We start from the raw sequence: 288,358 nt of genomic DNA, 5'->3' as shown, positions 1-288,358 counted from the left end.
TTGTTTTAACAGGGATCAATTTTCAGTTGGATTTAATTATCTAAGAATAATTCTGTGTTAACTAAAGAGTTCAACCAATGGTATTAAGAAGAAAAAGAAAATACTAAAAAGAATAAAATAGTAAGCCTGTGGAGGCAGAAGGGTGTGATTCAGAGCTGCAATATCAATGTTGGGAAAGACCTGACATGTCAAATACCCTGTAGATATAAGGACCATGAACATATTGGTTGAAGAGTAAGGAGGCTGGGGTATTCTGTGGAATAGTAATCAGGTAAATCTGGGGATTAGATGAAGCCGAAAATTAAGAAAGACGCAGATGAGGTGGAGGACATTAAATGGGTCAAACAGTTTGCATTTATCTTGGGTTTAAGGGAAAATCATTCAAGGATTTTTAATTGAGAACTTCTATGGTGTAATCTGTGTTTTACTAGTATTATATGGCACAAGTGTATATAGTGAATTATAGAACCTTAAGACCATTTGTTGACAGCCCAGTTAGGAGGCTCAAACAACACAAAAATTGATAGAAGCTTGCATTAGAATGTTAGTAATAAATATAGGGAGAAATGAGTGGATTAAATAGCAATGTAGGAGTAAACCGATTGGAAATAGGATTAAGGGAGGGTTATCAAGAATCATCTTGATTTCTGATTTATAATTAAAGGGTTTTGATACATCTCAGTTACACTAAAATCGGAAGATATTGAAAATTATAAAAAAATTAACCTAGATTCCACTAGATTGCCAATGTAAACATTTTCTATTCATAAATTGGGGTCCTATTATAAATCTAATTTTATAACCTCATTTTTAAATTACATTGCAAGGATTTTCAAATATCATAAAATACCACAAATTCATTAACTTAGTTCATTTTTTTATTTTCTCTTACTAACCATAATTCATAAAATAATAACTTTTTATGGGTCTTTTGCTGTTTCAAAATTTATTTATATATGTATATATATATATTTTTTTTTTTTGACAGGCAGAGTGGACAGTGAGAGAGAGAGACAGAGAGAAAGGTCTTCCTTTGCCATTGGTTCACCCTCCAATGGCCGCCAAGGCCGGTGCACTGCAGCTGGCGCACCACGCTGCTCCAAAAGCAGGAGCCAGGTGCTTCTCCTGGTCTCCCATGAGGTACAGGGCCCAAGCACTTAGGCCATCCTCCACTGCACTCCCGGGCCATACAAAGAGCTGGCCTGGAAGAGGGGCAACTGGGACAGAATCCGGTGCCCCGACTGGGACTAGAACCCGGTGTGCTGGCGCCGCTAGGTGGAAGATTAGCCTGTTGAGCCGCGGCGCTGGCCATCAAAATTTATATTTATGAATAATTCTACCATGGACATTCATGTGCACAAACTTTGCAAAAATCTGTGAATGTTTCTTTTGTATTGAATCACAAAAATTATTGGAGTAAATGCATTTATTTTTCTTAAAGCTTTTGCCATCCTGTAAGGTTGCCCTTACACTTAGATTAGCAACACATGAGAATATGCATTATAGTTTGGGCTCCAACACAGGCTTTCTTGGTCTTAAAATTGTCATTTCATGAGAGAGAAGTACATCATAAATTCGGGAATCCATGGGTTGGTTTGGGATGCAGTAGTTTAAAATGCTACTTTCTATTCTGGCATCCCATATCAGAGTGCCAGTTCAAGTCCTGTTTGTCCTATTTGGTCTGTTTCTGTTCCAGCTTCCTGTTCAGCACCTGGGAAAACAATGATTGATGGACCAATTTTGGGGCCCTGGCACCTGTGTGGGAAACCTGGGTAGAGTTTCTGGCACCTGGCTTCAGCATAAACGAGTCCTGGTTGTTGTGCTTCCCTGGAGGACCAGATAGAGCTCAGAATACTGAATGCACCTGGTGTACTCCTATGCCCAGGGACATTGATTTTGCCTGAGATTTCACCACTGGGTTTCTTTTGTCTTCCCTCCATAATGTTTAATCTGCTTTTTCGCTTTTAGGCTTCATTTTCTTGTTTTTAAAAAAAAAAAATTTTTTTGAAAGGCAGAGTGACAGAGATAGAAGGAGAGACAGAGAAAGAAAGATTTTCTTCCATCCACTAGTTGACTCCCCAAGTGACCACAAAGACCAGGTTGAGCCAAGCTGAATCCAGGAGCCATGAACTCTATCCAAGCCTCCCCTGTGGGTGGCAGGAATGTGATCTGTCATCCACTGCATTCCTAGGCACATTAGCAGAAACAAATTCACAGTAAGAGAAGCGAGGAATTTAACTGGGAGGCTGGCGTCACAAGTGGTGACTTAACACCTGTGCCTAATACACCACCCTGGAATTTTGAAACCACATGTCTTTATCAATCCTCTTGCAACAGGATTATATCATGATGACCCTCCTCACTTCTAGGCTTGAAACCTATTTGAACAGGAAACAACATAACTTTGCCAAAAATTTCGTAGTATAAACACTTCCAGGAAATTTCTATTCATGTTTCCCAAAATAGATACCTGAGATAGTAACTTTCACTTTAACTTCATTAAATCTTAGTATACCCCTGACTTTTGATGTTCTATTTTCTTCTCATACTTCAAAATCTACATATATATTCTTATACTACACTGATGTTTACAAGAGTTATTTGCGGATGATTAAGGAAAATATTATTTCCATTCTTTAAATTTGAAAATGTGGATTCAGAATGATTAAGTAACCAAATCAAAGTAACACTGCTAATAAGTAAATCATAAATTGGTCAAGAAATTAAATTTACACATGTAACATAAGTAAGATGCTCATTTAAAAATGTATGCCTAAATTCTTGTGTAAATATAAGAATAATTAACAATGTGAGTATGTGTGTGATTGGGTTTAAGTCAGAGCTTACTGACTTAAAATATGGATCCTTAATATAAAAACATAGGCTTTGTGCTTTGTTTGCTATCAAATCTCTAAAAATAGCATTTTTTTTCTAGACATGAGTACTGCTGAGTTTGCATTGAATGCACATTTTTATAAAGGGCCTTAAAAATCAAATAATGCTGACATCCAACCTAAAGTGAACAATATTTCAAAATAATGCCTACTTCTGATCAATGTTGACATGCCCCATCTTATTTTTTTCTCTATCTAAATTTGGGGATCCTCTCTTTTTTCAGTGTTTCTGCAGCTAGTCTGGAAATTCAGATCTATCTGCTAGTGAAATTGACTTAATGTTCTGGTTCCCAGAATCTGATGCTCACTTGGAAACATGAGAAGTTAGGCTCTAGAAATCAAGATATTGATTCCCAGTACCCATTGTGTCTTGTAGATGAATATCAGGAAATGGCTACATCATGTTGTATGGCCTTAGTCAATGGCATTCATCACTTGTAACCCTGTCCAGTGACAGATCACTGTTAAAATGACTGGCATTGATTTGATGCCCTTGATAACATGGTCAATATGGGCCCAAAACATCAGAGCTGTATTATAATTCTGAGTTACGTGAGTATGGTATTAATCTCTGTTCATTCCCTAGATTGTGGCAATTTAAATTTCTAGAATGTATTTTATTGTCATCTCAGCAGTTGTCATGTCTCTTCAGCTTTTGGATTGAAGATGGACAAGCTAATTGGCATCTTTCTTTCAAATGTAAATTGATAATGTGCTAGTGTCTACATGCTGGTTCTGGGAATATATATCCTGAAATGAGAAAAAACAGAATGAAGCTTCAGGTCTGACCTGGCTACTAACTTGTCATTGGGCACCCCTTGCCTATGCCTCAGATTTTTTTAATAAATCAGATTAGGAAAGTGATAACTACACTACCTGTTTTTTTTAACTTTTATTTAATAAATATAAATTTCCAAAGTACAACTTTTGGATTATAGCAGCTTTTCCTCCCCATAACCTCCCTCCCACCTGCAACCATCCCATCTCCTGCTCCCTCTCCCATTCCATTCACATCTAGATTCATTTTCAATTATCTTTATATGCAGAAGATCAATTTAGTATATACTAAGTAAATATTTTAACAGTTTGCACCCACACAGAAACACAAAGTGTAAAGTACTGTTTGAGTACTAGTTATACCGTTAATTCACATAGTACAACACATTAAGGACAGAGATCCTACATAAGGAGTAAGTGCAGAGTGACTCCTGTTGTTTATTTGACACTCTTGTTTATGGCATCAGTGATAACCCAAGGCTCTTGTCATGAGTTGCTAAGGCTATGGAAGCCTTTTGAGTTCACAAACATCGATCTTATTTCGACAAGGCCATAGTCAAAGTGGAAGTTCTCTCCTCCCTTCAGAGAAAGGTACCTCCTTCTTTAATGGCCTGTTCTTTCCACTGGGATCTCACTCACAGAGATCTTTCATCTAGGTGTTTTTTGTTTTTTTTGTTTTTTTTTTTTTTTTTGCTACAATGTCTTGGCTTTCCATGCCTAAAATACTCTCATGGGCTCTTCAGCCAGATTCGAAAGCCTAAAGGGCTGATTCTGAGGCCAGAGTGCTATTTAGGACATCTGCCATTCTATGAGTCTGCTGTGTACCCCACTTCCCATGTTGGATCATTCTCTTCCTTTTTTGTATCAGTTAGTATTCGCAGACACTAGTCTTGTTTATGTGATCCCTTTGACTTTTAGACCTATCATTATGATCAATTGTGAACAGAAATTGTTCACTTTGATTAGTGAGATGGCATTGGTATATGCCACCTTGATGGAATTGAATTGGAATGCCCTGGCATGTTTCTAACTCTACCATTAGGGGCAAGTCAGATTGAGCATGTCTCAAATTGTACATCTTCTATTTAACAGGGATCACTTTTCAGTTAAATTTGAACACCTAAGAATAATTGTGTGTTAATTAAAGAGTTCAACCATAGTATTAAGTAGAACAAAAAAAAAAAATACTAAAAGGAACATAATAGTAAGTTGTTCCTTGACAGTCAGAACAAGGGCTGATCAAGTCATTGTTTCTCATAGTGTCCATTTCACTTCAACAGGTTTCCTTTCAGGTGCTCGGTTAGTTGTCACTGATCAGGGAGAACATATGAATTAAGCAAGTTCCAAAGTGATAAATACACTCCCTGTTTTAACAAGTATATTGTACAAAAGTTATGAACTAATCATTTATAATCCACAAAATGTTTTATATATGCAACATATATGCTTTAGAAAGAAGAACAACTAGCTAGAAAAAAACAGAAATCTAGCTTCTAGACTTTACTCTGTAATCGTTTAAGGCATACCCATGGCCAAGTCCCTTCAAATTTTCCATTTCTTTATAAAAAGATAAAGATGGAATTAATAAACTCCAGAGTGGCTTTCAGCTCCAATATACTAAAACACAGTTACGCTAATATATATAGTTTTATTTTTGTTAATGTGAGTTTCAACATTTCTAATATTTGCCTCAAAATGAATATTTTCTAATTATTTCAGACTTTCAATATACATGTTTATCTCTCTTGAGCATTTTTCCATGAAGAATCATACTTTTACATCCATATGTAGGTTTTTGTGTTGTTTTGTCTCAAAATCCATTCAACCTCTATTATTTTCATCCCTTTTATATTCATGACTCTTCCAAATTAAGTAACATTGGCACTCTTAATATAGTAGCTATCTACTTGGTGATAAGCTCCATGAAGGAAGTTAGAGCACATGAGATTTTGAAGTGAGAATGAATGACGTTAATGCAATTTACACATTATAATAAATAGCAAGATTTAGCAAACAATAGAATGAATAGAGACATGGTACAAATGGACTTTGAGAGATTACAAATTTGTCAGTTAATAGCAAAATTGCATTTGGTTAAAAACAAATCCACTAAAGAAAAAATGTTCTATGAATACTTACTAATGGTGGAAGATAAAGTAAAAGGCTAAGAGAAAGACTAAAATTTTAGTCTCTAAATATCTTAAAAAATAATAAAGATTGAAGCAAAATTTTGAATACATCTCTATCATTTATCATTGTATGCAGAAAATGCAATTACTAGTGCATTGAGCAAATAATCACTCAATGTCCATCCTATGGCTAGCATTATGAATACTCTTTTTTTTTTTTTTTTTTTTTGACAGGTGGAGTGGATAGTGAGAGAGAGAGAGAGAGAGAGAAAGGTCTTCCTTTTTGCCGTTGGTTCACCCTCCAATGGCCACTGCGGCCGGCGCATCTCGCTGATCCGAAGCCAGGAGCCAGGTACTTCTCCTGGTCTCCCATGCGGGTGCAGGGCCCAAGCACTTGGGCCATCCTCCACTGCCTTCCCCGGGCCATAGCAGAGAGCTGGCCTGGAAGAGGGGCAACCGGGATAGAATCCGGCGCCCCAACCAGGACTAGAAGCCGGTGTGCCGGCACCGCAAGGTGGAGGATTAGCCTGTTAAGCCATGGCGCCGGCCATGAATACTCTTGGATATGGAAATGAGAGTTAACACATTGCATCCTCTCACTCTACCACCCAAAAAAATGGCCAAAAACAAAAACAATCATAAAGCTTAACAGTCTGTAGGGGCTTGTGGCTAGATGCATATGAACTGATATACTGTGCAATAAGAGCAATAACAGAGGCACCTATAACCATACATTAAAATCAAGGGCAAATGAGTATTCAGACATAGAGACTCCATGGACCAGCCCAATCCTCTCTCATTTTTAGCCCCCATCCACTATTCTTCCCAGTCTTTTTAACTATGATCCAAGTAACCTCTGCTAAAATATGCTGTAGTTTCTGACTTAGAAGTATTTATCTCACCTCCAAGATGCCCCAAGCTTGTTTTGAAAATCTCTGCTTCCACTAGTATGGAAAGGTTTGCTTTCTATTGAAGGTGTGACCCTAGCATGAGAAGATATATCTTTATCAACCATTGATTCCAGAGACAGGCTAGGTTAGGTTTCTCTCCTTTCTTCTCTTATAATATCCACACCTGTTAAATATCATGGTAAAAATTATCTCTATTTATGAGATTCTGACTAGCTTGTGAGATTTCGAAGTGCAGCTCCAGGAAATTATTTACAATGGACTTCAAGATCTGTCACCTCATGTGTAACCCCTGGTAGAATCTCAATTAATGTTTGTTGAACAAGTGAAGGAATAACAGGCATTCCATTTAGAATAAACAGGACATTGAGAATGAAACATAGTTTAATGCTTGTACCTTGGGCAGTACATATGTACATGATGCTATGTATAAATCAGGTAAAATGGAAACCCAGTTCTGCCAAAGCTAATTGTATGGCTTGAAGTAATTCACTTTATCTCAGTTCAACAATAAAATGGGAATATTCTTCATGAATTTAGTTAAAGATGAATTGGAACACTGTTGAAAATGTCTAGCACAATACCTCATATGCTACAGATGGACTATCAATTAATTTTTCCTCCTTCTTTCAGTTTTGACTTTAAAAAGTCCAGGCTTCTGAGGTACCAATTTCATGTTACTGAGCACATGTTTATTTAGAACAACCATGTGCAAGCTGTCTCAAAGTTGGTGAGAAAATAAGCCAGGATAGTGAAGTAGGATGCTGTACACAGCATATAAATTCCAATAACTACCAGTCAGCAATGGAAGGAAGTAAAAGCTACTTTTTGGGAAATGAATTAGTTTGTGTTATTAGTATTTTATGTAATAATATCATGCTTTATTCTCTCAGCATTTCTTTTTGAAAATGTCAGTATGCCTTAACTATAGGGAGATCTGGGAGAAAGGTCATTCTTACCCATTTTGAGGTGAGATTATCCAGTTTCTGTTCTGCTAGACTCATGCAGGAAGGAGATGAGTCTCATAGCTCCCAAGAGAAAGGAATATTCTGGGTGAAATAAAAATCCAGGTTAGTTAGTTGGTCATTTTTCTCCAAATATAAGAAAAGTCATGTTCTAGAACAAAATGTATGAAGTTGGCATTGGAATCTGTTTTCATTTAATTGCCAATAGTATTAGAAAACAGGACCTAACTGTTCTTGTTCTATCATCAAGTAAATTCAATTAAGTAATAAAAACAATATATTTTGTTGAGTTATTTGAATGGATTCAGTATGCCCACTTAGGAAGTATGTGATTAAAAGAATAAAAATAATATATGTTATGGCTTCTTTTATTGTATAATGAATGTTTTATTAGAAAAGGCATTAACTGTTCATCTATGAGTGATATATGACAAATAAACTGAATTAGGGTTATTATTAAAGCTTCATTAAGTCATGCAATTTCAATCACTCATTTCTGCTCTCTTTAAAAAGTTGGCATGCTAATTAAATGAAAGGGTGTTAATATTTGAAAATTCATCTGGCTTCTGAAACCTGGCTCGAGTCTTCTCTCATTCAAGAAGTCTTGTCAGCTTCAACCTTCCAGATTGTATTAGTACCTCTACCTTTGCCTCCTTGCCCCAACTCAAGCTGTTAGCACCCTCTGGAAAGATATTTGAAGCACTACCTCATGAGAAATTAACGAATGGATTTCTGTTAATATTCACGAAAAAATAAGGTGGTATGGATTTACAATCCTGTGAAATACAGCCAGAAAATAGGACAAACATGGGAAACAAACACTTTTTTTTTTAATGTTTAGCAACAGATGGTACAGGAATTTGATGTGTGAGAAAGGAAATCAAGAATGCAGAATCTTGGAGCTGCGCTGTGACAAAGTAGGTTAATCCTCTGCCTGTGGTGCCAGCATCCCATATGGGTGCTGGTTCTAATTCTGACTACTTTTTTTCCTATCCAGCTCTCAGTTATGGCCTGGGAAATCAGTAGAAGATGGCCCTAGTGCTTGGACCCCTGCACCCATGTGGGAGACCCAGAAGAACCTCCAGGCTCCTGGCTTCAGATTAGCACAGCTCTGGCTGTTACGGCCATTTGGGTAGTGAACCAGTGGATGGAAGACCTTTCTGTCTGTCTCTCCCTGTCTGTAAATTTTGTATCTCTGTTTTCAAATTGTTCATATGTAAACTAGGTTTTTTGTAAAGTTTAAATAAGAAAATACTTGTAAAATGCTATAAAGAGTGATCATATAGTTAAATGAATTCCTTCTGCATGGGGTGGAAGTCAGGATTGGAGTACAGCATTGTACAGTATTGAGAGCACAATCAAGAGTGGAAAGCATAGGGACACAAACAGTAACAGGCAGAAGCAGATTTGCACAGAGCATACCTTTCCTCCATTCTTTTTCTTTTGACAGGCAGAGTGGACAGTGAGAGAGAGAGACAGAGAGAAAGGTCTTCCTTTGCCATTGGTTCACCCTCCAATGGCCACCGAGGCCGGCGCGCTGCGGCACTGCGCTGATCCGAAGGCAGGAGCCAGGTGCTTATTCTGGTCTCCCATGGGGTGCAGGGCCCAAGCATTTGGGCCATCCTCCACTGCACTCCCTGGCCACAGCAGAGAGCTGGCCTCAACCAGGACAGAATCCGGTGCCCCGACCGGGACTAGAACCCAGTGTGCCAGCGCCGCAAGGTGGAGGATTAGCCTATTGGGCCATGGCGCTGGCTTACCTTTCCTCCATTCTAACACCCCTATAAGAAAAGGCTTCATCGATTCTTGTGTTCTCTATGGCCTTGGGTTCTTGAACTGGGTGTTGATCTTCGTCTTGTCAGATGTCTCAAAGATTTACTCAGTCCAGCCTCTTCCCTTTGACAATTGTGTTTGTCTACTACACTTCATGTGTATAAGAAAAACACTGGAGAGAAAGGCACTTATGAAAGAAGTAGATTTATTTTGGCTCACAGTTTTGGAGTTTCACAATCCAAAGATGGGAAACTCCGTTAGTCTGGCAACTGATGAGGGTGGTGACTGGCAATTTTAGAGTCTATATGGAGGAATAAATTCACAATAAAGGAAAAAGGAGGCCAAACTTGTCTTATAAAACCAACCCCATGCTGGGAACTACCTTTGAAGTGCATGCTTCCAATTATGTAAGGATCCTCCATTTCCTAAACACACAATTGGATTGTCTTTCCACACTTAATCCATTGTCTATTAACACCGATTCATGAGTCTTTAACATAAGACTTTAGAAATCCAGCACCTAACACTTGAGCCTTTGCAGGGCACCCAAAATATTGTTCAAAACATGACATTCTGTCCATGCCTCCCCACAAACTTTCAAAGCCATCTCAAGATGCAAAATGCATTACTTGCATCTCCAAAAGTTCCAAAGGCTTAACTCAGCCCAAACTAAATTCAAAGTCTGAACTGAGACCCAAGGCATACTCCCTTAGCTATGAACCCCTGTAAAATTGAAAATGAGTTACATACTTCCAAGATACAAGGACACGACATACAAGGTATGTATTTCCTTTCTGAAAGAGGGAGACAGGGAGTTAGCAAGTATTAATTAGATTAAATCAATTGAAAACTAGGAGTGGCAAATATTAAACACTAATGTTTGATAATGTGTAGGGTAATGAACTCTCAAGGTCTTGATCAGCAGTGCTCCTATGGCTTTGCTTGTCACAGCCCATGGTTCAATTCTCACAGGTTGTAGTCCCATTTCTACAGCTCCACTAAGTTCTCTGTGCTAGTTTTTCACCTGTTTCAGGTCTATGTCTGAACTACCATATTTTCTAGGAAATTATTTCAAATATAAGTAAGGGGCACCACACCTGCACAGATTTGTTGGTCTCTGCCCACAAGGTTGCCCTCTGAAGCCAACCTCAGATATATGCAGCTTTCTACAACTTGCCTGGCCCACTGCTTGACACTTTCCCTAGCAAACATTGAATGTAGCTGGCATCTGTACCTTCTTGATATCTTCACTGTGTCTTCACTTTTGTAATTTCACTAGCACTGCCGAGCCTCTAACTGCGCCACAACTCTGCCTGCCTTCCTAGGCTTTCGTTTGAAAGCTCAATGGAAGCCACCAAAATGTCATAACACTTGCCTTCTGCATGCCTGCAAAACGCTTATTCAAACAGCAATATTTTAATTTCAAACAGTTGATGAATAAGTTTATCTAATGTAACTCCAAAATCTGCTTTCTTTGAGTATATGGTTTTAATATTATAGGATATTTGGGAATAGTAACCTGCCCTACCTCAGACCTTTGCACATATCAGCTCAGAACTCCATAACTCAGAAGCAGCTGTTACGGGGGAAAAGTATGGATCATCACATCTGGGCCTGTGTAGAATAACACAGCGGGACTCACAAGCTTGGACTTTATTATAGAATTTAAACGGAACAAGGAGACTACCAGGACCCTTCAGAGGTGCTTTCTTGGTAGCTATCACTGCAAAGATGGTAAGAACAGGTTGACACATGGTTGCTTGGTACTGTGGCAAGGGTGACAACTGACCAGAGTCCACAAGCCAAATCCATGCCTGATAGAGCACACACTGAATGAACTCTTCCTGCTTCCCTGAAAACAGAAGAACCGCCCTAGCCATGGCACAGAGTGGTCTGAGACAGTGCCAGGGTGAATGTCATGACACGGCCTCTGAACATTTTCCGGGTCACTCATTTTATACTCTATCTGGACACATCACCCTCTCACTGTTTCTAGAAACTAAAAAGTTAAATGAACTGTGTTAGGCACCAGGAATTACATTTTGGAAAGCTAATCACTTTACCTGTAAATTGTACTACTATATTATCTGTCTTCCCCACTCTGGTGTTATCACTTTATGTGTAAGATAAATAACTGTATATACCTTTTTTTAATTATATGAAGATATAGAAGGCATTAAGAAAAATCTTCCTTTTGCCAACTTCTCATCTCATAAGCATCATCTATTCAAAGTGGACAAGAGTGTTCCACTCACAGAACATACTAAGTGTAGTAAATCTGGGAAATTTCACAGCATCTCTCCTATGTCACTCCTCTGTCACAAAGCCTCCACTGAGCTCACGTTATGAGAGAATGCACTTCACACATCCTTTTGCTGTGACCTCTGAGCTCCACCTGATGAGCCTTCTGCTGTCTTCTAACCACCACTTCTTCCTGTTCATCTAAAGTATAGCTTTGCTGTACTCTTTGTCAGCTCTTTAAAATGCTGTTTCCTTTCATGCTTCAAAGTACAGTATTTGCATTTCTGCCAGAAACCCTCACCTTATACAGACTCTGTCTTTCAAGTATCAGGCTCAACTTCGGAAGGGCATCCCTTAACAAACTTGTGTAGAGGGCAATCCTGCACCCCACCCACCCACCCCCTCTACTTCAATCACTCATACTTCATAGCATGTATTATAATTCATACTTTTATGTGTTTGTCATTTCTTGTTCATTTCCTGTTTTTCAGAGGCAATGAGGGCATTGTGATGTGAGGGAACATGACAAATACTTAACAATTTTGACACTTCAGTGATAACTATTGCACAGAGTCCTGTAAAAGAAGCCATGAAAGAAGGTCAGCCAGAGGAATGTTTTTCTTTCACCACAGTGACTACTTCCTGCATCAGTGAAATGGGGATACTTTGCAGCTTGCAGGGTAATAGTAGACTTCCAATGATTACTGGTTGCTGTTAATTTTGTTTCCCCAAGTTTTTGTAGAGATGGAATTAGTTAAAATATGAAATATTATGTGTAATGAACTTGGATAAAAATTATAAAACATGAGAAATTAAAATGATCGACTTTTATAGAGAATACATGATTTGTGTGGCTTCACAACAACAGAAATACTAGGCAATATGTATCAATATGTTCTAAGTCCAAATAAATTGTTACCCTATTTTAGTGCACACAGGGCAATTAAGAATAGTATTGATCAGTATATTTTTTTAGATTTATTTATTTATTTGAAAGTATTACACAGAGAGAGAAGGAGAAGCAGAGAGAGATCTTCCATCCGCTGTTTCACTCTCCAATTATCCGCAACAGCTGGAATTGCACCAATCCAAAGCCAGTAGCCAGGAACTTCTTCTAGGTCTCCCACGTTGGTGCAGGGGCCAAAGGACTTGGGCCAATTTCTATTGCTTTCCCAGGCCATAGCTAAGAGCGGGATCGGAAGTGGAGCAGCCGAGACTCGAACCAGTGCCTATATGGGATGCCGGCACTACAGGCGGCAGCCTTACCACAGCACTGGCCTCAAATATACTGTTTTGATACTCATGAAATAGTGGTCATGGAATTGTTATCCAAATTGAAAGGCATTGACCAAAAGCACTATGCCATTAATAAAAGTGTCATGAACTATATGTTTATGTCCCTCTCAAATTCATCTGTTGAAATCCTTACCCTAAAGGTGGTGGTATTACAAAATGGGACTCTCGGGAATTTATTAACTTATAACAGGGCTTCCCTCTCCCCATTGCCTACCCCCACCTCTGATTCTCCCACCCTGAGAGGTTATACTGAGAAGACAGACATCAACCTGGAAGAAGATCTTCAACAGACGTGGAATCTCTAGGCTCCATGAGCTTGGAAATTCCCCAGACTACTAAACAGTGACAAAGAAGTTTATTGTTTATAAGTCACCTTAGAACAGCCCAAATGGGCTACGACAAAGGGAAAAGAAATGAGTATGATTACCCAAAACCCATACCACTCAGAGAAACAAGGCACTTCAAATAAACCTTTCTTCGCCACGTTCAAATATTTGTAGGCAAAGTTAAAATAAGATCTATGTTTCTCTCAATCTCTAACACCAACAGCATTAGGGACATCGTGGCTGCATGATCGTGTGCTCTGTGGGAGAACTTTCTACACTTTGGAAAACGACTTTATTGGATTTATTGGCTGAATAGCTCATCTAGACAGTGCATGGTAAAAGCTCAGTGCTGGAATGGAGATGATTATGGTTCAAATTAATGAACCGAGAAGGAAATAGGAAGGTTGCATATTTTAACTGCTTTCCCATGAAAGATCTGGAGATTGAGATGGAATGCAGCGAAACTAATGAGCAACTAATGCCAGCCTACAGTGCTTCAGCTTTGATAATGATTTTCCTCTTAGACCCATGACCCAATCAAACCTTAGACCCCAAAAATCAAAAAAAAAAATTCCCTTTTAATATGCAAATTTCATAACAGAGTTAGATTTAAGATACAGCAAGAGAATGGAGAAACAGAAATCGTAAGTTCCTAAATAAATCTTTATGAGCTTCGTAGAAAAAAGATTATCATTCCAATAAATTCATCAAGGAATAAAAAAGGACATACTGCTATTTGCAAAGATCTGGATGAAACTTTTGGGCATTATGATAAGTAAAATAAATCAGGCACAAGAAAATAAATATTGCATGCTCTTACCTGTATAGAGAATCTAAAGAGTCAAACTCTGAGAAGCAGAGAGTAGAATAAAGTTTGCCAGGGACTGGGGTTAGGGGTAACAGGAGCATGGTGGCCATAAGGTACACCCTTTTAGTTTTAAGAAAGTTTGGGGAGCTACCCCAGAGGACGATGACAATAACTAATAACACACTGTTTACTTGAAATTTGTTAAGTGGAGCCGGTGTCATGGCTCAATAGGCTAATCCTCCGCCTTGCGGCACCGGCACCCCGGGTTCTAGTCCCGGCCAGGGCACCAGATTCTGTCCCGGTTGCTCCTCTTCCAGGCCAGCTCTCTGATATGGCCAGGGAGTGCAGTGGAGGATGGCCCAAGTGCTTGGGCCCTCACCCCATGGGAGACCAGGAGAAGCACCTGGCTCCTGGCTTCAGATCAGCACGGTGTGCCAGCCGCAGTGCGCCGGCCGCGGCAGCCATTGGAGGGTGAACCAACGGCAAAGGAAGACCTTTCTCTCTGTCTCTCTCTCTCACTATCCACTCTGCCTGTCAAAAAAAAAAAAAAAAATTGTTAAGTGGGCAGATTTCAAGTAAGCTCAGCCACCTTTCCCTCAACATACATTGTAGTAACAATGATGGATATGTCAATTTGATTGTGGTAATCATTTCCCAATATATACAATATATCACACACTCACACTGTGTATGTTCTATATACATAATTTCCATTAGTTGATTATACCTCGTTAAAGCTGGAAAATTTTAAAACTTAGGAAGAACCCCAGCTCTCAACAACACTTGATACTGCAGGAGTATTTTCTCTGTTGCAATCAATATTGAAATGTTCTTAATTTTCAAAGTTACCTTCAAATTCAAGATTGCTTCTGTGGTACGATTGTCAAGTAAAATACAAATATCCAAGTAAATTTTACCTTGAGGTAAACAATAAACCTTTTTTAAAGTATAAATATGGTTCAAATATTATATATCCTGTATTTATGGTAAAATACTACTATTTATCTGAAGTTACAACTGTACTTTATATGCTAAATGTGGTTTTCCCTAAGAATGGATAATCCAGTGGAAATGGACCACTATTTCCCATTAATGGTTTTCAAATTAGAAGTGTTGTTCAAGGTTGAAAAATAATGTGTGACTTTTAGAGTTAGAAGATTTCTCAAATTGAGGTTTTCTAGCTAAACTGTCTCAGATACATCAGCAATTCTCTCACATAACATAATTTAGAAACAAATTAAAATGTCATGTAAGATTGTTTAATTGTTTGATATTGCATCATTCAGGATACTAGAGAGAGAATCAGTAAATATGCTATATGCATATATACATAAATACAAAAAAGGGTATTTATTAGGGCTATTAGGGTTAGTCCCTCAACAAATCTTTGGAAGGCTGGAGCCCTTGGAGCCCATAGTCTAGCTCAGTTCAACATGGTGATCTTAAAGTCAGGGACACTGAGGCCGGCACTATGGCATGGTAGGTTAAGCTGTGGCTCTGGCATCCCATATAGGTACAATTTGAGTTCTGGCTGCTCCACTTCTGATTCAGCTTCCTGCCAAAGGCTTGGGAGGGCAGCACAGGATGGCCCAAGTGTTTGGACCCCGGCACCCACATAGGAGATGCAGAAGAAGCTCCTGGATCCTGGCTTCAGATCAGCCCAGCTCTGGTCATTGCAGCCATTTGGGGAGAGAACCCGCCGATGGGAGAACTTTCTGTTTTCCCTCTTTCTCTCTCTGCAACTCTGCCTTTCTAATACGGAAAAAAAAAATCTTTTAAAAAGATTAGGGGCACTGAGGTTGGAACTCTTAGTTCAAGGCTGAAGCCTGAGTGCCTGGAAGATGCCACTGGCCTAAGTCTTACGTACCACAAAGCAGAGGTCCGGTATGTCCCACTTTCCTTAGCAAGAGACAATTTTCCTTCTGTGTTTAATCTTTCCAGACCCACCAGCCAGTTAATGGTGCCTGCCACAATGGAGGCAGCATCTTCCCACTTAATCCGCTCAGAATCACCTGCTGACTTGATCTGGAAATACTCTCAAATAACACGTGAAGTCATGATTTTTATCTATTTCCAAGATTTCTCAAACCAGTCAAACTGACACCACAAAATTAGCCATCACATGTATTAACATATTTGACAAGTACTTTCTGTACCCTTCTTTAAAGTAAACTAATCACAAGTAAGCAAGTATTTGAAACATATAATATGAACAGCATTGCTACAAAAATAGCATTGGCGATTAGTGACTCTGTGTTTTGTGTGTGTCAGTGTGACAGGGAGAGTGAGTGAATTATGGAATATACACAATGTCTGACCATAGAAGTTAAAAGTAGCTACATAACTATGATTGTAATTTACATGTTGTTGTAATTATATATGTGTACTTATTTTTAATTTGTATATATGTACATACATATAAATTCATTGATATGTATATACAGCAAGCATCAATACATATATATAGATATTGATATGTCTAATAGTGTGAAGATAGAGAAAGAAATGGGGTGTGGCACCATGGTGTGGCAGGGTAAGCCACTTCCTGCAGTGCTGGCATCCCATATGGCTGCTCCACTTCTTTAGGGCTGGCACTGTGGCATAGCATTTAGAGTCATCATTTGCAGTACTGGAAGCCCATATGGGCACTTGTTCAAGTCCCGGATGCTCCACTACCGATCCAGCTCCCTGCTAGTGCACCTGGGAAAGGGGCAGAGGATGAACTGACTGCTTGGGCCCTTGTACCCACACGAGAGGCCCAGAGGAAGCTCCTGGTTCCTGACTTTGTATTGGTCCAATTCAGCCATTGCAACCATTTGGGAAGTGAACCAGTGGATGAAAGAGCAATCTCTCTTTCTCTCTCTCTCTCTCTCTCTCTCTTTCTGCCTTTCAAATAAATAAATAAATAAATATATTTAAAAAAGAAAGCAGATGTCCAGGAAATATAAAACTTGTTAATTGGAATATTACATTTAGCTCTGGGTTTCAAGCCTCTAGCTAATGAGATGAGAACGGTGTGCTATTTGTTCTATTGGTTTTTGCTTAAAAGACTCCAGCAAGTCAGCCTAAAGTGAAAATCTTCTTCTCTATTCTTCTGATCTCCCAAGTTTAGAAAAATCCCGTTGGACAACATATGCCTCTGTATACAGAAATTCTGTCTGAGTTAGAAGTTGCCTCTGCCTTGGTGAAACATCCTGCTTCCCAGAACACAGCACACCCTGGACCTTCAGCTCACTCCTGCCTCCTTCACTCATGGTGGCTTCTGGGGGCTCAGCCCCCTCACTGCCCAGCATTGCTCCTGAAACTCAGAGGAAAACACATGAGTGTTTGAAACAACCCGAATCTGGACAGCTTCTTAGTCAACGCCGTCCACATAACTGTATTGAAACCTAGAATCTCACCGTAGGAGGTGAATTTCTTTGATCCATGTATTGTAATATCTCCCTTCTCAAAAAAGGGATTTCTTTTATTTATTCAATCCAGTATTCATTAAATGAGCAATTTTGTTGGGGTATCTAAGGACAAATCAAGATCCAAGATTCTGTCTTTTCTTATGTATTGTTCCTTCACGTAATCTAGAATCTTCCACAAGAATTTTCCATGATCTAGTCTTTTTGCACATACTTTTGTGTTTTTGAACTGTGACTCGTGACCGATTAGCAGGTTGTGTAATCAATGTCATGGCTCAGAATGAGCACTTTCTTCTTTAATAAATGAAGTACCAGATGTATAAGGACTGAAGCATATTCTGAGACCCTCTTTTTTTTAATCACGCATAATAGAGACACGTGTAGGTAACATTCTCCAGCAGCTCCAGGGGTGGCCGAAGCAGTTTGGAAAGCACTACTCTGAAAGGAATAGAGTAGGGTTGTCACACTTCACTGCGCCGTCCAGACCCTGCCTGCTGAGCTCTTGTGTGTTATGTCTTAATGGAACACGCATCCCCCGCCGCTGTTTACATATTATCCGAGGCAGTTTAATGAGGAGTAGAGTAGTTCAAAGCCCAGATTATGCAGCCTCATCAGCCTAAAAAATGTTTGCTCCTTGCAAAACTGTTTACTGATCTCCGGTCCAGGGTATAGGGTTATCGTGAGAGGCAGCTTTGAGTAGACTGGGTGGAAGCAGAGGCACTGATTACCTGGCCAGTGCTAAGGCGAAGGGTGAGACACAAAATATAGATTTGACACTCACCTTACATGCTGGGGCTTTTGTGTCATGATTTAGAAATAAATAAATAAGGGTGGATGTTTGGTGCAGTGGTTAAGATGACCTGAAGCCTATATCAGAATGCCCTGGTTCCAGTACCAATGCATCTCCTGATTCCAGCTTCTCGTTAACGTACACCCTAGGAGGCAGTTAGCCCCTGCCATCTTCTTGGGAAACTCTGATTGCATTTCTGAATTCAGGCTTCCAACTGGCCCAACCCCAGTTGTATGCACATTTGGAGAATAAACCAGTGGATGAGATATCTCTCTCTCGGCCTCTGTCTCTCTCTTTTTGTTTCTCTGCCTTTCAAACAAATTTAAAAAATTAAAAAGAAATAATGCATGTAATAGCTTAGCTTACTGATGTACCAAAGGAAGTATTGAACACATAATGAACCTTAAATATAGCAGCTTACTTCTTTGTTTTATTCATTACGGATAATCATATGTCAGATGCCACCTTAAGAAAATGATTTTTTATTTCTATAACTCGTGTCTTCTTCATTTTTGCTGCTTACTAGCATCTCCATTCCCTCCTCTGTCCATGTCTTTTCCATTCTGCCCCAGCTGGATTTATATATAGCTTTTTCTTATCAGCTCAATCTTGTGGTTATTTAACTTTTAACTCCTCTATCTTTATGTTCAAACTCTAGGTCTTTATTTGTAAATAAAAGTTAAAAAAAATTAAAAAATCATTTCAAAAATTAAAAAAGATGCAATAGTTAATAAAATTTAGGGAAAAGGCAGCACAGTCCTGGAAGACAAATTAATATTTAGAAGGCTGATGTTCTTCCTTCAATACTAATTAATTTTTAGACAAAAGCATTTCACACCTCAAGAGTATGTTTAATCATTAAAAGGAACTTTTAATTTTATTCCCTCAGATCTCACTGAAAATGACAAAAGATGTAAACCATGATTTAAAATCTCAAGAGGAGAGAAGTGATCAGCCTGTTGCACCATTTCCTGCTAAGCCATGGCTCATACAGCGGTCAAAGTTACAGTGGGGAGGATGCCTGCAAACCTCTTTGTCTTCTGCTTCCTCCAAAGGAGGGGAGGAAAGGAAGACGTGAGCCATTTCTGTGGAGCCACTTGCTCAGTGATCCTACAGCACACTCCATCTTTGAACACATCATGCCTTTGATGCTCAATTCAACAACAATCCATTAGGCAAAGAAAAATATTGTTCTCCTTTTTACAGGAGAAGAGAGATCAAAAAAGACATGAATCGTTCAGCTTGATACAGGTTGTTAGTGACCCCGGTGCCAGGTGTGGTTGATATCAGGCCGACAACTTTGACCAGAGTTGTAGTAGACAGAGGAGAAATGATCTTGCCCCTTGAAGGCTGTGGATCTCTCTCTCTCTCTCTCACCTCTTCTCCATTCCCCTACACCTTGGCAGTTGTTAGCATGAACTCATGTCTTAAGTGATTCCTCCAGAATGTTCATATTTCAAAATCACAAAGGACTGGCCTCTTCCTCTTTTGTTTCATAGCAGAAAAGGCCCTGGGCACATTTGAAGAGGCTTGCAAAGTTTGTAGAGAAGTGGAATTAAAGCAAACGCATATTTTTCATGAAAGTTTTAAAGTTTAAGTGGGTCGCACCTTTGAAGTGTTTTTCATGCACTCAACAGATATGTTCCCATGCCCTAAACCATTGATGCCAAGATACATACCATGTACTCTTCACTTAGACATTTTCCATATGGTGAATGTACAGACACGTAGCGAATTAACTGTGCCCCTTAATAGGGAAGTGGACCAAGTAGAAATCTGGGGGACTTCACGTTTTCTTGCTAACAAAAGAATTTATATGGAGATGGCACTTGACCCCAATATTAATGGATAAATTGGGAGCCTTTAGTTTAGTTTAGTTTTGTTTTTTTGACAGGCAGAGTTAGACAGTGAGAGAGACACAGAGAGAAACTCTTCCTTCCGTTGGTTCACCCCCTAAATGACCGCTACAGCCAGCACGCTGCATGGATCGGAAGCCAGGGGCCAGGTGCTTCCTCCTGGTCTCCCAAGCACTTGGGACATCCTCCACTGCCTTCCATTAATTGCAATCAGAAGACAAAAAAGTACAAACCAGCTGCCTGGAGAAATCACCTTTGCCAGATTTCGTCCCAAGAGGAGAGCTGAAGAGGAGCAGAGAGCTGAAGAGGAACAACTGGGACAGAATCCGGCACCCCAACCGGGACTAGAACCCGGGGTACCAGCGCCGCAGGTGGAGGATTAGTCTAGTGAGCCACGGCGCCGGTCAAATTGGGAGCTTTTAAGGCGAGAAAAGGACGTTGGAGGCAGAAAACAAGCTCTGGATGTAGACTCCCATGCAGTAGCAGAGTGGGCCTGGCTGTTGAAGTTTAAGGATCAGTAAGTCCGAATCTCTGTGGATCTTAAATGAGGTATGCCACATGCTGGTTTCTGGGTCATGGAAACATTGCTAAGTGAAAGGACACTGGGTAGACCGGGAGGATTGCAAGGAAAGTGGCAATGAGAATGAGGAAGATAACAGCTGTCTAGGGCTGCAAAGATGACAGAGAAACTGGAAACAGGTATGTTTGCAGGGTCCCTAACACTGGAACATGTGTCCAGAGAGAAAAGTTAGTCAAGACGCAAAGGTGTTTGAGTACAGAAAAGAGAGAAGTCCAGTATCTGCTCAGAAATCCGCCGGTTCTGCTGGTCTGTGAGACTATTTTATAATAGGCATGGCTTTGGGAGTCAGAAGCCTTCATTTGCCCAGTTGCCTATCAATTGAGATTGCATTTATGAATCTCAAAAATATTTTCCTCCACACATTTTTAACACCTGAGTTTAAAGTTACGTTTTTTTAAGACATGAATGAGAAATCTTATGAAAGCACCCGGGCCAAAATAGTTCCACCTTTCTGCGGAGAAGCATTTTCCTACCTGTTAGATCTCCACGTTCGAGACCAGTGCCCAGCTCACATGTTCATCTGTTGAGTGAATGAATGAAACTGATAGTAATCCTGAAGGAACTGACTTTCACACAGCGTGCCTGGTTTTCCCCGGTCTGTGCCGGCCTCTCGACATCCACTGAGCTCCCGAGGTCTTCAGATGTTCACTTACTCCGTGCAGTCACTTCATTAGCACCCTGTCTGCTTGGGAGGAAATCTGGCAAAGCTGATTTCTCCAGGCAGCCGGTTTGTACTTTTTTGTCTTCTGATTGCAATTAATGAGATTAATTGTTTATCTACTTCCCTATTACACATTCACAAGGCCCACATGAGTACATTTTCCAGGAATATAAGTATTTAGTATTAGTGTGTTGTCTTATTGGAAGAGCGATGCTATTATACTGATTCATTAATGCCTTTACATGTGGTTCAATTAAGATTTACAAATGAGGTTTAATTAAGGTTTATAAGCAGCAAGGTGAATTCCTGGCTGCGTTCACACTGCTGATTCCTCTTTCTTTTTTTCTTATGTTGTCCTAATTGTGATTTGAAAAATCAAGTAGGTACTGGAGCTAGAAAATTGTCTTTTCTGGGCATCCTATTCTATCTGCTACTCAGTGTTCTCTCTGTGAATGAGATCAAGTACATGAGCACCACAAAATTCATTGCATTTGGAAAATAGTAAGTAAACCCCTCATGTTGCCCACAGACACTGGAGTCACATGGACTGTGAGCTAATTATTTACCCTCTTGGATGCTCTATTGCTTCATCTGAGAAAGAGAGAAAGGAAGAGGAAGAGAGAGAATGAGAAAGAAAAGTAGGGCATCTTTTTGAATGTATTACACAAAAGTATTAGGTCAGATAACTTTTGTAAAATATCTGGCATTTCAATTGAAGAAATAACAGCTATATTAATAAGCCATATATAATTCGCTGTGTGAATAAAATATAATAAGGCAGATAGAAGTTTTGTCAATATATGGCCACCTATGTTATACAATTACAATGCTTCATGGTGGCATTGCTCCTGCTCCTGGTTCTCTTCAAACTCAATTAATGCATCTTAAATAACTACAAGGTGTCAGACCCTGAGAAGAGTTTAAATCAAAATAAACAAGACCAAAAAAAATCACAATTTTCTGCCCAGAGGAAAATGAGGCCAGGCATAGGAAACACAAGTAGGTGCAGTCCGTGGTAGGACCAGGCCAATTTCAATGAAGGCAGAACTGTGTGTGGGGCTGAGGGGCGGGGTGATTCTTCTGCCTGTGCCCATCAGGTCCATGCCCTTGCTAGCTCTCTCCACCCTTGTTCTTGCTGCATAGCTCTGGCTTCAAGACGCATCTCTTCACTCAGTGCACATTTTTTTTAATCCATCATGGCTATTTCTGGAACTATGCTAACCTGCCTGGCTCATTTATTAACCTGAGAGTAACTATCTGGTGTGGGATAAATATTGTCTTCTTCCCTGAGTTGTGAAATATTATGTGGAGACAGATAATGGTGAAAGATTACCTGTGTGAGAGAGAAAGTCATTTGATTATTGTTGACTGGCTAATTCCCAAGTGAAAAAACCACTCTCAGTATTTCTAAACCTATACAGAGACACAGAGTATGAGAACAACTCAGGGTTCAGAACCAAGAGACCACTGGTATTTACACACTCAGCCATATCATGTTATTTGAAACAACTGAATTATTCTATAAGAGTTATATTTAGTTAAGCTTCTAGGGCTTAAATTGTTAATTTTAATTCTTCACAATCAGAAAATAAATAGTACCATAATTTTTTTGTATCAGTACTTTTCAGGTAAGTCTTGTGTTCAATTTCATAGTAAAAAGCCAAACCCTCTGGTTAAGTGTGTCTTTTTACTAATGGTGCTTACAAAAGATTCTATATAATAGTCTATGATATAGAGACTACAAAGACCTGCCAGGGATCCTGGAGCTCCACTATGTACATTTGGCTGTAATATTAATTAAACAAACCTCCAGAGAACCTCCTTTGCTGTGCATGTAACTTACCTGAGAGGGAGTTATGTAATAGAATTATACCACTTGCGGTTAAGTAAATGAGAAGAGGAAGTGTGTTGTTTGATATATGGACTGTCTTTCATGTCACACCACAGATGTACCTGTGACAAAGAGGGATGCGTTGCACTAAAGGATAAGTAGAGCAACATGGAGAAAGCACATTTTTTGAAAGTCATCACTTGGGCATACATTTCCCTAACTTGGAAACTTCTGTCTGAGAAACTAGATCTGATCCCAGACTGAGCTAGGATCATCTCTGGATCTCTATTACCCTATCTTAACAAAATGTGAGGACCTCCTTCCCCATTCTGCTGTCCCCTAAGAACCGTTAACAACATCCAGGGACATGGTCAATATAACACTATAAAGGATGAGAAAAGACAGTAAATTGTATGTGGCTGCATAAACATAAGGAGTTATTATTATGTTGATTATCATCAATGACAGCATGGACAAATGTGCTAATTATACTCATAAAGTGAAGATGCAAATGCTTTCCTCTGGACTTCCAAGAGAGGCTTATTTTTCCCCTAAAAAGAGCGATTATAAGCACAAAATATCCCTGTTTATTACTACTGCAATAACTGTTCCATGTAATATTAATAACAATAATAAAATGTAAGCCACTTCTACATTATTTTCAGGGAGAAAAGAACACAAGAGCCAAAAAGTTGAGTGAGTAGGAACTTGTCGCTTTTAATAGTATCTAAAAAAAAAATGATGAGTATTCTAAACATCTGTGTCTTATTCCAACACTATCTTGTTCCCAAGTGCCCTAATAAATATTCTGCCTCCTTTTGTTATTGGGCACCACTTATGACCTCAGTGGATGTATTAATAAGAGTGGCCATGATGAACCTAGTAGCAAATTTACTCTATTGTCCAACTGACACGTCTTACTCAATTTGTCCTATACCTGTCCATTAGAATATATCAATATATTTGACTAGAATCCTTGGGTAAGTTTTGATTGCATATGACAAGATTCATTTTAAAGGCCCTGCTTAATTTGGGTTGGACATTTGTATGCCAAAGATAGTATTCTGGAAAACTATGGAAATTCAGTTTTTCTACCACATTTGAAAAAAAAAAAGACAAAAAAAAAAAACACTCTTGTACCATTGCATGTAATTCAATGAATCTGACCTGTCAATGGCCGCTTCTGAAGGCCCTGGGTATTGTAGCTTTCTGCCACAATGTGAGGGTCTGGCATGGCTCTTGCAAAACTCTAGGTGCCAAGAAGCATGTGGAGGTGATATCTTTGATTTTGTCCACATAACTTCTAATGCAGCTGAGTGAGTATATAGTTCCATATTGTTGTCACAATAAATCACTATAAAATACAGTGCCTAGAAGCATGAGTTTGTTGTGTTTCAGTTCTACCAATCAGAAACTGGAACTAGGTGCATGTGCTGTGGCGTAGCTGGTGAAGCCACTGCCTCTGACAGCAGCATCCCATATGGGCAGCTGTTAGTGTCCCAGCTGCTTCACTTCCAATCCAGCTCCCTGCTAATGTGCCCAGGGAAGCCGTGGAAGATAACCAAAGTGATTGGGCCCCTACACCCATGTGGAGACCTAGATAAAGCTCCTGGCTTCTTGCTTCAGCCTAGCCCAGCCCCAGCTATTGTGGTCATTTGGGGAGTGAACCAGTGGATGGAAGACCTTTCTGTCTCTCCCCCTCACTGTCTGTAACTCTACCTCTCAAATAAATAAATAAAATCTTTAAAATAAAACTTAAATTATAAAACAACTAGCATATCTTACAAGAAATCGTATATTGCTGTCCAATATTTTATGACTACAACATTGATGCAATAGGAAAATCTCAATAACAAGATACAACACAGAAGTGAAAAAGAAATCATGATAGTCACAAAAGGATTGGAGCAAAAAAAGTAGCGGAAGAAAAGGAGAGATTGATTATCTTTCCTAGGGACTCAGGTTTGGATCAGCATTTGTTAGTGTAGTCCAAGAATTAGTAATATCAATTATCAAAATAAATTAAAAGCAAAATAAAACTTTACTTTCCTCTATTACACTGCCCAGATCAAGTGTTTACATTTCAATGACTTTCTGGAATTTATTCCTTCCCTCCCCTAAAGCCTTGTTCACTGGACCCAGCTTGAGGGAGGCACCATATTCCCTTAAAAGCCTTAGCACCAAAAATAGCACCTGTCATTTCAGGTCACTCCCCATTAGGCAGATCTGTGGCATGCAGCTACACAAAGCTGCAAAGACATCATGTGGAATCAAGTCCATAAGGCCTCACCATTACCCTGCAGAGAAGAAAGAATGGAATCTGTTAGACTGTTAGCAGTCTCCACCATAGGTTGGCAAACTTGAACAGCATAACCCAGTTTTCAGCGCATGGAAGCTCTCCTTGACTTCTCAGATGGTTCTCACCCAGATCAATGACTGTATCCCTGCCACCTCTGTACTGGTGAAGCCTATTTATATCATACAGTGTGTGGGACCTTAGTCTTTGCACTGACCTTATCTCCACAGGTATTTAAGAGACACAGGGGGAGTGTTTGGGGGAAATCATATATGCAAAGGACCATCATTGAAACTTTAGGCAGTGGAAGCAAGAAAAAGACATTGGCTTCAGGAAACATTTATTGTGTTATTTTTTAAGAAAAAAAAAGGAATAAAGTAAATGCATGTTCATTAAGTGCCATTGTTCCCACCTATAAAACAAGTAACCAAATCTGCTTTGGGAGGGATATTGGATGGATTGCAATGGGATATATGAATATATGTTGTCCTTTGTATAATGAACTGTAAGTCCTAGATAAAAGGTGCTATTAACACCATCACTATTTGTATTGTTTTAATAAAATGGTAGTCCATTCTTTAGAGACTTTCTTAAAGTAAAGGAAATTAAATCTTAAAGACAAACGAGATCTAGCAAAATGTTTTTTTCTCTAGTTAAACTTTAAGTTTTATATGTGATTTTACTGCTTGTATTTAATAGATTTTTTGTCACTTGGACTATGAGAAAACAAATCAATGCAGTATTAATAATTAAAGAGAGAATATTACTTTCACAAATATCTTAGCAATGTGAGAAATTGAGGAATAGCTCTTAATATGATCCTTTAAGCAGTGGACATGAAAACATAAATTTCTACATCTATATGCCATAGTTTATAAATATACTTCTTGCTAATATGATTCCAATGTGCAAGTTATACCAATATTATATCGTTTCATTATTTCAAAGACAAATGAGATCACATCTCTGAAAGAATCTCTAATGTTGTTAAGTTTAATTTTTATCTCAGAATCGCAGACACTGAAATTTAGGCAGGATTGAATCTGCTTTTACAACCTGTCACTGGCCTTAGAATATTTTGTCTCATGTTTGCCAACTGGGTTTCTGGTGTCTTCTTTACTAATGATGGGAGGAACTGCTCTTGTCCCTGGACATTTCTGAATATCACCAGCCTATCAATTAACTAATTTTCCAATTAATAAATTAATTAAAATGAATATTTTTATCTATTCTCCTTGGTGTTGGTTATAAACATGCGCAAAATAGTAGACTCTGCTTTCCAGGTACATTCTACAAACCAGGCCCTATAAGTCATCTCATTTAATCTTGCCAAGAAACTCTCAGGTACATTTTATCATTAGCCTCATTTTAACATGAGAAAACTGATGTTTATGAAGGTAAAGTAATTTGCTTCTTTTTAAACATCTCCCTGGGTGCTTGATTGTGGGGCACAGTCTTAGTCACTTCTAAAATGAATGCTGACCAAGATTCTTAAGAACTACAGAACCAAGCATAATCCATTACAATGAATGAATTAACTATTAACTTGTTCTCTAACTGGCACAGGAAGAGAGTTGGGGGGGAGCACAGGAGCATGCTCTACTAAAATTTTTTTTTATTTGCCTTTTTCAAATCTGCCTCCCTTAAGCACAATAAGGATTAAAGTTTGTTATGTGGGTCCACAAGTAACACTATCCAACCTGTAGGCAGAAGCCTACATGGACTTGGAATTACAGACACAAGCATAATGATAATTCCAAAATTGATATATAATCAGTTGGAGACTACACAATTACAGTCTTCTCACCAACTCTCATTTAAAATTTTCAGGAAAGATTCAATCTTCCCCTTTTTAAATTTCACATTTTAGTCTTAGTTGCTTCCTAACTCCTTTCTCAGATGCTGATCTAAATGAGATAATTCCAGAATATCAACTGGCCAACCAGAGGCCATGATGATGCAAATTCTCTAGGGAAAGGTACCTGTTACTCTCAGAGACAACATCTCCTCCTGTCTAAGGGCATGGACTTTGGAGTTAAACCAAAGTTTATGAATAAGGAACTTGGCTTTATTAGTTCGCATTTGTTATCACATTGGTGAGTAAGCTTTACAATATTTCCCGCAAGTGATTTTATAGGGAGTGCAAGAATCAGTCTGAAGTTTTAAATACAGTGCCTGGCATACAGAGTTATACAATGAATGCTGACCACTTGTGATTTTTTTGTATTATTTTGGGTTACAGAATGAAGGGCCAAACCTCTTTTCTATCTGAGTAGTAGGAAATTATTCTCAGATGTGAAGTATTTTACTGCTTATAGATACTTTCTCATTAATGATCTAATCTCATCCACATGCTAACATAGGGTATAGGCCCCAACATTATCATTTTTAGAATAAAAATTTATATTGAGTAAATCAGAAAAGCGGCCGGCGCCGCGGCTCACTAGGCTAATCCTCCGCCTGCGGCGCTGGTACTTTGTGATCTAGTCCTGGTTGGGGCGCCAGTTCTATCCTGGTTGCTGCTCTTCCAGTCCAGCTCTCTGCTGTGGCCCGGGAGGGCAGTGGAGGATGGCCCAAGTGCTTGGGCCCTGAACCCACATGGGAGACCAGGAGGAAGCACCTGGCTCCTGGCATCGGATCAGTGTAGTTCTGGCTGTAGTGGCCATTTCGGGGGTGAACCAACGGAAGGAAGACCTTTCTCTCTGTCTCTCTCTCTCACTGTCTAACTCCGCCTGTCAAAAAGAAAAAAAAAGAAGAAAAGCTTTCTTGTGTTTTTTTTTTTTTCTATTGATTTTCCAAGGTCTGGTATCATATAAAATGGAAGTATTAAATTACATTAATGATATCTTCTTGAACACAAAAGTTACTTTATTTTGTATGATTAAATTTTTAAACAAGATATTTTACAGTCACCAGCATATTGAGATTGATTTTGTTAATTAATATTTCAAAGCATTTGCTTCATGAAATATGACAAAGTCAGCCCCACTGTATTTCAATGCTGGCTATAATTAATGATGATATTATGAAAATTAATGCTTTTCCATTATCCATTATGACATCATCAGTGGTAAGGATCTGTTTATTGCTTCTCTGCTAATGGTAGTTAAAAAAAGTTGATTTTGAAGAGTAAAGAAAAAAACCTACATTATTTGAAAACTAGTAAAACCCTTTGCATTTAAAGAATATTTGACTCTCTTATCATTTAACATGAATGCTAAAAAATAGTATTCAAAAGCCTAAGGCAGTCAACTAGCCTGAAACAATTGATTGATAAATTTAGTCATTTATCTTTCTGAACTGTTTTTCCATAGCCATATCATTTCAAACATTTAAGGTTTTCTTTTAAGTAAACTGAAATGGGAAATTATGGAAGAATGAGGAATTATGGGTAATAAAGTGGAGAGGCACAATTTGATTAGTATATATTATTTAATACTCACTAAATGCAACAATACAATTAATATGTCTGGAATCCAGGATTCTAGCATCAGATTCCTGCAGGTGGCCAGAGGAGGAGCCTGAGCTCTGAAATGGAAGCATAGCAAGGATATCTGGCCTCACAGCCAAGATCCAATAGGGACTTTCTGGGAGTAAGGGATAGGAAATACCACCCAGCTTTTCCTGTGGCTTAGACCAGAGAATTGGATGATTTTTATTTACATAAGTTTTGGTTTGAAGGTATGCATGTAAATAACTGATGGATAAGACTGTGACCCAGTTGCCCACAAAGTGGATGGAAGCAGAAGGTTCAATCCGGAGATTTTCGCAAAAACTCTTTCTCTAGGGATTGAAAATTGAAGGCATTAGACAAGGTCATAAAAGACAGAGTAAATATGATCAGAGTCGGCAAACTTGGAAGGCTTCCATAGCCTTGGCAACTCATGACGACAGCCTAGGATGGTTACTGGCGCCAAAAACTAGAGTGTCAATTTGTTGGGTCAACAACAGGAGCCACTGTGCACTTGCTCCTCATGTGGGATCTCTGTCCTTAATGTGCTGTACATTGTGATTTAATGCTATAACTAGTACTCAAACAGTATGTTTCACTTTGTGTTTCTATGTGGGTGCAAACTGTTGAAATCTTTATACTAAATTGATCTTCTGTATATAAAGAGAATTGAAAATGAATCTTGATGCAAATGGAAGGGGAGAGGGAGCGGGAGAGGGGAGGGTTGTGGGTGGGAGGGAAGTTATGGGAGGGGGAAGCCATTGTAATCCATAAGCTGTACACTGGAAATTTATATTCATTAAATAAAAGTTAAAAAAATAAAAAAGAAAATTGAAGGTATTGGCCGGCGCCGCTGCTCACTAGGCTAATCCTCGGCCTTGTGGCGCCGGCACCCCGGGTTACAGCCCCTGTTGGGGCTCCGGATCCTGTCCCAGTTGCCCCTCTTCCAGTCCAGCTCTCTGCTGTGGCCCGGGAATGCAGTGGAGGATGGGCCAAGTGCTTGGGCCCTGCAGCCCATGGGAGACCAGGAGAAGCACCTGGCTCCTGGCTTCAGATTAGCTCGGTGCGCCGGCTGCAGCACACCAGCCGCGGCAGCCATTGGAGAACCAACGGCACAAGGAAGACCTTTCTCTCTGTCTCTCTCTCTCACTATCCACTCTGCCTGTAAAAAAAAAAAAAAGAAAAGAAAAGAAAAGAAAAGAAAAAGAAAGAAAATTAGGGAGTCAGGACTGACACCCAGACCTCCTGGATCTTTAGGCCGTGCCTCTACCTTTCCATCGCCCTGACATAAACCAAGGGCTCACTAAGAGTTAGTGAAACCGCAACAGAGGAAAAGGCAAGGGTTTTGTCTCCTTCACAGAAAGAAAAAAAGTACAAGATAACGCTGTTGGGTGTTTAAATTTTGTTGTTTTGAGTTTTTTAATTTTATTTTGTTTCTTTAAGTTCGGAGACTGTAGCACTTGTCTTTCACTGCTTGGAGCCCAGGCTGATTTGTCTCCTGAAGAGGACTAAGCATGAGCGTCCCCCTCCCCACACCTATACCTAACTCTATTGTATTGAGCTACCACCAAGGGTGGAGTCTTAATCCAACAAGGCACTTGTCAGAGGCAGGGTATCTGTTGTCTGTTCCTCTTCAGACACTGTCCCTTGGGCTTTTCCATTCTAAAGTGCAGACACTATCAAGACCTCAATGTTGGAAAACAAATACTATTAAAACCTCCACTTTGACTATGACCTTGTCGAAATAAGATCGAAGTTTGCGAACTCAAAAGGCTTCCATAGCCTTGGCAACTCATGACAAGAGCCTCGGGAGATTACTGACACCATAAATAAGAGTGTCAATTTGTTAAGTCAACAACAGGAGTCACTGCACTTACTCCTCATGTAGGATCTCTGTCTTTAATGTGTGGTTCAATGTGAATAAATGCTATAACTAGTACTCAAACAGTATTTTACACTTTATGTTTCTGTGTGGGTGCAAACTGTTAAAATCTTTACTTAATATATACTAAATTGATCTTCTGTATATAAAGAGAATTGAAAATGAATCTTGATGTGAATGTAAGGGGAGAGGGAGCGGGAGTTGGGAGGGTTGCAGGTGGAAGGGAAGTTATGGGGGGGGGAAGCCATTGTAATCCATAAGCTGTATTTTGGAAATTTATATTTTCTAAATAAAAGTTAAAAAAGAAACATCCAAGTCATCACTCTCACAGTAAATAGTATGTGCAAGGATATAAAGACCTTTCTTTTTTTTTTTTTCCCAACTGTATCTTACAATGATCACTAGTTCAGTAATCTGAAAGGTCTACCTCTTCAAATTTTTCAGGATGAAAATTGGAATTTCCCAAAAAACCCAATGTGGAATGTTAGTAAAATGGTGCAGTCTTATCTGTGGCATGGTCTTACGTGGCATAGTCTTATCTATGCCTCGGACACCACTTAGGCCCTGGTCCCCATCGCCACTCTGAACAGCAGGCTTCAGTCCCAAGCCCCATGGCTCAACCACCAGTGTCAGCTCCACCCCCACCCTAAAGGGATTCACTACTCCTACTTCCCTGCCGTCCCCTGGCAAAGGTTTCCAGGACTTGTTCCTCAACACCTGCTCTCTCTCTCTCTCTCTCTCTCTCTCTCTCTCTGACTCTCTCTTTCTCTCTCTCTCTTACTCTCTTACCCTCTCCCCACCTGGACCTTCGGGCTTCCCCCACCCGACAATAAACCTTTCTTTTAACTCTGGTGTTTGGTGATGGCCTTACACATAACAAATACAATAAGACTAAATAAATATGTCGCGTTATCTGGATTAGCTAAATATAACCTGGGAGCCTGAGCTATAGATGGGATTTAAAATGATACCCTTTAAAATGACACTAATTAAATAGCAAGTCATGGAAGGGGGCTTGGGAATGGAAATGCTTTGAGCAACTCTGCTGTGCTCTGCTGTCAACCCAGGGCATGCTGTCTTCTCTGGGGCAGAACTTAGTATTGGCTGTTACTGCCCTCATCACCTGGCAGTGTCAGGCACATTGTAAACAGCTCGTAAATCCCCACTGAATACATCTGAATCTTGTATACAGAGCATTATAAATACAAATGATGAGCATCCACAACAGACATACTAAAATATCGTTTTTTATTATTGGTTCTATAGGTGACATGATGTTCAACCAGTGTTGAGAACCATAATTTTAGGATCAGGCAACCCTGAACAGACCAATTTCTTTCAATTTCAGAAGCCATACAGCACATAACCTATTTATAAGCATATTGATTCCTGGAAAAGGAAACGATGATAATTGGCCAGGTTTTATCAATTTTCACCAATCATTTCTTTGGGGGGGAGGGTATTAAATGGTACAGAAAAATTAACCATGTGTCCTGTCTATTTAAATCAGCATGTGCCTTAGCCATCTAGTGCTGCTGCAGTAGGATACCACAAGCTGGATAATTCATAAAGAATTTCGGCCGGCGCCGCGGCTCACTAGGCTAATCCTCCGCCTTGCAGCGCCGGCACACCGGGTTCTAGTCCCGGCCGGGGCACCGATCCTGTCCCGGTTGCCCCTCTTCCAGGCCAGCTCTCTGCTGTGGCCAGGGAGTGCAGTGGAGGATGGCCCAAGTCTTTGGGCCCTGCACCCCATGGGAGACCAGGAGAAGCACCTGGCTCCTGCCATCGGAACAGCGCGGTGCACTGGCCGCAGCGCGCCTACCGTGGTGGCCATTGGAGGGTGAACCAACGGCAAAAAGGAAGACCTTTCTCTCTGTCTTTCTCTCACTGTCCACTCTGACTGTCAAAAAAAAAAAAAGAATTTCACATATTTCACACAGCCATGGAAACGGGCAAGTCCAGCATTCAGTAGGGGCATTTGGTGAGGGCCTTTTTGCTACATCATAAAACAGCACCGTAAAGCATGAGGAGAGAGCTTGTGCATGACAGAAATTTGGGGAGTGAACAAGCAGAGAGGTCTGTCTCCCTCTGTTTCTCCCTTTCTCTTTCTCTTTAACTTTGCCTTCCAAATAAATAAAGAAATCTGAAAAAAAAAAGAAGACAACTTTTTAAAATCATTTTTTATTCAGACAGGAAGAACACATTTCATGTATTTCATATAACCAGTTTCAGGAGTAAGCTCATTCTCACTTTGATTCAGAGAGCTCACATGATCTAATCACTTATTATTATTTCCCTTCCTGATTACTGCTACAATGAGTATGAAGTTTACAACACAGGAATTTTGGGGGACACATTCAAACCACAGAAAAAGAGAATCTACATAGGCCAGTCCCAAAGCATAATCATCAACGCCAGTAGTATGTGATGGCTATGTAGAATGTTACTTTCACACTCATTTTCAAATGCTTTTAAATTTCTGCTCCAAAAACAACTCTGTAGGTAGGTAAGTATTATTATCCTTCATATGTGAAAAATATCTCACAACGTTGCACTATTCAGACTTATTTGGCAACAAGGAATACCTTTCCAACTGAAACTCATGAAGGAAAAGAGCAAATTATTGGTTGCAAGACTCCATGCTTTGGATATGAAAGTGTAGAATAATAATATATCTCCTATTTCCAAGAAGAGAGGATTATTTTATCACCTGCCTCTACCTCGCCCTCCTCTTCTCCCTCCCCCCTTTCTTCTCCTCTTTCCTTTCTTCCTCTTCCTTTGTCTCTTCCCCTCTCTCTCTCTGGCCATGCTGGGTCAATGATAGAATTGATATGTTCTCAGAGACCAAATTCCTGGAATCCAATTGAGTGATAATATAATACAACCGCTCTCCAGCAGACGGAATTAATACACAGATTATTGGAGGTGTAAAGAAGAAAAACATTCAGAAAGTAATGAATATGCCAGATACATTTTAATGCACTTCCAATGCCAGCAATATTAATGAGTTTAGATTTAAGAAAGAAAATAAAATCCCAAACCGAATTTGCTTTTGAACATCCCCTGGGATCCCAAATATATATTCCCATTAGTTATCTCGGGAAATAAGTGGTATGCATCAACATGTCTCACGGTGGGTAGCAAATTTGAGTTGAATCTACATAAAATTGAGGTTAAAATAAACTGAGATTATGTAAGAAATGAATTAAAATGTCATAACGAAGCTGAAGCAACAAAGGACACTGGGTATGGTGGCAAAAAGCAACAAAGAGAAAAGCCTACATGAAGGAAAGAAGGCCAGACCTACAATGCCAAAATCTTGGTGGTAACTTCTTATCCTATCTATGGACAGAGATGAAGGTGCCCTCTCAGAGTTCCTTTTAATGTTGACCCTAAAACATTAGAAATTCTGTGCATGTATTATGTTTAAGCAAGCACATCTATACAATCCCTTGTTTTATGAAAATTCTTAAAGATAACAAAATGTAAGTATTAATAACTGTTATCAAATTCATGCATATTGGTGAATTTTGTAGAAAGAATCAGAGAATTGAAACAGATGCCTCCATGTTGATTTCCCACAGTTGGGAAAAATAAGACCAGAAATTGTTGTTTTCCTTTTCTTGGATAATGGGAAATTTGAACTTCATTCTTGTCACTCCTAAGGAAATATGCAAGCCTTTCCTTTCTTTAATGTTTCTCAAAACAGCGTTGGAGCTGGCTATGGTATTATTAGGGCATGGACTTTTCTGTATGATTCCAAGTTGAAGGGTTTCTTCTGGGTAGGTATGTGTGGTGGACTTCATATAATGCTTTAATGTACTTTGAACATTACTTGGTCGCATCACTGCACAATATTAATGAGGTTTCATTTCCATGCTGAACAATATCTACAAGTTGTTTCTGTCCATGGTAGAAATTAAGCTGTTAGTATCAAGGAATTCACTTTATAGGTTTTATGTGCAGCAGTACTCAAGGTATGTTTTGCTTAAGTAAATAAATATTTTCACTGTGGGGAAAGAAAAATGATGCTTGTGTGGAATGATGTTCCTTGGCAGAATTCACCTTGAGTTTGACTTTGCGTCCATGAGAAAGTATTGGCTCAAGTAGGAGATAAGAAGAAAAATAGAGGGACAGACAAGGTAGGAAATGAAGCTGGAGGCACATTCAGCTTGTCTTTCAGAAGAGACACCTGAATGAAGGCGTTCTAGAAGTGTGGGCAGGGTGGAGGGCACGAGACACCATCATCTTTAGTGCTAAAAGGCCAATGGGGGCCGGCGCCGTGGCTTAACAGGCTAATCCTCCACCTTGCGGCGCCGGCACACCGGGTTCTAGTCCCGGTTGGGGCTCCGGATTCTATCCCGGTTGCCCCTCTTCCAGGCCAGCTCTCTGATATGGCCCGGGAAGGCAGTGGAGGATGGCCCAAGTGCTTGGGCCCTGCACCCACATGGGAGACCAGGAGAAGCACCTGGCTCCTGGCTTCGGGTCAGCGAGATGCGCTGGCCGCAGCGGCCATTGGAGGGTGAACCAACGGCAAAAAGGAAGACCTTTCTCTCTGTCTCTCTCTCTCTCACTATCCACTCTGCCTGTCCAAAAAAAAAAAAAAAAAAAAAGGCCAATGGGGAGGAAGCATGGAGGCAGGGTGGGGGCTGGGACTCTAAATAGGATTTTCTGAACAGATTTAATAGACATTAGGATCAGCACAGACAGAAATGCTGCAAAGCAGGGAAGCGTCAGGAAGAACGATGTCGAGTTCTCTTTTTGATCCCCAATTACAACTCGGTTACAACACAGTTAGATCCTCAGTCAGACCCACAGTTGGCTCATTTCAAGAACCATTCTAGATACCAACTGGAGAGGAGAATCATGTGATAATTCTCACTGGGTCAGCAGGCAAGAAACAAAAACAAAACCAAAAAACAGAGGGTAGGTTGGGGGAAGGGATGCTTGGGGACTGGCCAGCACACAAATACCCTTTCAGGACAAGGGAGTGGATGAATACTGGAAATTTACCTCGGAGTTGTAAGGTAGGTCACACTGGCCCTCCAAATCTGTATAGATGGCCTGTGCTTTGCTATAGTGAAGTATTAAGGCTAAAATCACTTGAATTTTAAAGATCATTTTACACATGTTAGAGTTCATATCGAATAACCCAATCATCCTAGTTACCTGATGTATCTCTTTTTTAAAAGTTTCTTTTTTTAACCATTGAGAAGTTACATGCATGGATTTTTAAAACCATTTCAAATCCGTTTTTGACTGAAAATACATGATCACTCAATAGCCAATCTTTAACCAGTGTCAACTGAGTACTTACTAAATGAAAGTCACTATTCTCATTTTTCTGTGAAACATCATTACATAAATAGGAAAAAAATTACCTGCTGTCACAGGTGTATATGTCAATGCGTGAAGACGGATAGTAGACAAAGTCAGATCTCAATACCTGTGGATTTACTACATGAATAAAATTATTTTACAAAATTAAATATGTCTGAAACTTTATAGTTTTTGTCATTCCCTAAACAATACAGCATAACAAGTATTCACGTAGCATGTGCATTGCATTAGATACTGTAATGTTTTATTCTGTAAGTAATGCAGAGATGATTTAAAATATATAGAGGGTGTGTAGGTGCTGTGCAAGTACCTTGTGACTTTGTGTAAGGGACTTGAGCATTGCAGATTTTGGTATTGAGGGGAATCCTGGAACCAAACCCCCTGGGATCCCAAAGGATGCCTATAGCAGGTGTTTTATGCTGCCCAGATAATCAACTAATGGTATTTGCTGCAGAGAAAACTAGAACAGAGATAGAAGTGAAACAATTGCAAGAAGGATCCCAATCACCTTAGAGTGGGCTGGGAAAGTGTCTTTTGAGCTCAGAAGTGATGCAGGGGAGGAAGCAGCTGTGCCTGTGTATCTGGAGAAGAGTATAAGGCAAAGGGATTGGAGAGTAAGAAAACCCTGCAGTGAAACACACCTGAAGGTGTCAAGAAAGAGTAAAATGTGACAGGTGCTTAGGAGATGAGGCAGGGATCCTAACAGAATTTGGGAGGATCATGCAGGGTTTGGGATTTTGCTGCCCTGTTGGGAAGGATTGCTAATCTTGATCTGTAGAGAGACACGATATGGCTCAGCCTTTTCTTTTGTATCACTCTAATCCTGTTCCTGAGAATAGATTTTGTGTCCTATTGTCAGTGTTTGGGTGCAGAAATGATATTGTTTGATGGAGGAGGAGAGAAAGCAAAGTCAAGTGGGAAGCACATTGACATGAAGTGAGCAGAGACAGTAGGGGCATAAACCACTGCGCTTCAGACAACAGCTTGCAGGGGTCTTCCTAAGCCAAGCCCGAGAGTGCCAGAAGATAGCAAGTGCAGAAAAACGTGATAGGACAAGGTGGAAATATCTTCTGGTTGAATATAATTTTTCAGCAGAAAAGGTTAAAGAGAGTGAGATGGTAGAGGAGTGCTTCAGGTCAAGGGGAGGTCAGCGTAATCACTCAGCTCACTAGGAGACAAATCGAGAGAGAAGTGAATTTGACTTTCTTTGGCCAGTCTTTTTTGGATATCAGATTCAAATTCCCAAGGTTGTGGGTGTCAAAGTTGAATTTCATGAATAGGAAATTAAGGAGGTTGGAGTTTTTTGTTTTTGTTTTTTTGTTTTGTTTTGTTTTGTTTTTTGTTTTGTTTTATTGACAGGCAGAGTTAGACAGTGATAGAGAGAGAGACAGAGAGAAAGGTCTTCCTTTTTCCATTGGTTCACCCCCTAAGTGGCCGCTACTGCTGATCCAAAGCAGGAGCCAGGTGCTTCCTCCTGGTCTCCCATGCGGTGGCAGGGCCCAAGCACTTGGGCCATCCTCTACTGCACTCCCAGGCCACAGCAGAGAGCTGGACTGGAAGAGGAGCAACCAGGACAGAATCCAGCGCCCCAACCAGGACGAGAACCCGGGGTGCAAGCGCCGCAGGCGGAGGATTAGCCAAGTGAGCTGCGACACCGGCCAGGAGCTTGGAGTTTTAAGAGGACTCTGAAATGCCCACAAATCATCATGTCACAAACCAAATTCTCTTCATTAGACTTTAACCACAGTGGGAATTGTACATAACTTCCTTAATTTCTTATTGGATTCATGAAAAACATCCCAATGATTTTTCTTAGCCTTGAACATGTCCAGCTTCCTAACTGGGTGAGCTTGCATTTTCATTGAAGCCACATCCATCTCTAATTTTGTTATATGGTGATTACATGGGCTTTGTAAGGAAAATGGAGCATAGAATTTGTGTCATGTAATTATATTTTAAAAGCCAAGTAAAAGCAGCTACTTTTATTAGCATTAACAATTAGCGGACCTCTTAACTTCAGCTGTGATAAAGAAATCCCTCGTAACGATTTTGCTGCAGCAGTTTTACACACCTGTCACATTAACATGAATAATAGAATTAATGTCAAGGAGAGTTGAGGAAGGCATTTTTTCATTTAAAACACACAGAAAAGGAACAAAATCATTTTTCAGATAATCACAAATGTATCACCCAAGTTTCTTACTGTAGTTCAGTACTCTAAGCTTTTGTATATCTAAAAAATGCCTTCATTAAAAATATATATTGTTTCTTATGCTTAGAATCACAAAATTTTAAAGTTGAAAAAGATCCTAGGAATTATGTCAGTACCCACAAATTCAGAAACACAAACAGACTCTGTGTATGAGTGAAAACCCTGAACAGGATATGTGATGGGCTAGAAAACACAAACCTAATGATAATTTTTTTTTAATTTTTTTTTTGACAGGCAGAGTGGACAATGAGAGAGAGAGACAGAGAGAAAGGTCTTCCTTTTTGCCGTTGGTTCACCCTCCAATGGCCGCCTCGGCTGGCTCGCTGCGGCCGGCGCACCGCGCTGATCCGATGGCAGGAGCCAGGTGCTTCTCCTGGTCTCCCATGGGGTGCAGGGCCCAAGGACTTGGGCCATCCTCCACTGCACTCCCTGGCCACAGCAGAGAGCTGGCCTGGAAGAGGCGCAACCGGGACAGGATCGGTGCCCCGACTGGGACTAGAACCCGGTGTGCTGGCGCCGCAAGGCGGAGGATTAGCCTATTGAGCCACGGTGCCGGCCCAAACCTAATGATAATTTAAAAAGCAGGAACTGACATCCATGCTAATATTTTCCATGAAGAAAGTCAGCATACTGTTGGGAACTTCTCTCGCTTGTCATGGCAGTGTTTTAAAATAACTGTTATAACTGTTTCATAAACAGTTTCTGTGGACACTCTGATATTTGAATGCTCTCTCTCTCACACTTACACATTTTACAATATTTAATGGAACACAGATGTATTCAGGGTCCTGGACTTCCAGTCTGCAACTGATTTAATACAATTGTGGACAAGTGACTCCTAAGAAATGGGAACAACTGTGACTTATGTAATGGAACTCTAACAAATTAGACACAACGTTAAATAGATTTAGGGTTCTGTTGGCTCTTAACCAGAGCTATGTTCTCTGCCAGAAAAATTATTCCAACAATGCTCTTAGTTCTTAAAGTACTCTAGTTCAGCTTTGTTACTAGAGTACATCAGAGAATTTCTAAAGATGAGAAATGGTAATGGAAACCCTAGGTAAGTCTAGAAGATGTCCTGGCATTCCAATCTAACCATGTGTGTCATACAGGCAGATGATGAAACCTGACTATCAATAATTAGGGCCTTGGCACACATTTGAAGTTCTTCTCACACTGTAGCTCAGGCCATGAGACCAGGAGCCACAGGATATGCATGCAAGCAGGTGAAGCTTTTGCTCAGTTGTTCCTGTGTACACAGAGAAGAGGCTCAGGCTCTTCTTGGACTATCTTGCTCCTAGACAGTGACTTCAGATTAGGAAGACAACACTCCCCTTGTCGTGGGCTTCCACCTGTGTCCAACTTAAAATAATGCCAGGTCTAATTTAAATTTATTGTTAAAGCCCAATTTCAGAAAACAGGACACTGGAACAAATACATCTCATCTTTGAAGTTAGCTGCCACAAGACATGTTCATGGTATGGTGAAAATTAAAACATATTTAGAAATTTAAATATATGAAAGGAAGATATATGAGACACAAATAGGTCTGTTTTGTTTTTCTTAAAGGCATACTTTGAAACAACTTCATAGTCAGACTATCAACCAAAAATCAAATTTTTCATAAGACATGGAATGGGATGTCCTTGTCACCCACAAGAAGGTGAATCCCAGAGAGGAGTGATAAAGCAGAGGGAGATTGTACTGCAAACAGAAGCCATCACCAAGTGATAATTGTAAAATAACATGGGTGACTAGAATTAGGATAACAACAACGGGTCCTAGAAAGATGGAATTTGTTCCAGCTCTTCACTTATTTCCACCCCTTTTCCTTCACTGGGATCCCTTGCCAGGACTACGAGTCTGCTTGTGACACTTCTTCCGAATCATTTGAATTGCTTATTGGCTCTGGTTTCCCCCGTATATGTTTTTGACATATGCTTAACCTGTACTCTGTCCCATGTCACCTTGTAATTTGTTCCTTGATTTTTTTTTCCTGATTAATGTTTGTCCCTGGGTGAATAGTTTAACCATCTCTGCTAGGCAGCTCAGGAACCCAGGCAGCTTGCTGAACCTCCTGATTCAATGTGACATTGACCTACTGCTGGCAAGCATAGACTGTATCTCAGACTTGCTTGGGTGTGTTAGGTGACCATATCTCTAAATCACGACATAGTACAAAGGAAAATGTTTAACTTTTGAGACTTTCCCACAATGGGTAAATCAACTTGGAAATTCTTATTTTTTTTTTTTTTATTTTAGAAGAAGACAACTTACAGTCTTATCAGAGTGAAACTTGGGTGTAGAATACTCTATTGGGGTTCTCTCTGTCCCCATTTCTAATCCCTTCTAACAGCATCCACTTTTTCACTCACTTATCTCTGTGCTTGGCAGAGTAGAAAGAGCGTGGTCTTTAGACATACAGATTTGGAAGAGATTTCCAGATTAACTACCAGCTGTGTGACCTTGGACAATTTCAACCTTTATACAGCATAGAACATAGTAGATGCATTGCTGTATTAGCTCATGATTGTGAATTATGTGAGACCACGTTTACAGGATACTAGCACAGCATACTCATTTAACTGAATTAAATAGTATGTATGATTATAACCTCCTGTTGTTCCTATTCTCATTCCTCTTCCCACGATGCCTGGGATGCTTGTGACGCCTGCACTATTGTGGGATTTACACTCCCTCCATTCGTGTGCGCTTTTGCTCAACAAGCACCCTTTTCTCTCTCTCTGTTTATCCTCCTTCTCCTGCTATGGCTCATTGTACTGGTTATGCCTGGCTTTCTCCCTATCACTCTTTATCTTTCAGTTTTTCCATTGTTCCTCCCTTTATTCTTTGATTGTTGTTGTGTGTGTCCTTTGCTCACCAAGGGTCTTTCTTTCTCTCTCCTTCTTGTTTTAAAATCCTCTTTCTCTGGCCGGTGCCGTGGCTCAATAGGCTAATCCTCCGCCTTGTGATGCCAGCACACCAGGTTCTAGTCCCAGTCGGGGCACCGGATTCTGTCCCGGTTTCCCCTCTTCCAGGCCAGCTCTCTGCTGTGGCCAGGGAGTGCAGTGGAGGATGGCCCAAGTACTTGGGCCCTGCACCCCATGGGAGACCAGGAGAAGCACCTGGCTCCTGCCATCGGATCAGCACGGTGCGCCGGCTGCAGTGCGCCAGCCGCGGCAGCCATTGGAGGGTGAACCAACGGCAAAAAGGAAGACCTTTCTCTCTGTCCTCTCTCTCACTGTCCACTCTGCCTGTCAAAAAAAAAAAAAAAAAAAAGAAAACTAAAAAAAAAAAAAAATCCTCTTTCTCACTGTTAGTCTGACACAGTAATATCCTCTCTGCCACGACTGTCAAAGCCTTTTTTCTCGGATATGTTTTGTCCTCTCATCTCAACTTTCTATAGTCCCCATTCTGGTCTGTTTGTTCATACGGTGGTTACGATCTTTCAGTGTTTTCCTCTCACACTCTGTGTTGTGCACCCTTCCTCATTTTCTTTCCCTTCAAACTTAGCACCTTCTCCTCCAGAATGCCCTCACACACTCAATTTACACAATGACATTGTGCCTGTGTTGTTTGGGGAATTACACACAATGTATTCCTTTGGTTTGTTTTCACCATGACTTCCCCTTGGCTGATCTACACAACGCTGTTCCACTTCAATGAGTCTGGTCCCTGCAGCCTGATGCTTGTGCTCCACAACATTGCTTCTCAGTCACCGTGGCTCCATATTTCATGCACTGTGAATATCATGCCCAGAAGCTCACAATCTTTCATTGCCACATAGCAGGTGACACAAACAGCATTTGTTACAAAGGAAAACAAACCTAAAAACAGGTCACTGCTGAATTAATAATTAAAGGTCAAAAATCTTGTGGAAGAAAGATGAAAACTTGTAGTTTTGGAAATAACAAAATATGACTGTGTACCTTTCCGATGGAGGTCATGTGTCTAATGAAATACCAACCTCATTCAGAATATGGGAAGGTTGATATGCAGAAAGAAATGCTTTGTCCAGCATCTCACTCAGTACTTATAAAAACATGAATTGAAATTCAAATTTATATATTCAGTGCTCCACTTTTGAGTAAGATAGAATAGTTGTGGTGGGCCATCACTCATGCTGTGTGTGTGTGTACATATGCACATATTCATTACATTTATATATGCAAACTCTGAAATTCTTAATTTATAATTATTTACAGATTTATTTATTTATTTGTTTGGAAGTGTGTGTGTGTGTGTGTGAGAGAGAGAGAGAGAGAGAGAGAGAGAAATATCTTCCATCCACTGGTTTACTCCCTAGGTGGCTGCAACACTCAGGTCTGGGTCATGTCAAAGCCAGGTCTCCCTCGTGCATAGCAGGGGTCCAAGCATTTTAGTCTTTTTCTGATTTTCCTATTCCATTAGCAGAGACCTGGAACAGAAGTAGAATAGCCAGCACATGATAACTGCCACCCAAATGGGATGCCAGCACTGAAGGTGACAGCTTTACCCACTGCGCCGCAATAAATAAATAAATCTTAAAAAAAGCTCTACTGAAAAAGCAAGTTGAGTATGTGTTTTACAATGTGTAACTCCACCAAACAGGTGCATTCTAGACCAAAAATTCACAAATATTTGGAACCCCTCTGCAGACAGTGATTGAGCAAATACTACTCAAAAAATTGGGATTTATTTGTATAGTAAATGGGATAGATTCCTAAGATCAAAATGAAAACTAATGTCATTTATCTATTGCCCTTCTCCAGGCTAAGTAAAGCAACAACTCTAAGCCTTTTATTCTAATTCTAATAATTCTTTTATTTCTGAATGTTTTGTTTCGTTGCTTATTCACTTGTTTATTTTGAAAAGAGATAGCAGGTAGAATCTATGGATAGAAAATCACATGCCTTTGCTATCTAAACCTCTTTCTACAGTTTCATGCTAAATATTTTAAAGGAGGGAACCCGGAAGTGTTGTTAGCCCAAAATATTGCATCCCTTCTCAAATAAGCTCACAAGTGTCTGTGTGAAATGCTGTTGTTACATTAGCGATGTGGATCCTTGACAGCCTTTAACACTAAAGTGCTTCCTCCATATGACAAGCTAGGATGAGAAGATGCTAATATTCACTGGGAGATAGGACACATCTAGAATTTCAAAGATGATGAGATTGTAGTTACCTCTGAATGTATGAAGAGGTCACAAAGGTCAGGGAGACTCTTTGGAGGGAGGTATTTATTGGTGACAACCTCTTATCCACTTACCAGCCTGGTTTACAGAGTTAGATGAACTCTTAAGAAGGTGAGACCAAGGAAAATTACATTAAAAGTATTCTTTTTATAATCAAATAGGATTATATGAACTTTGTGGGGACTACAAGGATTTGTGTTTGTGTGTGTGTGTGTGTGTACAATAGAGAAAAGACCACAGACTTCACTCCTTCTCCCTTTTCTCTAAGGCCATTGACCCCTACACTGACTCATGGTGGTGATAATTCAGCCTCCAAACTGAAAAAGGCTTCAGCCCTCTTACAACACTGGTCCTTTGGAAGAGATTAGTCAATAGCAGGCTTCAGTATATTATGGCATTCAGATGCAAAAACAATTAAAACTCTTTCTACACCAGAAGTCCAATTGTCCACAATACCTAACTGTGCTTCTCTCTCTCCTTTGTAGAGGAAAAGGAACATGAGTTCTGAGATTAATCAGAGATTGGTACGTGTCATTATTCTAGGGTGTACTTCTCTCTCTTTCCTTGTACTCTAGTGCAGAGAACTTCGAGATTCACATCTGATGGACATATATCTTCTCCCTTAGCATTCCTTGGTTTTCCACATTTTCAAAACAAGATATCTTAAACATAGTTAAATATAAAGTTACCTCCCAGGTCTGTGATTCTATAGATGCAAAATGATTTAGTTTGGAACAATTCTTAGTCTCACCAGAAGAAGTAGGCGACATGGATGGTAAGAAATGTCTGCAAATTAGGATTTGATAAATCACTGAACCAAAGAAAGAAAATGACAGTCACAGACAAATAACATCGGGCCAACAGAATTTGAATCTTATGTTTCTTCTTCAATTTCTCATCTCCAAAAGATTGATTTGCTACTGCACTCGTGTTGATTGTGAAGATAGCCAGGATTCCAATCCTCTAGACAATGTTCTTGTTTCCTATCTCGAAGAGTCACAATATCCATCTCAGTGAGTGATATCAGTTGATACTGGTAAAATATGAGAAATGTTGTCTCTTTATCTATATTCCATATGTGAATGATCTCAAATCTGTGTTAATTTCCAGAGAGAGGAGCATTGGTGTGACTGTGTACGTTGCATGTGTATGTTCTCTACGTAATTTGGTTTTCACTTCCGCAACTGGTCTCAGCTGAAGTCCCATAAAGCTACCAGAAGCAAAGGTCTTCGTCCATTAGGACTCACACTTTTCTGGTCTGTGAGCCTTTCAAAATGATGCATGTAATGTATTACTGTGAGATCTGCCATTAATTTACCTATCTCAGACCATGTTTACTATGGTAAAATATAGTATGTGCAAACGCAATACTCTTCCCATATAAACACTAGATTCATCTTTGTCCTTGATTACAGGGTCTGGTCTCTCTTTTGAATCCTAAATTGAATTACAGTTTCCCACTGGGGCACAGGTTATGCCCTGAATATCCATGTACATAGTAGGAACTTTAATATTCTATGGGAACTCCTATGACCCTTGCCTAAGGAAGCAGTTCTCCCAAGACTGTCTGTTCTAGTGAACTGGATGAGTTCTGTGTTAACTTCAACTGAACTCCCTATGTAGAATCTAGGGGGTATGTCTATATATCTATAATAAATCAAAGAAACACAGTCAGTAGGGTGTGAGTGTATATAAAGAGGTTTATTTTAAGGAATTGACTAACATGATTATGGAAGCTGACAAATCTGAAATCTGCAGGGTGGGCTGGCAGGATGAATGATGCAATTCAAGACAGAAGACTGTCCAGTGACCAAAGTCCTTCTGGGGATGGACAGCCTTTTGTTCAATTCAGGCCTTGAGTTAACTTGGTGAGGCCCACCAAGACTATGGAAGACAATTTGCTTCACTTAAATCCTTCCATATAAATGTCGATCTAATCTAAAATGCTGTCAGAAACATCCGTTATAATGTTTGATAAAGAATATAGACATCATTGTCCAGGAAAGATTATACACAAAACTAAGCATCGCATAATCTAAAATCCCAGGACCCAATTTCTTTCTTTCTTTCTTTTTTTTTTTGACAGGCAGAGTGGACAGTGAGAGACAGAGAGACAGGTGTTCCTTTTGCCGTTGGTTCACCCTCCAATGGCTGCTGCGGCCGGCGCACTGCGCTGAGCCAATGGCAGGAGCCAGGTGCTTCTCCTGGTCTCCCATGGGGTGCAGGGCCCAAGCACTTAGGCCATCCTCCACTGCCTTCCCGGGCCACAGCAGAGAGCTGGACTGGAAGAGGGGCAACCGGGACAGAATCCGGCACCCCGACCGGGACTAGAACCCGGGGTGCTGGCGCTGCAAGGCGGAGGATTAGCCTGTTGAGCCACGGCGCCAGCCCAGGACCCAATTTCTTACAATCTCAAAGACCATCTTAATATGACTCCATTCAGGATATGAGTGTCTCCTACGCCTTTCCTGTTGAACGTACAGAGTGCGCTCATAATGCATGAAGAATGGCCAAAACCAGGCTCTGTGCAATTGAGGGCCAATGGCTCTTATCTAATCCATGTCTTTCTTATTAAATCCCCCTGCAGCCAGCAAAGAATCAACCTTTGAGCTTGGAAAGTCTTGTTGATGCTGTGGATGCCTTTGAGACATGGAGACGCTAGTTTGATGTACTTCCTGAGTAATAGGATTGGAAATGGGAACGATGGTTCTTTTTGGCCCCACTTCTTATAACCTTTAGCAGCAAGACCTTAGGTCAGTGGTGTCACTTCATTGGATTTTATCAGTTGAAACAGAAATAAAATACCTTTGTTTTTATATAAGTGTTTTGAAGATCAAACTAGGGGATATGTCTGAAGACATTAAAAAATTATACAATGCCGTTCATAAATTAACTACTTGTCTCATTAAATTTCAGTAAAATGTCTGTTTAACCTACTATCCTGACCATCTTAAGTAGAAAGATAATGTCTTATTCAACAACAACTCTCCTACACTTAAATAATACCATGCCATAAATATTATTCTTCTATTTATTTACTTATCCCCAAAGTACTCATTATGTATCTTCTATGTTCATGTCACTTTGGACAGCCAATACATATTAATGAATAAATGATAACACTTTTGAAGGCAATAGGAGAGAAGTTTCGGCTGTGTGACCCTTGCCTATTGGTTTTATACTTCTATTTTGTTTGATCCACTCTATTTTCTCTCACTAGAATTTATTCTCTTATTTTACCCATATTGGGGACACTTGGTAAATAAGTAAATCTAAGAGCATGAATTTAGTGTCAGCATAGTGACTGACACTTCTCTGTAGTTCAGCTGGCTGAAACTGGGTTTCCTAGTTCTGACAACCATGTCTCTTCCTTGCTTTATCCCAAATACCCACCTATATCTTTGACATCTTACTGCTTTGTAGCCTTGGGATATAGCTTGCCATTAAACCTAGCGATGAATGGAGTTAGTTATGCTATTTCTCATAAAAGTTGACATGCCAACACCCTACAGGTATGGTGAGAATGCGCTTCACAGTGATAATGATGAAGTACAAAAGCAAATTATAGTAATCTGGTGTTTTTATTTCAGTTTTTTATTATTCTAACTGGTTTGTATTATGTAAATCAGCTATTATACTAAAGGCTTTGTGTACAATGTTTTATTTATTTTCCTAATAACTCTAAGGAGGAGACAACTGGAGACACTACCACCATCATCATCGTTTCTAAGTGAGAAATTTGCAAACTAAATTTTCTTAGGTTTATAAGGCATCTGACTGATAAAGCCAGACTTGAAGGCAAACCTGTCTGAATCTAAAACTCATGCCTTCAGTCATTACATGGTTTATGAGTACTTGCTCATAATCTCTGCCTCTGAAGTTCTATCATCCTGTTGCTCAGAGGAGACACCACTTTTCTAAATCAGATTGTGTATCAGTGGCAGAGTCAAGAAAGAAAGGTGTTTACATGTGTCAGGTAGTCATTGTCACTTTGCCCATAATTTCTCCCTATCAATATTCACAGCTGCTCTTGTCTTAGCCCACTGTGAAGAGAAGGGAACAACCAATGGATTTTTAGCCATACATTTTGGTAAGCCATTATGTCAGAAAGAGAAGGAACAGAACACTACAAAAATAACTCATTCCAAACTTCAGTCTCAGGGACTTGCATCGTGATGCAATTGATTTTGCTACTATTTGGAATGCTTGTATTGCGTATCAGATTTCTGGTTCATGAACAATTCAAGTACCAGCTCCACCACTTTCAATCCAGTTTCTGGAAAGGACACCTGGTAAGGCAACTGAGCATGGCCCAACTATCTGGGCCTCTGCCTACAACTTGGGAGGCCCAGATGGAATGCTGGGTTTCTGGCTTTGGCTTGGCACTGCCCTGGCAGTTCGTGATCAGTTTTGCAGAGTGAACTAGTGGTTGGGAGATTCTGTCTCTCTCTCCCCCTTTCTCTCTCTCTCTCTCTCTCTCTCCCCCTTTCTCTCTCTCTCTCTCTCTCTCTCTCTCTCTCTCTCTCTCCCTTCCTTTCTGTATGTGCTTCTGTCTCTGGCTCTCCCTCCCTCTGTCTCTCTGCCTTTTAAATAATTGAATAAATAAATCTTAAAAAAAGAAAATTCACCTTCAGAGTTGATTTACACAACAAAAAAATACTTTAATGAAAACATCATAAGCTTAGTAAATCGGAAACTGTTCCTGTGCTAAGTGTTTCAATTTTGGGGAGACCCAAGCTTCCTGGATGCCAACAAGGAAGGGGATTAAAATAATAATGAGTACAGAGAGTTGGATGGGGAGGAAAGAGGAAAACACATCAATCAGTTAAAGCATTGGCCAGCAAAGTATTTTTATCAGCAAATGGAAATCTTATTCAGGATCCAATAAATGTGATGCATAAATGTTTAATTCACAAAGAATAAAAAATGATTTAAATTGGGAAAGAAATTCTTTTGCCAAGAACATCAGTCTCTAGACATTCACAGATACATTCATAGTTAGCAAGTTTGAATTTTCATAAGTTCCCCATGAGATTTATAAATCATTTTAATATAATGATATCATGATTTCTTCATCTTTATTCACCAAACTCATCAAGCTATCTACTTTCCAAAGCAAGCTACATATCTAATTAGTGATGTGCCTTCAGACAAAGCACAATTTTCTAGGACCTTAACTGTAAAACTTTCATAATTTATGGATGAATATATGGAAACCTTTTAAGCTACTGCAAAGGGAGGATTGACAATTCTTTTCTATAGAGGGGCATACGCATTCTTTATCATGGCTAATTGATTCTGCCATTGTGGTATGAAAATGGCCATAACTAATTTGTAAATGGATAATCCTGGCTATGTAACAATAAAGTTTACTTAGGGAAACTTAAATATGAGTTTTGTACAATTTTCACCTGCTGAAAATACTTCTTTTTCAATTTCTTTAACCATTTGGAAATATAGGGGCCAGATGCTTGGCATAACAGTTAAGACTCACTTGGAATGCTGCATTCTATATACAGATGCCGGCATCAAGTCCTGGCCCTGCTTCCAATTTCTGCCTCAAGCTGATGTGTGTGCTGGGAGGTAGCAGATGATTACCCAAGTATCTGAGTCCTTGCCACCCAGGTGGGAAACAGGAATTGAGTCCCAGGCCCTGGCCTTTGGCCTCACCCAGCCTCAGCTTCTACAGAAAACTGGGGAGTGAACCACTCTATGGAATCTACCTTCTTCACTATCTACTTTTCAAATAAATAGAAGGAAATAAATAAAATTTAAAAATTTAATGTTCATTCCTAAATTCTAAGGACTATGAAAATGGGAGTGGGAAGGCAAATATGAGAGGAAGAACCACTATATTCCTAAAGCTGTACCTATTCAATTTGCATTCATTAAATAAAAGCTTAAAAAATGTAAAAAAAATTAAGAAGTGGCAGGCCATATTTAACTAGTGAGCCATAATTTTTCTGATCTCTGCTGTAGAAATGTACATATAAACTTATTTATTAAACTTAGAGTATGTATAAAAGAAAATATTACAAATAAAAAATAATTTAAAATGCTCTAACATGATATTTTCCTGATAACAAATAAAATGTTTTTCTGATTTATTTATAGCTGAACCAATTTTTAAAAAAACAATAGACAAATTGTCTTACAAGTGTGTACTAAAATATGTAATACTTCATCTAACTGCAGAAATATTCTATTTTCATCCAGAAAGAAGCTGAAGAAACTTTAAATAATATTTTAATTAAAAACCTGACTATTAATCTTACAAGACAATGAATAGACATAGGTCATTAGAGAGTAGAATGTGTTCATTTCTATCTTAACTGCTAAATCTCTGATATGAAATTTGTGTGAAATATGCAATTTAAGAATAACTGCACAATTAATTAAGGATTTATATCAAGGTAAAAATATATTTTTATTATTACTTTACTATGAAAGGTACTCAAATGAACTCGGAGAAGAACTTTCTTTAAACTGTTGGGAAAAATAAACACTAAATTTGGTGATTAAGTACCACATAGAGCATAGCAACACAGAGATGCTCTCCAGAAGATGTGTCCAAAGGAAGAGGAAGAAAACACAGCTCTGGGGATCTATGGAAGAGGACGTAAAGAAAACACAGCTCTGGGGGTCTATGGAAGAGGACGTAAAGAAAACACAGCTCTGGGGGTCTATGGAAGAGGACGTAAAGAAAACACAGCTCTGGGGATCTATGGAAGAGGACGTAAAGAAAACACAGCTCTGGGGATCTATGGTTAAAAAGTTGTCATGGGAGGTACTGAGCATATGCATTCCTCAGTCTACTCTTTCACTCCTGGAGGCTCTCCCCCCGTGAGTGATATCAAAGTTGGCTTGACCCTCACAAGTTAAGTATGTGTTAAAAATCTTCAGGAAGCTATGTTATTATCTTTTTTTTTCTATTAACATTATTTTAATTGACTTGTAGTGTTTCTAGTTATTTATGGGCTATAATATTGGGTCCAATACATATATTTGAGGAGTAACAACCTATTAGCATTTCTGTTTCCTCAAATACTATCATTTCTAAGTGTTGGGAATTGTCAAACTCTGCTTGCAATTATTTAGAAATGTATATTAGTTAGTAATTTATAATTAATCATATATACTGTATAATTAATTATTTTATACAATAGTTATCCCAACTTTGTTTTAGTAACTATTATCCACTCTCTTTCTATTACTCCTTCCCAGCTTCTGTTAAATTCTTGTCTACTCTATTTGTTTTCTTTTTCATTTTCTATATTTGAAAGGTGGAAACAGACAGAAAGGTAGAAACAGAGAGAGAGAGAGAGAGAGAGAGAGAGAGAGAGAGAGAGACAGACAGAGACATATCTTCTAACTATTGATTCACTCCCCAAATATCCACAAGAGTCAGGGATGAGCCAGGACAAAGCCAGGCATCGATAACTCAATCTGGGTCTCCAGCTGAATGGAAGAGACCCAAACAACCTGAGTCGTATTCTTTTGCTTCCCAGTTTGCACATTAGAAGGACAGTGGATCAGAAGCAGAGGGGCTAGGACTCAAATCAGGCACTGAGATAAAGCATACAGGCACCCCAAGTGCGATATAAACAGCCATGCCAAACACTATCCCCCTTAGTGATCAACATTTTTATTTCACAAGTGAGTGAGAACATACATTCTTAATGTGCCTGTCTTAGGCATTTACCATAATGGTCTCCAATTCCATCCAGGTTGCCACAAATGATTACACTTCATCATTTTCTATGGTTGAGAACTATTCCATTATATGTGTGTGTATGTGTGTGTGTGTATATATATATATATATATATATGTATGTGTGTATGTATATATATATATATACACATACACCTTTTTTAACCGTTCATCCCTGGTAGTGCTGGAATAAGCATGGGCAAGAAAATATACAAATAGGCAATAAATATATAGAAAATGCTCATATCACTAATAATCAGGGAAATGCAAATAAAAACTTCAATGTGATACCATCTCACCCATATTAAAAAATTTAAAAAAAATACTGGCTGGAAAGAATGTAGAGAAAGGTGAATTTTTATATGCTGTTTATGGGTAAATAAATTAGTATAATCATCATGGGAAATAGTATGGAGTTTTTGGCATATAAAACTGAAAATAGAACTCCAATATGATTCTGTAGTCCTACTACTTGTATATATCCAAATGAAATGAAATAATTTTATCAAATAGATACTTGCACTCCCCTGTTAAATAAATAAGAAAAATAAGACTGATTTCAGTAGTCCAGGGTTACAGGGAGAGTGACTGTTGGTGTCCAGATCTGAATCATTGTTTATTTGACTTAGAAGGCTATTCAACTCATGAGACTAGTGACTAGTTTCATCAAATGTCTTCAGCCTTCTCTGCGCATTGCTGGCTCTTTTTATTTTCACCCTGACAATGATAAGAAGGGAGGAAAATTCTAGCATGCTGCCTGCCCAGTTTTTGACAATTTTGCAAATAGTTTTCTTTTTTTCAGAAGTATATCTATAGTGAAGAGGCTATGGATGCTTGAAATGAGTTGGAAATGGGTTTTTATTTGTTTGAAATTATTACACCATCCCTGCCTGACATTTGTTGTTAATTATTCACTGGGAAAGAGAGAAATATGTCAACACAACATTTTTCACTAGTTATTTAGAGGCTCAAGTTGACAGATGTTGGCAGAATCTTTGAAAGATGTATCTGACGTGGTTGCTTTTAGCCTCCTTATTTATTTTGAATTTTCAAGAGTGTAAAATAAAATAAAATCTTCAACTCGTAAGATTGCTACTCACAACAAAGACAAATAGCAATCCTGAATTTCCAAAGGGTAAAGTAGGAGGTCCTGATTCATCCTCTTGTGTGCAGCCAATGAGAGAAGACATCTGAAGAGAATGAAATTGGAGCATTTCAAGACATATACAGATATAATAAAAAGCAAATTAGATAGTAAATGTGATTATCAAGTATAGTTCCCTATAATCCCCACCGTCTTCCACAAACAGAATCATACAAACGTATCATATTGATCTTTGCTCCACCACAACAATCCTGTCTTGACAGACTTGACCTCGTACTCTCTCATTGCATAGCCCATGTTCTGCTTCTTTCCAGGCTCTGGGCTTCAGGGGTAGATAGTGAGATAATACTATCTGCAGATTCAGAGACCAAATGCAAGGGCTGTACTTACCCTGTCTGACAGTGAACCTGTCGGATTCTCTGCCTCACAGACTCAGCAGCTTTCTTCTGTTTTGAACTCAATTTTCTTCTTGTTTATTTATTTTTAAGCGACATAAAATTGTATAGCCTTACGGGGTGCTACATGAAGTTTTGATATACATATACATTCTGTAATGTTTGATCAGGGTAAATATATATCTGTCTCCTTTAACATTTAACATTTCTTTATGGTGAAAACTTCCAAAAATATATAATTTAGTGCTCCTTTATAAGAAATATACATTATATTAACATTAACTACAATCACACTACTGCACAAGGGAGCACCATATACATTAAACATATAGTCTTAAAGATTTGTGTATACACATTTGTGTATACATATGTTTGACCTATCCTATAACCTTGTTTATTACTCTACCGACACTGACCTCTATGGTGTTCTTAGGAAGCATCAGGTGCATTCCACCTCAGAGTTTTTGATCTTGCTTTTTCTGCCCAGAGCTCCTGTCTTCTGTGATCTACTGACAATATATAAGCCCATGATTTCTGGGCCATTTAGAAAGCAGGTTCATAGGGATGAGAAATTCTTTGTGGGAACAGTCTGACAGGACATGCAAGGTGCAGCAAAAGAAGACCGCTATATTTTTATTCATTTTATTTGAAAAGCAAAGTGAGAGAGAGAGAGAGAGAGGAGAGAGAGAATTTTCTGTCCACTGGTTCACTCTTCAAATGGCTGCAATTGCTGGACCTAGGCCAGGTAGAAACCATAGGCCAGGAGCAGGAGCTTCCTCTGGGTCTCCCACATGGGTGCAGGGGCCCAAGGACTTGGAGCATCCTCCACTGCTTTCCTAGGCTCATTAACAGGGAGCTGGATCAGAAGTGGAGCAGTGGAGACTTGAACCAGCACCTATATGGTATACCAGTGCTGCAGGCAATGACAATCTACTCCACAGCTCCGGCCCTGAGAGTTTCCATTTCTAAGACAATGTGCTGAATACCATCAAGGACAAGACTTCTTCCTAAGAATGTCATGTTCATGAGTCCTAGAATGAGAAACAGAGTAAAAGTGTAGCAGGAGTTTCACTGCAAGGCTAGCCTAGAAGCCAATAGTAAAGTCAGATTCAACCAGTGCGGTCAATATTTTTGCTTCTATGCATTAGCTTAAGATGCAGGACATTTGTTGTGAGAGAGTGAATCAGTATTTTAAGTGCCTTGTATTTTTAACACTGTGTGTCTCTATGTCTCAGGGCTGAGAAGGAATGCATTCTGATGAACTATGCTTTTCTTCTGGAATGGCAAAAGTTGAAAGAGGAACACAATGCCACATGAGGTTTGTAGAGTTGCATTGAGCAACTGGCTTTTCTTTATAGGAAAAACTGCAAGTAACCCAGAACCTGCTGTCTATGGCCCCAGGTCTGTTTTGGTTTGCTTTCTTAAGAGCTTTTTATGATTCCATACATCTGAAAATTTGCCATGTGGAACACAATAGGTTCATTCAGTAGGACCCTCAGGACAGGGATGAGTAGAATGGGTGAGCTTTTTGGGAAACAAAAGAAATCCTTCCAAACAAAAGCTATTTGTGAAAATATTACCTTTCCCCTGCCACTGGAAGTTGCAAACATCTGGGTGACTGTTGTGGAGTACAGGTCACATTCAAACAGCATATCAAAAAGTCAGAACATTGCTTTTAGGAAAATCCTCAGGCTTTGGATTTGTATATTTTATACGTTATTTCATTCACTTATTTTCATTTCAATGAATATATACTAAGAACTATATCTTAATCTGTTCAAACTACTGGAATAAACTACTGTGTGGTTTAACAGAAATGCATTTCTTTCAGTTCTGGAAGGTGGAAGTCTAAATTCAAGGTGCTGGCACATTCCATATCTGCTGAGCTTCCACTCCCTGGTTTCTAGGAAGCAGCTTTCTTTCCGTGTACACTTTTGCCTTTTATCTGGTCCATGCTTGTGGAGTAGAAGAGGACGAAGAGAAGAAGGATGGTGAAAAGGAATAGGAAAGTGGAGGGAAGTAGAGGGGAGAGATAGAGGTCAGTATCTGGTGTCCCTCCCTCTTTTTATAAGAGTTTTAATCTCATCATTGGATCCCTATCCTCATGACCTAATCTAACTAATCACCTGCCAAAAGCCCCAACTCCAAGCACCACTATATTGGAGATAAAGGCTGAAACATGAATTCTGGGGAGACAAAAATATTCAGTTCTTAGTAAGCCCCATTTATGCTTTAATTCTTTGCAAAATTCCAAGAATACGAGAATGATTCTTCACTCCATTTTAGTGTCCAACATCCCTGGGCTTCTTAAGTTTGAGATATCTGTTAGATATACAAATATCATGTAGTCGTTCAGATACATGATCCTAAGATTTGGAGGGGTAGAAGAGAAAGAGCTGGGAGCTATTACTAACTAGGTGCTAAATATGCAAGGCATGAGAGACAGAAAGTGAACAGGTGCAGAAACTGAACCTCTGAAAGCACATGGATTAGGATAGTGAGATGATGAAGGTATCACTACTGAGAAGAACCTGTACACAGAAAGGAAAAAGAGAGGGTAGTAAAGGATAACGGGACAAGGGAGAAAGGGAGAGATGAAAGGAAATAGAAACTAAGTGAAGGAAGCGTTCAACAAGAAGAGAGCAAGGGATTGAAGGGCTTCTTTGCCAGGACCTCCAAAAGATGGAGAACTGAAAATCTGCAATTGAATTTGGAAACATTTAGGTTAAATACAACCTAGACCTGAATGACTTCTATGAGTTGGTGAGAATAAAAGCCGGGGCTTCAAGCAAAGAAAGATGATGGAGAGAATGAATGAAAATTGTTAATTCAGTCTTGTCGCAAAAAATAAGTAGTGAGAGGAGGCACCAGTTGGAGGGATGTAGGGAAATAGGAATGGAATTGTGAGATGGTAAACAATTTTGGATGTTTATGTGAATACAGAAAATTCTTGTCATGAAAAAGTATAAAGCATGAAAAAGATAAAAAAAATTGACAAATAACATCCTTAAGTGTGTAACATGCAACAGGATCCATGAAACAGCATCACAGGCATTCCGTCCATTAAATAAAAATTAAAGCAGCATTTTTAGATTCCTAGGCACAAAGTTGAGAATGCAAAGAATTCCTCTTTTTTCTATCTTCTAAGGGAAGAAGGACCTGATCTAAAGCAATAGAAGAGCTGTTAGCATTTGAGGAAAGAGAAATTAATAAAAGTCTTTCAAGTTACTAAGTTCCAAATAAACTCTGCTAAAGGCTTAAGGGTGTGATCTTGATCCCATCAGCATTTGGAGAATTTGGGTGACCCTCAAGTTGTTATCAGTGCCCTCATTCCCTTCCTCCCCTTTTATTAGTTTTGTCATAAACATTTCACTGATACTCTAAAAACAAAAGTTTGGAAACATTGAGCTATAAGATGGATATAAGATCGAACCTAAGGATGACGTGGAATTTTAAAATTAGAGGTGAACTTAACTCTCAGAAATGGAAACAGTATGTATATGTCAAAAACTGGAAATAAATCATACAATTCTACGTAAATGTTTACTATATTATTATTCCTCCCTTCTGAAGGTTCTACTGTTCTACACAAGACTATGGTGCTAACGATAATTAGTTTTCCTTTTAAGATTTGAGAGTAAATCTTGGTACCATCATTTACTAGCTATTTCATAGCAAGTAACTTAGTACATAATATTTCTTGCAATATAGTTATTGTAGGAAATTAGATAATAACTATGTGAACCTAATGCGTAGTTAAGCATTGGATATCTAGAACTCTGCGATTCCTTTACTTAACAGTTGAATGTGTTTCCTTGTAAATGAATAAAACTGGTTCGAGAAAAATTATGATTATTGCTAAAAGGAAAACAAATAAAATCATACATTTGTTAATTCTTTCAGCAAGCTGTATGGGATAACACCAGATATCATGCCTAGACTGTGCTCTGGGGATAAAAATACAAATACACTGAGGTTTATAAGTCCAGAATCATTAAATCTACTGGGGATTCTTTTACCTACATATTCATTTTCTAATAAGGAAAATATTTTTCATATTTGAAATTTAATTCTTGGTGTGTACCTTGTCTGGGATTCTGCAAAAAGTAAATAATGGTTTTGTTTAAAAACAACATTTTCCAGTAAAGCTTTCTGTGATGATGGAAATGTTCACGTAAAACACTTTGCTACTGAGCTTCAAACGCATGGCTGGTGCAGCTGAGCAGCAGAATTTTTATATGTAATTTTAATAAATCAATGTTTTATTGTCAATAATCACATATGAATCATGCCATATTGGACAGAACAGATGGAAAATTTGATTATTTCACATCCTGATGCACTAAGTTTTCCTCCTTTATCTGATGGGAGAAAGAGGTTAAAAGACACATCAAAGGAAGAAAACTTATCTTTTAGCCAAATAAACTTCTCTCTGAGAATCACCAACCTCATACTTGTCACTGGTTTTTTGAATGATATCTTAAATGAAGTGTGAAACTGCATGAGCCTTGAGTATTCCAGAGGTTTTGCTTGGCAAGCAACATCTATCAGAAATTAATCTAGGAGGGGCCATGCTTGAATGTCATTGCCTTTTATGTCCTCCTTTGTCCTTCACCCAGAGATAGCCTGAAATGCTGGGATATTTCTCCATTTACTTGATTTTACAAATTTGAGAAGAGTCTTTGGATAGATAGGGTGTCAAAACATAAATCCATTATTTGCCATCTGAAATAATCAAAAATCCTCAGTAATTCTATCTGGAAAATAGGGACAATCACTCCCACATAAGTCAAAGTTGTTTTGGGATAGTGCATGTGTAACCACTTATGAAAGCAAAAGTTAATGTATTTTCTAATGCAGTAATGAAATATGTAAAACAGTTTCTGAATAAGTAGTCAATTTCTAGAAATTGAAGCTTGCATCAAAATGAACAATTAAACTGTAAAATTTAATTAATTCAATTTTTAAGTGTAAATGATGATCTTCACATAAATAATCTCTCTTTCAGTCAATATCCTGATATACGGTGTTTTTTTTTTTTAACTTTTTTTTTGACAGGCAGAGTTAGACAGTGAGAGAGAGAGAGAGAGAAATGTCTTCCTTTTCCGTTGGTTCACCCCCACAAATGACTGCTATGGCAGGTGCACTGCGCCAATTCGAAGCCAGGAGCCAAGTGCTTCCTCCTGGTCTCCCACACAGGTGCAGGGCCCAAGCACCTGGGCCATCCTCCACTGCCTTCCAGGGCCACGGCAGAGAGCTGGACTGGAAGAGCAGCAATCAGACAGAGTCCGGAGCCCCAGTTGGGACTAGAATCCTGGGGTGCCGGCACCGCAGGCAGAGGATTGGCCAAGTGAGCTGTGGCACCAGCCTGATATATGGTGTTAATCTCACCTGGCAGCAGTTTGCAGGTGCAGAAAGTCTATGTGCAGTCAACCAAGCCAGAGTGGGTACACCAGCCTTGTTGCAAATTGAAGTTGTTCTCATCAAATAAGCCATTCAGGGCAAAATTGCTAATTTTAGTAGATGTCGCTTGTAATTTTGATAAGGAAGAGGCATGATTTTAATAAAGTATAAATTTCAATGCATTCATATAAATAGTTTATTAGAAATTCATCACATATTCCATTGCAAAAACAGACAACACTACCTAGTTTAAAAAGAAATGTGGAAAATAAGGATTTTATATTTTGTTTCATTTTATCAACAAATATTTATTGATTAATTACTGAGTGATGCATATTGATAACTTCTGCAGATAAAAATTTATACAATACAGAGATCATGTCATTGAAGTGCTTCCAGTGCAATAGATGAAATCAGATTTATAGATGGATTCAGGAGATGTAGCACTCAGAGAGTGGAGTCCATGGCAGGAAAGATATTCCAAGAACTGTAGTCCCTCAGAGCACTTTAAAAAATATTTATTTATTTGAAAGAGTTATACACACACAGAGAGAGAGAGAGAGAGAGAGAGAGCGCAGAGAGATCTTCCATCAGTTGGTTCACTCTCTTGATGGCCACAACTGGCCAAAGCCAGGAGCCAGTAGCTTCATCCAACTCTCCCATGTGGGTAATGGTATCCAAACACTTGGAACATCTTCATCTGCTTTCCCAGGACATTTGTAGGAAGCTGGATCAGAAGTGGAGCAGCGGGACTCAAACTGGCACTCATTTGGAATTCAAATGGCAGCATTTTTAAAAGTATAATAGATCCTTTCCAACTGCATGAGATGTTGGGGAGGGGATTCAGCAAATGCACAATGACATGGGGACCAGCACCTGTCTCTCATAAGCAAATATCTTAGAGCACGAAACAGCAGAAACTCTGGATCTGTAGAAAATATAACTACCATGGTGAGAAGTGGGATGCTGAGGAGTACAGGGCATGCTGGGAAGTCTTTTATTTGTCTCACAGGAAAGGAAATAGCATGGGCATTGATAGGCTTACACTGGAGTTTCAGAATAGATTCTTTGGCAGAGCATACAGGGAACTGATAAAGGACAACAAATGCTAACCAAGAATGAAATATTTTTGAATTAAGAAAATAGCAGTTGAGGCCGGCGCCGCAGCTCACTAGGCTAATCCTCCGCCTACAGCGCCGGCACCCCAGGTTCTTGTCCTGCTTGGGGAGCTGGATTCTGTCCCAGTTGCTCCTCTGCCAGGCCAGCTCTCTGCTGTGGCCCTGGAAGGCAGTGGAGGATGGCCCAGGTGCTTGGGCCTTGCACCTGCATGGGAGACCAGGAGGAAGCACCTGACTCCTGGCATAGGATTGGTGCAGCGTGCCAGCTGCAGCGTGCCTGCCGTAGCAGGCATTGGGGGGTGAACCAATGGAAAAGGAAGACCTTTCTCTCTGTCTCTCTCTCTCTCACTGTCTAACTCTGCCTGTCAAAATAAAAGAAAGAAAGAAAGAAAGAAAGAAAGAAAGAAAGAAAGAAAGAAAGAAAGAAAGAAAGAAAGAAAGGAAGAAAGAAAGGAAGGGAGAAAGATAGCAGTGGAGATGTGGAATGGAAAGGGCGTCGTCTTCAGAAGAGTGAAGGTAGTAATTAAAAGACTTGGTGATTAAATTTTCAGATTTTATGAGGGAGAAATCAGGAAAGAGATCCGTGTTCTCAGTTTTATCAGTTGGATTAAACATGAAGTATACAGGAAAGGAAATTATGTTTCCCTTGACTTTTTCTTTTCCTCCTTCTCTCTTCTTCTACTTGTGAAATCAGGATTTAGAGTGTGATTATTCAAATTTTGTATATTCTGCATTTGAGGTATCTAGATAGTTCCTTAGTGATATATCTGTCTAGAAGGTCTCTAAAAACTTGAGCTTGCACTAGGAAAGGATATCCTGACTAGAGGCATCTTTGAGAAAATTTAAAGACTACTGAAGTTACAGGTATTTTTGCATTTACCCAGGGGGGATATTGAGTGAGAAGAAAGATGATTAGAAGATGGGAAAACACCTGTGTTTCCAGGGCTGTAGGTGTAGGGACAAGGAGCAATAAGTGAAGACTAAGCAGTCAAAGGCCCAACGGAAATAACTGAATGGACCAATGAAAAGACAGGTTAATCTGCAGGTTGTGTTAGACATTGTATACATGTACACATGAGGATGTGCAAGTCAATGACGTATGGACTGGTGCCCTGCAGAGTGTGCCCATATGGATGAGTTATTCAAAACAATGACGACAGGCAGATATTTGCATCTACAGGATTCAGTGAATATGTGCAACCCTGACACAAAATCAATACCAAATAACATTTTCACATGCCTGGCAAATGAATTGAGAATTGCTTAAAATGTGAGTTGTGGGTGAAAAGAATTGGTTAGTTGTGGTATTATTCACAGAGATTGTGTGAAACATTATAAATCAGACATCTGCACATGAACTGGTGAGGGTTATACCAATATTAATTTGGCAGGACAATTCTGAGTGCAGACATCAGAAACCAGACAAGATGACAGTGCAAGTGAAGCAGCTGTATGTCGTACTTGGAGATGGAAGGTCAAAGTTTGATGGTCCAGTAGTTAGGAGAATCATAATGTCAAAAAAAGAGAGCTTGTCTTTGGTTTCCTTTGTGTGTTTTTTTCTAACTGGAAAGGCTTTATATACTATACAAAGAGGGGCAGTGGATATAAGATGCATGCAGGAAAAACAGCAAATAGTAAATATTTTATTGAGCAAGAAGTTTGAGAAGGTGAGAGAAGAAAGGTTATGCAAGAGAGCCATAACTATGAAGGACGCCACTTGAAAATACTGAATAAAGGCGAGGAATCCTGCTACACATCCCACTGGACACAGGCCAGCTCCTCACCATGAAGAATAATCTGATGGTAAATGACCGTAGTGCTGAAGTTCACAAACCCTGTGCTGTTAGGTACGATGAATAGACACTCATATGGAACAGCAAGTGGTAGAGACCTTTTTCCCCTGTGAACAGTTGAGGTCATCTGAGAAAGATGAAGGCAAACAGGGAAGGAGCACAGGAGTGGAGAGCAGGGTGAAGACTGAAACATGCCACGGGGAGGGGAAAGGGGTTTCCATGGGAGAATCAAAAGACGGCAGGTGTTTTCCTGAGTTGAGACAGTGCTGGCCACTCAGTCTGCTGGAACTGGCATTTCTCTTGAAACAACCAAGCCTAAACCAGGGCCATATTCCCATCTTGCTTATCAATGCAACATTCAGCATGAGTGCGCCTCCCCCCAGACATACACTTCTGGATTTTACTTGGATGCAGGCTGCCTCATCTCTACCAGGCAAGGCTGTGGGCTAGAGGGAAAAGGCTTCCACACTGCACCCTGCCAGCAGTGCAGTGCCCTTCTGACCCAGCTTTCCAGCTGTGGTTGTGGAACCAAATGTTCCTTTTCCACTGCTGAGTGAGCATTCCTCATCAATTCTTTACAGTGGTACACCACGCACACACACACACACACGCAACTTAGAAAACGAGATCATCTTAGAGCATGCTTCTATCCACCCTCTCTCCTAAGTTGCGTTACTCCCGTGGAGAGGGACAATCCTAGAGATGTCAACGCCAAGATCTTCACTCTGACTCCTAACACATGCATTTTGTATCCGATTTCTAGAACCTTCGTGCCCACTATATTTAGCATATTGTGGAACACAGAGTAGACGGTACATAGATTCTTTAACTTCAGACACTGCTTAGGATTCTTGCATTCTGTATCTGCGTGCTTGGGTTTCAGTCACAGCTCTGCTTGCTCTTCATACTTCCTATCACTATCTACACTGGGAGGCAGAAAATAATGGATCAATGGCTCTACTGGTCTGAGAGACCCAGCTAGAGTTCCAGGCTCCCAGCTTTAGTCTGGCCCAGTTCTGAAAGCTGCAGGTATTTGTGGAGTGAACCTGCAGATGAGAGTTCTCTCTGTCTGTCTCCCTCTCTCTCTTTGTCCTTCTGCCTTTCAAATAAATAAATACATAAATTAAAATACATTAAATCATGATGCAGATGCTATTATAGGGTGACTGAGTGAAATACGGACAGAATTTCTCTGGATTATTTGTTACAAATATACATAATCTATAATTATATCAAAATTTTTAAAAATGCACATACTTGCATTAGGTTAATAGTTTTAAACATTCATATGGATTTTTTTTATTCTTTCAGTAGTTCATCCAATTAAAATGATAGAAAAAGGAGACAGCTAACAAGTAACCTGGGGCAGATAGGGACACAAAGGACCCAAGAGACTCAAACCTAATGTGCAGAAAGATACATACAGAACAAACACCTCCACTACTCAGAAACTCGACAAAGAAACAGAAAACAAAGTAGGATGTGGTTAGAGCTTGGAACTGTCCAATCCCATATTCTGACTCCTCAGAAGCTAGAAGGTCATCCATAACTAACTGACATACTTGCAAAACCCTTTATAAACTTCATCACAGCCCAGAGGTATACACCCCTAGAAATTTTCGCCTCAATGGCCACGTGTTCTGGGACCCCTCCCAGTGCTGCCAGGGGTTTTGCTTTCTCTTTTTGCTTAATACACTTTCTTTCCTGCTCACCCTCCATTGTCCAGAGGCCTCATTCTTCATGTCCAGGAGACAAGGAACCCAGCAGGAGAAAAGGATTTGCAATAAAAAAATACGTGAGTTAATGACTGCAGGATCTGGAAAAGAGATTCATTCAGTCCTAAGAACCAGGAAGTTGACATTCTGGTTATCTCTCTTACAAGTATGAATAAAATGTATTTTGTGCAACCAAAGGCCATGTGTCTAAGACATTGTAGACTTTGATTTGAAGTATAATTAATGTTGTGGTTTTCTTTTTCATACCTTCTATGTGTCTGTTTTCTGCATGACAAGACCCAGCCCAGGGCCAAAGAGCTCAAATTCAGGTGGAGAATTGAGTGAGCCAAGTGAAGATTCCTGAGTAGGCATGGATAAAACATGGTTTGGAACTGAGATAAATCCAGTTTTCTAAGCAAGACATTAAATATGAAAGGGAATCCTGAACACTTTACAAACAAAGTAGCAAAGGATTTCTGGGTTGTGGACAACAAGTGCATAGCTGAGGTGAGTAGTAAGGTTTATCTCAGCTGTCATTTGTCTGCAAAGCTTGGTAAAATAAATTGTTCTTGCATGCACTGGTCATTCTGCTTTATGTACAACCTTTAAGGAACTTATAGATACAATTGTCGATTTCAGCAAGATCACAGTTATTTATCAATCTATTCCTTTTTTAATTTTTTTGTTTGAAAGAGTTATAGAGAGAGGAAGAGACGAGAGACTCCTATTTGCTGGTTCATTCCCCAAATGGCTGTAACAACCAGGGCTAAGCAAAGCCAAAACTAGATTTATCTGGATCTCCCTCATGGGTGGCATGGATCCAAACATGGGCCAACTTCTGCTGCTTTTGCCAGGCCATTAGCTAGCTGGGAGCTGGATTGGAAGTGGAGCAGCTGGGACTTGAACTGTCACCCAGATGGGATGCTGGCATCACAGGCAGCATGTACCAAACTGATATCCTAACCCCACTTTAATTCTAATAATCATGTGGTCCACACAAACTTCTTCTTGAGTTTGGTTAAATTAATTTAAATCCTGTGAATGGTTAAGGGGTCCTGAGAGAGTCATTCTGTTAAAGTTGATAGAAACTTCAAGATGGACAGAGCAGAGTGAGTGTGGGCTTTTTGTAACTTTGTAATGTTTGTGCTGAACTCTGACTCTACCATCTGCCCACAAAATGAATCCAAAGTCCACATGCCAGGAAACAAAGCATCAGGAGACAGCTGAGAGGGCATCTCTTTGACAAAAACTGAGATGTACACTACTTTTAAGTTTGAAATCCCATTGTTTTCTGACCACCGCTTGAGCTATTTCATTGTTCTTGGTGAGGAATTTGATATGCAGCCATCTGAGCATCCGGTGATGGTGAGCTGGATTGATGATGTTCAAATGTTCCATATGCTTCTGCTAAACTCAGACATGGCTAGAACCAATGGGAGGGAAATAAAGATGCCTCTCCCTGCAGTTCTCTCTGTTTATGATGGAGCTGCATTATGTACCAAACCTCAGCAACCAGGGAGTAATGTCACATATCAAAAAATGGCATTGGAAAAAGAGCAGGTTCATAAGGCAGTTTGGGGGGAATTGCATGCTCCCCATATCAAAGCTGACCATGGAGGGAGAGCAGGCTCACAAAGCAACTCGGAGAGCCTGCGTGCTCCCCAGCATTGCCCTCTTGAGTTGACAGCATCCCTGGACCAATTCCTGTCCCCAGAATGTGTGCAAGCTATTGCATTCTTCTGCAATAATATGTCATCATTAACCATATGTCTTCTTTCCATCCCTTTCTTTCCCAGCAATTCACCATCATTAATTTTTAGTGCTGTTTCCTGAAGACAGTTGGCTCCTATCCAAATGTAATGAGGTTGAGATTCGTGAAGTTCGATAATTGCCAGGGGAGCAATATGCATGTAATAAGAAGCAAGTCTCTTCTACTTCTCTCAGCGATAGTGGATGGACTGACTGCGGCCACCACTGGGCATCTCATGTCATGTGGAGATATCCAGGTCATAAAGAGATCAAAGATCAAAACAACCTTCTAGCAACCATGTGATAAGTGGCAGAAACATATTTATAATAATTCGTTAATTTCATTCATTTTTATAGGATATGCTACATCTCCAAATTTCATTATTATTGTCAAATTCTTGATTGTGGTAAAGATCTGCCCTTCAGGATGGGGTGAATGGTAGAATACTCAGCTCAGGATTCTCCAGGGCATTAAGGAAAGCAAGATTCACTAGGATTATTTACAAAAAAAAAAAAAAAAAACTGATGACTTAAATCTGAAATATAGCAGCAGAGAGCCCCTCCTGGTAGCTGAGTATTTGGTATGCAGAAAGTGCATCTGAAGAACTGAAACATTAGGTTATATATTTCAATTATTTTTAATTTAAATTTAACAACATGATAGTCCATCATTGGAAAGCATTCATGAAATTTATGACTGCTTGGTTACGTGGTTCTACTGATGAAACTCTGATTTGTATGAAATCTAAAAAAAAGTTCACAAATTTCCTGTGACAATACAGTGTTCAGTTTAATATGTGCTAGAAGTGTAAAATACTTATGGATTTCTAGACTTATATAAATATAAGTTCTTGCCTTACTAATGTTTATGTTGATTACATGTTGAAATCCTTGTTTTTAAAATATACTGCATCATATGCTTTATTAAAATGAAACTACTGTTTCCTTCACTTTTTAAAAATACTAGAAAATTCTAAATTGCAGGTGTGATTCATGTGATGCTGGCATTGTAAATGCTGCTAGGAATGAAGACCAGGCACCTCCCTCCTGGCTAACTGCACCTGATAAAACTATTGGCCATTGGCTTCCTTACTCCTCCTACCACACAGTCCCTTTGGAAGGGGTCAGAGGCAAGGGGGCATACAGGATGAGCAACGTCTAAAACCTGCCTTCGGCTCCTGTAGGTTACACAAAAGAGGCGAGTCATTTTCAATTAGAAGTTTATCATAGCAAATTTACACCCTATATCCCTCAACTCTACTTATTAGGAGACTGAAACAGAGACATATCTACAGTAAAATCGGTACCAAATGCCACATTTCACATAATAGATTAAGATTTCTGTGTCAAAAGAAATTACTGACTCCTTGGTGAGGAAAAAAAGATTCCCCTAAGGCAAATCCTTGTTTCATTTGCCAGACAGACAGGTAGTTCCGTGTCTAGTATCTGTATTAGAGCGGAAACTACTAATCAACTCACCTGCTTAGACCGCAACTCATGTATCCGGAAAGATTTGATATCAACTTGCACTAACAATGCAGCAAGGTAGGCAAGGAAACTGCCCTTTCCCAAGAATACTAGGCAACATCGCCACCTAGTGCTCATTCTTCCAAGATGTGCACAATCTGTTGGCTGAGCACAGTAAAAACGTGCACATTTATCCTAGCTCATCTTTTATACAGCAAATATAATCTTGCCATCTTGGAGAGATGGTATAAAGGAAATTATTAAAAAGTAAAAAATACCGAGTATGTTTGTAATAGTCACATTACCATTAGAAATTATTTTAAATTCAGATTTCCCATGTCTGGAAAATGCCTGTGATCATAGACAAGCTTCTAGGAGGAAGGCATCATTTGTCTAATGATTTATATTAAAGATTATTTGTATTTATTACAAAGGCAGAGTTACAGAGAGGGACTCTCTCTCTCTCTCTCACACACACACACAGACAGGGAGAGAGAGAGAGAGAGAGAGAGAGAGAGAATCTACTATTTGCTAGTTCATTTCCCAAATGGCCGCAATGACAGGGCTGGGCCAGGCTGAAGCCAAGAGCCAGGAGCTTCTTCAGGGCCTCTCATGTGGGTGCAGAGGCCTAGGCACTTGGGCCATCTTCCACTGCTTTCCCTGGCCATTAGCAGGGAGCTGGATCAGAAGTGGAGCAGAAGGATCTCGAACTGGAGCCCAAATGGAGTTTGGTATCGCAGGCAGCTCAGCCTGCTACACCACAATGCCAGTGCCAGCTCTCATCTCATGAGTTGTAAAATGAGAAGCCTGCCACCAATGTACTCTAGGCCTCTCTCTCTTTCTCTCTCTCTTCCTTATTTCAAATAAATTACTGTAAAAAAAAAAGTTTAAATAACTGAAATGAGTGTTTGGAAAGAGAGGATCCTGATACTATTATAGTAAATTAGAGTGGCAAATAGGCCTGACAAATCCCTGGTAAGATGAGCAGTTAAACCTTATAAGTGACACATACACTTTGCTCCATTTGCAAATACAAGGAACATTAAAGGGGTTACTTCTAGGAAATACCTGTATTACAGAATTGCAGAGTTTAGGTTCAAGCAGAATTAGTTATAAAACTTATGTAACAAGGGACTTACACTGTGATCAACCAAATGAGGCAACTATTTAATTACAGCCAATCAAAAGTTTTCTTTGCTTTACGTTTTGTCACTTCTGTGGAAGCTTCTCCATTGTGATCTCTCCATGGAGTTTTTGAATCACTTCTAGTTCACAGCTGCTGATTACTGGATTGTTCTTTCACAAATAAATTCTTTTTTTTTTTTTTTTTGACAGACAGAGTTAGACAGTGAAGAGAGAGAGAAACAGAGAGAAAGGTCTTCCTTTTTGCCGTTGGTTCACCCCCCGCAATGGCCGCTGATGCAGACGCACCACGCTGATCCGAAGCCAGCAGCCAGGTGCTTCTCCAGGTCTCCCATGCGGGTGCAGGGCCCAAGCACTTGGGCCATCCTCCACTGCACTCCTGGGCCATAGCAGAGAGCTGGACTGGAAGAGGGGCAACTGGGACAGAATCCAGTGCCCTGACCAGGACTAGAACCTGGGGTGCCAGCGCTGCAGGCGGAGGATTAGCCTATTGAGCCGCAGCACCAACCTCAAATAAATTTCAAAACATCCTTTTATGCTTCCCTTACCTTTTTTAACATTATAGTGGGTTTTATTTTATTTAAAGTACAAACCCCAGTTGTTTTTGGTTAAGGCAGCCACCCACTATTCTATATTAAAGTTGGTTTTGGTGAAGGGAGAATAACATGCAGCAATCTAAAATAGGTGTAGGTGCTTAAATCATTCAGCATGAATGTTAGCTGGAAGGAGAAAGCATTTTTTTTTTTTGGATTCTTGGATGGAAGATGAAGAAATCTGTTAGGAAACCAAGTGGAGCCTCAGGCAGTCAGGTGCGAACAGCAGAATGTAGATATCTGAAGGGAATAGTCAATACTTCGCCAGATATTGAAATAAGGGCTTATGGACCTTCAGAAAGTTGGAACGCCAAGCGACTATATTAATAGACTGATTTTTTTAATCTTTATTCTTATACAATTAGAATCTCCCAGCCATAAAAATTTTGGATGCCAGAATCTAAAATTCATACATATGTAAAACTAGAATTGAAAGGCTATGGGAAAGAAAGTCTTTTGCTACCAGAGTAAAGTTGAGGGACTTCTGTTTTCTGCAGATTTTTGCACACTCACACACACACACCAAAAAACAAACAACAACAACAACAACAAACCTCTCATTCATTTTCTTGGGAACAGGTCCCTAGAATGTACACTATGAGATAAAAAAAAATCACTATTGGGAGTTCTATATTGATAAACTCCATAAGAGAAAAACAAACTATGCAGTCATTGGCTCACTGAGTTTGGAGAATGGAGAAAAGTCAACTTAGTACCCAGGGTGCTATTTTGTGTAAGCTGGGAAGAGGGGGATATTTGGGTAAGTGGTGGTCTCAGAAAGAAATGGGTTGTTCCAGTAATAATGTCTACTTTTAAAGAAATGCTTTCTGAGTGTTTTTCTCTGCGGGAAACCACTGATTGTGGTGATTAAGTACAACTTATTACCTGCCTATGGTAAAAAAATGCAGAGTGACAATCCAGGAAAGAGAGAGTAAGTTCAAGTCAAGGTGGTGAGGGGACTTCAGACTCATTTCATTTGTGACAATCTTTAAGCTGAGACTATTTGTATTTTACAGATGGAAATTGAGGCATAGAAACAATTAAATTAGCTGTCCAAGATCAAATAGCTGGTGAATGTAGGTGGTACTCTTAACATAGATCTGCCTTACTTTAAAGCACTGTCTATTTCCAAAGTATTAGGTAGTTTTTAATGACAGACATGACCCATTGCACCTCTACAATGTGTATCTACTTCTGACAACTGCGCATACAATATTTAGCTGCAAGTCCCTAACAGGGCCACCTTGCAGGGGCTGTTATGCTGCTCATTTCACCCTTGAAAGATCAAAGGGTTGAAGCTCAAAATGACTCATGGAGCAGTCAGACCACTATTCAGTAGCTGTCTTTCCTATTTCCAAACCCTGTGGTCTGATTGCTAAACACTTCAATTAAATAAATACTCTTTCAAAATGCTGTTCTCTTCAATTGCTAAACTCATCTTAGCCCTTATTCACTACCGTCAAATCTGACAAATTAATACTAAAGAAAATACAATTAGGAATAATCTCCCTCTGATGCTTTTCTTGTAAGCCAAAAAATTGAATTACAAAAAGGCTTGAATTTGGTCAAAGCATTGCAAAGCCTTCTCTTTACTTTCCTTTCTCCATATTCATAAAGCCCTGTAAGAACCCCTGAGATTAAAAAAAAAATCGCTGGCCATATTTCCTCTAACAGTTGTCGGTTTTGTCATTTCATCCAAACACCTTAGTCATAAGTAATTGGATTTCCTCACTACATAAGAACTGGCATTTTTATGATAATGAAGTTGAGTACAGGAGCTCATTTGACATTAAAGGTGCTTTGCAAATACATTATGAAAACTTGGTTCAGAAGAGTCCATTAAGGACTAGAGTGAGGGTTTAATTTTCAGGAAATATTCTTAAATGTCTAGAGAATGAACACCAGGCATTGGCAGGTTTGAATAAGCTCTTAAAACATCCCTAAATTTTCTGACATTCAGATATGTATTAATGGTGGTCCTTGTTATGAATTTCAGATTCAGTTTATATCTTTACATCTGCCATGTACCAGGAATTCAGCAGTCTATTTTCCAAAATATCAACAGACAAGAAACAAAAAGCAAAGCTGAAATACGAGTTTTTCCTTTTTCTTTTAAGGAAAGAAAAGAGCTCATCAACTAGAGGCAAGAACATCGATGTGCACACAAAGGTGGAAGAGTGTGTAACCAAATGTCTGGTTTTACTTAAATTATTTGCAGATATCTTATATTTTCAAGAGATTCAAAGCCAGATGGTCTGGATTGAATATGGTTTAAGGTCACTGTTTGATTCATATGCTCATCTACAAGTTGGATCCTCAACTGAATTGGTTCACGCAGAATAGGCATAATTTGAGTAGCAATAATCAACTTGTTACAGTGGGCCATATCAGTCCATTAATCAATATTAGAAACTAATAAGCAAGTTTAGGTTCTCACTGAGAAATACTGTTTAACATTTTGAAAGACTTTAAAATGACTTCACTTCTAAACTGCATGTGTATATGTATGTAATAATTATTGGATAAAATATGGTGAAAGGTCTTAATAACAGAAATGTTGAAGAAGAAGTTAAATATTGGAAGTCAAGAAATGAAAGGTATATCTTTACATTTTACAACTAGAAATCTTGTAATATGCTAGTTTAAAAGTAATAATTATAATATTAAAATGTTTTATAATATTAAAGATCGTTGTATTTTCTTGAAGCTTTTTTTTTCTTTTACTTTTTTTTATTTATATAAAGGAAACATTCCCCAAGTATACACAATATCAGATGAGGGAATTTCAGCAGGAACAATGAAATTCCATCATACCAGCACACAACACGCTCATTTCAGGAACAGACCCATAGCTCATTTCCTGGGACTTACTCCAATGAGCTTAATAGTCCATCATCTAAAGAATGAGAGGCCTCGAACATGCGTTAATGTACCAAAAAGTTCATGGCACTTATTCACACGGGGATTTTTTTTAACAACCAAATTATAAAATGGACTCACATGTATGGGCTTTCTGATACTGTGATTCAGCCTCCCTTTATGGACATGTTGTCCTTAAAGAAAAGGAAATTGATTTTTAAAGTATGTTAGTAAACAATTCTTTGGGGAAAAAAATCAAATCAATCTTCCTTTACCCACTCCGGTTTTCATCATGACTTGAACAGTTTAATTGCGAGTATTTTATTTTTTAATTACTTCCTGTTGGAATACAAGAATGAAGTTAATTTTGAAATGTTAGCTTTATGTATGTAAGTTACACTTATGTATGTAAGTACACTTTTATTTCATTTTTAGATTTGCTAAAACTGTATGTGTGAATGATCATGTCATCTGCAGGTCAGGACTGTTTTGTTTATTCCTTTAGATTCTGTATTTTCTTTATCTTATTGTATGTCAGGGACCTCCCAAGCTAAGCTGAGTAAAAAGGAATTGTTTCTCAAGACAGGGAACAACTATACAGTCCCCTGATTTCTGAAATTAGAAGAAAATAGTTGCCTACCACTGCAGATATTTTTTTCATGAAAGTTGGAGATTCCCTACCTTTCTTACCACGAGGGAATGTTGAATTATGTTAACTGGTCATTACGTACCTATTTAACTTATTTCCCTTTATTCTGTTAACATCATAAATTATTATATCTGATTATTGTTTTCTATGTTAAGCCAATTATGCATTTCTGGGTTATGATGTATTTTATAAATGGTCATGATATATCTTTTTTGCTTATTTGAGAAGCAGAGAGAAATGGAGAAACAGGGAGACAAAGAAAGTTCAAATCTGCTTGCTCACTCCTCAAATGCCTACCGTCTCTGGAGCCAGGCCAGGCTGAAGCAAAGAGCTAGTCACTCAATGCAATTACTTGAGCCAATTACTTACCGATTATTTGATGCAGCCCCTCTGCCTCTTAGGGCCTTCATTACCAGTACACCGCCTGGAATCAGGAACCAGAAGTGATCTCCAAGCCCAAGTTCTGTGAAGGACATCCTAACCAACTTAGTAATGCCCAAACACTGCTCCCAATATCCTTTTCATATATTATTATGTGCTATTAGTCAATATTTTGCTTTGTGTATAATTATGAAGGCTGTAATTGGTTTTTCTTTTGTTTTTCTAAAATTTCTGTATGAAAGTATTATGAGCAGACATTACTCTTCCTCTATTTTCTAAAAAGATTCCTATATATGGTGTAGATCATTCACAGATGTACTCCATTCTGTTTCTATATGACCTCTCTATTTGCTAATGTCTCACAGTATTTACCAAAGAAAGCATCTTCATCTTAGAGTCATATCTTGGGGAAAGTTTTGATAACAACTTTGAGTTCTTCCATAAGCACAAGTCTTCACATTTTTTTAATCTCTTGTCACTTTTTGTATGTAATATTTTTTCAGAAAATGCTACTTGACCATATGATATAAATTGTCATATGTGTTGATATAAAATTATCTATTATACCTATTGTTTACATGATTTATAGTAATATTTTGCATTCCTCACTTTGATGATTATGTTCATTTTTCTGTGGTGATCAGTTGATTTAAAATTTTTCTTTTTTTCTTTTTTTTTTTTTTTTTTTGACAGGCAGAGTGGACAGTGAGAGAGAGACAGCGAGAAAGGTCTTCCTTTGCCATTGGTTCACTCTCCAATGGCCGCCGAGGCTGGCGCACGGCGCTGATCCAAAGGCAGGAGTCAGGTGCTTCCTCCTTGTCTCCCATGGGGTGCAGGGCCCAAGCACTTGGGTCATTCTCCACTGCACTCCCAGGCCACAGCAGAGAGCTGGACTGGAAGAGAGGCAACCAGGACAGAATCCGGCTCCCCGACCGGGACTAGAACCCGGGGTGCTGGTGCCGCAAGGCGGAGGATTAGCCTGTTGAGCTACGCTGCCTGCCATTTTCTTTTATTTTTCAAAAATTGACTTATTTCTGTTTGCCAATTTTCTATGGAATAATTTCCTTACTTTAATTATTGACTATCTTCTCTTTTGTTTGAGATTTATATTTTAGTTTCACTTTTCTAGAGCAGATTCCTAGATCATTGATTTTAAATCATTTCTAACATAAACATTTTAAATTGTCCTCAATTTAACTACATTGTCCTTGAGTTTAAAATATTTTCTACTTTCTCTTTTAGCTTTATCTTAAACCAGTGCATAATTTACCACTGTGCTATTTAATTCCAGATATTTGGGGATTTTCTAGAGACCTTGTGTTTGTGGAAATATAAATTAATTCTACTGTGACTGGGGAATGAGTTTGCATGATTCTGATTTTTCTTCCCTTAGTCCTGTTTTGTAGTCCATCATGGCAACCATCTTGGCATATGTACCAGGTGGACATTATAAGGCTGTGTGAGCCACATCAGTTGGATGAAGTGATCCACATGTATAAGTTAAGTAAGACCAATTCGCAGTGTTTCTATATTTTAAATGTCACTACTGATTTTATTATTGGTCTATTAATTGCTGACAGGGGGTATTATTAACAACTATAGTAATTGCAGAATCCTCTACATCTCCCTTTATCTCCATTTTGCTTTATTTAACTTGATTTTTTCTTTTTATATTTCTGACTTTTACAATAATTATGTATTCCTGATTAAACGTTAATTTTATCATTATAAAGTTTGCCTCCTTATCCTTATCCTTAAAACACTCTTCTCAACGTCAGTATCATCTGGCATTAAAATAGCCAATCCAAAAATTTTTATGTTTGCTTTGCACAGAGTATCTATTCCCATGCATTTCTATCAAAATGTCTGTCTTTGTAATGAAAGTACCTCTTTTAGACAGGTTGTAGTATTTTTCTGTTTTCCAGCTTGCTAATATTTCCATTTTATTTGGACTATTTAGGTAAATAAAAATTAATGTATGATATGATAAATTATTGACATGGCTGAATTTTTGTCTATCACCTTATAATTTCCTTTCACTTTGTCTCTGTTTCTTGATTCTTTGTTTACCAGGTCTTCCTTGTCTTGGATTACTTGAATAACTTTAGTGTTGTATTTTAATTTTTCTGTTGGCATTATGTCTAGTTTTCATTAGTTGCTCTGGGTATTACAATATGCATATTTAACCTTTCACAGTCTACTAAGAGATAATATTGTGGAACTTCACATAAAATGTTAAAAACGTCACATGATATTGGTCTTTATGATCCTTGTCATACATATTGATATTTGCATTATTTTTGTCATATATGTTACATCTGTATAGAAAATGTTATAATGTTTGCTTTAAGGCTCATACTTTATGAGTCTTATGAGTACTTTATGAGTCTTTATGAGTCTTTACTTTCATGCTTTAAGACTTGGAAGAAGTAGATGGTTTTTCATATTTACCCAGTTGTCTGTCATTTTACCTGCTATTCCTTCATTTTTTAAAATCTATGGTACACTGTTGTATATTCGCTTTAGCTTAAACAATTTCTCTTAGAATTTTATTTCTTTTTCTTGTAAAGATTTTATTTTATTTATTTGAGAGGTAAATTTATAGACAACAAGAGGGTGAAACAGAAAAAGGTCTTCCATAGGCAGGTTCACTCCCCAAATGGCCCCAACGGCTGGAGCTGAGCTAATCTGAAGCCAGGAGACAGGAGTTTCCACTGGGTCTCCTGTGCAGGTTTAGGGGCCAAGTGCTTGGGCCATCTTCCTCTGCTTTCCCAGGCCATAGCAGAGAGCTGGGTTGGAAGAGGAGCAGCCGGGACTGGAAATGGCACCGATATGAATTGCCAGCCTGCCACAGGTGGAGGATTAACATACTGCACCACAGCGCTGGCCTATCTTCTTAAAGAGACATAGAGGTGATACATTCTTTGGTTTTCCTCCATCTGAGAATATCTCTTGTTTCACTTTCTTTCTGGAAAAATGTTGTCATTAGGGATAGCATCCTAGAGTGACATGACTTCTCAGGACCTGAAAGCTGTTTGTCACTTCGTTCTGGCCTCCATGTTCCAATGTATTCGATTCATGTCTTCAGAAATGTGGCATTTGATTTTTATTTTAACATTTATTTTTATCACTTTAATATGATGTGTCTAACACTTTAACTTTCGATTTTATTGTGTTTGAGATTTACTAAAATCTTAAACTAGTAAATATAAATCTTTTGGAGAATTTGGAAATTTTTCACTTTTTTCCCAGAGAGTTTCTTATTACCAGTACATATTTCCTCTATTTTTCTTATCACCATCCTATGTTTTGCGAATTTTGAAAACTTCCTAGAGGCCCTCAAACCTGTTTATTTTTTAGTATTTTCTCTTTGCATCAGAAAAGATAATGTCAATTGATTCAGCTTCAAACGACTGATTTTCCCCAGGGTATATTTTCCACTGCTGAGCCTCCTATTAATTTTTATTTCAGATTATACATTTCCCTGTTTATAGATCTTTCCTTAAGAGCTTTGTTTTCTGACCTAAAATCTTCTCTTTGCATTAATCTAATGTGTTTAACTTTATCACATGGAGCATGATTATAATAGATTTTTTTAACTTTTATTTAATGAATATAAATTTCCAATGTACAGCTTATGGATTACAATGGCTTCCCCCTCCCATAACTTCCCTCCCACCCGCAACCCTCCCCTCTCCCGCTCCCTCTCCCCTTCCATTCACATCAATATTCACTCTCAATTCTCCCCATATACAGAAGATCAATTCAGTACACACCAAGCAAAGATTTCAACAGTCTGCACCCACAAAGAAACACAAAGTGAAACATACTGTTTGAGTACTAGTTATAGCATCAAATCAAAATGTACAGCACACTAGGACAGAGATCCCACATGAGGAGCAAGTGCACAGTGACTCCTACCGTTGACCCAACAAATTGACACTCTAGTTTATGGCACCAGCAACCAACCTAGGCTGTCATCATGAGTTGCCAAGGCTATGGAAGCCTTCCAAGTTCGCTGACTCTGATCACATTCAGACAAGGTCATAAAAGACAGGGTGAGGATAGTAACCAATGATCCTAAGAGTGGCATTAACCAGGTCTGAACAATTATACAGCATTAAGTGGAGAAGAGGACCATCAGTACACACAGGTTGGGAGTAGAGCCATTGGAGGCAGAGTAGAGGTTATGATTACGAAGGAATGAGGCCCAAGTGTGCTAGACAGGGTCTAGAACAAAGGACAGAGTCATTATTAGAGGAGCTAAGAAAGGTACTAAGCTACAATTAAGTTTTCTGATTGAGAGGCAAATAGAACCTGACAGAAGGGGCTTGATAATAATCTGTTGGGCTTTAGGCCTTGTAAGTTAAGAGGCCCAGACCTATCTATCTCTTTACATGGGATACATCCTAAGGGAGGTATGGACCTCTTAGGGGAAGGCACTCTGTTGACTTTCATTACTTAGCTGGCCTGGGAGGAGAGCTGGCCAGGTAAAGGCAGGTAGCATCTCTAACAAGCAATTTACAGTTCTGCCTGCAATGTTGCTGACCCTACTTGGCTGTCCCCTCAACTGCAGTGGTCACTTTGGAAGCTGGGCTGAGTGAAGGGCTTTTCAGCTTAGAGCTAATAAGATCTGTGGCTCTGACCTGGGCATCCTTCGACTCCAGGGCAGGTCCATTTCCAGTGATCCAACTCTCGGCAGAGCTGCCAGGGCTCTTCACAAGTTGACGTCTGCTGAAGCCCAAGCTTACCACATTGAAAGCCACTGCAGTAGAATGGCCTGTTGGGTCTCCTTGAGGGCAGATCACTGTACAGATCAGCCATTAATAGGCCTGCCACCCATTGCTCCTGATGCCTAGTTTCTTTTCCTCCTGGTTTGTGTTAAAGCAGACCAGAGGATGCAAGTCAAGGGAGTGCCCAAGTCCCATCTCTAATCTTCAGTGGCCTGAACTACAAGTCTATATTCACAGGCATGTTCTGTAGTAGTTTTTCTAAAGTAGACAATGCCCATGAGGAAAATCATATTCTCACTTAAAAACTTTCTTTCCCTTTGGTCTGAAAGTGAGGTTTTTTCTACTTACTGTTTACTTCACTGATGGCGAATTAAATCTAGCTATGAGATTATTATTTCAGCTCTTATTTTGGCTATGCTATTACAGAAAATGTTAGCCATCTCTTTTATAAGGTCTAAAGATTAAATTGTGCATCCTACAGATTCCTTCATAATAGAATTAGTTTCCTACCTTGAGGAGAATAGAGAAATGAAAGAATAAGTTGGGCTTAGAATAGAGAAATGAGGGAGCAAGTCCTAGATCGCTTGCTGACAATAGCAATGTTGCATGAATAATTAAGCACAACCATATAAAATGTTTTTAGTTTCTTTCTACCAACAAGTTAAAACATATGATGTAAAGATTCAGGTTACACGAATTAAAATGTATCTTTGATTAATTTTAGCAGCTTAAATTTATGGACAATCATCTATAAGCCAATTAAAATAAAATTCTTAATAAAATTTTCCCATGTGGACATACAATATGTACACACATATAACATAACATAATAGACCAATATAGCAATTTTAATAATAGCTTTTAAAATCTTTAACTTTTTGTAGATTGCCAATTGATTTGAATTGCTTTTTGTTTTTAGTAACCTCAGTTAACCATACTTTCTCTCAGTTGGTACTGTTAGTACATTATTGGCTTCATCTGTTTACAGAGCCATCCCAAAGTACTTAGTATAATACAAGTGGCTGGAAAAAGTCCATAGGAAACTATAGGAGGACAGCTAAACACAGAACCTCCTTAAAATCATGACATAACATAGACCAAATTTGATCATTGTTACAAGGTGATTATTCAAATCTTTGAAAATAAGAACATATTTAAATAACCCATAGCTCTTAATAAAAATTCAGCTGTTTTGAACAATTAGAATTTAACAGACATCAAGAGAACATAGTAGATTACTTTAACACATTGCTTTAACAGAGAATCAGAGTTTATTTCTATGTCAAAGAGAAATTGAGCTTCCTGTGATCTTTTGCTGTGAGGTTTCCTTCCTTTACCTTCTTTCATATTGATGACCATTGGTTTGCAATTTCACTGTTTAACCACGTCCTTGTACTGCTTCTAATGTTTCAACATTAGTTTAGCCGGATTCAAGGAAGTCACTTCAGTTTTTCCAAGTAGGATGCATTTCAGGGAGACATTGCAATCTCTACCAGCGATCCTGGATTCAGGCGTGGATAGAGGCCCTGACCCCATCACACAGGTGCACTGCAGCACTCTGGGGTGGGCATTTGGCCCATATTTCAGATGCTCCCAGGAGAACAAAGGAATGGGGAATCCAACAGCTCCCTGGCAATGCTCCATGAAACCACTCACTGTGGTGGGTTTGATTACAACATGTCGTGGTGAGGATCTCTTTTGGTCATGTTTATTAGAGGTTCTATAAGCTTCCTGTACTAAGATGTCTCTGTCCCTCTCCAAACCTGGGAAATTTTCTGCTAGTATCTCACTAAAAAGGCCTTCTAATCCTTTCTCCCTTTCCATGCCTTCAGGAACTCCTAGAACCCGAATGTTGGGTTTTTTAATAGTATCCTGTAGATTCCCGACAATATTTTTTAGATTTCTAATTTCTTCTTCTTTTCTTTGGTTTGCCTGTTTCCTTTCCTGTTCTCTGTCTTCCAAGTCTGATATTCTCTCTTCTGCTTCGCTCATTCTGTTTTTAAGGCTCTCTAATGTGTTTGTCATTTGATCTATTGAATTCTTCATTTCATTATGATTTCTCATCACTATCACAGTTTCTTGTTCTATTAGTTGTTTCATTTCATTTTGATTCCTCCTTAATATTTCATTTTCACAAGAGAGATTTTCTATCTTGTCCATTAAGGATTTCTGTAGTTCAAGAATTTGTTTTTGAGAACTTGTTAATGTTCTTATCAATTTTTTGAGATCCGCTTCTTGCATTTCTTCGATCTCATTATCTTCATAATCTTCAATTGGGGTGTCTTTTTCATTGGGGGGCGTCATAGTGTCTTCCTTGTTCTTGTTACCTTGGTTTTTGCGTTTGTTGTTTGGCATGTTGGAGATATTTGGTTTCTTCACTGTGGCGTTTTTTTCTTGATATATTATGGCTCTATATTAAGTGGACTGTCTGCTTTCGGTGGAGCCTTAGAGGCTTGAGATGAGTGTGGCCTGAGAGCTCTGTTTGGTTCCTCAGGGTTGAGGGTGTGCCAAAGGTGACACTCCCAGGTTAGGCATGGTAAATCTCTCTTTCTTTCATTCTTTTCTTTTTGATTCAAAAGGGAAGTAATTCCGCATAGCTGAATGGAATTGGAGGTAGTTAGCAGGCGAATGATATACCCACAGGAGCTCTTTCCCAAGGACCACACAGGGAAAATCTGTGCTGCCCTCAGTGTGGGCTCCAATTCTCCTGCAGTCTCCCACTGGGTTGCCAAGTTAGATCCTAATCTCTATAATAGCCTTTAAAAGTCTTGATTTTTGGTAGTTCTGATCTATAAATCATACTGGTAGTAAGCATCTGATGATGTTGTTTCACTTGAAAATTACAATCATTTTTGCTTGTTACTTGTTTGCACTTTAACATGGATACTGGGGGTATTATTCCTTGCAGACTCTGTGTTCTGCTGAAATCCTGAGAGAATTTCTTGTTAGCAGGAAATCAACCTGCAAAGATGCAAATCACAGATTCCTTCCATCTTTCATCTGTGGTGGCTCAAATCATGGAAGATTTCTGAAGTTTTGTTGTGCTGATGTGTTCTGATCCATGCATGCATAACGGAGAGGATGGCCCCAGACACTGACGTTTAGTTTGCCCATCCGTGGTCTGTCCTAAGCCATTGACTCATGGGTTTAGGTGTCTTCCACGCGTGTGTAAACCTGGGGTTAATTTGAGATTGAGCAGTGGCCATAATCTCGGTTCAGTTCTTCAAATGAGTTCTGTACTGGCACAGCGTGGGTGTCTCTCACATATGCGCAGCTCAGGGATGAACCTTCAGTGTCTGTAAATTCATCTGTGGATTTAGCTGACCCTTTTCCCCAGATATCAACAACCTCAACTCTCCCCACATGCTCCAGTCTTTAGGCTCCTCTCTTTGTGTTTCCTCTGGCCAGAGGTAAGTGATTTATTTCGCAGTGTTAGCATGATTGTGGTCCTTCTCCCCAACAGGGGCTGATCCTTGGCACAAAGCTGAGAGAACTACCAGTAACAACAAAAGGGCAAACAGACAAAAAAGGTGAAGAACTTCACTTCTGGAAGTGCACTCCTCAGAACATTGCCTCTTTTCCAAAATGCACCTGTCTGCTGACTCTTGATTCCACGGGTTTGTTTCTACGTTTGTTTGTTTGTTTGTTTGTTTTCTGTTGTTTGATTTGTAGTCTGGAGATACATTTCTAATCGTTATACTGCAATTCTGCACTTATCAAATTAATACCTTTGTTTACAATACCCAGTATGAACAACTATTTATCAAGTAAGTACCATGCACAAGTGCTCCATCAAGTGTGACCAATACAGATGGGGATGTCTTTAATCCTCAACAGGGTCAGAGTTTTATTTATGCTTCGATATGAATGACCAGGAACCCATACTAGAGCTGCTATGTACAGTGTCACGGTCACAGTAAGGGGCACAGCAAGGGCTCTAGACCCTGGATTGGCTTTTCTTTTATTCTAGCAACAATGGGATAGCTGTTTTGTAGGCAGAAAATCCTCAGACAAGGCAGATGGGCAAAACAATAGACCATTCAAAATGAAATACACAAACAAACTTTATTTTATTTCCCAAACATTTGGAAAGTGTTTCATAGGGTCATCCAGTAATCCTGCCCCAAATCCCTGCTCTGCGCCAAGTATTAAGATGACTTAAAAAGCATGTTTTGATTTATAAACCGATATGGCTGATATCTAAAAGGAGAAAAGGAATCAGTGAATTCATTAGCCAGGGGTTCTACTGGCAATTATGATAATACGGTTTTGAATGATCTTATTTGTTGACATTATGTTTGTCAAAGCAAAGCTACAGCTTCCTGTTGCCTCCTGCTGTGAAATTCAAACTTATTTGTAGAGAAAATATAAATAAAGAAAAAAAAATCAATGTATTCAGCTAAAGTCCAGGCATTTCCTATGATGTGTACAATTACTCCTGGCACGGAATTTTAACAAGGAAGCTTCTAGAAATTTCACAGCAGCCTACGTGTCCTCTGAATGGCAGCTCCCACACAATCTTGGGCTGCAGCACACATGGGGAGTGTGTACGTATAGACAAACTGTGTACTTCAGTACAGTTTCCAAAGATCTTTTCAAAAAGACACAGAGACTTAAAATAGTTTATCTCGTCTTGTCCAGTTCTCTTATTAAAATGAATATTTGAGTCTGCTAAAAGCAATTTGAGACTAATTAAAAATTCAAAAAATAACCTTAATATATTAAAAGTCAAATTATAGTAGCATGATGTAATTAAATGTTATTAAATTAAATAACCTACACAGAATACTATCTAATAAATTATACATGAACCTCTCTGAATTGCGTACCTCAGTTTGGACAATGCCAGTATTGTGATTTAGTTTGTAGTTTGCAGGAATAATGGGGAAAAGAGAAATATCACTTATATTAATTCTAGTTTATTTTGGTATTATTCTTATTTTTAAACTGTAACCTATTTATTTTCTATTAGTTATACTCATCATGTAATTTAATTAAAAAATAAATCGATCTTCTGTATATAAAGATAATTGGAAATGAAAAAAAAACCTGGTGTTAAATTGGAAATGGCATAGAAAATTAATTAATTTTTTAAAAATATCATGTAGGATCTCTGTCTTTAATGTGCTGTACACTGTTATTTAATGCTATAACTAGTACTCCAACAGTATTTTTTTCACTTTGTGTTGCTATGTGGGGGCAAACTGTTGCAATCTTTACTTAATATATACTGAACTGATCCTCTGTATTTAAAGAGAATTGAAAATGAATCTTGATGTGAATGGAAGGGGAGAGGGAACGGGAAAAGGGAGGGTTGTGGGTGGGAGGGAAGTTATGGGAGGGGGGAAGACATTGTAATCCATAAGCTGTACTTTGGAAATTTATATTCATTAAATAAAAAAAATAAATAAATCAACTTCAACACAAGTAAAAATAAAAGCTTTTTCTGGAACTCAATGTATTCCTTACAAATTGTATGCATCCCTCTAGACTATAGGATATGTTTTCACTCATATGTTTATTTTTTACCATTTATTTCAAGTTTGACATGGGAGGCACAATGTCAGTGACTGGTGAAATAAACAGACATTTGGTGTTATGATGGTGCATGTACTTCCCACAGGGGAAGAGATGAATATCTAACAGAGACAAAATAAGACACACTAAGGTACGTGTTTGAGCAGGGGTGTGCAATGGTTTGGCAGTTCTTTTCCAAGCATAGGGCACAGCAACAAGGGTGTGGAAAATAAACTCCCTTTGCTAAAGAAGAACAGAGCTGGTGGTGAGAACCAAATTGCAGCTTAAACGTATTAACTGCAAAGTGGAAGCACAGAGATGCTGATTAAACAGTTCCCCTAGAAAATCTCTGTTGTTTCTTCAACTCGACGTGGTGGTAAGTTGAGATGTCAGCATCAGTCCGATTTCTCAGTCCATCTGCATTCCAGTATGTTTTCATGCACCACTGAATTGCAACGGCTCTCACTCACACTTACAATGTTAGCTCTGTGTTCTAATTTACCAGGCACTGGCGTTGCTGTGTCAGCAGCAGCAGTGTGCTCCTAGGAGGGGATACCCGCACTTCACCATGAGCTTTCCTTCCTCCTCTCCTAAGTTACTATAAAGTCCTTCTGAAGCTCCACACCTCAAAAAGTGGGTTTCTCAAGGCTATTTTTAAAATACCATGGCTATTTTTCATGGTGAGTAGAATTGCTTTTGAAAGCAGAGAATGGGAAGACCTGGTTAAATATCCCCCATGATGTAACATCCTCGCCCTTTGATGAGATTCTAGGAAACCAACAGCAACAAGAATTCATCCTGCAGGCTCACCACCCTGCATCCACGGCGCCTCATACAATCCTCCACACCATTGAAGCACTGTATGGTAAATGTTTGTTAAAGACGGAACTAGGACAGCGTATGCTTTTTCGGATGTGCACCAGTTAACAAAAATACCAAAAGAAGAATGAGGTTGACATCTTATATATATTTTTTTTTTGATAGGCAGAGTGGACAGTGAGAGAGAGAGAGAGACAGAGAGAAAGGTCTTCCTTTGCCGTTGGTTCACCCTCCAATGGCCGCTGCGGACGGCGCACCACGCTGATCCGATGGCAGGAGCCAGGTGCTTCTCCTGGTCTCCCATGGGGTGCAGGGCCCAAGCACTTGGGCCATCCTCCACTGCACTCCCTGGCCACAGCAGAGAGCTGGCCTGGAAGAGGGGCAACCAGGACAGAATCCGGCACCCCGACCGGGACTAGAACCCGGTGTGCCGGCGCTGCAAGGCGGAGGATTAGCCTAGTGAGCCGCAGCACCAGCCGACATCTTTTATTTTGATTGTTGCTTTCAGCTCTGTCTATACTCCTGTGGAATAGTGGTCTTTCTACTTTTTACTCATTGAACATTACAGTTAGTGGGGCATTATGCCTGTGATTGTAAAGTAAGTTGAAATTATGTTATTGCAAAATTAAAGGAAAACAAAAAGAAAGGAAGGTTGGAGAGGGGGTTGAGAGAGAGAGTGAGAGACACAAAGAGGGAAGCATGATTTTGTCCTTGGAATTGTACCTATGAATTACAGGAAATCTGTTCTCTTCATATTAACACTTTTTTTTTTTTTCAAAAAGAAATAGCACAGACAGGGAAGGATGAAAGGCCCCCTTCTAGACTCTATGGTATTCTGAAGGAAGAACAACTAAAGAGCCAACATATCTGCAGGGGGAAAGACCAATTACCACAACTAGTAATTTGTAAAGGTATGGAAAATGATCATTTCTCTCTTTTTTTACAGTGAATTGACAGGAGTTTGATTGTTCTATGTTCAACATGGTTCCAAGTTATGAACGGTGTACAGATATTCATTCTTCTGGGGTGAAATGTGAAGTGCTGCATGGCCTTTTAAAGATATTTGTATTTATTGGAGCTGATATGTGGTATAAGAACCCCATTATCATAGAGCTGATTTCACTTATGACTAACCCAAAATGTTTATGCCCTGCCACTTATGTGAAAGACCAGGATGGAGTTTCAGGATACTGGTTTTGGCCTGGTCTGGTCATGACTGAGGTGGACATTTGTCACTCTGCCTTTAAAATACATACATACCTACCTACGTACATACATAAAATTTTTTTGACTTTTATTTAATGAATATAAATTTCCAAAGTATAGCTTATGGATTACAATGGCTTTCCCACCCCATAACTTCCCTCCCACCCGCAACCCTCCCCTTTCTTGTTCCCTGTCCCCTTCCATTCACATCAAGATTAATTTTCAATTCTCTTTATATACAGAAGATCAGTTTAGCATATATTATATTAAGTGAAGATTTCAACATGCATAAAAATTTAAAAAGATAGCGAGGGACAAATGGCCATAACAGACAGGGCTAGGCAAGGCAAAATTAGGAAACAGGGGCTCCATCCATATGTCCCATGTAGATTACAGAGGCCCAAGTACTTGCCATCTTCCATTGCTTTCCCAGGCAAATTAGCAGGAAGCTGGATCAGAAGTGCTACAGTCATGTAGCAAGTAACAGCTTAACACTCTGGACCACAAAGCTGGCCTTAGGGCAACATGCTCAATTGGTGTCAATAACAGAAGTACAAAGAGCAAGGCTACACATCCAAATACACTTTAAGTTCCAGCTTCCAATGTGCCTGCAACAGCTTATTGGCCAAATGAGTCAGAATCCAAGTCCAAACCCTAGGGACTAGAAGAGTGTTCTCTTATTATCATCAGGCTACAGCAAGAGTGTGGTGCCCTGGTGCCCAATACTTGCATGTTATGGAAAAATAAAGAAGGATGCCCCAAAACTCAACTCATTAAGAACTTAACTTCTAAAACAAAATGCCTGCAAGTGGAAGTTATCTGGAAATAAGACAAGGTAGAGAAAAGCAAAATACAAAAGAATCAAAAGGAGAAATGTAGCTTCCCCTTTTATCATCATTGTTTTCTAATGAAATTCATTTAACTCTCTTTCCTCATTCAAACAAAACAGGATTAATAATCTATGCTTAAAGGGATTATTTTTAGTGTTAACAGCACCTGACACATAATAATGTCTCAAAAGTTGTGTGCTGTTCTCAGATCTAAAAAAAATGATGCTAAAATTCACATGGAAACACAAGAAGCCCTGAATAGCTGAAGCAGTTTTAAACAATGGAAACGAAGACTGAGACATCACAATACCACATTTTAAGACAGATTACACTGCAGATATAATAAAAAGCCTGGTATTGGCAGAAAAATTGACAGGTAGACCAGTGCAACAGAATAGGAACTCCAGAAATTAATCTATAGAGCTATAACCAGCTAATCTTTGACAAATTAGCTAAAATGAATCTCTTCAGCAATTGGTGCTGGGAAAATTGTATCTACATGTGCAGAAGTATGGACTAAGACCCCTAATTTACACCTCATACAAAAAAAAAACAACTAAAAATCCATCAAGGATCAAAATCTAGGAGCTGATATCATCATATTACTAGAAGAAAACATTGGGGAAACTCTGTAAGACATTGGCATAGGCAAAGACTTTTTTGAAAAGATCCTAGAAGCATAGTCAGTAAAGGCAAAAATAGACAAATGGGATTAAGTCAAGCTAGGAAGCTTATGCTCTGCAAATGAAACTCTCAACAAAGTGAAAAGAAAACTGACATAATAGGAGAAAATATTTTCAAACTATGCAACTGACAAAGAATTAATATCCAGGATCTATGAATAGCTCAAGAAACTCAACAACAACAAAGCAAACAATCCAGTTAAGAAATGGGCAAAAGACCTGAACAGGCATTGTTTGAAGGCTGAAATTCAAGTGGCCAACACACACATGAAAACATCTGCAGGATCACTAGCCATCAGAGAAATGAACATAAAAATCAAAATGATGTTTTACCACACTCTAATTAGAATGACCATCATTTGAAGATCAAAAAATAATAAATGCTGATCAAGATGTTTGGTAAAAGTTACCCTGATCCACTGTTGGTGGGAATGTAAACTGTTAATGGGAATGTACAACCGTTATGGAAGACAGAATGGAGATTCCTCAGAAATCTGAAAATAGATCTACCATATGACCCAGCCTTTCCGCTATTGGTAATTTACTTAAACAAAATGAAATAAGCATATGAAAAAGTTATCTGTACCCCCCATGTTTATAGCAACTCAATTCATGATAGCTAAGATGTGGAGTCAATTCAGATGTCCCTCAACTGAAGTCTAGGTAAAGAAAATGTGGTATCTATACACTATGGAATACTACTCAGCTATAAAAAAGAACGAGGTCCTGTCAACAAAATAGATGCAACTGGAAACCATTATGCTTAGTGAAATAAGCCAGTGTCAAAAACACAAATATCATATGTTTTTTCTGATATGTGGCAGTTAATACAGAGTACAAAAACTGCATTGTTTTTTGGCCTTAGTAACTCATGACGACAGCCTAGGGTGGTTACTGGCGCCATAAACTAGAGTGTCAATTTGTTGGGTCAACAACAGGAGCCACTGTGCACTTGCTCCTCATGTGGGATCTCTGTCCTTAATGTGCTGTACATTTTGATTTAATGCTATAACTAGTACTCAAACAGTATGTTTCACTTTGTGTTTCTATGTGGGTGCAAACTGTTGAAATCTTTATACTAAATTGATCTTCTGTATATAAAGAGAATTGAAAATGAATCTTGATGTGAATGGAAAGGGAGAGGGAGCGGGAGAGGGGAGGGTTGCGGGTGGGAGGGAAGTTATGGGAGGGGGAAGCCATTGTAATCCATAAGCTGTACACTGGAAATTTATATTCATTAAATAAAAGTTAAAAAAAAGGAAAAAAAACTGCATTGGAGAAAAACAGACATCTTGTGATATGATTGTTGTTTATATCTGTTGTTTATACTGTAGTCTTCCTACTTTTTATTTGTTGAATATTATGATTAGTGTTGAATTAAGCTTGTGACAGTAGAGTGGATTAAAATTATGTCTTCAAATTTAATTAAAAGAAAAGAAGAGAGGGACTGTTGGGGTTGGGGTTGGGGTTGGAAGAGGCAAAGGAAAGGAAATATTGCTATGTTCTGAGAGCTGTACCTATGAAATACATGGAATCTGTTCTCTTTATATTAATAATAATTTTATAAAAGGAAGTTGTGAATTCTCCAAACCTAGGCCTAAAATGCAAAAATGACTTTGACCTAAGAATTCAAGATATAAAACTCTTTCATGCATTTGATGCACTGAATTGTCAATTGGGCCAGGCTAATTCCTGCTATGGAAATATTTACCTGTGTATTATATTGTCAGCAGTTTAATACACAGAACTGTTTGCTTTGTTTTGTTTTGCTCTTAACACCTGTTCAGGTCACAAGTTCATTCTGCTCCACACACTCATTTATTTTCAGCAAAAACTCCATCTCAGTAATATAGTCCAAGTCTGTCTCCAGAGAGCTGGTAAATACAGTTTGTACATGACCTCATGAAGAAGGAAAGAAACAGATATTGATGAGTGATGGCAGTCACACCCAATTCTTCTGCGTTGAGATGTTGATGTTGCACTTGGAAATACCACTGTTGTGTGCTCACAATTTTTTTTTTTTTTTTGTCATCAGGAATCAGAAAGCTTACAGTTCCTTGAATTCCTACATTTTCATGGTATTATGAGGGTCATTCTGGACAATGGACATGGATAGACACAGAATTCACCAAGGAAATCTGAAAATCTCTCTTGGTGCACTCTGTGGCTGACAGGACGCAGGAGATTCATGGAGGATTTTCATAAGGTCTCATTGAAGTTAGGAGACAAAAGGGCCAGAATCCCTCCCTTAATAACTATGTAGTAGACCACTCACCATATGCCCGATCAGAAAAACTGCATAAGCAATCAAAACGCATTTAATTTTATTAAATCATTTATTTATATGTGTTTGATACAGCAGTTGGTAAAGTGTGATAGAGCATGTTACCTTGAAATGCAATCCTGTCTTTTGCAACAAAATAGAAACAACTGGAAGCCATTATACTTAGGAAATAACCAGTCCCAAAAAGGCAAATACCATATGTTTTCCCTGATCTAGGGGAGCTAATAGAGTATCTAAAATGCAATATATAGTAGTGAAATGGAGATTTTGAGAGTCTATGGTTGTTTATAACCCCTGTCTCTACTGTTGTGAAGCAGTGTATTTCACCCTCATACTACTTGTTAAAACAGTGTTTTTTTACCTTTATACTATTTGTTGAGCTCTTTACTTACCATAAGGTTAATCTTATGAGTATAAAGTAAACTTAAAATAGATCTTTGTAAAAATTAAGAGTGCAAATAGGAAAGAGGAGAAGGGTGGGAGCATGGGAGGGAGGGTAGGGTAGAAAGAATCACTATTTTCCTAAATCTGTATATGTGAAATGTATGAAATCTGTATACCTTAAATAAAATTTAAAGTTTCAGTTCACACACACACACACACACACACAAGGAAATAGAGTGTTACTAAAACATAACTGACTAGAAATATTATTGACATTTCTAGTGTCTGCAGTCAGGGAGTAGATAGCAAGAACATGAGACTAGGAAGCTTTCACACGTATTAAATAGCAAAATGTTTGGGAAAAACACAAGCCTTAGTTACTTGAGTTGTGCATATAACTACCATGCTTACAGTAGGAAAATAACATTTGTAGTTAATGTTGGTTGAAGCTAATTACCTAGTTTGTAAGCAGATAGAACAAATTAGTACAGAAAATCTAAAAATGTGGGGTTTTCATGGATGGGAAGATATGACAGCCTCTAGAATTCCAACATCAGGAGATGGAATCTAAAATGAATGGTATTCAAAAATAACTAAAGTTCATTGGACTTCTGGGCTGTACAATGTAATTCGGGGCCTGCATGTGATAAAATTGTGAATTCCGCACATATTACTCAAAGTGGGTTCAAGATCACTTCCTTAATTTTAGAAAGTCGACAGGATGTGAAAAATACAAAACAAACAAGATCAGGAAACACATTCAGGAATTTGCATGGGTGTGGCTGACTATGTCGTAGGCAGAGTCAGCAAGTCTTTTCTAAGATTGGAGGATTTGTACTCCCAAAAATACCACAGACAGAAATATAAAATGCTTCTGATTTTTCAAAGCTGCAAAACAATCTTCAGGTTCTGAGGTTTTCAGAAACATGAAACAGAGTCTGTGAACAATCAATTTACCATGGAGTGAATATTCCCCCAAAGTGGTTTCAGATGTCCCTATAAAAGAAATTCTTTGTCTCAGAGCTAGTGGCCAAATCAAAGGATGCACAGACCAGTTCCTCTCAGAGACCAGCCAGAGCCCACTGCATGTACCTCCCCTGGTGCTCAGGGAGCCTGGCGACTGCATCTGCCTCTCTCAGATGTGGACATGGAGGCAGAGAGTTCTTTCTGTATGTTTGCAGGTTGAGGGCTAGCAGAGCAACATCCAGATCTGAAGGTGGGCATTGACTCACCTGCAGACTTCTGGATAGTCACCAATGTATTTGGGGTTGTCACTCCTGAGAGCCTGGGGTGGGTGCCACAAGAGGGAGAAAGGCAGATGGCACCATGTTCCCTTCCTTCATGTCTACCTCTTGCTGCTTCTTCACTACCAAGTCCTCTTCCCCAGGTTCCCGATCTAAGCCATGTGTCGTGTTTGAGTTTGGACTGCCTGATATCCATTTCCACAACAGAAAACCGTTATCTGTCCTTCCTCCGAGAATTCACCACGATCTATTTGTGTCTTCACAAAGGACAAAAACCTAAGCTTATCCAATCAAGAAGTTGTGTGGTGTAGGCTCAATTCTCTCACATTTATAAATCCCAATCACCTCAAGACATGGATATAGTCATCAACATCACACAAACGGAGTGAGAGTTAAATGAAATGATTCTCTGAATTACTCCGAGGATGACACCCAGTTCTCCCCCATCTACTACTGTACAATATAGAGAGATCTCAAAGTATAAGAGATATGAATTTTTGTTTTTAAGCAGGCACAGCACATATTAGTTCCCCGTAAAGTTGTACTAAGGAATTTAATTAAAATGTCTTTACTAAAATATATGTTGAACCATGGTTCAAGCCATTACTCTTTTTAAAGCGTGTCTCAAGTAGACAGCACTATGGATTCATGAGGACCTCTGAGACTTTGTCCCAGCAGCATCAGGTTTAATAAAAGACTCCAGTCCCTTTGCACATTTGTGGTTCACTGTCATCTCATGGCACTCAGGAAGACAAAGGAAGTCAGAAAGAATGTTAACATCACAGGGACATAGTTAAAAAGGGGGAAATAACTAATTCATTTCTCTTGTTTCTAGCAGTTCCATTTACTTGTTTTTAAAGGTTATCACCTGTTTCTCTCTGGCTAAAAATAAAGTAATGAAAAATTTTGTCCAGAAGGCTTTTCTTTGAAAACTCGACTGCAGTCAATTATGCCTGGGATGTGAAAATTTGGAAGCTGAATAATACCAGAAAGAGGCAGACATGGGGTGACAAATGAGGAGGGAAAAGACATCACTTCTAGCTTGGAAGCAAAGTCACATTTTTAAAAATGATTTATTTATTTTGAAAAGCAGAATGACAGATGTAGAGTGAGAGATACAGTGAGAAAGATATCTTTCATTTTATGGTTCACTCTCCAAATGGCCTCAACAGCCAGGGCTGGGCCAAGATGAAGTCAGGAGCCAGAAACTCCATGCAGAACACCCATATATACGGCCAGGGCCCAAGCTCTTGAACCATCTTCTTCTGCTTTCCATTACCAGGGAATTGGATCATAAGTTGAGTAGCCAGACTCCAGCTGTTTCTATGATATGGGAGTCCATTGTTGCAGCTGGATAAACATGTTGCACTACATTGCTAGTCCCCAGAAACACTCTTACCATAGTCTGACAGTCTGACAGCTGCGCGGATTCACACCTTCATGTCAATAAGTCCGTGATTAAACTCATGGACTTTTGCATTGCTTTTATTTTTTTATTTGACTGGCAGAGAGAAAGAGAGAGAGAACACATCTATCTGCTGGCTCATTCCCTATATGACCTCAGAAGCTGGGTATGGGTCAGGACCAAAGCCAGGAGCTGGGAAGTCAATCCACATCTCCCGTTGGGAGGCAGGGGCAGGAACCCAACAACTTTAGCCATCACCACTGAAATCATGAAGCCAGAGTCACCATCGAGCTCAAACCCTTCAATGGGATGTTGCAGGCTTCTTAGCTGCAAGGCTAAATGCCTGCTACTGTTAGATAAAATCCTCTTTTCTTTCATATACCCAGTTATTTGGCATCTTGGAGATAAACCAAATGACTGTGTCTTTATGTATGCATATTGGGATTGAATAGTAATGGTCATGTGATAGGGACCACTCTGGTCTATTGTAATCCCTTGTGTACCTCTCACTCACCACCTACTCAGTACAATTGATCAACCCACCCTAACACACACACACATACACACACACACACCTATACATGTCTCAACTATGTGTAAAATCTTGTGTCTGCAACTGTTGGACTGGAGAGACTTTAAAGTGATGAAGACCTGAAAGTATAAGGCAGGGAGGGTAGAGCAGTGTGACCTCTATTTTCCACCACTCCCTAGTGACCTGGATGGTGTATTCCATAGAGTTGAAATTAGAAGCTACTATAAATATCCAAGAGACTCGTCAAATCTCTAGCCACTTGTAAATGTCAGGACCCAGGGGGACAAATGAAGCATTGAGTAGGGGAGACAGTTGTTTTCATGCCATCAGGGAAGAATTGAAACAGAGGTCAAAGCCTTCATAAAAAATGTGTGGAGAGCTGGCACTGTGGTATAGTACACTAAGCCTCAGCATGAAGTGCCAGCATCCCATATGGGCACCGGTACATGTCCCAGCTGCTCCTCTTCTGATCCAGCTCTCTGCTGCGGCCTGGGAAAGCAGTGGAAGATGGCCCAAGTGCTTGGACCCCTGCACTTTCATGGGAGACCTGAAGAGAGCTCCTGACTCTTGGCTTTGAATCGGCTCAGCTCCGGCCATTGCAGCCATTTGGGGAGTGGACCAACAGAAGGAAGACTTTTCTCTTTGTCTCTCTCTCTCTTTATCTATAACTCTACCTCTCAAATAAATAAGTACAATCTTAAATAAAAAGGGGTGTGGGAGCATACCTATACAGCTCAGTTCATGGGAGTGGTCTATCCTGAGGCTGGCCTGTACAGAGGTCCATTATGGGAACATGGAAACATCAGTGGAACTGACCAAATGCCCATTGACTGTTGCGATCACAATGTACCAGAAATCCTGAACAATTTCACTGCTTCCTCAAATAGCACAGGAAATAAGAACAAAACTTTTGGTTGAAATTTTAAACAACTTCTGCGGTCACCAGAGTTCCAGTTATTCACGCACATGTGGCACACATACATACATATTTGTTTCCAAATTAATGTATGTTTATTACTTTTCCATGAGTAAACCTGGTCTTGCACCCTGAGGTCAATTCTTAGAATTTTCAGGTACAGAGATAGATGATGAATGACAGGGATTCAGCTACACATGACTGCTTCAAGAACAAGTTTGTGAAACTTTTAAATCCTCTTTGCTTGCTCTGCAGAATGTTCCCATCACTTATGGAACAACAGTGTATTCAAGGTGAACATCGATAGCACAGAAATTACAAAGACAAATAAGAAGAATGAGCTAATGAACAAATTTGACATTCCTAGTGACCACTTACCATTTTTACTTCATATTCAAAACAGTGATGTAGTGTGTGAATGGTGAGTTGTTAGAACTCTGTTGGGGAGGACAGGTGCAACTTCATGCATGAAATATTTTATTGACCACAATAACATTTTAAACTTGAATTTTGGTTTTAATTTTTAATCAAATGTTTTATAACTAATGAAGTAAAAATTACATAGTGATCATTACCAAAAATAAAATGCTAGAAATAACAGGGAAGGGCAAATGCAATCCAGACACCAGAGCTTATCTGAGACAATAGAACTGTCAGGACGAGCCAGACTCAAGGGAGCTTGTCCTATCACATTTTAACAACTGGAAAATAAGGAGAAGCAGAAGTCAGGGCAGGGTGGGAGATGTAGGGTTATGGATCAATGGTGAGGCCTGTTTGGTGGAACACCTGACACTTTTGAATATTTCTCAAGACAACCAGAGAGCTTGGTAAGAGGAGTTTAAGTCTTTGTCTTCTGTTGATTTGTTGCCAGACAATGGGGTTAGAAACGTAAACCTCCTCCTCCATAGCAGAGTACCAAAAAAGTGTCTGGATTTTCCCCCTCCCTGGTATTCACACAGCCACTATACTGCAGGTATCTTGTAAATTGGCCAGGCTCCCAGGATTTTTCTAGAATTTAATGTAATCACACATGGCTTCCAAAATGGTTATTGCAATAAACAGCTAACATTCCTTAAGAAATACTACATTCCAGCTGAATATTCTTCTAATTTTATAATTGAGGAGAATGAAATACAGAGAATGCAAGTGACCTGTCCAAGGTCATTTATTGATGTAGAAAGTGCTGGTCATAGGATATTACTTCAGTTAACCCCATTTGAAAACTTGTTCTCTTAAATAAGCCATCATCTTGACCACCAGAAGAGTGTAACTTTTTTTTAAAGATTTATTTATTTACTTGAAAGTCAGAGTTACACAGAGAGAGAAGGAGAGGCAGAGAGAGAGAGAGAGAAAGAGAGAGAGAGAGGTCTTCCATCCGTTAGTTCACTCCCCAGTTGGCACAATGGCTGGAGCTGTGCCGATCTGAAGCCAAGAGCCAGGAGTTTCTTCCAGGTTTCCCACGCAGCTGCAAGGGTCCACAAATTTGAGCCTACTTCCACTGTTTTCCAAGGCCACAGCAGAGAGCTGGATCAGAAGTGGAGCAGCCTGGACTCTAACCGGCATCCACATGGGATGTCGGCACCACAGGTGGTGGCTTTACCCCCTATGCCACAATGCTGCCCCCAAGAGTGCTACTTTTAAAAATATTCTTCCAGGTCTTTCTCTTTCAAAATTTATACTTTATTACCTTTCCACTCACTATCCCAGCTTCCTCCTAATGTCATTGCATGTTCTATTTTAACAGAGACTAGAAGGAGGATGAGAAAGCTAAGCAGAAAGAGCAACATAAGGAGGATAGGTAGCAGACCCAGATGATACTGTTTTATACAGTTACCTTTTATCAAAAGGAATCAGAAAAATGAGTCCACCCTCAAATATCACCTATTATTGATGTGAATACCAGGGCACTGGGCAAGCAACTGTTGCAACAAACATCAGTATAAACAGAAACATTGCCTACTCTTCCAAAAACCAGGCCACTGGAAATGTAGTCACCCTGGAGGTAGAAGGTCTCCCATACCCAGAACCACAGAGGCTGTTGATGCAAATCTGAGGCAGCCCTCACTGTTCCATTGACATTTATTGCTATTGAGGTGATGGAGCCTAATGCCATTCGATGTAGCAGATAGCGCCGTGACTTTCTATTAAATACTGGGACCATTTAATCTGTGATAATTTATTCAGGCAACCTTCCCACAGTCCAGTGACTAAGGATGTGCATGCCTTGTAAAAGTTTCTTCCAGAACCCCATGTGAAGAAACAGATCAACAGTTCTGGCTCTCACACCTATCTGGCTGGGCCTTAAAAGTCTGCCCAATTGTTATTCAGCCTAAAAACTCTTCCTGTCCGTTTCTTTTTGTCTTTGAATGGGTTGACAAACAGAGCATAAAGTAACAGCTAACTCGGACAGTACTTCCACAGGGATTTAGAAGCATCCCTCATCCATTTGACAAGTCCTTACAGAGGACTTAAATGACCCATATCTCGAGGAGCAGAGATATGATCTGCAATGTAGATCATTTGTTAGTTGGTTCCCCTATCTGAGATTCCAGTTTTGGACACTTGACCAGCACTCTGAACTTCTGAATATAATGTGGCTACAGGTGTCCAAGGAAAAACACAGTGGTCTGTCTGAAAGTAAACTATTTACTGTTCATCCTTATCTTGGGAATAGAGACTGGCCCCAAAAAGCACACAGGTCATGCAAAAAATTCCTACTCATACAACATCAAGACAGCCTCAAAATTTCTCTAACATGTTATGAACCACTAGTTACAAGGAAATAGTGAAACTCCAGGATGGGGCCTTGTCCTTTGAGAAAACACAAAACACAGCCTTCACCCAGTGAAAGTCTGCCATGACTAGGGCCCCATATTAGGATTGCCAAGGTCAATCCTTCAGAATAGGTGATGCTGAGACATGCTAACTGCTGCGTAGAGAGTCTGTAATAGTCAAATAACCTTTTCGTGGGCAACAAAACTGTGCAGGTGACAAAACCATGCTCATCACTTCATGGGTAAGGCCAAACATTTCCAGGACAAGGTCAAATACAGCTGGAAGTTCTGCCCCAACATTGAGTCTTACAAATCCTGACTCTTGCCTCTCCTTAGTCTTATAGCTCCAAATCTATTACTGCTTCTGTTTGCACCATGTGTTGTTAACGCTTTTGTTTGTTTTGTTTCTAACAGATAACAGGCTGTTCAGCTCCAGATGGTCATATGAGGCAGAGTTTCCAGGATATCCCATTAGACGACATCACAAGTCCTCTGGACCTAGGACAATCATTTTACAGGAAATCTCCGAACACAGTAGGACATCCGGTGAGAGAAAAATACCTATTACCAGCTCAATAGCCATATGCCAGCCTGAAGAAAATACAGAAGATGGACCTTCACCCATTCTACCCCTATAAAATTATCAATAACATCTCTTGGTGGTGGGGATGTTAGGTAGCAGGGTATACATTAACCTATGTGTATAAGAGGGCCCAAAGGAAATGATATTTTTTGAGGAAAATTAGAATTTTTGTGTGATTGAGCAAGGAAAAAATGTAGAAGCAAGCCTTAGAAGCAGAAAAGCATTTACACATCAAAAGTCACATCGTTATTCAATAACCTTGTTAGCTGGTTCCTAGCCCTCTCCTAGGGTCACTTTAGGGGAACATTCCCTACCCTGTACCAAGAAGGCTATTAACTGTACTGATAAAATCCTGGGAAGAATTCCATGAATTCCACACCGAGAACATTCCCTACCCAGGAATGTTACAGAAAGGGAGCAGAGGACAGTGGACCCAAATCCATATCTATATATATTCCTATCTGAATGTAGATTTTGCTCTCGTTTTTTTTTTCCATAAATGCCACCTGATCTGCTAGTTGTATTCTCTTCATTAAACTTTTTTACCTAGTTTATCACTACAAAAAAATTAAAAATAAAAAAGTTTATTCATTTCTAATTGCATAAATCAAGACAAATTTGGTAGAGGTACGAACAGTCCTACTATGTGCCATTGTGCAAAAACCCTAATGATTTGCTATGATAGCCACTTTGCATGAGCACCATTCACTGTTGTAAACCAGTAGTTTGAAGGGGAAAGTGATGCATCACTAAATCTTTAATTACTTTAGTTAAAATCTTTCAGTAAAATAAATTCACAGAACAATAGCTAGAGAAACAAATTTCATCGTGTAAAATACACACAAACAATGTAGTTCAGTCTTTAAGATTGTATTCCAATGTAACAAACATCTCCTAAATTATGATTTTCATAGTCGATTTAATATTCTAGAAATTATAATAATATTTTAAAAGTATATAATGCTTTACTTACTCCCCGAATTTTCACTTTTCTGCTCTTTGATACTAATATTATATGGCTCATAACACACCTTATTGGGAGTCAAGATTGCACATACAAGAGGCCAGGCTGCTTAGTAAATCAGATGTGATATCTGCACTCTCCTTAATTAAGTTTTCTATTTCTTACTCTATTAAAGCATCATCAGACCATGGCTTCTTAAGTTTAAGAATCTGCTGACAGTGTGCTACTGAGAGAAGCAAATTATACTGATGGAATAAAGATGGGACTAGTGAGGAGGGGAGGACTATGTGGCAGAATAGAAGTTTCAGTGAGCAAACTCGCTTCGTCACAAGGGGAAAATGGAGGGCATTGTTGGAATGGGGGATGACGCCCCCCAAAAATATGGAGCAGGTGGTTCTGGGGAGTAAAATTAATAAGTTTCATGTGGGTCTCCACACCAAAGTATAAGGTCAAAAGACACTTTTTTTTTTTTTCCCTTTGGCAGGCAGAGTTAGACAGTGAGAGAGAGAGAGAGAGAGAGAGAGAAAGGTCTTCCTTTTTTTCCGTTGGTTCACCCCCCAAATGGCCACTATGGCCAGTGTGCTGCGGCTGGCATGCTGTGCGAATCCAAAGCCAGGAGCCAGGTGTTTCCTCCTGGTCTCCCATGCAGGTGCAGGACCCAAGCATTTGGGCCATCCTCCACTGCCTTCCCGGGCCACAGCAGAGAGCTGGCCTGGAAGAGGGGCAACCGGGACAGGATCGGTGCCCCGACCGGGACTAGAACCTGGGGTGCCAGCGCCACAGGTGGAGGATTAGCCAAGTGAGCACCAGCCAAGATGCACTTCTACTCTGAGGGTTGCAGCATCCTCTGGATGCAGCCAGGTTTTCATTTAAGTAACGAAGTGAGAGACTCATTTGAAAAGGAGCAGAGGAATGTAGCAGGATACTTGAATTCTCACCTTCAGTTTTACTCCTGCTAAACTCATCCTAGAGAGAATTTCTCCTTCCCTCCCTTTCTCTTTCCTTCCTTCCTTCCTTCCATTTTTCTTTTCTTCTTTATATTAACTAATATTTTCAATATCGCTAATGTGCCATCTTTTCTTTGGGAACTGAGATCCATCAGTGGATCCAATAGATTTTGTGTTGCACTCTTAGGAATCACACCCATACAAACTCACAAACATAAGCACAAACATGAAGGAACTTCAAAAGTGTTTTGGAAAATAGAAGATAGAATTAACAGATGAATCTTATTTTAATGCAAAAAATTTACAAATCCTTGAAAATTATTTCCATAATATGAATTTTTCATTGACCTTTAAAAAATGATATATTTTATTTTTATTTGAAAGGCAGAGCTACAGAGAGAGAGAGAGGGAGGGAGAGAGAGAAAGAGGGAGAGGGAGATGGAGAGACAGAGAGAAAAATCTTCCGTCCACTGGTTCACTCCCCAAACTGAAGCCAGAAGTCAGGAGTTTCTTCTGGAGCTCCCAAGTGGGAGCAAGGGCCCAAGGATTTGAGTTATCTTCTACTGCTTTCCCAGGAGCATTAGCAGGGAGCTGGATCAGAAACAGAGCAGCCAGGGCTCGAACCAGTGCCCATATGGGATGCTGGCATTTCTGGTGGCAGCTTAATTCACTATGTCACAATGCTGGCACAATCCACGAACTTTCTAAAGACCTCTCGTGTGCATTTCCTCGTGTGTGTGTATGTGTGTGTGTGGTCTTACATGTATTTATATCAATTGTGAGACAGGCTGGATAAGAGGACAGAGATGCAGAGTCTGGAGTGCTCTTTTGCAATGTGTTCTATGAGGCTCTGAGGAAAGGAAGCAGATTCCTAGATGAAGGGATAATAAAGGAATAAGATGTAAATTCTGGGAAGTTTCAGACAGAGCAAGCATCACTGGGTAAGATGGAGATGTGTATCAAGTGTCCAGAGAAGAGTACCAAGTCAAAGATAAACGGAGCAAAGGAAACAAGGACATTGTAAGAATAAACACAGTAGAGATGACATGATGCTCTAAGCTCTACAGAGCACAGCAGGAATTTGGGAGTTTGTTCCAAATGTGAAGGGGACTTTGGAGAGCTCTGAACAGAAGAGTGACATGATCTTTGTCTAGATTTTTTTTATTTATCTATTTATTTATTTATATGACAGGCAGAGAGACAGAGAGAGTGCCCCTCAACTGATTAACTCTCCAAATGACTGCACCTGCCTGGAGCCAGGAACTCCATCCAGATCCCCCACATGGATATTAAGGATACAACTACTTGAATTATCACCACTGCCTTCCAAGGACTCCAGTTGAAAGAAGCTGGAATCAGGAACACTGAACCTAGGAACTCTGATATATGTAGACATACATTATCTGTAAACATATAATTAATGTGCATATCTATGTGTATATATGTACATATACTTTTGTCCTTTTATATACATGTTGTGTATATATTGTGTTTCTATAGGTTTTTTTTTTTTTTGCCTAATTTTCTTCTACAGTGAGAATAGGCAGGGCCCCAATGTATATCTCTTGCATTCTCATAGATGAATAGTCAATGTCTGCCATCATGTGGTTCCCAACATCTGCCCATCAATTTGCATTAGCACCAGAGTCCTTGCTCAGAAATAGGCATGGGGGAAGTTGCAGACATCTATCCTGGTGGCCTATCAGCAGCACTTTGCTGGCTCATGAGTCATTATCCACAGTGCCTTCCGCTGGCACCCCAAGAGCCTCTCTCCCAAGATGCCTGGGCTTCTGGTTTTAAGATCATGCTGTGATCTCTACAGAGAATTTTAATAAATATTCATTTTGCTTATGATGTTGTCATGAATGCTTTTATTGCCACAGTCATCCCACTTCTCCAATTCTTTTACACAGCTGTGTGCTCATCCATAATTTGATATCAATCGCACCTGTGATCCTTGAAGGACTCCCTAGGACACTGGAGCTACCTGGCTAGCTGGCAGGAAAATTCTGAATCCACTGAGAGCTGACATCTCTCCCCATCACCTGTGCAAACACACACACACAGGGGAGAGAAAGAGAGAGAGAGAAGGCCACTGCCAATGACAGACTCTTACGAAGTGAAAATACAAAAGTAAAAATCTTTGCCTTGAGGTAGAACTAACTCTTGAGTGCTAGGCACACCCAAAGTGCCCTAAAGAATCAGGTTGGTTCTGCAGTTTCTCTTTGAGTCACAACTGTGTTACTCCTCTGCTCATTCTCTTTAGCTTTTCATCCATCCCCTTGGTGTTTTCTTTAGGTCAGAATTAGAAAAACAAAACTTTAAGAGACTCAGCTCAATTTGAATTTCAATCAGTTAACAGTTTTTGTTGTTGCTTTTTGTGTGTGTGTTTATCTTCAATATAAATACATCTGTTGCAGTATTTGACACATAGTAATACTTAAAGATTATGTATAGCTTATGTTATTTCAAACTTAAGTGGCTGTCCTGTATTTTATCTGTCAGTACTAGCTATGAAGCTTTCCTCTAAATATCACTGGCACTCACATTTTTTTTGTTGTTGTTGTTTCTAGGAAAATATCTTCCAAACCAGACAGGTGAAGTCAGTTTCTCTTGTCTACAACCAGTACACTGTAGTGAGAAAAATATATTCTGTTCCCCGTGTCATGCAGTAAGAATAGTGTATACCTTCGATAGTCCTGTGACAGTCAACTGTAAGACTTGATACTGTCCCTGATAATAATTATGAGCTCCTCCAGATTCATTTTCTAATCTTTGTCGTCCTGTCCTATGCCCTGATTTTGTAGTAAGCATAACTTAGCCTGCCTTGCCCTGTGACTGCTGTGTGACCTCCCCATCATGATGGGGAGCTTGCACAGGAATCTACTTCCAGAGAAAGTAGAGGGTTCTGTGGTCATGTGCTCGAATCTTTCTCTGCCAGGCCAAGGGGTGTATGTGGATACACTTCCCTTCTTATGGCCCTAGCTTCTGTCAAGGGTAGTTGTCCTGTAGTCATTGTTCTCCTCGGGTTTGATAACCACTCAACTCCTCTTGAGCCTTCAAGTCTATGGATAATAGCACTCCTTGTTTTACCTAAGGGTGCTTCGTCATCCTTGAACTGTCTCCTTGAAGCTGTCCCACAAATTTATCAATATTCCCTCACTAATCACACTTCACTCAAGATATTTCTATGTGCTCTGCTGATGTCCTAAGTCACATAAATAAAAATGCAATAAAATTAAAAACTTATGGCGTCAGTAATCTCCCTAGGCTCTAGTCATGAGTTGCCAAGGCTATGGAAGCCTTTAGGGTTCGCCGACTTCGATCTTATTCCAACAGGGTCAGGCCAAGGTCAGCAGTTAAGAACTCAGTTTGCATCTTCCACATGAGTGGCAGGTAAGTAAGTACTTGAACCATCACAGGATGTACATTAGCAGGAATATGGATTGTAAGATGAGGCAGGACTTAAATTCAGACTCTCTTATATGGGATGCAGGCATCCCAAGTGGAGAATTAACCTGCCATGCCATAACCATATCTTTTCTAGATTTTAAAGAAAAACATTTTTTTTTCCTGAAACTAATGTGTAGTCTTGCTTAGTTCATCAGGGTACATATCTCAGCAATATTTGACTGTCAAAAGATTCAACCAGAGGGAACAAAAAAGTTGATGTTTCCTTTGAATGTTTGCCTTTGCCATAGTGTTAGAAACTTATGATAGCAGCTCAAAATCAGCCAAGGATTCAGAGGTGATGCTTGCCTATCATCTGTTTTTCTCAAACCAAAGAACTGGCATAAATCTGTGGATTAAAGGTACAATGGTGTTGGAAGAAAAGATCACTAGGAAAAAATAAATGACAGCATAGCTGGTTTTCATATAGATGAAATATTTCATTAGAAGTAGGAGGGCACTATTATTGACTGAGAAAGATCTGAAGTTGATGGGTAATCGTTTCTAGAACCAGGGAACCAATGGAGAAATCTCTGACATTCAGGTGTCAGGGGAGACATGGCATTTGCTGCTCCAGATGGTTGTCTGTCTTTCTTTGTTTCAGACAGAACTGAAGGATGGTCTTAGGATTCCTGAGGAAATTATGACCAGTGAGAAACTGATAGAAATCATGATCCATGATGCTTTTAGAGTAGCAAAGATTAGCCAAATATTGAAGAATTCAAAAACTGATGAAAAAGAGGATTTGGAGTGAGAACAGATACCTCTGTCACTCTCTTGAACCCATCACACTGGAAGCTGATATCAGGTGTACTCGACTCCATACATTCCAGTGGGAAGAAGCAGAAAGCACTGAACATCTGACAGAGCATGGGTGAGTTGAAGACCCAAGCCACCTCTGTTGCTTTCCAACAGAAAGCTGACTGACCAAGGATAGGACTTCTGACTGACTGCGACCCTCCTATCCTTACCCTAAGCCTCCTGCAGTAGTGTTTTTCCACTTCCTTCTGCATCTGACAAACTTTGTTCACAACTTTTGGACTTAAATCTGGCCTGTAGATTTTTGCTTATTTGTTGATGTTTTGAGTAGTCAGTACAGCAGACATTAGTTCTGTTTCACACATTTTTCAGCTTCTTGGTGACTTTTGTTAATGAGTTTTTGTGTCTAACATCAAGTCATCCCTACTCCAGGAAAACTTTTCTGCCACCCTTTATATGAACCGGACACTCTTGTTATGGGGTTCCCCCAAAAAGTATCCCTATATCCATCGTGGCTGTTATAATTCTGCGCCTTCTGTAAAATGAGATTGATATTTTATTTATGTCTCTAATACATATTGTGATGCTTAGAAAATGTAAGTGCTTATGGCTTACCTAGCTTTTTATATACCATAGATCTCTCTATCGCCTATCACTACCTATATATCTATCAATTTGAAATATTCAAAAACAGAATATTCAGATAATGCTGAGAAACTGTGCTACACAATTGTTAATTAAGGTTAGCTGAAGGTCGTTAATGTACAAAAGTATAAGCCTTTGATATCATTATTTTATAATCCATCATTTCTTAGCACAATATCCCATGTTATTTTTCTAATTACATGACCTCTTTTTTTGACTGGGCTATGAGCTCCTTGGTGTCAGGGAGTTGTTCCTCTCTTTAAAATTATTTGAATTCCCCATAGACCTGATATTGGTAGATGTGATATAAATCAATTGAATGAGTGGGAAAATCCAGAGCTAGCTCTCATGAGTGGCACTTAAAATAAAGAGGACTTAGGTTCTCTGAGAAGGAAATGGAATGATTGGAGTGGTAGAGATATCTAAAGGACTGTTTAGTGAGAGTCATGAGTGTCAGGGATCATGGCCTTTTGAGATGATTCTTCAAAGAGAAACACTTTTCTTTGCGGCCATGTGGATTGGTGCTCTCATAACTTCAAGTGTCTGGCAGTATATCAAGAAGAGCTTTATTAAATTTAACATACCAGAATATTATTACATAAAGAATACTGCCCCTTAGCTATGATCAAGTTATCATCGTTTCTTGAGCATGCCATATTTTCTATCACAGCTCCTGTCAGAATCAGATGTGACACTCAGTGGGGAGCTCAGATACAACAGAACCACCATGATATTTATTTTCTGGGTGTTTGGTGATTGTTTACTGCATAGTTTTAGTTCACATTTCTTGTTTACCAAAGTCAAGGTTGCCACTAAGTTAGTCCTCTCTTTGATCCTCCCTTCTTACCACCAGTTTTGGATGTGAGCACCATGCGTATGTTATTTTATTTTTTTAAAGATTTTTATTTATTTATTTATTTATTTATTTATTTGAAAGTCAGACTTACACAGAGACAGAAGGAGAGGCAGGCAGAGAAAGAGAGAGAGAGAGAAGGAGAGAGAGAGAGATCTTCCATCTGCTGGTTCACTCCCCAGTTGGCCACAACAGTCGGACCTGCGCTGATATGAAACCAAGAGCCAGAAGCTTCTTCCACGTCCCCCGTGTGGGTGCAGGTGCCCAAGGACTAGGACCATCTTCTACTGCTTTCCCAAGCCATAACAGAGAGCTGGATCGGAAATGGAGTACACAGGACTTGAAATGGCTCCCATATGGGATGCGGGCACTGCAGGCAGCGGCTAAGCCACAACGCCGGCCCCCAAGTGTTTTTATGTCCAGTGATCTCCACACAAAAAGAGGATGCTGAAATTGATGGTTGCTTATTAGGATGATGATGTGGTGCTTTTGTTTCTTATGTGGCCAAGGACCCCGTGATACCTAATTTGACTCTTCAGCCCAAGACTGATCCATGAGTGAATTAAACATGAGACATTGAGATATCTATAAATGGAAGACCACGTGACCATTTAGTGGTCGTTAGGGCTTTGACAAAGTCCCAGTCAGAACTGTAGTATTCTGCCTTTGGTACCAAGGAGGTGCAGGTTTTTGATGAATTTGATTCTATTTAGTTTTGTCGTGAAAAGTTACCCCCCACACAGTTTTCAAGACATATCTCATTTCTGTATCTAGACTAAAGCTGCTTTGTGTGTGACAGACTAGTATGCTGTAAAACCTGTATATTCTAGTAGGATCTTCATCTAGCTGAGAGAGAGAACACCAGATTTCACCTTAATTCCTCATGAGACTGTTAAGATTTAAGGTTAGACTTCAGGTTTGATTTTGATTTTCAAGACACATAGAGACAGAGATAATAGAGAGAAAGGCAGCTACAGAGAGAGAGACACAGAGAAAGAGGGAGAATTCACATTCATGGTATCATTACCCAAATGACATCAACAGTTGAGGGTGGACCACACAAAAGCCAGGAGCTGAGAATTCAATGCAGATCTCACATGGATGTCAGGGACCCATTTATTGGATCCATTGCCTGATCATTTAAAGAGTGCATGTTAGCCCACAGTCAGAATAGGAAGAAGAGCCAGGACTTCAGATAAGTTACCCTGTTTGAGATGCAGGTGTCTCAGTGGGCAGAATCTTAACCACAAGGCCAGATGCCTGCTTTCTCAGGTCTTTTATTTGGCTTCTTATTACCTAGAGAGTGTCACTCAGAAACAGCTTTGATTTTCCCAGCTACTTGGATATACTCCCAAAGTAGCCTTGTTTTAGACTAGAATACATACTTAGGGCCAACCATTTGATATCCATCACATTCCGCCCAGAGCTTTCTTTAGCTAAGCCAGAACTTCACTAGGACATTTTTCTAACTTCCAAGTCATTGTACGCAGTGTGTGTACCCACACAGCAGGAACTTCCATCTTCCCAGCCTGCTTGAAAAGCTACTTCAATGTTTTCATAGCTCTTTTTGTTCCTGGACTTTCTACCTCTTAATTTTTAATTTTTGTTAATGAAAAGAGGACAAATTTCATGTATTTCATAGGTAAGTTCTAAGAACATAACCATATACCCTTCCCTCTCTCCTCCATAAGTCCCTCTCTTTCTTTCCTTTATTTTTTTCTTTAATTTTTGCAAATACACAATTTTAATCCATTCTATAATCATAGGATGCATGCACCACCAACCATAATATTCAACAAGTAGAAAGCAGAAAGACCACAGTTCCACAGTAATATAAACAAGAGCTAAAACAAATAAGTCAGTCTCAAGTAGACAAATATCAAATATTTTCCAGATTTGTGATAATTAATATAGAATACAAAAAATTTAGGAATGAAATAGACTTCTTGCAATTTCTGCTACTATCGACAAAAGCCAATACCACATTGTATGTTAGTTTCTGAATTCTGGGTTCCAATTTCTGTTATCAGTTAGCTAACACTATTTCTAAAAGATCACCTCAAATCCTAGTACTCTTTATCCTGAGATTCTTTATTTTGGCAAATAGCTGGGTTCAATTTTTCCTACTTTTGGTTGCACTCTTTTATGTCTGTGGCTGGATGAGCAATTATTCAACCTTGTCCTGTGTGTGTGTTTTTTTTTTTTTTTGTTTTTTTTTTTTTTTTTTTACTTTGCCATCAGGTAGAAATAGAGAACTTTAATTTCCTTCTCTTATAATCAGCATTGATTTTGGTTCACTTCAAAAAGTATGTGTGTGTTTGGATTTGAATCGGTCACAAAAATTTGGTGCACATAACAGAGGTCTTGGGGATACTGAGCTATTAGGAAAAGTGTTCAGAAAGAAAATTGCATCTAGTTTTTCTTAACTGTGGCTTTCACTTGCACAACAGCTTTCTTTTGGTTTTGCAAACTGGACTCTTCCTGTTATAAGAGCAACAAATACCCCCCTTACTGTGCCAAAGAGCATCTCCATACAGTGATGGCATGGCCTAGGCAGAGAAGCTGTCTTGTGAGTGTGGGAAAGGGAAGTGCAGGGTGTGTGTGTGTGGTTTGGGTTTTGGTTTCTTACTACGACAGATAATTTTCTGTCCTTGGAAGAAAACATCCAGAGTTTAGGTCAGAGGCCCATCATTCAAGAGAATTAATGAGCTGGATGAGGAGTTGAACTTTTAACATTATTATAATTCTCTTTTACTTTTCTCTGTGTGCCTCTTGTTCTCTCTTTTAAACTTGCACATAATGCACTAATTAGATTTATTCATAGGAAATTAAATTTTACTAAAGTTGTTGTTAATGTCACCTTCTTTGCTTCACTAAGATAATACTAAATGCAAATACAAATGAAATATATATGCATATAAGAATATATAAATACTAGGAAATATAAATGTAAATACAAGATAAAATTACTATTTTTCTTTTAAGATTTATTTATTGGAAAGGAAGAGTAACAGAGACAGGGGAAGAGACAAGGAGAAAGAGATCTTACATCCTCTAGTTCACTCCCCAAACAGCCATAACAGCTAGAGCTGGTTGAAGACAGGAGCCCAGAACTCCATGTGGGTCTCCTATGTGGGTGGCAGGGTACCAGATATTTAGATCATCATCCACTGCTTTACCAGGTGCACTAGCAAGGCTGGGTGGGGAACAAAGCAGCCAGGATTCCTGATATGAGAGCCAAGATTCCAATATCAGAGCGAGGTGCTCTGATGTGAGATGACAGCATTGCAGGCAATGACTTAACCCAATACACCAGCAATGTGGGCACCACTCTTTTTTCTCAATGCAACATCTCACAATAAACTCTTAAAATCATCCAGTTCCCACACCGTAATAATCCAAGGCCCCATGAAGGAGCATGATGAAGGACTTTATCATGAAAAATGCAGGCATGCTTTTATTTAGACTCTTTATTAGCCTATAGCATTGCCTAACATAAAACATTTACCCATAAGCCTTAAAAAAAAGGCTTAATGGACCTAGGCATTTGTATTGTTTGGTATTTATCACCAAGCCTATCACATATGCTTTCCCAGACATTCAGCGTTTGGAAGTCAGAGGAGATGCCACATTTGAAAATCTCTACACTCCAATTTGGAGAATAATAAACAAAATGAAATTAAGGTTTCCAGATGACAGGTTAATAGATTCTGAGCAGCAGAAATAATATTAGCCACTCTAATTAACATCCATTCACTCCGAATTGCCATATCTGTTAAACTGTGGGGTAACTAAAACTGTCTTCTAGCCTCCTCATCTCCAGTTGGAGCCAGAGCCTCTGGGGCTCACACTCAAGCACTGGAGTAGGCAGAGCTGGCCCCAGCCGTGGGTACAGTGGAGTCCTGCTACAGTTTGGCCCACACCAGGAGGGATATTGTGAAACACAGTGGCTTTGAAGATGGGCAGACAGACCAGCTAGCATTGTCTGTTCAGAAGTGGCCCAGCAGGGCTGGTGCTGTGGCTTAGCAGGTAAAGCCGCCACCTGCAGTGCCGACATCCCTTATTGGTGCTGGCTCAAGTCCCGGTGCTCCACTTATGATCCAGCTCTCTGCAATGGACTGGGAAAGCAGTAGAAGATGCCTTGGGTCCCTGAATCCATGTGGGAGACCTAGAAGGAACTTTTGGCTCCTGGCTTCACATCGGTGCATTGTGGCCATCTGGGAAGTGAACCAGCGGATGGAAGACCTCTCTCTCTCCCTCTCTCTCTCTCTCTCTCTCTGCTTCTGCCTCTCTGTAACTCTGCCTTTCAAATAATAAATAAATAAATCTCTAAAAAAAAAGAAGTGGCCCAGGAGGCAGGTTGATCAAATGAATCGTGTAAGTGATATAAACTGGGTTGACGCTTCTGTGGACATGATTTGAATTAATTCCAGAACTATAATATTTTAAAGTTCTTTCCACTTTTCATCATATACAGGGTTTGTAAAATATCCAAGGAATGTATATTATGAAAAAATGCATGGATTTAAAAAAAATTGCCAAGGCAAAATTTTTAAATTCCATTTTCCATGAACTTTTTAAAGTGCCCGTGTATTTCTCCATTCCCTAAAAAATTTATTGCAGTGTCTATATTGACATAATGACCCCCTACTCCACTAATTTTCTCTCACATAAAGATTTAATAAAGTTTATTTGGATTGTGCAGGTATAATGTCACAAGAATTGGCTGAGTAGGTCATCACTCTTCCACTTAGCTTCACCTGGAGCTAGGGACACAGGAGCTGGACTTTCTCCCCCAATCTTACCTGCTCTGTGCTCTTTCAAGCATGGTGGCTCCACGATAGTTGGACATCTATTGTGGCAACTCAGGGGTCCAATGACACATTCTAGCTACAGTGAAAGAGAATGGGAGAGGAGGAAGACTTGCTTCCTTTTATAAGCTAGTCTTTAGAGACACACTGCATGGCTTCCGTGTCATTCCGTTCACTCAATGAAGCGCCCTGGCCAGCCCATCTTCTAGGAAAAAGGAATTTATTTTCAACTTTTTGTGTGAGGATTGTTGAAGAATTTGGAGGTAAGTTTTCAAGTCTCCACTCCGTGAATATTACCATGTTGAGATTCTGTGATTCATAATAACTTCTGTATTTTTTTACATGTTTGAATTGATCCTCAGAAATTATTTTTGAATAGCGCAATTTTAATTGGTGTAAATGCTGGTAATTATTTGCGTGGTTTCATTTTTTTTTCTGAAGTGACAATTCACATCTCTCTAACAATTGTCTCCCACTCGGAGGACAATGTAAAAAAGGAACAAGGAGAATACCAACATCCTATATCAGGCTGCAATTCAGGATACTTTCTGTTTGAAATTTGTAATCTAGTGCAGGCACATGTATACTATACCTAGATCCTCTCAAAGTGAATATTTTGCTAAACAAAACTGGGTCTATTTTAGGGCACTTGCAGGAAAGAATCCTCAGACAATAATTGAATGCCAAGCCCACTGGGGCACACATAGGCCACATGCAAGACTGCTGTTAGTAGAATGCTACATTCCTCTCCAGATACCATTATAAATAACTTCACTGATAATACATATTGAGCACATCCCATCAACGAGTCACTGGTATCTAATGAGAACATAATAAATATTTTTCAATGAAAAGAAACATCAGACAAAGGAAACAACATAAATGAACCGTTTTTGCCATCCTTTGAACTTCCCAGAGCACTTTTAGACTGGGTTGAAGGTGAAGTGCTTATCTCTAGGAGTGATTTTCTGTGGCTGACATAGTTGCTGTTTCTACAAGGAAATGCAGATGGCCCAGAAGAGTCAGTGCAGGGAGAGGTTGCAGTTGCTAGGCAAGAGACCATTAGCTGATGGAACAATGAAGCCCAGAGAGAATAAAACTGATGGAGGAGGAGCAAAGATGTGACCCCTACTCTCTTTCAAGCTTTTCTTTATTGAGTGGTCCCCAAAGTGAAACTGCCCATAGCCACATCTGTTACCATTGTGTACCCCACTAGCTCTGGTCAGCCACTCCAATGGCCCACAGCCTGTGTGCAGTCATGCCATTCCTGATAACCATTATTCCTCATTCCTACCCCTATCTGAGCAAGCAATCCTGTGGTCTCTCGATTTGAGCGCTGGTTAGTCAATGACGGGTAAGATCCCCTGGAGGACAACCTAAGACAGGCACAGCTGCGTACGGAGACCACATGGAAACGGGGTCAACAATGGTATGGCCAAGAATCATGCCTCCCGTTGCTCAAAAATAAACGAAAAGGGGGAAATGTAGTGGAATGAGAAGGCCATGCCAAGGTGGCCACTGGCAAGCGAGCGTCAGTTAGTCAGGAATGGCTTTGAAACCCACCTGGCTCTGGAAACTGCCTGGCGACAGGCTGTGATTGGATGGCTCTGGAAACTGCCTGGCAACAGGCTGTGATTGGTTGGGGCATAGACCGCCCCTTGACCAGATTGGCTGGTCTTGGCTATATAAGCTGTTGTACCAACTGTAATAAACGAGTCTGCGGGCTGCTCGCCTCAAGCCTGCTTTCACCCGACTCCCGGGGTCTGTGTGTTGACTCCGCGCCTCTTGCCCCCACCACGCTGCTCTTCTCAGAAACGAACCCACTGCAACATTGTGGAGAACTCAACGGCAACAGGCGTCTTCCTCTATGAATCTGCGAATTAGTCTGTTTTGATGTCAGAAGAAAATTTTACAGCTGCCATTAATATTTTCTCACATATTAGTAGTACTATGCTTAATATTTACACATGTAAAGACATTAGCTATATGCAATTTAAAATATACATACAAATACTTACTGTAGGAATTCTGTTCTTTTTAACAAAATTTACATGTATTTAGAATTTCCAAAAAGTGACCATGTAATTAAGTCATAATCATGTGCCACCCACTGGTGTTCTCAAATTGTGGATGAATCACACAAGTCTTCAAATCAAGAACACAAAATTAACATTTTTGTGGGCTAGAATGTGTGCTCAGTTTCTCTGGGTAGATTTCTAGCTGATAGTCAAGAGGAGGTATTGTTTTAAAAGCTATTAGTTCCTATAGATTAAATCATACCTAACACTCACCATCCGCAACTCCATTAAAATTCCAGGACTTTCTGTGCTACTTCCTCAGCTTTCTCGAGAATTCCATTAGCACCATCAGAAACTCAACAGTGTGAATTGGCAAGAAATTAAATGTGGCATAGGATGGGATTCTGAGGCATCTGCCATCTGAAAACATGGTTTACAGAGCAGGACAGAGCCTGTGATACTGCTGATGGTGAGAATAATAGAAAATGCTCTTAGCAGGAAGGCCAAAGCAATGCTACATGGTATAGCTGAAACTTCACAGCTAGTTAGTGGCAGAACTAAGACAATTCACATCCCTTCAAGAAACCGTTAAAGACTTACAATGTGTCAGGTGCTACAGAAACCAAAGAAATGAGTCAAACTCTGTCCTGGTGTACTCATGCTTTCGAGATCCCAGCAGAAAGAACGGGCCATCAAAGAAGGAGGTACCTTTCACTGAAGGGAAGAGAGAACTTCCACTTTGACTATGGCCTTGTCCAAATAAGATCAGAGTTGGTGAACTCAAGAAGCTTCCAAAGCCTTGGCAGCTCATGACAAGAGCCTCGGGTGATTACTGACATCATAAATAAGAGTGTCAATTGTTAAATCAACAACAGGAGTCAGTGTGCACCTACTCCCCATGTAGGATCTCTGTCCTTAATGTGTTGTACTATGCGAATTAATGGTAAAACTACTACTCAAACAGTACTTTATACTTTGTGTATCTGTGTGGGTACAAACTGTTGAAATCTTTACTTAGTATACTAAGTTGATCTTCTGTATATAAGGATAATTGTAAATGAATCTTGATGAAGAATGGGATGGGAGAGGAAGTGGGATAGGGATGGTTGTGGGTGGGAGGTTATGGGGGGAAAAACCGCTGTAATCCAAAACTTGTACTTTGGAAATTTATGCTTATTAAATAAAAGTTGAAAAAAATAAATGAAATGGAAAAAAAGAGAATACAAGCAAATAAATTTATGTCATGGCATAAATTTAAGAGGTAATTGCTATACAAGGTGTATAGTTTTCTCTGATCCTTCAGACTTGTTCCACATATTCCTATAATATGCTCACACTCCCAGCATAGAAATTACATATTACTTCAGTAATTTGCTTTATCGTTTTCTTCAATTTATTTCCTTTATGATTTATCAGTTTAAAAAAAATACAGAAAATTAACAGGACACATGGTAATAATCCCTCTGTCCATCCCCAGAATTAATTGCTGGCATTGACTCCCAGAACTAATGTAGGCATGATTTGTTTGCATTTTAAGGCAAAAAAGGGGGGCTTGTGGCATAGCGGGTAAAGCTGCCATCTTTGATGTTGGTATCCCATATTAGGGATGATTCATGTCCACTTCCAATCCAACTTGCTGCTAATGGCCTAGGAAAGTAGTAGAAGATGACCCCTGCTGGCCATGAGAGAGTTCCAGAAGAAACTCCTAGCTCCTGGCTTCAGACCAGCCCAGCTTTCGTCCTTGCGGCCATTTGGGAAATGAACCAGCAGTTGGAAGATTCTCTCTCTTTCTGTCTTCCCTCTCTCTGTGAACTCTACTTTTCAAATAAATAATCGTAAAAGATAAAAGTATCATTGTATAACACTGATAAATATTTATTAAAACATTAAGCAGTAATATGAAGACCAAATAAAAATATCTCTGAAAAGCTCATTACTGAAAAGCAGCCGCAGTCACATCTGGTATCATCAGGGAACAGGAGAAAGAATGCAGGCCAGTAGAGCTTCTTCTTTTGTGTTGCTGCATAAATACATAGGCTCCTCCTCCTCCTTCTTCTTCTCCTTCTCCTCCTCCTCCTTCTTCTTTTTTACTGCATTTGGCATATATTCTTATACACTGACCGAAGGGTTGAATTTTGAGATATATTTTCAGCTTTCTGTTTGTACCTGCTTTCCCTTGCTTTTCCCTAGGTAATACTTTTATCCTTATATACATCTTCTGATTTGGGTTAATTTTTTTTTTGCTTCCCTATGTTTGACAATTTTAAAACTCTCTTTTTTCTGCCTGTCTACTCACCTGCATCATTTCTCCTGTTTCCTGAAGGTACCAGATTTGACTGATGGCCACTATTAAGTGATGAGTTTTGCAGAGATATTTTTATTTGATCTTTTTTATTACTGCTCAACATTTTACTAAACATGTATCATTGCTATGAAATGATTTTTTATTTTAAGATTTATTTATTTATTTGAGAAGAGAGAGTGAGGGACAGAAAAAGAGAGAATCTTCCAACTGCTGGTTCATTCCCCTAACGGCCTCAAGGGCTGAAGTCGGGCTGGTCTTTTTTAGTTTAAACCATTATTTTTCATATGCATTGGTTGGACAACCCTAACATGCTGAACACCTAAGCAACACCTGATTTCTGTCCTCCATGGGGGAGAAAGACATAAAGCAAATATATATACAATATTGTTACAAAAGTAGAAAGAAATAGGCATGGTGCTAAGGAGAATATGTAGTACCTAATTATCTTTATTTATTTGCTTTTATTTTGTGGATGGAAAAATGCTTTCCAGAAAGAAGAATGCTGAACCAACATCTAAAGAATGGCCACCTCAGTTCTAGAACAATGCCTTGTATATGATATTTGCTTGATAAATGTTTGGTAAATGGATAAATGAGTAAATACATTAATACAATATTTGGGAGAAGAACATTTAAGGAGTGGGATCTACAAGTGTCCAGGTCATTTTATTAAACTCAGCTGTCCTCATTAATTCATCATTTAGCTTTGACATGTCTTACACCAGTGATAGCAACTGTGACTATCTATGGATAACATGTATTGAGACTATAGAGCAGACACTCTATAAATCTCTTAATTCATAGCTCAATAACCCCTACAAAGTTATAAGATGACAATGTGTAGATGTGAGGTGTTGTTTGATTTGCTTTGATTTTTCAGATAAAAAAATAAGAGATGAAAGAACACTAACCAAATTACCCAAAATGACAAAGCTATGAGCAGAGCTTAACTGATGGCAGGCCTACTTTCTGCAAAATCAATGACCTACAAGGCGGATACATGAGCTGATGTGAGCCACTGCCAGGTCTATGTCCTTTATTTCCACCCTACCATTGGTGGGAGTAGGAATTCTGAGAAGCAGTAATGAGGTTTGATAGAAGCTCAGTTCTGGGACCAGGCCCATCTGAATTCAAGTTCATTTCCAGAAATCTGCGAGGTGAACTTGGGCAAATCATTACGCCAATCTTCTTTTGTTTCCATACCTGTACCACGGAGATGCTAACCCTCTAATTCTTACCAATGTTACATTATACAATATATGTAAATGCCGAACTCTTGGGCTGACAGTTGTCGGTTATAATGTAGCTGTAAATATAACAGAGGGCAAAATTATTGGCATCTATGTACACAAAGGATCTGGATGAGGTGCAATTTCAAAACCAATGGGAGTCTGCAGGTCACTGAACAGAGAAAATGTGGCAGATATGGTGAATAATGTGCAGGAAGGAGACAAGCTCTTTGTCCTCAAACCACAGATCAGTAATCATTTTTTCCACAAATTATTATAGCAGGTTGGAGCACTGAAATGCAGTGTTTATGCTTAACAGAAATCCTGATGCCATTTTAAAAATAGTATTCACGATGATAAGAATTATAATGAAAGTTTGTCCAAAAAAGAAAAAGAAAAGCCTTGAATCACTACTAGTTTCATTTTCTACACCAACTGGGACTAGAAGGATTTATTTTTGGCAATTTTTAAAAATGCCACAGTGCCTTCCCGCATTTATTGTCCAGAGTATAACTTCTCCTTTGACAGGAAGTTCTCAGAATTTTGATGTTTGCAGAATGTTAAATGCTGATAATTTCATCCATTCTTTCCTAACACTTTGGAGTTCCAGCTGGGCCCAGAACTCTTAGCATGAAGCTGAAGCGCAGAGCTGGAATGGGAGGTATTTCAGGAAAGGAGGGCAGCCTGAAGCATTGCAAACGCTGAACAATGCCAGTACTTTACTGTTCCTAGTTTAATTTCACAGCCTTGAGAAATTCAGAGAGATTTCCATTAGCATCTTATCTCTCTATGTTCACCAGCACCATTTGGAGGAATAAAATTTAAATCTTGCCAGCTATTATCTTTGTTAGGATCATTAAATACTTTAGCTTCGGAGGAATTATTAAAGAGGAAAAGGAGTATCTCTTGCCGACAGCCTATTTAGTGTCAGCACATAGCTTAATTCTCAGAATATTATAATTGCGACCATTGTCCCCATTTGCAAAGAGAAATTGAATGCACAAGGAGGTGGAGTAGCTTTGCTGAGTTCTCATAGCTAATAAGTTCCAGTCCCAGGAGACTAGACCTCCTCACACATCAGCGCTTGTGTTTGAAACAAACCACCGTGATTTGCTGTAGGCTAGGTCATTGAATGCATGTCCTTTACTTCTAACAAATGCTGTCTATGTTCTTATGGACAAGTGCACAGATAGAAAATATGCAATAAAAGCTTATGTGTTGATTTTCTTTGTTATGCATTATATCACCCTGCATGACAGGATTTGTAATAACATATATTAAAAGTCATTCTATCTATCTCTGTCTCTCCCTGTCACTATGCTCTTCAAATAAATAAGCAAAAGTATTTAAAATGTAGTAGGCCTTTGCATAGCAGTTAAAAGGCTGCTTGGGACAACTGCATCCCATTTAGTAGTCCCCGAATCTGGCTGTGCGCCTGCTAATGTACACTCTGGGAGGAAGCAGGTGACAGGCCAAGTACTTGAGTCCCTGTCACCCATGAGACACCCGGGTTGAGTTCTTGGTTCCTGGCTTCAGCCTGACTCAGCCTCAGCTATAGTGAGTATTTGAAAAGTAAACTAGCAGATGGAAGCTCTCTCTCACTCTCTCTGTGTGTCTGTTTCTCTCTCTCTCTCTCTCTCTCTCTCTATCCAAATTAAAAAAAAATTAAAAACCTCACAGTTTTGATAAATAAAGGATACAAAAATTGTAAGCCATCGCTTAAATTTTAAAAAATGGTAACAGGGAGAAGAAATTAGTTATTATTGCATGAAAAGCAATGAAAGTGCATAAACTTTCAGAAAGCCTTAGTATTCAAAGTAAATAGAGAACAAAATACATTATCCCACTCATTATTTAATAAAAAATTGGGCATCACTTTGCCACAAAGTGTTTGGAGCTGGTATTTTATAATAGCTGATGTTGATGTTGATACATACAACATTATCACACAGTCCATCAATGGGTTGTGGGACAGGAGGGAAGAAGGATCCCAAATATGAACAAATCCCATGTATTACCTTGAATTCTGTTACAATGAGATCCCCAACCATTGTCCCATATGATTAGAAGAACTGTTTTCAAAGTCAAGTCTATCACCCCACCTTTGTTCTGTCACTCTAATTCATTTCCTCTTCATCTGAGACATATGTCTTGAATGCAGCCTGTTTCACACCTCCAGGTCCTCTGACACATGCCATGCTGCCTCTGCCATCACTCTGCACACATCCGTCACAGTGCTCTGACTCCTATTTTCACCTGCTTCTCTAATTGATCTTCTGTCTCTTCCCACAAGTCCTAGAGTCTTCTTATTCATCATGTTTGGCTTATCTGAACGATGACCAGAAGAAGGAAGATTGTTCTTGAAGCCCAAGCTTCTGATAATCATGAAGTTGACCGTCACGTGCTTCCATCCCTGCTGCTCCCACTAGACTGTGGATAGCCTACACAGGGAAGTGCGTGGAGCATCTGTTTTCTTTGAAACTTTACCAGGAATCCCAGGGTGATTAGGAAAGAGGTGAGCAGCTGGTATATGGATGTGGGTGTGAAGGCAAACGTCATCAGAAGTCACGTTCTATCCTGACACAGGAGGTGGCATGGGGTAGAGAGTCTTCTGCTTGTACCATTCTCCTGCTCAATATTCCATGTCTTTCTCTCCAAGATCTAAATCCTCCCATCACCTGGAAAACATATCATAGTTTCATAATTTCCAGTTCTGCAACCCTGTATTTAACTACTACCCACTTTCTTTCTGCTCAACCTCTCTGGCTGGCTGTCATTTCCTTCATGGTGTCATATTTTCTGCTGCCCTATGCCTCTGCTCACACTGTTGCTGCTGTGAATGCAAACTAATGTGCCCTGTTCTTTTAGTTCATGCTTTCAGGGTCCAACAACTGCTTCAATAATCAGTCCCTCATGGGAACTGTGCTGAACATATTGTACTAAACCATGTGTTTTCTATTAGCAATCTATAATTTTACTTATAACATTTACCATAAATTAAAATCATATTTTATTTGGGTGCCTAGTTCTTTTTATTTATTTATTTATTTTTGACAGGCAGAGTGGACAGTGAGAGAGAGACAGAGAAATGTCTTCCTTTACCATTGGTTCATCCTCCAATGGCCGCTGCGGCTGGCGCACTGCACTGATCCGAAGCCAGGAGCCAAGTGCTTCTCCTGGTCTCCCATGGGGTGCAGGGCCCAAGAACTTGGGCCATCCTCCACTGCACTCCCTGGCCACAGCAGAGAGCTGGCCTGGAAGAGGGGCAACCGGGACAGAATCTGGTGTCCCGACTGGGACTAGAACCCGGTGTGCCGGCACGGCAAGGCAGAGGATTAGCCTATTGAGCCACGGCACTGGCCGGGTGCCTAGTTCTTGATATCTGTCCTCTCCAAAGTACTCCAGGCTTTAGAAAAACAAAGTTGATGTTTTTTTTTTTTTCTTTTAAACTCATAGTTATACGCCTAGCACCTAAAATTTTAAAAAATGAAGTAATAAGTGAACTCATTCCTAGGAGGGGTATATTAAGCATTGTTAAGGGTCTCACTGAGCTTGAGAAGATTCAAACGTTCAATACTAAGTACTTAAATCACATTGTGGATCTTCCACTTAATTTAAATCAAGGAGAAATCCCATTTCATTCTCTGTAACAAGAGGTGTTGATAATGAAATACAATTTTGCCATGATGGTTAAATTGGCCAAACCTGTCCCATAATAGGCACTCAATAAATACAAGTGGAATGAATGCATAAGCAAATTAATACATGAAAAGCATATTAAAACATAACTGGAATGGTGAGGGAAGGGATATACTGATGCCAATACTGCAAAGTCATACAAGAAGCATGCAAAGAGACAGAATGCAATGGAAAGTAAATCCACTTTCACAAAGACAAGAAAATGAAACTCCAGTCTCATTCCTCATCTGAATGCCTGGGTCCCAGGAGGGTGTTTAAAGTATATGTTATCTGAATGTTTCATTTAAATGCTCCATGGGAACTAAAAGGAAAGCAAAAAGACCCGGCTTAAATCCCCACCTCCTTGTAATTTCAGGATGGACTGGAGAGTATGTTTTATTGACTCGGATCCCTGGTCATTTTGATGACAGGCCAAACTAGGAAATGCCTGTTTTCCCCAGGCAAGGACATAAAATAAAAAGTAAGCATACCTACAAATGAACTCGGACAGCATGAGGCAATTTGCTTTCTGTGTGAAGATGGTGATTTTTTTTTTTTTTTTTTTTTTTGGACAGGCAGATTGGACAGTGAGAGAGAGAGAGACAGAAAGAAAGGTCTTCCTTTTTGCCGTTGGTTCACCCTCCAATGGCCGCCGTGGCCGGTGCACCGTGCTGATCTGATGGCAGGAGCTAGGTACTTCTCCTGGTCTCCCATGCGGGTGCAGGGCCCAAGCACTTGGGCCATCCTCCACTGCCTTCCCAGGCCACAGCAGAGAGCTGGCCTGGAAGAGGGGCAACAGGGACAGAATCTGGCACCCCGACCGGGACTAGAACCCGGTGTGCCGGCGCTGCAAGGCAGAGGATTAGCCTATTGAGCCGCGGTGCTGGCCCAAAGATGGTGATTTAACATTCACTGGATCCCAAAATTTAAAACAAGCCCATTCAAATACCTGGATTCCATGCTTAACTCTACACTTACTAAATGTTTCACATAAACAGATAACCTAGTTATTTGTAATTCTGTTGTAGTATTAGTCCCCAAAGAAATAGAACTAATAAGATGATGGATGGATAGATAGTTGATAGATAATAAATAGATGATAGATGATAAAATGGTAGTTGATTGATAGATGAGAGAGAGAGAGAAAGAGAATCAATTTACCATATTAAAGACTGAGAACTACCATGATGTATGATCAGTCTGCAAACCGGGGACCTAGGAATCATTGACCTAAACACCTTTGTCCTAGGTAGTATAGAGAACAAAAACGCCTATTTCAAATGTTAATAAACATAATCTGCACAAATAACAAGAAGTTATACATTGTCTTTTATCATGCACAAATATTCCATGAATTGTAGCACAGAGCAAGAGGGGAAAGAATGGAGGGAAGGAGAATATTGACTTCTTTTCTTCAAAAAACTCCATTAAAAAATCAGGTTACAATGAAGAAAGTATACATAGCCATATGTCAATGAGCAATTTTAACCATAGATTTATTTATATATTCAAGTTACATGACAGGCTACGGATGCCCCATTGATTTCTCTCTTCTGAAATAGATGGTTTTGTTTAGCTATGAGAAAGTGAACAATTTTCCTGACACCAACTGCTTGTTTAATAGTTTTGGAATAATCTATATTTCATTAAGATGATGACTTATTACGCCCAACCTTCTGCTATCTCACAAACTATTGATTTAAGGCAGTTTAGCACTGGTATAGCATCTAATAAATTGGGCCCAATTGTCAGTGCTGTGTTATATACTCATCCCTCACTGTGTAAACACTGGCCTCGCATATTTTAGAGCAGGTTCATAGATTTGTTTTCTTGACAAGATCCTTCCCTTCCAAACCTTTCCACCGAAACAGTCACTGCTTTATTTTTATAATCCACATAAAACTTTTGGATAAGAGGAGGGCACCACAATCAATATTCATAGTGTGATTTATTGGAAGTGGGAGTATTTCACTAAATCCTCCCTGTAAATCCAGTGTGCAAAGTAGTTAGTACGGTAATCCATCTCCTGGATATTTTAAATAGGGCATTAATGGGCCTGAAAGGTAGAGTGCCTGTGAATCCCCTGCCTGTGGCGTAGGTAGTTAGAGGCTTTATTGGCTGAACTTCTTCAAACCCAGCTCTGCCTCGGCCACCTTTCTCCAACCCCCCTAGCCCTCCAGCCCATTTATCTGAGCGCAGCTGTTCCCTTTGTGGGAAGGTTGCCTGCACTTTGCTGTGCCTTCCAGTCTTTTTTTTTGATGGAAGCATTATCCTCCTGAAAGCCTGTGAGAATGCCCCTTTACATTTTTAAGTTACTTTTCATTTGTAAATTCCTTTTTCCTCCAGGGTCAGCTTCTCACCACAGTTTTTTTCTCCCTTGTTCTCTATACATGTCCATTGAGAGTTCGGTTGGCACATAGGTAGTTGCCATGATTTGCCTGTTACGTTCTCCAGAATCATTGGACTTGCAAAGTTTAAGATGGTAGGAACATAGCAAAAGGCATATTAACTGCCTTAAGGAGTCTTGGGTGATACCACAGATGTAGAATTTAAGCAAAGTCTCAAAACGTAATTAGGAAAATCATAGATAGGTAAGTGAATGTTCTAAACTAGGATACATTTATTAGAAATAGAAAAGGGCATAGCTTTTTCCAAGAACTTTGCATCTGTGAAATGAATTGAGTATAGGGAGTTTGAGGGGGCCACCACTGTGGCGTAGAATGTTAAACCTGCAGTGCTGGCATCCAATATGGACACCAGTTAAGTCCTGGCTGCTCCATTTCTGATCCAACTTCCTGCTAATATGCTTAGGAAGGAGGCAGAAAATGGTACATTTCCTTGGATCCCTGAACCCATATGGGAAACATGGATGAAGCTCCTGACTCCTGGCTTTGGCCTGGCCTAGCCTCAGTCATTGCAGCCATTTTTCAAGTGAACCAGAGGATGGAAGTTCTCTCTCGCTCGCTCGCTCACTTTCTCTCTTCTCTCCTCTTTCTCTCCCTCTCTCCTTCTCTCTGTCTCTGCCTTTAAAATAAATAAATCTTTTTATAAAAGAGAGTTTGAGGCACATTTGTATGCTGACAATTTTAATAATTTGTTGAGTGAGTGAGTGTATGAATAAATCACACAACCAAGCAGTAAAGTGACATGTAGATACTTTCCTCTCTTTTATCCTCATGGCCACATTCTTCTTCATAGACACCACCATTTTTTGTCATAATAAACATCCTGTTTGTATTATTGCCATAACATCTTAAAAAGAAGTCAAAAGAAGTATATCACCCAATTACTGACCTTCAGTGTAGCATCAGAATCCATCACTACTTCCTTTAAACTATCTCAGAGGTTTATGTCCTTGAAGGTGACAATATTTAGTTCAGAAATATTTCCGCATTTCCAACTCTCTTTACACCTTATAGTCAATAAGATATGCTGAGCCAACACATCAGCTGGTCCTTTCAAGTTTAGCAATCCAAGGATCCATCTGTTCACACTGAAGCTCTGACAACACCACTGTTAAAGCCAGATGGGTGAGAACGCCTTGCATGACAAAAGAGCAGCGTCTTAGAAGTCCATCACAAGGTCTTTCCTGTGTACTCATTCACAGAATGAGGAGAGGCAGTACCCATGTGGGAGCTCTGCACTGCGTAATTCTTACTCTACAGTCACTGAGCAGGAAAATACTATTAGAAAGATAAATATTTTACATTTTCACTTTCTTCAATATCAGTGCTTCATGTGAAGAGAAAGCTATAGGCAAAGAAGTCCCATGACTGAGAAAAGTTGATAGAAACTTTTCAGAATGGCATGCCATGTAGAACACCCTGGGGACACTAGGGTCTGGACTCTGGTTTGTCATTCCCTAGTCTCAAGGCAGAAGGGGAATTGTTGGAAGAAGATCAAATCATGTCAACTCCAATGCAAAACCCTCATGTTAGTGTGAAACACAATGTGATGAGGCTGTCAGGAAAACGCCTGCTTGAATCGTCGGTGACTGTGGGGTCAGGAGAATGCTGAGTTGGTTCCTATCTGGATGGGGAGGAGAGAGAATGAGCAGGAAGTGAATCTGAGGTGCCAGCTCTCTCAACATTAAGCTCAGTTTCTATTTCACTAATATCCCAAGATTCTTGTTCATAAGTGATTTATCTGATCACTTATATGGAGTTAGAAACACTTGATGGCTCATATTTGCATCTTCATACTTTTGATATTTTACTTGGAATCTCGCTCTTCTTTATTCAGACCATTGCATATTGTGTTGCCACACAATCTAGGATCAAGTCTACTGTAAGCATGCAACAACAGTTCTTCTCTTTTCAAATCTTTTATAGACAACATTTAATTGTGTCATGCCTTTTGAAACCTCTATTCTAAGTCAGGCATTTGGCACAGGGACTTGATTGTAACTTGGAATGCCTGCCAATTCGGTTTCTTGCTGATGTGGACTCTGGGAAGAAGCAGATGATGGATGATTGAAGCACTGGAGAGTCTTCCACCCATGTAGGAGAAACAAATGAAATTTTGAATTCCTCCTAGCTTCTGCCTAGATCAGCGCTGGCTGTAGTGGGTATTTGCTGAATGACACAGCAGGTGGGAGACCTGCCTATTTCTTCTATCTGTCTATCTGTCTATCTATCTATCTATCCATCCTACCTATTATGCATCTTTCATCTGTATCTATTTTTTTATTCCTTTTAAATAAAATAAAAACAAACAAATAAATATTTTTTTAAAAAAATTGAATACCATTCTGCTAATCACTTACATTTTAATTAAGGAGTTTACCCCATTTACAATTAGCACAATTACTAATAAGTCTTATTTTAACAATATTGATATTTCTTATCTATAGTCCTAAATGTTTTGGTATCCAATTCCTCTATTACTGTCCTTTTTCATGTTAAAGGAATATTTTCTTATGGATCACTTAAATTTTCATATGTTTTAAACAGTAAATTCTGAACAATTTTCTTAATGATTATCCAGAATTTTATAAACCTTAATTTATAATAATATAGCTTTGATTAATAAAAACAGGTTCAATAGTACATAAGATTATCATTTCCATATATCTCTCGCCCCCAAACATTACGTTGTTGTCATAAAGTTACTGTCATAGGTTTGATTTTTATATATACTTTCCCCATCAGCTAAGATTAATAACTATTGCTTTATGCAATTATCTTCTTTTTAAAGACTTATTTTATTTATTTGAAAGATAGAGTTACAAGGAAGTAGAGACAGAGAGAGAGGTCTTCCATCCGCTGGTTCACTCCCCAGATGGCTGCAATGGCCAGAGCTGCGCCGATCTAAAGCCAGGAACCAGGAGCTTCTTCCGGGTCTCCCGTCTTCTACTGCTTTCCCAGGTCATAGCAGAGAGCTGGATCAGAAGAGGAGTAGCCGGGACTAGAACTGGTGTCCATGTGGGATGCCGGAACTTCAGGCCAGGGCTTTAACCGTTGCACCACAGTGCCGGCCCCTGTAATTATCTTTTAAATTATGTAAAAAATACAAAATACATTTATACTGCATTTAATATTTATGATGTGATTATGTATTCATTGTTCCTTCATTATGTGTTGTCCTTTCTTTCTAGCCTAAAATCTTCCTTTGGTAATTGTAGGACAGACCTTACAGCAACAAACTCTGTAACTCGTTAATCTGGGGATATGTAAATTTACAATCATTTTTGAAAGACAGATGTAGAATATTTTGCTTGCCATTAGCACTCTCCAAGTAGTTTAACAAACTCCACCTTGGCTTTCACTTCCTGCTTCTAAGGAGACTTACTGTCAGCAGGAAGTGAGAATGCAGTGTCTTCTTGTATCTTGTATGTGAAGTTGTACTTTCCTGGAATATGCTGAAACTTTCAAAGTACTTAACAATGTATCATTCCACATCCTTTTCTACCAGTATTTTTAGCTGCTCGATTGCTGCCACAACTGGTATCTCCCTGCAGGCCACAACATTGAGGATATTAGTCCATAATTTATTTTTCCCACAAAAATTCCCTAGCCACCCTAGGAAGAAGATTTGTACTAGGCCAGTTCCATGTTGTGCATAACTGTGACAATGCATTTAAGTTGTCTAACAGGGAGCCAGAAATCAGGTCAAAGCAAATACTTAGTCCTCCTCTCTACAGTACAAGAAGGACAGGCTGTAAGTTAATAGCTCTAGCTGAGCTAGAGGAGGATGAGTCTGGGTTAATGAAAATGTCACTAAATTGTTTGTTCTTACAGAAGGAAGGAAGGAAGGAAGGAAGGAAGGAAGGAAGGAAGGAAGGAAGGAAGGAAGGAAGGAAGGAAGGAAGGAAGGAAAGAAGGGAGGAAAGGAGGGAGGTAGGGAGGAGGAGGAGGGAGGGAAGGAGGGAGGAAGGGAGTAAGGAAAGAAAGAGAGAAGAGAGAGGGAGAGAAAGAAAGAAAGAAAGAGAGAAAGAGAGAAAGAGAGAGAGAGAGGGAGAGGGAGGGAGGGAGGGAGGAAGGAAGAGAATGAAAGAAAGCAGGAATCATTCTTAAATGAAAGGGATCTTTATATGGCTGCTAGCTTCTGGTTCATTTCCAGATTAATAAGAGCCAACTCTGTTTGCTTCCTATTTTTCAGTGCTTTTGTAGAGAGGCAGATTTAGAGTAGTTATACTACCACTTCGTGAGTATCCAGCTTTCATTTCTTGGCCAGGAAAGCGACCATTAAAAAGCATGAGACAGGACTGCAGCAATGCTGCAGGATGAGAGGTAAATGACCTCCTTCCCGTTTCCTTCAGGGGGCAGTAGCTGAAATCCGTGCTGAACCTAAGGGGTCTCTGCAAGTAACCTGATTGTCTAAACAGTTTTCACTTTTGTTTTAATTAATGAATCTTATTGTATTGTTTTAAAGGTCTAGCATAGTTTCCTTCATAAAAATAATGCAAACTCATCATAGAAAATCTGCAAGGTGCACAGATTTGGAAAGAAATAAAAAGACATTTGCACTGAGTAATTAACTCTTATTCCTAGCGCAGATCATTCCTTCTATATTGCTGTTGACATAATCATGACATTCTCCGGATGGAAGTTTGCATACTGTTTATTCTCTTTGCATAAGTGTTGGCCAGAGCATTTCTCTGTTAATAAACTTGATTATAATCCCAATGATGTTGTATTATATAGTCATTGAAGGGTAGTCACTTCACCAACAAATTATTCTAGATATAATAAATACATGGCCTTTAATCAGAACAATAATATCTGTAACTATTTCCATTTTATTATATATTTAGTACTTCTCCAATATCTTAAATTTTAAAATTGGCATTGTTATGAGATGAATTTTGCCCTCACAATGTATATATTAAAAATTAATCATAGGTACCTCAAAAAGTTATTATATTTCATATGAAATCTTGAAAGTGGGGAGAGGATTCAATCTGAACATGCAAAGAGGCATACCATTGTACAGCATAGAGGAATGACCCTGTGAGGACATAGAAAGTGGACATATGCAAGGCCAGGGGACAGGCCTCAGGAGACACTGAACAAGCCAGCACATTGACCTTGGACATGGTGCCCTCAGAACAAGCCACTCAAAGCATGGTAGTTTGTAATGAACACGCCAAACAATTAATACAGCCTTGTGATGAACTCCATTGTATATGTCAATAATTACTACTCAACATATGATGTATGGCAAGGATATTTTGGGAAACACAATGGGATTGCTCAACCTGCTAGAAATAGTACTTACTAAAATAAATGCATTTTATTTTATTTTTTTTTATTTGAAAGGCAGCAGAAATACAGAGAGAGAAGGACAAAGAGTGAAAGCAAGATCGAGAAAGAGATCTTCTACATCTGTTGGTTCACTCCCCAAATGGACAGGGCTGAGTCTGGCTGAAGCCAGGATCCTGGATTTCCCACGTGAGTGCAGGGGCCCAAGCACCTGGGCCATCTTCAGCTGCTTTCCCAGGCTCATTAGCAGGGAGGTAGATAAAAATGGAGCAGCCGGGATTTGAAATGGGGCCCATATAGGATGCTGGCACAGCAGGCAGAGAGAGGCTTAACCTTTTATACCACAGTGCCAGCCCCCAGAATGCATTTTTATTCCAGATTTCCTATGATACTAGGCATCAATTACTTCACATAGTCCTTGCTACTCCACTTAAGGAATATTTGTGAAAAGTTTCTATAATTCTGACTTTACAATATTCATGTATAATGCCTTTTGTACAATCATTGTATACTGTTCTGCCTCCGAGACATGAGAAGTCCTTTTGTTAATTATATTTCAGAAAGCAAAACAGAACATCAGCTCCTTTGCCAGGGCAAACAGACATAAGGACCAGAAATAACTCTGCTGTAAAGCAAAAGAGAAAAGGTGTTCTTTGAATCTCTCATTTTACACCAGTATTTAAAAGATGCTCTGATATATTTTTTTGAGAGGCAGAGTGGACAGTGAGAGAGAGAGAGTGACAGAAAGAAAGGTCTTCCTTTTTCCATTGGTTCATCCCCCAAATGGCTGCTACGGTGGCGTGCTGTGGCAGGTACTTCTCCTGGTCTCCCATGCGGGTGCAGGGCCCAAGCACTTGGGCCATCCTCCACTGCACTCCTGGGCCACAGCAGAGAGCTGGCCTGGAAGAGGAGCAACCAGGACAGAATCCAGCGCCCTGACCGGGACTAGGCAGCTCTGATATATTTGACCTGAAATGATAATAATAAAAAAGCTACTGAGATAGCATCAGCTGCAGACAGCCACTTAGTTAAAAAGACACCTAACTAAAGACAGTTTGGGTAACCAAACATTTGTGCTTAAGTCACGGATGTGTGGAAATAGACAATTCATAGGTGATCTGTTTATTTTTTATATAAATAACTCTATTATATCTTTAACCCTGCATGCACAATTTATAATATTTATCATTAGACACATTGTATTGAATGTTATGCACATATTGTATTTTATCCTCATAATTTCTCTGAAGCTTCTCACATTAAACTGAGTTAGATTTTCTCTAGGTTTGTATACTCCAAAATCAGACTTTTGTCTAAAATGCCATGCTACTCCTTAATGAAACTATGACGAATATGAATAAGGGTGCAGATTGTAACAGTCTGTAGTAACAAAACAATTAAAAGACAAAGAAAAGAAATTTCTACCAAATAAATGAAGAAATATACTTTTGAATGGACACCATGCAACTCTACAGAGACTTGCCTATGTGTGCTGGCTAGAAACTTGAATTACTGTGTTTTAAGTGACACAAAGTACAAATGAGTGCATGTTGTCACTTCTTTTGCATAAAAACATACACACACACCCAATGCAAATATTGTTTACTTAGTTTTCTATGATACACACAAACACACACACACACACACAGAGAGAGAGAGAGAGAGAGAGAGAGAGAGGGTCTCCAAAAACCTCATGGAAAAAAATTCATGAGTTTCAAAATTTTTCACTGAAGTAAACTATCATTTAATTCTATTTTTCTATGAAGCATTTTTTTAAATACTTGCTTATAACCATGCAAGATTTAGTGTTTGCAGAAATTATTTGTCACCTGAGAAACCAAAGCCGAGCAGCTGGGACTCAGATCAGACATTCAGATATGTGTCTCAGGCTTCGTACTTGGTGGTTTAACTGATACACCCCAATGCCTGTGCCAGTATTTACAGAGTAAGCATAGTTTGGAACTTTTAAAAAATATATATTTCTTGATTTGAAAGACAGAGTGACCGAGAGAGAGAAGGAAAGACAGAGGCAGTGGGATAGCTCTTCCATCCGGGGGTTCACGCTCCAAATGGTTGCAGGAATCAGAACTCCACCAGGCCAAACACAGGAGCCTGAAACTTATTTGGGTCTCCCATGTGGGTGGCAAGGGCTCAAGCACATGGGCCACCTTCTGCAGATTTTCCAGGCACATCAGTAAGGAGCTGAATGGGAAACAGAACAGCAGGACTCAAACTAGCACTCAAGTATGGGATGCCGGCTTCCCAGGCATCAGCTTAACTCACTGTGCCACAACACTAGTCCCCAAGCCCATTTTTAAAGATGAATTATTTATTTATTTATTTATTTATTTGAAATGCAGAGTGGCAGCAAGGAAGATGGGGTGGGGAGAGAGAGATCATCTGTTTGTTCACTCTCCAAGATAGCCAGGTCTGAGCCAGACCAAAGCCAACACCCAGGAAGTCCATTTTGGTCTCCCACATCCTTGCTTTGTATGGCAAGGGCCCTAGCACTTGGGTCATCATTCGTTGCCTTCCCAGGTACATTATCAGAAAGCTGGATCAGAAGCAGAGTGACCACGATTCAAACCAGCATTCCGGTACAGGAGCCTTGACCTGGTGCATAACACCACCAGACGAGGAAAATCTCTTTTTAATTTATAAGATCCTATGTGTGTATTTCCTTCTTTACTTACTACAAATAATTCATTTATTTGATTTAAATCCATGTATTTCTGTTGCATTCTTTAACAACACGTTAGGGAAAAGCAAATTAAAAGTACTGTGAGATTCCACCTCGTATCTGTTGGACTATCATATAGAAGACAAAAGAGTTGTGGGCATTTGGCACAGTAGTTATGCCTCTTAGATGTCTTCAGCCTATACCAGAGTGCCGAGTTCAAGTCCTGACTCTGCTTCCAATTTCAACTTCTTGAAAGGAGCAACAGGGAGAAGTCTTCATCCTCCACAGCTCTGCTGGATCTAGCCCAGGTGACTGTTGTTTTCCCAGGCTGGCCCGTCACACCACTGGCAGATTTCCTTGGCAAATGCCTAACACTGCTGGTCCCTTTACTTTGCTAGAGTCCCCTCTGCAGCTTCACTCACAGATTAACTACACATTGCTGCATTTTGGGGCTCCAACCCTGTAACACAACTCTGCTGGCCTCTCATGCTTTCATTCAAGATGTCAGTGGCAGCTGCCGTGACCCCCTAACTCTTGCATCCTGTGTGCCTGCAAAGCCAGCATATTGTTGACAAGGTCTGCCACCACTGGGAGCCATGCTTGTCTCTGCAAGCCACTCTTGGATGAGTCCTGGGCAAGCAAAGCACCATAGGAATCCTTCTGAAAGGAATCTGCCCTGGGAGGTTTTCTGAAACAAATTTGCACTTGTAGGCCTCTGATTGGGCAGTTATGGGGGGGCAGACTGGGAGATCTCTTAAATGACTTAACTGTCTTGCCCATTAATGCATTTCTCCCTTTTCCTTGATACGAGTCTCTTTAATAAGACATTTCTCTATCTCACCTTCCTGTCCTGAACAAGCTTTGTTCTCTATTCCATCCCAGGTCAGGCTGCAGATCTTCCAAATCTTTACACATTACTCCCTTTTGCTCCTGATTCTCACTGGAAAAATCTACTAATAGCAGGCAACACCCATGCTACAGCCTGAACACTTCGCCCTCTTGAAATCTCTTCCAAACAAAGCCGCCCATCATCTCCAAGCTCAGCCTCCCCTGAAGTCTCAGGACAGGGACAAAATACAGCCAGGTTCCTTGACACAGTGTAGCAAGAGTGGCCTTTGTTCCGATGCCCACCTGCCTACCCTTCTGAAAATTCATCAGCATAGCCGTTATCAATCGTATTTCCACTTGGCTTCTGAATCCTCATCAGAATCACCCACGGCGCTTTGCTGATGACATAGTGGGCTCTCTATAGCCTGCGCCCTCATATTCTTCCAGTCTTTCCAGGTAAACAGGTTCCAAAGCGTCTCCACATCTTCAGGTAGAGTTGGTAACAACGATACCACTCCCAGTACCAACTGTCTTTATTAGTTGGCTTTTTGTTGCTATCACTATAAATCTGAGCGGAGCTTCCTGGTAGACAGGTTTCTGGACCTTCCACAGATTTTTCTAATCCAGTGCTCAAATTTTTTCATCTGTACCAAGTTCCCAGTCGATATTGATAGTGAAAATACAATTTGGAAGCCAGTGTTAAGACGTTAAAATTCAAGCACCAGCACTGGTTTAAAGCTGCCTAGATTACTCTAATATGTATCTTGATGTAAGAGTCACAGGACAAGGAGGGCATTTCTCAAGCCAGAGTCCCCATAGTGCTAAACTAGATGAGCTAATTAATTTTTTATGTTGGAGGGAGCTGTCCCTTCCTATAGTCTGCAATGTGTTTTGGAAAGAAGAGCACTCTAAACATTGAGATCAATGATATTGACTCAGAATTTCATTATCGAAGCATTTAGCTTGTTATCATTATAAGGGACAAAAGGGCAATCCTTCTAACTAAAGTGCTAATGCAGCACTGATAACTACGGAATACTTCGAAATGAGGGCCATTGTTGAATCGATCAGAATACAGCAAAGTAAATCATAGATGTTCATATTGGTAAATTTATCCCTTCAACAGTTTTGCCCCCAAGTTGATATCCAGGCCATAAATTAAAAAATTACCCTGTGTAACTCATTTTCATGGCAGTGTACCAAATTTTTAAAACCAGCCAGGATTATTAGATGTTATTTTGAAACAAGAAGTTCTCCACTTATGAGCTATTAAAATGTAGGTCTTGCACTCAATAATTGCTTCTGTAGCAATTGTTTATTGATAAATGCTAAAAAATATAGGGCTAGCCCTTCCCTGAATGTCCTTGAAAAATAAAAAAAAATCAAAATTATCTAGGACTGATGTGAAAAACATGAGCAAATAAGAACAAGCACTCATGTATCCCTTTTATATTTTTGTTTATTTTCAATATCCATTTTAAATTCCTTTTGATTTGTTAATTTGGTATACAAATAAAAGACATGTAATTTTATGTTTCATTATAAATTTACTCAGAAAAATGCTTCTGAGTAGATACAGAGTTGGACAAGTTTGTGGTTCTAATCTCAAAAGATCTGACATTAAACTTCCTGATGTACTAATAAAATACACAATAATTTACTTTTGCTATTTTTTGTAGTTTGTTTATATTTATTTGAAAGGCAGAGATACAATGTCAGAAATAAGCAGAGTGAAGTCTTCCATTTGCTATTTCAGTTTCCAAATGCCTGCAACAGTTGGAGCTGGGCCAGGCTAAAGCTAGGAACCAAGAACACAATCCTCCTCTCCTACATGGGTGCTAAGGACCCAATTACTCACGCTATTGCTTGCTGCTTCTCCATGCATAGTATCAGGAAGCTGAAATTGCAGGTGGTACCAGAACTTCTTCCCAGGCAAGTGGATATGGGATGCAGGCATCGCTACTGTGCCGAATACCCACCACTATAATTCACTTTTGAAACAAATTTGTGTTGATGGCATTTGTTGAAACTTGCACCGTTCTTTTGCTGATGGTCACTATGGCATTACTAGTGTTCTATTATTAAATGATGCTGGAGTTAGCACTGTGTCCTTGAGATTTTAGAAAGTACTTATCAGTATTCTCCAATATTCGATATTCTCCAAATTATTTTATCCACCCATATTTTGAGTATACATAATTAACATCAAACAAGTGATAGGGAGTCCTTAACAACCTTTATGAGTTGAATTCTTTCTAAATTTTTTAAAGATTGTTTATTGGAGAGGCAGAGTTACAGACAGAGAAAGGGAGGGACTGACATAGAGAGGTCTTCCATCCACTGGTTCACTTGCCAAATGGCTGCAAATGCAGGTCGATCTGAAGCCAGGAGCCAGGAAATTCTTCTGGGTCTCCTAACATGGGTGTAGGGATCCAAGCACTTCAACCATCTTCTACGGCTTTCCTAGGCCATAAGCAGGGACCAGGAAGCAGCCAGGACTCAAATCCTCGCCCATATAGGATGGCAGGACCACAGATTGAAGCTTAATTTACTAGGCAACAGCACCAGCCCCTCTTCCTAAAATTTGCGTCTGAAATTTCCATTCCTACTACTTAGAATGTGATTTTATTTGGAAGTAGGGTCACTGCAGATTTTCTTTCTTTTATTCCTCCTTTTATTTTTTGAATACACATTGCTGAAGCAACTTCTCTCTTTGTGGACAAATGGACAAACAAATAAATCAAAATAAACTTTACCAAATCCTTGAATAGCATGACTGTGATATGTACACTCTTAGATTTGAATTGCCAACATTTCCTTGAGAATGTGTACGTCTACATTCATGAGAAACTCAAGTTCTATAGGTTATTTTTTCATCATGTCTCTATATGGTTTGGGAATTGGGGTAATGCTGGTCATATATAAATTGTTAGGAAATTCTCCTTCTATTTACATTTTCTGATATTGAGTTCTCCAAGTAATACATCCTTGGAATCTGCGGAGATAGACTTGATCCCAGGATTCTTTGCCATTGTTTTAATGTCTGAGATCAATGGTTATAATTCATTTTCATTTATTTTGGTAATTTCTTCTTTTTCTTTTTTCATCTGATTAACTTAGATAGAATTTTATTAATTTTATTAACCAACTCAAAGAAGTACATGTTGGTTTGGCTAATTATCTACATTTTTGATTCATTTATTCATTTGAAAGGCAGAGATACAGAAGTAAAAGGTTAGAGAGAGAAAGAACGCTGCTTTCCCCAAGAGCATTACCAGGGAGCAGGATTGTAAGTGGAGCAGCTGGGACTCCACTGGCACCCATACGGGATGCTGGCACTATAGGCAGAGGCTTAACCTTCTACACTGAAGCATGGACCCCATAAATGCATTTTTATTTTTTTAGGATTTTCAATTTCATCAACTTTTGCTATAATGATTACTTCTTTTATACAGTTTATTTAGGCTTGAATTTTTCTTTTTCTAGTTCCCTAAGGTGAAAGTTGGGTTAGAGTTTTAACTTGTTTATTTTAATATATGTATATAATACTATAAATCTTTTTTTAACCACAGTTCTCACCAAACTCTCACAAAGTTTTCTTTTCTTAAAAATATTTGATTGCTCTTCAGGCTAATTTATTCATGTGCTATGTAGAAGTATGTGGTAGATGTTCAAATATTTGTGGACATTTCCAACTATCTTCATGTGAATGGTTTCCAGTCTCATTCTATTGTGGTCTAAGTATACAGCTTGCAAAATTCTGTGCTTTTAAATTTGCTGCGGTATATTTTATGGCCAGAAAAAAAACAGGCAAGCTTCTGCTCTTATTGATTAAATGAATATCATTTAAATGTTAATTAGATCAATTTGATTGAAAGCGTTTTGCGGGTCAGGTAAATTTTTAATGAATTTATGTATGCTTGAACTATAATTACTGAAAGAGGGGTGTTGAAGTCTTCAAGTACAGCAGTATATGTGTGGACCTATGCACGTAGTTCTATAGGTTCTTTCCTCACATAATTTGAAGCATTGTTGTTGAGAATTGACCTTTTATTAATATTTAGTATCCCTCTTCATCCCTGATAAACTGCATTGTTTCAAAGTGCACATGATTTAAAATCAATATAACTATTCCACCTTTCTTTTTGTTAATATTAACATAATATATCTCTCTCCATCACTTCTGTTGGAACATACAGGGATCATTATAGTTAAAGATAGATTCATATAGAAAGTATATAATTGTGCTTTGTATTTCTAAATATATTCCTTTAATATGTTTTAATATGAAATGCTTAGATTATTCACTTTTAAAATGTTCATTGATACACCTGGGATAACATCTACATTTGTAGCAGTTTTCTATGTATTCTATTTTTATTTATTTTCTTTTTCACCTTTCTCTACCTCCTCTGAATGTAATAAAACATGTTACATGATCCCCTTTTTCTTTTCACTTTTCATGTAAATTTAAAATTTTTAAATCTGTGTTTGTCCTCAAGTTTGCGACTTATATAGGTACTTCAAAAATATTTTGAAAAATGGAATTAAAATAAGTTTATTGGGATCCAAATATTTTTATTTTGTTTATTTTTTGGTTTTCATATAAATAAATATTTTTTAACTTTTATTTAGTAAATATAAATTTCCAAAGTACAGCTTTTGGATTACAATGGCTTCCCCCTTCATCACTTCCCTCCCACCTGCAACCCTCCCATCTCCCACTCCCTCTCCCATTCCATTCACATCAAGATTCATTTTCAATTATCTTTATATACAGAAGATCAATTTAGTATACATTAAGTAAATATTTCATCAGTTTGCACCCAAACAGAACATAAAGTGTAAAATACTATTTGAGTATTAGTTATAGCATTAATTCACATTGGACAACACATTAAGGACAGAGATCCTACAAGGGGATAAAGTGCATAGTGACTCCTGTTGTTGATTTAATAATTGACACTCTTGTTATGGCGTCAGTAATCTCCGTAGGCTCTGAGTTGCCAAGGCTATGGAAGCCTTTTGAGTTCGCCGACCCCAATCTTATTTAGACAAGGTCATAGTCAAAGTGGAAGTTCTCTCCTCCCTTCAGAGAAAGGTACCTCCCTCTTTAATGGCCCATACTTTCCACTGGGATCTAACTCGCAGAGATCTTTCATTTAGTGTTTTTTTTTTTTTTGTTTTGTTTTTTTTTTTTTTTTTTTTTTTTTTTTTTTTTTTTTGCCAGAGTGTCTTGGCTTTCCATGCCTAAAATACTCTCATGGGCTTTTTAGCCAGATCTGAATGCCTTAAGGGCTGATTCTGAGCCCAGAGTGCTGTTTAGGACATCTGCCATTCTTTGAGTCTGCTGTGTATCCTGCATCCCATGTTGGATCTTTCTCTCTTTTTTAATTCTATTAGTTAGTATTAGCAGACACTAGTCTTATTAATGTGATTCCTTTGACTATTAATTCTATTATTATGATCAATTATGAACTGAAACTGATGACTTTGACTAGTGAGATGGCATTGGTACATGCCACCTTGATGAGATTGAATTGGAATCCCCTGGCATGTTTCTAACTCTACCGTTTGGGTCAAGTCCAGTTGAGCATGTGCCAAACTGTACATCTCCTCCCTCTCTTATTCCCACTCTTATGTTTAACAGGGATCACTTTTCAGTTAAATTTAAACACCTAAGAATAATTGTGTGTTAATTAAATAGTTCAACCAATAGTATTAAGTAGAACAAAAAATATTAAAAGGGATAAAATATTAAATTGTTCCTCAACAGTCAGGACAAGGGCTGATCAAGTCATTGTTTCTCATAGTGTCCATTTCACTTCAACAGGTTTCCTTTTCGGTGCTTGGTTAGTTGTCAGCAATCAGGGAGAACATATATTTGTCCCTTTGTGACTGTCTTAATTTATTCAGCATGATGTTTTCCAGATTCCTCCATTTTGTTGCAAATGACCAGATTTCATTTTTTTTTTACTGCTGTATATATTCTATAGAGTACATATCCCATAATTTCTTTATCCAGTCTACTGTTGATGGGCATTTGGATGGGATCCAAAATTTTTTAAACCTATTATAGGTCTTCAAATAGTTAATAAGGGGCCGGTGCTGTGGCACAGTGGGTTAAAGCCCCAGCATGAAGCACTGGCATCCCATATGGGAGCTGGTTCTTGTCCTAGGCTGCTCATTTGTTTTGTTTTATTTTGTTTTGTTTTGTTTTGTTTTGTTTTGTTTTGACAGCTAGAGTTATAGACAGTGAGAGAGAGAGACAGAGAGAACGGTCTTCCTTACGTTGGTTCACTTTCCAAATGGCCTCTATTGCCAGTGTTGCACTGATCCGAAGCCAGGAGCCAGGTGCTTCTTCCTGGTCTCCCATGTGGGTGCAGGGCCCAAGCACTTGGGCCATTCTCCACTGCCACAGCAGATTGTTGGACTGTAAGAGAAGCAGCCGGGAGTATAACCAGTGCCCATATGGGATGTTGGCGTTGCAGGAGGAGGATTAACCAAGTGAACCACGGCGCTGGGCCTTGCTGCTCCTCTTCTGATCCAGTTCTCTGCTATGGCCTGGGAAAGCAGTGGAAGATGGCCCGAGTGTTTGGGCCCGTGCACCCACATGGGAGACCCAGAAGAAGCTCCTGGCTTCTGACTTCGGATGAGCACAGCTCCAGACATTGCGACCATCTGGGGAGTGAACCAGCAGATAGATGGAAGACCTCTCTCTCTGTCTCTATCTCTCTCTGTAACTTTGTCTTTCAAATAAATAAAATAAAATATTTTAAAAAAAGAGTTAATAAGATGCATATTATGAGCAAAACTCTTTGGAAGACTTTCTTATTTCATATTCCTGCTATCTCTTAGAATAGTATTGTCACTCAAATCCCGTATACACAGTCTCACAAAACATGTCCTTGTCAGTATACTGATCAAATGGGTATCTCTTCACTCACCAAGTTAAGCAAATTACTTAATTTAATTTGTTCCTTCTCTGATGTGCTTCCTGTCTTCGTTGAGATGTAGATTTCAGAACTGCATTATTTTTCTTCTCGGGAAGAACATTTCTATGTTTATTGTGGGACAGCGCTGCTGGTGATGCATTCCCTCAGTTATCTTCTTGAGAAAGTCTTTATTTTTCGTACTCTTCTTGGACAGTTTCTTTGGGTGTAGAATTCTATGTCAGTGTTGTATTATTCATATTTCTTTCAAGACTGTAAATATTTCACCCCACACTCTTCTTGATTTCTGATGAGGTGTGCACTGTAATTCTTATCCTTGCTTCTCTAAAGAGACAGTGTTTTTGTCTTTGCTTTGATTTGGTTTCCATTTTCCTGTCACTGGATTTTGTCACGATTTTTCTTTCCTCTTTAACTTCGTACAATGTTAGTTCACAGATAGGACCTGGGTAGAATTATTTTTCATCATGTTTGCATTTATTCCATTTAGAGTTATTTGACCTTCCTGGATTTGTTACTTGCTGCTTGTCATTAATTGTATGAAATTTCTAGAATTAATTTTCTTAATTTTTTGTTTATTTTCATTGTCTATGAAAATTAGATACAGAGACAGAAATAAAGAGCAGTTTCCCATCTGCTAGTTCACTCTTCTAATCCCTGCAGCAGCCAATGTTGGGTCAGGTCAAAAGCAGAAGTCCAGAACCGGATCTGGGTCTCCCATTGGCCAAAGATACCTGAGCCATAACCTTTTGCCTCCCATGGTGCTCATTGGTAAGAGATTGCTTCAGAAGCTGAACCAATACTTGAACCCAGGTACTTTGATACAGGATACTAACATCCCAAGTAGTATCTTAACAATGGCCACAAACAACTGCCCATTAGCCTTTCAGATTTCTAGTATATCTTCTCTATTACTTTTCTGTTTGCACATTTTTCCTCTTTTTATTTTTTTAACTTTTTAAAGAGTTATTTATTTATTTGTAAGGCAGAATTACAGAGAGAGAGAGAGAGAGAGAGAGAGAGAGAGAGTCTTCCATCTGCTGCAGCTGTGCTGATCTGAAGCCAGGAAGGAGCCAGGAGCTGTTTCCAGGTCTTCCATGCAGGTGCAGGGGCCCAAGCTCTTGAGCCATGCTCTACTGCTTTCCCAGGCCACAGCAGAGAGCTGTACTGGAAGTGGTGCAGCCGGGACTTGAACCGGCGCCCATATGGGATGCTGGCACTGCAGGTGGAAGCTTTATGGGCTACACCATGGCTCTAACCCCCTTTTTTCCTCTTTTTAAATTTGACCATCAATAATTACTTGCACTTTTGAAACAACTGAGATGATATCTGTCTTTTTAACACAAATAAATTTAATATATGATTTAAGAAATATATTTGGAAATATATTTCCAACGAAACATCACCTTAGTCATACAAAATATTGTCACAAGTCCCTGATTTACTTTATTTTCACTTTAGGGAAAGTATATATTGTAACATTTAAAGGGAAAATAGTAATAAATTGGAGTTAGAATTAGATGATCCCAAACTTCCCTCAGTGGGCCTTTAAGTATGGATCTAGGAATAAAAAAAATCTGAGAAATACTTATATAGTCTTACAACCATAGATCTCTTACTCAAAGCCTACTTTCTTATGATAAGTTTGATTAGCCAGTTTAATTATTTGGATCTTAGTAATCATTATGTGATGTACAATTATTAGTGGCTCAGTTTTGTATCCTTATTGCGTCCTGGAGTTCGATGACGCAAACAAGGAGACTCTTATTCTAAGCAGTGCATGAAATAGAAAAGACAAAACATGAAAGGAGGAAGTGTAATAACAGAACTGAGACTAGCACTTACCCATCAGCAAGGGAAATGTTTTTATTTTTATTTATTTTTAAAATGTTAGTTGTTTTTAGCCAATTTAATGTGATATGTATATACAGTTCTAAGAATGTAATGATATTCCCTTCCTTCTTCCCTCCTTCCCTTTCTCCTTCCCTCTCTCCCTCACTCCTTCATTCTCTCTGTCATTTCTTTAGTTTTTGAGATAACATATATTACAGCAAAAAGATTTAATATTTCACCAAATAAGTTTGACACCTAAAAAAGCAAAAAGTACTCTAGTTTAGGGGAAATACAGAAAATGGCTATAAACAAAATTGAATGGAAAAATAACCATTTCACCCATATGTAGTAAATTTTATTGTAATCACAAATCATTAAAACTATTGTAGTACAACATCCTTAACCACTGGTTTGACAAAGGCATAAAACAAAATTCTACAAAACTATAATTGCAGCAATACTAATACCCACAGACATACTGGCAAAGATATGGAGAAAGGGAAACACTTATACATTGTTGGTGGGAATATAAATTAGTGTAGCCACTGTGAAAAACAGTGTGGAAATTTATTTAAAAAAACTGGAAATGGATTTTCCATATGATCCAGTAATCTCACTACTGGCTTTGCCCAAAAGAACTCAGTGCAGTGTATCAAAGAGGCACTTGCACCACCATGCTGTCACAAGTCAAAATTTGAAATCAACCAAAGGCTCCATCATCAAAAGACTGAAAAAACAAATTGTGGTAAATATACACAATGGAATACTATTCAGCTATAAAAAAGAATGAAACTCTACCATTTACAGCAAAATGGGTGCAAAAGTAGGCTATCACGTTGAGTGGAATAAGTCAGACACAGAAACAGAAATGCTGTGTGTTCTCCTTTATATGTGGGAGCTAAAATTAAAAAAATAAACAAATAACAGAAAATATTAAAGATCTATGGATTAAGACTAGAAGCTGTTTCTACTAAAAGTGCATCACTATATAGGGCTAGCATTAGTGGAAAGTACTAGAACAACACAGCACACATCACACACTCATGTGAATGGCAGCCATGATGATTCATCCACAGAACATTATGTTAGAATCAAATGATCATGTATGACATGAATAATTCCTTTCTAAATTATGAGTAGAATTTTTATTTTAATCAAACAGGTATCTCGTTGCATTTTAAAATAATTTTCAACAATAGCTTATAAAAAAGAATGACATTGTCAAAGAATTTCTTTAAAGATTTATTTACTTATTTGAAAGAGTTGCAGAGAGAGAGAGAGAGAGAGAGAGAGAGAGAGAGATCTTCCATCCACTGACTCACTCTCCAAGTAGCCATAATAGCCAGGGCTGAGCCAGGCCAAGGCCAGGAGTCAGGAGCCACGGGTTTCATTCAGGTAGATCTTCCACATGGATGCCAGGGGCCCATGCACTTGAGCTATTTTCAGCTGTTTTTCCCAGGCCATTGGCAGGGGGATGTATCATAAGTAGAGCAGTTGGAACTCAAACTGACAATACATGGGCTGCTGGAGTCAGAGGTCACAGCTTTGCCCACCATGTCATGACGTGGGCCCCTACATTGTCAAATTTTATCTCTAAATGTTGCATGTATAAATAATTTACTAAAAAACATAAAATGTGTGGTAGTCTTTTATAGTCAGAATTCCAAAAATTAAATCCACTATTTGAAAGATTATTTCTTTCCCTACTTATCTTACACTTTTCTTTCTTCCTCCTCTTTGATGCCTTTCTTTTCATTCACACATCGTACATGTGCACACACACACATGCACACACACCATCCCCTACTTACTGTGGTTCCACTTGTGACTTTTAAATTTTACAGTGATTTGAAAACAATCCACACTCAGCAGAATTTTGAATTCACATCTTTTCCTAGGCTAGGAACATGAGGCACTGTACTCACTGTCCTTTCTGAGTAGTTACAGTGAGCTGAAGCTTCCCATGAGCCACAAGATCACAGAGCTGCACAATCATACTCTGAACTGTGACATATTGCTAGGTCATGGTGTAGTGTAGGTAATGATATTAAATGCATACTCAATTTACAATATTTTCAACTCACAATAGGTTTACTGACTTGTGATCTCATTGTTAGCTGAAAGCAACTTTATCACAAGTTACTTATCATACAAAAATATGTAATTTATGTATCAGTCATAAATCAACCACATGTAAATATTATCGTATACATGAATTACAGTATTGTCTTTATCCATAGCTGCACAAGACTTGATACTTTCCATGATAGTGGATCTTGCTTTTAGCATTTCTCATTATATGTCAATAACTTTCACTGGAACTGTAAAATACCTATACCTACTGTGATGTGTTTTTCATGTTTTTAGAATATCTTATGAGAATTTTTGGTGCCATCTCATGGTTCAGATAACAGAGAATTACTCAGAATTTGGCATTGTTTACCCTTTGGTTGACCTTAATGGTTTCGTCATTGAACTGCAAATGAAAACTATGAGGGGATATCATCCCGGGCATTAGACTGGCTTTTACCAAAAAAGATCAAGGACAGCAAGTTTTGGTGAAGATGTGGAGGAAAGAGAATCTTTGCTCACTGTTGATGAGAATGTAAATTGGTACAGACATTGTGGAAATGGAAACTAAAATTTGAAGTGCTTTATGATTTAGCAATCCCACTACAGAGTTTCTGTCCAAGGAAATGAACTCAGTCTATCAAAAAGGCAACTGCACTCTGTGAGTACAGCAACACAATTCCCAATAGTTGGAACACAGAAGCAACTTAAGTGTGCATCAGCTGAATGGAACATGCAGAAGGTGTGGCACATGTAGACAGCAGAATACCATTTAGCCATAAAAAATATGAAGTCATGTCATTTGCAATATGGGTACAACTGGGGAGCATTATGTTCAGTGAAACAGGCCACTCACAGAAACAGAAGTGGAGAATGATCTCAGTCATAAGAAGTATCTACAAGATGATTTCATAGAAGCTAAGAATACAATATTGATCACCAGAGTCTGGGAAGGGAGGGGTGAAATAGTTTAGGAAATGATATTTAAGGAATATTAAGTTATAGGTAGAAGGAGTCAGAGGTTCTGAGATTCTATTGCATGTTAAGATGGCTACAGACAACTGTAACATCTTGTGTTTTTGCCATTGTAGGAGGAAAAAAAAAGGGGGGTAAATTTTTGGCCTAGTGGTTAAAACACTAATTAACATAACTGCATTCCAAACCAGAATACATGCATTTGAACCTAGCTCCAGATCCTGAGTTTAACTTCCTGGTAATGCAGGCCCTGGGAGGCAACAGTGATGGCTCAAGCAGTTGGGTTTCTGTCACCAACACAGGGGACCTGGATTAAATATCCCAGCTCTTGGCTTCAGCCCTGGTATACTCTGGTAATTCGAGAAGTGAGGTAGTGTATAGAAGCTCTCTGTGTCTCGTTGCCTTTCAAAATTATATAAATAAGTAGCATTTTAAAAAATAAAAGTATATGACCATTTCCATGAGTATTATATACACAATTTATTGCATATTTCAAGTTTTCATGCCAAACTTATAGTGTTGGCTGTAAGAGTTCTATCAGCAATATTTCTAGGGTCATTCATTCTTTCATGTACTCAGCACATTTAGTTGATGTTTCATTACACTCTCATTAATAGCACCATCACATTTTTAAAACTAGATTACTTTTAAATTGTGAAGTGTACACTACTATCTTCCATTACTGGCCAATTTTTTGATGATTTTTTCCAAGTATAATTTCAATTGCATGCAAATCTAATAGGTAACTGTTTCTCTTTCTCTCTCATTCTCTCTCTCTCTCTTTCTCTCTCTCTCTCTCCCCTAGAAAAAATGTTCTATTTACTATTTCATATTACGTATTAACATAGGATTTTTTAGCATCCTCTCTATTCCTTAAATGACTTTATATTCAGAACTTCTGAAATTGTCTACATTACAAACTAAAAATAAGATTTAAACAGAAAAACGTTCCATCAACTCAAATAAGATAGGTGAGAGTGATTTGTAAAGTATAAGCCTTAATCAATGTATTGTTATTAATATTTATTTTCCGATAATCCTCACAAAATTAACAGGAGTTTAAGGAATTTAGTGGCATTATGCAATAATAAAAATAGAAGCCTTTAGCTTAGAGTGATTAAGTTACAGATCCAAGATCGAGGAAGAATAATAATTAAACTAGTGAATTTAATCCCAGAAGGACATTCATTAACTAATATTCTATTGGAAAAAAGCATTAGTGGGGAAATATAAAGATAATCCCTAAAAAGCATAGGATTTCATATTTAATATACACAATTTTCTAATTATTAGGAAGCACAAACTGTTTTGGACTTCAAAAACTGCATTCTTGGGTATTGTAGAGTCTGGTTCCTGTAATTGATAACATTAATGTACTAAGCACTGGCGTTTGAGCAGTTCCCTCTATATTTCATTTCTCAGCTTCTGAAAATCATCCTCAAAGGTACATTCAGCCTTGCCCAGCATGGATACCATAAATGGATGCAGCTGATCTTGCAATGTAGACTTCAAGAGCAGCAACTCAGCTACTTTAGTTATCTCTCCCCACAAACAGCATCTACCACAGCCTTAGCAAGCTACCTAATTAAAGATGGATACCAAGTAGGAAACCTGACATTGCTTCATATTGAAGTTTTTGGAGCTAGAAGGCTTCAATATCATAGGAATGTTGACACCTGTGAACTTATTCCCTTCCCTGCTGGCTCACTTAATTTCAGTGCAGCAACCACAACACTTGGGCTATTGGGCATCTGTTGTGTTTGAGGTATTGTCAGGAGTAGAATGTTGAATAAATTACCATATAGATAAAGATTTTGTATAAAATTATGATGAATACAAGGGAAAAAAGAAGTTTAATCTTCATAACCATAAGGACTCAAGAAATCTTCATACAGAGGTGATTCCTAATATGAGTAAAGAAGATTAACCAAGAGTTAAAGAAAGAATGGAAAATAGAGACCTTCGCATCCGGAGGCAATTATAGACAGAGATGGAAAGGTACAACTCAAGCATAGATTTAATGCAGGAAATGCAAAATCAGTTGGCCCAACTGGAGGGTGCTGCAGAAGAGGCTGCATGAAGATGATGAAAAGGGATTCAGGGTTCCTCATGGTGATACACCCTGAAGAGCTGAGGCTTTTTAAAAAACACCCAGTAGATAGGTTTTGAGGAATTGCAAACTTGAAATGCACTTCGGATTATTACTCTGGCATTTGAGATTGTATGGAGACAAGAGTAGAAGACAAATGATATGTGAGATATCAAGTCCATAGTTTGGTAAAGAATAAGATGCCCTTATACTAGGATATAAGATAAGCAGATTTTTAAAAACTAGAGGTTTCGCACGCCACCCTTCGGATTTTCACAGTCACAGATCCTTAGCTTCACCTGTTTTCACTAGATTCTAACCTCCTGTTATTTCTCCGGACCAGAGTCAAGTTTTTCCGCCTGGCTACTCCCGGTTGCTGCTTTACATATGTAAAATGGCTCCTGCTCTTTGTTTTGCTCGGCTTTGTAAGGTAAGTGGAGAGAGAGGCTAGTGTCCCTGCTGGTTCCCCTGATTTATTCGTGTTATTATTTTTTCTCTCCTCCAGTCAGCCTGGTGATCTTTGCCCAGTGGGGCCTCAGGCCTCTGTCTTTCCCCGCCAATGTCTCGGGTTTCTGAGGTTTTCGTCTTACCTCCCGTTCCCAGGCTGGCAAGATTCTGCGGCTCGACTCCTGTGGCTGGGCTTCCACGCAGTGGGTTCCCTGTAGGTTTTCCCTGATCGGTGACAACTGAGCACCAAAGGGGAAACCTGTTGAAGTGAAATGGACACTATAAGAAACAATGACCTGATCAGCTCTTGTCCTGACTCTAGATGTACAATGTAATACTTTATCCTTTTTAGTATTTGTTGTTGTTGTTCTAGTACTAGTGGTTGAACTCTGTAATTAACACACAATTATTCTTAGGTGTTTAAATTTTAACTGAAAAGTGATCCCTGTTAAAATTAAGAGTGGAAAAAGAGAGGGAGGAGATGTACAGTTCGGCACATGCTCAATTGGACTTGCCCCAAATGGTGGAGTTAGAAACGTGCCAGGGGATTCCAATAAAATCCCATCAAGGTGGCATGTACCAATGCCATCTCACTAGTCTAAGTGATCAATTTCAGTTTACAATTGATGGCTCTGAAAGGTCTAAGAGTCAACGGGATCACACAAGCAACAAGTGTCTGCTAATACTAACTGATAGAATCAAAAAGGGAGAGAATGATCCAACATGGGAAGCGGGATACACAGCAGACTCATAGAATGGCAGATGTCCTAAACAACACTCTGGCCTCAGAATCAGCCCTTAAGGCATTCGGATCTGGCTCTAGAGCCCATGAGAGTATTGTAGGCATGGAAATCCAAGATACCATGGAAAAGAAAAAAAAGAAGACCTAAATGAAAGATCTCTGCAGTGGAAAGAACGGGGCCATCAAAGAAGGAGGTACCTTTCTCTGAAGGGAGGAGAGAACTTCCACTTTGACTATGACCCTATCGGAATAAGATCAAAGTCGGCGAACTCTAAAGGCTTCCATAGTCTTGGCAACTCATGACTAGAGCCTAGGGAGATTACAAGAGTGTCAAATTGTTAAGTCAGCAACAGGAGTCACTGTGTACTTACATCTCATGTGGGATCTGTCCTTAATGTGTTGTCTAATGTGCAGTGATGCTATATAACTAGTACTGAAACAGTATTTTTACACTTCGTGTTTCTGCGTGGGTACAAACTGATGAGATCTTTATTAATTATATACTAAATCAATCTTCTGTATATAAAGATAATTGGAAGTGAAAAAAACAAAAACAAAAACCTGGTGTTAAATTGGAAATGGCATAGAAAATTAATTAATTTTTTAAAAAAATATTATGTAGGATCTCTGTCTTTAATGTGCTGTACACTGTTATTTAATGCTATAACTAGTACTCCAATAGTATTTTTTCACTTTGTGTTGCTATATGGGGGCAAACTGTTGAAATCTTTACTTAATATATACTAAACTGATCTTCTGTATATAAAGAAAATTGAAAATGAAAAAAATAAATAAATAAACCTAGAGGTTTCTAGAATATGTTTAGGAAGTAAGCAAAGGCTAAGAGTAGCCTCTTGCAAATCCTATGATGTGAAAAGAGAGAAGCAGTGGAAAGTCTGTGGTTTCTGGCTTTAGAGATGAGTGGATAGAGATAGCAGTCCCACACATGGAAATAGTGAAAAAGGTGTTCAGAACAATCTGGTTCAAACATTTCATGTAAAAAATATTAATAATATTCTGGTGATTTATTACCTTATAATTAGGATATAATTAATAATTGTGACAAATAGTCATTTTGGTGGACAACCTGGTGGATGACTTTGCTAATTATTTTGGTCACCTCTTCCTCTTGTATTTTGTAACTTTGTTGCCTTCCCAGTTTCACTCTGGGCTGAGCCTTGTGATTGGGCTGAGCCTTGTGACTGGCTTCGTATGTAAGTAGACATAAGCTAAGGCTTGGAAATATGTACACACTGCCATGTGTGTTCTGCTGTGAGCATGGACAGGAGATGGTCATACTAACGGGGTGAGCCTAGAATGATCATGAGATTCCCACGAAAGAGCAGAAACTCCCCAAGTTTGTGGCCAAGAACAGATCAATTAAAAGATGCTAAATCATATGGATGAGCCCAGCCAAGATCAGCAGACCTTCCAGGCCTTGTAAGTAGTAAACTTATTTTGTGTATCACTGAAATTCTGTGACTGTCTGCAGCATTGTTGCTTGTAGCAATATCTACTTCTAGGAAAATAATTTAAACAAAGGAAAAAATAATATTTGAAAAAATAAAGTTGGGATTTACATGCATAAATGAGGAATTCAGTTAATAACAGTAGCAAGCTATTGGTACCCAAAGAGAAGGAGCTGCTAAAGAAACATGGACCAAGAGCCACGGGAATGAGCTGAGGTCTGAGATTGGGCTAAATTGTGATCCAGACAAAGGGAGTAAGGACATTTTTGCATTCTCTTTTCCCTTGCTCTCAACTGAAAGATAGTATCTAGATTTCAATTAGGGCATAGGGTGCAAAAATTGGATTGGGTGAAGCTGGCAAAAAAAAAATGTTAGCAACATCCATACACTTTTTTCACCATATGTTCTCTTTCTGGAATATGAATTATGGAGGAGTATTAATTCTGTCAGATTGCCATCTAAAATGTTAGCCATTACCAGAATTCCTCACACTAGAAGGCAATTTAATAAGATGCTAAAAATCATGATTAAAAGACATTATACCAATTATGAAGTCCCTGGGTCTTACTCATGTAACAATTGACAAGAAATTGCTTACTTTTCACTTGCATTTATGCTTTCATGTGTGTGTACATGTGTGTGTGATGTAATTAAATGCCAATAATAGCAATGAATTACAGAATATAGATTATTTTGCACACATGGAGGAACAAGAAGAACTAGACTTTACTTGCATTTCACTGTGTATAAATTTCAGATGCCAAAACATAAATCTTTAAATAAAACAATAAGGAAAATTGTATTATTGATCCAATTTGAATAATTTTAAAATAATAATCTCACCTTCTCCATTTTAGCTTGTTTTGTAGACTATAAGAAATAAATCTTCCTATTTTACGTAACAGCAAAACTTTAAAAGTTAGGAAGTCTTTCATCTTTGAAGCCTTTTATAAATGGCTACAAATATTGCTTTGGCATTAATTTGATATGTGAAAATGCCCACTGGAGAACATCCATTATCCCTGATTTATGTCAATTTTATTAGCTCCAGTTACAAGAATAGATACAAGCTTTGAGGCCTCCTTCTTACCTTTTTGAAACTATAAGTATAATCTCAGTTTCTCTGTGGATGTAACCTGGATATCCACTCTCCTTCAGAAGTCTTAATTGAATGTACATGTTATGGGGTAGAGTGCAATATTTCTTTTCTGTGGGTTTTATTCATTTATCAAAACAAAGAAAATGGATTTCATGTGTTCCTTAGTTATGATTCTAGGAATATAATGATATTTTCCTCCTTCACTCCCTCCTCCATTTCTTTCCTTTTTCTCAATTTATTTTTAGATTTTTATCAATATAGAGACAACAGATTTCATGAATTTCATAATTGCAGTTCTAAGAAGAATTTAGACAATCACCCATTTTTGCCTGCAGTTCTGAGTCTCATGAGAGTTTTCATGTTGTCTAGAACCTGTGATTTATTAAACCTATTTGCATATTACAATTCCAATTTTCTAAGAAAGGTACAAACAAAATTTCCCAGTTCATTGGCAGAAAATAATTTCCCTGGTCAGGTCACCAATATCCATCGTATTAATGAAGAAGAGCCATAGAGAATATTCATAACTCATTCCAGGACCAGGAGAGGCAGACTCTCCAAGAGGGTCCAGAGAAGAGGATGTGGTACCTGTGAGGGAAAGCAGCTCCTCTGTCTCAGAGATGCTGAGATGTGCGTGTGGAACATATCAAGGAGTTGACAGGACCCTGTCTGCAAAGCATTAGGATTCTGTTATTTCTCTAAGTCAAATTTAGTTGGGTTTTTACCAATTTCCTAAATCCAGGAAGTTCTGAAATCACTACCAGGTCTTCAAAACATCGTGTGTGTGTGAGCTTGTGCAAAATATACACATGTGAATATGGATCAATATCAATATGGATCAATGTTTAATTTTACTCTTCATGTTTTTCCTACATTTTTGACCATGTAAGCTCATCAAAATAAAATGGCAATGGAGGGCCGGCGCCGTGGCTCAGTAGGCTAATCCTCTGCCTTGCAGCGCCAGCACACCGGGTTCTAGTCCCGGTCGGGGCACCGATCCTGTCCCGGTTGCCCCTCTTCCAGGCCAGCTCTCTGCTGTGGCCAGGGAGTGCAGTGGAGGATGGCCCAAGTTCTTGGGCCCTGCACCCCATGGGAGACCAGGAGAAGCACCTGGCTCCTGCCATCGGAACAGTGTGGTGCACCGGCCGCAGCGCGCCTACTGCAGCGGCCATTGGAGGGTGAACCAACGGCAAAAGGGAAGACCTTTCTCTCTGTCTCCCTCTACTGTCCACTCTGCCTGTCAAAAAATAAAAAAAATAAAATAAAATTAAAAAAAAATAAAATGGCAATGGAATAATTAAAAGCACAATGACTAATACTAAGTTCTGCAAAGATTAGTTTTGACAGAGTTTATTTAATGTTATAAGATAAAGACCTGGAGAAATAAAAGTATATTCATTTGAGAAACTTTATTGACAAAGCAACAGTCGAAATGCAGCAAAATTCAAAATGCAAAAGCAGTTGTAGAAAATTGTGTACTTAAGAATTCTGTGCAATTCTATGGAATACTGGCTTCATAAATCCAAATGTTTTCTTTGATTATTAAAAGCTAACTCTTTTTGTGTGTTAGTTGTCCAAGCAATGCATGTGGTAAGAATGACTTGTGCTGCAAGGTCAAAAACTGAGTAAATATTTAAAATTTCAAATTTTTTAACTCCTTTCCATCTATAGAAAATGATCTCACACTTTGAGACTCATGTCCCATGAACTTTTCTCGAGCATTTTGGCCATATTTGTCTTAGCAGCATGCATGAGTATTGAACAGTGCCACGTAAGAATTAGAATACTAGGCAACTCTCATCAGTACATTCACTATGCAAATATAAGCCTCAATGTAACCGTGAGATAAATAAGACAAATCATAGTACCTAGATTTTTTGTCTTTTGGGTTTTTTAGGGGTGTATTTTTTTAAGTTTTATTTATTTATTTGAGAGAAGAGAAAGAAGTAGAGGTAGAGAGAGAGAGAGAGAGAGAGAGAGAGAGAAAGAGAGAGATCTTCCATCCACTGGTTCACTCTCCAATTGGCCACAAAAGCCAGAGCTGCTCTGATCCGAAGCCAGGAGCCAGGAGCTTCTTCCGGGTCTCCCAGGCGGGTGCAGGGGTCCAAAGACTTGGGCCATCTTCTGCTTTCCCAGGCCACAGCAGAGAGCTGGATTGAAGTGGAGCAGCTGGGTCTTGAACCAGCACCCATATGGGATGCAGGCACTGCAGGCGGCAGCTTCACCCGCTATGCCACAGCACCCGCCCCTAGGGATGTATTTATATTTGAAAAGCCGAGATACAGACAGAGAAGGAGAGAGATCTTCCATCTGCTGGTTCACTCCCCAAATGGCCACAACAGCTGGGGCTGGGCTAGCCAGAGCCAGGATCCAGGAGCTTCTTCCTGGTTTCCCATGTGGGTGCAGGAGCCCAAGGACTTGGGCCATTTACCTTTGCTTTCTCAAGTGCATTACCAAGGGACCTGGATCAGGAGTGAACAGCACCAGCGCTGTGGCTCATTTGGCTAATCGTCTGCCTGCGGCGCTGGTATCCTGGGTTCTAGTCCCGGTTGCCCCTCTTCTAGTCCAGCTCTCTGCTGTGGCCCGGGAAGGCAGTGCAGGATGGCCCAAGTGCTTGGGCTCTGCACCCATATGGGAGACCGGGAGGAAGTACCCAGCTCCTGGCTTTGGATAGGCACAGCGCCAGCCGTGGCAGCCATTTGGGGAATGAACCAACACAAGGAAGACCTTTCTCTCTGTCTCTCTCTCTCACTGTCTAACTCTGCCTGGCAAAAAATAAAAAATAAAAAAAAAATTTAAAAAAAAGTGAACAGCAGAGCCAGTGCCCATATGGGATGCTAGCACTGCAAATGGAGACCTAGCCTTCTACACCACAGCACCAGCCCCTACATAAGTCATTTTAATTCAATTAATTCAGCAAATATTTACTTGACATGTATATATTACTATGTGTGTAAAAGGCTTTCCTGAGAGTTTCTTACACATGAGTGAACAACTCAAATTTTGGCTCTCACACATGTGACACATCAGATAAATGAAAAGCTGAGGTGTAGACATCAGTTTGCTTAAAACCATTTATCATATTGAGATGATCTTAGAGAACAATATGTCTCCATATGTCTACTACACATGAATTTAAACCATGAGGAACTAACATCACAAATAAAAACGTGAAACAACATTCTTTTCACACTACACCAAGCTATTGCTTTTCTGCCAATTTTCTTTTTCTTTTTCTTTTTTTCTTTTTAGTTTAAAGACAGAGTTACAGAGAGAGGTAGAGACAGAGAGAGGTCTTCCATTCCTTGGTTCACTCCCCAGATAACCGCAACAGCCGGAGCTGCACCTATCCGAAGCCAGGAGCCAGGAGCTTCTTCCGGGTCTCCCACATGGGTGCAGGGGCCCAAGCACTTGGGCCATCTTCTACTGCTTTCCCAGGCCATAGCAGAGCTGGATGGGAAGTGGATTAGTCGGGACTAGAACAGGCACCCATATGGGATGCTGGCGCTTCAGGCCAGGGCTTTAACCTGCTGCACCACAGCACAGGGCCCTCTGCCAATTTTCTTAAGGAAAGAACTTGGCCACCCTAAGTGATTTTGTCACTGTTAATAGCATGGAAACCAAATTTAATTATATTATACATGAAGAGGAAATAATTGTCAGTTTTAATGAATACCAAACCTATGTCAATAGATTTCACCTCATGCCAGCCTGAGATCCCTCATGACAAATGACTACTGAACAGCTCCACTTAGAAATCATGGCCAGTTATTTCCAGACTAGGAGCAGGTGTTTAGTCTAGTGGTTAAAGTCCCTGCATCCCACAAGGGAGGGCCTGGGGAGAGCCTGGGTTTAATTCACGACTCCATTTCTTGACTCCAACTTCCTGCCAGTACAAACCCTGGGATGCAAGTAATTTTGTCCCTGCCTTCCATGTAGGAGACCTGTATTGGGTTCCCACCTCCTAGCTTTGGTCCTATCCCAGTCCCAACTATTGTAAGCTTTGGGAGAATGAACCAGCAGAGTCTCAGATAAATTAAAAATTAAAATAAACATTTCTATACTTAATTCATTGCCTCTGCTGTCTACTCTTCTCTGATTTATAATCAACTATTAGTGATTTATATATTCAGTATATTGGTGAAGAGTACATTTCTCTGTCAGATGATGCCAGTCAACAACTCTAGGAATTCTGTTAGACCTGCACCCTTGGTCATTCTTTCCCAAGATGTACCCAGCAACTGTTCATCTGATGTCCTGCAATGAGTTATATTCTGTTTTCACACATTCACTCTCCTTAAACAATCAAATATATTGATTTCTATAGGGCTGATACTGCGACTTGTCTTATTTCATTATGTATGAAAGGGTGTGAAATAGCCTGTATCTTTATGTGTTTTTTTTTTTATTCTTCAGCAGACATTTAATTAAGTGGATATCAAGTTAAATCTAATATGAAAATAATTCAAAACTTCATTAAGATTTAGCAAAAAACTTTACAATAAATAGTACCTTGCTATTTTCTGAATCGTGTAATCTTGAGATTATAACAAAGGGTTAAAACACATACCTGCGCACAAAAATAACATTTTACAAACTGAGATTGAATCATTAAAAAATGAATTGAATTCGTTGTCTTGATAAATATGCAAGCCAAGTTAGGGGAGTACAACATGTGCAAAATTGTCATCCCCCTTTTAAAAATCTGTTAAGGTGAACAAATCTCATGGAGTTCATGTATAAATATTTCTGAGCATAGTAATACTTCCCAAACTACCCTCCCTCCTGCCCATGCTCCCACTCTCCCTCTTTCTTTCTTTCCCATTCCTTCCTTTAATTTTTGCAATGATCTACTCTCAATCTATTTTATACATTGGTCTCTTCTACTTGGCTCTTTGCTTTAGCCTTGCCCCAGACTTGGCTGTTGCATGTATTTGGGAAGTGAAATAGCAGATAGGAACTGTCTGTTTGTCTGCTTCTGATTCTCTCTCTGCCTCTCAAATAAATAAGTTAAGAAGTGTTCTCTTTTCCTTATAGTCAGATATTCTCCATGCCCATAAGCTGGAAGGGATTTGTTTGTGTTTTTGCTTTCTCGGTGTTTTGTCTCTCCTTCCAGAAGCACAAGAAAGTTCTGGATGCTGACACTGATTCTCCTCTTCACAAAACATCTCTACTCCATTGACTAATTTTTTTTTTGACAGGTAGAGTTATAGACAGTGAGAGGGAGAGACAGAGAGAAAGGTCTTCCTTCTGTTGGTTCACACCCCAAATGGCCAAGACAGCCAGCACTGTGCCAATCCGAAACCAGGAGCCAGATGCTTTTTCCTGGTCTCCCACATGGGTGCAGGGGCCCAAGCACTTGGGCCATCCTCCACTGCCTTCCCGGGCCACAGCAGAGAACTGGACTGGAAGAGGAGCAACCAGGACCAGAACCCAGAGCCCATATGGGATGCCAGCACCATAGGAGAAGGATTAGCCAAGTGAGCCATGTCGCCAGCCCCTCCATTACCTAATTTTAATGAAAATGAAACACCCGCCATCTCTGAAATGGATATCAACCTAACACTGTGCTACCGTGTGTTACCCATAAACTAGGAAATACAAAAATTATGTGGCTAGGGAGCAGATATTGAGATGGCCACTCTTAGATCCTAGTGGTAGGGGCTGGCGCCGTGGCTCACTTGGTTAATCCTCTGCCTTGCGCTGGCGACATCCCATATGGGTGCCGGGTTCTGGTCCTGGTTGTTCCTCTTCTAGTCCAGCTCTCTGCTGTGGCCCGGGAGTGCAGTGGAGGATGGCCCAGGTCCTTGGGCCCTGCACCCACATGGGAGACCAGGAGGAAGCACCTGGCTCCTGGCTTCGGATCAGTGCAGCACCGGCCGTAGCGGCCATTTGGGGGTGAACCAACAGAAGAAAGACCTTTAAAAATAATAAAGAAAAAAATCTTAGTGATAGACTTATAAAATGTCAAACCCTTTCTATACTATAATTTCACAATAGCAATCAGTAGTACTTATCTGAATAAGTTATGCCTGGATTAAGAAGTCTTTTGTAAAGAAAGTCAAACTTAATTTTATAGTGACCTAAAATTGAACATCATCTCTCAATTACCCCTCTGTGTTTATTTATCTATGCCAATATATTTAGCGAGATAATTACTAATTTTGAAAATATTGGAGATATTACGTGTATTTGAATGAATTATATGGCTGAGGGTTCACTGTTGTAAACCTGTTTGCATTGTGTTAAAGATTGTTTAATGCCAGATCAAAAACACTCTTTGGGTGCCAGCATTATGCTACAGTGGGTAAAGCTTCGGCCTGCAATGCTTGTATCCCACATGGGTACAGTTTGTGTACCAGCTGCTCCATTTCTGATCCACCTCCCTGCTAACATCCTGGAAAAAGCAGGAGGCATCCCAAGTATTTGGGGCCCTGTCATTCATGTGGGAGAACTGGGTGAAACTTTGGCTCCTGCATCAGCCTGACGCAGCCCTGGCCATCGCAGCAATGTGGGGAGTGAACCAGCAGAGGAAAGTCTCTCTCTCTCTCTCTCTGCTTCGTTCTCTCTCTGTCCCTCTCTCTGTGTAACTCTGACTTTAAAATGCATAAACAAATCTTTAAAAAACACACTCTTTGTAGTAATGTTTAGTAATGTGTAACCTCAAAGAAAATGCAATTCCACTTATGTAAATATCCATTAATCCAGTAAGCACACTTCTACTTGTAGCAGACATAGTGTTAGGAATCAGAGACAGAGTTGGACAATACATGTCAGTGCCTTGTCCTCAAGAAGCTTGAAGTCCAGGTGTGTGGTGTCAATGCACATAGGTGGATGAGGCTGCACAGAAAACATTGTGTCTGCACTGGGATATAAGGTTTGCCTTTTGTGAATGATGGGATTATTGCTGATGTCTGATTTGTCATACTTAGCAGTGAATTTATTTGCCACATTTCTACCATAAACATAAATCTTATTGTGATTTATTAAGAACAAAACATCACTGTTATCCACCTCTGCCTACCAGATCCAATCCAATAGTACAATATCTAGAATAGCAATTTTTACATAGGAAAGCCTCAGCAGGCAGCCATATGATTTACAATTCAATTAATTGCACCATGGTTTCTACAACCCACTGTGGACATAATTAAATGGTTCTATGGATTCAGTCCAAGCAGAACCTCTTGCCAGGCCAATTTACAGGGTAGAGAAAAGAAATATCTGCTAACTCTCGAAATGTGCCTTTACTAATGTTTGCATCATGAACTTTATTCATTTTATCTATTTGGAAGAGACAGAGAGGGATTTCCATCTACTGGTTCACTCCCCAAATGCTAGTGATACTTGTGGCTAGGCCAGGTTGAAGCGTAGAGCTAGAGATCCATTCTGGCTCTCACACGTGGGAGACAGAGACTGTATGAGCCATCGCCAGCTACTCTTCAGGGTGCACGTTATCAGGAAGCTGGAATTTGAGTATCAGATTCAGATATTCCAATAAGGGAAGCAGGCACCAATCAGCTCCTTAACTGCTGCTCCGAATGCCAAGCCCCTTGATTTTAGGTTAATTTCCTAGTAATATTTGCAAATAAATTGTGTTGTCCCCATTGAAAAAATATAGGAAGGGGCTGACACTGTGGCATAGCGGATTAAGCTGCCTCCTGCAGTGCCAGCATCCCCTATGGGCACCAGTTCCTGTCTTGGCTGCTCCACTTCAGATCCAGCTCTCTGCTACGGCCTGGGAAAGCGGTAGAAGATGGCCCAAGTCCTTGGGCCCCTGCACTTGCAGGGGAGACCCGGAGGAAACTCCTGGTTCCTGGCTTCGGATCGGTGCAGCTCCAGCCATTGCAGCCAACTGGGGAGTGAACCAACGTATGGAAGATATTCTCTCTCTCTCTCTCTCTCTCTCTCTCTCTCTCTCTCTCTGCCTCTCCTTCTCTGTCTGTGTAACTCTGACTTTAAGATAAATAAATAAATCTTTCAAAAAAAAAAGAAAAGAAAAAATATGGGAAGCTCCTAATTATTGTGTTGTGAGGCAGTTGTTTATCTTATAGCTAGGTAATCTACTTCCACTTGTATATTCCAGGGAGCATATAAATCCTTTTGCAAAAGTGATGGAGAAGACAAAAAAGATCTAACTGAAAGAATAAAGATTGTCATGATTCACTCACACTGAAAACCCTGATGTTTACTTAAAGAAGTCAATGTTAGAGAGAGATGATGATGATATTGTTTGGGATTATACTTGGAAAAAAAGGCCAAAGATTTAAATTAGATTTTCCTCTCATGTCTACACCAAAGTTTAACATCCAAGGTGGACATGCTGTATATATGCTCTGAGTCACAGTGCATTTATCTTTAAAATATCTACCCATAGGTTTCTGCAAAGATCAAAAATCCCTTAGCAAAAACAATCAACATAATACCTACTATACTTTTAATAAATGCAGCTACTCCATTCCCAGATACTGTCCTTTCAACCACTCAATGCAGCCTCTCCATTAAGACTTGTATACTCTCAGAAGAGACGAAGACAGAGAAATGATTATATATAATCATAGTCCCAGGTATTACTAGCATCATACACAATGTCTAGCCTCAGTTATTTCTAGCATTTGGAGAGTAAACCAGTAGAAGGGAAATCCTTCTCTGTCTCTCTTTTAAATAAATACAATGAATAAATAAATTTAGGGATGGAAATACCAACAGAAGACACATTTCTCTCTCCCTCTCTCTCTCTCAATACACACACAATCACACACACAAACACAATTTATTTATTAGCATATCATTTTCTGTTAAAACCTCAGTCTTGACTCTTTTTCCTGTTCCAAATGTACCCGGCCTTTGCTCTGTTATTTATCCATACTTTATTATCACCTCCCCTTTGATTACTTCTTTATGGGTGTAATTTTTGCATTTATATGAGGTTATTAAAATCTGATTCTTAATAACAAAAATCGTCATGAAAGCAAAGTTTGTGGTTTTGCTCCCTATTCTCTCTGTGCACCTGATATCGTGCCTGGTACACAATGAAGTCACAATAAATATTTGATGAATGAATGAATCACTGAATGAGTGAGAGTGGGAGAAATCACGTGAGCCTAGTGCATCTTTCCAGACACAAGGGAGAAATAGGTGTTCTAGCTACATGGGGAATTCTAGGTGCTAGTAGCTTATCAAGACTGGCATGACTTTGTTAGTCTGAGAGACAAGAAGCTTTTGGGTGCTGAAATAAGTTGAGGTGAGTAACACTGTGGTCTACAGAAGAGTGAGAAGACCAGTATTTTTTTCTACAAAGGCTGGGTTACTTTTCCAGTGACTGAGCTCTACTGCAACATCTCCACACAACTTGGAAATTTCAGAGGAGCACCCTTGTCTTTGACGTACTGAAAGCAAAGCTTGCCTCTCATTTAAACATTTCCACTCTGGGAAAATGGTTCTTCACTCATTCTTTGTTACATCCTTTGGACTCATAGTTAATGGATTCCCATCTGTTTTCTTACTTTGTGCTCCATTTTGCAAGTTTAACGATGACAAATTGCCAGCGTTTGGTCAGCAGCTTACACATTGGACACTGTGCTGAATGCTGTCCTTATATCATCTACTCTTAAAGGCAACTCTATGGGAAAGTCACTAATATTATCCAGATTCTAAGATGAGAGCATAATGGAAAAATAAGTTTAATGATTTTCTTAAGGCATCAGAGTTCCTTTCCCTTGAAGCAACACTGTAGCTAATTGTAAACCAGACACGGAGGTATATTGTGGTGCTGCGAGGAAGTGTATTAAGGTACTGTGTTACAATAATGAAGGAAATGTAGCAAAGGCAGCCTGACAAAGGGGCCAGAAAGTGAAAAGATGCGGGTGAATGTTCTGCTGTTGATAGAAATGAGTTTCTATGTTTGCTGCAATTAGTGTTTGCACCCAAAACCACAATATCTGACCAGATACTGTTATTTATTTATTTATTTTTTTTTACTAATGCTTCATCCTGAGACCTTTGGGTTCAGCTATTAGGGAAAATTGTGTCAGCAGGTGTCTTAGTCTGTTGTCCACTGCTGTGATGGAACACCACAGATTAGGGAATCATAAACCATAGACACTGATTTGGCTGAGTTAAAAAGGATGGGAAGTTCAAGATAAAGGGGCTACCTCTGGTGATGATTTTGTTTGGTTATTGTGTGGAGGGAGACATCACTTGGTGACAGAAAGAACACAGGGGATAGTGTGGCGAGAGAGAGAGAGAGAGAGAGAGAGAGAGAGAGAGAGAGAGAGAGAACCCACTTCTGAGATAACTAGCCCAATACAATGGTCTCAATTTGTTCATGAGCATGTTGCCGCTTGACCTATTCACCTCTTCAAGCTTCCATTTCTCAAAACCACTGCATTGTGAGGGGACATTCTCATCATCGTCACAGGACTGGCAAAGATAAAAACATGCTCCTCAGAGAGGCTAGCAGCTCAGTTACTGTGTCTACTTTCCTGTTAGTAATATGTGGAAACAAATCATAGCTGCTTCATTGCACTGTGAGAACTGGCTGATAAAACATGTACTACATGTAGAAGTCCGTGAAGATGGGCTCTGGTTTCTTCTGGAATTAACTCAATGGCTGTTTGCACCACGAGTCAGATGTACCCTGTTTGTCTAGGGGCTTGGTGCAGCCTAAGACCATAAACAGTCACAGCTGAAAGAGGTATCGGGATCAAGCAGAGTCATTTCCCTCACCTCATGATGCACATCAATAGACGCAACTGGGGTAAGGTGTTATCAGACAGTGGCATACGCCTCCCAGGAACAGCACTGAGCATGCTCACATGTGACATCGTAGTTAATTTTCAGAAACGCTCCTGTGAGGGATTAACAACTTTAGATGACAGTTAAAGAAACAGAATCAGAAAGATTAACTAAATTTCCTGATGTACTGTAGCTAACAAATGAGAAGAAATCTAACACTTCATTAAGCAGCATCATGCATTCTTATCTGAGTTCTAATGAACGAGACATATCTTGAGGATTTAATAATTACACTTAGTGAATCATTTTCAATTATTCATATTTTATTTTCACTTTTCTTTATTTCCATTTATAAACAGTGCTTCCACCATTTTATCCTAATTGATTTATGGGGGATTTATAGGAGAGGTCCAAAAGCAGACAATAATTTTCTTAGTAAAAATACATTTAAAAACATTTAAAGAATAGAAATCAGATTTTTTTTAAAGATTTATTTATTTTTATTTGAAAGTCAAAGTTACACAGAGAGAGAAGGAGAGGCAGAGAGAGAGGTCTTTCATCCACTGGTTCACCCCTCAGTTGGCTGTAATGGCCGGAGCAGTGCCTTTACAAAACCAGGAGCCAGGAGCTTCTTCTGGGTCTCCCACACAGGTGCAGGGGCCCAAAGACTTGGGCCATCTTCTACTGCTTTCCCAGGCCGTAGCAGAGAGCTGGATCAGAAGTGGAGCAGCCGGGACTTGAACCAGCGCCCATATGGGATGTCAGCACTGCAGGCGGCAGCTTTACCCACTGTGCCATAGTGCCTGCCTTAGAAATCAGATTTTCTTTGACTTGCAAAAACTGTTTCAAGTTTATGTGTTAAGAATCTTTTAGGTTATGTTAGGCAGCTCTATTTTAGTTCCAACTTAAAGTTCTCTGACAGCTAAGTTGGTCATATCCTCCTGAGTTTCCTGGGGGCCAGCTAAAGTCTCACTCTCTCCATTATGCATGTGAACCTCCTAAAACAATACAAAAAAGAAAAAAATTAGATGGTCACAAGATGCTTGTTTAGTACTAAATTGCATTCTGTCATCAGGTAGTTTAACCAGTGGCATTGCGTAAGTCTTTTCATTCATGATGAATGTCTGTGTTCCAAAGCAACATAAAATATGTCAGATTGAGTCTATTACCTCAACATGACACACAATGTCACTGATATTTCTGAAATTCTCTGTTTTTTGATCTTCAAAAGTGTTCAAATTTAGAAAGCTTTTTACTACATTTCTATTATATAAAAGAAAGCAAAAGCAATATCAAAGTTAAATACTCCTTTTGGAACCCCAGAAGATTAGCAAATATGGGTATGCTAAAAATCATCTAGAGCCTAAACCCTAATCTCTCTTTTTCACTCCAAATCTCATAAACTCACACAGAATGACTACTTACATTAGAGAGAAAGTCCCTGTTATGGGTTAAGTCATGTCCCCCTTCCAAAAAAAAAAAATCATATCCACCAGGAATTTCATATCGTGACCTTAATTGGGAAGAGAGACTTTGAAGATGTAATTAAAGTAAGGATCTGAAGAAAAAAATCATCCTAGATTAGAGTAAATATTAAGCCTAATGATTGGATGCAGAGGAGAAAGCCGTGTGCACACAGAAACAAAGACTGGAGTTATGTTGCCATCAGCAAGGAAGACTTGAGCTACCAGAATGGGGAAGAATTCTCCACTAGATCCTTCATAGGGAGAGTCACCCAGTTAACACTGTGATTACAGACTCCTGGCCTCTGTCACCAAGGTAGAATACAATTCTGTCATTTTAAGCCACCCAGTGTGTGTTAATTCATTTGAGGAGTCTAGCAGACAGATGTGTTCAGTGTCCTCAGATCTCCCTGGAAACTCAGGTACCCACATGCTCTTCCTCTGGAAAATCCAGCACACAGCTGTGCCCGCTCCCACAAAGCAGCCTCACACATTCTTCTGTGCCAGCTCCCTCTCCCCTGGGGCTACATCCAGGCCTAGCCCAGGAATAGATATCGTGCTGGAGGTGTCAAAGACAAGAGCACGGGTTCCAACCTTTTATGGCAAAGAGCTCCATTCTCTCAAGGGGCCTGTTCTCAAGCACGTAGGTGGAATCAAAACGGAGCCCCTCCACTCTTCATGTGATTGCTAGGCTGCAGACCCCGAAAGTCATTTAGATAGAGCACCAGTGCTTCTGCTCTGCATGCTGCTGCTTTACTAAATAACTGTAAATGGGGATTCCTTTTCTGAATTTCCAGGCATGGTTCTCTTTGCTGTACAAGAGAGGCTACATGAGAGCTTTCACTAGTCACACCCAAAAATAGCCCTTTATATACCCCCGAGAAGGGTACTGGGGTCAGGGAAGACGGATCAGGGCTCCCTCTGAAGGAGCCCACCTCGCTCTGGGGAGAGAGCTTCTGGGTCCACATGCAAGGCATGATGTCTGCAGCTGCTCTTCCTCTCTGCCTTCCCTCCATTCTCTGTATGTAGGTCTTCCTGACAGATCACCCAAGGATCTCCCCCAACCCTGAGCCATCTGCTAGCCTTTTTGAACCCTCAGCATATAGCTCACCCCAGCTGTCACATCTCCAAGGAGGTCACCCTGGGTGGCTTATCTAGTGCCATCTCCCCCTTCCTTCCATCTCTTTGTATCATGCCATTTTCTAAGCATGTCTCATTATTTTCATGTAATACATTTGGGTTTTCCCCTTCGTTTGTATTTTCGCTTTGAGTCTCTGTGCACTCAGAATACAACTCCATGAGGGCAGATACATTACCTTTTCTTCTGCTATGACCTGGAGCATTGCCTCCTTCAGAGGATGTGATTAATACATGAGTTAAAGAAGGGAAGAGCACATACTACACAGTGCAGTTCCCCACAACTCCAGGACCTTCTTCTGCAATGTTTTCCTGTGCCCTCTGTGAACTTCCAGGTCTCAGCTTGTGTTTTTTCTATAACTTGAGACAAAAATTTTCAGGAAGAATCTTGACATAATATTTGTTAGTGGTGACTATCAAATATAATTATAGTGCTCCTTTAATTATGAGAGTCTTAGTAGTCAAAATGCTTCCACCACCAGTGAGGTAGTAAGGTTAAGACATCCTAGTCTGGTCAGCTAGAACTTGCCTTGCTCTCTCTCTAACAAGGACTTAGAAATAGAATGAACAGAAGTGCTAAGCTTGCAGCTAGGAACGATTTAACAGGTGCTGCACATGTCCTGGTATTTTCCATAAACCATAGAGAGTCTTGGAGAGAGAGATGCAACCCCATGACGCCATTTTTATGTCCAGCTCAGAGAGGATAGAGACACCTGTTCAACACTACACAGCCTGCAAATGGAGTGCCACACCCAGCTCTAGCCATATATCTCTTATTTTCCCCCTTTCTACCAACAGATCTATATCTCAGTGTCATGGAAGCCTGATTACGGAAACTGCACCTCATTATCAAGTCTAAAAGTTAAGGGTTGCCCAGAGCAGTTACTAAGGTAACGAACCAGTTTCTAAGATTGTGCAGAGTAGGCAAACTGTGCTGGCTCCAGAGGAGCAGCAGTGACAAGGAACAAGATCAAGTGACCTGACCCTAAGGAGTAGAGCAGAACCAGCCTAGAGAGCAGCCAGACCCCTGGCGAAGAAGGATTAAAAATGAAGGAAAATCGACTCTCCCTCTCGCTTTCAGGAAGAGACACTATCGAACAATTGCTGTTCAGGGAGGTGGATCTTGAATTGGTGCAGCTGAATGTTGTCTTTCTGTGTTGCTGACATTTGAAGGTGTGGCTCGGGGTCCTGTGTGGAGACAAATCAGCACTTGGCATTTCTGTGTGTGCCCTGCTCCTGGACAAAAGGCCTCCTGATCACTCTTCCTGGAGAATATCCAGTCTTGAGGATAATGGCATCCCTGACATAAAATGTAGCTACTCTTGTCAGGTGCAAGAAGCAGCATCATTTATCACAGGCTGAGCTCCTAAATGCATGCACTGCAAAGTGAGAATCTGCTCTGCCCGCTGCGCAATCCCCTAATGACCCTGGTCTGGTCTCTGTCTCTCTAGTTCTAGAGAGATGATGATTGCTAATGTTCTCTTGGCAATAAAACTCAATTTCTTGACAAGTCCATGAACTTGTTTGTTTGGGAACTTTCTAAAGATTGTTATCAAAGGTAACCACACATTCACTTGCATCCTGAATGTGTGTGTGATTTCTTGCCAAAGTAAATGTATGTCTCTCAGGAGGCAGGATAAGTGTTTTGGAAAACTAGCTAAGGTACGTGGACCACATGGGAACTGATGCCAGTGGATGCTCAGTAACTGGCCCAAGGCATGTTGTGTTCATGGTAAGCAGCTTCAGAATGCAGGATCCTGACTCTCAAACTCCATCTCACCTGGAACAGTGCTAATCCTTTGGGATTTTCTGTTGCTTGTTAAAGCTGATCTAATTTTTTTAAAAAAAATATTTATTTATTTGAAAGGCAGAGTTACAGAGAGGCAGAGAGAGAAAGAGAGATAGAGACAGAGACAGAGAGAGAGAGAGAGATCTTCCATTAGCTGTTTCCTTCCCCTGATGCCTGCAATGGCCAGAGCTGCGCTGATCCGGATCCAGGTGCCAGGAGCCAGGAGCCAGGATCTTCTTCCGGGGGGTCTACCATGTGGGTGTAGGGGCCCAAGGACTTGGGCCATTTTTTACTGCTTTCCCAGGCCATAACAGAGACCTGGGATCATAGATGGAGCACCCAGGACTAGAACCAGCACCACTGCTGGCACTGCAGGTGGCAGTTCTACCCACTATGCCACAACACCTGCCCCTCTAATCTAACTTATATGGATTCCATGGATGTGTTTGATTATAGAATACAGTGATTGTATTAGTCAGGCTTTTCCCAAGAAACAAAAGACAGGAACAAAGAGAGACTTTTAAAGAATTGGCTCACATAGCCACAGGGGTCTAGCAGGTCTGAAACCTGCAGGGCAGCCTGGAAGACTGGATTGAAATTCATAGGAGAGCTATGATGTAGTCTTGCTAGGAATTTCAGAACACATTCTTTCCAGAAACCTCAGTTATTTTCAGATATTAACTGATTGGATGAGGCCCATGCCTCTTACGGAGTATGTCCTGCATCTCTCAAAATCTATTGATTAAATGTTCATCTCATGGAAAACACATGTTCATAGCAACATGGACACTGTCCAAACAACTAAGACCTGTAGGCTAGTCAAGCTGATATGTAAAAGTAGTCATTGCAGAGGCTGGGTTTGGTCCTGCAACAAGAAGGAATTTTTGTGTGCCAAGGACTTTACCACCTAACAAAACTGAATTGTAAGTTTACAATTGCTAGGATGCTAAGTGCCACCAGATACACTTCTCTGGACTTCAGGTTCCATATTGGTCAGCTGGGAGATAATAACTGTAGCTTCCTTAGAGATGGGTTCATGCCTTGCAAGCTCCATTGACTTTCCTTTCTCTAACAAGCTTTTTCAAATCTTGTCTAAACAGACTGTGTCTCTGTTTCCCGTGGTGTGAATTTTAATTACACTACAATCACAGTCTGCTGTAGATAACACTTCTATTGTTTTTTCTGTCCATGCATGCGTTCATTCAAAAACTCCTTCGTTCACTCAACAAATGCAATATATGACAGTAAGGATGACTACTAATATTTCTTGTTTATTTTGGACAAGGACAGTATTCAATAGTTTCCAGGTACTTACTTATGTAAACTCAGAGATAATCCTATGAATTAGGCACTATAGTTATTGTTACCATTAAACAGGAGAAAAACCGAGACTCATGAGTTTACGTTAATTACCCAAGTCACAAAACTAGGAAAATACTGAGCCAGGGTTCAGACCCAGGATTTTAATCACATCTGAGTAAAAACTTCTTAATAAAAGGGGTAGGTCTTCCTCTCCTTTATAACCTCTTGCATCTACCTAGCTCAGTAACTGCTTATGGTTGGAGGAATTATAATCCCCCCAAAGATGTCTGTGTTATTCATGAAACCTGTGACAGTGTTAGTTTACATAGCAAAGGGGAATTAAAACTGCAGGTAGCCGGCACAGAGGCTCACTAGGCTAATCCTCTGCCTGGTGGCGGTGGCACACCAGGTTCTAGTCCCAGTCGGGGCACCGGATTCTGTCCCGGTTGCCCCTCTTCCAGGCCAGCTCTCTGCTGTGGCCAGGGAGTGCAGTGGAGGATGGCCCAAGTGCTTGGGCCCTGAACCCCATGGGAGACCAGGAGAAGCACCTGGCTCCTGCCATCGGATCAGTGCGGTGTGCCAGCTGCTGCGTGCCAGCCGCGGCGGCCATTGGAGGGTGAACCAACGGCAAAAGGAAGACCTTTCTCTCTGTCTCTCTCTCTCTCACTGTCCACTCTGCCTGTCAAAAAAAAAAATTAAAAATAAGGAAAAAAAAAAAAAGACTGCAGGTAGATTAAAGTAACCAATCAGCTGATTTTGAAATATCTGGATGCACCTTATAAATTGAAGAAGGAGGTAGAAGAGAGAGACCCAGAGACATGGCAGTGTGAGAAAGATTTGGCCAGCATTGAAGATGGAGGGAATGTGGCCACAAACCAAGGAATGCTAAAGTCCTATAGAAGCTGAAAAAGACAAAAAAACGGGTTCTGCCCCAGTACCAGCTGAAAGCAGCACAGCCCTGCAGACTCAAGAAGACCTGTTTGAAATTGTGACCTCCAGAACTGGGAGACAGTGTGTTTGGGGCTGGCGTTGTGGCATAGCGAGCAAAGCTGCCCCCTGCAATGCCAGCATCCCATATGGGCACCAATTTATGTCCTGGCTGCTACACTTCTGATCCACTCCTGGCTAATGGCCTGGGGAAAACAACAAAAATTGGCGTGATTGCCTGGGCCCCCACTACCCACATAGGAGACCTGGAAGAAGCTCCTGGCTCCTGGTTTCAGGCTGGCCCAGCCCCTGCCATTGTAGCCATTTGGAGAGTGAATCAGTAGTTGGAGGATTCTTTGTCTCTTCCTCTCTCTGTAACTCTGACTTTCAAATCAATGAATAAGTCTTTTTTTACAAATATATAGTATGCATTGTTTTAAGTCACAAAGTTGTTACTGTGCTAAATTGTTATGGCTGTCATGGCAAACCAATATACTTCTTTTTCTTTTTAGATTTAAAAGTATTTATTAGAATCAAGTACCTGGTCAGCGCCGCAGCTCACTAGGTTAATCCTCCACCTGCGGCACTGGTACCCTGGGTTCTAGTCCCGGTTGCTCCTCTTCCAGTCCAGCTCTCTGCTGTGGCCCGTGAGGGCAGTGGAGGATGGCCCAAGTGCTTGGGCCCCTGCACCCACATGGGAGGCCAGGAGGAAGCACCTGGCTCCTGGCTTTGGATCTGCTCAGTGCCCCGGCCGAAGCAGCCATTTGGGGGGTGAACCAATGGAAGGAAGACCTTTCTCTCTCTCTCTCTCTCTCTCTCACTAACTCTGCCTGTCAAAAAAAAAAAAAAAAGAAGAAGAAGAAGAAGAATCAAGTACCTCCAGCCAGAGTAGCATGGAGGGGGGCTTCTAAGAGAGGGAAACCCAAAGGGGACTGATGGCAGTAGGCTTTTAAGTATAATTTCTAAGGAAAAAAAAAACTTGAGTATTAGATTGGCATTCAGTTACCAGACAGGGACAAAAACCATCAAAAGACCCCATTTATAGTTCTCCATCCTGTCTGGCCTGCTAAGGGTGGGAGCTCAGAAAGAGCTTCCTTGCTATTCTCATGATAAATTTAAAGCAATGCACTTTCTTTTGTTTTTTTTTTAATTTATTTGATAGGCAGAGTTATAGACAGTGAGACAGAGAGAAAGGTCTTCCTTCGGTTGGTTTACTCCCCAAATGGCTGTGACAGCCGGCGCACCGCGCTGATCCAAAGCCAGGAGCCAGGTGCTTCTCCTGGTCTCCCAATGTGGGTGCAGGGGCCCAAGCACTTGGGCCATCCTCCACTGCCCTCACAGGCCACAGCAGAGAGCTGGACTGGAAGAGGAGCCACCAGGACTAGAACCTGGCACCCATATGGGATGCCAACTCCACAGGCAGAGGATTAACCAAGTGAACCACGGCGCCGGCCCCAAACCAATGCACTTTCACAAAAAAGGAATAGAGCAGGGACTGACACACACAGTGCTTTCCAGTTTGCAAAATAATTTCATATGCATTGCATAATGCGACCTTCATCCTATTCCAAGGTCATGTCCCACTGTCATGTCCATTTTAGAGAAGTGTGGCAATTTTCTTAAGATGGTCCCGAGTATAAATGCTGGAAGTCTTCCTGGAGTGCAGCTTGAGCTTGCAAAGTCTAGCTTTGCTCCCTGATGTCAGCAAAGAACTGCGGGACAAGCCACTCACATAGCCCACCCTAGATGCTTAAGGAATTCAAAAGGTACTTGTCTGCTAGGGAGAATTCATCACCATAACTCCTGATCCAGACACCCTCAAGTATCATGGGGAGATGGCTGCTGCATTATCGTAATCTTCACAATCCTATGAGTAGGGCCATAGGAGGAGACCTCAGAGGCCGGGGCCTCCTGTTTATGGCCCTACAGGCTGGCCAGAATCCATATTGTACCCCCACATTCTCCTTTTTTCTCCAAATTTGGCAAATGGCAGACCATATGACTCTCCCTGGGGGTCCACGCAAGGCGAGTGAATGGAGGGTGGTCCCTGTGAAGCACAGGTGGCAGATCATCACCTGATTTGAGGTGGCAGCCCCCAAACAGCTGCTCACTGATCTCCTGTTGATGGGCTGAGTGTGGGTGAGGTGCCTGGGCTGAGAGTAAAGGGTATCAGATAAGGGGATGTATGTGGCTCATGAGTTGATATGGGTTCCCATGAGCTGGGCATTTACATAAACCAGTCCATTTACTGCTCCTAACAATCGCGAGTAATGGAAAATTATCCAGGATAGTTTGTCAAACTGAAGTAGGCAGGCATACAGGTTGAAATTAGGATTGTGAGCTGGAAGACCCTGCTTTCGCCATGCCCCTGTGTGACCTCATCCCCCTATCTGGCCACACCTGGGTGCCCACCAGTCAATCAGGTTAATTAACCACTCCCGTTTGGAAGTGGGTTAAAAGCCTGGGACAAGGTGTGTCCTGGGCTTCTCTTCTGCCCTGGCCTCTTGCCAGGAGGGGGCTTGTGTAGCCCTGTGCCTCCAGGGTATGTGGCCTTAGGGTTTCCTGGCCTAGATGCTCCTCCACGTGGCTGCTTCTGTTGCTTGGTATGAACCCAGATTCACCTCTCTCTCTAAAGAAGGCTCTCACTCTCCTATGCATCTTTCTCACTAAATAAAAGCCTAAAATGTACCATGCTGCCTCGTTTATCTGTGCCGGTATTTAGAACTCTTCTCTAAATATTAGTCAAGAACCCTCTTGGGCTTATTAATATTGGGGATTTAGTAATAAGCATATGGTGAAATCGTATGGCACCACAGATTCCAGTAGCATATGCGGCACCCCAGATAGCGCTTCCGGGGAACCTTAAGGGGCCACATTTCTGTATAGATTTTAAGGGGTCATCTCCAATTTCAAAACTTTGTTTTATATCTTTGTCAAGCAAGCTGTTAACAATGTTATACTATTACAGTTTTAATGATCTGTGATTATTTAAAAATTTACTGGCTACGAATAAAATTGACATCTTTTCACTTGATTTCATAGTTTTTGCCTGTTTCTGCTGAACTAGGCTCCTTTTATTTTTCACCCGTTGAACTCTTTATTTCGTGTAGCACTAAGCTTTTGATTATAGTCTAAATTAAAACTGTTACCTCAAAAAGGAAAAAGGGGATGAAAAGCTGCAATTCAGAGAGCTTGTGTACATGGCTCCAGGTTACACAGTAAATCAAGATCCAGGTCTTCGCCTCTCCCAAAGCTGTACTGTGTCTTCTAGACCTTTACAGCATGCCACCCTTCTGGGGCAATTCCTCAGGGACTGGGGACAGTGGGTGTCATGAGGAGTGAGAGAGAAAGTCCCTGCTTGTGATGAGCAGCCTTGAAGAGAGGAGGCTCCAGCTCCCCCCCCCCCCCCCCCGACTGCAGTCCTCACATTGTCTACATAATCAGGCTCTGTTCTCCGACAGACCTACAAGCTGCATCGACTTCAGCAGGTGACGTATCCTGCATGAACCTGATTTCTTATCCCTGTGATAGAAATACCAGTTATGGCTGCTGTAAGTCTGTGTTAAGGAAGCCATGAATAACCACCAAAGGTTGGTTCAGAGTGGGATGTGCAGGAAGCGGTAGACCTGGTTGTGAAAGCTGCTTTCTTGGTCCTTCTGGGAAAGAAACCACTGATCTTGACTGCAAGGCAGGGGGGTGGGCTCCTTTTCTTGCTTTCAGCAAACGTCACTCTCATTAATAAACCTGACTCTAAGTACAAAGTGAGTCCTCTGGAGCTGTGTGGCCCATGGAGGTTCCTCCTTATGCCTGAGGAGTCAGGATTCAGAGGCAGACTGAGAAGCACATTTTGAGACCTGTGCCACACATGAAGCAGAGGAGCTCTGCTTTCATTTTCTTAAAAAGTGGAGTTTCTCATAAGGATGCATCTGAATACGAGCAGGTAAGTTTGCAAATGCCTCTCCTGGATTCCTCCCTCACCATCCTCCCCTCATCTCGTTTAGGTCCTCTCTCCAAACACTCCTGTCCTTGCCATTGTGTCCATGGACCTGTGTCATCTACAAGGTTCCATATTTATTTGCCAAAGCAGATCATTGCAGCCTACTGCAAAGTATATGCCACTTCCAAAATCTGTCCACTAGGACTTGGGTTATTCCAGCTCCAGAAATGCAATCCTAATACCCACCTCATTCTCTTCTAAGAGTATTTCCAGTGCCATCTTTATCTTCTCTAAGCAAACTCTGAGTCCTGTTTTGAGCAAAGAGACCATCCACTTCTGAATCCCACAGAACCTGAGACTCTCATTTCCCAATTCATTTTGCAACTACAGGTTTCAGAATCCCTAGCAAATATTGACTTCTCTTCATCAAGCTGGGTATATCCCCCTAGTGGCCTTCTCTGTAAGCATCTGGTGAGCACTCATTATAAAGGGGTTTACTGAACAAACATTGCATTAGTCAGGTTTTCATTACTACAGTAAAATGCTTGATACAGCAACTCATAAAGCAAAAAGGGATTTTTATCTCACAGTTTTTACCACACAGCATGGTGCAGTCCTTTGGCTCTGGCAGCTGGCAAAGCATATGTTAGAGCAAGCAGTCCGTTCTCAAGCCAGGAAGAAGAAAAAGAGAGTAGTCCAAGGGTGAACATTTGATCTACAGTTGACATCACTCGGGGTGCTGCATTTGATATTAGAATCCCTGATATAATCTGGACTCCATTTCTGATCCAGCTTTCTGCTAGTGCATATCTTGGTAAGCAACACATGATGCATCAAGTACTTGGGTCCCTGCCACTCACATTGGAGATCCAGATTGAGATCCAGGCTCTAGAATTTGGCCTGCACAGTTCTAGCTATTACAGGCATTTAGAGGAATGAATGAACAGACAAGGGAGCTCTCTCTCTCTCAACAAAATAAGAATATTTTCAAAAAAATAAAAAAAGAATGAGAGAGGCTAGGCCTAGACTCAGGCATCTGCGATGACTTTCCCATGAGAGCCACCTTCCAAAGGCAACCCCCAATGATCTAAAGAGTTTCACCACCTCCAATGACACTAGGCTGACAACAGGAGCGCTCAACCTCCAAGTTATGGCAAACATAGACAATATAACAGTTCCTGAACATTAAGTGTTAATGTGAGCTAGAACGCACTCTGGCACTTTGTTACAGAACCCAACATAACAAAGCTTAAGCAAGAGACTTGTTTATTTTTCCCATGCAAGTAAAGTCCAGAGTGGGAATGATCTAGGCCACTGTTGTGATTCGCTTGTCAAGCATTCAGAGACCATCTGCTTGTAATATTCCAACCTCAGAGCATGGCTGCCTGATATGATGTAGATTCTAGAGTTGCAGTCAGCACGCTCACATTCCAGGAAGAAGAAAGAGAAATAGGATAGTGCAGAATGGTTTCTACCTTGTAGTCAGATCACTTCTCTTTCCTCTGACAATTTAATAGAAACCCTGTCTTGTTGGCTTCTTCTTATACCACCCTGATTTGTAAGGGTAAATTTAGCATTATACCTTACCCTGAAGTTAATTTCTTAATGCAAGTGTCTGTTATGAACGCAAAAGGGAAACCTGGATACTTGGGAGATAAACATCAGTACATAAATTTAGAAGAATTCAGTTCACCTGGTAAGGAATCATCAATGTGTTTCTCTTGTCTGCCTAGTAAAGCTTAGGTTGGATGTTTCCCTCTAAATAGGTGCTAGGAGTAAAAACGTATTATAAGAAGCTGACATTCCAGTGTCACAGGACAGACTAGCACAGTTCCCATTATTTTGCAATACTAGAACAATGTATGTTTAAGGCAGATACATGGGGTTCAGATATTTGAATTAGAAACTTTGAGTAAAAGAATCTTCCTGGCACAGGTGCTACCAGATCTCTGTTTTGCAAGGTGAAGAGTCAGAAGCAACAATGCTGAGAAGGGGATTCAAGACAGAGAGAATGATACTAATGATAATAATGATACTGTGAGCACATTATATCAATATAATATTGATATGCACACAGTGCATCGATATAATACTTTATTCCCAGCTGTAGGTGCCCATTAAAATCATCTCTCAAGGCCAGCGCCATAGCATAGAAGGTTAAGCATCCACCTACAGGGCTGGAATACCAGGTGGGCACCAATTTGTGTCCTGGCTGCTCCACTTCTGATACTTCTGATCCAGCTCCCTGCTAATGGTTCTGGGGAAAGCAGCAAAAGATAAAGATGACCCAAGTACTTGGGCCCTGGCACCCACATGGGGGACCTGGAAGAAGCTCCTGGCTCCTGGACTCATCCTACCCCAGACCAGCTGTTATGGTCATTTGAGGAATGAACTAGTGGATCTCTCTCTCTCTCTCTCTCTCTCTCTCTCTCTCTCTCTCTCTCTCTCTCTCTCCCCTCCCTCCCATCTTTACTCCCTCTCAATTCATACATCTTTAAAAAATCAGCTCTCATATTTGGCATGTCCCCATCCCAACATAGCCATGCATTCAGAATGCACTCAATTAAACACACACCTGTCTATTTTTATGGTATGCAGATGAGACTTACAGGAATTAGGAGAGTACAAGGAACCTCTATTTTTTTGCAGAGAAAGAAAGAAAACAGACAAGTATATCAATAAACAGTTATGGATTCTGATATGGCAATGAGGTCAATCAATAGGCAAGGGAGACAGGGAGGCATAAGAGAAATATATGCCTGTATATGCACATCTATACACATATATATGAGGCTACTTCAAAAACTGTAGAAAACATCAATTAGATATCTAATTGATGTACAAATAATTGAGATCCATGCATAAGTTTTTCACAGTGGGCACTTTTCATGAATTTTTGAAGACTCCTCTCATACATATGAGAGCATTTCAAAAAATTCAAGAAATTGGAATTAAACAATAAGTTTGTTTTCTGGGTAAAATATTTTTGAAAGCCTTGCATACGAGGCATCATTAGGAAGTTCATTAAAAAAGGCATTTCATGAAAATCTGTGTATGGTCAACTGCTCAGAAAGAGTTCTAAAGGTCAAGAGAGAGGATGGGATTAGGGTGGTAAAAGATCTAAGTTTGCTTGAGAGTGCTCAGGATCCTTCTCTGGACCAAAGACATAAAAAAGGCCTGTGATGTGTTTTACACAATGAGTTTTCTGGGGAGTATCACACTGGTGAGCAAGCCTGTGTTTTCCAAACTTAGTCATTGACACCCTATAGCTTTAAAACATGCTTGTGTTAATAATTACTAATACATTTAATACAAATTAACACTAGTTTTGTTTGTTCTTTTTCTTATTGTTTAACCTCAGTGCCCCTTCACTGAGGCTCATCTTGTGGGTGTTATTCTGTAATCTTCTAAAAAACCACACAATAGTGGGGGCCAGCCCTGTGGCATAGTAGCATAAGCCTCCACCTGTGGCACCAGCATCCCATATGAGCACTGTTTCATGTCCTGGAAGCTCCTCTTCTACACAAGCTCTCTGCTTGTGGCCTGGGAAGGCAATGGAAGATGATCCACTGCTTGGGATCCTGTACCCATGTGGGAGACCTGGAAGAAGCTCCTGGATGTTGACTTTGGATTGGCTCAGCTCCAGCCATTGCAGCTATTTGGGGAGTAAACCAGCAGATGGAAGACATTTCTTTCTCTCCCTCTCTCTGTCTGTAACTCTACCTCTTCTTAGGAAAAGAATCGCAGAATAGAGAAGAGACAGTATACAAATTTACAACCAGATCAAATTTATTCAGAGAAAATAAATCCATAGAGGTGGATGACCAACTGCCTGCATGCACAGGATGGAGCACGTGGCAGAAGGCCCCAACCCCCTGGGGCCGGGCCTTTTTAAGGAGGGCTAGGTCTGGGGGTGGGGTTAGGAGGCAGCCAGTGGTGGGGTATGAAGGCATTAGGGTATGAGACCCTGTTGAGTTTCAGGGGCAAGGAATACATTCCAAAGTTTATCTCTTTGGGGCAATGAGGGAGAATGACTGAGCCTTATGTCCTTGTTCCATCACCTCTCAAATAAATAAAGAAAAATCTCTAAAAAGGTGATTTAAAACAAATGCTTACTTTTCTTTGAATTGTCTAGAGCCAACTTTAGAAAGATTTATATTCAGCTAAGAACTTCTGACTTTATTTTCTGAAATCTGATGGAAATCTAATGTGGAGGAGAAAATAGTACATAGGTATTTGGAGAATGGCCCAAAAGTCTTGTTTTGGATACACAAAAGCCAATCAACAAGCTGTCACCACAACATGGATGAGAACCATGAGTCCACCTGAACCCACTGGGAAGCCCAGGAGAGACGGTGTTTGTTAGAATGACTGCTTGTGGTTGTGATCCACCCAAAGATCACCTATGTGCAGGTAGGCAGGACGAGTAAAGCTTGGCCCCATCTGCAGTCTGTTTAAAGCCTCCTCATCATTTATGGTCTCCCATCAACAGGGAACAAAGTCCATAGTCAGAGTCTCAGACTGAATCTGCCATCCAGAGAAGTCTTCCCCTGGTATTGATATAGGTAATGACCGCTTACAATTATATGAAAATGTGGCCCCTTAAAGTTCCCCAGAATTCCCATCTGGGGTACCACATATGTTACCGGAATCTGGGGTGCCATATGATATCACCCTATGCTTATTAATAAATCCCCAATATTAATAAGCCCGAGAGGGTTCTTGCCTAGTATTTAGAGAAGAATTCTAAATACCAGCATAAATAAACAAGGCAGCATGGTATATTTTAGGCTTTTATTCAGTGAGAGAAATCATAGGAGAGTAAGAGCTTTATCTAAGAGAGAGAGAGAGGTAAATCTGGGTTCATACTGAGCACCAGGAACCAGCCACATGGAGGAGCACCTAGGCCAGGAAGCCTAGGGTGGGTGGCCCGAAGGCCATGCACCCTGGAGGTGAGGCGCAGGGCTACAACCAGCCTCCTCCTGGCTAGAGTTCAGGGCAAAGAAGAAGGGGGGGGGGACACATTATGTTCCAGGCTTTCAACCCACTTCCAAAGGGGAGTGGTTAATTAACCTGATTGGCTGGTGAGCACTCAGGTGTGCCCAGGTAGGGGCATGAGGTCACAGAGGGGTATGGCAAAGGTATCAGGTAGGGCATGATGTCACACGGGGCACGGTGAAGGTGTGGTCTTCCAGCTCACAAACTTAAACTGTATGCCTGCTTACTTCAGTACCAAATGGATTCTGTGCTATGGTCTTTTCCTAATCAGACCCAGACCAGAAAGAGCAGAGGGACAGAGCAGACTCTTTTATTTGTAAAAAATATAAAACAGGCAGAACAAAACAAAAAACAAACAAAAGAAACCCAAATTTGAAACAGCATTCAAGAAACATTTCTTAGTATGTTGTCTGTCTTTTCATGATGGAAATTTGCATATATTACATCCCATTAACATTTTCCTAATTACTATCAATTGTTACTGTCTGTCTTTGTAAAGTCTTTCTTTTCTTTTCCCCCATAAAGACTTCCCCAATTGTTCCTCTTGGAATTTTTATTTTTCCCTCTTTTATACAACAGCCATAGCACCTCTGTTCAACTTACACTCATTTTTTTTTTTTAATAAGAGTTGAGAATTACAACTCCATCAATGAAAAAGGAAGTAGAAAAAAAGTGTAAATGAAAATTATATGTGAAAGAATGCATTACCAGGAAACCATCTGGTGTCAGCCTCTTTGTTCTCCGCCAGTGCCCTAGAAAAGAAATCTCAGCGTGATAAATATTGAAATTGTTATCCCCCATCCTACAATCTCTGTGTTTCTAAATCTTACACTGATGACCTCAACTGGGGATTGCTTTGTCAACTGCAAGAAAAAGCTGCCTAGGAAAGAGTTCCATATGCCATGATGTTGTGGGTGAGGTGGGGTCTAAGCCCCTATTCCAGCCTCTTGCCTTTTACCTAGAAAAGCATTTTAAGTACAGGCACAATTATGGTGCACAAAGTGATAAAGTTTATTTAAAAGGTGAGGAAAATGCATACACACACACACACACACACAGAGAGAGAGAGAGAGAGAGAGAGAGAGAGAGAGAGAGAGCCATTGTTCAGAAACATAGTGGGCCAGGAAGAGAAAAGGATGGGGTAGGGAGGTACAGAGATAATGTCTCAGTTCTGTCTTATCTGCAGAGAGAGCAGGTCCCTCCCAGTTGCTGGGCTCCTAGAAGGTTGGAAAGGGGAGTGGTTACATGGTACCACCCCATGTCCCAGGTGCAAGGTAGGAATAACCTGGGAAAAGGGTTATTTGACAGGCAGATAGGATTACATAGGGTGGGGGAAGTGTGGCTTCCAGCTCTTTGTCTTAATCTAGCTACCTGCCTCATTCCATGTCAGTGAGAGAGGAGGAGATTGAGGTGGTGAAATATCTAAACCTGTCTTGGTAACCCTCAGTGTGGAGAGTGTGATGTCATGGATGCGGTAGTTTCAACTACACTGTGCAAGCGGTGCTCGTCTTAATCAGAAATGCACACTCCACAGATGGCAACTGGGGGTTTCAGTTGCCTTTAGCTCTGGCCAACAGCAGATGTTTTGCTAATTATCATAATGAATGTTAGAAATAAGCTGTCAATGGTGAAATTATATAGTTTATGCATAGCATAATGGACCCCGGAAATAGACTTTCCGTGTATTTGCAGTATTTGAGATATATACACTGACTAAGATGTATCAGGGAAATCCCTGTGGTGGTGGAAAGGGCACATGGATCTGAAAATACTTCTCTGTCCACGCCTAAAGACCTCAAGATGAGCTGAGAATTCTCTTTGCTCAAGAATGTGATTCAATGACTTCTGGAGTCTTCCTTTAGAATGCTGATATTTCCCACACGTTGGTTTCCATGCGAAGTGTCTTCTGAGCACCTGAAAGAATAAATAAGCAGTTGAGATTTTCTTCCATTCCTTATGGTTCATTTTTGCATTAGTTTAATAAAAAATATTTTAAAATATCTTAGATATAAATCCTTTTATGATTTTACTGTCCACTTGACTTACAAAACACAGTGTTTGCCCAGTACCGCAGCCCTCTGCTTCCTTGTGCCACGTTCATCTCTCCCGGTCCCTCTAGTTGGACATAATGTGCCCACTCCTCAGTAAATTTCCACTCTGCCTTCTCCTTTGGGCTGCTTTGCTTCCAGATTCCTCACTCTGGACCCCCCACCCCCAGTCTCCATCTTTCAGTGGGGGCGTGCAGAGCAGGGGAGGGGGAGCAGTTTGGTCTCAGACAGATTTGGGCATCATAGGAGACGAGATCACCCAGGGAGAAGAGGTGGGGAGACAGAGAGAGAAGCTGTTTGTAATCCCTGCTCTCAGCAGCTGCGTAAACGGACCTGAGTTGCCAAGATGTAAGGAAAAATGCACAGGAGTCATGGAGAAGAGGGAGACCCAGGAGACAAAGGGAGGAAGGCAGTTCAGGGGAAAGCAGCAGAATAACCGTCCCTTTTTTCTACTTCGTGATCTAGCCTGGAATCTGCTTTCTCCCCCAGGGACTTTGTAAGATGATTTCATGCAGGCGTTCTCTTTACCAATGCCATCTGCTGTCCTCCATTAGAGTAAGGGAAGAAAGGCGTCTCACTTTTAAATGCTCATGCACTTCACCCTCTCTCCCAGGAACTGATTTATCATACTTTTTCAATGTAAGAATATCTGCATATTCTTTTTCCTTTGCCTGTCATCCTCATTAATCTCGCTGCAGTACAGACATCAATTAAGCAAGGGTTCTCTGAATAGTTGCACAAGATGATGCTTGTGCCGGTATCTGAAAAGGGAGTCAGCTAGGACTGTGCAGAGAGACCAAACACAGCAGGGGAAGAGGCACTGATGAAGAGGGAGCTTTGTCTGACTGCACCTGATTCATGCCATTTCTGGAGAATGCAGAAAAGAGGCCCATTCATTTGGTGCACGGAATCAGGGCATGCGCACCTGCTAAGAGCTTACAGTCACTGGGTGAGATGATCTGAAGTCTAGCATTGCATAGACATTGTGGACATGATTGAGTGGTGAGGATCAGCATGTGTATCTCCAGGGAAGGAGGGAGGGAAAGAAAGAGAGAGAGAGAGAGTGAGAGAGAGAGAGAGAGCGAGCGAGCTTGTTCCATCATCAAACAGATCCCTTTGCTACTATATTTCCTTTTACATACAAGAGAATTCAATTATTAATTCCCTCCATTATTTCTCATATTTATTCATTTGAAAGGGGAGTTAAGCATCTGACATCATGCCCAGGGCTGTGAAGATAGTGTTGAATAAAACACACTACTGTCTCCCATTCTAAACACAGCACTTTTGTCTGTCTTCACAGCCTCTCACTGCTCCTTCCTGACATGCATGGTGTCACAGTCAAAAAACCACCAAGGAGAGACTCACGAGCACTGTGTCCCAGAAGTCTACCCCCACCCTTAGTTATTGATAAATAAATCCTACCATTTGGAGAGGTTTAGGATTTATAAATCATGCTTTCAAATGCACGCTGGCATTTCTTTTTCATGTGTCTTGACAAACTCTGGCAGGTGTTATGGGCGTTTTTCTTCAACCACTGAGGTTCATCTTAGCCACGTTTGGTTAGACAGGTAGTAGCAGAAGGACGTTCACATCAAGCTGTCTCCTGAACGGTTGCTCCCGCCACTGCTGCATGACTCCTTCCTTTAAATCCCCGTGCTTCTGTGTCCTCCTCTGTGTCCACATTGGCAATAGTGCCTCCCGCATGTCAGGCCCACCTCTACGGTGTGAATTTTTGATCATTGCCACAGTGCACTGGGCCCAGGCCCTTTCCTGAAAATGTATAGTTAAATTTACTCAAAAGTTATTTTAAAAAATTGATTTATTTGGAAGTCAGAGTGATATGAAGAGCAATCTTCTATGCCCTGATTCACTCCCCAAATGGCCACAACTGCTGGGCCTGGGCCAGATCTAAGTCTGGATCTAGGAACTCCATCCTGGTAACTGATATGGAAGGCAGGGGCCCAAGTACTTGAGCTACTTTCTTTTGCCTTCCCAGGAGCATTGGCAGAGAGCTGATCAGAAGCAGAGCATCCACTAGAACTGGCACTCCAATATGAGATGGTAGCATCACAAGTGGTGGTTTGACTTATTGTACCACAAAACCAGCCCCTGTTTTACCTATTATCTATTTTTAAAAATTTTATTTATTTATTTGAAAAGGAGAGATACAGAGAGAAGGGAGAGGTAGAGAGAGAGAAGAGAGAGAAAGATATCTTCCATTCACTGGTTCACTCCCTTGATGGCTGCAATGGCCAGAGCTGGGTCAGGCCAAAGCCAGAAGCCAGGAATTTCTGGGTCTCCCACATGGGTGGCAGGGGCCCAAGTACTCGGGCCATCTTCCACTGTTTTCCCAGGTGCATTGCAGGGAATTGGATTGAAAGTGTAACAGCCCGGACACAAATTGGCACCCAAATGGGATTTCCCCTTAACCTTGTACGTCACAGCACTGATAACAATGTGATTGTCAAATGTTTCACAGGATTATCCAGCTTCATTGACTCCTATCACAAATCTCTGAATTTAGGAGGACTCAATTGGGAATATGTATGGGGATGCCTAATATGTACATAAGCACGGTTATCTTTGCTCCATTTCCTTCAATTTCAATGACTAAATAAGATGAGTGGCATTTGACTCATTTTAGAGGTCTTATGGTCAGAATGGTCAGCTAAATCTTATACACTAAGTTAAATACCTTGTGAGTAGTACAGCTAGATACTCTTCAACCTAACTGTTGGAATCCCCATTCCAGTGACTGGTCTGATGTGCAAGTTCTCCTGCTCACTCTCTGACCTCAAGAGATACCACAGTTCCCATCATTCACAACTTAAAATCATCCCTCATACATCAGCTTAAGGTGCCATGTTTTAGGTAAAGTAAATGAATAAACACATGAACAATGAAAACAGTTGCCATGACTGTGATCCTGCTTGGTTTGCAGGGACTCATCCACCTCGTGTAATTGTACAAACCCAGTCTTTCTAGCCCTTCAGTGTACTTTACAACACAGAATATTGCATGTGTGACATCACAGAGCTGAGCTCAGAGGCTCCATCCATAACTAAAAATGCAACCTCTCTAGCACTCAATTGTGTAATTCCTTCCTGATAGCCCCTTGCTTTAAAGATTTAAATGATGCCAGAATCATTTATCCATCGATTAATTAGTTTCTACTAACTACATTTTTGAGTCCCCAATCTGTACCTGGGATTGTGCCAAGAGGTGTCGGATAAAGATTCTACCTTTAAGCACCTTAAGTCATTGAGAGATTATAATGCCAAATACAAAGTGGTGAGCACCAAAGTACAGAGTGATCTGACATTTAGAACACAGAGCAATGTGTTGCAGGTGGGAAGTTATTAATAAGTTTAAGAATAACCACATTTTATTTTGTATATATTTTGTGCTTCCCTGTAGACCAAGTATCTTTTATAACTGCAGTCATTTAATCTGCCCAGAAGTCATAGCAGCAGCACTTAATGATCCATAGAGCACACGTTGATTGCACACCCAGAATGTGCTAGGCTGGGCACTGGAATGCATGCGTATATGGTAGAACGCAAGGGGAAAATGAGAGCTTCAAAAACATTCCCAAGGATGCCCAGTAGCCAGAGTGAACTCATTTCTGTTTGACTCAAGCAGCTCTCTTTTTCCAAAATAGTAAGATTCTTGGGAGTATTTGTGAAAGGGACATTCAGCTGCCTTACAGGATAAATAGAAATTATAATTGAATTTAAGAAATAGTGTCTACCAAAGGCTGCAGGCAGTGGGAATTCCATTTGAAGGACCAGAGATTGGAGAGAAGATAATATATTTTTATCAACACGGAAAAGACACTGAGGCTTTATGGAAAAATATTTTTTTCTAAAAAAAATGTCATTTGATTTGACTGAAGAGACTCAGGAAAGCATTTTCAGAGAGGTCCTTCTTCGTTATTAGAGAGGAACAGGATAGGACTGTACAAGCAAGAAAATCCAAAAGAATTAAAGTTTGGAAATGGAAAACTTGAGACTATTAAAATGATGCTTCATTGAATGCAACATTTATTATGCAAATGAGATGAAAAGCATTTGAGATTTTATTGGAATAGAAAATTCCACAGGCAAAAAATGATTAAACATCAGTAAAGTAACTAGGTTTTGACAAACTTGAGCATGAAGGTAAAATCTGGCTGATCCTCTGCTTTGGTAACTCAAATCTTGTTGGGATTCAACCACATCCAATTGCTCATGGGTTTTTCTGTGGCTCTATTCATGCTTCAATAGCAAGACTGAGCAGTTGAAAGAGAGAATGGATGTCCACGAAGCCCACAGCTATTTGTTGTTTGGTCTCTTATGGAAAATGTTATTTGCTGACTCTTAAGTTGATAATGGATTCTATAATCCTGGAAACCTACTGCAGATCTTTGCTCAGACCTGTTTTGTTGATGGTGTTGTCCTTATTTGTTTTTCTTTGGTGGCTTTTTGGGTTGATTTCAGAAAGATTGAACAAACAGCCATCTGTGGCTAACTCAGGAAGGAAGATAGGCTGGTAACCATCAGAACACATCAAATCAACCACCACTGACAAAGAACTTATATATCTTGTTGGACTGTAAAGAATACAGAGGTGCAAAACTTGGATGTCTTATCCTTAAGGAAGGCAATAGAGTAGAAATAACTATGATAGCATAATTGACCGTACCAGGAATAAAGGAATGCCATGAGTCTGACCAAATCAAGTACTGAGTTCTATGGATGTGATTCATGTTAAGGAGGATCTGAGCCAGCTTCTTGGAGGAGGGAGAATTTGAAATGAGGAAGGGCGGATTGGTGAGGCCTTGGCAAGTACAGATTTGTGGCAAGGCATTATTTTTAAAGACATAACTACACTGCAAGCATACATTTCTTACTCTTAGCATTGCCTTCCAGCCTTCATAGAAATTTATCAGCACTGTAGGAGCTTTCATGCCTCTCCCAGATTCATGGACACCTTGCCTGATTTCCTTTTGGCCTGGAGCAAATTGCCTCATATTCATTTTTGTGCAGATATCTAATAATTAAAACAAAAGTAAGAGGATGATGAAGGAGCCATTTTATTCAACCTATTCATCCTGGTTGCTCCATTCAGCAACTTACCGACTAAATTAAATCTCAGATTCATTGGGGATATGTTTGACACAGATAGAAAATTGAGAATGCATTTCCACTACATTAAGGAAATGGTCACTTTCAAAGTGAATCTTTTTATGAGAAGTAATCAGAATTAGACAAGGATGGAGAGCAAATGCCTGCAATATTTAGATGGTTGTGATATTAGGGGTGATTAATTCTCATCCTAAAATATCACAGCCAATGCTTTCCTCATCTGTTTGCCTGAATAGACTGTGTCCATGCCCATTATGCTTCTCCACAGTTACAGCGAGTTTTTAAATGGGCCTTGCTCAGGCTGGTACAACACACATGTGTCCATGAGGCACAGGGACAAGGTGGACAGTGATGCTCCTTGTCTGCCGATTGCTGTTCCATGATTGCTCCTACATAGAAGAAAGATCATGGGCACTGGAGTCAGACAGACCTGAGTGTAAAAACCTGAAATCCACTTCTTCCTCCCTCAATTTTCTGGACTGTTATATTTGTTATCTTTTTTGGCTGTGGTAATTAGTCTCTCTCTCTCTCTCTCTCTCTCTCTCTCTCTCTCTCTCTCTCTCTCTCTCCTTTCTATCTCTTCCTTTCAAGTAAATAAATAAGTAAATCTTTAAAAAGATGACACAATGCAGTACCTGATGCACAGCAGAAGTCTAATGTACATCGGTTTCCACCCTCCTTGTTTAAACCAATTGATTTCTTTTCAGAAACAGCAAAAGCAAAGACTGGGACTAAGGAGAGACTGTATTCTCTCCTCAGGTACTTAAAATGTGGCATCAAAAAAGGAACAGAACTTCTTGATTGCCTGGAAGCCAGAAGATTCAATGGGATAAAGTTGTATTAAAGACTTTTTTTTTTTTTTGCAGGGATAATGAGGGCTGATTTCCAACAAGTATTAGTGCGAAAGAGTAAGAGGGTGTATTTACTGATGCTTCTTGCATGGAAGGTGCCATTCTAAATGCTGCATCCTCAGAGCAGCCTTAATATATAGGAACTAATATAGATAAGAAGGAAAAGAAATTGCATCAACAAATGATTTGCCTATCAGCCCAAGAAATCTGTCCAGAGAGATGTGAGTGTATCAGTGCACTCTGTTGAAATCAGAAGTTCATTGCATGTAAGGGACTAGCAGGGATCAAGAAGAGATGTAAGGAAAAAAAAATATAGTAAATCAGCAACTGAAGAACTTGGACTGTTATGTCTGAGAGGATACACATGCATTTATATGTTTATAGATACCTGCAGATTGATCTCTGGTTGTATTGATCTTAGAACTGAACATTATCTTGACTTAACTCACTGTGTCCAGGAAGACCAGAGAAGACAGTGATTACAAAAGTTTTCCCAGAGAAAAGAACTTGGCTGTGGAGACAGACTTGATGGATACATAAGTTGTTTTTTAAAAAGATGTATTTATTTATTTATTTATTATTTGAAAGGCAGAATTACAGAGAGAGAGACAGAAAGAGAAACAGAGAGATCTTCCATCCACTGGTTCACCCCCTAAATGGTCACAATGGCCAAAGATGGTCCAGGCCAAAGCCAAGAGTAAGGAGTTTCTTCCAGGTCTCCCATGCAGGGGCAGGCACTGGGGATATCCTCCTCTGCTTTCCCAGGCATGTTATCAGTGAGCTGGATTATCAGAGAGCCACAGTGTAGGCCTGAAGAATTATTTTTTTAAAAAAGAGATTATTTACTTATTTATTCATTTGAAAAGCAGAATGACAGAGAGAGGGACAGAGAGAAATCTTCATCTACTGGCTCACTCCCCAAATGCCCTTAACAGCAGGAGCTGGGCTAGATTGGAGCCAAGAGCCAAGAACTCCATCTAGGTCTCTCACAGAGGTGGCAGGAACTCAAGTACTAATCCATCATTCTGTACTTCCTACATACATTTACAGGAAGCTAAATTAAAAACGGACAGGACTCATTCCCAGGCACTCTGATATCGAATGTGGGTATCCCACATTGCTGCAACGCAATGCCTACCCAACATCAGGGTTATTTTCCATTGACGTAGCAGACTTAGCTAACATAAAAAAGAACATCATACACACCACATGTGCAGTATCCCATTTCCTATAGTAGCTGGACGCTACCACCAAAGGCTGCTAGCAATCTCTTCCTCTACAGCTTTCTTTAACCTCTCCTAGCCTGGCTATACGCTGTGAAGCCCCTGTGTGGTGATAAAAACAGCTCCATCTTTGTCCCAATCATTTAATGTTTACAGTCTATAAACAGAGATGTAGAGAGGCCATACTGGCCTGAGCATAATATCCACCCTTTTTGTGGGTCACTTCTGGAGGACTGCTTCTGCCCACCTCAAAGCCATCACTGCACCCTTGAGGGAAGAGGGCATCGCTGGCCAGGCAGTATCTGCTGCTTGCCTCTCAGCTGAGGGCTGTGGAGCCCCTCAAACTTCAACTGGAAGCAGATCCCTCATGCAAAATACACCAAATGGGGTTTGTCTCCTGGGAAATAGGAAATGAAGCAAAACTGGGATCAATAGGCTAATTCTCCGCCTGCAGCACCAGCATCCTGGGTTCCAGTCCCGGTCGGAGTGCCAGATTCTGTCCCGATCGCTCCTCTTCCTGTTCTGCTCTCTGCTATGGCCCGGGAGTGCAGTGGAAGATGGCCCAAGTCCTTGGGCCCTGCACCCACATGGGAGACCAGGAGAAGCACCTGGCTCCTGCCTTCGGATTGGCGTGGTGCACCAGCCACAGCGTGCTGGCTGCAGCGGCCATTGGGAGATGAACCAACGGAAAAGGAAGACCTTTCTCTCTGTCTCTCTCTCTCTCTCTCACTGTCCACTTTGCCTGTCAAAAAAAAAAAAAAAAAAAAAAAAGAAGAAAATGAAGCAAAACCATAAAGCCAAACTGTGGTCATCTGTTAGCCTATGGCAAAGAGCATGTTAAGGTAGGTGTGCAGACAGAAGTAAGGAGGAGAGCTCTCCAGATCATGTATCTGGATTCTTCCTCTGGCCTCCTGCCTTGGTGTCCTTGGATTACCAGCAACGCCACTGTACATTCACAATTAAATCCCTATGAGCTATGTAAGCTAGTTGGAGCAGATTCCAAAGTAACACACTTGCAATCCCATATGGGTTCTGGTTCGAGTCCAGGCTGTTCCACTTCCAATCCAGAACCCTGCTAATTTCCCTAGGAAAAGCAGAAGAACATGTCCCAAGTGCTTGGGCCCCTACACCTACATGAGAGACCAGGAGAACCTCCTGGTTTTGGACCTGCTCAGCTCTGGCCATTGTGGCCAGTTAGGGAGTGAGCAAGCAGATGGAAGATCTTTTGTTCTCTCTATATCTCTCCTTTCTTGCTTCTCTCTGTAACTCTGCCTTTCAAATGAAATAAATAAATATTTTATTTAAAAAAGAGTCATTTTGTCTCCCAGAGAGGCTGTTTTGATTTGGATCACACAGCTGGCTGTCCATGCTCCATTTATTGTGCCATCAAGTAATCAGGTTGATTAACAGCTGACTGTATCTATTGGTAGTATTGCAGTCATAATTATCTCCCAATCTTGGTGAAGTTGATTTTGATACCTTTTAATGCCCACTCTCTTTCTTTCATTTCCCCCTCTTTCCTTCAAGGGGCTAAAGATAGCTCCACTATGCTAAAGACATTTGATGCTAAAGACCACAAAGGCTCACTTCTGCATATGAGCTGCTTTATTGCTGCTGTTTTTCTCCCCTTCATTGAGAAATAACTCTGCGACCTCTGTGCCCTTAAGTCCAAACAAACTGATTTGTGTTGCCTAATTTATTTGAAGCTGTTAACAATAGATAATAGATTGGTAATAATAGCACAGTCATTAGTTATATTGTTAATAATTTAAATACTTTATGGTTTTTTAATATAGCCTAAACATATTAAATCACTAGGAGTGATACAGGGAGATTAGTATGACTTGGGCTTTGATAGAAGATATATGAGCTAGAAATTTGACCTTAGGTAAATCAACTGCAAGCTTCAAGTACCTAGATAGGTAGGTAGGTAGATAGATAGATAGATAATAGGTAGATAGATAGATAATGGATAGATTATAGATAGATAGGAGGAATGGATAGGTAGGTAGGTAGATAGATGATAGGTGGATAGAGAGATGTTAGCCAGACAGATTGATGGTAGAAAAATAAATAAGTACGTAGATGATAGGGAAGTAGCTAAATAAATAGATGATAGGTAGATAGATTTATAATAGGTAGGTAATAGGAAGATATATGATAGATGACAGTTGATAGATAGATAAAAAGATAGATAGATAGATAGATAGATAGATAGATAGATAGATAGATTCTTGGGTTGTTTTTGCAAGACCCACAAAAAAGGAAAAGATGGGAAGTTCTTAACATAGTGTCAGCCACCCAATAAGCCATCTGCCATTAGTAGTGATGTTCATGAGTTTAGCTCTTCCTTTAATGGTAATTAGGGGAAAATATGCAGGATGTTCGAAAGTAAATCTGAGGGACAAGGAGCCTCTTAATTTTAAAGGAAGTTAAAGATGTTTCTTTATTAGGTGTGACCTTTGGCCTGGTAATTGATCCATAAGTTTGGAAGCTGCATCTGATGTCAGAAGACTTGGATTCAAGTCCCTGCTATGGTCCCAGCTCTGACATCTAGGCTCACATAGTTAAGTCCCTGTCACCTAAAAGGGAGACCTAAATTGGATTCTGAGCCTTTGGCTTTGGCCTGGTACAGCTCCAACTCTTGTGGGCATTTGAGGAGTAAATCAGCAAATGGAAGTTTCTCTCTCTCTCTCTCTCTCTCTCATCTCTTTGCCTGCCACTCAAATAAAAGAATGATTGAATACATTTTTAATAAAATCTTTCTTTCTGGCATGACTTCCTAGAGATAAAGATTTATTTCTGTATTTGTTTCTAAGGGCTCCAACATAAAGTGTGCATGTGGATTGCTCTTCATTATTTTTACTTCAAACATGATAAACCACTTCCTCCTGTGTGGCCTCCATGCTCAAAAACCTCTTTTCCAAACAGAGAATATTTGCCTTTTTCTCTATCCTAAGTTAATTCCCCTTCTTTTCTGCACAGTTTAAAGTTTTGCCTTTATCATCAATTTAACACCATCCTTCTCCGTTCCTCTCTCAGCATTCTTACCTCTTCGTAAATCTCTTCTATGTGAAATTAAAGTATCTTAATTTTACCAATGTTATAATAAATTCAAAGATACTTCCACATATTTATTACCTCTATCTATCTATCTATCTATCTCTATCTATCTATTATATATATATATATATATATATATATATATATATATAGAGAGAGAGAGAGAGAGAGAGAGAGAGAGGGTCTAAAACTTCTCTTCACTCTTTAAAATTTCTTCTCAAGTACTTTACTTGCTTTTTCTTTTTCTTATACTTCTTTTAGAGACTTTTGAAAACCATGCTACCTATTTGAGTTTTTAAAATGATATTTCCTTTCATCTTTGGGCAACAAATTGGTTAGAAATGATGGTTTGGGAACTTATTTCATATTTCTCATGTGCATAAAATTCTGGAGGAGGCAGCATTGAATTGAAAAATTCCAATGAGACCTCATGGTCCAGTTCCTTCTGTTTCTGCTTCTCCATGGATGAACTTTGTAGACAATGTGACAATTCTGACAAACTTAGTGTTTAAAACAATGTCATGCTTCTCTTATAGTTCTGGAGGTCTGAAGTCTAAAATGGGATTCTAGGCTGATTTCTGTTGGAGGGTCTGGGAGAGAAGTTGTTTACTTGCCTTTTCTAGTTTCTCAAGACAGCCTGGATTCTATTGCTCAAGGTTGCATTCTTCCATTTCAAAGATGGCAGTGTGGCATCTTCTAATTTTTTTTTTTCACTGCATCTGTCTCCACATTGCCTTTTCTCTGCCCCTAATTCTACATCCTTTGTAAGAACCCTGTCCACATCTTCCAGGATCTTCTGCTTCATTTTGAGTCTGAGCATGTACAAAGCAGCTTTTGCCACATAGAGAATCCTATATTTCAAGGATTAAGATATGGGCATCTTTGTATTGCCATCATTTTGCCTACCCTACTCCCTGTCTTGGTCCAAGATAACTGCTCTAGTTTTCATCCCTCGGGAACAAAATGGTGACAAGAAGGAGTGCAACATTGCTACCTGACTTAGTCTTTCAAGGAAACATCATAGAAGCTGCCACATAAGCCGTGGGTCTACATCTCACTGACCACAACAGTCTCATTGCCATAGCTACCTGCCATGAAAGTTTGAAAATGCAGCCTGCATGCTTGGAGATCACATGCCCAGAACTGCAGTGAGAGAAGGCATATTTTGTACACAACTGGAACTCTTGACCTAAGGACCTGAACTAATCCAAAAAACATGTACATATTTAATGCATGTGGGGTGTTTGAATTATTGAAGTTGATTTTTGAGCTGAAAGAAAGAAATGTTCATACAGCTCCTAGCCACATTTCCATACATAGATGCCCACGTGTGTATATCTATTGTTCACTGTGAGCAGCTCTCATCCTGCCTCGACTTCCTGATGCTCCAACACTCAACTGCTGGGCCCTAGAAGTTTCAATCTCTGCTTTACCTGGTACTTTCCCTTTTTTATTTCTATGATTCAGTCCGGGATAAGAATTTCTCTCAGAGTTCAATGTATTAAATGCAATATCCTATATGTGGTAAAAAGTATTCTGGGGAGGGCAAACTGACTGGTTGAATAAATTAAGAAAATTAAGTGGAGTAGCAGCTGGCTTTCTTTTTTTTATACTTTTATTTAGTAAATATAAATTTCCAATGTACAGTTTATGGATTACAATGGCTTCCCCCCCCATAACTTCCCTCCCACCCTCAACCCTCCCATCTCCTGCTCCCTCTCCCATTCCATTCACATCAAGATTCATTTTCAATTATCTTTATATATAGAAGATTGATTTAGTATATATTAAGTAAAGATTTCATCAGTTTGCACCCACACAGAACATAAAGTGTAAAATACTGTTTCTGTACTAGTTACAGCATTAATTCACATTGGATAACACATTAAGGACAGAGATCCTACATGAGGATTAAGTACACAGTGACTCCTGTTGTTGACTTAACAATTTGACACTCTTGTTTATGGTGTCAGAAATCTCCCTAGGCTCTAGTCATGAGTTGCCAAGGCTATGGAAGACTTTTGAGTTCGCTGACTTCGATCTTATTCAGACAAAGTCATAGTCAAAGTGGAAGTTCTCTCCTCCCTTCAGAGAAAGGTACCTCCTTCTTTGTTGGCTCGTTCTTTCTACTGGGGTCTCACTCGCAGAGGTCTTTCATTTAGGTTTTTTGTTTGTTTGTTTGTTTTTTGTTTTTTCTTTTTTCTTTTTTTGCAAGAGTGTCTTGGCTTTCCATACCTGAAATACTCTCATGGGCTCTTCAGCCAGATCTGGATGTCTTAAGGGCTTATTCTGAGGCCAGAGTGCTGTTTAGGACATCTGCCATTCTATGAGTCTGCTGTGTATCCCGCTTCCCATGTTGGATCTTTCTCTCCATTTTTTATTCTATCAGTTAGTATTAGCAGACACTAGTCTTGTTTATGTGATCCCTTTGACTCTTAGACCTATCAGTATGATCAATTGTGAACTGAAATTGATCACTTAGACTAGTAAGATGGCATTGGTACATGCCACCTTAAAGGGATTGTATTGGAATCCCCTGGCACATTTCTAACTCCACCATTTGGGGCAAGTCCAATTGAGCATGCCCCAAATTGTACATCTCTTCCCTCTCTTATTCCCACTCTTATATTTAACAGGCATCACTTTTCAATTAAATTTAAACACCTAAGAACTTGTATGCTTTTTTGTTTGTTTGTTTGTTTGTTTTATTTTTTTTATTTTTGACAGGCAGAGTGGACAGTGAGAGAGAGAGATAGAGAGAAAGGTCTTCCTTTTGCCATTGGTTCACCCTCCAATGGCCGTTGCGGCCGGCGCATCGCGCTGATCCGAAGCCAGGAGCCAGGTGCTTATCCTGGTCTCCCATGGGCTGCAGGGCCCAAGCACTTGGGCCATCCTCCACTGCACTCCTGGGCCACAGCAGAGAGCTGGCCTGGAAGAGGGGCAACCAGGACAGAATCCGGCACCCCGACCAGGACTAGCACCCGGTGTGCCGGCGCCACTAGGTGGAGGATTAGCCTATTGAGCCGCGGCACTGGCCAGAACTTGTGTGTTAATTACAGAGTTCAACCAATAGTATTAACTAGAACAAAAAAAAAATGCTAAAAGGAATAAAGTATTAAATTGTACATCAACAGTCAGGAAAAGAGCTGATCAAGTCACTGTTTCTCATAGTGTCCCTTTCACTTTAACAAGTTTCCTTTTTTGTGCTTGGTTAGTTGTCACCAATCAGGAAGAACATATGATATTTGTCCCTTTAGGACTGGCTTATTTCACTCAGCATGATGTTCTCCAGATTCTCCATTTTGTTGCAACCCCAAGTATGGAAAAGATGACCATTTGTCCTTTTACTTTATTGCAGTTTAAACAGTGTGGACATAACAATAGACACTTCATGTGTAAAATGTTTAATATATGCCTGCTTTAAAAATAATTATTTGGGGTCCATTGCCATTGTGTAGCAAGTAAAGTTGTTGCCCCCTGCGCTGGCATCCTACCAGTTCTAATCCCAACTGCTCACTTCCAATCCAGCACCCTGTTTATGCATCTGGGGAAGAAGCAAAGGATGGTCCAATGCTTGGGACTCTCCAACCCACATGGGAGCTCTGGAGGAAGCTCCTGGCTCCTGGCTTTGGATTGGCACAGCTCTAGTCATTACAGCCATTTGTGAAGTGAACCAACAGATAAAAGATCTCTCACTCTCTCATACACACTTTCTCTCTCTCTCTCTCTCTCTCTGTGTGTGTGTGTGTGTTTGTAACTCTTTCTTTCAAATGAATACATCTTTTTTTAATAATTATTTGTTTTGTCTCAGTGTTGTGATTTTCCAGATCTTACCAGAAATTGACCAATTAATTTTATTTAGAATAAAGGAGAGTTGGAGGTAAGGATATTTAATTTCTAATTCAGAAATCATGTAAACATATTTTGAGTATCTCTGTAAATATTGAATTGATTTTCGTGGATATATAATATAAACTTATATGTTCCCAGGACTTGACACATTTGAAGGACTTTGCTGTTCAATTTCTCTTTTGATCAAGACAGTATGATCAGTGAACCCAATTCCATGCAAGGAATTTCAAGCAACTCCAGTTTCATCTTTCAACACTCTGATAAGTGACTTGGACAGTGACACAGATCAGAGAAGAACCTAATAAAAATTTTCCATTCTTGACTCTCTATAGATAACTCATCCTGCTCTACATGATAGCATTTAAACTTAGTGTGTAAGTTCCCTCAAGAAAGATGTGTACAGAGGGGATGGATTTCAAACTAACTCTTGCTTTTCTTAGAACACCTCATAAGATAATTCTATAAACTTGTCAATTACCTATTCTTATACTGACTGCAAACAGAACAACAATTACAAGAACATAAAGTTTAAATGATTTCTAATTCTTCTATCAATACCTTGCTTTTAAAGTATTCATTTTTTGAGAAGCACAATAATTAGGAGGGATAAGAAAGTCCAAAACTCTAGTTCCTTCACCATGCAAAAATGCTATATCCTCAAAAATTAATAAAACATTTTGTACAAAATTTGGAAATTTATTAATTATATCATCACAAACTCCATACACTTTATACCAGAGATCCTTAATGAATATTAAACATTCGAAAAATTTGAATAAGGTTTTAAACAAACACACGTCCTTGATAAATTCTTTTTTTTATGCTTCCCAGAATTAGCTTTTCTTTTTACCTGTGAAGGACTTATCCATTTTCCAGAGTAAGTAGACTCCTGGTCAGTCACAAAAAATAGCCCACAATGTGAGTGTCTGCTTGTGTGTATCCAATTACTATTTACAATAAATGAAATACAAGTTGAATTACCTTAAAAGGCGTTACTGAGTAAAATATAATTCTGCAATGCATTATTGTGTGGTCTTTAAAATGTTATAGTTATATGAGGGGAAACTACTCATAAAACCACAACATAGGCCTTTAATCAAATTGGAAAAATACACAACAATTTGCATGGCATGATTACAAGATTCTTTACCTTTGTTTTCCCCTAACTGCCTTCCAAATTATTGCTTGAATTAGGTGAATTCCTATGGCACACCTTGTCTCTGGTGGGTCACTTTGTCATCCATGCTTTCTAGTCCCAGATCCTGTCATCCGTGGGTTTCTATTTCTTTTTCTGTCTTTGGAATACTGGGAATTTAAAGAAACAAACTTTGACTGGTACAAATCTCTTTAGCCTGTCTAGTACCTCATTCATTCTCATGAAGTCACGTGCCTTCCTTATGCTAATGGATGCAAATGTTTGTTATAGCCTTTCTAAAGGAAATTAATTACTTGTTGGTCTCACTTTGAACTTTGAAAATTATTAAACATATTGTGCTACAAGTGTAACATTTATTCCTCCCATTTACCCTCTCTACCTTCTGGGTTCTCGTTCATAATATACACCAGGTGATCAAGGTCACCCAGACCTGTCTATACTGTTCACCTTCCTGTTGAATTCCTTCCAGACCCTCCATACTTTTTTTCAGAAATTTATTCAATGACCACACATCTGTTATGTGATGAATTGTAAGAGTCCAGAGTAGAACCTGAATTCCTGTCTTACTTATAACTTTCCAATAGTAAACATTACCTGAAGGTAAGCAACACACTACTTGGAAACCCTTGCACGACTCTCCTACTTGGAAATCCTTGCAAGACTCTCCTACTTGGATTATCTGAAATTTAGAGAAAACGGGGAGAAGTAACTTCCACAACATAAAATCATTTGTATTTCTCTATAAGTATAGAGTTCTTCTGACATGCAAACTTTGAGCTTTGCCATTCATGATTACTTCTTGTTTCTTTAATAAATCAGTCTCATCTTTAAGAACTCAGTTCATAATATTTCCAATTACACAGAAAATGCTTATTATATCTGTGATGCTTGAATGAGTGGACATAAGTTAAGAATGGATAAGACAATTTTCTATATAGAGAAATTGAGGCTATAAGCAAGAGGATGTTGTGCTCAGCACTGACTGAGGATTTATGTCCTAGATCATATTATTTTACAGATACTGGGTCATTTCATTCTTGCTATGGTTTGAAAAGTTCCCCTTATAAATTAGGTTATGCTAATGTGACAACATTTAGAGGTTGACCCTTTAAGAGGTCATTAACTCATAGGGCTCCTCCCTTAGGTGATTAAGGCTCTTATAAAAGAGACATCACAAAGGGCTCACCTAGCTTGTCCTCCCACCTCCTGCCAGATGAGGACACAGTGCTCCTCCTCTCTGTAGGATGCAGCAGTGAGATGACATACTGGTCAAAGAAAGCAGCTCTTTCCAAACGTTCATCATGATAGTACCTTGATCTTGGACTTTCCAGCTGACAACAACACTCTGTGATGAGTCTTATTATTACCCACATGTGAAGTAGGAGAATGGAGGACAGGAAATAAAATTACCAGTTGCAAAGCCACTGTGTCCTAGAGTCAGAAATCTCAGATAGGATACTGTAAGGACCAGGATACTCTACTATTTTCCAATTTTGATGTGTAAAACAAGTATGGCAGTTATGATAAAGATATAAAAAAAATTAAATAGGTCTCTGAGCCTTAGTAAAACAGTAATTACACAAGAACAAAATGATCACTAAACTTAAACCTAATGATAAATCACCATATATAATAATGACTTCCAAAATAGTAACAATCAAAATTCTCACCGAACTCAAGACAGTGCAGATGACAGACGATGCCCTTCAGAATGAAATTATGAGGATTACAATTATCTTGGATTATGTATGCTCAGTAGGAAGTTTGCAATATAGCAGGCAAGGTGTTGCATGGCAACCAACTATTTTGTTAAAATTCTAATTGTGCAGTAGTTTGAGCTTTAAAGTATTGAATATTAGTCATCTTTAAAAAGTTTTGTTAGGAATTGCAACAAAAATTAGCCACAGGCACATTAAGAGATTAGTTGCTGGAACTGTCTTCGGTTTACTTGTATGGTACACAGATTCCACAAGTAGTTTTGCATTTCTTACCAGTCATGTAATCTCATGGTCCATCAGTGGATACATGCATCTTGTAAGTTCCTACTGTTAAAATAGTGACATTAGAGCAAACATAAGATCCGGTCCCTCTGGACAGAATGAAGCTCCCAGTGGAACCTCTCAAGCCTGGTTTTGTAGTGAAGGTTGCCCCTCTACCCCATGTTCACAGTTTCCTATCAGCTGTGTCCCAAATGCACTCAGCCATGACCATCTTTGTGCATCCTCTTGCTCTCAGGGTAGACTGTGGATGATTTAATAGAACCAAGGCTGCTTCATGGGTTGCAGGAAGGGAAAAGTAGGTTTTTACACAACTAGGAGGCTTCTTCATGTCCCACAATCAGAATCTCGGCATTAAACTCCAGACGGTAAGTTGCTAATATTCAATAAAATATCAAATTCTACAGCCAGACTGTGTTCAAACCCAAGTTCTTATTGACCAGGTGACTTATTCTAGTTCCTTTATGTCTCTATTTCAGGGTCCTCAACAATACAATCTGAGAAAGAGTGACATCCACTTTGCAGCATTGCTGTGAGAATCAGTGAATTGCAATGCAGATGGCTGAAAAGGGTGGCTTTTCATACAACATGTACTAGAGCTTCATTTGAGAGAGATCATTCATCAGGAGTAACAAAAATTGGAAAGACAAGAAAACATTTGCCTATTGGAAGTAAAAGTACTGATTTCATGAGATGAGCTGTGGATGAAAGAAGACAACAGTCCATGCAAGATTCCATGTTACATGTGATGTGAAATGATAATCATGCTTGGCTGGTTCAGGTATTTATGAAACTTCCACAAAACAATTTGTTCTTGCAAAGTTGATAAGCAGAGATTATTCAAACAAAAACAAAAAAAAATTTAAAACTAGCATCAGTGTTGTGAATTGACTTACCCACATCAAATCAAGATTCAAGCGTATTCAGATCACAACTGTTTCCTCAATTTGTCTTGACAACGTGAGCTATGTGGTTTTAATAAAACCTTTGGAAATTGAAGAAACAACTATAATGCCCTTTATCCAGAATTTCAAAGTGACTGAACTATAAAATTCATTAGAGCAGAGACAAGTATCTCTTAAGTTAATGCATTTAAAATAGTGATTTGTTTCTTCATTTTTTGGTTTCCTTGTTTTTAATTTTAGTCATGTCACAGTCAAGTCAAATTGCAAAGTATAGTAGTATTCTCCAAGTGTGTTAAATTAATAAACAGAGCATGAAATCCCCTGCATAAGTTAAAAAAAGGAATGCCAAATTAAATTTATTGTCAAATTCATATAAAACTGTGAAGGAGATAGGAGAGAAGATCAAAGTGGAGCTTAAACATAGGCCTCAGTTATTGTGCATACTCCTTATCATGGTTTGGATGATGAATATATGAATTATTTTTATGAATCTGTAAAAATGATATATATACACATACATATTGTATATAATTATAGAATCAATTTCAATATAATGTATAGTTTAAAAATTGTTATCCTTTGGGTTCTGTTACTCAGGAGAACCTGATACTCATATCCAGACATTTACAGAAATCTGTCACAATTATGCTTGAAGGTCAGAAGTCTTTACTGACATAATTTGGAGAGTCTGTTTAATATTAATTGCAATTATTGGTTTATAAGATTCCCTTAGTCCATTTATAAAACAAAGAAAAGAAAAATTAAGGAAAACTAGCACTACTGTGACTACAGTTATTAAATCCGATGTCTATGAACCACTTTCATATGTTATCTTAGGCAGTTTAGCCATTCCATGACCTTGGAAGTCTCATGAAAATCATCTGGCATTTGACTTCAAAATCAGCAGCTATGAATTTATATACACATTGAGCTTAGTTTACAAGATAATTTACACACTATAAAACTTAATCATAACAACTGGGTCGAACTTTTACAAAACATTGGATCTGTTAGACCTCACTCTCTTTGTCTCCCTGGATCTCTTCCTCTAGTGCTACAACTTTCCTACTCGTCTGCCTGGAAGATTTCTTTGTCTTCTGAGATGAGGCCTACATACCATTTTTCTTCTTCACCCAGGCCACTCTTCTGTGGTGCACTTGGGTTTTCTGTATATTTATCATGAAAGCATTAGAGTCTTGCCACAGATTTAATTGTACGTCTACATTCCCGTCACTGGATATAGAAGTTGAAAAAGACCAGTTATCAGTGTCTAGTTTCCTAGGCAAACTCAGAAACAATTGAGAAATTATAAATAGAAAGAGATTTTTTTCAATGCCATCTTTGTTACAAATAAAATCTAATTAGAGAACATGGTTTTTGTCATTAGACCAAGTAGACAAAGAAATGGAATGACCTTGCTTGATTGAATGCTCTTAAGATTTCAGACTTCCGTTGTCTTTAGAGAAGAATGTATATCTTCCCAGGCTTTTCATTTTTAGATTTATTTTCACCAGAAAACTCAATTTAATCATCCCCACTTAGATTCAATCAAAGGCAGTAAATTTGAGAGTCACTCAGCATTTCTCATTTGCAAGAATAGATTGTATTCCCGAGAAAGTGCTTATCTACCACCCAAACACCAAGGTGAAGGAAAAGTTTGCTTCAGTCTTCTCTCAAGCCCACAGGAATGTGACTCACCTGCATCAAATCCATGGATGAAAGATCTTCTCCACTTCCACTAAAATACCCACAATTCCTGAAAATGTATGTATTGTCATCCTATTAGTTACCCCTGCCTCTCAGCTAATTTTTCAAAACTTCATTGAGCTATAGTTGACACACAAAAATATCATATTTAATATCTACATTTTGATGAGTTCATACACAAATGACTATAATCAAGGTAGTAAATATATCTATCACCTCCAAGAAATCATTTGCTATTTTATATTGATTTGTTTATTTAGTAGTGAGATCGCAATGTGAGATCTATCCTCTTAATATTTTAAAATACACAACACTGAATTATTACCTACAGTAACTGTGCTACACTGTAATCTCCACAAATTATTCATTTGTGAGTAATTGAAATTTTATATCCGTTGAGCATAACTCCCTACTTCCACCTTTCTCTAGTCCTCAGAAATTATCATTATATTCTCTGTTTCTATTTTAGTTACCTTATAAATAAGTAAAACTATACAGTATTTATCCTTCTGTGACTAGCTTAAGTCATTTAGCATAATGTCCTCTGGGTTTAGCCATACTTTAACAATGGCAGGACTTACTTCCCTTTCAATGCTAAACTGTTTCTAGGGTATGTGTATATCACATTTTCTTTTTCTATTTGACTGCAAGTGGGCATTTGGATTGCTTTTATTTCTTAACAATTGTGAATAACTGTGATGAACATAGGTGTGTGTGTGGTGCTGCTGAGGCAAGCACAGACGAACATAATTGCTAACTGATATCTCTCCAAGATTTGATTTCAATTTATTTGGTCATAGACCCAGAAATAGGACTTCTGGATACTTATTATACTTCTATTTTAAATTTTTCTTATATATATTTGAAGTATACACATGTTGTTCACACATCATATATGGTTGAGTGGTTACTACAGTAAAGCCAATTAGCATATCCATCATATAATAAGTAAGAGACAAATGCAATGTATTTTGTTCCTTCATTTTCTCACTCTCTATCACTTCACCTTGGTACATGGCCAGGGAGATGATGAAGGTCCTAAGTACTATACCTAAATATCTTGCATTATAAGCATTTCCTGCTGTTGTTCTGGTATATGGGATTTTTTTCTCCTTTTCTAGGCCAGAAAGAATTACAAATAATTTTTTTTTCTGAACCTATTTTTTATACCAGAAAATTGAACCATCGGGAAACCAAATTCCATAATTGTAAGGTCCAAAGTTATGACCTGGCTTTTTGTTCTTTGTACCTGTCTTAATAGTCCTGTATACAGTGCAGGTACTGCTGACCAAATATCAGTGGGCACATCTGGAAGGATCCAAATCTTAATTAGTGTCCAAAATATCCATGTGTCTTGACATTGCTGTTAATAGATGCTCACAGGTTTCAATTTTGAAAACTATGATACCATACATTTTGCTCTTTCTGTAGTTTTAACAAATATTATCACACGGTCCAATCCCCTGACGAAAATCCTTCACAACTTTCCATTACCTTCCAAGTAAATCCAATCTTCTCTTCATAGAACACAATAATTTCCCTGGTTTCCAGTCCCTTCTTCTGATCCTATCTCAAACTTTATTCTCCTGTCACAGTGAAAAAAAAATGAGTTATTTGAAGTCTATCACCTGTGAGCTAGGACTCAAGTTTGGCTTCTTTTATGGAATTATTTCCCCATTGCTATTTTACTATGCCCCCTTTATATATCTACAAGACTGAACTCAGATAATATCACTCCAGGGATCTTTCTCCATCTACCTCTTCTTCCTGTGAGTGAACTCTCGCTGGGTATCAGGAGGCATAGTGTCTAATGCCTATGTCTTACTATTCTCTGTTCTGTAATTACTTCTACAACAGTACTTACTACAATATGTAACACGTTTATTAGTATGGCACATCTCTCAGTGGACTGAAACATGTGAAATGTCATCTCTCAGATCTCCCTGTCCCCAATCCTTGTATCTGAGAGATGGTAAATGCTCAATCATTAAATTTTTGAAAGTAGCGGTCATGATCATAACTCATAAAAACCAATCAACATGTATAAAAGATTACCAAATAAATAAAATTGATATAAGGCTAATATATTTTAAGGAAAATTTATTTAAAAAGCTGTTTTTATAAACCTTAAGAAAACATCAACATTGCTAGAATTACATTATGCTTTTCACAATTTTCTACACAAGCAAAACCTAATTGAATGTTATTCCTTATTTTTTCTGACCTGGAATTAATCACAGTAGAAATTATGGCATCTATTAGATATAAAATTTATATATTTAAATTTGTTTTTAGAATAGTAAATATTTCCCAAAGAAGAAATATTTCACTTGAAAGGAATCTGCATAAGCCATGAAGACAGATCACAGACTTTAAACATAGAAGAGTTAGCAATGAACCTCTAGTTAGAAGGTCTGCATTTTAATACTTATTTGTTTTTAGTATTTCAGCAAAGTATTAATCTATCTACTTTTGTTCACTTGCTCAATCATTTTTTCAGTGCACATTCATTGGGTATGCATGTACTACATGCAAAATATTTTGCTGGGATAATACTATTATGGGATTTGGAAAGATGACTTTCATAATTTTAATAGACTGCAATTTATAAAAGAAGCAGTTTCATGGTTTATTTTGTGTAATATTCACAGCACAACTATAAATGTGTTATTAATATTATTATTTGCACTTTATCAAGAGGAAAATAGAATCAAAGGGATATATACTTTCACTGTATCATATTGTAGATTTCATGCCAGAACTAGGATTTAAACTCAAGCTTCATGGAACACAGTTCTTTTGGATTATAGAGCGGTTTTGTGGTTGGTGTCCAAGATGTCATATTGGTAATACACCATTATAAAAACCACATATCATCCATCATTCTTCTTCCCATCCTTTTTCTTTCCCCTTCTTTCTTTATCCCCTTGCTACTTTCCTACTGTCCCTTCCTTCTTTTCCTCTTTCTTTCCTTCAAGAATATTTATTGAGCATCTGCTATAACATCCATCACCATTCAGTGACTCAATTTCTGTTGAGAATTAATGGGAACATTGCTGCATTTCAATTGTATATGTATAAAATGGATGAATTCAGAAAAAAAAATAGAAAGCCATTTATCCCCTACTGTATTAAAAAAAAATAGAAAACACAGGGGCCGGTGCTGGCACTGTGGCACTGAGGGTTGACTCCCTGGCCTGAGGCGCCAGAATCCCATATAGGCACCGGTTCTAGTCCCAGCTGCTCCTCTTCCAATCCAGCTCTCTGCTATGGCCTGGAAAAGCAGTAGAAGATGGCTCAAGTCCTTGGGTTCCTGCACCCAAGTGGGAGACCTGGAGGAAGCTCCTAGCTCCTGGCTCCTGGCTTCGGATCTGCACAGCTCCGGCCATTGCAACCAATTGGGGAGTGAACCATCGGATGGAAGACCTCTCTCTCTCTCTCTGCCTCTCCTCTCTCTGTGTAACTCTAATTTTCAATAAACCTTTAAAAGAAACAAAAAGGAAACACAGAGCAGCCGTGTGGGAGCAAAATGACGACTTAAAATGATTTCACTGAAAATGCTAGCATGTAACAACACATACTCTTGGGGAAATAGTTACATTGTGCTACATCCCATTTTGAGAGTAGTGAGTAATAGGAACATTCTCATGGATTTATCTCATAGCTGAGGCAAAATATAGACTTTTATGCAAAGGCAACACTCATTCTCTTAGGATTTTATCAAAAATGTTTATCAGTTTTATTTTTCTACCCATAAGTAATCTTACATATAACATTTAGAAATTTAGGAGAAATCTGAAAGGTCCAAATAAATAAAACAAGATTTTTATGTACATCCACAAAATAGAAGTAAGTACTGCTAATGTCCAGAGCTTTAATGGGGACTTTATTTTATTATATTTCATAGTTGTTTTTTTTTTTTGTTTGTTTGTTTGTTTGTTTGTTTTTTGACAGGCAGAGTTAGACAGTGAGAGAGAGACAGAGAGAAAGGTCTTCCTTCCGTTGGTTCACCCTCCAAATGGCCGCTACGGCCGGTGCGCTGCGCTGCGCTGACCCGAAGCCAAGAGCCAGGTGCTTCTTCCTGGTTTCTGTGCGGGTGCAGGGCCCAAGCACTTGGGCCATCCTCCACTGCCTTAGTTTTACAGTCACATCCTTTCCATTTTCTAAATCAGACACTTCAACTTGTCACTATATCAATTTTTAAAATACATTATATGTTTTTATTTCTAAAATGAAATTTCTGGGCACTATAACCTTTGTTGAAGTGAGCTGGCTTTGGAGGGCTCCGGTCTTCAGTTCTGGACATTTGTGTTTTGTTCTCTACTGACCATATGTGTTTCTTTAGGCAAGACCCTGCATCTCTTTGGGCATCTACCTCAATTACTGTACTAAAAAAAAAATTGGAATTGGATGATGTGGTAGTATTCTAGAATTTTCTAAGTTTCCGAAGCAAAGCCTTCCCAAGTGCAAAGATGGATCCTGCGACCCTGTGGAGACGAGAAGAGCTCTGTAGGCCAGCATGCTGAGAAGCACATAGGAGCAGCACCTGCATGTCTGCCTCCTCTCCAATGTCACCTGCTTTCTGTTCAGCCCACAACACTGTCAGAACCAGTTTAGGGCCCCTGAAAGGGGGCTGGCAGCGAGGTTTCCTGCTGGAGTTGAATCTCTCAGCTCATGATTCAAACAATCCATGACAACAAATGAGTTTTATCCCCCAGACAATGGGTATTAGTTAATTTCATGGACCTTCTACCTTTCACTTCATTTTTTAGTGCTGTGACAATATTTCTGAAGTATTATAAGAAAATGAAATCTCTATTTATTCATCTGGAAATGTGAGTAACTTTTTTCACAGTTTTAGAATATAGCATACAGTAGAAGGGACTCATCCAAAAAGCCCAAACTTAACAATTATTTTTCCACTGCTAACTCCTTGGTTAGGGTCACATCACTCAACTTACCAGGGGCAGCAGCTTCCTTGGAATAGAGAACTAGTTTGAGGTCCAGTGTTTGTGCCTGTGGTGGTAGTTTGAGAAACACACCCAGCATCTGGGGGCATGATAAAGGATCACAGCACAGTATTTCCTAAATAAGTCATCACCATCAATTTCCTAATGCTTCTGTGAAATTCAGCAGCTCCTCCAAGCATTTCAACCACAACCCAGCTACCCTGTAACTCATCTCCTACTCCCTTATCTCTGCCCCCTCTCTGTAGCTGTTCTGGCATCCTTCTACCTGCCCCTTGATCATATACATGGTTCATTATTCTGCATTCACCCAGAGGGATTGGTATTTCTCCATGTCTGCCTAGGGACCCCTTATTTGTAAGTCCCTGCTAAAGTATTGTTTCTCCTGAGACCCTCACTAACTATCTTACCCACCTACCCCCACTCATAGAATTTTACTTCTTGTATGTGGTTCTGTACAAAACCAACTGTGATACCAAATATGTGCATGCATTTTTTTGTGTGTTTGTCTATTGCCAACGTTGTGCTAACCAGACCAAAAACTAAGAGAAAGGGTGACGCAGTGGTTATCTGCTATGGTCATTGCTGTATCCACTGATTTCTGCACAGTGCTTTCCCCAATGTGGATTCCCAATACATAGTTGGTAAATAAAAGAATTGGAAAAGAAAGGGAGAAAGGAAGGGAGGAAAGGAAAGAAGGAGGGATGCGGGATGGAAAAATTGGAGGTTGGAAGATGATATTTAAACATAATTTTTAAGGATCTAGAAGTAATCCATGAATATCTTTTCTGGCATTCATCTCTAACACTTATTTAATTCATTCTTGCTCCAGGGCTGTGACGTCTTTGTTTGTACTGAGACAGCACATGACAGTTAGTATATGTTTTGTTTGTCTGAAATAAACTCAATGTTAAAAACTGAATTCATTTTTGCCTTCTAATTATTCACATTTCCACTTGTTTTAGCATTTTAAGATTGATTTCCTTGCCATCTGTTACGTGATATTTTACGATAAGTGTACTAACTGTCCATTATGTGATGTGTCAGGCAGAGGCTATGGGTTTCTAAGGCAGACTCTTGCTGCCCAAGCTCTGGGAAGCCCACCTGATGCTAATTCTGAGAAGTTCTCAGGGATTTGTTATTTTGTAAACATCATGCCAGTTCTAAGCTTTTTCTAAATCACATTTGTGTTTGCAAAGAGGAAGAATTGGAGGGCAGAAAGATAGTGCTGTAAATTGATTCCTTTTCAACGACTATTTGTCAAAAGTGCATAAAGAAAAAAATAATATAGATGCATTGTTTCTCAATTACTGAAGGATAAGCTTTTCAAAAAAGTACATGCATCTTTAACACGCAGGCCAAGACTCACTCGTTTGAAGTATTTACAGGAGTGTATCATATCCCTCTAAATATGCCTAGCCAGGCAAAGGCACTTTTACAGTGTGCTGTTTTAGAAGGCACCATGGAGGAAGAGGTAAAACTGTTGTATCACAGTCCTGGCAGGAACCATGTAAAGGCCTCACCCCTATAAAACAAGAGTGCTCACACTGTGGCTTTATCTTTCTAAGGGTCTCCAGGAACCCACATTTCTAAGAATTTAGTTCACAAGCTCTCAGCAGAGCAAAAGAGATTTTGTTACCCAAGGGACATAGCAAGCACTCCATTTACAACTGGAAAAGATGACAGCATAGGACAATGCCAGAGGCAGACATTAGCTATACAAGGCTTCCAGTCTTTGAAATGTGAATCAACCAGACAGGCCAGACAAGCAATATGTTAAAATGTCAGATCAGAGTGGTGTCTTAATGATGCAAAAGTGCACATCAGATTTCCGGCTTACTGTGTCATAATTCCATTCCCCCTGTTAGAAATAGGAGCATATCCTCCATGTGGTCACCGTAAAGGTTGATCATCTGTGAATTCTTAGAAATTGCTCATCAACTTCCGTTCTTTCTCCCTACATTTTTTGCCCTTTCCCATTCTTTCTTCCACTGATAACTCAGTTTTCAAAGCAACCATGCCCTTAGGCCTTACAGCTGGAATCCCCAGCCAAGATATTGAGTCTAAAACCAAGTTGCATCCATTGGTGTGAAAGTATCTCACCAGAGACTGGCGCTGTGGAGCAGCAGGTTAAAACCCTGGCATGAAGTGCCGGCATCCCATATGGGGGCCGGTTCTAATCCTGGCTGCTCCTCTTCCGATCCAGCTCTCTGCTGTGGCCTGGTAAAACAGTGGAAGATGACCCAAGTCCTTGGGCCCCTCCACCCACATGGGAGACCTGAAAGAAGCTCCTGCCTCCTGGCTTCGGATTGGTGCAGCTGCGCCATTGCGGCCATCTGGGGAGTGAACCAGCAGAGGAAAGACCTCTCTCTCTCTCTGTCTCTACCTCTCTCTATAACTCTGTCTTTCAAATAAATAAAATAAATCTTAAAAAAAGAAAGTATTTCACTAAAAATAAGACACAGATCAATTGGAAAGATTTTACCAGATACAGAGTTGAAGGAACAGATAAGAGCATGGAGAAAAAAAAAATCACAAATGTGAAGAATATGATGCTGAACTTGAAAAGTAATATAGGAATTTTGGGGAAATATGAAGACTTTTTAATGATATATTATAATTATTGCAACTGTAGTAGTATGTTGATAAAAAAGAAAAGAAGAGATGGAATCAACAATGGGATTTAAGGGATTAAATATGAGTGGTAACAGATCAGGGAAATCAAAGATAATCTGAATATTTCTTACTTGAATGGTTAGATGGAAAGATCTATTTCCTGAGGTGGAGAATATCAGGGTGGAAGCAAATTGGGGCTAACAGAATCAAGAGTTCAGATTTATATCTGGTCATGTTCATTCTATGGTTTGGAGTATGGTGGACTCTGTCAACATAAAAAAGTTGAATAGAGCGAACAATCAAGAATATGATTCTCAAAACTCATCTGTATAGAACAGAGGCAGATGGTGCCAGGAAAATGATTGATGGATGGACAGACGGATGGATGGATGGATGGATGGATGGGTGTATAGATGGATGGGTGGGTGGATGGGTGGGTGGGTGGATGTAAAGGTAGATTTGTGGATAGGTAGCTGGGCATAATAGGTGCAACATTTCATCACTCCCCCTCTGATACACAGACACACACACACACACATACACACACAGAGGAATTATTTATCAGAGATATCAAAGTTTATATGTGGAGACTAAGGTGTCTTAATTTTCCAGGCTGAACACTGCAGAAAATATCTAGGAGCTGGCATTTACTGTTGTCCCGTAGGAAGATAGAAAATTATAAAATCTGCTTGTGGGAAATTGTATGGTTCAGGTGAGAATCTGGAAACAGAAGGTAGAGAAACTAGACTCCAAGTGGTTTGCTTGCCTTGAGAATGTGGCACAAGGAGATGGAATCTGACACTCAGAGATCTTGCCTACAGCATCAGACCCTGGATCCAGTTGGATACCATCAAGGTTCTGGCCTGAAGGTTGACTCATATTTTAGAAGTCTATGTGACAGGGAGGTCTTTGTTATTTTAATTTATTTTTTTCTCAGAAACCTTTTATTTAAGGTATGCACACTTCATGTATTTCTTGAATACAACTTTAGGAACATAGTGATTCTTTCCACCGTACCTGCCTTCCCACATGCTCTCCCTCCCTTCTTCCTCCTCCCTCTTCTATTCCCATTAATGCTTTTTACTAAAATCTAGTTTCAATTAAATTTATACACAGAAGATTAACTCTATACTAAGTAAAGTGTTCAACAAATAGTATGAAAAAAAAAAAAACCTGTCTTCACCAGTTTTTCTATTTCTCTTGATTTCTTCTATGACCCACAGTTCATTCCAGAGCATGTTGTTCAGTCTCCATGTGTTTGGATGTGTTCTAGAGATTCCTAAGTTGTTGATTTCCAGGTTCATTCCACTGTGGTCAGAGAAGAAGCACAGCTGATTCCATTTTTTTTGTGAATTTGCTGAGACTTGCTTTATGGCTTAGTATGTGGTCAATCCTAGAGAACGTTCCATGCTCTGCTGAGAAGAATGTGTATCCTGCCACTGTAGGATGAAAAGTTCCATAGATATTCATTAGGTCCATTTTGTCTACAGTGTCAATTAACTGGTTTTTCCTTGCTGGTTTTCTCTCTGGTGGATCTGGCCATTGCTGAAAGTGGGGTATTGAAGTCCCCAATTACTATTGTATAGGAGTCTATCTCTCCCTTTAGATTCATTAAAATTTCTTTTAAACAGCCAGGTACCCTGTTAATTAGGTGCATATACATTTATAGTGGTCACATCTTCCTGTTGAATTGATCCTTTAATCATTATATAGTGTCCCTCTTTGTCTCTTTTTACAGTTTTTTTTGTGTTAAAGTCTATTTTGTCTGATATTAGGATAGCTACACCAGCTCTTTTTTGTTTCTGGTAGCATGGAATATCTTTTTCCATCCTTTCACATTCAGTTTGTATGTATTTTTGTTGGTGAGATGGGTTTATTGTAGGCAGCAGGTAGATTTTTTTTTCCCACTCAGCCAGTCTGTGTCTTTTAACTTAAGAGTTGAGGACATTTACATTCAATAATGTAATGACTTTTCCCTGCCATTTTTTCCATAAATTTTCCTATTGTTTAATTTGTATTTCCTTTGTGCTTTTACTGGGAGATTATCTACCTTCAGCTTCTTTCAGAATGACAACCATGTTTTTGTGTTTCTCTGTGTAGCAGATCCTTAAGCATCTTTTGTAAGGCTGGATGAGTCGTGACAAATTCTTTAATTTCTGTTTGTTATGGGATGTCTTTAATTTCACCTTCATTCATAAACAAGAGCTTTGTTAGGTACAGTATTCTGGGTTGACAGTTCTTTTCTCTTAAGACTTGGATTGTATCTCAGCATTCTCTCCTAGCCTGCAGGATTTCTGATGACAAGTCAGCTGTGAGTCTAATTAGAGATTATCTGAAAGTGATCTCATAAGTAATTTCTCTTGAGCACATTTTAGAATATTTTCTTTATGTTTTACTCTAGAGAATTTAACTATAATGTGTCATGGTGAGGATCTTTTTTGGTCATGTCACTAGGAGTTGTATGTGCTTCCTGTACTTGGATGTCTCTAGCTTTCTCCAAATTATGAAAATTTTCTGTAATTATTTCACTATATAGGCCTTTTAATCCATTTTTTTCATTCCACACCTTTTGGAACTCCTGAGACCCATATGTTGGGTTTTTTGATAGTATCCCATAGATTTTCAATACTGCTTTTTGGTTTTATTATTTCTTTTCTTTTCTTTCTTTCTTTCTTTTTTTTTTTTTTTTTGGCCTGACTGAAAAATTTCCAGAGATTTGTCTTCTAACTTATATATTCTTTATTCTGCCTCACTGAGTCTGTTATTAAGGCTTTCCATCACATTTTTGATTTGATCTATTCAATTGTTCCTTTCCAATCTCTCATTTTCATTCTCTGTAAAAGTCTCAATTTCATGGGAGAAATTTTCATTCATGTCATGTATGGATTTCTTTAATTCTTGGAGTTGCTTCTTATTACTTCTATAATCCTAGGATCAATTTTTTGAATTCCATTTCCAGCATTTCTTCAATCTCTTCATTTTCATATGCTAATATTAAAGTGTTGTTGTGTTTCTTTGGAGGCATCATGTTGTCTTCCTTATTCTTGTTTCTTGAATGGAGGCATTTATTTTTAGGCATATGTGGAGATACTTTCTGTTGTTTTTCCCTCTGATGGCTTTTATCTTTAGATTATTCCTCTGAGGATTAATGGAGTGTCTGCTCTTTCAGTGAATACCCTCAGGTGAGTGCTGGGGTGGCCAGGGAGCTCTGTTCAGTGCTCCATGGTGAGGAGAGTGTCCAAGCTGACACCAAAATTGGCATGGTAAATCTCTTTTTTTTTCTTTCTTTTTCTATGTTTTTTTTTTTTTTATGAGATGATTGGTTTAATCTGCTTTGTTGATGTAGTCTCACACTCACCTCCTCTCCTCCAAGGAGACCGACATCTGGTCACTAACCCTAGTGGGTGTAGTTGTTCCCGCTGCCACAAGAACCACACAAAGATCCATGTAGTCCTCAGTGAGAGCATGCATCCTGCAGCAACGACCCTCACAAAGGAGCCCCAAGCATGTGGATTGGCACACAGTGACAGCCCAAACACCAGGGCACACCCTGCACCCTCCCATGCAGCCAGTGTTTTCACAGTCCCAGCACACAGGGCTCCCACAGTCATGAGTATCTAGCCCCTGTTAATTCTCCAAACCAGACTCAGGACTCTACTCTTAGCTGGTTGTGGGCATGCAGACACAAGCTGGCATAGCTGTTCAGTATGTCCAAAATGGCATCCATTCTCAGCTAGTTACAGGATGTCAGTGCCAGGTGGCTGGGGAGAGAGAAATGTCCCCCCTCTTTTCCCCTGGGTTGGCAGGTGTACTGTCCCCTACAAGACTCAAACTGGATGCAGAGTAGGTTCTTCCCCAGCTTTGTCACCAGTGGCTTGGGCTGTTGCACTCTGGCCTCACCTCACTCTCCAAAGCCGGTGCTGAGGCTCTGGCTGCTGGCATCTGAGCCCTGCATGCCCACACCCGCCATGTAGATTCACAGTGCCCCGCTAATTTGCACGGAGTTTCCTCGACCATTTTCTCTATAACTCTTCCTTGAGATTGTGCTGTCTCCATGTTGTTGTTTTGTCAACTATCTTCTCCTAGACTAGAGCAGCAAGCTCCCTCCCTATTCCACCATCTTGGTCTCTCTTGGGAGGCCTTTTTTGAGCACAAGTGACATTGTGTGTTCTCAGAGCCACCTCCTTCCTAGAACCCACCCTAATCCAGTATGCTCTCATCTTATTTAATTGCATTAGCTAAGATTCCCTATCCAAATAAGATCCCATTCACAGATACTAGGGGTTCAGACTTCAGCATATCATTTTGATGGGACACAATTTAACCTACATCATTCTCAAATGGCTTGAGAGTGGTATGGAGTACAACCTTTTTTAATGAAATGGTACTTTAAAACTATGCTTCTTGGGGCCTGTTTTGTGGAATAGCAGGTAAAGCTGCCACCTGTGATGCCAGCATTCCATATGGGCTCTGATTTGAGTCTCAGATGCTCCATTTCTTTTTTTTATAATATTTTAAATTTGACAGAATTAGTGAGAGATAGAGACAGAGAGAAAGGTCTTCCTTCCATTGGTTCATCCCCCAAATAGCCGCTATAGCTAGAACTTCACCAATCCAAAGCCAGGAGCCAGGTGCTTCTCCTGGTCTCCCATGTGGGTGCAGATGCCTAAGCACTTGGGACATCCTCCACTGCACTCCCTGGCCACAGTAATGAGCTGGACTGGAAGAGGGGCAACCGGGACTAGAACCCAGCACCCATATGGGATGCCAGTGCCACAGGTGGAAGATTAACCAAATGAGCCACGGTGTCCACCGTAGATGTTCCATTTCTGATTCAGCTCCCTGCTAATGGCCTGGGAAAGCAGTGGAAGATGGCCCAAGTGCTTGGGTCCTTTACCCACTTGAGAGACCTAGAAGAAGCTCCTGGTTCCTGGCTTCTTCCTGGGCTAGCCTTTTTTTTTTTTTTTTTTTTTTTTTTCATTTTTTTATTTAAAAGGTAGAGACAGATACTTTCCATCCTACTGGTTCACCGTTCAAATGCCTACAACAGCCTAGTTGAGCCAGGCTGAAACCAGGATCCCAGAACCCAATCCAGATCTCCCGTGTGAGTGGTGGTGACCTACTGCCTTCCAGGATCCGCATCTGCAGGAAGTGGAATCAGAAGCAGAGGAGACTCAGACCGAGACTCTGGTGTGGGCTGCAGATGCCCAAGTGCTTTCTTTAAGTTTCTATTTATTTACTTTTCATTTGAAAAGCAGAGAGAGATCTAAAGGGCCACAACAGCTGGGGCTGGGCCAGGCAGAGGCCAGGAGCCTGGACCTCCATGCAGGTGTCCCCTGTGGGTGCAGGGCCCAAGCACTTGTAGACGCCCAAGGTGTGCAGCAGCAGGAAGCTCAGAGGACGTGGAGCAGCCCCAGGACTTGAGCCAGGCTCTCTGACCTGGGACGCAGCTGTCCCAGACCCCGTCCTGGGTGGCTGTTATCATCAGGGGCACCGAGAGGGTAGAACTCTAACCCTATTTCAGGGTTTGGGACACGGCGCTAGTGTGAGGGCTCCAGTCTCTGGAGCCACTGCCCTCAGGAGAGGGGCAGTCACGGAAACAGAACAGGGACCACCACTCTGCTTCCCCCACCTCATCAGAGGCTGACCCAGCGCCCACCCCCCAACCCTCGGACTTTGAACCTCAGAACCCAGAGCCGACACAGACCTGTTTGCTTCAGCAGGAGCCTGTCAGCTGTCTCGCTACGGCGATGACACGCTGAGAACACGCCAGGTAGTTCTTCATAAAGAACCATTCACAGAGAGACCAAGCTTGAGGACAGGTAGGTGGCCAAGGTCAGAGCCCAGGGAGCAGCGGGTGGAGGAGCCCCCCATTCCGAGGACGGCTGTGTGGGCAGCAGGGGCGGGGCAGCCCAAGGAGGAGGAGGGAGGGGCAGGCAGGAGCCCTCAGGCCCGGCAGACCCGCCACCCCCGCCCCGGGCCAGGACGATGGGCACAGGGACATGGGCTCACCTGGCCCCGCACGGCTCACCGGCAGCCGACCTGGAAGGAACAGAGGGACTGCACCCAGCTCTCACCTGCCCAGAGCCCCTGTCCACAGCCTGACATTGTGAGGTCACACCCCTCCCAGGGCAGGGCAGGAGGGATAGGCACCCCCGGGAGGGGCTGGCCGGCTGCCTCTGGCCGCAAGACGTAAAGCGGGACCCCGAGGCTGGGGAGCAGGCCCCGAGCCAGACCGCCGCGTACCGGGGATCTGCTGGTATGGAACGAATCGTCCCGAACTCAGACGCACGAAAGCAGCAACACGCATCCTCTCCTGGCTTCTGGGGCCAGTAGCTGGGCTGGGTGGACCAGCACGAGGCGCGCGGGCAGCTACTATCAGGTGCAGCCAGGGCTGGCATCCAGAGAGGCAGCTTCCACCAAGGCTCATTTTAGGCTGAGGGCTGGAGGCCTCCATTCCTGGCCCGTGGGCCTCTCCTTCAGGGTGGTCTGTCTGCCCGCCACCACTACCTCTCCCTAGGGCAAGTGATGGGGGGAGGGGGCAAGGGGACACACACCGCGCACACCTGAGCCACAAACCAGTGTCTCCTGTACCCAACCCCTTCTGCCACTGCCTTGGGTCAGAAAATGCCCCACCCCGCTGGAATGTGGGAGGGGCCTACACAAGGGTTTGAATCCCAGGACTAGAACATCAAGGGGAGGGGTTGGTTCCCACAGCTGGCCAAGCCCAGAGCCAAAATGCCACCCACAGCACTAGGAGACAGAAGCAGACGGGCAGGCCCTGGGTCAGAAAGCCAGGGGGTGGCTGCACACGGCGGGGCTCCCACCTCGACCCACAGCTGCTCAGAAGGCTCTGGAGGTGGGCACACAGGCTGGGGGAGCAAAGGGAGCCGCGGACTCCAGCCTGCCCTCCCACCTCTGCCCAAGGCCCTGGCCACGAGGCCTGGGCCCCCAGTGTGTGTCTGCAGCTGCGTGGATGCGGGATGGAGGGCCAAGGGAGCCAGTATGTTTCCAGCCACCTGGGCAGACGTGCTCCCGCATCAGCTGTGCCGTGTGATGGGAGACACATGTGGGTGTGAGGGCAACACCGCTCTAGAGCGGGCTAATGCCAAAGGCTGGTCAGGGTGCCCATGGTGGAACCCCCCAACACTGCCGAGAGAGGGGAAAGCAGGGAGCTGGCGTCTCCTCCAGGACTGGGCCGTCAGCCCTGGGCCTGTCTGCAGGGTAAGGTGGGCAGAGTATCGGCCTCCCCAAAGATCTCACACCATCAGCCGCCCTGTGGTTGTGTGTCCAACCTAGAGGAAGGGGCACTGCGGTCACTCATCAGCTAACCGAAGCACATGGGCTCAGGGGCCGGGGCCCGCATCCCATACAGGAGTCTGTTGCAGTGTCCGCCGCTCCACGTTGGGCTAGCCTTTTATATTGTGGCCATTTGGGAAGTGAATGAGCACATTGAAGATCTCTGTCTCTTACTCTCTCTCTCTAGTTCTGTTTACATCTCAGTTTGCTTATCCCATGATGCTTTTTGTCCAGCTGGTCTTTATCAAAAACTCGGCTTCTCAAAATGTTCAAGAATTTTATCTGTAGAAAGTTTTTGTTCTGCATCATAGTTAAAATCACCAGTTTCTGCTCCCTGCCTTGATAGAGTAGAATGTCCTCCATGAACGAGACCTCCCAGACCGTTGGCATACTCCTTGCTGGGAAAGGAAATCAAGCCCCATCGCTTCTCAGCCTTTTGGCTAAGATCAAGTGTAGGAAATCAAACCCCAAGCAGCAGGAGTCAATAAAATGAAAGGGATCCCACATGGTGTGTAACCCCATTTATCTTCCTCATTATCATTAGGCCAGTGTCATTAACTAGAAGTCTCAGGACAGCATTGCTTAATAGATGCATTTCCAATCTCACTACAACATAGTTCTTTGTTATGCAAATACAGCTGTGGACTTTTTTTTTAAAACATGTTTATATTTCAACTAAATTAAAGAATGCTTTGGCAGGAACTGCATTCTTCCAGTAGTCATATGCTGTTGATTAATCACACATAATGGGCAGGCGGTGTGTGGGGTAAAGCAATTTCATACCAATCAAGACCCATTATTTAAGATTGTTTTGACACATTGCCTCATTTCTTATAGTATACCCTCAGGGGATAGGAAGGGAAGGAGGGGAGGGGAGAGAGAGAGAGAGAGAGTAGAGAGAGGGATTACAGGGAAGGAGGAGAGAGAGTGACAAGGCAGGTAGTAAAAACTAAAGCCTCTCACTGTTTAAAGCATGGAAAAAGATAAGAAGAATAGATTTGCAGGAATTTGGTTGCTGGACAGATCATTCAGTGCATAGCACCACCCTGTGGAGCACATTTCTGTAACATCTGAGAAAACCCACATCAATCTTGTCAGGAGAGATGATGAGAAAAACGCACTGGGGACATGATGTGACCCTTAGAAGTAGAGAAGGGAGTGCATTCCCTTACCTATGGACAGAGCATTCAGGGAAGTTTCCAACACAAGAGGCATCTGAAATCTGTTTTGTAGGGCAAGGGAGAAACTGCTTCTCTGCTGGCTAAGAACTCCCACATATCCCACATTTATTGTGCTGCACACTTGCCTCAGAGTACCCATGTGCTTAATTTTCTGACAGTCAGTTGTAGCCTTTACTATTCCCAAGATGAGCATTTCAGAGAGTTTAAGTGAACTGTCCAATGTCACTCATCTTGTAGGGTGTAGAATCACTCAACCATTCAGGCCTGGATGAGTCCCAAGCTAAGGGTCTTTGGCTATGGTCTTTCTAGGGCCTGCTAAGGTTTAGAAGCTATAGGAAAGTCAGGTCATGGGGCTACAGACCGTGGACGAGCAGGGTCTTTGTTGGGTCACTGCGTGTTCAAGTGGTGATGACAATGTGAGGCTTCAAGTATTCTTCTCACTGTCTCACCTTTATGTCAGTGGCAATTACTTCAATAAAATAGTTCCAATGCTACCAACCAACTTCTCAGAATCATCAAATGCTTAGGAACTGGTAGATTGGAAACAGAACTGCTGGAGAGGAATTCCCTGGGGTGGCAGGGAAGCCCATTAACTACTCCATTTTCACAGATGGATCCCTTCAGTGTTTCATTGAGTCATTGTCTTGAATCTTCTCACTCTAGATGTGCCCTAAGATTCCCCCTCACTGATACATATTTCCTTTGCCACAATTACCTTTCTTTCCTCCAACATCCTCTTGATATTGACGTGTGTCTCCTCCTTGCAGCCTCAGCTCAGGTGTCTGTTTCATTCAAATGCTTTTCCCTAATCTCTTGGGAGTTAGTATGGTGCTAAGGCAACAAGCGGAGAGAAAAGGCAGAGGCCTACAGCAGTGAAATTTTAAAGACTAATAAAGTCTCTGGAGTGTTCCTGCACAAATATGTGGGCCTGAGGGCATGGAGACAAGGTAGCTTCAACTTCAAAGGGTTTCTGAGTCAACAAATCTAGTCAAAGCAAGTTCCGGACTGAAACTTCCTATCCACAACATCGTGCATCTCTTTCTCTTTTATACATGGCTATTCCTTTCATCCCAGATTGACTTATACATGGAGAGACATTAATTTGGAACACCACACTCATCGTCTGAACTCAATTCTTTCTCTCTCTTGGTCTCTCCCTCATGCTCTCTCTGCCCATGTCCCATAAGTCAGAACTCTTTCCTCACCATCTCAGGATTCTGAATTACAGAATACAGAAAATAAGGTAGTCATCTTTCACTAGGAAACTCCTGGAGAAAGCAATCTCTGTGCTTAGAGAAGCCCATTTTTAGTACACCAGAAATGTCCTTCACTAAGCTAATGCTGAAGAATTTCGCAGTTCTGAACTCCAGGCACTTTGATGGATATTGTCTCCCCATGTTACCTCTTCTGAGACCCGAGACAATGCAGTGTATATCCCAATACCTGGTACTTGATGGATTCCAGAAATATTTATTTACCTGATAACCCGGTAATCGTACACCATACTAACCTTTACAACCAGTCTTTGAGCCAAGGGTTACCTTCCTCTTTTCACAGGTTTTGAAACAGAAATTCAAAGAGAGAAGATAACAAACACATCAGATTGGAGATTGTGTCTTATGATTTCATATCTGGCACTCTTTGCACTACTCTTTGGTTCCTTCTCTAATGTACGGAAGTTCGAATAGTTTTACTTTAAACAAAGGAAAAGAAGAACTCTATTTCCAACTTTCTCTCAAATAGGACACTTCAATTTTATGAGTGTGGTTCAAGTCCCATCTCCATGAGAAGGATCTATAATTCCTCATCAAGTACTGAAGGGATAGACACTCAATAAAAATGCACAGGAGTCTGGGCAGTATGGATTATCTTGTTGCATCTATGAATGTGAGATGGAAAGGTTTGACCTATTAGATTTTCTTCACACTGATGAAATTCTGTATGGCAGCTGCACTTAGAAACTAAATTAGCTAAAAATCTCGATCCTGTTCAGGAATAATTTGGGTTCTGAATGGACTACTTACTTTTCTGCCTAGTCAGACATTTGGCATCAGTAAGTGATGGGAGGAAGATCTGCTGGTCATCAGTTTTGGAATACTTTTGAACTAAGTATCAATGTCTTGCTTCACTCCTGTCATGTGGAAAATTCACTCATTCATCAGAGACTCTGTTTAGTAATTTATCGATCTAATCACTTGAAGATTATTTGTGGGATAAAATTAAAATTAAAATCCAGGGAATTCTTGTTTCCTTTATTCAATATTAATTTTTCAGAATAAGAGAAGGAATGGGACCCATGGACTCTTTTTCCTTTTTTAAAGAGTTATTTATTTCATTTGAAAGGCAGAGTTACAGACAAGCAGAGACAAAGAGAGAGAGAGATCTTCCATCTACTGGTTCACTCTCCAGATGGCCACAAAGGCCAGAGCTGTGCCAATCCGAAGCCGAGAGCTAGGAGCTTCCTTGGGGTATCCCATGCACGTGGTTGGGCTATCTTCCACCACTTTCCCAAGCCATAGCAGAGAGCCAGATCAGAAGTGGAACCTCGGGACTTGAACCAATGCCCATATGAGATGCTGCTGCAGGTGGTGGCTCCACCCACTGTCCCCGGGACCTGTGGAATCTAAAAGCCCATTGATTGAGGCAGTTTACACTTCCAAAGAAAACTCAATCCAAATTTTCAAGAAAGGATACATGGGTCAATGGACATGTGATGAACACACATGAACTAAGGATAAAATAGAGACAACTTAAAAAGCTCCTGCCCCAGAGTTTTTCAGGACCTGCATAGACAACTTTAGGTTGAAGGCGCTAGGGTCATGCAACCTACATCAGACCCCTGTTTCTTTTCCTTCTGCTGCAGTGAGACTTGCTGGCACTTGCTGCCTGGAAGGTATTTCCAGAATTTGAATACAAAGAGGAAATAATTTGGGACTGAGGAAAGACATTATCATATTAAGTGGAAGGGATATATATTTGCGATTTCTTTAATTTAACATTTAATTTTATTTATTATTAAAATATCACAAGACATAGTAAACATATCAGTTTGTGCTAAAGGCTTTTAACACAATGGATTCAAGAAGCCATGCTTTTTGTTTGTTCTGACCCCTATCCTATTTCCAGGGGGCAAACTCTTTTTTTTTTTTTTTTTTTTTTTTTTTTTACAGGCAGAGTGGACAGTGAGAGAGAGACACAGAGAGAAAGGACTTCCTTTGCTGTTGGTTCACCCTCCAATGGCCACTGCGGCCAGCGCACTGCGCTGATCCAAAGGCAGGGGCCAGGTGCTTCTTCTGGTCTCCTATGGGGTGCAGGGCCCAAGCACTTGGGCCATCCTCCACTGCCCTCCGGGGCCACAGCAGAGAGCTGGCCTGGAAGAGGGGCAACCGGGACAGAATCTGGCACCCCGACTGGGACTAGAACCCGGGGTGCCGGCGCTGCTAAGCAGAGGATTAGCCTATTGAGCCACGGCGCCGGCTGGCAAACTCTTTCTCTACTGTAATTTATAAACAGGAAATGAAGGAGATAACAGACATTTGCTTACACTTTTTAAAAAAATTCTGCTTCAGTTTATCTGCTACCTATCACTTCTCCAGTCTTAGTTCATTCATACTGTATCTGATGCATCCTAGATTCCCGTATCAATGGCCTTAATCACATGTCTGCTGCTTTCAGTATTTGACTCAAAAACATACTCACTTCTGAGTCATTAGTGTACTCTTATCAAATGCCTTTTATTTAATTATGTATTATTCCTGCAGAAAATAATTTGCTTTTTTTTTTTTTGGTGATATTTATTTGATGTCTAAGTCTTTCTTTTCTAAGAATCTGTAAAAACATCTCTCCAATTCTTTCTTTACCTAATCTAAACTGTCAAATGGTTTAAGTCCCATTTTTCCCCATGTAGATAGGATTTTGGAACCATCTAACTTGTCTGGATCATTTATCTTGGGATCTCCTTAGCTGTTATAATTCAGGAAATTATTTTTTAATACTGTCTCAAACAAACTCATTTTGCATCTATACTTTTGACATTCAGTGTTTTGACTCCTGTGCGTCCATCTCATTACCACCTGTTTTTGTTATAAACCTCATACTGAAAACATGGCTAACATTATTGACTTAAAATTGAATATATATGAGGAGTCTTCAAAGATAAATGGAAAATGCATATTGTAAAAAATCTGCATGTTGGGACTGGATTGTTGTGCAGTGTCTTAAGTTGCTGCTCTTGAAACAGGCATTCCATATCAGAGTGCCTGTTGCTCTACTTCCATTTCAGGTTCCTGATAATGCTCCTGGGAAGACAATAGAAGATAACCCAAGAACCTGGACCCTGACCCCATGTGGGAGATGCAGATGGATCTTCTGGCTCCTGGCTTCAGCCTGGACCTGACCTGAATGATAGTGTTGCAGATATCTGGGGAGTGAACCAGTGGATGGAAATCCCCCCCACTTCCTTTTCTCATCTTCTCTCTCTCTCTCTCTCTCTCTCTCTCTCTCTCTCTCTCTGTTGCTCTGCTTTTCAAATAAATATTTTGAAATATGTTTGGATTTCAGAACATTTTTGCACCAACATAGCATCTTTTAATTGCACTGTCCATGAAATTTTTGTACTCACTTCACGTTTAGAATTTGGATAAAAGAAGAGGATTTACTAGTGTAACTAAGAAAAAAATGACCAGAAAGGCATGAGGAAATGTTGACAGCATGAGAGACTGATGAAGATAGTGTTTCATGGGGAAGAATGGTGGTCATTTTTGTTGAATGCTCCCAAAAATTAGCTAAAATGAGAACCTCTAATTTCTACTAGATTTTGCAAAAGTAAATGTTACTGGCATTACTTTTTTGTCCCAGAAACCTTTTATTTAAGGTATGCAAACTTCATGCATTTCGTAAATACAATTTTAGGAACATAGTGATTCTTCCCACTATACCTGCCCTCCCACCCGTACTGCCACCCTACTTCCCTCTCCCTCTCCTATTTCCATACTTATTGCTTACTATGATCTATTTTCAATTAAATTTATACCCACAAGATTAACTCTATACCAAGTAAAGAGCTCAACAAATAGAATGGAAAAAAAAAAACTGTTCCTCATATTAATGGTTTAGTAGGAAATGATGGTGAATGCTGGATGAGAATAGTCAAGGAAGAAGTGGGCAGTAAGTGGAAATGGGGGTAGAGGGCCCTTTAGGGGAATCTACACAACTTGAGAAGAGCATAATTTACATGGTTCTAACAACTGGAAATGGTACATTTGCTTGTTTGTATGCTGGACTAGTAGAGAAGCCAAAAATAAAAACAAGAATGATTCAAGAGAGAAGATATAACAGCAGAAACAAATCCACAGAGTGCATAAGAAGCTATGAAAACCACAAGTCAAGTAGAGGGTAAGTAGAAACATGGGTAGAAATAAGACTGTTATAACTTTTAAGGGGAAGGGAAGGAGACACAGATTGGCTCAATATAGATAGAGGCAGGAGTAAAGATTATTTCAAATAGAGTTCTCTGACAGTGGTGATTACAGGCATGATTTTAGAAGCCACTTTAGAAAGAGAGGTCACTTACCAATTGGGATATAATCCGAAAACAGAGAATGTGGAAGATTCCTCCTATCCTCATTAGACATTCTGTTGTACGGAATGCTAGGGGAACATGACTCCAGCATTAACAATATAAAGACATGCAGTGGTTTCAAAAGTCATACAACATGAGAGTCTGATCATAGCCAACAACAGCAACAACGACAACAAGAGCCTATGAGTGCATCCTCAAATATCTATTAAACACCTCTTCTATCTCAGGTAAATTCTTTGAACTGGGTGAAAACCACACACACACACACACACATTTCAACTTTCTGAAGATAATAATGTAGAAAAATGGAGTTTTCACTGGCTTTGTTTTAGTTACAATGGAAGAGAAAGCTTTCAAAGTAAGCAGTATGGAATAAGATCTGAATAATATGAGCTCTCAAATATCAGAAGAGAAGACACCCTAAAAGGAAAACCCAGCAAGCTGAAAGGACTGGAGAGGAGAAGGCTTTGGAGAAGTGTTGGTGTTGGCAGGACAGCACTAAGCTCTGTGTGCAGGGCTCCTTCACAGGGCCAGATTCCTGCTGTACTCACTGCCCTTACTCTAGAGACAGTCACATAATCTGAATGTCCAAGTGTGCAGTGTGGCTTCCAACATACATTAATGCATTAATGCCAAGACACCATCCAGACCAAGATTAGAGTCACAATATCACTTTATCCTCAACAAGTCCTATTTGTATTGCCATCTTATAGCATCAACCCCATCACAAATTTCCTCTTGCCTTCACTGGATGATGGATGTGGAAAATGAACATGCTATACTCCACCTGACTGTGTACAGCCTCTCAGCTAGATCCACACTTCTATAACATTTGTAGTCTTTTCCACATCCTCAATATTAGAAATGATTAATCTTTCTTCAATATTTCCTTTTTAATTTTTTAACTTATATGCAGGGAACACATTTCATGAATTTCATATATACAGTTTTAAGAGCATAATGATACTTCCCAACCTTCACTCCACCCTCCATCACCCTCCTTTCTTTTTTTTCTTTTAAGTTTTATAATGAAATATTTTCAATTTTATTTTATTTTTTAAAGATTTTATTTATTTATTTGAGAGTTAGAGACAGTGAGAAGGAGAAACAGGAAGGTCTTCCGTCTGCTGGTTCACTCCCCAAATGGTTGCCACGGCTGAAGCTGCACTGATCCGAAGACAGGAGTTTCCTCCAGTCTCCCATACGGGTGCAGGGGCCCAAGGACTTGGGCCATCTTCTACTGCTTTCCCAGGCCATAGCAGAGAGCTGGATTGGAAGAGGAACAGCCGGGACTAGAACCAGCGCCCATATGGGATGCTAGCACTTCAGGCCAGGGCATTAACCCACTGTGCCACAGCGCCAGCCCCCATATTTTCAATTTTATTTATAATCACAAGATTAACCCTACGCTAAATATGAAATAACTTATTTGAGAGGAAGGGAGAGTGAGGGAGTTAGAGATCCTCATCTACCAGCTCAATCCTCAAATATCCACAGAGAGAGCTGGGAACTCAGTCCAGGTCTCCCACTTAGATGCCAAGAACCCAATCACTTGATCAAATGCCTCCCACCATTTGCATCTGCAGGAAGCTGGAGTCAGGAACAGAGCGGAGGGGCACTGAACCAGGCAGGATGGTATGGGATACAGGCGTCCTAACAGTGCTTTAGTCTCCAAACATCTGCCCTTCTTTCTTTATTATTAATATGTTGGGATGATTTTTTGTGGCCACCAAAACTCATTTAAATTTAATCCCCATTGTGAGTTATTAAGAGGTGTGACCTAATGGGACTTTCAGGAAGTGATTTTAGAACACGAGTGTTCTGACCTTGGAGATGGCTATAGCATCCATTCATAACTTACTAGATTCATGAGTTAATAAGGGTTGTCTGGGAAGTGACTCTGTTATAAAAGCCAGGTTGGCCCAGTCTCTTGCAAGTACCTTTTTCAGCATTTGATGCAGGGACACAAAGAGTTCCCACTAGAAATAAGGTCTTCTCCATAGAGAATCCTTAGACTCTGAAATTTCCAGGCTCGACTAGTGAGTTGAAAAAGCCTGTATTCTTTATTAATGACGGTGGTATTTGGCTGTAACAACAGAAAATGGACCATATTTTCTCTATTCATCTGTATTCATTTAATTCCACATGCACAATCAAGGTGTTCTGCATCACAGGGAGATTTCCTATTAACTATCTTAGAAGAAATAATGAGCACACCATCTCCCATTGTTAGCTGAAGCAAGGAGATAAAAGGCAAGTAGAAACTCCTTCTATAAATGTGTCTTGATAATCTAAAAGGAGAGAAAGAGAGGCCAGCGTTGTGGTGTGGTGAGTAAAGCCACTGCCTGCAACGTCAGTATCTCATATGGACACCATTTCATATCTTGGCTACTCCACTTCCAATCCTGCTCCTTGCTAATGGCCTTGGAAAAGCAGCCTTGGAAGATGGCCCACGTGCTTAGTCCCTGTTACCCACATAGGAGACCCAGATAAATCTCCTGGCTCCTGGCTTTGGCCTGGCCCAGCCCTGGACCTTGTGGCCATCTAGGGAGTAAACCAACAGGTGGAAGATCTCTCTGGGTTTCTTCCTCTCTTTCTGTAACTCTGAATTTCAAATAAATAGATAAGTATATCATTAAAAACAAAAACAGAGATGAAGAGCAATGGGTAATCCTTGTATGCAGGGGGCAGTGTCCCACTACCTTCCAGCAAAGAGAAACAAAACAACACAACTTTTACTCTGTTGAGACATAATGGAAAGCATCCTAGTTTCTCAACCAAATGTTCTGGTATGTAAATCTGTCTTCAACAAGAACCAGTTACACCAAGGGGTCTGTCTTTTAAGACCTGAAGGCACCTCTGAGGTCTGAGCTTCACACCCTTTTGAAACACAAACAGCTGGAGCAGTGACTCCCAAATCTTCTTAGCAACTCAGGGCTTGACCTAGAGACCTAGTCAGGCTGTAACTGTTTAGCTCTCTGGGATCAGAGCAATTAATTAGCAAAACTGCTACAGAGCTACTTCACAAGGCAAGAAGTAAACTGCTTCTAAAGGATGAAAGTAAATTACTCTATATTTAAATTATATGAATTCCTTATCTCAGGCGACTGGCTAGGTCTTTTTACAAGAAAACTAATGCAAAGAAATTTTGTTTGGCCATAATACAGTCGTCAACAGCTTCCAAGGCAGTTAATTTCCTCTTTACTATGTTCTTGTTGAAGATAGTGAGTATAGCAGTCATCTTCAGCAGCATCAGCATCATGGGAAGGGAACTGCAGGAATGTTTCACGTACAGGTGATTCTCACCACAACCCTGGGGAATAGAGACCACTATGACCCTATTGTGAATACACATAAACTGAGATTCAGATAGAATTTCGCTGAAATCTACAGCCAGTAGGTACTTGAACTGTCTTCTCCCTGAAGAAGTGACGCCTCTCTAAGTGAATGTTCGCTGTATCCTCTAGTTGCTGGCTTAATGCAGACCCCACACTGCACCTGCACGGACGCTTTCTGCCTGCAACTCTGTCTCATCCGATATACAGGACTTTCCTTCTTTATGACGCACATTCTGTCAGAATGTCCGGATCCTCTATAAGTCTTATCACTGTCCTCTAGATGCACTCCTGTTTTGCAAAGCCCTTTTTAAAATGAAGTGCTCTGAATTGAATCCAACTACCTTTGTGTTAAGATAAGAGCTGAATTTTCTTCTTAAAGGTGATTGAGAGGCATTGTAGGGGAGTACAATAAGCAGATTTGCATTGTTGAAGGTCACTTTCACGACACAATGGAGAATGACCTGGCAGAGATCCAGTCAGTGGAAGAAAGGGATAAGATAAGTAAGATAAGGTTGATGGTCGCTGCATCAGAGTGGGACTCAGAGGCTAGCCTTTGCAGTGAAGGGTGCCTCCTGTGTTAGCTGAGGCCTAACCCTGTCGTTTGCAACAAAGTGGATGCAACTGGAAACCATTATGCTTAGTGAAATAAGCCAGACCCCAAAAGGTAAATGTCGTGTTTGTTCTGATTTGTGGCAACAAATATATTGAATACAAAAAGACTTTAATGTACATGGGTGAAACAGATATCTTGTGATTTGACTAGTGTTCATCACCCTTGTCTATATTCCTGCGGTACACTGGTCTTCCTACTTTTTTACTTACAGAACTCTTCGTTTAGAGAAATATTAAGATTGTGATTAAAGTAAATTGAAAACATGTTATCTCAAAAAGCTTAAAGAAAGGAAGGAGCAGTGAGGGAAGGCATCCAACCGCATGAGAGACCAGGAGGAAGTACCTGGCTCCTGGCTTCAGATCGGAGCAGCACCAGCCATAGCAGCCATTTGGGGGGGCAAACCAATGGAAAGAAGACCTTTCTCACTGTCTAACTCTATCTAATAAAAAAACTTTTAAAAATTACATCTATAAAATATATGAAATATAGGAAATCTGTTCTGTTTATATTAATAAATTAAAACCATAAAAATGAGGTAAGACTTCTTCTGGCCTATGTAAATCTTATGTTAACATGTTTTTCTTTTTTTTTAGATTTATTTGAAGGCAGAGTTACAGAGAAACAAAGATAGAGAGAGAGAGAGAGAGAGAAATCTTTCATCTGCTGGTTCACTCCCCAGATGGCCGCAATGGCCGGAATTGTGCCAATCCAAAGCCAGGAGCCAATAGCTTCTTCTGGGTCTCCCACGTGGGTACAGGGGCCCAAGGACTTAGGCCAATTTCTACTTCTTTCCCAGGCCATAGCAGAGAGTTGGATGGGACGTGGAGCAGCCGGGACTCGAACTGGTGCCCACGGGGATGCCGGCACTGCAGGTAGTGGCTTTACCTGCTATACCACAGAGCTGGCCCCTGTTAACATGTTTTTAGAGGTTTAATTATTTATCTGAAAGAGCTACAGAGAGGAAGAGATGAGAGAGGGGAGAGAGAAAGCGAGGGTAGGGAGAGAGAGAGAGAGAGAGAGAGAGAGAGGTTTTCCATCTGCTGGTTCACTCTCCAAATGGACACAAAGGCTAGAGATGGACCAGGCTGACATTCATCCAGGTCTCCTATGTGGGTGCAGGAACATCTTCCTCTGCTTTCCCAGGTGCTTTAGCAGAGATTTAGATGGGAAATGGAGCAACTGGCACTTGGACTGCCATATGGGATGTCCATATGGGATGCCAGCACCACAGGTGGCACCGTTACTCACTACCTAATAATGTCAGCTAACCTTTGAGATATGCACTGTATACATCTCTCTATCTGTCAATATTGCAAAATATCCCAAGCAATCCAGTAGTAAAATAATTAAAAAGGGAAGATTCCCATGCAAATCTCTAATACAAAATCATGTACATGCATTCAGGCAACACATATCTTATGGAGTCATGTGTACACATACACGTAAACTGCTGATGTCTGCTCAGATTTGTCTCTACATACAAACACACGGGCACACTGAGATACCGAGAGATGAGTGTCACACATTGTGATCTTCATGGATAACTGAGAGGCATGCACCAGGACTTTCACAACAGCCCAAGAGAGAGGAGCACTTTAATGACTACAGGGCAAGACCACATAGAAGTCAGGTTTTCAGTTTGGCATTTGTTCGTTTGTTTGTATCCCCCATCTTTAGGAACTCTGTGAGATTAAAGCAATAATGTATTTCTGAGCTGACCCTCGCCTCTGAGGACATTGCTGACATCAAGGTGGAATTGAGATGGGGTAAGGACGGAGTCATGATGGAGCTAGCTGAGAACTGCTTGGTTGTTTTTACTGCAGGGGAAATGAAGTTTTCCACTTGTGTGTGGCCCCTAAGCCAGGCCACATAACATTTAGTAGGTTATCTCCCAGGATGGGGACAGTCACTTGATATTTGAGGATTTGCCCATCTTCACTTCTCTACTTCCCCTCACTTCTTCATTCAGTTACAGTTGTCTTAGTCCCTGCCCACACCTCATTTCTGGGCTCAGATGACATTGCCTATTAAACCCTGGGCCACAGTACTGGTCTAGCTTCTCTTTAGTATTGCAACTAGATCAGCATATATATTGATCAATTCAGGCACACACTGAAAGATCTTTTAATTACTGAAGAGACATAGGAGAAATAGCTAAATCATGGACTAATAAAAAGTTGTTATCGATTCATTCTAAAAGAAAAGATTTAATTATAAAAAGCCAATAACATCAGAATTATGTTTGTAGTGCTTGATGGGCTAGGGAAAATTAAGTTATGTAAGTAGATTTTACCAAAGAAAACAGGAAATGTGATTCAGATATGTTGGAGAGTTTAAAACAATCAAAACTCACATTGAACATTATTTTATACTAAGCCTTTTGCTAAAAATGTGGTTCCTAGTTAGGAAAAATAGTTTAAAGGAAGAAATATTTTGAAATTCAATTCATATGGCAGTCACTTGTATTTAAATAATTCCTTGAAATATGCCAACATTTTTGAGATTATAGTTTTTTTAGTTATAATAATGAAACATAATAATATAAAGTATATTAAAATCTCAATATGTTGGGGCTGGCGTGTGGTGTGGCAGGTCAAACCTGGTCAAGGGGCTCCTGGCTCCTGGTTTCAGATCAGCTTAGCTCTGGCTGCTGTGGCCAGTTGGGGAGTGGGCCAGTTGATGGAGGATCTCTCTCTCTCTCTCTCTCTCTCTCTCTCTCTCTCTCTGCCTCTCCTCTCTCTGTGCAACTCTGACTTTCAAATAAATCTCAACATGTTAAACCTTTATTGACTGTATGTGAATTAGAAAGACAACATTCCATATTTTTAGGCTGATATAATGGTATCATTTTCCTATTGAGAGTAAGCCTCGATAACATGAGGTAATGCCAACTTGGACTGTAGTGAATTATAACTATTATTACCAAATAACCTGGATCTATTGAGAAGCCACAGATGAACTTGTGGCACTCACATGGATATATGGCATAAAAGAAACATTCATTCTGCTTTTGAAGGCAAACAACACCCGTTTGGTCCATGTTAACATTTTGATTTAGGTTTAAATAAGTATAGAGGTCTTCCTTTAAAGATAAATGTGGGCTTTAAAGGTTAGTGTGTAATATGAATGCTCTTTGAACTCAACTCTCAGTAGATGCCTTATTTTCCCTCTTTCCTTTCTTTTCTTGAGTCATAAAAAGAATGTGGCTGCGGTTCCACCTCTTGTGATATCAGCATTCCATATGGGCACCAGTTCAAATCCTGACTGCTCCATTTCTGATCCAGCTCATTGCTAGTGTGCCTGGGAATCCAGCAGAAGATGGCCCAAGTCCTTTGACCACCGTACCCACGTGGGAGACCCAGAAGAAGCTCTTGGCTCCTGGCTTCAGCCTGGCCCAGCCCTGTCCATTGTGGCCATCAGGAGAGTGAGTCAGCAGATGGAGGATCTCTCTCCCCACCCCTCACTGTGCCTTTCAAGTAAATTAAAAAAAAAAATGTAGCTTTTTGATATGCATGGTGACAGATTTAGAGAAAAATACCTCTTGAAGCGTATTTTCAATACTTGTAAAAAATGAACTTTTTAATATTGATTTAATGGAAAGAAAGGGGGTAGCAAAAGAGAGTTCTCATCCAGTGGTTCACTCCCCAGATGGTCACAATGGTGGATGCTGGACCAAAGCTACAGTCAGGATCTGCAAAACCAACATTGTTCTTCCTGTGGCAAGAACTGAACTATAGGAGCTTCCCGGGATGTGCATCATCAGGAAACAGGACCAGGAGCAGGAGTCAGAATTCAAAAAAAGGCACTCCAGTATGGAATGAGGGCGTCGCAACTGGTGTCTCAGCCACTGAATGATCAACCTGAACTTTCTATACAGTTTGGGTACTAAGCCCTAACCAGATGTACAATTTGCAAATGTTTTTCTCCCATTCTTTATATTATCCCTTCATTCTGTTGGTTGTATCCTTGGATATGCAGAATTTTTAGTTTCATTTAATCCTATTTGTCTATTTTTGCTTTCGTTGCCTGTACTTTAGGGGTCGTATCAAGAAAGTATATTCCCAGATCAGTATTGTGCGGCACCTTCTCTATGCCTTCTAGTGATTTCATTGCTTTGTATCTTTAAATCATTTACCCATTTTGAGTTGAATTTGGTATATAGTATGAGATAAGGGTCTTATTTAACTCTTCTATATGTGAGTATCCAATTTTCCCAACACCGTTTAATGAAGAGACTGCCCCTTCTCCAATACATGTTATTGGCAACTTTGTTGAAAATCAAATGCACGGATTTATTTCTTGGCTTTATATTTTGTCACGTTCATCTATGTTTCTCTGTTTATGCTGGTAACAGTCTATTTTGTTTACCATAGGTTTGTATATTTTGAAGTCAGATGGTGTTCTGCCTCCAGATGTGTTCTTTTTGTTCTAGGTGGCTTTGACCATCCAGGGGAAATTCTGGTTTCATATGAATTTTGGAATTCTTTTTTTTTTATTTCTGTGAAGAACATTATTGACATTTTTGAAAGAAATGACATTGCATCTAAAGATCTCTTCAGGTAGTATTGTAATGGTGCAAAATTAAATATTTCAACTCATGAACACAGGGCATTTTTCCATTTATTTCTGCTTTATTTGATTACTTTCATCAATATATTATATGTGTTACCAGTGTAGAGATATTTTACCTCCTTGACTAAATTTATTTTCCTAAGTATCTTTTAGTAGTTGTTTATAAGTAGGATTGCTTCTTGATTTATATTTTTCAATACTTTAGTGTTGAAAATGTATAAAAAATTTTGATGTGTTATGATTTCGTATCCAGCAACAAGATTTGTTTATTAATTCTAACAGATTTTTGGTGGCCTCTTTAGGGTTTCCACATATAACATGATGGCTGTAAATGGAGACCATTTAAGGTCTTCTATTCTAATGTGAATGCCTTTTATTTCTTTTTCTTGCCTAATTGCTCTGGCTAGAAATTCCAGTCAAATGTTGCAAAGAAGTGCAAAAAATGGGCATTCCTGTCTTGTTCCATATGTTGGAGGAAAAGTATAGGGTTTCCTTGTTCAATAGGACTATAGCTGTGGGTTTGTAGTCTTTACTGTGTTGAGGTTACTTTACACCTTTTATTATATTTACTCTAGCTTTGACATCTGATTGCAGCAAGCTTTGCTCATTTGTCCTTTTACTTTTAGTACAACTTTATATTTTCAAGTTAAACATTAAAAACAAACCTAAGAGAGTAATTGATTGGCCCTTTTGTAGTTAGGTATAACTGCACGACTGTAAATGGTGCACAATGCTCTGAGTCCATCTGGCCCTGTGTTTTTCTGTAACAGCCGAAGCATCCATCAAAACAGCTTCCTCCTTTGTGTGATTCTAAGAGTTGGGAGAACTTAATAAACCCCATCACTGTCATAAACAGGAACAATTTTGAAATTATAATTTACTCTCATAAACAAAAAAACAATGCAAGAGAACACTGAGATTTCCAAATAGCTAATCTTAGAGCAGTTTATCTTTTATAAAAGTGATTAAAAGTAATCCAATTCTACACTTTTTCTTAGTTTATTAGATACCATTGCATTATAAACCTATTAAATGGCAAGGAAATTTTATCTCAAACTAAAATATGGTTAAAGTAATATGAGCTTAAATAGGATTTAAAATTGAAATTATTCTTATAAAGGCTACTAGGCTAGTTTCTAAAGAAATGTTTAACAATATACCCTATCACTTTAGAAGATTTAATTTTCCATTGTTCCTAACTTTTGTGTGTATATTAGTCACTCACCTGTATAAGAAGCAACTTTAATACATGCTTATGATTTATTTCACTTCTTATCTATTCAACATTAATTGAAAGCATTTTAGCTTTGATGCAATGCTACTGAGAATATAAAAGTGTGAAGATACAATTCTTGTCACCAGTGGAGTTGTACACCATCTGCAAAAGCAATTTTTTAAAGATTGCTGTAACAAAGGAAACAGTCACTATGGAAAAGGATGTGGAAGAAAGGAGACTTGCATTTTGGAAGGATTGTAGAAGGCTCTCTAGGGTAAGATTGTACATGAAATATGTCTTAAAGATATTTTTGGAGAGGACACGGTAGACACAGTAATCAAGAAAAAAAAATTTAGCTCCTAAAACAAATACACCTTAATTTCAGGGCTCTGCCACAGCAAAGGTGCATCTCCGGCTGGCTTTACAGCTAATGTCTCACTGCATTCACAGGCCAGCTGGAGAGGGTGTGGCTGTGGATCAGCCTCATGCAGTAACCCAGGGACCAGGCTCTCTCAGTCATTGATTTCCCTTTGAAACCATCACCCTGTCATCTTGGATCCACCCATTGCTCAGTGGCTTTAGAATCTGGTCCTGAAATTGTATCCCTCATTTCCATCCCCATCTAATTGCTGCAACCCCCCCCCCCCATCCCACCCCACTGCAGAATATGCAGAAGCAAAAGCTTGGGCACTGTAGCTTGGGGTTGGGCCAAGGGAGGAATGAGGTACTGGCCATTGGACAGTGTAGACCGTGCCTCCAGAATGGACAAGGTGGGGCCAAGATGAGGGAACTGGGCTTGGAGATGCCCAGAGAGAAGAAGAATGCTGCGTAGTAAAAGAGGAGTGATGGGGTGGCTGCAGAGGGAGCCAGTACTTAGAACATAGTATTCATACCAGCCTTATAAAAGAGCTTTGATTTTATTATGAAGGCATCAAAAGCCCCTTAAAAATTTAAATAGAAGAATGATAGGATCACATTTACATTTATAGAAAGAATATCTGATGGATACATGGAAGGTAGATTGGAAAATAATAAAATTAAATGGTTTGTGGTAGATATTTTAAAAAGACATCAATAAGGAATGTGTAATTCTTGTCTCCCTATGAACTGAAGACTCACATAGTCCAAAACTGTGAGTTTTTAAAGAATTTTCCCAATGGTTGCATTTTATCTTCATATTAAGAGAATGAAACAAAAAGTGGATTGTTTTCTTTACATAGAAGAGTATTTTCATTTTCTGTAGGCGTGAGACTGATTTAAATCACCTAAGAGAGGTCAGAGAAGACATAAATCAGTCATTTTTCTTACATTCATCAATTTAAGATACTCTTTTTTTTTTAAAAAAAAAAGATGTATTTATTTATTTGAAAGTGTACACCGATGAGAGGAGAGGCAGAGAGAGAGAGAGGTCTTCCATCTGCTGGTTCATTCCCCACATGGCCGCAGCAGCCAGAGTTGCACTGATCAGAAGTGAGGAACCAAGAGCTTCTTCTGCGTCTCCCACATGGGTGCAGGGGCTCAAGGACTTGGGCTGTATTCTACTGCTTTCTCAGGCCATAACAGATCTAGATTGAAAGTAGAGCAGCAAGACTTGAACCGACACCCATATGGGAATCTGGTACTGCAGGCAGAGGCTTTACCAGATATAGCACAGTGCCAGCCCCCAATTTAAGATACATTTTAGGCAAAATATTCTCAGGAAAACTATGAATAGTTTCACACATGCTAGGCTGAGTGATGCCAGGTCTGTGCCAAACAAACATTTGGTGTTTGAGAAAGAAAGTCCAAGCATCCATTTAAGGACCCACTTATGTAGAACTACTCAGGGGCATTTCCATAGGAATCCTCAAATTCTTAATTCTCTATCAACTTTTTAAAGATTTGCTTATTACTTTAAATGCATGGTGAGAGGTAGAGAGAAAGAAAAAGAGGGAGAGCAAGTGATAGTGACGGGTAATCTTCCATCCACTGGTCCACCCACAAGATGCCTGCAAAACCAGGAATAGGCCAGCTTGAACCCTGTAGCCAAGATCACAAGTACTTGGGTCATTATCCATTGCCTCTCAGATGCATTATCAGGGAGATGGATGGGAAGTGTGGAGTAGCCAAGACTTGAAGTGAGCACTCTGATGTGGGTTGTGGGCATCGTAAGTGGCAGCATAACCTCTGCACCTCTCTATCCAACAGTTTTAATTACTTATCTAAGATTGAACCACAGATTGCCTGTGGACACACTAGTCATAAATGTAATACTAGGAAAACATAAAAGCCATAGTCAAATAGATATTAATAAATTTCAGTCTAGGGATCAGAAGAGTCAAAAAGTAGGTATCTTTGATTAAGTTCAGGAGAAACAAAATGCATCTCTGATTCCACTACAGAAGCCTCGTCTTTCCTGTTTCCTATATCTCTTATGGCATCTGGGTAAGACCTTGATAGTCCACAGGCTCCATTATAGACTCTCCCTAAACCTTGTATGGAGGAGGGTGGTGAAACTCCCTGGAGAATGTGTGCTCATTCATAATGGCAAAATTTTATTGCAGTAAATTCTAGTAGATATATAAAATATTTTAAAAATTCATGAGGAAAATTTGATAATAGTACACAAGAACACATAAAAGGTCTTGAAGATATGTATAGACATGCCGTGCTGTTCAATAGTAAGGAGGTGTGCTTGGAAGAATCCTATGTTCCTTTTGGAAATCACAGCGAGGGAATCAATCTTTCGAACTTTCTTTACCGAAAGGTCGAGCAGTCATCTGCAGGGTTCAGTGACCTAATGACATCTAGCTGAGCATCTTCAGGATCTACAGCCATGTTTTAGTCAACCTACCCTCTCCTCAGACAGCTGGAAGAGGTTGAGGCACATAACATTGCTTTTATTATCCATTATTATGTAATAAATTATCCCAAAACATACCAGCTTAAAACAAGGAACAGCTATTGACATAGTGAGAGTGAAATTTGGGTATGGCTTTGCTGTGTGATCTGACCCGTGAGTTTCTCATGAGGCTGTTTTTGTTTGTTTTTAAGGATTTATTTATGTATTTCAGAGGCAGAGTTACAGATAGAGAGAGGTAGAGACAGAAAGAGAGAGGGATAGAGATAGATAGGTCTTCCATCTACTGGTTCACTCCCCAAATGGCTGCAACTGCTGGAGCTGAGCTGAAATAAAGCCAGGAGCCAGGAGTTGCTTCCGGGTCTCCAACATGGGTACAGGGGCCCAAGCATTTGGGTCATCTTCCACTGTCTTCCTAGGCTTTAGCAGAGAGCTGGATTGGAAGTAAAGCAGCCGGGACTCAAACTGGCACCCATATGGGATCCTGGCATCGCAGCTGGATCCTTACCCTACTATGCCACAGTGCCAGCCCCAAGCTGTTTTCATCACAATAGCTCTAGCAGTGAAAGTCACCAGACGGTCCCTGGGTCTGGATGTCAACCTGTTGTCAAATGTCCCACCCACTGGATTGTTGGAAAATGTCTCCTGGGAATAGGAGTTCTCAGAGACACTTGAATGTCTCAGAGACACATGGCCTGTGACTGTCTTCCTCTATAGATCTCCCTTCCTCCAGGACAGAATGCTCTCAGTGGTGTAACTGTCTGAGGCTCTTATAACACCTCTTCCATCTCATCAGGGACTGATGGCCCTCCCTACCTATCCCTGTCCACCCCATCACTTCCTTCCCAGCCACACTCACCTAAGCATCTTTCACAAATCTTTGTTTTGGCGTCTGTTTCTTAGATGACTGAACTGAAATACTCCATAATTTAGTCTATACATGTTCCATGATCACAGTAAAAAACATCAGACATATCAAAGGGGCTCAGAATACCTGGTGGAGGAACAAATGAGAACATGAAGGAAGGAGGAGCAGTCAAGCCAGGAGGAGAAGGTGGGAGAGGAGTTCCAGGCACACCCATGTATTTCAAAGAACCCTGCTAATTAGAGGAACCAGACAAATTTTGTTGTGTTTAAACTTGAAAAAGTCAATTCCAGGGCCCAATGATGAAGAGATGTATCAACTAGGTTAAATAGCTTAGAATCACCAGAACTGGGAACTTGAACAGGCATATAAACCAGGAAAGGAGCAGAATCATGCTGGATTCTAGAAAGTTGTATTAGATAAGGAAAAACTTGGTTTGGAGCAGAAAATATAGTGAGACTTACCAGCATCTAAAAATAAAAAAAGCTTAAAAAAATCATGAAACGGAGTGAGCCATCTCTGCATTGTGAGACAAGGAACCCAGCTGGTCTGTATGCAGTATTGTCTGTGGGCGTTCCTCCAGGAGATGGGCTGAGCTTATGACCAATCTGTGGTGTCTGAGTCTGTTCATTCATTGACCTTCCCCACGCTACCTCACAGACCATACTGCAAATGTCGCTTCATTTGCTTTCAACTGCATCTCCCCCACTTTAATCAGTGGCCATGCAGCAATTTTAAGAAAATGGAAAACCTTTCATGTCTAACTTCATGCCTGTGTGAATTTTTTAGAATGCGTTTATTGGAGAAACTCATTTGGCTGAAAGAGGAAAGATGAGATACGATAAAATGTAGTATTGAGATAAGTAAATTGAAGCTATTATATTTTCTATTCCTTTAGTATTACCCCAGCATTAATAAAGACCTGACCTCGAAAATTGGGGACCCCCATTACTTTATTACGCTCAACACTATTGTGAACACTTCCCCATCAATCATATTTAGTTGGGGAGGAACCTTGAAAATGCTTCTAATCAGCCTTCTTGGCAATATTTTTGTGTATGTTAATTCATTTTCCTATGTCCTTTGTTGCAGTGAGATTTCTATTTTTGGTTTAAAGTAGAAAGTCACCATGCATTGCTGAGCTACTTTTTCTTAAAGCAGACACTAGCTACTTCTGGTTTAGTATTTTGTTTTGTTTGTTTTTATTTTATCTAGACTGTTTTATCTACATTCCCTATAGATAAATGTTGATGAAGTCAACAATTAGTATGCCTACATTAAAATTTATTTTGTATATTTGTTTATTATTGGATAATATGTTTAAAGTTTATTTTACTATTTTCTAACTGTAACTATTTTTTTTAAATTTAGAGATTCAGAAAATAGGGATTTAGGAATTTCTAAAGGAGAGAAAAGTGGGGAAGGATGGGGAGAGGATGGAAGTGAAGTGAGCAGCTAACCCTACTCTCACAGAGATGAAATGACATAACATGTGTTAAGATTGGTGCCATAAGTAAAAATGGAAGTCCATATACCATACATCTAGCTACCTAAAAGTCATATGCAAAACAAACACACCAAAATGAATTAATTTTCCTCTTATCATGAAAAATAGATCTAAAGAATGACCTGAAAGTTCAGGCTCAAAATACTGCGATCTCTGGGTCCTGGGATTTTCTCTTCAAACATGGCAGTGTGAAGAGATCATGCTCCCTGCTCCGACCCATGCAGTGGCCCATTCCACAGGAGACTTCACACAAGCCTGTGTCCATTCCATTCAATCCAACCAGCAACCAAATCCTGCCCTGAGCCTCCAAAACAATCATCTCTATGTCCCTTCTTCACAGCATGATTTATGTTTCAGAAGACAGATTTAGGAAGAAGGCTAACCATTTATACAGTGACCTCTGGATCACCTGGTAACTAAGGCACTATTGGGAGGGAGGTACATCTCTTTGTCCCCATCACCCCTACATGCGCAGGGCAAGGTCTGAGGAAAGCCCAGGGCAGGTTCTCTTCCTAGAGTCTGATGTATGTTTATGTGTATTGCACCTGCTAAGTTTCCTTCCTGATTGTTTAAGCACATTATTACATAACTGTGTTCACATTAGACTTGCAAATATGTATTTTGATTTGCTAAAAATAATTTCTTATTGTATAACCTATTTATTATATTGTATTAAGCATTTATATCATTCCAAAAACCATGGTGTAAAATACTGTAATTATCCAAACTCCCATTGTAGAAGATTTAAATTATGTATGTATTTGTGTGGCATAACACATACAAATAACATATATATGGTGCACAACGTTCCCCCTATTTAAAACAACATGTATTTGGCATAGGATAGTTGACTTTAGGATTTTGTGGAAAACAGGAAATTAAGAGGAGTTTAGACAATTCTGTCTAGAATTATGGCTGTGAGATTAGGAAATGAATTAATGATATTAGGGGATGAACTTGAGTTTCAGATGTATGTTTGAGGTTTTCTCTTTGTATGTGTGTGTGTATGTGTGTGTGAGAGACAGAGATAGAGAGGAAAGACAGATTATTTTATGCTAATGAAAAGACACTACTAAAATGGAAAAGGAAATTCTTGTAGATGGGGGAGGGTAAATGAAGAGGCCATGTGAGGTCATTGGAAGAATAAAATTTGATGGTATCAGAGATAGTAAATAATGGTAGGATGAAAAGCAGGGAGACACGCGGTGGGCTCCCTGTAGGTCCTCTGTGTTAATACTAACTGATAGAATCAAAAAGGGAGGGAAAGATCCAACATGGGAAATGGGATACACAGCAGACTCATAGAATGGCAGGCGTCCTAAACAACACTCTGGCCTGAGAATCAGCCCTTAAGGCATTCGGATCTGGCTGAAGAGCCCATGAGAGTATTTTAGGCATGGAAAGCCAAGACACCATGGAAAAGAAAAAAAAAAAAAAAAGAAGAAGAAGACCTAAATGAAAGATCTCTGTGAGTGAGATCCCAGTGGAAAGAACGGGGCCATCAAAGAAGGAAGTACCTTTCTCTGAAGGGAGGAGAGAACTTCCACTTTGACTATGACCCTATCGGAATAAGATCAAAGTCAGCGAACTCTAAAGGCTTCCATAGCCCTGGTAACTCATGACTAGAGCCTAGGGAGATTACTGACGCCATGAACAGGAGTGTCAAATTGTTAAGTCAGCAACAGGAGTCACTGTGTACTTACATCCCATGTGGGATCTGTCCTTAATGTGTTGTCTAATGTGCAGTGATGCTATAACTAGTACTGAAACAGTATTTTTACATTTGTGTTTCTGCGTGGGTACAAACTGATGTGATCTTTACTAATTATATACTGAATTGATCTTCTGTATATAAAGATAATTGGAAATGAAAAAAAAAAAAACCCTGGTGTTAAATTGGAAATGGCATAGAAAATTAATTAATTTTTTTAAAAAAATATTATGTAGGATCTCTGTCTTTAATGTGCTGTACACTCTTATTTAATGCTATAACTAGTACTCCAACAGTATTTTTTTTTCACTATGTGTTGCTATATGGGGGCAAACTGTTGAAATCGTTACCTAATATATATATATATATATATATATATATATATATATATATATAATATAAACTGATCTTCTGTATATAAAGAGAATTGAAAATGAATCATGATGTGATTGGAAGGGGAGAGGGAGCGGGAAAGGGGAGGATTGCAGGTGGGAGGGAAGTTTTGGGAGGGGGAAGCCATTGTAACCCATAAGCTGTACTTTGGAAATTTATATTCATTAAATAAAAGTTTAATTAAAAAAAAAAAAGAAAGAAAAGCAGGGAGAGTCAGCCATGCCACCATTCCAAACATGGATGGTGAAATGTAGGACATGGATCCTTATGTGCTTTTATATTTGATCTCAGAAGTTAAAGCAAGGCCCAAGCACAGAAGCAATTGCCAATAAGAAGTTATGTGGTTGTTCAACTACAGTTTTATTTTCTTTAAGGAATCCCATCTGGGTTATAATGACATGTTCATGGTGAAATAATTTACCTTTATTTCAAAATTATTAATTGTTTTAATATTAATGTCTTGAGGGTCCTTATTGTCTATTTAGATAAGAATTCTCAATATTGACTGTTTATAATTGAAATAAACAACATGGCAGCCAGTGCCGCAGCTCAATATGCTAATCCTCAGCCTGCGGGTTCTAGTCCCGGTTGGGGCGCCGGATTCTGTCCCAGTTGCCCCTCTTCCAGGCCAGCTCTCTGCTGTGGCCCAGGAAGGCAGTGGAGGATGGCCCAAGTCCCTGGGCCCTGCACCCGCATGGGAGACCAGGAGAAGCACCTAGCTCCTGGCTTCGGATCAGTGCGGTGTGCCAGCCACAGCGCTCCGGAGGTGGCGGCCATTGGAGGGTGAACCAACGGCAAAGGAACACCTTTCTCTCTGTCTCTCTCTCTCACTATCCACTCTGCCTGTCAAAAAAATAAAAAATAAAAAAATAAACGAAATAAACAACATGGTACGGTTTAGCATTTATTTAGAGAGTGAGAGAAATACACAGGAAGGTGAGGACTTTATAAAAGGGAGAATGGGTTTAGAAAAGTGAATAGTGAAGTCCATACCAGGCAGAGAGCAGACTAGGAGCCACGTGTGAGAAATCCACAGGCCAGAGGAGTAGCCACAGGTAGCTCAGAGTCCATAGGAAAAAACAAAAGGAGAAGCGGCCAATGGCTGTGTGCTCTCTCGGGCTCCAGAAAGCGAGAGTAGGGCCTGAATGCTCCATGCCTTTTATTCACTTCCAAAAGGGAGTGATTAGGTAGTCTGATTGGCAAGTGGGCATATACAGGTCAGATCAGGCAACGTGAGATCACACAAGGCACAGGGGTGCTTGGTTTTCCAGCTCATGATTCTAATTTAATCCTTTCTGCCTACCCATATCAGTGGTTCCACTCAGTTTGCAACCAAACAGTAGGCATGCAGCTGTGGTTATTTTCCCTAGTAAACTCAGCAATTGAGAATAGCTATGGGTCCTACAGAGATGGACATAGGGCAGGTTTCATGTACCAGCCAGTGAGAAATCAAAACAAAAAATCAAGAAGGTTTAAGGTATGAACAAAGGAAGGTAAAACAATAGACCATGAATGTTAACCAATAAGTAAGAGAAGACAGCTGGCATTTTATACATGCAAGATAAAATGCCTTAGACTTGGATCCGCAGCCCTAGCAATCTAAGCAACTTCTGTTGCTGTGCTGAAGAAATCTTGAGTTTTCAATCTCATTATGACCTCCCAACATTCTTTTTTAGTTTTCTATGAGGTTCCTACCCCTCTCCCAACTCTATCAATCATTTTATAAAATCTCTGGAGACCCTGTCTAGGATTAAATTTTGTTCTCTCTTGAAGACCATGTGTCACCTGTCACTTCAGCAAGTGAATGGTAGCTGTTCTTCTAATTTCCTAAAAACCAATCATTCAAGAGATGACAGATATTTGTTCCCTATAATCACAAAAACAAAGGCCAAAACATTTGCTCAACCTGCAACTTCCCGTAAGCAAAGACACTATTTAAAGAAGAAAAAGAACATTGGTGCAATTATAAAGCCATCCTATAAATTAGCTGACCCGTCTTTATTCCCTGCCCATCTCATAGGACATGAGTCATCTGGGTAATTACTAAACAATGAATGTGACATTAGCGGATCCTCATCCCCCACAACAGTGCCTTACATGGAATCACTTCTTGGTCCTTGAAAGTGGCTTTTGAGCAATCTTCGAACCTTGCACTGTGGGGATGGCTTAAATATCAGTAAATCACGGGCAAGTGTCCACGTATTATTGATTTTCTATTGTCATTTACTGCTTTTTTATGTTTGGGGAGTTTATTATTTATAATCACAACCAAGCAAATCAACAAGGTTGCCACAAATCAACCCAGTGGCTCTCCAAATAGTTGTCACAAATTTTTATGACCAGCTCAAGAGCTTACATGATTATATTTCATTTCTAACTTAATTTTAAAGTACACCACAGATAAACTGCTGTGATGTCAGAGATACAAAGTCCTTCACTTTGAATGTATGCCTGCAGGCATTACAATAATGCATTATGAAACTACAGGGTGCCAATATTCTGTTCTCTAAGTGGTTAGTCCATAAAGGCCGAAGGTTGTATTAGGCTACATTTCTTCTAAGGGACAATGCAAGTTATCTCGTTAAGAAGAATGCATTAGAACTCTGCTAAAATATTCAATTAAGGGTTCACAAAAGTTAAGGATCTAGTGATATTAAATATGAAGAATAAATGACATATGAGGAACCGAAAGTCTCTTCTAAGATTTTTGAAGGATTATCATGAAAAGAAAAAGAAAAAAAATGTAGACTTATTCTTTTATATTCCAGAAAGAGGCATCAAAACCATTAGATGGAACTTACTAGAACACAGCATTTTAGTCAGCATAATGAGAAGAGTTTCTGGGTAATAGAAACATATAATGAGTGAGCTTTCTTAGAAGTTATTGAGTTCCCTGAAATGCTTATTCTTGGAACAAACCATGAACATTCACCTTTGTTTTTAAACTTAGGCATGGTCCTTTTTTCCCTTGGACACCATAGAAATATCACAATTTCCTTTTGCTACAAAAGTATAAAAATAATCTTTATATAGAAATCCATTCATTACTGTAAATCTTTCTAAATCTCTGCAAATGGCTCTAAATGAGGGCACAGGGATAAATGGAAATGAAGGAGAGGCTATGGGACAGCAGGAGGTGGGCCCATCCTCAGGGACCTACCCACCCAGACTCCCAGCAAGAGACCTCTGTTCCTTCTTGCTAGCACCCCCACCCACACCTGCAGGTTCTCAGGGCTCGGGGCCAAGCAGAAGAAGGCACGTGAGAGGTTGGCGAGGAGCTAGAGCGCGGGGGCAGGAAGCAGCAAAGGAAGCTGGGAGCGGTGCCGGTGAGTATCCAACTCCACTCATGGTTCCCTCCTGGGGCAGAGGGGCTGGCAGGAGCAGGGCAATGGGGCTGGACAAGGTGCCCTGGGGGGAGGAGGAGAGCCTGGGTTGGGGAAGTCCCCAGGAAAAGAGAGGTGAACAGTTTGGCTCCTTGGTGGAGGGGGTGGAGCCACTTTCTCCTGTACAAGTGCCAATACAGGAGTGGGAGTTGTGCACAAAACTGCAGTGAGGGAGGGTTGGGGAAGCCAGGAGTCTGTGGCTCTCAAGCTATGGGGGGTGTTGAGAGGGGGTCACCAGGTGAGCCAGTCTGGGTCCCAGTCACACAGAGCGAGTCCCTTGTCAGAGGTTGAGAACAGGCACATCCAAGAGGTCACAGATACCTTCAGTCTTGTCCAAGTTGTGGGTGCAATTGTGGTATCCAGGGGGCAGAGAAAGAAGAGGAGGGCAAACACTTCTGAGGACATCAACTCCTCCCGTAGCTCTGAGTTCATGCACTCTCCTGTGGGATCAAAGATCTCTGACAGCTCTCAGGGAGTTCCAGAACACCTGTGGGGTCTGTCATGATAGGATCAAAGGAGGTAGAAGGGTTGAGTGCAGATGGACTGCTGGTGCTCATGCTGGTGCTGCTGCTGCTGCTACTGTCCAGCAGGGCAGAAGGCTGCAGTGGCCGAGTGTCCAGCATTGTCAAGCCCAGCGGGAGGGAGCTGAGCTCACCACTGTCCTTGCTCTCAGTTCCAGGGCCACCACTTGCTGTGATCTCAGCTGATGGATCGGCCACCCCCAAATGTCGGTGCTGCCCAAGACAGGGGCAAGGGGGGTCAGCTGAGGACTGCTTGGCCGTGAGGCTTCCAGGGTCTGGGCTGGGGCAGGCTTGGGCAGAGGCAGAGGGGTAGAAAGAGCAGGTGGACTCTGGAGCAGATCTTCAGGTGGTGACACGGGCACCGTCACTGATGGGGAGCCCCACACCCGCTTATTCCCCAGCAGTACCTCTATGGGGCCATTCACACGCTTCAAGTGAAGCCGGTACTTCTTCTGCCTAGTGAGACCCTCTGGGATGGGCACCTCCAGGCTAGTGCCTGATGGGGCTTGGATGGCCAGGAGCGTGTCTCCAGCAAAGCATCTTCAGACGTCCTCATGAGTCATGTAGGCCAAGCAGCCGTTCTGAACGTCCTCTGTGACGTTCGGGATGCTCTGCTGCACCCACACCTTCTTCTAATCCAGTTCTTGCTCCCACTGCTGCAGCTCCTCAGTCTCTGCCTTGAGCTCCATTAGCTCGTCAGCAATCTCCCAATGTTTTCTGGATTTTGGGGATTTTTTTCTCAATCAGCCCAGTGCCTTCCAACACGTTGGTAATGTCATAAATCTGCCACTTCCGGAGCACAGCTAGAATGTCAGCTGCCAGCCTGAGGTCCAACACACTATCCTTGGCCTCCTGCAGAAGTGACACGAACTTGGTAGTAAGAAGTCCCAGGCTTCATCCACTGTATTAGATCCTTGACTACTCAGCCAGAGGACAGAGGGCAAACGTCTGCCTTCGCTCTAAAAATTCCAGCTTCTGTCTGATGTGGTAAAGCTTCCCCAGCGGGGGTTCAGGGATATAATATAGTAGGCTAAGCCTCCTCCTATGGCACCAGCATCCCATATGGGCACTGGTTAGTGTCCCAGCTGCTTCTCTTCCCATCTAGTTCCCTGATGATGGCCTGGGAAATCAGTGGAAGATGACTCAAGTGCTTGGGACCCTGCACCCATGTGAGAGACCTGGAGGAAGCTCCTGGCTCCTGGCTTCAGGTCAGCCCAGCTCCTGCCATTTTGGCCATTTAGGGAGTAAGTCAGCAGATGGAATATGTTTCTCTCTGTCTCTCCCTCTCTCTGTCTTTGCTCTACCTCTTAAATAAATTAATTAAAATTCTTTTAAAAAATAAAAATAAAGATTCCCAATTGTTCACCTGCCCTTTGTGCTCCCAACTAGTGCCCTTTCATTCCATTTTTATTTCTCAATTTATTCACAAACACATTGAGTGTATATCATGCATTAAGCACTCAGAGTACTTAGTGATGGAAAAGTAAATGAATATTTATAAAAATTGTTAAGACACTAAATACAAGTCTATTTTATAAGATTTCAGACAAGTTCAGAAAAAAACTTACTGGTGGTGGCAAGGATGGAGTTAATGAATCAGAGAAAGCTTTCCAGTGAAGTATTGGCTATTTATTTATTTAAGTAAAAGTTATGCCTTTATTTTATTTGAAGAGAAAGAGTGAGACAAAGAGAGAGAGAGGAAGAGAGAGAGAGAGAGAGAGAGAATCTCCCATCCTCCCACCCACTAGTTAACTCCCCAAATATCTACACTAGCCAGAAATAGACCAGGCTGAAGGTGGAAACTGGAAACTCAGGGGTCTGTCCCAATGGTGTCAATAACCCAACTACTTGAGTTATCACTGCTGCCTCCTAAGGTATACATTGGCAATAAGCTGGAACCAGGACCAGAACAAGGGCTTGGGTCTCTGCACTCTGAGATGGGATGTGAGAGTTCCAAGTAGTGTCTTACTGCATCAGACAGTGGCCCCCAAAGTGCCACGGGAGCTGAGATTGTAATGGAAGATAAGATCAGAATCTTGACAAATGCAGGGTTTTAGGCAAATCCATAAAATATGAGATAAGAAGGAACATTCAGATTAACAAAGGAGAATAAAGTAAAAATACTTAAAAATCTTTGGGTGATTATTATTATTTAAAGAGTTTTCTAAGTCCATACATGTACCAATTAACATAAGCCAGAATCCTGTATTTTATCATTCGTTTTTATCATATTCCTATTACAGATGAAAAAACTATGTTACATAAAATTTAAGAAAGGCTTAAAGGTCCTGTCTAGAATACAAATCCATATCCCTTCACTAGAACTTGAACTCTTGACTACTGTATTCAACTTTTTGTTCTTGTGTGTTCAAAGAGGAATACAAGTAGGATCACAGGTTCTGTGATATCAATAGGTCTTGAGTCTCTACCTTGAGAGTAAATATCTAAGCGATTTTAAATACTGGAAAGATGATATCAGATTTTAATTTCTACATTTTGTCCCTAGGGAGTAATGTGAATTATAAAAAATTATTTCTTTCTTTATTTTTAATTTATTTTATTTGAGAGGTTGAAGGTGAGAAAGTGAGCTTTCTGTCCACTGTTTCACTCCCCAAATGCCCTAAATAGCCAGGGTTGGGCCAATCTCAAGCCAGGATCCAGAAACTCAAACTGGGTCTCACACATGGGTGGCAAAGACCCAAGTACATGAGTCACTACTTGATGCCTCCCCATGGCATCAGAGGTAGAACTAGGACTTGAAAAGAGGCTCCAATATGGGATGTGAGTGCCTTAAGCAGCATCTTAGCCAATGCACCAAAGGCCTGCTTCAGGAGGAGGGTATATGGAGTGGAGTGGAGTGGAGTGGAGTGGAGTGGACAGCAAGGATCTCAGAGAAGAGAACGTCATCACTAAAACACAGCAATGCATGAGTCACTATGAGAATGACCATGGAAGAAAGGGTTAAGTGCTGAGGAATAAGCAGACAACTTGGTACCTCACACCAGAGACCAGGCGGGAAGACAACAAATGTGGACTAGGAAAAAGAACATGAATTTGTTTATGGATGTGTTGACACTGGGTTTCCTGTAGTGCGGATGAAGCCACATGGAGCAATCCTGGTAAAAACTGTCACAAACAAAGGTCCGGAAAATGGCTTGTTCGAATGAGATGATTCCAGTTTGCTGATGGTGAAGCATTTCCTTATGACCACAAATTGTTGACTTCCTTTTACTCTGTGACCTTGTCTTTTATGCTATAATTGGAAAACCTTGTCAAATCCTACAAAAGTCAGTTTCAGCTCTGCCTAAGCACACCTCATGCAGAGTAAAACTCGTGAGTGTAAACATCACACTGTCAGTAAACAAATGAGCCCTGTACAGGAATCCAGTCTGCCACTTGTTCTCTTGAGAAATTCACTGAGAGTGAAGAAGTACAAAGCTATTAAAGTTATATAAAAACACATACTTATTCACTACTCCCATCTTCCATAATTCAGTTAAATGTCTCAGTTCTCCACCCACTATACTTGGATAAAGGTGTGGGAACTTTTATTTATGTAGTTATGAAAGTATTTCTCTTCATTGACCAGATCTTTCTTGTATGCATGCTTCAGATCATTTTCATTCTTCCTTCCTTCCTTCCTTCCTTCCTTCCTTCCTTCCTTCCTTCCTTCCTTCTCTCTCTCTCTCTCTCTCTCTCTCTCTCTCTCTCTCTCTCTCTCTCTCTCTTCATCTATGGTAACTTGGCTTAATGAGAAAGTTCATTCTTCTTCTCAACAGTTTTGATATGATTCTTTGTGTTGCTCAAGGAGTAGAGTGTTATTATATAGCCACCCTGAATTATACTTACAGCAAAATATATTTAAAATAAGTTTCTATTTATTACTTAATTGATGACTACATATCAGAATTCCAGGGAGATGCAAAAAAAAAAAAAAATGTGCTCCTGGTTTTGTAATCCTATCCCTTTATAAAAAGCCGCATAGGTGATCTAATTATAATAAGTTTGGGAAACCATTAGTTTACGATTATATTTCCTCATTTAATAAAATTATTACATTTCAAAAACATAATGAAGACATTGTTAGCTTCTTAGTTCCCTTGCTAACCCTTAAAATGGCTACTCTTCCACAAACCGCTGGGAATGTTTTCCCTCTCTCCTTTGCTGGCACTATTTCCTATACTTCTTTAGATGTAAGAATTCTTCGTGATTCTGACCTTGGTTCTATATTTTTTCCTCTTTGCTGAATAGCTGTAGATACTTTTGTGATTTCACCTGTCTCCTCTAGGCTGATGGTTTGGAAATTGAAACCTCAAGATAGTCAAACAGAATGATGGTGAAGAGTATCAAACATTCATGTATAAGGGCAGAGTGCTCTAAGCAGTGGACACTTTAAAAATCTCTTTCTTCTGAATTCTTCTATTTTATTTCCTTCTGGGAAGAGAAAATTCTCTTTTAAAATCCATGGAATCTTCTCGCAGAACACTGGACAATTTACACTTTTGAATTTGTTAGCAAATGAGATTATAGGATAGCATAGTGTTTGAAGAACTCACATAACATTGAATTATTATTTTTAGACAGAAAAGGAAACTGTATTTATATCTGATTAACTTGGTAGCAATATATTTGAATTACTAGATGGATTTTGAAATACACAGGGTCAGGGGAAACTGATGATTGCCTCAAGATTCTATTTTCCTCAAACAGAAAATGAGATAATAGAAGGAGATCTCAAGGTGGCAATGCATCCCTACAGTGATGAGAACTCTCAATGACGTCTACACGGTGTGTCCCTAAAATACAGATCTAAGAATGTCATTCCAATGAGATGTATGCACTACAGGGCAGGGAAATTTACTTTACATTCACCAGTGTATCTCAAGCACAATTAGCAGTTCCTAACATGAAGCAGACTCACAGAAAACATTTGCTGAAAGGGAATAAATGCCCTTTCTAAAAATCTCCTTGCAAGGCATAAATCCAATGCTGAGTAGTACAGCATGCAAGATGCCTTTGCCTGCCTCCAACTATCTTGACAGTCTCATTTTAGTGCACACCTTTCCAAATTTCAACCAAACTTCAGAAACTACTCACATTTCCCTAAGTTGCCTTCTTTTTAATGAAAATTAAACTTCATACTTTTTTTGTTAAAAACATATTGTGATTGATTCGCCTGTACTTTCTGAGTAGGAAGCAGTTAAGGTGGCATCACCCTTGACTTTGAAGTATGGATAGTCTAGAAGAGATTGGAAACAAAGAGATCAGAAACAATCATAAGGAAAGGAACACAGGCCTCATGAAAGGGGCCTATAGGGACTCAGAAAAGAAAACAGATTTGGATGCCTACGAAAGGCTTTCTTGAAGAAGTAGTACTTCAGCTGACACCTGAAAATTTTGAAAGCTTTTTATAAATCTTTTATAAATAGACCAGGGGAAGGGCCATCTATTGAATTTCTGAGGTCTGCGGCAAAATGAAAATCCAGGATCCTTTGTTAAAAAAACAGGAAGGCATGCCTCCTCATAAAGGTATTAATATGTTAAGCTCTTCTTTGTCATCCATAGTTTCTCTCTCAACTGATTACAGTGTTTTATTTGCTATTTGATGCCACTATATCTAAAAGAAATTTTAAAATTTAATAATTAGCATAAACATATCCCTTTTTCTCACTGTACAACATCAAACTTGATTGCAAATACAAGGACTTTTAACTCATATGAAAATCATTGAGGTAACTGGCGCTGTGGCATAGCAGATAAAGCCACTGCCTGTGGTGCCAGCATCCCATATGGGCACAGGTTTGAGTCCCAGCTGCTCCACTGCTGATCCAACTCTCTGCTATGGCCTGGGAAAGCAGTGGAAGATGGTCCAACTCCTTGAGCCCCTGCACCCAGCTGGGAGACCTGGAAGAAGCTCCTGACTCCTGGCTTCAGATAGGCAGAGCTCTGGTTGTTGCAGCCAACTGGGCAGTGAACGAGAAGACGGAGGACCTCTCTCTCTCTCTCTGCCTCTCTTTCTCTATCTGTGTAACTCTGACTTTCAAGTAAATAAATAAATCTTTTTTTAAAAAAGAAAATAATTGAAGTTGCAAAGTTGGTTTCCAAATGTTTGTTCATGTATGTGTATTTTGTTTTTTCACCCAAAACTGGAAATGTTTCAGACAGCAAACTAATGCTACCATTTTTGTTTCATGTCTTGAAAAATGTCTATTTTACCAACCCTCTACTTCTAGCTTACTGATGGGTAAAAAATGATTTAAGATAAAAAGAGCTATCTTATTTTTTTCCTTTCCTTCTACCTCATTGTTTTCAGCAATTTCTCGCTCCCAATGAACTGTATCCTTTAAGGGACCCCAATCTCCCTGCTTACTCAATCACAAATGTACTTCTCTTGACGTGTTTTCCATCTTGCTGGGTTCGCATGCATTCTGCAAACCGGAATTCTGTGTACAGAAGGGGTCAGGAACTATCTATGCACATGGGCCAGTGAGGAAGAGTGAAGAAGACTATTACCCCTTGTCTCCTGTGCTCAAATGCACACTTCTTTTTTCCTTCAAACTTCACTTACAGAATATAAGTTCAAAGATAAAATTATTAAAAAACGTTAATGTGGTAGAAGCAGAGCATTAAACAAAGTTTAATTTCCTTATGAGTGTGGACCCACCACTAATGCACAAATGAAATAATCTGAAGCCAGATCAAGCCAGAGGCAAGAGAGAACACAGCATGTTGGGAACTTCGCTTTGTTTAGAATGGTTGTGAAGTGGGATTGGTAGGGTCCAGTTTTTTTATATATTATTTATTTATTTTTATTGTATTGCCTTCCTTGTGAAGAAGCACAGACACAAATATGGTGCACAAAGTGATAGTGTTTATTTGAAGGATGAGACAGCAGAGACACAAACACACACGTGTGCATAGTTAAGGAGTAGAGTGGACCAGAGGAAGACAGGAGTGAGAGAGGAGAAGGCAGAGAGGGCAGAGAGAAGGGGAGGAGCTCAGAATCTCCTTTAGTCTTGGTCTTCAAAAAAAGAGGAAAGAACACCTCCAAGCACCTCCTTTTATGAGGTAATGTGGTCACTTGCAAATTTTATGACACCTGCATAAATTCCACGTGGAGCTTAATGCACATATTTACATGGCGACTTTCCCCAGATCCCAGATGAAAATACAGCATCCCAGGAAAGAAAGTATTCTGACTGACAAGCAGGATAGAATTACATGGGCAGGGTATGATGGGGGGTGGCTTGTGGCTTGTGACTCCCAGGTCAGCTAATAACCATATCAGTTGGATTGGGCAGTGTAAGGAGATCTCCATGAGGATGGAGATTTGAACACAAGTCACTGAGCCACGACTGACTTTTGTGATGTGAAATAGACTTTTTAGCACAAGGCATATGAAGATTTTATCTGAATTTGCAAATTTCCATGACTGGCTTTGCTTTCAATTGTTCACCCTACTCATTTCCCACCCCACTTGGGGGGTGATCTTCTTCCTGCTGCTTCTCAGACATTGTAAGGGTATGTGCTAGACTATCTTCTGTCTCCATACATCCTCCCCAGGGAATCTCATTCATCTCAAAGACATCTGGCTCAGACTTCTTACCAGAGCACTAAGGCAATTCAGCAGATGCCCACTGGATGTTTTACACAAATGTCTCAAATTGTTCGTCTCATCCTGACCACCCCTTTCCCAGGGCGATCTTTATCAGCATCCACTTCTTTACTCTCTAAAACTGAGCATTCTCTTTAATTCCATTCTGTTGAATTAACACTTTAATCCCTAAATGTCTGCATATGTCATGCCGGTTTCATTTCCACCTCTCTAGATTAAGCCTGTCATATGATCTCTTATTTCTATCTGTCCCCTTGTTCCTTGCTTTAATTCATACTTTACACAAGGATTAGAGGACCATTAAAAAACAGAATCCGATAACATCACTCACCTGTTAAAAATGTCTTCAATGCTTTGCAAACTCCTAAAATAAAATACACGGTATTTTTTTTTTGTTTGTTTGTTTTTGACAGGCAGAGTGAGACAGTGTGAGAGAGAGAGAGACAGAGAGACAGAGAGAAAGTTCTTCCTTTCCGTTGGTTCACCCCTCAAATGGCTGCTGCAGCCGGCGCGCTGTGTCGATCCGAAGCTAGGAGCCAGGTGCTTCCTTCTGGTCTCCCATGCGGGTGCAGGGGCCATCCTCCACTGCCTTCCCAGGCCATCTGAAACAATCAAAAAGCCTCAGTAATTCTATCTGGAAAATAGGGACAATCACTCCCACATAAGTCAAAGTTGTTTTGGGATAGTGCATATGTAACCACCTATGAAAGCAAAAGTTGATGTATTTTCTAATGCTGTAATGAAATAAGTAAAACAGTTTCTGAATAACTAGGCAATTTCTAGAAATTGAAGTTTGCATCAAAATGAACAATTGAACTGTAACATTCAATTAATTCAATTTTTAAGTGTAAATGATCTTCACATAAATAATCTCTCTTTCAGTCAATATCCTGATATACGGTGTTTTTTTTAACTTTTTTTTTTTTTTGACAGGCAGAGTTAGACAGTGAAAGAGAGAGAGAGACAGAGAGAAAGGTCTTCCTTTCCGTTGGTTCACCCCCCAAATGGCCGCTGCAGCTGGCGTGCTGTGCCAGTCCGAAGCTAGGAGCCAGGTGCTTCCTCCTGGTCTCCCATGCGGGTGCAGGGCCCAAACACTTGGGCCATCCTCCACTGCACTCCTGGGCCACAGCAGAGAGCTGGCCTGGAAGAGGGGCAACCGGGACAAAATCCGGCGCCCCGACCGGGACTAGAACCCAGGGTGCCAGCGCAGCAAGGTGGAGGATTAGCCTGTTGAGCCACAGCGCCAACCCTGAATTCTCTTTTTAAGGCTGACACCAACCAACATGATAAACAGACAGGAAGGAGATAATGAAGGCATTTGAGCCGATGAAAGCCTGGCCAGATCAGGATTGACTTTCAGTATGGAAGTTATATAATAAAATCATAACTAAGAAGGATTCAATATAATCAAGCCCAAAACTAGTGATAGTAATGGTCTATTAAGAGAACAAAGAGATTAAGGTCAAAGAAGCTCATAATCAGTTCAGGATATTAATGTAAGAGAAACTACATCACTTAAGAATAAGTATGTGAACAGTGAGCATGCTAAAAGTCAAGACCTTTCCACCAAGGAAGGTGAAATTATTGAATGGAATAGAACCAGGAGACGGCCTGGAGGACAATACGAATTAATAAGAGTAACATTTTCATAGAATTATCTTTGATGTGCCAGGCAATGATGCAAGGACTTTGCACAAATTATACTATATTTTCTTCATAGCAATCCCTACCATGTGCAATTTTTTTGACCATTTTACCCATGAGATATACAAGGCTCAAGTTCCAGAACCATTACCATGGTAATATTGCTGGTAGTGTGCTGCTGGGATAAAACAGAAAACCAGGCTCTGTCTGTACCAGTGCTGTCGAGTGATCCAACGACACTTAGCTTGGAAATGTCTTTGACAGGGACAGTTAATGTCCATATGTGTACCCAAGGCTTAGGAGTGCAATAATTCAACTTATTTTAGGCTTAACCCTGGGGAATATTCTATCAATTGCTATGTCACCATTCTAGCTTCTGGAAGGGTACCCTGCACCAGCTGACAGAAAATAACGGAAGTCTATAGTTAAGACACTGAGTGAGAGTGACTTCCAATTTTTGATACAGGACTTCTTATCTACTAGATCAATTACATGCTTACCCCATCAGGGACAATCAAATACCACTTTGCCATTGCAGGTGGCTTCAGTGGAATTTGAAAGGGACATATATTTGATTTTCATAGAAAATTATACAGGTTTACTGATGTGCCCCCTAAGGAAATCATCAAGAGAAATATTCGGTTTATTCATGGACATATGTTCAATTCCCTTGAATTCATTTATATTACCAGAATCTTAGATTCTCAGTTAACCACCTGATATCATATTCTCAATATGATCTTTCAGGATAAGTCATCTCTGTATTTGTCCAACAACTGTGCTCTGAAAAATCTTGGGTTTTAAAAACACAAAAGTTTAAAACATAAATGGCATCATCTACAAAAGATAAAAAGTGGAGTGAAATTGTAATTAAGGATGATCTATTGGGTCTGGCTATCACTCTGCAGCTCAGAATCTGATCTTTTTCTTCTTCAGACAATTCTAGTTGATATGAGTTGTGATAATATTAATAATGATCATAATAATAGCATAATAAATAAAACATCAACTCATAATTATAAAAGACTTGCTATAGACTAGTATTTGAAAGTACCTGTCCCAGAGTTCCTAAGTAATTTAACTTGGATACTGCTGATATTATAAATTTGCCCTTTTTAAACTAATGATTGACAACTTGATCCTAGATTGTATAATATTTATAGATTCTACTATAAATTGTGTTACTTCAATTTTCCAACAGTCAGGAGACAAGAAAGTAAGAGCTTCAATTTCATGCACAATAGAGAATAAAAATTACATTTTCTATGTCTCTCAGTCTAAAAGGAAGTGAATCTTCCCCATAACTTAAGCCCTGTCTCTGTGTTGTGTCAGTGGGGAGTATGATTGTCTCTAGGGTTTACACAGCTTCTGGAGTGCATGGGACTGAAAATGTTTTCCTTAATATTTCCAGCTTGGGAAATCATTGAGAATTTACCCAATATGTCTTTTTTGATGAAATTTTTCATATTAAGCTAAGTTATATATAACCTTCTTATTCTCTACAAATCTTTTGTATCAGTTATATATTGCTGCAAGCATAGGTTAGGATTCAGTGAGACCAGCAAAATGAGTAAGAGATGTTAAAGCGTTTTGATACAAGGAGATGGCTTATATGATCATGGAGCTAGAAAGGCTCCGTTCAGCAGTGTCTCCATGCATGATGATGGACTTTGACGTCTGTGGAGCAGGTGTCAGAAACAGTGGATATCAGAAGATGACTGTAACTAGGACAGGTGGAAACCTGTGACTGCACTTGTTATCTCTGACCCTGGTGGTGTGGAAACCCTCCAAAGCTAGGACTCCTTGACATAGAGCTAAACATGTATATATGACTCAGTGTCCTTAAAGATCAAAGGAGAAGCCTGGCAATATAGAGAAAGCTTAGCCTCAGAGGCTGCTTCATGCCAAAGAGATGAATCAGCAGATATGGAAAAATGTGTGTCAGTGTCAAATTGTTAATTATTTCCATTTTATCTTCCTAATACTGCATTGTTCTCTCCTGTGGCCAATGCTAGTAGGGAGCATGGAGGAAGGGCAATGCCTTAATACTTAAATCACTTTGGCGAGGCTGACACATTGCAGAGCCACTCCATTAGATGAGTACCCTTTAACACACGATGGATTAAAATTGTAAGATAACTATAGTAATTAAATCCATTACCATGTCTCTTGATTCAGTGGGATTATGTGTTCAATTATCTGGTCTGGGATAACTTGGCTGCAGCTTTATGATCTAGAATGTTCTTACCTGTTTTGGGTCTGAACTAGATGGCTGCTGGATGGGACTTAGAGCACTATCAAAATTTGAAGTTTGATATTAGCATTATAGTTGATAGTGATGTTTAGGAAGTGAATCTGGAGGATAAAGAAAATGAGAAAATCTATAGGTGCTCCGTGAACCACACTTCTAACTCCGAGAAAACAGTTACATAAGAATGGTAAGGAAAACTGTGGCCGCTGCCACGGCTAATCCTTCGCCTGCGGTGCCGTCACACTGGGTTCTAGTCCCGGTCCGGGCGCCGGATTCTGTCCCGGTTGCCCCTCTTCTAGGCCAGCTCTCTGCTGTGGCCCGGGAGTGCAGTGGAGGATGGCCCAAGTGCTTGGGCCCTGCACCCGCATGGGAGACCAGGAGAAGCACCTGGCTCCTGGCTTCAGATCAGCATGGTGCGCCGGCTGCAGTGGCCATTGAGGGGTGAACCAACGGTAAAGGAAGACCTTTCTCTCTGTCTCTCTCTCTTACTGTCCACTCTGCCTGTCAAAAAAAAAAAAAAAAAAAAGAAAAAGAAAAGAAAAAAAATAATGGTAAGGAAAATTGAGGAAGATTGAAGTGATTTAGACTTGACCAGCAGATACTAAGAATTCCCAGTAGTGATAAGCCTACTGAGCTCCAGGTTTTAATTTTTTAATATGAAATAAATGAGAGCTCCTTAGAAAAATTACTGATTGCAGATCTGGCTGGAAAAATGAGTATAAAGCAAGAGTAGGACATCTTTTTTCCAGAAAGCACAGAAACTATTGAATTCTGGTGGGAGCATGTCAAGTAGATAGAAGTTAATTTGAAGTTTAAACTCTAGCTGAACACAGAACAACTTGAAAATTAACAATTATTATCAGCATAAAATTACAACAAAACATTATAATATGTGGAAGTTAAAAATCTAGAAGTCCATATACATACATAAACAATGGGATGGGGCACTGGGAGGAGAAGGTAAATTTCATCTTCATATAAGATGACCGCCTACAAATGTGAAAGGAGTCAGAATCAGAAGGGCATCTTACCTTGATTATATATTAATATCATTTGATTACACACTCTTTATTATTACCGTCAACTGATTTACTAAGAGATATGAATAGCAGAAACATATTGTATTTTGACTGTGGAGCAAGGGACAGTTTTCTAAATTATTGCACCAACATGTTTACCTTGGGAAGACAATTTCTTTGAGCTCATATCTTTGTCATATCTACATTTAATACCTGGTAACATTTATCTCAGAATTACTAGTATTTTAAATGAGATAGTATATGTAAAAGTTTTATATGATACCAGGCAAATATAAACTATTATCTATGAGGGTCACAACATCAAGTTAAGAAGTATACATGAAACATTGTCCATGAATAAAGCTTCATAATGATCTGAGCACCCAGAAGAGACCATCATGAATATTTAAAAGTTTGGCATGACTTTAGTCTCTCTTATAACCCCTTTCTTGATTTTTTTCTCTCATATTCTCCTTCACATATAGACAGTCCTGAGTTGGGCACCATTCCAAAATGTACATCAATAGAAAAAAATTAATCTCAGAACATAAGAGAATTCTTTCTTTCCCTTTCCACCCTGGCAATCTCTGCTTTAGTATTGTGCAATGCATTACAGGGGAAGATTCTGCTGAGCTCAGGCAGTTCACACGGGCAAGGAGTAGTCTGCAAATCAGTAGTCTCTTGCAGCCACCCAGAAGTTCCTGATTGCTAGTGATGATAGATGAACCTATATCAAACCTTCCATGTTCATTTCAAAGTGTTGAGTAGTTCTATTTCTGTTTTGCTTGACCAATGTTTTGTTCCTGGTCAAGAAATGCAGTGGCAGGAGGTTTCTTGATCTGCTATGTACTTTCTCTTATAATTTCTTTATTTCTGATACTTGCTTGTGGTGCAAAAATATATATATTGTCACTTCCACATCAATATTTGAAATTTTGGAAATCAACAATGTGCCAGCAACGAGAAAACATGTAATTGGGAGGAACGTCTTTGTTGTGCTTCGATATTTCAATAATAAAGGAAAGAATAAAATAATTGAGTGCAGTCAGTTCCCCTGCAGTGGTAAGACAGAAAATTGTATTTCAGAGGAAAGCATTATAACCATACACACTGAGTCGTCAAAATTTAATCTTCTTATTGCTGGAACTATTTGCAATGAACAAAGAATCCTTACACTCTAATATGCTATTTGAACTCTTAGCTTGATTTTATCAAAACTGATCTATACATGAGCTCTTATGAAAGATGAATCAAGGAGCTATCCATGACAGTTTTGTACGCTTTGATTGGCTTGGCACGTCAGAGGTAGTTTTCTGTCTCAGATGCATTTTCTGCATATACTCTTGAGGGATTAATCTTTTATAAAAGACTTCTTTTATCCTAGTCTTGCGATTCGATCTTTTCAGCTGGCCATTCTTGTCTTCACATTTGAAGCTAAAGTAACCTACCTCTTGCTCAGCCTTGGTTATCCACATGTATTATGGCTCTCAAGCTGAGCTAATCACTTCAGGCTCTACTTCTCTTGCTTTTTTTCCTGAGATGTCAATTCAATTCCTCCTTCTAAAGCTTATATGTATAAAGCCTGGCTGACCAACATATGATAAAATAAACTTGCTTACAATTTGGCATATTATACCCCAAGAATTTCCATGGCAATAACTACTCTAGATGCATTATTACCATTCTGTAAGGGTGTAAAAGCATAACTACTGCATGATAGAGCTGAGATTCAAACCAGACTGGCTACCTTGCACAAGTGGAGCTGCAGTCCCGGCTCCACCACTGAACCATGAAGGATTTCTCCAAAATTGGAGTCAACAGAGATCAGGTGGAAAATTTACACACATATCCTCTCTAGCAGCAGCATGCAGCACTTTCCCTGCTGGAAGGGTGTCAGAGGAGGTCAGCTAACACAAGGTGCAAATTAAATCCAGAGTCTCCTAACAGAGTCCTCAAAATAGGCTGATTTCACGCTTCTTACCAAGAATCAGGAAAACCTCAAACTGGGTTTAAAAAGGCAATCAACAGAATGGTACACCAACATGACAGAGATTTAGAACTACATGTCAAGGATCTTAAAGAAGAATTGGGAGTACAGAAAAATAGCAAGTTCGAATTAAAAACAATAGAAAACCAGAACAACAAAGAGAAAAGATAGAAGAGTGAAGTCTCAGAGATCTGTGGGATTACAGCAAATGATCTTATGTTCACGTCATCAGAGAACAAGCAGTAAAGGAAGGAGCCTTAAAAAGCATCTCAATGAAACAATAACTATGAAATTGGGCAAATCCCAAACTGAAAACGCCCAAAGAAATCTACTTCAAGTTTTACCATAGACAAACTTTTGTAAGCTAAAAACATAGGCGAAATGGCAGAATCAGTCAGCAGTAAGTGGCAGTTTACCTAGAGGGAAATACATTTCTAGAGGAAAAAAAAGACATAACATTGAGGATTATTGAAGACATTAAAGGGATAGTGAGATAATAGAGGTAAAACTACTTAAGTGTCAGCTCAGTTGTCTGAAATACAGTAGGTATGATATGCAAATAAAATTTATTAAATAAGAACATATCCATAAAAAGTTTAAACTCTAATCAGATGAATCCTGCTTATTGTGTATCAGGTGCTGCTTAATGCAGGTTCATGGGTGAGCAGTCACTTCACCTTCACACAATCCATTCGTTATTGCTCTGGTGTCTCCTGATGAGGAAGCGTGTGGCTAAATACAGTTAAGTGATATAGTCCAAGATCACATGTCTAACGAATGTCCACCTCAGGGTTTATGAGTCTGTTTAGTTCTGGGATTTATTGTTAGAGTTTCTGTATCATGTTGTTCCTCTGTCATCTTGCATTCAACAGTGACTTGCATCGTTCCTAAATGAGAGCTGATTGATGTGCCTGGTAAGGGTCCTGACACCGTACATGGTCTACAGGCACAGTGGAGGTTGGGAGAGGGAGAAAATTTTTCTTCTTTTTTTTTTTTTTTTTTTTTTGACAGGCAGAGTGGATAGTGAGAGAGAGATAGAGACAGAGAGAAAGGTCTTCCTTTTTGCCGCTGGTTCACTCTCCAATGGCTGCTGTGGCCGGCGCATCTCACTGATCCGAAGCCAGGAGCCAGGTGCTTCTCCTAGTCTCCCATGTGGGTGCAGGGCCCGAGAACTTGGGCCATCCTCCACTGCCTTCCCGGGCCATAGCAGAGAGCTGGCCTGGAAGAGGGGCCACCGGGATAGAATCCGGCGCCCCAACCAGGACTAGAACCCGGTGTGCCAGCGCCGCAAGGCGGAGGATTAGCCTGTTAACCCACGGCGCCGGCCAAGAGAAAAATTTTCTAAGTCCCTGAAATCTGGGGTCCATAAGAAATAGCCAAGAGTAACTCCCATAGATTTAAATAGCTGCTGAGATGAGGAGGTGTAGGCAGTGGAAGGAGTAGCACTAAGCATCAAGTTGCATTAAGAATGCACTGGAGTTGGCTTTCAGTGTGTGTATGGTATCTTACATTGCAGAAATCCAGAAAAATACATAGATATTTCTAGCTCTGGGATGGCATAAATGGGTTGGAAAATTGGCAGTTATTGTGCTGTGAGTTAGGATACAAAATTAAGGATTGAGAGATAAGAGAAAGCAATGTAGAATTTTGGAATGAAGTATGTGCTTCATCATAACTTTTATGTTTTATTTAAAAAAAAAAAAAAAAGCCATTGCTGGGGCCAGCACTGTGGTATAGAAGGTAAAGCCACCACCTGTGATGTCAGCATCCCATACATGTGTCAATTAAAGTCCTGGCTGCTCTACTTCTTTTTTTTTTAAGATTCATTTATTTTATTTGAAAGGCAGAGTTACAGAGAGGCTGAGGGAGAGAGAGAGAGAGAGAGAGAGAGAGAGAGAGAAAGAGAGAAAGAGGTCTTCCATCTGCCAGTTCACTCCCCAGTTGGCCGCAATGGCTGCAGCTGTGCTGATCTGAAGCCAGGAGTCAGAAGCTTCTCCTATGTCTCCCACACCGGTGCAGGGGCCCAAGGACTTGGGCCATCTTCCACTGCTTTCCCTGGTTATAGCAGAGAGCTGGATCAGAAGTGGAGCAGCCCGGTCTAGAACCAGCACCCATATAAAATGCCGGCATTTCAGGTAGCAGGTTCACCCACTATGCCATAGCGCCAGCCCTGGCTGCCCCACTTCTCATCCAGCTCCCTGCTAATGTGCATGGGAAAACAGCAGAGGATGGCCCAAGTGCCTGTGCCCCTGCAACCATAAGGGAGACACAGGAGAAGCTCCTGGCTCCTGGCTTTGACCTGATCCAGCCCTGGCCAATGAGGTCATTTTGGAGTCAACCAGTGGATGAAAGATTCTCTCTCTCTCTCTCTAACTTGGCTTTTTAAATATATCAAGTATGTCTTAAAATATAAGCCATTGCTGTTGAATTTATTTCTCATTTTGCATTATACACCTTCATAGAGTAGGCACTGTGTTAAGCCTGTGGCTACAGCTATCATAACAAGACAGGCACATGGCTGCCTTCTCAAGACTTTCAGTCTAATCAAGATGAAGACTATTAAACAGATGCTTTATCAGATATAAACATCTAATCATGCATGCTAACCATGTGAATTGTGTGTGTTTATTGTGGGTCAAAAATATAACCTATATTCTGCAGCTATGGCCAGACCTCCCATACTACATTGCAACTCTCCTATAAGTCAAAGGCTAAAAAAGGTCTAGGTAGCTTTACGCCTTCAGACCAGCATAAATTATCTGAACAGTGAAACGTCTAGGACAGATAATAGGATCCCAGGGGGCCAGCACTGTGACATAGCAGGTTAACCTGCCTTCTGCAGCTCTGACATCCCATATGGGCACCAGTTTTAATCCCAGTTACTCCATTCTGATCCAGCTCCCTGCTAATGCGCCCGGGAAAGCAGTGGAAGATGGCACAAATGTGTGGACTCATCCATCCATGTGGGAAACCTGGAAGAAGCTCCTGGTTCCCAGCTTCAGATAGGCTCAGCTCTGGCCAATATGGTCATTTGGAGAGTGAGTCAGCTGATGGAAGGTTTCTCTCTCTCTCCCCCTCTCTCCCCCTCAGTCTTTCTCTCCTTCTCTCTGTAACTCTGCCTTTGAAATAAATAAATAAATCTAAAACAACAACAACAAAAAAAGAATAAGAGCCCAGAAAGAAAACATTTCAATGTCTTTTCTGCAGAGCACTCCCCACCATTAGCCATGGGTTGCTCACTTTTGCCCTCAGGAAGAACTGAAAGTTGGTGATGGATCCATACTGGATGAGGGTGGGAGCAGCAGGGGAGGTGCATGATGGCAACATAACCTAGAGGATCTTGGTAGCCTAACAGTTTTATAGAAGTTTGAAAATAAATTAATCTGACATGAAGGAGTAGTTGGCATTTATATCAAGCCTATATTTGTATTTTCTGGGGAGTCCAGGTGGAAAATTGTGTAAAATGTAAGACTTCATTGAGCAGCCAGATGCTGCATCGGAACTGAGATTCTGTGGGTCAATAAATAACCCAGACCCATAAAGTATGTGGTGGTAATGGAAATACTATAATTTTTTAGCAGATCAGAAAACAGCTGGTTGGTTTTCCCTTTAAGAAAAGAAAAATCTTTTTGTATTTTTTTTGCAAAAAAGTCAAATATCAACATGTCAGCATGGTTGGAAATATCGAGCTTATTATTCTTTTCAATCAAATGTCAAAACCACAGACATCTGACTTTCCAGACCATTGATCTAATGGGGATACAGAATCAGTTTGTTTTTTTGAGGGGCATTTTGAATCTTTGCAGGGTCTATTTGTCTAGTGAGGATTTTGGGTTAATGTGAGTGTATGTGGGAGGAATGGCCATTAGGCACTCAGATGGATGGAAAAGATTTGGTTAACATTTTTATTTTTCTTCTCATGTTCATGGTATAAAGTCAGCCCCCTCTACCACGTTTCCTTTGGCTAGCCGCAATTCAATCTACACAAGTCTCCTTCATTATTAGTTTACAAAACACTACCAGCTATGTCTCAAATATTTAAGTCCAGGCTGGAAGGAGTATGTAAGCAGAAGGGTGAATGAGAGGGAGATGAGATAACAGTGGTCATATTAGAAGTAGTAGCACAGAGAGGACTTTGTTTTTTAATAGGAACAGCTTTTTAGCTTTTTTCAAAATCCAGTATTCTCAATTCTAGTTTGTGTGAGCTGGGATAAGTCACATCCCTTACCCTTAAAAATATTGTGTGCTTATCTGAAGAAAATAAAACAAGAAAAATCTCATAGAGACATCTTTAAAATTGGGAGAATGAGAAGAAAATTGTTACTGGAAACTGATAAATTAAACCTCATGATGAAAAGTTGAAGTTTGATGACATTTTTACCTGTGGTCTCCAGCTAAAGAAGAAGTCATTTAGTGTGAATTGCTTTTGCAGTGTCCATTTGTTTTGTTTTGCATTGTTTTTTTGGAAAATAAATATCATTTCTCCCTCCAGCTTACTAAAAATTCTAAAAGTAATAAATTCTTGAAAGTCTATGATAATCTAAAGTAAATATTTGCAAACTTCTTTCTATAAAATGTCAGAGTGAATATTTTAGGCTTTCTGGGCTGATGCTCTTTGTTGTAACCAATCAGTTCTGAAATTTTAATGTGAAAGCAGCTAAAACAACAGAAAATTGAATGAACATGTGTATATTAATAAAATTTTATTTATAAAAGCATAAGTCAGGTTGAATTGGGCCCATGAGTTATAGTTTACCAGCCTCAATGGGAAGTCCACAGTTATCAAATCTCCTACCAAATTTCAGAAAGATTTGAAGGTGTGCTCTCAACGAGACAGGTAGATTTCTAAGACTCTTGAATGCATTGTTTCAGGACCCTAATTTTCAACTAAGCCATACAGTAGCCCAGCACAAAATTTCTGGGTATGGCTTTTGTCTAATGAAGTGAATCCCAGTAACATTCAGAGGAAAGCCACAATGGACTCCCTGTGGAATAATGTATTGCAGAAGCGTGATCAGCTTGGACTAAAGCAGATAGAGACTGTCCACAGTAAAATGAAACAACACACACACACACACGCACATTCAAGGGTCTCCAAGCCATGTCAGGTGGGATATAAGTTGATAAAGCTCCTTAGCTTTGAACATGGACCATTTCTTATGTGGATAGAGGGATGGCACAGTGTTGACTCAGGACCCTAAAGAGCTGAGTCAAACCTTGCAGAATCAATTCCAAGTAACAGGACTGTATTTTAATACAGAAACTGTATATGTCAATCAAATGTCAGAACTGCTCTAGTAATACTTATGTGCTTTACTTTTTCTCACATTTTGAATGGCATGGCCTTTTGGGATTCCATCCTTGAATAATTTTTGCATATTAGTTCTGTTGGCAATATATGCATGTCTCCTTAGTTTTTGAAATTCAAAATGAAGGTATGCTACTCTCATTGATAGGTAAAAGCTAACCCCCTCTCATTTACACTGGCCTGGTATTGGTAACCTGCTTGAACAAGAGTGCAAGAAAACAGGGTTCTGAGACTTCCAAGGCTAGGGCATAGGAGACTTGCTTCTTTTTCCAAGCGTATTTCTGAGCTTCTAAACTACATTGTGAGAAACTGAGGGAACCTGAGACCACACATGCAGAAGCGGCCTCATGTAGGTGCTCTGTTCCATCAGCTGGAGCCAGTCCTTTCAATGTATCTCCCAATGTACCAGATTTATGATGTAAGTTGTCTTAGATCCTCCAGGCATTTGCATACTTGGACATGACTGGATACTGGAAGGGGTCCAGCGTGTAACAAATTTTCCCAGTCAGATGAATCAATTAATTCACAAGCTTTTATTGGGATTCTGCTCCCAGGTGAGGTTCACCAGTCCCAACAGAGCTCATCAAATGTTGGGAGGCCTCCTTTTATAGATACAGGGTGTGGGGGTTAAAGGTTGAGGTAGGTCTGATCCTCATTGGTTGACCTTTACGCACCCGTGGGGACCTTGACAAGGACTTTTTGTCCCAGGAAGCACAGGTAGGGACTATCCATTCCAGGAAGTGTAGGCCTTCTCTCCTTGAGGATCCCAAAGCTACCAGATACCCTTCCGGATACAAACTGTCCATGACACATGCAACAGATACAATGCAATTATATAATGATTATTATTATTATTATAAACCAATGTATTTCCTGGGACTTTAATACATTAGCAGTACAAGTGTTCCTTGTAATTTATTTTGCAAATTAATGTTAATATTGGTATACTTCTCTGTGTAAATATTTCTAAGTTCCTATATAGGGTGATAGTCTAGCCCACATTTCATGGGTTACCCAATGTATGTTATATAATCTTTCTGAACCCTGGAAATTCCTCAACTACATTTCCCTTTTTCAGATGCATTAACACTATAGCTCCTAAAGACAAAAAGCAGCCCCATGATCTCAAGTTTATCTATTAGCACTCGAAATGGTTCATTTTGGGTGAGTAATCAAGTAATCTTATCCACCCCTAAATAATGTATTGAGGTTCTGTATAGTTTCTAATCATATTAATATGAATCACTTGGGCTCATTGGCAGAGTCATTTTGGGATTATGCAACTGGCTCCATTTTAACATTTTCTCCACTAGACCCTCTGTTTCACTGGTTGTATGATCTGAGGAGTTTCAACTGCCTGAATATTATTAATCATGTCTAAAATGATACTTTGTTATATTTGTGGTCTGTGCATGTAACATCTGTAGAACGTAACTGACTAGGTTTGCGATGAATACATTTATTTTGGCTCTACAGTGTCCTTGGGCAGACCATGTTTGCTTAAGGAAAATTCAGATTAACTGAAAATTCTGAATGGTGGCCCCAAATATGCTTTTCTGAAATGTCTACTGGCTGTCACTAGGCTTAACTTTTTGAGCTGCAATGAACAAAACCAACTCTTCTCTTCACAAGACCATCCTTTGTTTATTTAAGACAGCTTTCAAGTATTCTCTGATTGATGTCGGGGTATTTTCCTCCCTTGGGTGCACTCTCCTGTGAGAGTGGTGTTTCACGCAAGAATTGCAGTTGTTGAAGGAAGTTACCTCCTGTAACATAACACGCTTTCCCTAGCCCCTTTCCTGGGCTGTTATGGAGGTGCAGAGACACTACTTTGCCTTAGTGCTGTGCCTGCCTTTCTGCAGGGTGATCTCCACAATAGAACTCCACAGGGAACTGGATGAGTTCTTATTACTAGTAGATCATGACTCATTTTTTCTCTGTGTTCATTTCTGCTTTATTCACTTCTACAGATCTATTAAATCCTGACAGTACTCTCCAAGGAATCTCCTTCTTGCAAATCTCCATCTCTATTTTTTCCTGGGGAACACACTTAAAACACCCTTGATCCTGGTCTGTCACAGCAAGGTTCATGGGGCCTAGAAACTTGAATTCTCTTGTTCAGGATGAACAGTGATCTCTTTCTATCATCGCCTCTAATCATGTGACACAATCACCCTTAGAACACAGAGTTAGGAACAAAGAGTGAAAACTACAGGTGGCTACAGTAGAAATTTCACATAATATCAAATACCATTGATCAGGGTGACAGCACTAAAGTATATGCTTGAGTTCTATCCATGGCAAAGAAGGTCAACCTTCAAGAATAGATTAAGTTGTACTCTAAACCAGCCAAGCATGCATTCATTTGCTCTCTCTTTCTAATGCACTCTCACACACATACATACAAACACACCTTTGCAACTATTATGCATTTCTTTTTTCTCAGATACATTATAGAGCTTGTGATATATAATATAACACGTTATATTATATAGAATCCAAGTTTGTAAGCCATCATCCATTGCCTCCTAGAGTATGCATTAGGACTTAGAGGCAGGACTAGATGCCAGGTTTTCTAATATGAGATGTAGGCGTCATAGGTATTGTCTTAATCCCCTGCACCACAACAGCCACCCCGTGAATCCTATTGACAATGATGGGATTCATGCATTGGCTCCAATTCTACACGGCTGTTTGACAAGGCAGTGAGCTATAGACTATACTTCCATCATGGTGTCCCTACTGATAAGGAAGCTCTGCCATCATCCTGGAACTAAAGTATGTTTTGCAGGTCAGTGGATATGTTGTGATCCTATCCACCTTTCCTCCATGGAGAGCACTCACCAGAAAGTAACTAACAAGGCGTCTCATAAAGATTGCCCCAAGGGAGTCATATCAGAGATATACTAGTGGCAGCTGGCTTCCATGTGATGCAGGTTCACTATGCACAGACAAAACATCTTTGAAAATTGAACACAGCCCTTTGAGGTGCATGGCATTATTATAAAGCATGTTTTGCAAACAATGAAACTTAGAACATTGACAGCTCTCCACAGTGTTCACTTCAAGCTCTCAGTCATCTCAGCCCTTGGAGTCTTTTCTTCACATATTGTGTTCATTTCATATGGCTGCTATGACTAATCGCCTCAGATGTAATGGATTTAAACAATACTAAATTACTCTGTCCATTCTCAAAATCTGGCTTCTGAAATCCATTTTACCAGGCTGAGGTGGAGTCGGAAAGACCAGTTCCTTCTAGGGACTCTCTGAGAGATTTCCTTTCCTTGCCTATCATCTTCTAAAAGATACTGAATAGCTTGGCTCTGTTCTTGCTTCTCTCCCTACATCACACCCATTTTCCTCTGACTTTAACTCCTCCTCCATCCTCCTTCTAGAGACAGTTATTACCACATCAAGCTCCCTGGATAACCCATGTCAACATCCTTAACTTTATAACATCCCTTAAATTTTCTTCTGGATATGATATAGTAGTCATAGATTCCTGTGAACAGGATGTGGGCATATTTGGAGGCCTTATTTAACCTGAAACACAGGTATAGTGATGCATTTGTTCAGCTTAGGGGGGAAAAATAACAGAATTTGCAAAGATCATGAAAGTAGAAGGATATCAGGAAAGTGTGCTGCTGTGCTTTGGCTTCTGGAGTTCTTACCTCCCCTGCAGCCTGATTTATGTCAGATTGCCTGAGCTGAATACTGCTTTAGAGCACTGTATTTTTAAACTTTCTCTCTCCATATGGTTGGCCACAGCTCATCTCTATATTATCAAAGACACCCAATAAAAAGGAATCAGCACTAGATTCAGCCCTCTTGAAAGAAATTGCCTTTCTATGAGTCTTCCAGGCACTCTGGTGAAATTATATCTTGCTAAACACTAGGCACACATATGGAAAGAGAAAAACTCTTTTTAAAAAATATTTTTTATTTGAAAGAAAGAGTTCTATAGAGAGAGGAAGAGACAGAGTGAGATCTTCCATCTGCTGGTTCATTCCCCAAATCACTACAATGGCCAGCACTGGGCCAGGCTTAAGCCAAGAATGTCAGGGGCCTAGGCACTTGGGCCATCCTCTGCTGCTTTCCCAGGCATTAGCAAGGAGCTGGATTGGAAGTGGGGCAGCTAGGACACAAACCAGTACCTACATGGGATGCTTGCAACATCGCAAATAAACCACAAAAACCCTTTGATTGCAGTCAACAGACAGTACTGTTTCATCTCCCCTTGCATGTAGAGTTGGACTAGGACAGAGGTGGGGCGAAGGCTGAAGGAGAGTGGGGTTGACAGGCACTGTACTTGGGTTCTGAAGACCCAGGCTTGGGTTGAGGTTTCTCACTCAACAGCTATGTATTTGACCACGCCTTCATGACTTTACTGTTGATGGATTTATAATGAGAACTCATTACATGAGCAAATCATCAACTACATTATTTAATGCAATTCTAGGAGAGCGGCAAGGAAGAAAACGAAGCCTCAATTATAAAAAAGGATAAGAGGGCGGAACGTAAACCATATGTCCTGTTCCATTATATGCTGCTATAACAAAATATCATACACTGGGTGATTTATAAAAATTAGACATTTATTTCTCTGACTAATTTACAAAATGTATAAATATATTATCTCCAAAACTCAGATGCTTTCATTTATTGTTTCAGAAAGGCTGTCTTCTGTAGAGAGAATAGACAGTGTTCTCACATGGACGATGACACAGGGCAAGAGCGATGCACACCCTCCATCCTTATTAAATGGCACTAACTCAGTTCATGAGGCAGGAGCCCTCATAACCTCATCTCCTCTCAAAAGTCCACTAGATGATAGCACAGTGACAATACTTGAATATTGTAGGAGTCATTGAAACCATAGCATAGGGATTATATGGGAAGGTGGGGAAGTTAAGTTCCTTCATCTCAACAGAACTGGAATTCAAGTTCATGCCCAGGACTTTTCACACTGCTATGCTCTGACCTTCAGGTCATTCTGGTAGCTGGTGGTCACTCTGCAGATGCTGCATTGCAGAGATCTGGAGTGTGTGGTGTGAGAAGTTTTCAGTATCTGCGGTCATAGCCAAGCAGTTGGTAACAAAGTTGAAAAATAGAATCCTCAAGAATGGTTTCAGAGGGAACAGATTTGATAATCCCTCATTAATTTTTATTAATCCATTTCTGAACTGTGGGAGTAAAGGAGGGAGAGAAAAGTAAAAATGGCCCTAAGGATATCAGTTATAAAATTTAGTGTTTGGATTTTCTTTCCCTACCAATATTATTTTGCATTTATACTATACAATACTTTTGAGACAGCCAAGGCTTTAGGATGTCCCCTTTTTTTTCTTTTTTTAGTATTATAAATGTTCAGCTTTATGTCTAAAGCCTTTGGTGAGAGGACATTATAATATACTATCTTACTCTTCTTGTCAATACTGTTAATATCTCACATTTATATAACATTTTTCTCCTAGGAAGTTTTCACTGGAGGACTGACTTGTCCTTCTGAGGTAGACTTGATGGCAATATTACCTCACTTGTGTCCTGCTTGGAAATAGAGGATAATTGGTGAGAGCTCCACTGCTCAAGAGCAAAAGCACCAGGGCATTTACGTTATGGTGTCTCCTCCATTTGCAGTCTCCTTCCCCATTCCCACCCTCACCCCTCCCCTTCCCTCCAGAGTGTGTACATGCCCTTCTCACCTTCCCTCCTCTGTGTCTTTCCAACATTCCCGGAAGAAGTTCCTTTTCATCCCATTTTGGTGAACTTCCAGTTACCTTCTCATATCATCTCTCATACTGTAAGATAACACTCATCAGATTGACTTACATTATTTTATTTTATTTTATTTTTGGAAATATGGTCCATTCTCTCTATCTCTGGGTCCCATAGCCACCCACAGATCATACCAAACCCAAGTGAACGTGTTTAATTTTTACTGTCATTTGTGAGTGTGTGTATTTGAAAGGCAGGGAGTCAGAGAGATAAAGAGATATTCATCCTCTGGTTCATGACCCAAATGCTTGAAACACATGGGGCTGGGTCAGGCTGAAATCCAGAGATTGGAACTCAACCCAGGGTTTCTCGTCTGGGTGTCAAGAATCCAACGCTGAGCCAGGGATTGGTAACAGAGCTGAGGCACCAGAAGCGCACATGAGAGTGAAAATATTCGAAAACAAATGCATTTGTAGTGAACATGCACATATTGTTTTTGTCTTTAGTCTCTAAACAATGCAATATAGCAATCAAACAGCATTCGAATTGTGTTGGATATTACAAAAAGTAGAGATGATTTAAAGTCAATGAAATATTAAGAGGTTATGTGAAAATATAATGCCCTTTCATATAAGATACTTGAGCATCCACAGATTTTTGCAACCTGAGAAAGGGCATCCTGAAACCAACCCTCTGAGGTTACTGAGGGATGATGGTAATTCATCCCATTGCATATGACTAAATTTTATATTCATTTTTACAATAGAGTATCGCTTTCCCTAATACATATTGTAAAATTAGCCCATAAATAGACATATGCACTGAAATAGCATTATTAATGGAATTAAGTTTTATGAAAATTTTGGGTCTAAACTTGAGTCTTTAGATTACAAGTGCAATTATTTTACAATATCACACTGATATAAAACCTGTAGTGATACTACTCACTCAAAAATGAACTGTCTCCCAAGAAATTACACAAACTCACAAGCTTTTTAAACTTTTATTTAATAAATATAAATTTCCAAAGTACTACTTTTGAATTATAGCAGCTTTCCCCCCCCATAACCTCTCTCCCACCAGCAAACATCCCATCCCCCACTCCCTCTCCCATCCCATTCTTCATCAAGATTCATTTTCAATTATCTTTATATACAGAAGATTAACTTAGTATATACTAAGTAAAGATTTCAACAGACTGCACCTACAAAGACACACAAAGTATAGAGTACTGCTTGGATAGTAGTTTTATCGTTAATTCACATAGTACAACACATTAAGGACAGAGGTCCTACATGGGAAGCAGGTGCACAGCGACTCCCATTGTTGATTTAACAATTGACACTCTTATTTATGACGTCAGTAATCCCCCGAGTCTCTTCTCATGAGCTGCCAAGGCTATGGAAGCCTCTTTAGTTCACCAACTCTGATCTTGTTTAGACAAGGCCATAGTTAAAGTGGAAGTTCTCTCCTCCCTTCAGAGAAAGGTACCTCCTTCTTTGATGGCCTGTCCTTTCCGCTGGGATCTCACTCACAGAAATCTTTCATTTAGGTTTTTTTTTTTTTTTTTCCACAGTGTCTTGGTTTTCCATGCCTGTGAAACTCTCATGGGCTTTTCAGCCAGATCTAAATGCCTTAAGGTCTGATTCTGAGGCCATAGTGCTATTTAGGGCATTTGCCATTCTATGAGTCTGCTGCATATCCTGCTTCCCATGTAGGATCATTCTCTCTTTTTTAATTCTATCAATTATTATTTGCAGACACTGGTCTTATTTATGTAATCCCTTTGACACTTAATCCTATGTTTTTGATCAATTATGAACTTAAACTTATCATTTTAACAAGTAAGATGGCATTGGTACATGCCACCTTGATGGGATTGAATTGGAATTACCTGGCACATTTCTAGCTCTACCATTAGGGGTAAGTCCAAGTGAGCATGTTCCTAACTATACATCACTTCCTTTTCCTATTCCCACTCTTATACACAATCCCACAATTAATGATCTCCCCCACAAATGGCTCAGACAAGCCCAAGAGTGACTTTGTTAAAGGATGCTCAGACTCCAGTCAGGGTCCATGACAGCTAGGCCTATTTTCCTACCTTACTTCCTTTCTTCCTTCCATTCATCATTCCCTTGCTTCTCATTCAATCTTCCCCTTTCTTGTTAAGGTCATTCACCTTCAAGCTATATGTTGAGCACCTGTGCCTTTGTTGCATAAAATGATATCTAAAGTTTTTAGTGGAATAAAAAGAGGTTTTAAATATAACCCTGGACTTGGGTGGACCAGCAGTTATATTCCCCACACCGCACTTCAGGGTGACTGAGCTCAGTTCCTGGCTCCAGCTCCTTACTCCAGCTTCCTGGCAATATGAACGCTGGGGGAAATGGATGATGGCTCAAGTAATCATCTTCCTGCAACCCACTTGGAGTTAATTTCCAGCTTTTGGCTTCAGCCCAGTCCCAGACCCAACTCAACCCAAGCCATTGCAGGCATTTGAGTAGTTAGCAGCAGATGGGAGCTATCTCTGTCTAGATCTCTTTCTTAAAATAAATGAATAAAAATGACCCTGAGTCACAAGATATAAAATCTGGCAATGTGGTTGTGAAAAGCATGACAATATTTTAATACATGTCTCTCTTCACAAGGAATATTAAATAAATCTACTTCAGTACACTTAATAAGCTTCTGATTATTACAATAAAAATGATATGGCCAGAGATAGAAAAATGTCCCATTGAGGAGCATTAGATCAGACTGAAAAAGGCATTTTATTTGGGCTTTGATGGATGAGGGTGAATTTAACAAATAGATCTGGGGAAATTACCATTCAGGTATCTGGTAGACTGATTAAAAACTAACAAGATTGAATGAACATTAGGCACAGCAACTAAGAGGTGGCTTGAGATTTGTCATCCCATATTGGTGTGCCTGGAATTGAGTACTGGCTCCATCCCATCCACCTTCCAACTAATGTGCTCCTGGGATTAAGCAGATGATGGTTCGTGTATTCGGATCCCTGACACTCACACTGGAGAATTCCAGGCTCCTGGCTTTAGAATGGCTCAGCCTCAGCTATTACAGGCACATGGAAATTGAACAAGTTCTATCTTTTTCTTTGTCTCTGTTTCTCTGTCTTTTAAACAAAATGAATTAGTAAGAACATGGAGAAATCCAACTGTGCAGCTATTTTCCTTTCCATTCTTCAAGAGATAGCACAGGGAGAAGAGTATTGAACCCTAGAGGTACTAAAAGGAGAGATAGTTGAGACCAAGGTATCATCAGCTCCCAAAGGTTGCTCTATGAGATGCTCAAGGCAGATGGGCTGGTTGTCATAGTGAACCAACTTTCAGTTTTACACTTTACAGGAGTTTTTGTCCTTTGCATATTTTCCCTACTCTCCTTGTGTTTCCTCAGTTTGTCTGCCTGGTATACACTACACAAAAGTAGACTCATCAGCTCTAAGAGTCAGATTTCTTCTGTATTTCCTTGGGATTTCCCACTATGTTAAATTCTAGAATGTAGAGAAGACGCAAAACTTTCCATCTTGTGTCTTCACTTCCCAGCAATCGCAAGACAAGGAATATTCATTGAATTTACAAAGCCCACTCCACCCTATTGGAATTAGTAGCAAAAAAATTAAGGACTGGAGAATCACAAATTGTGTCTTCCACATTTGCTTGCCTACATCAAGTTTCTTCCTTCGGGTGAGTTTTCTTAGCCTCTTATTCAGTTTTTCTGCCTTTATTATGTGGATAAATCATAGAAATTAAGGTGAAGAGGTGTAGTTTTAATTTGAGGATTGCTTTATTATGTGATTCTTCATAGGTACACATTTCTAAGATTTCTTGTTAAAATATGTGTTATATATCCACCAAACAACACAGTGTATTGGAGGCAAATCCATGCACCCACATTTACAGAGGTGGATAGATTGTCCAAAGCTCACATCAAGTACAGTGTGAGTCATGAGAACCCTGATGCATTTTTTAATTAAACTTTTATTTAATGAATATAAATTTCCAAAGTACAGCTTATGGGTTACAATGGCTTCCCCCTCCCAAAACTTCCCTCCCACCCACAACCCTCCCCTTTCCCGCTCCCTCTCCCCTTCCAATCACATCATGATTCATTTTCAATTCTCTTTATATACAGAAGATCAGTTTAGTATATATTAGGTAACGATTTCAACAGTTTGCCCCCATATAGCAACACAAAGTGAAAAAAAAATACTGTTGGAGTACTAGTTATAGCATTAAATAAGAGTGTACAGCACATTAAAGGCAGAGATCCTACATAAAATTTTTTAAAAACTAATTAATTTTCTATGCCATTTCCAATTTAACACCAGGTTTTTTTTTTCCATTTCCAATTATCTTTATATACAGAAGATCGATTCAGTATATAATTAGTAAAGATCTCATCAGTTTGTACCCACGCAGAAACACAAAGTGTAAAAATACTGTTTCAGTACTAGTTATAGCATCACTGCACATTAGACAACACATTAAGGACAGATCCCACATGGGATGTAAGTACACAGTGACTCCTGTTGCTGACTTAACAATTTGACACTCCTGTTCATGGCGTCAGTAATCTCCCTAGGCTCTAGTCATGAGTTGCCAGGGCTATGGAAGCCTTTAGGGTTCGCTGACTTTGATCTTATTCCGATAGGGTCACAGTCAAAGTGGAAGTTCTCTCCTCCCTTCAGAGAAAGGTACCTCCTTCTTTGATGGCCCCGTTCTTTCCACTGGGATCTCACTAACAGAGATCTTTCATTTAGGTCTTCTTCTTTTTTCTTTTCCATGGTATCTTGGCTTTCCATGCCTACAATACTCTCATGGGCTCTTCAGCCAGGACCGAATGCCTTAAGGGCTGATTCTGAGGCCAGAGTGTTGTTTAGGACATCTGCCATTCTATGAGTCTGCTGTGTATCCCACTTCCCATGCTGGATCTTTCTCTCCCTTTTTGATTCTATCAGTTAGTATTAGCAGACGCTAGTCTTGTTTGTGTGATCCCTTTGTTTCTTAGACCTATCCAAGCCATCGAATGTGAACTGAAATTGATCACTTGGACTAGTGAGATGGCATTGGTACATGCCACCTTGATGTGATTGTATTGGAATCCCCTGGTACATTTCTAACTCCATCATTTGGGGCAAGACTGATTGTGCATGTCCCAAATTGTGCATTTCCTCCCTCTCTTTTTCCACTCTTAAATTTAACAGGGATCACTTTTCAGTTAAAATTTAAACACCTAAGAATAATTGTGTGTTAATTACAGAGTTCAACCACTAGTACTAGAACAACAACAACAACAACAACAAATACTAAAAAGGATAAAGTATTACATTGTACATCTAGAGTCAGGACAAAAGCTGATCAGGTCATTGTTTCTTATAGTGTCCATTTCACTTCAACAGGTTTCCCCTTTGGTGCTCAGTTGTCGCCGATCAGGGAAAACAAATGATATTTGTCTCTTTGGGACTGGCTTAATTCACTCAGCATGATGCTTTCCAGATCCCTCCATCTTGTTGCAAATGACTGGGTTTCATTGTTCCTTACTGCTGTATAGTATTCTATGGAGTACATGTCCCATAATTTCTTTATCCAGTCTACTGTTGATGGGCATTTGGGTTGGTTCCAGGTCTTAGCTATTGTGAATTGAGCTGCAATAAATATTAATGTGCAGATGGCTTTTATATTTGCCAAATTAATTTCCTTTGGGTAAATCCCAAGGAGTGGGATGGCTGGGTTGTATGGTAGGGTTATGTTCAGGTTACTGAGGAATCTCCAGACTTACTTCCATAGTGGCTTAACCAGTTTGCATTCCCACCAACAGTGGGTTAGTGTCCCTTTTTCCCCACATCCTCTCCAGCATCTATTGTTGGTAGATTTCTGAACGTGAACCATTCTCACCAGGGTGAGGTGAAACCTCATTGTGGTTTTGATTGGCATTTCTCTGATTGCTAGTGATCTTGAACATTTTTTCATGTGTCTGTTGGCCATTTGGATTTCCTCTTTTGAAAAATGTCTATTGAGGTCCTTGGCCCATCTCTTCAGTGGGTTGTTTGTTTTGTTGTTGTGGATTTTCTTGATTTCTTTGTGGATTCTGGTTATCAACCCTTTATCTGTAGTATAGTTTGCAAATATTTTTTCCCATTCTGTCGGTTGCCTCTTCACTTTCCTGACTGTTTCTTTTGAAGTACAGAAACTTCTCAATTTGATGCAATCCCAAATGTTAATTTTGGTTTTGACTGCCTGTGCTCCTGGGGTCTTTTCCAAGAAGTCTTTGCCTGTACCTATATCTTGCAGGGTTTCTCCAATGCTCTCTAATAATTTGATGGTTTCGGGTAGTAGATTTAAGTCTTTAATCCACGTTGAGTGAATTTTTGTGTAAGGTGAAAGGTATGGGTCTTGCTTCAAGCTTCTGCACATGGAAATCCAATTTTCCCAGCAGCATTTATTGAATAGACTGTCCTTATTCCAGGGATTAGTTTTGGATCTTTGATCAAATATAAGTTGGCTGTAGATGTTTGGATTGATTTCTGGCATTTCTATTCTGTTCCATTGGTCTATCCATCTGTTTCTGTACCAGTACCATGCTGTTTTGATAACAACTGGTCTGTAGTATGCCCTGAAATCTGGTATTGTGATGCCTCCGGCTTTGTTTTTGTTGTACAAGATTGCTTTGGCTATTCGAGGTCTTCTGTGTCTCCATATGAATTTCAGCATTATTTTTTCCAGATCTGAGAAGAATGTCTTTGGTATCTTGATTGGTATTGCATTGAATGTATACATTGCTTTTGGGAGAATAGACATTTTGATGATATTGATTCTTCCAATCCATGAGCATGGAAGATTTCTCCATTTTTTGGTATCCTCTTCTATTTCTTTCTTTAAGGTTTTGTAGTTTTCATCGTAGAGATCTTTAACGTCCTTGGTTAAGTTTATTCCAAGGTATTTGATTGTTTTTGTAGCTATTGTGAATGGGATTGATCTTAGAAGTTCTTCCTCAGCCGTGGCATTGCCTGTGTATACAAAGGCTCTTGATTTTTGTGGATTGATTTTATATCCTGCTACTTTGCCAAACTCTTCGATGAGTTCCAGTAGCCTCTTAGTAGAGTTCTTTGGGTCCCCTAAATACAGAATCATATCATCTGCAAAGAGGGATAGTTTGAGTTCTTCCTTCCCGATTTGTATCCCTTTAATTTCTTTTTCTTGCCTAATAGCTCTGGCTAAAACTTCCAGAACTATATTGAAGAGCAGTGGTGAGAGTGGGCATCCCTGTCTGGTACCAGATCTCAGCAGAAATGCTTCCAACTTTTCCCCATTCAATAGGATGTTGGCCGTGGGTTTTTCATATATTGCTTTGATTGTATTGAGGAATGTTCCTTCCATACCCAGTTTGCTTAGAGTTTTCATCATGAAAGGGTGTTGTATTTTATCAAATGCTTTCTCTGCGTCTATTGAGAGAATCATATGGTTTTTCTTCTGCAGCCTGTTAATGCAGTGTATTACGTTGATTGTTTTGCGGACGTTGAACCATCCTTGCATACCAGGGATAAATCCCACTTGGTCTGGGTGGATGATCTTTCTGATGTGTTGTTGCATTCTATTGGCCAGAATTTTATTGAGTATTTTTGCATCTATGTTCATCAGGGATATTGGTCTGTAATTCTCTTTCAATGCTGCATCTTTTTCCGGCTTAGGAATTAAGGTGATGCTGGCTTCATAGAAGGAATTTGGGAGGATTCCCTCTTTTTCGATTGTTCTGAATTGTTTGAGAAGAATTGGAGTTAGTCCTTCTCTAAATGTCTGGTAGAACTCAGCAGTGAATTCATCTGGTCCTGGGCTTTTCTTTGTTGGGAGGGCCTTTATTACTGTTTCAATTTCTGTGTCAGTTATGGGTCTGTTTAGGTTTTCTATGTCTTCCTGGCTCAATTTAGGGAGGTTGTATGTGTCCAAGAATCTCCATTTCTGATAGATTTCCCTGTTTGCTGGCATACAAGTCCTTGTAGTAATTTCTGATGATTCTTTTTATTTCTGTGGTGTCTGTTGTTACGTTTCCTTTTTCATCTCTGATCCTATTGATTTGGGTCTTTTCTTTTTTTAGTTAGTTGGGCCAATGGGGTGTCAATTTTGTTTATTTTTTCAAAAAAACAGCTCCTCGTTTGGCTGATTTTTTGTAATGTTTTTTTGGATTCAATCCTGTTGATTTCTTCTTTGATTTTAATTATTCCCCTTCTTCTACTGGGTTTGGGTTTGGTTTGCTGCAGATTTTCTAGATCCTTGAGATGACTTGAAAGCTCATCTATTTGGTGCGTCTCCAATTTCTTGATGTAGGCACCTATTGATATAAACTTTCCTCTTAACACTGCTTTTGTTGTATCCCATAGGTTTTGGTATGTTGTGCTGTTATCCTCATTTACTTCCAGAAAATTTTGATTTCTCTTTTAATTTCTTCTATGACCCATTGTTCATTCAGGAGCATTTTGTTCAATCTCCATGTGTTTGCACGTGCTCTGGGGATTCCCGAGTTGCTAATTTCCAATTTCATTCCTTTGTGGTCTGAGAAGCTGCATGGTATGATTCTAATTCTTTTGAATTTGCTGAGACTTGCTTTATGGCCTAGTATGTGGTCAATCCTAGAGAAGGTTCCATGTACTGCTGAGAAGAATGTAAAGTCCTTAGATGTAGGATGAAATGTTCTGTAGATATCTGTTAGATCCATTTGGGCTATAGTGTCATTTAAATCTGCTGTCTCCTTGTTGATCTTCTGTCCTGTTGATCTGTCTATCTCTGAGAGTGGAGTATTGAAGTCCCCCAGTACTATTGTAAGTCTCCCTTTAAGTCCCTTAACAAGTCTTTTAAATAAGCTGGTGCCCTGTGATTAGCTGCATATACATTGATAATTGTTATATCTTCCTGTTGAATGGATCCCTTAATCATTAAATAGTGCGCCTCTTTGTCTCTCCTGACAGTTTTTGTGGTAAAGTTTATGTTGTCCGATATTAAGATGGCTACGCCCGCTCTTTTTTCATTTCTGTTGGCATGGTATATCTTTTTCCAGCCTTTCACTTTCAGTCTGTATGGATCATTGTTGGAAAGATGAGTTTCTTGTAAGCAGCAAAAAGATGGGTTTTGTTCCTTAACCCAATCAGCCAATCGGTGTCTTTTAACTGGACAGCTCAAGCCATTAACATTCAATGTGACTATTGAGAAGGAGTAACTTTGCCCTGCCATTTGCCGAAGATATTTTCTAATATCTGGTTTGAGATTCCTGTGATCTTTTGCTGTGAGGTTTCCTTCCTTTACCTTCTTTCATATTGGTGACTGTGTTTCTGTGTTTCTGTATGTAACACATCTTTAAGCATCTTTTGCAGGGCTGGATGAGTGGCGACAAATTCTTTCAATTTCTGTTTGCTGTGAAAGGTCTTTATTTCACCTTCATTCACAAATGAGAGCTTTGCAGGATATAATATTCTGGGCTGGCAGTTTTTCTCTCTTAGTACCTGGGCTATATCTCGCCATTCTCTCCTGGCTTGTAGGGTTTCTGATGAGAAGTCAGCTGTGAGTCTAATTGGAGATCCTCTGAGAGTAATCTGGCGTTTCTCTCTTGCACATTTTAGGATCTTTTCTTTGTGTTTCACTGTGGTGAGTTTGATTACGACGTGTCGTGGTGAGGATCTCTTTTGATCATGTTTATTAGGGGTTCTATGAGCTTCTTGTACTAGGATGTCTCTGTCCTTCTCCAAACCTGGGAAATTTTCTGCTAGTATCTCACTAAAAAGGCCTTCTAATCCTTTCTCCCTCTCCATGCCTTCAGGAACTCCTAGAACCCTAATGTTGGGTTTTTTAATAGTATCCTGTAGATTCCTGACAGTGTTTTTTAGATTTCTGATTTCTTCTTCTTTTCTTTGATTTGACTGTTTCCTTTCCTGTTCTCTGTCTTCTAATTCTGATATTCTCTCTTCTGCTTCGCCCATTCTGTTTTTAAGGCTCTCTAATGTGTTTGCCATTTGATCTATTGAGTTCTTCATTTCATTGTGGTTTTCTGTCACTATCTCAGTTTCCTGTTCTACTAGTTGTTTCATTTCATTTTGATTCCTCCTTAATATTTCATTTTCACACAAGAGATTTTCTATCTTGTCCATTAAGGATTTCTGTAGTTCAAGAATATTTTTTTGAGAACTTCTTAATGTTCTTATCAATTTTTTGAGATCTGCTTCTTGCATTTCCTCTATCTCTTCATCTTCATAATCTTGCATTGGCGTGTCTTGTTCACTTGGGGGCGTCATAGTGTCTTCCTTGCTCTTGTTACCTCGGCTTCTATGTTTGTTGTTTGGCATGTTGGAGATAATTTATGGTGTTTTGGTTTTTTTTTTGTTTTTGTTTTTGTTTTTTGTTTTTTTTTTTTGTTTTTTTTTTTGTTTTTTGCTGTGGTGTTTTTTTTTCTCGTTATACTATGCCTCTAAGTGAGCTGTCTGCTTTGTTGGATCCTTAGGGGCTGTGATGGGTGTGGCCAGAGAGCTCTGCTTGATTCTTCAGGTTTAAGGCTGTGTAAAGAGCGACTCTCCCAGATTGCTCACTCACTTGCTCCTTGCTGGCTCGCTCTCTCTCTCTGTTTTTTTTTTTTTTTTGACTCAGTTGGGAGTGGAGTTGAGGGTAGTTGAAATCTGGCCTCTGTGAGTATTCGTTTGATCTACCCCTGGGACCACACAAAGAGTGTATGCACTGAGTTTGGCTGCGCTTTACATATGTAAAATCGCGGTGCTCTTTGTTTTGCTTGGTGAGTGAAGGGAGAGGCCTCTGTCCCCCCCCCCAATGTCTCGGGTTTCTGAGGTCTTTGTCTTACCCTCCTCCGGTTCCCGTGCTGGCCAGATTCTGTGGCTCTGGCTCCTCTCCCGCCGCTCGGCTCGTCTCGGTTTTCCACGCGGTGGGCTCCCTGTAAGTCCTCTGTTTCACATCCACTAGATCCGGAAGCGTTTCCTCTGCAGTTTTTTTCTTGAGTCTTTTCCTGAGGCTACAGTAATTCCACTTTTATGAAACTTTATTTTCCCAAACTAAGGTGCACGTCCTCACTATCCGCCATCTTTGCTCCGCCCCCCTGCTGATGCATTTTCATTTCCTACTTGTTTTTTGAAATTCTAATGGAACACTTCAGGCCTCTCTTGATTTATCACCAAAAACAAAGCAAAGCAGCCAACCAACAAACAACAAACATTAGTCAATAAACCAAGAGATAGGCATGGAGTTATTTTTAATAGTTAGAAATATTGAAACTAATACAAAATAGTATATGTCAATTGATACCAGGGGCATTTTATGCAATGCTTCAAAACCTATATCCATTGCATAATGTCCAGCCAAGGAAAACACATCTATCTCCTGAAACATTTATCATTTCATTCCTATAAAATACTTTTAACTAAATAGGTTCTCCAGTAAAATGCTTTTCTTAATGAAGGAACTTTACTTCAATTATTGCACATCCCCATACCTAGCATGGTGGAGGCATTCTATAGATATTTTCTAAGTGAATCAGCATCTTTTGTTTGTGCTTACATAGCCTAACTGTATCAATAAGGACATTAAAAACATGTCAACAAATTTACAAATTTCAAATGCAAATTGAAATTAACTCATCAGAAGATTATAGCCATCATAGAACAGAGCCTCACTTGGGATATTACAAGCAACAAAAAAAAGCATGGGTATCCCACTCTAAACTCAATTGTTTATAGCACAACTGGCATTTAGCTACAGTTACATAGTCAGTAAATTTTTATGAAGCATTGATTGCTTGTGGAACATATGCCATGTCCAGTGATGACTAAAGTAAACGATAGATAATAACCCAAGAGTTCAAGAGGCATACATTTTACTGGAACTTAAAACTTTTTAAATGTTGCAAAATAAATTGAAATAAAACTACTTTTGAATTTGATAACTGTATTTAATTGAAAATATTTAAATAATACTAAGTTAACCATTATGCCCATGGATTTATTATTCTAAGAGATCATATTATACAATTGATTCATTATTTAATTAAACGTGTATAAGTTAGTATTGGAAAAAAAATTTTGATGCCTCCAATGCCAAACAAAGTGTTTTACTTAAATTGTGAAGTGATATTTGAGATCATGGGCAGAATTATCTGTGAGAAAGGAGAGAGAAAAACATTTTAAGTATGGAAAAGAATATATAAGGCATGCTTAAGAAAAGTTAAGCTTGATGATAGCAAAGAGAGGAGAGTAAACAACGAACCAAAGTTCCTGAAGAAACTTGAGGGACATAATTTATTCTAAAGAGTCAGCATATTGCTGGCATTTACTAAATCAAAAACATTTATATGAAGGCATAAGGCTATATGAAGTATAATGTAATTTTATGCATGGGTGAAAGAGTCCAAAAATGTTAAATCTGATTAAGAAAAGTCACCAGGAAATCATCATTCATGTCATAATTTGTGTTTTCCTAACTGCTTGGAATTGAGCAACTTTTCTTATTTATACGCAGTTTATATCTCCCTTTAGTTTTTGTCCTAAATATACTCTTTTTCATTTTTTTGCTAGACTTTATGCTTTCTTCATATCAATATAGAGAGTAATTTGTACTATGGAAAATGATTTTTTTCATAATCACCTTGAGGTGAGAATATCAATTGTAAAGTCAGAATGTTAGTCACTTTTTAACTCAGAATATTGATATCTATTAGAATACATCTGAAAATTATCAAATTAGAGACATAGAATAGAATCTGCCCCAGAGAAAGCATATACTTTAAGTAGTATCAGCACACGAGTGGAATAATGGAAAGTAGAATAAAACGGATTTTTCTCAAGACATGAATGTTTTTGGTGCTGAATTTCTTATAGGGGGAATATAATATTACCCATAAATATTGATAAATACACTTGTTTTCACTGATGACATATATATATACATATATATATACATATATATATGGTTTTTTTATATGCTTACTTTCCACAGAGAAGCACTCATAGTAATACCTTGAACAAAAACACATTAAAAGTAAAAGAATTCTGTAATTAATACACAGTTAATCTTAAGTGTTGAAACTTAACTGAAAAGTGATCCCTGTTAAATGTAAGAGTGGGAATAAGAGAGGGAAGAGATGTACAATTTGGGACATGCTCAAGCTGACTTGCCCCAAACGGTAGAGGTAGAAACATACCAGGGAATTCCAATTCAATCCCATCAAGGTGGCATGTACCAATGCCATCTCACTAGTCCAATTGATCAATTTCAGTTCACAATTGACCATAATGATAGGAATAAGAGTCCAAGGGATCACATAAACAAGACCAGTGGCTGCAAATACTAACAGATAGAAAAAAAAGGGGGGGGGAGAACGATCCAGCATGGGAAGCAAGATACACAGCAGACTCATAGAATGGAGGATGTCCTAAACAGCACTCTGGCCTCAGAATCAGCCCTTAAGGCATTCGAAAATGGCTGAAGAGCCCATGGGAGTATTTTATGCATGGAAAGCCAAGACACTCTGGCAAAACAAAACAAACAAACAAACAAAAAAAAAAACCTAAATGAAAGATCTCAGCGAGTGAGATCCCACTCGAAAGAACAGGTCATCAAAGAAGGAGGTACCTTTCTCTGAAGGGAGGAAAGAACTTCCACTTTGACTATGACCTTGTCTAAATATGATCAGAGTCGGTGAACTCAAAAGGCTTCCATAGCCTTAGCAACTCATGACAAGAGCCTAGGGTGATTACTGATGCCATAAACAAGAGTGTCAAATTGTTAAGTCAACAACAGGAGTCACTGTGCACTTAGTCCTCATGTAGAATCTCTGTCCTTAATGTGCTGTACATTGTGATTTTATGCTATAACTGGTGCTCAAACAGTATTTTACACTTTGTATTTCTGTGTGGGTGCAAACTGTTAAAATCTTTACTTAATATATGCTAAACTGATCTTCTGTATATAAAGAGAATTGAAAATGAATCTTAATGTGAATGGAAGGGGAGAGGGAGCGGGAAAGGGGAGGGTTGCAGGTGGGAGGGAAGTTATGTGGGGGAAGCCATTGTAATCCATAAGCTGTACATTGGAAATTTATATTCATTAAATAAAAGTTAAAAAAAGTAAAAGAAAATGGCAAGAGGCAGATGCTCCAAGCTCTTGGGACCAAGACTATCAGGAATAAGAGATTCTTGCATCAACATCATAACAAATGAAACCTACATGATGCCACATGCAAATGATACATTAACTATCTCCTACATCTGTTGGATATCAAAGCTATTGATCCTTAGAGAGTTGTCTAGTGGGAATTCAACTATGAAAAATACTTTCTGATGAACAAGTGTTTGCAGAAGTGACAATTCTAATGGAGCTGGAATATAGTATAAATTTCCCATGCATGTAGTATCCAGTGATGGCAGAAATGAAGTCATTTAGGCCAGTGCCGCTGCTTAATAGGCTAATCCTTCACCTGCGGCGCTGGCACACCAGGTTCTCATCCTGGTCGGGGCACCTGATTCTGTCCCGGTTGCCCTTCTTCCAGGCCGGCTCTCTGCTGTGGCCCGGGAAGGCAGTGGAGGATGGCCCAAGTGCTTGGGCCCTGCACCCCATGGGAGACCAGGATAATCACTTGGCTCCTGGCTTCGGATCAGCGTGGTGCACCAGCCACAGCGCACTGACTGTGGCGGTCATTGGAGGGTGAACCAACGCCAAAGGAAGACCTTTCTCTCTGTCTCTCACTGTCCACTCTGCCTGTCAAATAAATAAATAAGAAATGAAGTCATTTATTAATGTTCACTACTATAAACATGTGAACATCTCACAGCCTTTAGTTGACCTGTTACACACATCTAATAAATCTGTTGCTTACAGAATTGTAGGATTTACAAGCATACATATGAAATAAAAAGAAATGACAGATGGATATACAATAACAAATTTAAAAACTTACAGCTTTGGAAACCAATAATGGTATGCTGAAACAAAACAAAAATAACTTTCATCACTGTTGATATGTGAGCATTCTTTTTCATTCCTTGATTGTAAGTTCATAATAAGTTACAATTTTGCAAAGAATTTTTCCTTTTCTGTAACTTTTATTTTTTTCTGAAGCATAGTATTAGAAGAAAAAAATTTAAATATTGATAAAGTACAATTATCACCTTGTGGCTGTGTGTAAAATATGCCGTTGGATTTAAGAAAGCGTTAGCTATTTATTTACACAAATCCAATGAAAATTATTCTACTATAAAAATAATGAAATTCTATCATTTGCAGCTAAATGATTATAACTGGGGAATATCATGTTGAATGCAATAAACCAGACACAGAAATACAAATATTGCATGTTCTCCCTTATATATGGGAGTTGAAATAAAGAGAGAAAAGAAAATGAAGAAAAAAGAAATGCCCATGTGCATCAGTTTTGCTGCAAATAAAATGTGTTATAAAACTTTGTTCCTGTATTTACAAACAAATTGGTAGGAATTATTTACTACATAGTATTAATTATTTTTGTAACTATTTGAAAATTTACTTTATATGAATAAAATTAAGCATTCTGCATTTGATTACTATTTTTCCATTTTCTTTTTTTAATTATCTCATTTGTATATGAAGAGAACAGATTTCAAATATGACATATAAACAATTTTAAGCCCATAATTACAATTATCACCTTTACTTCCATCCTTCCTCTCTCCCCCTTCCTTCCTTTGTTTTTCTCTTTATATTTACAATAACATAATTTCAATTTACTTTGCAGTCCCAAGCTTAATCCTCTGCTAAATAAAGAATTCAACAAGTAGAAAGTAGGAATAGAGCTGTGACTAATAAACAAATCTCAAGATGTCAGTTTCACTCACATACATTACATTTTTGTACTCTATATATTAGCTACAAATCAAAGCAAATATGTGATATTTGTATTTTGGGGACTGGCTTTTTGCACCAAGCCTAATGGCCTCCAGCTGCATTTAATTAATATTTAAAGATGTTCCTAATTTTCCTGCTGTGTCATGGTCTTTAAGCCTTTGACTATAAAGTAAATTAAAATATATTATCTAAAAATCAAAATTAAATTTGAAATAACTAAATAGCATGTACTGAATTATAAATTCAAAGCATTATTTTTGTGGTATGCCAATTATATAACAACAAAGATATCAGAAACATTATATGAGAAGTACAGTAAAAATTACATTGAAGTTTGAAAAAATAAAACCATGACTATTTTACCAAATTTTTCCAGGAAATGTATATTTATTATATTTCCACTATAATATATAAATATATAAACACAATACAATTTATAAATATATAATGTATAAATATGTTAAAATTATAATTTTTCATATTATGTTTCATACTATATTCTATTTCCCATTATTTTTAACATAATGTGAGTTACAGATCCAACTTGATTTTAAAATATGGAAATGCAATTAATTATTCCACCAACATTTGTTGAAAAGACTATGTTCACTACAATGACAAGGATTTACTCCCTCATCAAAAAATGTTTGAATAATTGAGAGACTCTTCTTCACTGTAGTTAAAACATAGAATTGTGATCCAGCATTAATGAATTTTACACCTAGCTCTAATATTTATTTTTGTGAATATGACCAGGAGCAAGTCAACTAAATTTCTGGTCCTGTTATCTTTCAGTTCATATAAATAAGTGTTATCAGACCTTCTTCTAGTTGATGATATTTTCTCCCAACATCAGGTCATAGTTTTAATTATTGTTGGCCTTGGGTCTCACCCAAAATTCTGAGACAGGGATAAGTTTGCTAGAAACCAGCAACTCTATTTTCATGTTTCAGCTAGATATGCTTGGGTCATCATTTTGGCAATATTAACCATAAACATTTAGGTTCACTACATGGGATTTTAAACTGGATACAATAGAATGACTGTCTTTATGTGATGGAGAAGTCTGTAGACAGAAAAGGGTGCCTGGAAATGACTTAAATCTTGAGGGAAAAAAATGTTTCTTTCGTTTGTCTTCCAGTGTATAAATCCCAAAGGGATGGATGTTCTACCAGAAAAGGCAACAGGGCAGTGGAAATCAGCAAGATCTCAGCTATTTAACCTACGGCATATTCAGAAGTGTCAGTACAGATGTGTGAGGGTCCCTCTAAAGGAACAGCTCAGTGGCTTGTGCTATTATTCCTTTGATTACAGATGAATAAAAGAGAGTGAAGAGGTGTTGGAAATAATTTGAAGCAAGATAACCTTTATTATATTGCAACATAGACTATAATTTATCTATTTTACCTTTTCTCTAGGTTTAGGAAGAGGAAAATAATTCTGGTAAAATACGGTGACAATGACATGTGTTCCATGACCCGTAGAAAGGCATGGGTTTCCTTTATTTGATAGAAACTGTTGATCATGAGATTTGAACCCCAGCGATGAAAACAAAACACGTGGGTGTGCTCAGGCAGCATGTGCTGTCCACAAGCTCTGAAGTAAGAGCAGAAAGCTTGGGTAGTGTGTCATAGTGAAAATATTAGGGATTGGAAACCCAACAATCTTGAGTTTTGGTATCATTACCTACCATTGTGTGTCATAAGACATTCACGGCCATTGCTTAACCATCGTCTCACTATTTGCAAAACAGATTAAATGATGCCTAAGAGGATTTGAAATGATTTTTTTTTTTTTTGTAAAACAACTGACACTAAAAAAAAATTTTTTTGACAGGCAGAGTGGACAGTGAGAGAAAGAGAAAGAGAGAAAGGTCTTCCTTTACCATTGGTTCACCCTCCAATGGCCGCTGCAGCCGGCGCACCGCGCTGATCCGAAGCCAGGAGCCAGGTGCTTCTCCTGGTCTCCCATGGGGTGTAGGGCCCAAGCACTTAGGCCATCCTCCACTGCACTCCCGGGCCACAGCAGAGAGCTGGCCTGGAAGAGGGGCAACCGGGACAGAATCCGGCGCCCCAACCGGGACTAGAACCTGGTGTGTCGGTGCCGCAGGCAGAGGATTATCCCAGTGAGCCGTGGCGCCAGCCCTGACACTAAATTTATACTAAAAATTTTTTTTCTGTTAATCTATCAAATGTTTTGGAATAGCCAACGTCACTTTCAAAGGAAAACCATGGCTCTGCCTTCAGATGTGCCCTTAGATTAAATTTGTGTGGAAGTGAGATGTGAGTACTACTGTTCCCTTCTTACAAGGCAAAACTGGGGTAGAACTCTCTACTGGCCCCAGTGTGTGTCAAAATTTATGTTAGTGCAAATGTCTATTGAAGCAGGTGAATGCTGTGTTTAGGCAACCTCACCAAACAGCTGCTCACCATATTTTTATGAAGGAGTATAATATTTATCTTAGCTGAAAACCCCATACTAGAAAAACAACAGTTACCAAAGATTATTTCTTAGGATTGTGGTTCTTGGTTATTATTGCAAATAGTTTTGAGTACAAACCTTACTGCTGAAACAAGTCAGAAGAGGACTAGAACATTGACTTTCATAGTTTTATCGTTGAAATCTTTACTTAGTATAGAGTTGATCTTCTGTATATAAAGATAACTAAAAATGAATCTTAATGAAGAATGGGATGGGAGAGGGAGTAGGAGATGGGATGGTTTACAGGTGGGAGGGTGGTTATAGGGGGGAGAACCACTATAATCCAAAAGTTGTACTGTCAAAAGTTATATTTATTAAACAAAAGTTTTCTGTTAAAAATGCATTTTGCCATTGCTTTTTCCAAGATTGCAGGCACAGAGTTCCTAACACCTCAGAATTTCCTCAGTGATGGATTTGTGTGAGTTACTCATAATAAGTCACTTTGTGTTACATAACCTAAGCCAATGTGAATGTAATGTAGGAAGGAGCTCCCGGAGAGTGTTAGGGTGGAACTAGTCACAGAAGACTGAGGGGTGATAGAGTTGGAAAGGTGAGCCCTACTGAACAACTTCTAGAGAGAGGGTGGTGGTGGGAATGCTGGAGATTGAGCTCCAACATCCCAGAAACGATGATATTCACATGGCTTCCGAGCTGGTAAGTAAGTCCATGTGCAGGGATGATGCTGTGCCCCACATATACAGGATAGAGCCCCTGAACACAAAACCCCTCCAGCCCTCATCCTGCACATTTATATCCTTTATAATAGACTGGTATAGTAAGCAGCATGCCATCCTGAATTCTGGGAGCCGTTCTGGCAAATCCATAAACCTGAGGAAGGATTTAGGAGGATTCCCAGTTCATAGCTGTTCAGTGAGCAGAATGGGTCTGCTCAGATTTGCATGTGGAGTCCAAAGCAGGGGAAGTCTAGTACAGTGTAGCCTTTGGACTTGGATTCTGACTCTATTCAGGTAGCTGAATTTGCTTAAACTGTAGGACACCTAGGTGATGGTTGGAGAATTAGTCATTGGTATCAGAAAATATCCCATTTCTCTATCCCCTTTTCCTATTAATAGTCTTTTTAATGAATTCTATGTTAGGGTTAAATTGCCATATCTAATGGGGACCCAATTCTTACAAATAGCAGTTGAAAGGACTGGGGATGTTTAGTTGGAAGAGTGGTGGGCCCTTGATATTCCCTTACAATATCTGGTGGTCTTATGCACTTCAGAGAATGAGATTTTATTTTTTCAATTTTTTAAAAAAGATTTTGTTTATTTGAAAGGCAGAGTTACACATAGAAAGAGGGATAGACAGAGAGAAAGGTCTTTCATTCACTGGTTCACTCCCCAAATGGCCACAATGGCCACAGCTAGACTGATCCAAAGCCAGGAGCCAGGAGCCAGGAGCTTCTTCCGGGTCTACCATGTGGTTGCAAGGGCCCAAGAATTCAGGCCACCTTCCCCTGCTTTCCCTGGCCATAAGCAGAGAGCTGAATCAGAAGAGAAGCAGCCAGGATACCAACTGGGGTGCCAGTGCCATAGGTAGAGGCTTAGCCTACTATGTCACAGTGCCAGCCCCAAGCGATTTTATTTTTAATAAGCTGCAGAAAAAGACAAGAAGATACCTGGAGACAAAATAATACAAATGAATAAAATGTCCTCTACTGATTTTGAATACTAAGTGATGGAATGAATTTCTCTAAGAATTTTCTCATCAGAGTATGAAAAATATCTCTAAAATGCTAAGAGAATATACAAGAGATCTTTAGAAAGTTAATAGAAAATATATATAATGAAAAAATAAGCTTGGATTTAAAACATATTTCTAATTTCATTTTTTTTTTTTTGACAGGCAGAGTGGATAGTGAGAGAGAGAGACAGAGAAAAAGGTCTTCCTTTGCCATTGGTTCACCTTCCAATGGCCGCTGCGGCCGGCGCATCTCGCTGATCTGAAGCCAGGAGCCAGGTGCTTCTCCTGGTCTCCCAGGCAGGTGCAGGGCGCAAGGACTTGGGTGATCCTCCACTGCCTTCCTGGGCCATAGCAGAGAGCTGGCCTGAAAGAGGGGCAACCGGGATAGAATCCGGCGCCCCAACCGGGACTAGAACCCGGTGTGCCGGCACCTCAAGGTGGAAGATTTGCCTGTTATGCCACGGACGCCGGCCTCATTTTTATTATTATTATTCTTTTGGTATAGAGGACAAGAACTAGAGACTGAAGGACATAGAAAGAGAGAAAGACAGGAAAATGCCAGATTTATGTCCAGGGCCAGATCCAGAAGACCAGAACTCAATCCAGGTCTTCTGCGTAGGTGGCAGGCGCACAACTACTTGGACCATCATTGCTGCTCCCCAGGACGCGTGTTAGCAGGAAGTGGGAATCAGGAGTCACAGCTGGGAATCAAACTTAGGCACTCAGATGTGGGACCTGGGCATCTTAACTGATAGGGGAAATCACACCCACACACACTTTTTGAAGTAGCCTCAGACGCAGATTGTGAATTGTCTACATTCTCAATCAACCTATAATCCTATAGTTAGCGTTAGCAGTTATCATTTCCTTATGACTGGCTGTTTACAGAGCGTTTTCACATTATATTCCAAATCAGATTCACAGAGCTTTGACGCCAATTGTGTAGTGATTTATTCTTGACATTCAGTAGTAGGTGGTAGACACAGATTCCCAATTCAAGCTTTTTAATTGAAATTCTTTGTTATGTCAGTTACATAAAATTATTTCCTGGTGGTTGAATTCACATGATTTCTGAAACCAATTCTACTGTGATATCATCTAGAAACATTAAAAATACGGACTACTTTACTATAACAAAGTAGCATTATTAACTATAGCCAATACATTTTAGCAACATGTAGTAGGAATAATCTCTGCTCTGATAGTCAGTGTTCATTCCACACTGCCGATAGTCACTCTGAGAGTGAACTAGAGGTGATGCTTCTCCTCCTGTGTCCATGCTTCTAGCCTAAAACTTGCAGCCCTGTTTGAGAGAATATCAAGTGTGACTAGAAAGCCTTGTTTCTTCTAACCATGTTGATTATTCCTGGAACCACTTATTTCCCAGTATGACCACAAATTATTTGATGTGGAGACATATATGATACATTCCTCCTTGCTGAGTGAAGACGAGAGGTAACAGCTACTTTCCGCAGCTTGGCCACCATGCTAAGGCAGGAAGATCAAGACAGAGCAAAAGCAAAATTCCATTTTTTATGCAACAGCTAATGGAACAGTCATTTTGTTGGCAGCAAGGTCCAAGTTAAAAACAGCTCAAATAAAAATCACAGAAGAAAATAAAAGAATAAGTTACATTAAAGAAGCATTGAGTAGCAAAGACTGAGTAGATAAAAGTGTGCTTTGCTTTCAATAACAGTTTATTGTTCGTGGTCACACTGGTATGGAACTCTACAAATATCTGTCCTATAGGTTTAGCACTTAGAGCTAATCTATGCAAGTGCTTAAGGATAGAGACTGTATACATTTTCATGTTGAAAGAACCCACAGATAGCTACAAACATATTCTTTTTTTTAACTTTTATTTAATGAATATAAATTTCCAAAATACAGCTTATGGATTACAATGGCTCCCCCCCCCCATAACTTCCCTCCCACCCGCAACCCTCCTCTTTCCCGCTCCCTCTCCCCTTCCATTCACATCAAGATTCATTTTCAATTCTCTTTATATACAGAAGATCAGTTTAGCATATATTAAGTAAAGATTTCAACAGTTTGCACCCACATAGCAACACAAAGTGAAAAAATACTGTTGGAATACTAGTTATAGCATTAAATAACAGTGTACAGCACATTAAAGACAGAGATCCTACATGATATTTTTAAAAAATTAATTAATTTTCTATGCAATTTCCAATTTAACATCAGGTTTTTTTTTTCATTTTCAATTTTCAATCAAACATATTCTTTATAGCATCTTCCATGTAAAAAAGACTATTATCAATTTGGGATGGTAGAAAATTGATAGTATCCAATAGTTTCTGGCACTTTGGAAATGTTTTCTAAGAGGCTGACAAATGAATGAACAAAAGAATAAGTGTATTCACACAAAGTTTATATTCACGAAATTTAAAGTAATATGAGAGAATTCTTGTATGGATTGGATTAACCCATTGTCCACAAATTAGGGATGAGTGGTGCTGTGGTACAGCAGGGTAAACTTTTTTTTTTTTAAGATTTATTTATTTATTTGAAAGTCAGAGCTACACAGAGAGAGGAGGCAGAGAGAGAGAGAAGTCTTCTGTCCGATGGTTCACTCCCCAGATGGCCACAACAGCCGGAGCTGCGCCAATCTGAAGCCAGAAGCCAGAAGCTTCTTCCGAGTCTCCCACATGGGTACAGGGGCCCGAGGACTTCAGCCATTTTCTACTGCTTCCCCAGGCCTCAGCAGAGAGACCTGATCAGAAGAGGAGCAGCTGGGACTAGAACCGGCTCCCATATGGGATGCTGGTGCTTCAGGCCAGGGCGTTAACCCACTGCAGCACAGCGCCCTCCCCAAGGGTAAACTGTTGATTGTGACCCCTGCCTCTCATATCAGTTCAATTCCTGGTTTCTCTGCTTCTGATACAGCACTCTGCAAATGAGCCTGGGAAGCAGTGGATGATGGCTCAAATACTTGAATCCCTTTCATCCACATGGAAGACATTCATGGAGTTTCACACTCCTGGCTTCAGCCTGGCACACTCAGCTGTTGTGACCATTAGGACAGTGAACCAGCAGATGGAATCTTTCCCTGTGCATTTTGAATAAATAAGTAAATCTTTTTAAAATAGCAAAATATTGGATAATCACAGAAATGTTCTTACAGATAATAAAAACAGCAGTAACTCTAGCCTCATACCTGTGACTATATAATTTCCTCTGAAGTGACTTCTCTGATCAATAGTAAAGTGAAATATCACTTCTAGGTTTCCTGTAATTGGGATTTTTTTTTCCTTAATTGAATTATAATTGACATACAATACAATGAGCACATTTAAAGTGTGAGAGTTGGTGTGTTCTGATATGTACCGGTTTTCTGTGAAACCATAACCACATGCAAGATTTTGAATGCAATCATCCTTCCCAAAAAGGTTTCTGTGCACCTCTGGAATTTCTTCCCATCTCAAGAACCCTCCCACAAGACGGATCACTCTTTTTCCTTACATCTAACTTTTTAGTTTTCAAGAGTTTTGTATGAATGGAATCAAATACTATGATCTGTCTCTCTTCTTTCACGTGCCATGACCATTTGGGGAATTATTCATGTTGTCACAAGCAAATAGCTCATTCCTTTTCACTGCTGAGTGGTATTCCATGACATGGATACACTGTAGTTTAAAGATTCACCCACCTGTTGATGGATATTTGTGATTTCTATGTAGTAGCTCTATCAAATGAAATTTCTATAAATATTCCTGTAGGGGATTTTGATAACATATGAATTGATTTTCACGGGATAAGTTTTCAGGATTGAAATGGAGAGGTCATGTATTAATAATAGGTTTAGGTTTTTAAGAAACTTGTAAATAACTATGTGTTATCAAAAGTGGTTGCCTAGCAAAGAATTAGATTCTGTCCCTTCATATCCCTGGTAACACTTGGCATAGTGAGTTTTTTGTTTTGTTTGTTTTGTTTTTACTTTTTTACCTACTAAATTGATGCATAGCTGTAATTCAGTGAGCTTTATTCCATTTTTCTAATGACTAATGACATTGATTAACTTTTCATGTGCTTATTTGACATACGTATACCTTCTTTTGGCAAATGTATTTAAATTTTTCCTACTTTTATTGATTTTGCTTTTGAATTATTACCTTTTCGAGGAATTCATTATGTAGTTTGCATACATGTCATTCATCAGATGGCTTTTTTTGCAAAAAAAAAAAAGTCTAATCTGTGGTTTTATTTTCACTATTTTTAGAGAAGATAAGTTCTTAGTATACTTGAGAAATCTGTGCATGATCCAAGGTCACCAATGTTTTCTCCTATGTTTTCTCCAAGAAGTTACACTTGTAACTTACAGGTTTTGAATTAATTACTCTGAATCATTATGCGCTAATTCCTTTGTGTGATGTGAAGCATGGTTGAAAGCTCTTTATTTGCAGATGGCTATGCAACCTCTCTGGCATCATAAGTAGAAAGAGTATGCTTTCTTGATTGCAATCCTCTCAAGCTTTTGGGTAAAATCATTGCCCACACATGATGAATCTTCAGATTCATGGAAAATGCATATTATGAAAACAATTTTACATGGATTTCCAAGAAAATTACATCAAAATAAACTTACTTTTTATTTCTAATTTATGTGCACTTTTGAAATTCCCTCCCCTGGTTTCAGATTTCATCGTTTTCCTCTCTAACCCTGGACATTTTAATATTTGGGGCCCTCATTCAAAACTGATACTTTATCAAATCTACATAAAGCCATCACTGGAAAACTTAATATTTTGGTCCACCTCATTCCTGGAAAGATTAGGAAAAATAGCATACTTTATGCAATCACAGTTTCAGTACAAATCTCCAAATGTCTTTCACCTCAACTTGTGCAAAAGTGTTGCCTTTAACCCCATTCAAATGGAAAGCTTCACATTGGACCCTTTGTGCTTCTGTGTGGGTCCAAACTGATGAAATCTTTACTTAGTATATACTAAATCAATCTTCTGTATATAAAGATAATTGAAAATGGATCTTGATGTGAATGGAATGGGAGAGGGGGCGGGAGATGGGAGGGGTGTGAGGGGGAGGGAAATTGTGGTGGAGGGGGGAGCCATTGTGATCCATAAACTGTACGTTGGAAATTTATTTTTACTAAATAAAAAATTTAAAAAAAAAAGAAAGGAATGAGTGGGAAAAAAAATGGAAAGCTTAGTGCTGCTACCACACTGTTGACCGAGAATCTGTTCACTCTCTCAGGCTTCCTGGTTAGCAACGCAGAGCCCAGCAGGCTGAATCAGATGAGTGAAAGACTGAAATGAAGGCAGCAGAATGGGTCTTGCAAGGGCATCAACTAACATTGCAGGAAACTATGTCTACCTTCTGGCTCAATGCAAAGGGGAAAGGCTGCATAGCACCTTATGAATTAAATAGAGTTGTATAATTTATTCTTATAACATTTCAGGGGGAAGGGCTCTAGCATTGAGAATTCATAATATGGAAAGAGTATGCTGAACGCTTTAAAAGTGTGAAAAGACATTTTTTTTTCTATCTTGGATTTACATAAAAGAAAAACACATGTAAATCATTCAGTACCAAACTTGCAATCATTGCAGGAGGATTGATCCAAGAAACAATGACTGCACATCCACAAATGGACTTTTTATTTTTATTATCAAATTATGCAGCCTAAATTATACATCCCTGCCCAGCTAGCAGCACACTTCAAAAGACAGATTTTTATAGCTGTCAAGAAAACACACAAAGAACAGCCAAATGTGAAATCGTCTTTGCTTGTACTTACTTTTTAAGCAGGGAAAAAGAAATAACAGAAT

General features: G+C 39.8%; 1 pseudogene; it reads right to left on the bottom strand.

Moving 5' to 3' along the window:
* Positions 1–236,717: 236,717 nt before the first annotated feature.
* LOC133758232 (transcription factor E2F4-like) lies at positions 236,718–243,381 on the bottom strand (annotated as a pseudogene).
* Between the last annotated feature and the right edge of the window lie 44,977 nt (positions 243,382–288,358).

The sequence above is a fragment of the Lepus europaeus genome, chromosome 4 (assembly GCF_033115175.1).
Source record: "Lepus europaeus isolate LE1 chromosome 4, mLepTim1.pri, whole genome shotgun sequence".
NCBI classification, from domain to species: domain Eukaryota; kingdom Metazoa; phylum Chordata; class Mammalia; order Lagomorpha; family Leporidae; genus Lepus; species Lepus europaeus.
This window is presented reverse-complemented; position numbering and strand designations above follow the sequence as displayed.